The sequence below is a fragment of the Pristis pectinata genome, chromosome 16 (genome assembly GCF_009764475.1).
Source record: "Pristis pectinata isolate sPriPec2 chromosome 16, sPriPec2.1.pri, whole genome shotgun sequence".
NCBI classification, from domain to species: domain Eukaryota; kingdom Metazoa; phylum Chordata; class Chondrichthyes; order Rhinopristiformes; family Pristidae; genus Pristis; species Pristis pectinata.
In genome coordinates, this window is record NC_067420.1 from 41,991,032 (window position 1) to 42,279,389 (window position 288,358).

At 44.0% G+C, this 288,358-nt stretch overlaps 3 protein-coding genes across 4 annotated transcripts; all 3 read left to right on the top strand.

The window, feature by feature from the left end:
* The first annotated feature begins 6,729 nt into the window (after positions 1 to 6,729).
* On the top strand, positions 6,730 to 123,942 carry unm_sa1614 (un-named sa1614). 2 transcript variants are annotated; one of them, XM_052031150.1, is made up of 28 exons: positions 6,730 to 6,893; positions 46,601 to 46,673; positions 52,112 to 52,257; positions 60,897 to 60,968; positions 63,292 to 63,341; positions 65,691 to 65,820; positions 68,910 to 68,995; positions 71,367 to 71,442; positions 74,991 to 75,077; positions 78,024 to 78,124; positions 80,691 to 80,760; positions 82,145 to 82,232; positions 85,932 to 85,980; positions 87,833 to 87,996; positions 91,996 to 92,129; positions 93,056 to 93,147; positions 97,385 to 97,571; positions 98,284 to 98,369; positions 100,549 to 100,664; positions 103,847 to 103,914; positions 104,903 to 105,010; positions 107,874 to 108,114; positions 109,177 to 109,377; positions 110,211 to 110,271; positions 110,601 to 110,659; positions 111,763 to 111,944; positions 115,264 to 115,386; positions 119,636 to 123,942. In XM_052031150.1, exons 1-28 carry the CDS (start codon positions 6,768 to 6,770, stop codon positions 119,708 to 119,710), a joined length of 3,051 nt encoding a protein of 1,016 aa, XP_051887110.1. In that variant the 5' UTR covers positions 6,730 to 6,767; the 3' UTR covers positions 119,711 to 123,942. The 2 variants fall into 2 exon arrangements, with proteins under 2 accessions (XP_051887110.1, XP_051887111.1); XM_052031151.1 differs by lacking the exon at positions 109,177 to 109,377.
* An 8,440-nt stretch (positions 123,943 to 132,382) lies between these two features.
* On the top strand, positions 132,383 to 170,443 carry LOC127578996 (zinc finger protein 341-like). Its single transcript, XM_052031618.1, has 15 exons — positions 132,383 to 132,462; positions 140,312 to 140,419; positions 140,797 to 140,987; positions 141,335 to 141,487; positions 142,347 to 142,553; positions 144,831 to 145,026; positions 145,563 to 145,647; positions 147,839 to 148,026; positions 151,338 to 151,519; positions 154,786 to 154,994; positions 155,738 to 155,834; positions 157,073 to 157,205; positions 164,008 to 164,119; positions 165,871 to 165,941; positions 168,920 to 170,443. The coding sequence occupies exons 1-15, from the start codon at positions 132,432 to 132,434 to the stop codon at positions 169,411 to 169,413; spliced, it is 2,457 nt and encodes an 818-aa protein (XP_051887578.1). The 5' UTR covers positions 132,383 to 132,431; the 3' UTR covers positions 169,414 to 170,443.
* An 8,605-nt stretch (positions 170,444 to 179,048) lies between these two features.
* Positions 179,049 to 208,096, top strand: chmp4ba (charged multivesicular body protein 4Ba). The gene is made up of 5 exons (XM_052031533.1): positions 179,049 to 179,463; positions 199,952 to 200,129; positions 203,541 to 203,655; positions 206,029 to 206,155; positions 207,019 to 208,096. Exons 1-5 carry the CDS (start codon positions 179,280 to 179,282, stop codon positions 207,078 to 207,080), a joined length of 666 nt encoding a protein of 221 aa, XP_051887493.1. The 5' UTR covers positions 179,049 to 179,279; the 3' UTR covers positions 207,081 to 208,096.
* The last annotated feature ends 80,262 nt before the right edge of the window (positions 208,097 to 288,358 follow it).

A 288,358-nucleotide genomic window follows, 5' to 3' on the forward strand; every position in this document is an offset into this window, starting at 1 on the left:
GCAGGAGTCCATTTTTTTTCAACAAAACAATCTAGCTAAGTTTTACTGCTTAGGGCATTTAAAAAATGAGGCTCCTATTTCCCCCTTACTTCAAGAAAATAGTTGTACTTAAAGTGTTTGGGAGAAAGAAACCTACTTTCTTGTGATAACTATAATGAAGTTTTGTAGCAAAACAGAGGCATAAAGATATGGAGTTATAGAGCACAGAAACAGGCCCTTTAGCCCAGCTTATCCCTGCCAACCAAGGTGCCTTCCTCAGCTAGTCCCATTTACCTGCATTTGGCCCATATCCCTCTAATCCTTTCCTATCCATGAACTCATCTAAATGTATTTTCAACAGGAAATATTCAATTCTGTTTACATAACATATTTAGGTCTTGAAAGAACCTTATAGAAAAGTATTTTTATATAATTGAGGTTATGAGACAAAATGTTTCCAATACAGTGGATTAACAGTGATCTTCCAAGGCTCCAAATATCTTTCTATTATCTTTGTTACCTTCTTAATTCATATTAGACACTTCTCACAAAGGTACAAAATCAGAAATTGGGTTTGAAAGCAGGTTTGGTTTTAACTTGGGGCAGGGACTAGAGCACCAACAGGTCTGAAAGATCATGAAATCTTATTGACTTTTATTGTTGTGCCTCAGTTTCTTGCCCAAAGCTATAGGTTCGACAAGATATTAAGGACTGAATGTAGAAGCCATTAAGAACCCTAGGAAATGAATAATTATTTAGAAGTGAGGGAGGAGGTTCTAAATGACAGGGGAGCCTGAGAATTCTTTCTGATATCTTAAGGAGAAGTCCTATCCTCCTAGCTCCCAGGGAAATTTGTTTTACTTACCTGTCCCCCTTAGCTCCCAGGGAAATTTGTTTTACTTACCTTGGTGTCTTCCGGCCCTTTACCTCATGGTATGTTTGTCCGTAATTGTTAATCTAATGGTTCCAATCAATTGGATAACTAAATATCAACAAAGAGCAAGAAGCGGCTGTCACTTGCTTGTCACAGAATAACATCTGCTTTTCCATAGTTCTGTGAAAACTGAAATGTTTGAACCAACATGAACCTAGAAGGCAATTACTTTTCAAAACCGCAGACTGTGTACAAGGGGATTACTAAATTTATATCAAACCTGGGTATTCCTACCGTTGCAAGCAGACAACCAGTATAATACTGAGTGATTTTGCATGTATAGAAGTGTCTCAACAAATCTTTGTGTCTCTGGATGAAATGGAAAATAAAGTGTAAAGTTAAATTCTCAAGCAATAATTTTAAAAGTTCTTCCATTTACAAACTGACCTTTCATAAATCACTTGTGCATCAGATTTTAAATGATTGCTTAATCAGCAGAAATACTACTGTCATTATATACCAATGCTAAAATACAAATTTACAATTTAGATTCAATTGGATTAACCAAAATATAGTTGTTGATGGTAGAGGTAGACTTTTAATCTTCAAGAGCTAATTATAGGAGCATTTGCCAGGAGGGTGAGTCACTTAGAGATGTGAGTCTCTTTTCCATGTCACTTGCAAATGGTGTGCTACTGTAGCTCACTATCTACAGGCAATAATGGACAACTCAAATACCGAGCAAGCCCAGAGTTAGATCCTGGGGGGTAAGAGGCAAATTGGAACTGGATTACCATATGACTGTCCTCCTGGTTCCAAAACATAAAACCTCAGATGTAAAGCATGCTTATTGCAATAAGGTTTATAACTTTGGTTTACAATGCCAAGTTGTATCGTAAGAGGCCTACTGCTACAACAGGGAGGTGATCCAGCCAACCATAGAAAGCCTCTAAGTCTATTAACTCCATTTTGAACTATTTCTGATCTGTTAATGCCAAGTTCAGATTGTTAAAATTGACCTTCAGTTTCTACTATTGTCTGATGAATGTTTGGGTAGATCCTGTGCTACATTTGGCCTTGGACCAACAATTCTTCTAATTTAAACTCTCCTCCTTGAGTTTGAATTATGGCAAAGCCTTATCCCTCTCTCTCTCTGTAATTTTCACCAGCCTGTAACCCTCCAAGATCTTTGGATTCCTCCAATGTTGACCTCTTGTGCAATCCTGATTTCCAGTATTTCACTATCGGTTGCTGTACCTTCAACTGTCTAGGTCCTAAGTTTTGTGATTTGTTGCTTTAACTTCTCCATCTCTTTATTATCCTTTAAGGCACAACATAAACCTGTCCCTTTGTCCATATAATTAATAACCTAACTAATATCTCTTCATAGTTTGGCAACCAATTTTGTTTAACAACATTTCTGTGTCAGGTCTTAGGATGTTTTACTATGTTAAGGTGCAATATAAATAAAAGTTGCTTTTGTTTAAGACTTGCATGGGAATCTGACTTTCTCCTCACTGCATAGTTTAGAATCCAGTATAAGGTTAAGAGAACAGCCACTCACAGCTGATACAAGGAGAAACTTCACTTGGATGGTTTTGAATTTGTACAGTATCTACACTGGTGGGTTCTGATTGCTCAATCACTAATAAATCCAAGTCAGAGATGCATATTTCTCAGAGAAGCAGGGGACATCAGGATAGGAAAGTAGAGCTGAGGATTAGCAATGATCTTATTGAATAAGATGCAGGCAAGAGAGGCTATATCAACATTGACTCTTGACTCTATTTCTCATGAGGATAATAACAAATTATACAGTTTTCTAGAGTCCTTTGATATCATTTGCCGATTAAAGCCATTTCTGTCTATCAACTGGAGCATTCTTTGGGTTCCAATAGAGTTCAGCAAATGTAACATCAGTATATCCAAAGGGCATCATAGAAGAAAAAATAGTTGTCATTTCCTAGGTGGGTTGCATTACCTAATTTCACAGTTGCTGGTATCACAACGAGTAGAAACGTGTGTAGTCTGGAAGAATGCCAAACAGAGACAGAGTTGAAAGGATGCTAACACAAGGAGTAGTTTTCTAAATTTGAGGTGCTACGGGATCTTGAACCAGTATAGGTCAGTAAACATAGGGGTGACTGGTCAGCTGAATTTGGTGGAGAATTGGATATGGGCACCCATGTTTTGGATGAGTTTAATTTTATGTAGCATAGAGGAAACTTGGAGATTTTTAATAAGTGACAAGGCATGATGTCTCAGAAAAGGGCAATACTGCATATGCAAAGCTGCAAATGCCTGTTTTAGACATGGATAATGACGTTAATCTTCTTCAGTATAATGGATGGCACATTTCCAAATGGAAGCTCTTTCAGGATCCTTCATGCCATTCTGGGGCCTTAGGATGTCCAGATAAATGGTGCAGATGGGCTTAAGTTACAGATCAATAAAACCCGTGATCAATTATAAATAAACTTTTCAGATAGAATTCTTGATCAAATTTCCAGTACTTGGGAATTTTCTTTATTTAAGAACAAGTTGTATAGATTACGGGTCTGGTTTAGCACACTAACGTTGATTTCTGTTTACTCTGTCTCTAAGATTACTGTGTCTCCATAGTACATTCAATATGTTCAGAATGCAAATGTGCCACAAAGTCATGCAGTGATTTGGCATAGTGCTACTTTAAACAGTGCAAGGCTTAACAAAAGCTGTGATAAATGACAGAAATACATGAATAGCAAGTAAGTAGTCAAAGGAAGGATGGGGCTAATTAGGGAGCAAAAAGATTTTTGTACAGGGGCTGAGGTACCAAATGAGTGCTGTGTATTGGTCTTCACCAGAGAAGGCAATCCTGCCCATTTCACAGCAAATACAGAGATGGAATAAAAATGGACGGGATAAAAATAAAAACAATGTACTTAAAACAGTCAATTCTCCAATTATAGATAACTTGCCCTTTCCTTCTCTTTGTATCAGGACAATCTTTCATTTGTTTATTCTGGCTTGCTGGGCATGTCCCGGTAGGTTAGACCAGACAACATCACTTAGATTTCTCAATGTTAGTAAAACAAATGAGCTTAACTATCCATTTAGTGGCTACATTATCTCACACTGTTATAGGCATTCCCTTTGTTCCACCCAATGCACTCCCCTGCCTTCTCTGCTACCTAGACTAATTTGCTTTCTCTCTTCCTCAGTTCTGATGAAGGGTCTTCAACCCAAAAGATTAACTATTTCTCTTTCCACAGATGTTGCCTGACCTGCTGAATTTTTCCAGAATTTTCTCTTTTTATTTCAGATTTCCAGCATCTGCAGTTTTTTTCTACATTTCAGTTACTTAAAACAGTTGACAGTAGAAGTCATTTGGCCCTGGTGATATAGTTTTCAGATTACTGACAGAAGGATGGAAATTGCAGAAGCTCTAGTCACATTCTTTCAGTCCTCTTTAAGATGAGGAGGATTGCAAATGTTACACTTCTTGTTTTAAAAAGAAACAGAGAGGGATAAATCCAGAAACCATCAGCTAATCAGACTAACTTTGATGGTGGGGAATTTTTAGAGAGAATAATCAGACAAATAGATTTGTTTAAAAACATGCTTGATGAACTTGACTGAATTTCTTGATAACATAAGTGGGAGGGGTTCTTTGTATAGGATTTTACAATAGTAAATAAAAATTAAAATAAAAAGGGTTGCAGGGTTTTCAACCTAAAATGTTAACTGTCTTTCCACAGATGCTGTCTGAAAGTTCCCAACAATTTTCGTGTTTGTTTAGAATTTTATAACATTCTGGTAGTTTCCCAGTCACCATTTGTAATTGAATTATTTTTGATTCCAGATAACTTAAATTCCCCATCTATTGAGTGTTTAGATCTTCAGCACAGACCTCTGGACTATGAATTCAGTAATTTAGCCACTTGCTAAATGAAGCTGCCATTTTACAGTGGTTGATGCTGTGTATGTGGGTTTTCAGACTGCATTTGGCAAAGTGCCAGAAAAGAGGGTTGGTAGCAAAATTAAAGCCCGTAAGGTTAAAGGCACAGTGGCAGCATGGATACAAAAAAGGCTAAGGAACAGAAAGTGTAGTATTGAACGGCTAGTTTTTACGCCAAAGTACAGTAATTTTCTATAGGAATCAGTACAAGGGCAACTTATATATTAATTCTTTCTTATATATTAATGTCCTAGCCTTAGAGCAGTGTATGGTCTTACTATAAAGTACAGAGCGAGAGTGACCTATGCCTCTAAGACAGAAGGTTGTGAGTTTAAGTCCTTGAAGGGTGATCACAAAATTCCAGACTGTTGCTCCACTCTGGAGGTGCCACCTTTTGTTATTGGTGTTGGTTTATTATTGTCATATGTACTGAGATACAGTGGAAAAACTTTTGTGTGTCATCCAGGCAGAACATGCCGTACTTAAGTACATCGAGGTAGTAAAAAGAAAACAGAAGGCAGAATATAGTACAGCAGCTACAGAGAAAGTGCACTGCAGGTAAACAAAGTATCATGTTTATCATGTTGTCAGACTCTTGAACGGACCTCTCATATGCTAAAGATGAATTCTTGATCTCCCAACCTACCTCGCCGTGGCCTTTCCGCTTTATTTGTCTACCTTCACTACACTCTCACAGTAATTGCAACACATTATATTCCGCATTGTTTTGTTTTCCTTTTGTGTTACCTCAATGGAATGATCTGTCTGGATGGTACGCAAACAAAACTTTTCACGTATTTCTGTACATATGACAATAATAAACTAATTACCCACAGCAGGACAGAAGCTCTCCTTGAGTCTGAAGGTACATGCTTTCAAGCTTTTGTATCTTCTGCCTGACAGGAGGGGGGAGAAGAGAATGCCCAGGGTGGGAGGGGTCCTTGATATTCTGGCTGCTTTCCCGAGGCAGCGGGGTGTAGACGGAATCGATGGAGGGGAGGCTGGTTTGTGTGATGGAGTGGACCGAGTACACAACTCTCTGTGGTCTTGGGCAGGGCAGTTGCCATACCAAGCTATGATGCATCCAGATAGGATACATTCAATGCTAAAGGTCATCGGGATGTGCTGAATTACTGAGCTCCTGGCTTCTCCTTCAGGTGGACACTCAAGAGTCCTTGGAACTACTCTTAGGAAATGTTGGGTTGATTTCCATCCCTGCAGGTGATTTCCAAAGGAACATGAGTGAAATTGCCGACATTGGTATTGGTTTATTGTTGTCACTTGTACCGAGGTACAGTGAAAAACTTGTCTTGCAAACGGATCATACAGATCAATTCATTACACAGTGCAGTTACACAGAGTTAGTACAGAGTGCATTGAGGTAGTACAGGTAAAAACATGGTCATTATCACATGGCCATTGCTGACAGCTTGCTGTGGCACAGTAGTTTCTGTATTGCATTGGTGGCCACATTTTGAGGCAATCTGACCCCCCAAAAAAACCCCTTAGTAACGTACAACTTCAAAGTTTGGAGACGGCTGGCAAACGCGATAAACAAGAGTTACCGGACCCTCGGGGTGGCGGGATGGCCGCAGACGGCGTGCGATGGATCGGACGGACGGGCAGGCGACCGGCCTGACAGGCCCGACCCCGCCGCCCCCTCCTCGGATGGGGGTGGCGGGTGGCGCGCGCGGCGGCGGGACGGTTGGTCGCGAGGCGCGCGCGGCGGCGGGACGGTTGGTCGCGAGGCGCGCGGCGGCGGCGGCGGGACGGTTGGTCGCGTGCAGCGGGGCGCGCGCTCCCGCCCGCATTTCCTTCCCTGTTGTTGGACGGTGCGTCCGTGTGTGTGTGTGAGGGCGCTCCTGACTCGGGGAGGCTCCCTCGTTCTTCTCCTTCTCCTCCCCTTATTAAATTTTTAAAATCGTTATCGTTTTACTGCAAAGGGGAAAATCGGGTCTGGAAAGGAAAGTAAAAATGCCGGAGGTGATCACGGTGCAGGAATTTATCCACGAGACCCTGGAGGACCACAGCTCGCCGACGACCTCCTCGTTCACCACCAGGATGGGAAACTGCAGGAACACGGTGACTGCACTGGAGGAGGTAAAGCCCGGGACTCCCGCTTTGCCTGTCAGCCACCCGCGCTTTAAATGTCCCTCCCTGGCGTCTCGTTTCTTCTCTCCCGCCTCCTGTCACCTCGATCATCTCCCCCCACCGCCCCCCCCCCCTCGCCACGGCTCAGTGGGCACCCCACCCCTCCCTCGTGGAGCTCAGGGGTGGGAGGGAAAAGGTCCGTCCGCTGCAGCACTGAGGGAGCGCCGCACTGTCGCAGGCGCCGTCTGTCAGGCGAGGGACGCGGCGGCCCACGGGTGAACTTAAAAGGTGCGAAGCCATCCCGACCTGTAGGATCGAACGTATTCTGAAGATGGATTTTATCCCGTTATACAGCAGGGAAGCAGGCCCTTTGGCCCATCTCTTCCCTGCTGCCCAAGCTACTCTCACTTGCCAGAGTTTGGCCCATATCCCATAATATTTCCTCTCCACATACCTGTTGAAATGTCTTATAAATGCCATAATTGTATTTGGCTCTACTACTTCCTCTGGCAGCTTGTTCCATATATTCACCATCCTCTGTGTGAAAAAACTTGCTCTTCAGATCCTTTTTAAATCCTTCCCCTCTCACCTTAAATCTATGCTCTTTAGTTTTATACTCTCCTACCCTGGGGGAAAAGACAATGACTATGCACCTTATCTATGCCCCTCGTGATTTTATATACCTCAGCCACCTCTGCTCCAGGGAAAAAAGTCCCAGCCTATCCATATAACCAAAGCCCTCCAGTCCTGGTAACATCCTCGTGAACCTTTTCTGCATTCTTTCTAGCTTAATGACATCCTTTCTATAGATGGGTGACCAGAGCTGCATACAATACTCCAAGTGCAGTCTCACCAGCCGATTGTACAGTTGCAACATGATGTCCTGACTTCTGTATTCAGTGCCCTGACCAATGAAGGCAAGGGTGCCAAATGCCGCCTTCACCACCCAGTCTACCCGTGGCACCACTTTCAGAGAACTATGTACCTGCATCCTAGGTCCCTGTGTTACAACATTCTCCAGGGCCCTACCATTTACTGTGTAAGTCCTGCCCTGGTTTAACTGACCAAAATGCAACACCTTGCAATTGTCCAAATTAAATTCCATCTGCCATTCCTTGGCCCACTTCCCCAGTTCATCTAGATCCTGTTGTAATCTTAGATAACCTTCTTCACTGTCCTGTGGCAATACTCGTTACAGCATTTACCATTACTGTCTGAGGGTGATATTCTGGGCACCTATGGCACTGTAATAGAGAAGAACGTGGGTTTTATTCCATAATGTGTATTGTAGCATCATGGTTAACTTATCATCCAGAAGCTTGGACAATTCACCTGGAGACAGAGCCTTACCACACTGACATGAGTTTTAACCAAATAAGTGAAAAGCTATTATCGGTAATCATGAAATTGCTAGGTTGCTGTAAAACCCCATCTGGTTCACTAATTTGCTTGATAGAAAATCTGTATCTCCTATCCAGTCTGGTAGATTTGTAACTCCAGATGTACTGATGTGGTTGGCTCTTAGTACCGACTGTAATGACCCAGCTGGGGAGCAATTAGGTTTGGACAATAAATGCCAGGCTTGCCGTTAAAGTCAAGATCTGGGATTTATGATATTTCATGTTAATGACCTATCATCACAACTGTTTTACTTCACATTTCCAGCATCTGCTGTATTTTGCTTTCTAAATTATTAAGGCCTTACAGAATTTTGAATGCTGAAAATCAGGATATGGGGATTGGGTAGGAAAATGGAACTAAGGTTCATAAGAAACCCAAGGTATAGAAGCAGCTGGAGGCTGTTAAACTGTTTTTACTTGCAGTCACTTTCCTGCACTGACCCCATATCCCTTAAATCAGAGAGTCAGAGAACAGAAATATGCCCTTTAGCACACTGAGTCTGCACTGATCATCAAGTACACACTTACACTAATCCCGTTTTATTCTTTCCACATTCCCATCAATTCCCCCAGACTCTACCATTCACCTACACACTAGAGGCAGTTTACAGTGGCCGATTAACTTATCAACCTGCACATCTTTGGGATGTGGGAGGAAACCCATGAGGTCACAGGAGAATTGTGCAAACTCCATACAGACACACTGGAAGTCAGGATCAAACCCAGGTCACTGGAGTTAAGAGGCAGCAGCTCTATAAACTGGGCCGCCCTTATAATATCTAATAATCTCTGCCTGGATATACTCAGTTACTAAACCTCCCATAGGGTAGAGAATTCTAATGATTCACTACCTCCTGAGCAAAGAAATTTATTCTCACGTCCTGAATGGCTGACCCCTAGTTTTAAGTCTGTTACTCTGGCATTGCAAGAATTTTGTATGTTTGAATAAGATCACTCTTCATTCTTCTTAACAAGAATATAGACCCAGTCTGCCCAATCTGTCCTCACAGGACAACTGCAGCCCCTGCCTCTCCCACCATCTCAGGAATCTGGTAAACCTTTGTTGCTTTCTTTCCTTATTATGCAGTATTCCAGATGTGGTCATACCAAACCTCTTGCAATAAAGGCCAACATATTTGATGTTCCTGCACATTAACTCTCAGTGATCCATGTACAAGGACACCTAGGTCCGTTTGAACCTTTCTGTCCCTTGCCATTTATGTAATAAAGAAATACCCTGGATTTCTATTTTTCCTACTGGTGAATAACATCTGTTGTGTCCTTTCCATTCATTTAACCTAATTGTACCCCCTTAAAGTCCCTCTGCATCTGCTTCATAGCTAACACTACTACTTAGCTTTATCTCATCAGTACGCTTGAATGTGTCGCATTGATCAGATTGTGAACAGCTGGGGCCTCAGCATCAATCCCTGTGGCACCCCATGAGTCATGGCCTCTCAAATAGTGACCCATTTCTTCCTACTCTCTTTCTTTTCATTATTCAACCCCCAATCCATACTAGTTTACTACCCTCAGTCCCATCAGCTGTAATTTACCCTAATAACATATTTGTGGTACCTTTTACAAAACCTTTTGAAAACCCAAATGCACCATATCCATTGGCTTCCCCTTATCTATTTTGCTAGTAACAACCTAAAAAAACCTCAGATTTGTCAATCACTATTTCCCATTCACAAATCCATGTTGGCTCTGACCAATCTTATTATTTTCTTTAAGTGCCCTTCTACCATTTTCTTAGTAATAGATTTTAGTATTTTCCTTGTTATTGATCTCAGGCTAACTGATCTGTAATTTCCTGCGTTTTCTCCCTTAAATAGTGGGGTTACGTTTGCTACCTTCCGATTTGTGGGAGTTATTTTGGACTCTGGAATTTTGGAAGATGACGGCCTGTCCCATTATCTCTATTGCTCCCTCTTTCAAGACCTTGGGGTGCAATAATCAGGTCCTGAAAATTTGTCTGCTTTTGATCATGTTAATTTCTCCAATTTTTTTTTCACTCCTCACTTTTCTCACTTCCTCTCATTTCTTTTGCACTCCTCATTCAGTCTTGACCTGTTGTTCTCCACTATTTCCAGGAGTTTTTCTTTGTTCTCATGAAGACAGTTGCAAATTATTTGTTTTATTTTTTTCTGCCACTTCCTTATTCCCCAATATAATTGCTCCGTTCTCAGTCTGTAAGGAACCCACATTAAGTTTTGCTAATCTTTTCCTTTTTATGTGTCTGTAGAAACTTTTGTAGTCTTTCATTTCTCACTAGATTACTCATGTTCTGCTTTATTTTTCCTTATCAAATTCTTGGTTCTTCTTTTGGTCAGTTTTGAACATTTCCAAACCCTTAGGTTTATTGCTCTGTTTGGCAATATTGTGAGTCTTTTCCTTTGATCTGTTACTATCTTTGAATTCTCCAGTTAAGGCATGACTGTACCATTTTTCCTGCTGGATATTTGAGCCTTAAAGGGATATATAATTTCTGTAAGCCGTGATTTATATTACCACAGTCTTTACAGTAAAAGGTACATCCCATTAATACCGAATGCTGCTGGGGAGGAACTAAATACCATCATGAGAGAATTGGTATTGGGCAAAGTAGTGGGACAAATGGCTGATAAGTATCCTGGCCTGGATGGCTTGTATCCTAGGTTTCTTGAAGAAGTAGCTACAGAGAGAGTAGATGCATTAGTTATAATCTTCCAAAAATCTTTAGCTTCTAGAGTGTGCCAGAAGATTGGAATGTGACATCCATTTTCAAAAAAGGAGGGAGGCAACAAGCGGGAAACTATGAGTTGATTAGCCTGACATCCATTGTTGGAAAAATGCTAGAGTCAATTATTAAGGAAGTAGTAGCAGCACATTTGGAAAATCCTAATCTAATCAAACAGAGTCACAAGGCTTCATGAAGGGGAAATCATGCCTGACAAATTTATGAGAATTTATCAAGGAAGTCTCAACAAAGTGGATAATAGATGTATTATATCTGGACTTTTGGAAGGCATTTGACAAGATGTCTCACAAAAGGTTAAGTCACAAGATAAGAGTCCATTGTGTCAGAGTTAATATATTGGCTTGCAGGCAAGGAGCAGTGAGTAGGTATAAGGAATCAGTTTCAGGTTGGGAAATTGTGACCAGTGAGGTATCACAGTGATCAGTGCATGGACCACAACTGTTTATAATACATGTTAATGACTCAAGAAGAAAGCAAGTGTGCAGTAGCCAAATTTGCAAATGACACAAAAATAGGTTGGGAAACAAGTTGCAAAGAAGTAACAAATAGCTTACAGAGAGATGACGATAGATGAGGTGAGTGGGCAAAAAGTTGGCAAATGGAATATAAGGTGAGAAATTGTGCTGTCCATTTTGGAAGGAAGGGCCAAATAAAGGTATTATTTAAATGGAGAGAACATGCAGAAAGATGCAGCACAAAGGAATTGGGGGGTCCTTGTGTATGAAACACAGAAAATTATTATGCAAGTGCAGCAGTAAATAGGAAAGACTAAGAATGTTGGGCCTTGCTTTAAAGGGGTTGGAATGTAAATGTAGGGAAGTTTTACTTCAACTAAAATTATGCTAGTAAGACCACATCTGGAATATTGTGAACAATTTTGGTCCCCCTTATTTAAGGAAAGATTTTATTTTGTTGGAGGCGATTCAGAGAAGACCCACTAGGATGGTCTGTGCTACGGAAGGGTTGTCTGATGAGGAAAGGTTAAACAGATTGGAGCTGTACTCATTGGAATTTACAAGAATAAGAGGTGATCTTACTGAAACATAAGGTTATTAAGGGGCTAGACAGAGTAAATGCTGAGTGAATGTTTCCTTTCATGAATCCAGAATCAGAGGGCATGGTCTCAGAATAAGGGGCCACTTGCCCAAGACCGAGATAAGGAGGAATTTCTCTCAGGGGAGTTATGAGTCTTTGGAACTGCTTGCCACAGAGAGCTGTGAGGGCAGAGTCCTTGAGTACCTATTTTTAAGGATAAGATAGATAGGTATCTGCTCAGAAGAGAATCACCGGTTGAGGAAAGAGCAGGCAAGTGAACTTGAGGAACGTCAGACCATCCATGATCTATTGAATGGTAGAGTTGGCTCAAGCATCTGAATGACCTATTCTTGTTCCTACTTATGGCATTAATACTTTAAGAGTTGGCCATTGCTTTATTTAACATCAAAACTTTTTAACATACCCTCAATGTACCATAGCCAATTCATACATCATGTGTTTGTTTTTTTTTAGATTTAAGATTCTGGTTTCAGATTGAACTATCTTTATACACAAGTTATATCATATGATCAATTTGCTCTCAAGGCCCCTTAAATACAAGATAGCTAATTAATCTTTTCTTGTAACAATATTAAATCTATAATGGTCTGCAATGACATGCTGATTGGAAAATCATTTCTTTTACACTCCATGAGTTTATCCTCAGCACTACTACTGTTCATATGGTTGCCCAGTCATAGAGTTATACAGCACAGAAACAAGCCCTTAGGCCCAACTGGTCCATACCAACCAAGATTCCCATCTAAGCTAGTCCCATTTGTCCCATAACCTTCTAAACCTTTCCTATCCATGTACCTGTCCAAGTACCTTTTAAATGTTGTTAATGTACCTGCCTCAACCACTTCCTCTGGCAGCTCATTCCATATACTGACCACCCTGTGTGTGGAAAAAGTTGCCCCTCGGGTTCTTATTAAATCTCTCGCCTCTCACCTTAAATCTGTGCCCTCTAGTTCTTGATTCTCCAATCCTGGGAAAAAGATTGTACACCCCTGGGAAAAAGAAAGTCTATATGTAGATTAATGTCTCCCATAATAATTGCATTTCCTGATCTATACATTGGAATTGGTTTATTATTGTCACATGTACCGAGACGCAATGAAAAACTTGTCTTGTATACCATTCATACAGATCAATTCATTACACAGTGCATCAAGGTAGTGCAAGGTAAAACAGTAACGGATTGCAGAAAAAAGTGTATCAGCTACAGAGAAAGTGCAGTGCAAGTAGACAATAAGGTGCAGTGTCATAACGAGGTAGATTGTGAGGTCAAAAGTCCATTTTATCATACAAGGGAACCGTTCAATAGTCTTATAACAACGGGATAGAAGCTGTCCTTGAGCCTGGTGGTACGTGCTTTCAGGCTTTTGTATATTCTGCCCAGTGGGAGAAGAGAGAATGTCCAGGGTGGGTGGGTTCTTTGATTATGCTGGTTGCTTTACTGAGGCAGTGGGAAGTGTAGATGGAATCAATGGAGGGGAGGCTGGTTTCCATAACGTGCTGAGCTGTGTCCACAACTCTCTGCCATTCTTGCAGTCACGGGCAGAGCAATTGCCATACCAAGCCATGTTGAATCCGTGACGCAGCCTTGACGCATTGCCATTACTGTTTGGGGATGTATGAACAACTCCCACCCTTTGCTATCTTTTTTAAGCTTACCTAAACCCAGTCTACTTCTTAATTTTCTGAGCTAAGATCCTCCCATCATTTATTATCACAGCTATGTCCCCCTTTCCATTGATCTAGTTTTTTCTAAAAGTTAAGTGTCCTGAAATATTTAATCCCCAGCCTTGGTCACTTTATAACCATGTCTTGTCATGGCTATCAGATCATGTTCATTAACAGTTGTGCCATTAATTCAACTACCTTGCTTTGAATGCGATGTGTATCCAAATAAAGAGCCTTCATTTTTGTCTTTGATCCTTTTTTTCCTTGCTTTTACACTAATTAGAGGTATATTTTTATGTCTGTATCCTTTGTCCCTTCCTGTCAGACTCTTGTTATCATTACCCACTCTGTCCTTTAACTTTGGAAAGTTACCCTCAACAGGACTGCCCCTCCCTCCTATCCCCAGTTATTTAGCTTAAAGTCTTATCTACAGTCCTAGTTATTCAATTCCTGAGGACTCTGGTCCCAGCCCAATTCAACTGAAGCCCCTTACAACACAACAGTTCCTTTTACCAATATTGATGTCTGTACTCCGTGAATTAAAAGCTATTTCTCCCACACCAATTTTTGAGCCACACATGCAACTTTCTGATTTTATTAATCCTATGCCAATTTGCACGTGGTTTGGTTAGTAATCCAGAAATTATAACTTTTTTGAAAATCAAAATAAAATCTGCAAATGCTATAAATCTGAAATAAAAACAGAAAATGCTGGGAAAACTAAGCAGGTTCGGCAGCATCTCTGGAATGAGAAACAATTAATGTTTCACATCTGGAAGTCCTTATAACAGAATTGTATGGAAAGGGAAACCATTAATGTTTCAGGTCTGGGACCCTTCATCAGAACTGAGTGGAAAGAGAAAGAGTTGACATTTCAAAACAGTTAACACTTTCCCAGTTCTGATGAAGGGTCCCAGTAGCCAAGAATTCATTCAGCATATTGACAGCAAATAGCCTGTAAATATTAGATAAACAAATCCTTGAAACCTTAAAATAGAATTGAGGCTATGTGAAGTAGGGAAGGTGCTCAGCTATTTCACATAATTGTAATGGATTATTACTTCATTATTACCTTTCCAGCACACTTACATTTGGAAGTTAAAATGTCAGTAATACCAAATAAAGTTTTTGTTATGCTGCAGCTAGATTGGAAATGATAAACATTCTTTAAAATTCTAAGCTAACATACTGTTGGATTCCTTCTGAAGCTGGCAATTTTACCCAAACAGTCAAGCCAGCTGCACCCCACCCCACCCTTCCATTCACTATATACCCACAGCAGCACTGGTGAGGATTTAAATTTGACATCACTCTATGTGACAGTTGATATCAGAAGCACAAAAAAAATTACAAAATTGAATCAGAGTCTGTGTCATATGGTGATTGTTGGTGTACATGTAACCTATATTATTGAAAAATTACTTTCTAAATTGCAATATTATTGAAATATCAATATTTGTTGCTGAATTAATTAATTATTGATGTAAAAAGAAAACTGGGAACACTGAATATCATAGAATGATACAGCGCAGAAACAAATCCTATGGCCTGCCAAGTCCGTGCTGACCATCAAACTCCCATTTCCACTAATCCCATGTTTATTCCACTCCAGTCTCCCCTCTTTCCCCTCAAATGTCCTCACATTCTGTTACTTACCTACACACTAGAGGCAATTTGCAGTGACCAATTAACCTACCAACCCCACATGTCTTTGAAATGTAGGTGGAAACGAGAACCCCATGGAAATTCATGCAATCACAGGGCGAATGAGCAAACTCCACACAGACAGCAGGATTGAACCCAGGTACTGCTACCTGTGCCACTCTGCTGGAAGTCTAAAATTAAATAAAATTTATGGAATTTTAGCTTAGATGGGAATCTCAGTTGGCATGGACCAGATGGGCTGAAGGGGCTGCTTCTGTGCTGAATCACTCTATGAATCACACAGCAAGCCCATCAGAATTAGAAAATCTAAAGATCAGGTAGAAACTGAATTGGGAAATGTGCAGCTCCGGAATAGCCAACAAATCTGGAAACATTTTCACTGTCAGGTGATCTGCAGCTCCAGAATTTTCAATAAGTTGACCAGAGTGCTCTGGACGGGTTCTCAGTTCTCCCTCGTGGCAATGCACCTTTGACCTTTTTGCACAAATCCCAGGTAGTACAATTTCAAATGATTGAACTAATTACTATCGCTACATAATAATCCTATTGTGTTGCTATTGTTTGTTTTGTAGTGTGAACATCACTGCACATGATAGTTGACATCAGCAGCACAGTGCAATAGATTTAAAATATTTCTTTACTTCCTATCTTCTCATCCCCTCTCCTTTTACCAGGACGTGTATAGACATCTTTTAAGATATATTGCATTTGTGGAGAGTGGCATTTGGCAGACAGCTGCATTGAAGGTTTAGCATTTAAATACTTTTATACAAATTGCTCGGTCCAACACTAAGGAATGTCACATGAGGAGAAACTACAAGTACCGTTGTAATATTCTATCTTCTATTTGTGCTGTTAAGATGTAATTTATTGTAGTAGAATGAATGTTTTTCTTACACTGGTGATTGTAAGTTGCTGTGCTCTTTTCATTAGTTTTATTTTTCTTTTGTAATTAATTGACACTGTGGCAGCCAAAACAGAGCATTATCAGATCAGATATCACACTTTGTGAATTGGGCAGATTTGAATACTCCCTGCTTCCAGCAATTCCACAGGGAGCCTATTTCCATTGATTCATCAATTGCTTGGTAAAATCATGTCCCCAATGACAATAGTGAGGGCAGGGACAGGTATGGATGTGAGGAGCAGTGCACAAAATCCTTGGAACTCCTGCTGAATTTAATATCAGGATTTTGTTAAATATGTTGTGTTATTTCCTTTCTGTAGACGATCAGATAGGCTGGCAGCTGGGAGGAAAAGCCAATGGTTTTTAGCTACAGTCAATTGGGTATGCTCTCCGGAAGCTGGAAAAGATAGCAGAGTGGGTGGGTGTGGGGAGGGGGGTGTCACATGGAAATCAAGGAGGAAGAGAGAACTACTTTTGAAAACGGGACAGAGACCTGCATGTCAACCATTGCTGGAAAATTTGTGGTTAACATTTTTTTGCAATGCATTATAGTCACATATTGCAAATTTTATTGTTTAATTTACTTTTCAATATTCAGGTTAGAATCCTATAATGTACCAAAGACCCTGATTTCTATTTCAAGATGGAATTGGATGGTATAACTCAGGCTGATGTATCATCAGCTGGATGAATGACTGAATACTACAGTTTACATCAATGCTGCGATCTCTTCGTTACATACTAATTGCCTACCACGTTCCCATATTTATTGTAAACCATAACTAGTTTAAATTGCTTATTCTTTATATTCATCCAATCAGAGGTGTATTTATAAAAAAAATTCTGCAGCTACTGAAATATATAACCATTAATTGCTCTCAAACGAAATTGGGGATCGCAAAATATGTTGCAGGTTTTTTTTTAAAAGGCGTGCAGGTGGCTGATCAAGTGAATGGAGAAAGTTGCCTTTTGGGATCATAAGGTTTATTGATTCCACAAGGTAAATAGCTACTAGAACAACACTAACATTAGTCCTGTAGTGATGCAAGTAAAAAACAATAATATTTTCCAGTTTCATCACTAAAACGTTTAAATATTAGGAAAAAGAAAATTTGTATTTCCATAGCATACTTCATAATCTTAGTATATTTAGGTATACTTTACAGCCACTTTAAAAAGATAGACACTATCTTAAAGAAGGTAACACGCTAGATAGTTTGTACAGAGCAAAGTCCCACAACTACGAATGAAATAATTTTTTAACTTTTGAATTTGGTATAGGACTTGAACCCAAGTTCTGCCTCAGAGACTAGGATACCAATATGGTCAAGTGTAGCACATAAGTTATATACAAAACCAGAATTTTGTGTATGAGACTTGGTGACAGACAATGTTGTGAAAATTAATTATATGACCATATGTTTGTGGATCCTGCTAAGTGCAAATGCACTGTCTACATTGCACACCAACAGGGACTACACTTCAAAAATACTTTAGCTGTAAAGTGTTTCAAAATCATGAAAAGTCTTTTTCAGATGTCAGAACAACACTCCTCCACTCTCTTTTAGTATTGTTGATCTGAGCCTTAACCAGCCTGCTGTGAGGTTAATTGAATAGCTTTATATCACAGGTGTCTCTTTGGGAGAATTGGCCTTCTGAGACACATCTGCTTGTAAGGATGGCTATTGTCTTGTAGGTCGCTTCTCTGTCATTTGTTCAGGCTAGCCCAGGTATGCGAACTACTTGGTATCAGATAGCAGATAAAGAGGGGCCTAGCCTTGCAGTTGAAGTTTTGAAAAGGAATGTTACTACATAAATACAATCTCTTTTTGTCTCTTGTCTCTTTACGCCATTCAAAAGCAATTGGTTATTTTTGATTAATTCTCTGATTTTTTTTCCAATGGTGATTCTGCAAAACAACATTTTCTTCTCATAGGTACATAAAAAAAACCCTCAAAAACTGTTTGTTTGTTGGCTACATTGGAACAGTCCTTATTCCAAGGACTCTATTCTGGCAGAGCTCCCAATTCTTTCTCTGCTACATCAATGACTACAATGATGCTGCCTCCTTCACTTGTGCAGAACTCATCGATTTCAACACCTTTGCCACCATTTTCCACCCTCCCCTCAAATTAACCTAGACTATCTCTGGCACATCTCTTCTTTTTCTGGACCTCTCAGGAGACAGACCTGCCATTGACACCTTCTATAAACCCAGTGATTTCCACAGCAACCTTAACTATACCTCTTTCCACCCTGCCTCCTGTAAGGATGCCATCCCTTTTTCTCACATGCATTTCCTGCACATCTGCTCTGACCACCCCCTACCCACCCCCCCCCCCACTTCATCCGCTACCCAGCCAAAGCAGCAATAGAGTTCCCTTGGTCCTCACTTTTCACTCCACCATCTTCTACATCCAACACAATATCATTGCTATTTCTGCCAACTTCAACATGATCCCACCACCAGTCACATCTTCCCCTCCCACCCCCCTGCCCCAACCCTTTGGCTTTTCATTCCCTTCGGGGCTCCCTGGTCTGCTTGTCCATCCCCTGGCACTTTCTCCTGTAATCAAAGAAGGTATAACGCATGTCCCTTCATCTCCTCCCTCATCATCCAGGGACCTCAACAACCTGCACCTCTTCCAAACTGTTCTACTGCATTCGGTACTCGCGATATGGCCTCTCTACATTGGTGAAACCAAGCATAGACTAGGCAACAGTTTTGTAGGGCACCTTGAGCTTCCAGTCGTATGTCGTTTTAACTCTCCTTTCCACTCCCACGCTGACCTGTCTGTCCTCTACCTTCTCCATTGCTACAGAGAGGCCAAACACAATTTGGAAGAACAACATCTCATGTTCTGCTTGAATAGCTTGCAACCCAGTGGTCTGAATATCAAATTTTCCAATTTTCGGTAACCCACACACCCCAGTTCTCGCCTCCCACACTTACTCACCTGTTCGTCTACTTTTCTTCTCCCTTTATTCACTTTTCCCATCCCCTGCTTCTACCTAGTTCCATTTGCCCATCATCCCCTTCCCATCTCGTTCCACTTATCACCCACCAGTCTCTATCCCAATCCCCCTAGTATTGGTTTATTATTATTACTTGTACCGAGGTACAGTGAAAAACTTGTCTTGCATACCAATTGTACAGGTCAATTCATTACACAGTGCAGTTACATTGAGTTAGTACAGAGTGCATTGAGGGAGTACAGGTAAAAACAATAACAATATAGACTAAAGTGTCACAGCTACAGAGAAACTAGTACTGCTATGAACTGACAATATTTCATGTTTCTTCTCAGTCCTGATGCAGGGTCTCCACCAAAATGTCACCTTACACCTTTTGCCTCCACAGTTGCTGCTTGACCCACTGGGTCCTTCCAATGTCCTATTTGTTGTTCCAAAAAAAACACACACTGGATTATTGAAGGTCAATTTTCATTCCTGAGTAAAAACAGAAAATGCTTTAAACACTCATCATTTGTTAGAAACTGGCATCATTTGTAGAAAGTGAAACAAAGTGAATGTTTCAAGCCAAAATCCCTTCATCAGAGAAAATGATGGACAACACAGAAGGAATTAAAACACATAACAATATGGAGTTCCCAGTTTACAAATTTCTCCTAAATTTGCTAAATTTTCCAATGCAGATTTTCTTTGCTGATTCTGCGATGTTTATTGGCTAGCAATTGTCTATAGAGCAGAAAAATACAGATCAGTATTATTTCTGTTGATGCATTTGCTGATGTGTAAAAAGAAAATAAAAGATAATTTCTTCAGTTTCTCAATGACCTACTTGAAGCTAAAAGGAGCAGATATGTTTCCACCTCGCCCATTATACTGTATTCTTTTGTTTCAAGATAAGAATATTTTTTGCATCAATATGACCATTTTTGATTATCAGAAATTTATCAATATGAAATTTCTAATTAAAATTGATGTAATATCATTTGCTGAATTGGAACTTACTTTCACAACCTTTTTTTTCTGTCCATTCTATGCAGAAGTGTTAGTTAATTCCACTCCAGAAAAATAGTTTTTTTTAAGGTTGTGTCCTCTAGTCCTAGAATTTCTAAGCAGCAGAAGTAGTTTCCCTCCACATGTTCCCTCAATAACTTGAAAACTTTGATTATGTCTCCACTTAACCTTCTCACTCCCAAATAATACAACCTGGTTTGTATGTTCTTTCCATGTAATTTGACCATTTGTCCAGTATTACTCTGGTAAATTTATGCTGCACTCAGTCAAAGACCAATATTTCTCCCCTTAGTGTGGTGCATGGAACTACTTATAGTATTATAGGTATGATTTAACCTGTACATTATACACCCATAGCATAACTTCTGCTGAACTTGTGAACTTGTATGGCACTACCCAAAGGAGAATCAGCAGCAAAAATTGAAATAGGTTTACTATTGAGTCTGCCGCTATAAGAGTTCCTACAATGGTGATTCATCTTACTTTAAATTTTGTAGTTTTCACATGACTTTGCCAGTAACAGTTTCTTCATAGATTTAATGCAGAAGGTCTAGGATTCATGATACTACGTAATGCATTGTGAGGCATCAGAAAATCTTTTCCCCACAATCTGAAGTTTAAACAAAATCACAGGATTCTTGCATAATGTTTCTTGAGCTCCAGTTGTACAAGTGGTTTTGTTTCACTTCCAGAAGGATTGGAAACTAGTGATTTCCATGATGCTGGAGGGAGTCAATTGTAGAGTAGCCTACTGTAATTTTTGTTTCCTACATTTATTTACAGGACCTCAGTACTGCAAGAAAGCCTAGCATTTATTATGCATCCCTAATTGTCCTGGTGGTGATGAGCTGCCTTCTTGAACTGCTATAGTCCTGGTAAGATACTCCCATAGTGCTGTTGGGTAGGGAGTTCTAGGATTTAGACCCTGTGACAATAAAGGACTGGCAATACTTTCTATGTCAGGAAAATATACAACTTGGAGGGGAACCTACAGGTGGTGGTATTCCCATACGCTTGCTACTGTTGTCCTGCTTATTGGTAGAGGCCATGGGTTTGGAGGTGCTGGAGGAGTAGCTTGGGGGAGTACTGCAGTGCATATTAAATACAGTGCACATTGCAATGAATGTTTATGGTGGTTGATAGGGTACCTATCTAGCACGTCACCTTGTCCTGGATGGTTTCGAGCTTCCTGAGAATTGTTGGCACTGTACTTATCCAAGCAAGTGAAGAGTATTCCATCATATCCTGATTTTAGGCCTTGTAGATGTTGGAAAGTACTTGAGAGTTGAATCACCCAAAGCAAGGTATCTAGCCTCTGACCTGCTTGTGTAGCCATGATATTTGTGTGGCTGGTTCAGTTGAATTTTTTGTCATTGATGACCCCCATAATATTGGTGGGGAGGCACTTGGCTTCAGTAATGCCATTGAATGTCAATGGTAGGAAGCCGGATTATCTCCAATTGGAGATGGTCACTGCCTGGCACTTCTATGGCGTAAATGCTGCTTACCACATATTATCCCATGCCTGAATGTTGTCTAAGTCTTCACCGTGCAGGCGTGGGTTGCTTCATTTGTTGAGAAGTTACAAATGGAATTGAATATTGTGCAACTTCCCCACTTCAGATCTTGTGATTAAAGGAACTAGGGTTGATCCCCTAGCTGAAGAGTAATAGTTTCCAGGAGTCATTGAGGATGTAACACTTTGCAGAATCTTTGAGCAAATCATCAAATCTTTTTCTCTATCAGCCTAGTAATCTTGTCTCACAACAGGGTACAGAATAGGATATCAGTTTTGGGAGTATGGAAACATTCATGCAAATGATTTTGCCTGCCCAGCATAGCTGTTAACTCGGGCCTTGATGTGAGAATGTTGGCCTCAGAAAGGCCCTGGCATTAGTTTGCTTTTCCCTCCAGTGAATTTGGAGAATTTTGCAAAGACAGTGTTGATGGTGGTTTTCCAGTGCTTTGAGATGCCTGCTGTTGGTAGTCCAGGTCTGGACCACACTTAAATAGTTGCTGATATTTTTGGTCATGTAAATGAAAGTACAAATGCTGGATTTTATTAATAGCCTAGGATCTGTTCAGGTTACTATCAAAGCCAGTGGCGATCACGTTATTTAAGTGAAGAGAATTATGACTGATATTTTTGTATTTAACAGCATAATTTGGTTGAAGTGATTTGCAGCCTTTAATGGTCCTGGACACTCAGAAACAGGCATAATCAGGGGATTTTGATATTATCTGATTATCCTCTACTTCTAGTAGTTATTTCTGACCACACCAGGTCTTCCTACTCCAGTCTGCAAATGCCACAAAATGAGCATTGTTAGTCTCTTGCTTGGCAACTGAGTAGCATCCAGGTGATAGACAGTAGGATGGTCACCAGTTGGCTGCTTCATATTGGCAGATAAAGTTTTGAATACAAAATTTGAATGTGGAGTGTGTTGTCAGCAGCAACAAAACTACATAGTATGTAATAAAAAATAATAGCTCCATCCCTTGCACGAAAGTGAAGAGGAAGAAACAAACCAAGTTTAATTAATGATAAAGATGATAATGTTAACTGAGCAGGTTGGAGTTCAACATTATGAAGTTAGGGCAGGTTCTATAAAACAGTGTTTACCTTTAGGTTGCACTATTCTCCAACATATTGAAGGGATGTTGTATATCACATCTTAAATTACAAACCACTAATCATAAGAGCTTGTTTGAAATATTAAGGCCATTGCATTTCAAATTTGCAAGTTCCATCCCATTTTTCCCACCTCTAAGATGGTTCTTCTGCCTGCTGTTCATGTTGCTGTTAATATACATACTGTGTCCATGTTGTCACCCTCCCTCTGCTATCCTTGGTTAACTGTTATCCTTGGTTAACTGTCCTTCCTCACTGTTGTGTTGCTGGTTCCACAACCTATGATTCCATATGGCTTTATTTAGCCCTAACTGCTTGTTTAAACAGCACTGCCAATTCCCCTAGTCATGTTGTGACCTGTTAAAGTAGAGGCATCTTGATCTTTACTCTGATCTGGTTTGTGTAATTTTAGCTATTGGGTAGAACAGAGGTTTAAAGTGTAGTCTTGATGTCCATGAATTTTGAATCCAAAGTTGGGAGAAGATTGTGTGCTCATTTAAATTTTGTAATAAAGCAAAATCACAGCAGCTATGCTTTATAGTGCAAAGTAGTGCTTTGTAATCCTGATTATGAAGTAATCTACCAGGAATGATATTGTTTTATTAAAAAAAAGCATACACTGAAAAGCAGAAAATAAGCAATCCCCAGGGATTGGCAGGGGGTTTTGCACAGATAGCTTTAAAGTTGTAATTTAGGCTGAACCACAGTCTACATCAGAGTGAAGAAATCTAAAGCAGTGGAAGAAGGGAGATCAGGAGAGAGAGGACAATGGATGGACAAACTGCATCTCAGTCAGGAACTTGCTTCTTGTTGCAAGGTACTTGATGCCAGAAAAACGCTATGGACAATAGACACATGTCTATGTAGTATTTGGTCACTTTCAAAAATTCTCAGTTGCAATTAACAAGAATGGTGTATACAAAGTATTCTTTACTATTCCGCAAGGAATAGTAAACGTCCAATATGAGAATGAAACACTCTCTAAGATTAACATCAATATTTATATAAAGAAAGTCTGCTGCTTTGTGTTAACTGTTTTTGGCTTCTTCTCTATTATCCTCATGTACATCTTTTAAAAACAATCAATCTGCAATTTGTTCAACGTCATACCATTATGGAGCAAAATAGATGCATTGTCTAGCTCACTTTGTGCATTCTACTCTTCATGGATGATGCTACATTCACATTTAACACATTTGATGAATTGCAGAGTATGATGGACAAGTTCTCTTATGCATACATCAAGTTAGGCATGGCAATCAGTATCAAGAAAATAATTTCCATGTTGTAAGATAGCATCATATCACCTAAAATCTGTGTCGGTAATGAAGCTATGTCTATGAGGATCATTTCTACTATCTCAGCTCATTTTTTATCTGGTCTCTTAGACTTAATAGACTATTTGATTAGAAAATCAGTAAAATCTTTACCTAGATTTTTATATTGCTATGTATTCTCAAACACGAGACGAGAGCAAACACCTTCAATCTTCAATATTTCTCAAAAAATTCCTAGAGTCCTGTGTAGTCAATGCAAACCATACTAAATTCTCTCAGGCTTTGCTGTTGAGATACATGGATTGCACACTTTAATATGATTCAACAAACCTTGCACTCTGTGCCCATCTTGAGAACTGCTCACTGCACAAAGGAAAGCCAAAACTCAGACATAACAGCAAGATCCAAAGATATTTGCTCTGACAGCTGGGAAAACTCCTGCACACTACTGTGTAGTGTGGAGTTACCATGAAGAACCCAGACTGAGACCTACAAGTGAGTCAGCAAGAGAGTATGCTTCAACCTGCATGTCGGCAATGGACCTGAAACCACAGTGGAAAGGTTTGCTGATTATATATCAACAACTTGCCCCTCAGCACTGCCAAGAAGTATTTACCAATTAACTTGTATCTCCTTCCCTCATCTCTAAAAATTCTCTCAGGATTATCTTTCAGGTTTAAAAACAGAAAATGCTAGAAACGCTCAGCAGGCCAGGCAGGATCTGTGGAAAGAGAAGCAGTTAATTTTTCAGATCAAAAACTCTAAGAACTGAGAAAAAGGGGAAAAAGAATTAGTTGCAGAGAAGCTGGGGAGAGGGATGGCTGGGACATAGGGAATATGTGTGATAGATTAAGGCTAGGGTTATTTCCAATAATTAGCTTTCTCTATCCGTATTTGAACTAACAATTTTTTTTTGCTTTGTCATCTGTCTGTGCTATTAGGATATTTTTGTTTCTTCCCTTGTCTATTAGCACACCCTGACCTGCTCTTTGCAACACATGACAATTCTTTGTCACTCTCTAACTGACCCATTGACAACTCATTCCCACAAGGTCCTCAGTCTTTCGCACATCCTTCCTTTGTCCTAGCCATCCCTCTCTTCTCTGCAACTTAAAACTAACAACCTTCCCTCTTTCGCAGTTCTGATGAAGTGCCTTTGACCTGAAACGTTAACTCTGTTTCTCTTTCCCCAGATGCTGCCTGACCAGCTGAGTGTTTCCAGCATTTTCTGTTTTTGTTTCAGATTTCCAGTTTTTGCAGTTTTTTTTGATTTTCATTATTTTTCAACTCCTCCATCTCCCTCTGCTTATGATCCTCCTTAAAAATAACACCTTCTCCCCCTTAGCTGAACATGATTTTTTTTTGCCTGTTATGGTCCTTTGAAGTATTTTGGGACCTTTTCCTACATTAACTGTATAACTGTAATAGTTTGTGCTTGTGTTTTGCCCCAACAGCTATCCACCAATTAATAACAAATTGCATGTAAGGTATATTTGTTTTCACATGTTTTGAAGCCTTTCTTTACCTGCCAGTTTTTATGGGATGAAGGACAGTATATCTGCTTTTTTTGAAGTTATTGTGTAGTTTTAATTAATTTCTAGATTGCGTTCTTGAATCTGAATATAATGAGTCTGAGGCAGAATCTTCTGTGTCTGAGCATTCTTATTTTCTTACGTATATTAAATGTTTTGAAAGGCCTGGAAGCAAAATAATACACAAAATAAACTATTGTACTTGATAAAGCTTTTAACTCTTCTCCCTGGAAGGCAGTGATTTAACCCTCTGATTCTACTGTCATCCCATAGTATTAACTTACTCTTCTGAGTTGCCATGAAATTGGTGGCCCTCTTTTAAAATTAGAGATCAGGATCTGTTGATGTTGTCAGGGTTCAATCTGCAATTTTAGTGAATGGGTTGCTGTGGGAATGGGGCAGTTATTGCAGCCGGATTGTGAACTAGAAGAGTCTGAAGTTGCTGAGTCACTGCACTTAACTTTAGGTTTCTTTGATTTGGAGAAGTAGGAATGCTTTCATATTTAGATGGAAGTCTTGGGCTTGGCCTTGGGTGCCCCACACCCAACCCAGATTGTGCCCCCATCCTAACTAGGCACTAAATTTCTAGCTGAGAGCTCACTACTGAATGGTAGTTCCTAGTCACTGAGTATTTTTAATGAAAAATTTATGATAAGGAGGTATGGGACAAAGATTGGCTGGATTTTGTATCTAAAAGTCTATTGTCAATTTTGGGAGTCATGCAGACCACTCCTTCAAAACTATATGAAATCAGGGCCATTGTATTTTTTAATATAATAAGTATATGTAATGAAACATTAGTTCTTGTATGAAGAATATTCTATATTTAGATTTCAATTCTGGAACTGATTTGATCCCAGCCTGCAAACCAGCATTTAATTTCAGTTATGGAATACTGAAATGAATTTCCTTTCGTCATTTTGGTGACTAACTAGAACAGCTGAAAGTGAGGCATTTTCTTTATCACTTTAATTATTTTCCTTTCGTTTTCATATATCTTTTCACTTTTCACCAGTTATTACAGTTTAAGTTTGTAAATGGTGTTTACTATTGAGTGATTTTTACCTGCCATTAAATAGAATACTATACATCATGTGTTGGTGTTATTTTTCAGTGCCTTGAGATGTCTGTTTTAAGTAGTCCAGATCTCAGAAACCTATAGGAGGGCCAGGATCACTGAAGTCTGGTTGACCGTGCGTTTTGTGCCAGATCCGAGGACTTGGTCTTCAAGTGTCCTTTTACTCAATTGATGAAACACTGTGCTGGTAGATTGAAGGTGATGGTGAATTTCACATCAGTGTTTGCCTTTGCCAAGTGGTGCCTCCTGAGATGTGGAAAGTGGTCTACAGTTTCCATGGTCTTGGCGTGAATCTTTATTGTCAGAGGGCAATGTAGTGCCGCAGGGCGAGGTTGGTAGAAGATCTTGATCTTGCAGATGTTGACATATTACCAATGCTATCTCTGCAACATCCTCCAAATTCAGGGAAGGATAAGCAAACCAATGCCGGTGTCCTTTGTGAGGCTGACTTCCACAACAGTGAGGCCCTAGTTATTCTCATTGAGTTAAGTTGGGCTGGCTACATGATTTGCATGCCCGACACCAGACTCCCAATACAGCCACTCTATTCGGAGGTCTGTTGTAGGAGGATATAATTAGGTGAACAGAGAAAAAAATTCAAGGATGTGTTAAAAGCTTTCTTGAAGAAGTGCAATATCCCCATTGACTTACGGGAATCTCTAGCTCCTGATTGCTCAAAATGGAGCAGGAGCATTCAGTATTGGGAACCTCAAGGCTATGCTTCAGGAGCATCCAGAAACCCTGCACAAGCAGCAGACAGAGCACACAACCTCACCAACTACCCGTCCACCTCATCCGTCAATCACCTCCTGTTCCTTCTGAATAAAAGCTTACAGTTCCAACATTGGCCTCGTTATCTACCTCAGAACTCAAAACCAGAGTAGAAGTAAATTATCCTTGAACTCAAAGAACTGCCCAAGGAGGAAGGCAAGGACAAGTAGTGTGGAAAACTATGGGAAAAGAAAGATCTATTTCAGATCCATCAAAATCCTGAAACGAGCATCTGCTTGTATACTCGTACAGTATTGTTGATTCCATTGATGGTACAATGCCAAATAGGCTCTAACAGTTTGTGAACTTTGACTCAAAAAGCTGTTTAGATCAGGATTTAAAGTCTAAATTTAGCAATGGTATGGGAGTATATTCATTTATTCTTACATAAAAAGTAATATAGTTTGAGGATTTCATGACATCTGGATAGTCAGTTAAATGGATTACAGAAGTTAAAGATAAAGAATTGTGGAGATGATCATTGCATGGATAGAAAGCTGAAATTTAATCATAAAGAAGATGCAAGCTTCTAATCACAAAGGAAATAAGGCATACACCAAAATATAGCTTCAAAATTGTTGGGAAGTAACCCATTGGTACCAAGAATAAGGATTAGATCAAATTTACATTACACTATTTTAAACCTTTCAAATTCTGTAAAATTAAGATTATCCAAAATGCACACAAATCTACTATCAACTTACTTTTAACTGTGAAGTTCCAACAGATATTGGTATTTTAAAGATTGTATTGAGATAAAACATTTAATCAATTTCACTATTTTATACTGTTGTTTGTTTTTCATAGTTGCATTTTTAAAATAATTTTACATAAAGTATTATACAATTTGTTATCGGTTTCTTCAAAGTTCAAAGAATTTATTAAATATTAGTATGGTTGCATTTTCTCAAGGTTGCTCGTTGAGTTTTGTCTTAGCTACTATTATAGAACATAACAGCACAGTACATACCCTTCGGCCCACTTTGTTGTACTGACATTTTGTCCTGCTCTAAGATCTATCTAACCCTTCCCTCCCACATAGCTAGCCACATGAATGATAGAGAAATATAAAGCTAAGAGTCTCTTAAATGTCCCTAATGCATCTGCCCCCACAACCTCTGCTGGCAGTGCGTTCCATGCACCCACCTCTGTGTAAAAAAAAAACTTACCTCTGACATCCCCCTTATAGCTTCCTCCAATCACCTCAAAATTATGCCCCCTCGTGTTAGGCATTTTCATCCTGGGAAAAAGTCTCTGTCTGTCCACTTAATCTATGCCTATCATCTTGTACATCTCTATCAAGTCACCTCTCATCCTCCTTCACTCCAAAGAGAAAAGCCCTACCTCACTCAACCTATCCTCATAACACATGTCTCCAATCCAGGCAGCATCCTGGTAAATCTCCTCTGCACCCTCTCCAAAGCTTCCTATAATGAGGCAACCAGAACTGAACACAATAGTCCAAGTGTGGTCTAACCAGAATTCTATAGAGCTGCAACATTACCTCGCAGCTCTTGAACTCAATACGCCAACTAATGAAGGCCAACACACCATATGTCTTCTCAACAACCCTATCAACCTGCACAGCAACCTTGAGGGATCTATGGACATGGACCCCAAGATCCCTCTGTTCCTCCGCACTGCTAAGAGGCTTGCCATTAACCTTGTATTCTGCCTTCAAATTCAATCTTCCGAAGTGTATCACTTCCCACTTTTCTGGATTGAATTCCATCTGCCACTTCTCAGCCCAGGTCTGCATCCTATCAATGTCCTGTTGTAATCTACAGCAACCTCCTACACTATCCACAACACCACCAACCTTCATGTCATTAGCAAACTTACTAACCCACCCTTCCACATCTTCACCCAAGTCATTTATATATATAAAAAAAACACAAAGAGCAGGGGTCCCAGAACATATCCCTGCAGAACACCACTGGTCACCGACCTCCAGGCAGAATACTCTCCATCTACTACCACCACCATCTGTCTTCTATGGGCGAGCCAATTCTGAATCCACACAGCCAAGTTTCTCCGGATCCCATGCCTCCTGACTTTCTGAATGAGCCTTCCATGAAGAACCTTATCAAACGCCTTACTGAAAGCCATATACACCACATCCACTGCTCTACCTTCATCAATGTGTTTTGTCACATCCTCAAAGAATTCAATCAGGCTCGTAAGGGATGACCTGCCCCTCACAAAGCCATGCTGATTGTCCCTAATCAGTCTATGCTTCTCCAAATGCCCATAATTCCTGTCTCTAAGAACCTTCTCCAGTAATTTGCCCACCACTGAAGTAAGACTCACTGGTCTGTAATTCCCAGGGTTATCCCTACTCATTTTCTTAAACAAAGGAACAACATTTGCCATCGTCCAGTCATCTGTCACTACTCCTGTGGCCAGTGAGGATGCAAGGATCATCGCCAAAGGCGCAGCAATCTCTTCCCTTGCTTCCCATAATAACCTTGGATATATCCCGTCCAGCTCCAGTGACTTATCTATCCTAATTTTTTTCAAAAGTTCCAGCACATCCTCTTTCCTCACGTTGACATGCCCTAGTGTATCAGCCTGTTGTACGCCATCCTCACAAACATCAAGGTCTCTCTCACTGGTGAATACTGAAGCAAAATATTCATTAAGGACCTCCCCTATCTCTTCTGACTCCAGGCACAGGTTTCTTCTTTTATCCCTGATCAGTCTTACTTGCACTCTAGTCATCCTCTTATTCTTCACATATGTGTAGACTACCTTGGGGTTTTCCTTAATCCTACTCGCCAGGGTCTTCTCATGCCCCCTTCTAGCTCTCTTAAGTCCATTCTTAAGCTCCCTTCTGGCTACCTTGTAACTCTCCAGAGCCCTGTCTGATCCATGCTTTCTAAACCACAGGTAAGCTTCTTTCTTCCTCATTACGATATTCTACATCTCTTGTCAACCACGGTTCCTTCACTCTACCATCCTTACCCTGCGTCAATGGGACAAACCTGGCCAGAACCCCATGCAAGTACTCCTAAGCAACCTCCACATTTCTGCTGTGCACTTCCTCAAGAACATCTGTTCCTAACTTACACCCAAGTTCCTGCCATAGTAGCATCATAATTTGCCCTCCCCCAATTAGATACTTACCCATATTGTCTGCTCCTATCCCCCTCCAAGGCTATGGTAAAGGTCAAGGAGTTATGGTCACTATCTCCAAAATGCTCTCCCACCAAGAGATCTGAAACCTGAACAAGCTCATTGGATCAGTGTCCAGTATGGCCTCTCCTCTAGTCGGCCTGTCCACATACTGTGTCAGGAATCCTTCCTGGACACACCTAACAAACTCTGCCCTTCACACTAAGGAGGTGCCAATCAATATTAGGGAAGTTGAAATCACCCATGACAATCACCTTGTTATATTTGCACCTCTCCAATCTGCCTCCTGATCTGCTCCTCAGTGTCTCTGCTGCTATTGGAGGGTCTGTAGAACACTCCCAATAGAGTGATCACTCCCTTCCTGTTTCTGACTTCCACCCACGCTGTCTCAGTCCACGATCCCTCCAGGATGTCCTCCCTTTCTACAGCTGTGACACTTGTCCCTAATCAGCAAAGCTACTCCCCCACCTCTTTTACCTCCGTCCCTGTCCCTTTTGAAATGTCTAAACCCCGGAATATCCAGCAGCCATTCCTGCCCTTGTGACAGTCAAGTTTCTGTAATGGCCACCACGTCATAGTTCCATGTACTTGCCCAGGCTCTAAATTCATTGTCCTTGTTCCTGATACTTCTTGCATTAAAGTAGACACACTTCTGCCCATCCAACTGACTGTAATTTTGTCCTTTCAACTGCCTATCCTTCCTCGCAGTCTTTCTACATGCTGCATCTACTTGTACAGTAAATGCACCAGCCTCTGACCTAGCACTGGGGTTTCCATCCTCCTACCAAACTAGTTTAAACCCTCCACAACAGCTCTAACAAACCCGCCTGCGAGAATATTGGTCCCCCTCCAGTTCAGGTGTAACTCGTCCCTTTTGGACAGGTTGTACCTTCCCCAGAAGGGATCTCAATGATCAACAAATCTGAAACCCTGCCCCCCGCACCAACTCCTCAGCCACACATTCATTTGCCAAATCAACCTATTCTTACCCTCACTGGTGCGTGGCACAGTCAGCAATCCAGAGATTACTACCCTCGAGGTCCTGCTTTTCAGCTTCCTACCTAGCTCCCCATATTCCCTCTTCAGGACCTTATCTCTTTTCCTACCTATGTCATTGATACCAATATTACCACAACCTCTGGCTGTTTGCCCTCCCCCTTCAGAATGCTGTGGACCTGATCAGAGACATCCCTGACCCTGGCACCTGGGAGGCAACATACCATCCGGGAGTCTCTTTCATATCCACAGAATCTCCTGTCTGCCCCCCGTACTATGAATCCCTTATCATTGCTGTTCTCCTCTTCTTCCCCCCTTCCCTTCTGCACCACACAACCAGGCTCAGTGCCAGAGACCTGGTCACTGCAGCTTTCCTCTGGTAGGTTCTCCCCCCCCCGCCCCCCCAAACAGTATCCAAAGTGGTATACCTATTATTGAGGGGAACAGCCACAGGGGTACTCTGCACTAGCTGCCTATTCCCCTTCCTTCTCCTGACAATCACCCAGCTCCCTGCCTTCTGCAGCTTAGGAGTGACTGCCTCCCTGTAGCTCTTATCTATGAACTCCTCATTCTCCCATAGGAGCCAAAGGTCATCCAGCTGCATCTCCATTTCCCTAACACAAGTCTGTAAGCCGCTGCAGCTGGATGCACCTCATGCAGATGTAGCTATCAGAGAGACCAGAGATCTCCCAGAACTCCCGCAACTCACAAGATGAACACACCACTGACCTCAGAGCCATTCTAACTACTCTGGCCTGGCACTAATGGAAAAACCAAAGTAAGAAAGAAAGAAACTTACCTCAGCCTCCACTAGCCAAAGCCTCAGTCCCCCCACCCTGCAAGGTGAAACTCACAAGCACACACACAGAGACTCGCCTCTTTTCAAAGGTCCCGCTCCAAATCTGGCTCCAACTCCCGATGATCCTTCTTTCTCCCACTATGTAGAGTGGGGTGAGGGTGGATGATGTGATTTTAACCAGTGTGAATTGATAAAATGGTTGAATCCATATAAATATATGGCTTATCAAAAGCACAATGTGAACTTGCTGATTTCAGTATGTAAGGCTGCAATTGCCTGCCAATTAATCATTGGCATCGAGGACCCTGGTAAAAATGAAGAGAATGAGTATTCATGGGATAACACTCCAACAATTGGAGTCATAACTCACACAATGAAAGGTGATCATGATTGTGGGAGATCAATCATCCCATCCACAGGACATTACTGCACAGGTTCCTTATGGCAATATTCTAGGCTCAAGCATCTTCAGTTGCTTCATCAAGATCAGACAAAGGGATGTTTACGGATTGTAACATGTTCAATATCATTCTCAATTCAGCAAAAAAAACAATCCATGCTTGCTTGCGGTAGCCATCTCCCACAAGAGAATCTCACCACCTACTCAAGATTCAATGACATTTCCATCACTGAAATCACCAACCCCAACATCCTGGTATCACCATGAACTCAACTGGACCACCTAAATGAGTGCTGTATAGCAAGTTGGAAGCTGAGTCTCCTGCTGAGAGTTACTCACCTCATGGCACATCCAAAGCCTTTCCTCCATCTACAAGGTACAAATCAGGAGCATGTAGAATCTCTCCACAGCCAGATGAGTGCAGCTCCACAACTCAAGAAACTCCACGCCATCCAAGATAAAGTAGCCTGCTTGATTATAACCTTGTAACCCCCTAAATATGCATTGCCTCCACCACTGTTGTGCAGCGTGTACCATCTACAAAATTCACAGCACCTTGCAATTCCAGGACTTCTCCCTCCAAGACGGACAAGGACAACAGATGCATGGGGGAACACCATCATCTGCAAACTTACCTCCAAGTTGCCTCTATCCTGATTTGAAAATATATTACTGGTACTTCCTCATTGCTGGATCTAAGTTCCAGGACCTCTAACTCCATTGCACTGTGAGAGTACATTTATCAGAAAGATTGCAGCAGTTCAGGAAGGCAGGTCCCAACCACCTTCTCCTGGCAACTAAGGATGGGCAATAAACGTTAGTCTCACTGGCGACGTCCAGATCCTTTAAAACTCAGAATTTTAGAAAGGAATATTGACAATTTGTATATTAAATTATGCATTAAAAATAGACAATATTGGTTTGTGAAATTAATGCAGGCTATATGGACTTCCTGAGCTACCTAAAACTTGCCACTGAAACAAAACTGAATGCATGTGATTTTAATCAGGGGCTGAGAGATGATAATCAAATCTTCTGAAAAATATTGCTACCTCAAAGCTTCCTTAATTTTTTTTAATCCCAGCATTTGTTTGTTTATTCTTCTTGGGGAATTTTGGAGAAAATTGTGTTAGGATTTGTGGTAATCTTGTCAACTTTGTTCCATTTGGAACTTTTAAAAATCTATCTTGTACTGCAGTTTAGCTACTTTCTACAAATACCAAAGTGGATGCTTTTCAAGCAGCAGTATTATAAATTCCAGAGAAAATCAACAGTGGACTAACACAGAAACAGCAGCAGACTGTTCTTGTCACCTGCTGCATAACAGGAGATGTCCAGGGTCTCTCAGTTGGCCAATCATAAATGCGTCAGACAGGTGACAGATGTCTTATTTGCAAGATCTGGCAATTATATCTTACAGCTTCTCCCCATCACTCTGAGAAGGCACCCTAGTCAGCAGCCATAGAATGTATTTAATTGCACTTGTGGCTTTGGAGACACTCTCTGATCATCTAAGACTTTGCATTAGTGTCCAGGTAGTCTATAAACTTAAGTGTGTGCACGAGATATCCAACAGCTGTCACTATTCATTTGTCCAGCAACTGTTCAGTTTCTCTGATACATTCAAACCTTCAAGCAGATTTAAGGGCTGTAGGGATGATTAGTCCATTTGAGGAGCCCAACATCCAGGAACGCTAAACAGTGCTAGCTGTCTACTAAAAATATCATTAAGCATGCTGTCAGAATATTGACAATGCATTCTGGGTGCCTTCAGTGCTGTAGAGGTACTTTTCAATATGTGCAAGTCAAAATCTCAACTTCTATAATGCTCTGCTGTGGACTCAACAACATTCTCCAGCAGAAAGGATAGGGCACACGTGTCAGAGATGAATTAGAAATAAAAACAAAGTGCTAGGCACACCCAGCAGGTCAAGCAATACCTGTGAAAGAAGACATGTCCGAGATTGCTCATCAGAACTAGGAAAGAGAGAAAACAAATTAGTTTTCAGTAGCAGAGAAGGATGGGTTGAACAAAGGGAATATCTCTGATAAAATGAGGCAGTTAGAATCAGATTATGCTTCTTTGTCAGATTTATGTGTTGCTAATAGTAAAGCTGTGCCATGACCATCAGTCCAGATTGTACCAATAGATAGAGAAAAAGTAAGCCCAAATAATGGATAATAGATGGAAATGGTCGGTTCTGACACAGACTGAAAGGAAAAGCAAATTACCTAAAGCTGGAAAATTCAATATTGAGCTTGAAAGGCAGCAATGTGCCGAGACAAGATGAGATGTTCCTCAAGTTTGCTTTGGGTCACGTTATAACAGTGCAGGCCACAGATAGACAGATCAATGTTTCTATCATATTCTATTTTTATTTCAGATATCCAACATCTGCAGGTTTTTGATTTCTCACAAGGAATTAGAAGATGGAGGTAGTGTCTGAGAGTACTGGGAAAATCAGGCTGGTACTGGACCCTAGGAAAGGGAGTTTATAGAGTGCCTCTGGGATGCATTCTTGGAGCAGCTGGTACGAGAGCCGACCAGGGAGAGGGCTATTCTGGATTTAGTGCTGTGTAATGAGCAGGATTTGATAAGAGAACTCGAAGTAAAGGAGCCATTGGGAGGTAGTGACCATAACATGATAAGTTTTTATCTGCAATTGGAGAGGGAAAAGGGCAAATCAGAAGGGTCAATTTTGCAGTTGAACAAAGGAGACTATGGAGCCATGAGGGAGGAGCTGGCTAAAGTTGACTGGGCGGGCATCCTAGCAGAATTGTCAGTGGAACAGCAATGGCAGGTATTCTTGGGAATAATGCACAAGGTGCAGGATCAGTTTATTCCCCAGAGAAGGAAAGACTCAAAGAGGGGAAAGGGGCCACTGTGGCTGACAAAGGAAGTCAGAGATAGCATTGTGTTAAAAAGGAAGAAGTATGGCAGAGCCAAGCTGAGTGGGAAGATAGAAGATTGGGAAATTTTTAAGGTGCAGCAGAATTTAACTAAAAAGGTAATTCGGGAAGAAAAAATGAGGTACGAAGGCAAGCTAGCCAGGAATATTAAGGAGGATAGCAAAAGCTTTTTTAGGTATGTGAAGGGAAAGAAGTTAGTTAGGAACAATGTTGGGCCCTTGAAGACCGAATTGGGTGAAATTATTACGGGAAACGGAGATGGCAGTCGAATTTAATAAGTACTTTGGATCTGTCTTCACGGGGGAAGACGTAAGAAATCTCCCAGAGGTAAGGATGGACAAAAGGCAGAGGGTGACAGAGGAACTGAAGTGGATTGACATTAGGAAAGAAATGGTGATGGGTAGACTAATGGGGCTGAAGACTGACAAATCCCCAGGTCCAGATGGTCTGCATCCCACGGTACTAAAGGAGGTGGCTCTAGAAATTGTGGATGCATTGGTGATCATTTTCCGATGTTCCTTAGATTCGGGGTCAGTTCCTGAGGATTGGAGAATGGCTAATGTTATCCCACTTTTTAAGAAAGGAGGGAGGGAGAAAACGGGGAACTATCGTCCAGTTAGCCTAACATCTGTGGTGGGGAAGATGCTAGAGTCCGTTATTAAGGAAGAAATAGCGGCATATTTGGATAGCAATGATAGGATTGGGTCGAGTCAACATGGATTTACCAAGGGCAAATCATGCTTGACTAATCTACTGGAGTTTTTTGAGGACGTAACCAGGAAAATAGACGAGGGAGATTCAGTGGATGTTGTATACCTTGACTTTCAGAAGGCATTTGATAAAGTGCCGCACAGGAGATTGGTGGGTAAAATTAGGGCTCATGGAATTGGGGGGGCGGGTATTAACATGGATAGAAAACTGGTTGGTGGATAGGAAACAAAGTGTAGGGGTGAATGGATGTTTCTCAGAATGGCAGGCCGTGACTAGTGGGGTGCCACAGGGCTCGGTGCTGGGACCGCAGCTGTTTATGATCTATGTGGATGATTTAGATGAAGGCATTGTGAATAACATTAGCAAGTTTGCTGATGATACAAAGTTGGGTGGCAGTGCGACATGTGTAGAGGAAGTTAGGAGAATTCAAGGTGATTTGGATAGGTTGGGTAAATGGGCAGATACTTGGCAGATGAAGTTTAATGTGGATAAGTGTGAGGTTATCCACTTTGGGAGCAGGAACAGGAAGGCGGATTATTATCTGAATGGTGTGGAGTTAGGTAAGGGGGAAATACAAAGGGATCTAGGAGTCCTTGTTCATCAGTCACTGAAAGTGAATGAGCAAGTGCAGCAGGCAGTGATGAAGGCTAATGGAATGTTGGCCTGTATTACAAGGGGAATTGAGTACAAAAGCAAAGAGATTCTTTTGCATTTGTACAGGTCCCTGGTGAGACCACTCCTGGAGTATTGTGTACAGTTTTGGTCTCCAGGGTTAAGGAAGGATATCCTGGCTATAGAGGGCGTGCAGCGTAGGTTTACAAGGTTAATTCCAGGGATGTCGGGACTGTCTTATGCTGAGAGGTTGGAGAGACTGGGATTGTACACGCTGGAATTGAGAAGATTGAGAGGGGATCTGATTGAAACATACAGGATTATTAAGGGATTGGACAAGATAGAGACAGGAAATATATTCCAGATGTTGGGGAAGTCCAGGACCAGGGGCCATGATTTAAGAATAAGGGCTAGGCCATTTAGGACAGAGGGAAGGAAAGACTTCTCCCAGAGGGTTGTGAATTTGTGGAATGCACTGCCTCAGAGGGCAGTGGAGGCCAATTCTCTGGGCACTTTCAAGAAGGAGCTAGATAGGTTTCTTATAGATAGGGAAATCAAGGGATATGGGGACAAGGCAGGAACAGGATATTGATTGTTGAGGATCAGCCATGATCTCAAAATGGCGGTGCAGACTCGAAGGGCCGAATGGTCTACTTCTGCTCCTATTGTCTATTGTCTACTCCACACTTCCTTATTGTTGTGAGTTATGGAAGGCTCCTCGGCTTATCCATCTGCTCCTTTGATCCAACACAAACCAGTCCTGCAAACAGATGTTGCCCAAACCCCAGTCTATGATCTCTGCATTCCACACATGGTATAAGATCCCTTGCTATTCAACGAATGTAATTTCTGCAGATCATAAAGGAGCATTAAAATACTCGTTTCCTGTAAGCTCAAACAACTGAACCTTAACCTCTGTAAAATAACCCACATGGAAATCCTTGTGCAACAACAAATCCTCCTTCTTCCTCTAACACTTATGAGTTGTACCCTGCTTTACTTTTCAATACTTTAATGTATATTTCAGATCATGCTGTGTTATTGTTTTTGATGCCCTATCTGTGTTAGAGGGGATTTTGGAGTTATATTATGTGGCTATGGAGTTACAATGAGTAATGTTCAAACCCAGAAAGATATTTAGAATTTAGATTGTATGTTAAATGAGGTGCCAGACAAGATAGTTGCAGAATCATAAGATCATATGAATATGATAGAGCGGAAGCAGAGAGGAGAAGCAATTCTTGTATTCCACAATGTGGTTCCAATGAACACCATATAAAAGAGGTTCTTCATTCAAGTAGATAATATTGATACCCTTCAGTGAGCCAATCTTCAACACATTCTGCTAAACCTTAGAAGCCGGAATGGGTTATTTGACCATCATTCAGTAAGGTTTAACTCTTCTAACCTTTAGCCTCAACTTCACTTCCTCTTAATCTTTGATTTCTCTACAGTCCAAAATTCTATCCATTAGATCGTTGAATATATTTACTGATGCAGTATCCAGACCTGCCTGGTGCAGAGAATTCCAAAGATTTACAAACTTCCAAGAAGAAATTCCTCCTCTGGTTTTAGACTCCCTCAGTTCCCACCAGAAGAAACAAGCATACAACGTTCACCTTGTAGAGCCCCCTCAGAATCATGTGTGATTCCATAAGATCAATTTTCATTCTTCTAAACTCAACACCTACATTTAAAAGTATTACATCATTTAAATAACATTCTGTTCCTCTATTCTTGCTACCAAAGTGGTTTGTGTCATATTCTCCATTTACTATATTTTTATCCACTTAACACAATATTTCCCCTTGCAGGCACTTTATGCTCTGCTCACACCTTGCTGTTCCATCTACTATTTCATTGGCCAACTTGAATACCTGAGATTCAGTCCTTTCATCTGTCATTAAAATAGATTGTAAATAGCTAATGTTGCAGTATTGATCCTGAGGCACTCCGCTAGTTGCAGCTTGCTAATCTGAACATGACATGTTTTGAACCTACTATTCTCAGTCAGTTAATCAGTGCTCTATATTAACTTCAATAAATTGAAACACTTATTTTATCTCTAATGTAGAATTATGTGATCTTCATGTGTAATTTATTTGAATGCCTTTTGTAAATCCACATACACTTCATCCAGGTTGCCCCTCATCTATCTTGCTAGTCATGTTTTCAAAGAGTCTCTAGTAAATAAGTTGAACACAATTTCCTTTGCATTAAACCACATGGACTCTGCCTAATCATACTATGATTTTCTAAGTTCCTATTACTACTTCTGCAATAAGGGATTCCATTATTTTCTTGTGACTAATGTTAGGCTAACTGGTCTTGTTTCTTTCCTTCATTTAAGAATAGTAGTGTTAGCTGTTTTCCATTCTGCTGCTGTCTTTCCAAACTCTAGGAAGTTTTGACAACCAATGCACCCGTTATCTCTGCTGACACCACTTCAAATCCTAATGCCATTAGGTCCAAGAGACTCACCAGCCTTTAGTTCCAGTAGTTTACCTAGTAATGATATTGATTATTTTAAGTTCCTTCCTCTAATTTGTTTTTGTGCTTACAGTATCTTCTGCTGTGAACATGGGAAATATGTCTAACAAAACTGACATTTCTTTATCTCCCATTATTAATTCCTTGTTTCAACTTCCAAGAGACCAGCATCTGCTCTGGTATTCTTCTTACATACTTGTGGAAACTCCTACAATCTCATTTTGTTCCTTGGAAGTTAACATATCTTTTTCTCCTATTTCATCAATTCTTTAGCCAGTGCTAATTTCTATAATTTTCCCTATCCTGAGATCTACTACTACTATTTGAAAAGCTATACGCCTTTTAATCTAATACCACCTCAACATTTTTAGCTAGCCACAGGTAGGCACTTTTCTTGTGGAACCTTTATTTCTGATAAATTCTTCATTTACAATTGTGAAATATTAAATTCTGTCACTGTTTATCTATTGTTCTACCTTTTTATGCAAATTTTCAATGTACTTTAGTCTACTTTCCCCTCATATTTATAAGATTGCCTTTATTTAAATTTAAGACTCCAGGTTTGTACTGAAATTTGTCACTCAAATTAAATATGAAATTCTGAAATATTATAATCACTTTTCCCCAAGAGATGCTTTATCATGAGATTACATATAACCAGATCTAAATTAGCCTGTTCCCTGGTTGAATTCATAACATATTGCAACAGGAAATTATCTTGAGTGTATTTCACTAATTAGACCTTAAAACTACTTTTGTGCTCAGTCTATGTGATGATCAAAGTTGCCCACAATCATTGCAATTTCTTTTTTGATTGATTGATATTTTGGAGGGGTCAGAAGTCTGTCTTACGTGTCCATCTGGTCTCTTGACGCTGAATTTTGTAGTAATTTGTGTTTTATTATTTCTTGAAATATGTGGATTTATTTCCAATTTGGTTAGAGTTCCCTACATTCATTAATTCCTCATGATGTCATGAAGATAATCCATTGAGAATCGGTGAATGATATAGACATTCCGTCTTATTTGTAGTGGGAACTGTTTTAAGCAGTACACTTCAGGATAACATGTCACAGATTTGGTTTTGAAACTAATGAGCACACAATGTCAGCACTAAAACTGAATGAGGAAGTGCACAGTTGCAATTCATGGTCTTATGGGATTTCTAAAACTATTTCAACAGCAGAGGGATATGAGCTGTATCTTTCCATATATGGTGATAAAGGCCATTTGGCAAAGAGCCAAATAGCCATTGAAGTTCCTGTCTGAGAAACTGAGAGTTCAAAATGAAGACTAACTTTATTTCTTGTTCAGTATGCTCTAATGACTAGTGTTTCCTTCTACGTCATTTTACTTTAAATGGAACCAATCAAATTCCTCAATTCATCTTCTCCAAGTGTCATTTGTGTCTGCCCCTTGAAGTTTTGATATAGACCCTGTTCATTCTTTGTTAACAATATCCACCTAAAATACTTGTGTTGATTTCTGTGTTATCATTAATAGTGTAAATTTAGTTAGTCACCAGACTTGATTGATGTGTAGAATGCGCTTTCATTTTTTTCCCCAATTTTTCATTCTCAGTAAGTTATCACAATTTACCACATTGATTGCTGATATAATGATGTAATTTATAGGTTTCAATAAACACCCACTTTTATTTAAACTCTTCCCTGAAACTATAATGCAAAAGCCAATAACAAGACATTTACTGTTTCTTCTTAATTTCACTGAGTATTTGTGATATTTTAAAAGCTTAGTTTTGGTCTATATTCTTTAGTAGCTATGGTCTTTTCAAATGGAAGCAGAAGGTTGCAACCTATTGATTAGTAACTAAGCCAGTATACAAGAGCCATATACAATCTAAAGATGCATTTCATTTCAAAAGGTTGATGAACTGATTGTTTCTGGCATTAAAGGACTAGGGCTAATGGGCTCAAATAAAAGCGGGTGGCCATTCAGGCCACAGATGAGGAGAATTTCTTCCCTAGAGGGTGGTGAATCATTGGAATTCCAAGTGGGAGCTGTTTTCCCTGGAGCAAAGAAGGCTGAGAGGTTTTAGACATACATTAACAGGAGGGTAACTAGGGAGAACTTGGATCACTCAAGGACAAAGGAGGGAATTTATGCCTGGAGACAGAGGAAGTGAGTGAGATAGTAAATAAGTACTTCACATCGGTATTCACCATGGAGGGGGATGTTCAGGATGGTGAGATCAGGGAGGGGCATGGTGATTTTCTAGGGCATGTCGATATCAAGAAGGAGGAGGTGTTGGGGCTCTTGAAGAACATTAAGGTAGATAAGTTCCCAGTGCCTGATGGGATCTATACCAGGTTACTAAGAGAAGCAAGAGAGGAGATTGGTATTGGTATTGGTTTATTATTGCCACTTGTACAGTGAAAAACTTGTCTTGCAAACTGATCGTACAGGTCAATTCATTACACAGTGCAGTTACGTTGAGTCAGTACAGAGTGCATTGATGTAGTACAGGTAAAAACAATTACAGTACAGAGTAAAGTGTCACAGCTACAGAGAAAGTGCAGTGCAATAAGGTGCAAGGTCACAACAAGGTAGATCGCGAGGTCATAGTCCATTCATTGTATCAGGGAACTGTTCAATAGTCTTATCACAGTGGGGTAGAAGCTGTCCTTAAGTCTGGTGGTATGTGCCCTCAGGCTCCTGTATATTCTACCTGATGGAAGAGGAGAGAAGAGAGAGTGTCCCGGGTGGGAGGGGTCTTTGATTATGCTGACTGCTTCACCAAGACAATGAGAGGTAAAGACAGAGTCCAAGGAGGGGAGGCTGATGCACTGGGCTGTGTCTACAACTCTCTGCAGTTTCTAGTAGGCCTGGGCAGAGTAGTTGCCATACCAAGCCGGTGATACATCCAGATAGGATGCTTTCTATGGTGCATCGGTAAAAGTTGGTGAGAGTCAAAGGGGACAAGCCAAATTTCTTTAGCCTCCTGAGGAAGTAGAGGCACTGGTGAGCTTTCTTGGCTGTGGCATCTAAGTGACTTGACCAGGACAGGCTATTGGTGATGTTCACTCCCAGGAACTTGAAGCTCTCAACCCTCTCGACCTCAGTACCATTGATGTAGACAGGTGCATGTACACCACCCCCTCTCTTGAAGTCAATGACCAGCTCTTTTGTTTTGTTGACATTGAGGGAAAGGTTGTTTTCATGACACCATTCCACTAAGTTCTCTATCTCCTTCCTGTACTCCAACTCATCGCTGTTTGAGATACGGCCTACAATGGTGGCGTCATCTGCAAACTTGTAGATGGAGTTAGAGCAGAATCTGGCCACACAGTCATGTGTGTATAGGGAGTAGAGTAGAGGGCTGAGGATGCAGCCTTGTGGGGCACCAGTGTTGAGAATTGCTAGGGACATGATAGAGATTTTTGTATCATTTTTAGCCACAGGCGAGGTCCCAGAGGACTGGAGAGTTGCAATGTTGTTCTTTTGTTTAAGAAAGGCAACAGGGATAAACCGAGAAATCAAAGGCCGGTGAGCCTGAGATTAATGGTAGGGAAATTATTGGAGAAGATTCTATTTGGAAAAACATAGACTTATTAGGGATAGTCAGCATGGCTTTGACTCATAAATTTGATTGAGTTTTTTGAGGAAGTGATGATGATTGATGAGGGTAAGGCAGTGGATTTTATATACATAAACTTTAGTAAAGCTTTTGACAAGATCATTCATGGTAGGCTGATCCAAAAGATTAAGTCACATGGAGTCCATGGAGACTTTGTAGATTGGATTCAAAATCGGTTTGGCCATAGAAGACAGAGGGTGGTGGTGGAAGGGTGTTATTCTGTGACTGGTGGTGTTCCGCAAGGATCAGTGCTGGGATCTCCGTTGTTTGTAATATATATAAATGATCTGGAGGAAAAGGTAGATGGGTTGATTAGTAAGTTTGCAGACAATGCAAAAATTGGCAGAGTTGTGGATAATGAGAAAGGTTGTCAAAGATTTCAGCTGGATATAGACTAGTTAGAAACATGGGCAGAGAACTGGCAGATGGAATTTAATTCAGACGTGTGGGGTGTTGCACTTTGGGAGGTCAAATGTAGGATGAAAGTATACAGTAAATGGCAGGGCCCTGAGAGGGATTGATGGACAGAGGGATCTTGTGATGCAAGTCCATAGCTCCCTGAAAGTGGCAACACGAGTAGATAGGGTGGTGAAGAAGGTGTATGGCAGACTTGCTTTCATCAGTCGGGGTGTGGAGTATAAAAGTCAAGAAGTCACGTTGCAGCTGTATAAAACTTTGGTTCAGCCACATTTGGAGTATTGTATGCAGTTCTGGTTGACACATTACAGGAAGGATGTGGAGGCTTTTGAGAGGATGCAGAAGAAGTTCACCTGGATGTTGCCTAGATTAGAGAGTATTAGCCATAAGGAGAGGTTGGAGAAACTTGGATTGTTTTCTCTGGAGTGTTGGAGGCTGAGGGAGTCTTGATAGAAGCATATAAAATTATAAGAGGCATAGATAGGGTAGATAGTTTTTTTTCCAGGGTAGCTTTAAAGTGAGAGGGGGGAAGTTTATAAAGGGGATGTATGAGGCAAGGTTTTTTACACAGAGAGTGGCAGGTGCCTGGAATTCACTGCAGGGGAAATGGTGGAAGCAGATACAATAGCAACGTTTAAGAGGTATATAGATAGGCACACGAACAGGCAGGGAATGGAGGGATACAGATCATGTGCAGATAGATAGGATTATTTGGATTGGCATCCTAGTGGACACTGATATTGTGGGCCGAAGGTTCCTGTGCTGTACTGTTCTATGTTATATGACCTCATAGAGGTTTATAAAATTGAAGGGCATAGATAGTCTCAGTCTTTTTCCCAGGGTAGAGGAACCTAAAACTAGAGGACATAGGTTTAAGGTGAGAGGGGAAAGATTTATAGCAGAACTGAGGGACAAGTTATTCACACAGAGAGTAGTAGATATCTGGAACAAGCTGTCAGAGAAGATGGTGGAGGCTGGTACAATCACAATGTTTAAAGGACATTTGGACAGGTAGACAGGAAAGGTTTAGAGGAATATGAACTAAACACAGGCAAATGGGACTAGCTCAGATTGGCAACCAGTATAGATAGGCATCTTGGTCAGCATGGATGAGTTGGGCCAAATGGCCTGTTTCTCTGCTGTATAGCTCTATGAATCTATTATAACTGTCTAGACCTGTCTTGGCTTCCAGATAACAAAATTGGGAGAAAATGAGAAAATGGCTAGCTCCAAAATGAACACTGATCAATTCCCATTCCTTCAATTTTGGTTAGGAGTCAGGATGAAAGTTGTGATGAGATCAGAGGGAGGGACAGGGCATCACAGAAAAATGCGACTATCTCATTCTATGTACATTGATTAAGAAATTGGATCATCAGCTCAAACTGATAACTAGAGTACCTGGTTACATTTTCAGAGTTGCGCGATTTGGCCCCAAAATTGCTATAATTTATTTCCAGTCCAGAAATAGCAGCATTGTGCTGAAAAACACAACACTACTCTGCAAGACTTTCAAGGCTTTTATTTTCATGCTCATTTCTTGTGAGGTCCATTACTGCATGGCCAAAGCCAACACTGGCAAATCGCAATTTGAGGAGTAACATTTAAACTACTGCAAAGTATTCGTTCATTGTGTTAAAGCTACATGACCTTTTTTTTTTGCAAGCAAAACTGACAATCAAGGAGCATCAATTCAATATTGACACTTGCAGTATGGAGTACTCCTTTACTGTTAGTGTTGCAGGAGGCTGGAGGTCCGATGTCTGACATGCCCACAACTAATAGTGCTTGGAACTAATTGCATAATTGAAAACTGAGGAGTGTTCAGCAGTGTTCTTGCAATGACACCCTTGTCTGCTGGTGGCATATGTCCATCTGACGTTTTCATCAGCGAGGAAAAATGAACAGTAAATAAAGGAACCATTGGCAAATAGACAAGGTTCTTTTCAAAGGTGTGTAATGGTTCAGTCAGTAGGGTTCGCACCTCAGTGTCAGAAGATTCTTGGTTCATGCTCCAGGGATAATCACGCTTATCTGGACTGGTAATCCAGTGCTGCACTGAGGACGTGTTGAAAGTCGTGCTCTTTGTACAAGAAATTAAACAGAGATCTCTCAGATGATCCATGGCACTATCTAAGGACAAGCAGGGGAATTATCCAATGTTTATCCATCAGTGATAATGAAATAGATCTTGCAATTATATTCATAAGTATTCATAAAGTTTGTGGGACCTTGTTGTCTGCAAATTGTTTATTATTTCCTGCATTGCAATAATGACTACACTTTAAAAGTACTTAATAAGGCTTGAAGCACCTTGCAACATCTTGAAAAGGAGCTGTATTGGTTTATTGGTTTCCACTTTGATATCATTGTACATTTTGCTTGCTTGGGGCGAGAAGAAATGGTAACCAAATTTCCAGACTGCTAACATTGAAAGTATCATTAATATTGAGTACCAACAAATTATGAGTAGTAATAAGTTGGAGGAAGGGATGAAAAACATGGCATATGCAAATGTAAGATGGTACATTCTAGATAGAGAACATGCACAAAATAATTGAATATTTAGGCCTACATTTTATGGCTAGTGCTATGGAAAACTATAATCAAAATTAATCGTAAGTCCACATAAAAATTCAGTCAGACCATACTTAAAGTAGTGTATTCAGATTTGGGTTGCAGTCAAGTAGAAAGATATTGAGGCAACTGATGGTGCAGGCCGGATTGGCAAGTATAACCTACATTCCCAATAAACCTACACTAGAAGAAAGCTATTAAGCCTGTGGAAATTTGGAACTAATGTTTGTTCACTACAAACCATAACATGTCTTCACATGATTGTGCAAATTCTCAGACTTTTGGTCACTTTTATTTACTATCATACTTGTAAAGGGTGATTGATGTCTTAACAGACTGATGTTTTAATTTCTTTCCCTAGACTTTAGACAAGGACAGGTCTGTACTCCAGAAAATGAAGAAGGCAGTCAAAATGAGATATACCTCAGGTCAAGGTAAAGAGCATGAATATATCTTTAAATTTAATAACATTTAAAAATGCTTTCAAGAATGGTTATTTTGTTATATAGATAATATGGATATTTAGATCTTACAGTTTTGCAGTTAAGGCATCAGGACATCAGGTGTCTTTCAGTTAGAGAGTTTAACATCTGCAATTGAATCCAAAATTAAATTACTGATTTGTGTCTTTGCATTCTAAGACACATACCAAAGTGTTTGTTGAGTCCATGTTCTCTTTTTACTGCTGTTTTTTCCCTGATTTTTTTTTATTGATCTAGCCCTCATTCTTGTCTTTAACATCTCTAGACTTGATTATTTCAAGGCATCCTTGGATGTCCTCTCATCTTGTGCCCTCCATAAACCTGAAGTTATATATTTAGATTTTAGATATGACTCTGCTACTTATTTTCTATCAAACCAAATCCTGCTCACCCATCACTCATGTGCTTCATCAGCTCTTGGTTAGGCAGTGCCTGAATTTAAAATAAAACATCGTACTCTTGTTTTCGAACCTCTCTGTGGTCTTGCTCTTCAGTGGCTTTATAATCTCCTCCAGTCCTGAAACCTCCAAGATAAAAACAGAAAATTCTGGAATCACTCAACAGGTAAAGCAGCATCAGTGGGGAGAGAAGCATTCTGCAGCTGGGTGCAGACCAAAGCTATCACGATAACAATTAGTTTAAAACCAGGAGCTGGAGACATAAAAGAAAAAAAGAAACAAATTGAAATAGAGAGTTGTAGTCTCTACCTTGCAAAAGCTAAACATCAGCTCTCGGACACCTCTACACACCTCCCACTGGACCATGTCCTCACCCCTGAAAATGAGGTCATCATCTCTGAGATGGTCACAGATCTTGCACAAGTAGCCTATCCTAATAAACCTTTGATCTAGCCTGCTCTTGGTCCCATAGAACTTATTTCTTCCTATCTTGACCTAATTCTTCCTTAAACTTCCCTTGTCTACTCCTTTTCCACTCACATCTGTGACACCTTTGAAGGCCTCCACCACTTTGACACTTTCCAGTTTACCAGTCCTAATCAACTCATCTTCATCATGGACATCTAAACCTTCTATATTGCCCCTCAAGGATGGTCTGAGGGCACTTTAATTCTTCCTTGAACAGAAGCCAATTTCTTCCCTTCTATCACTTGGCTGAACTCTTTCTTACATTGGACAACTTCTCCTTCAACTCAGCTCACTTTCTTTTAGTCAAAGGTGCAGTTGCCTTCTTGGATTGTTGGATATATGGAATAGTCCTTGTTGTAGAGCTATTCAGGCCCTCTTCCTCAACTGTTTTCCATCTGTTCTCTGCTAATTAAAACATGGTTGTTTTCTTATTTTTCCAGTTCTGATGAAGGATCCTTGACCCGAAATGTCGACTCTGTTTCTGCCAAGTGCTTCCAGCACTTTCTGTTTTTGTCTTGGATTTTCTGAATCTGCAGTTTTTTGCTTCAAACTTCCAAGATATTTATGTTCCTTCAATAGTCCCACTTCTAAGCGTTCTACCATTGACAGCTCTGCATTTCAGCTATCAAGATGTTTAAGCTAATACTCCTATGAAGCTCCTTGTTAAATCTGTTGCACAAATACAGATTGTTGTTGTTGATTCATTTATTCTTGTGGAGCTTGATACACAAGGCGCCCCATGTGTTTGATGTGTGACCCTTTGTACATTAGGTCTACTATAATTATGGCAAACCACAGTTTATCATTTGGAATTAATGTTGTAGGAGTCTGTCATGTCATTGCATAACAATCCAAATTACCAGATCTGAATTAGTCACCACAATTAAAATGAACTATTTTGCCCAATTTTAGGCAACTTGTATCTCATGTGACATAGCTACATGAGTGACTTATGAGAGGAATTTTTTTTTAATCTAGATATAATAGGGAGTTTAAACCCACCTTTGTTACCTGAAAAGAAATTATGCAATAGAAATACCAGCTTGTTTGTATTCTATTCCCATTGAATTCTCTAGGGGAAGGTGATCAGCCAGAGATCATTGTACATATTCGTACCAATGACATAGGTAGAAAAAAGGGATGAGGTCCTACAGAATGAATGTAAGTTAAAAAGCAGGACCTCAAGGGTAGTAATATCTGGATTACTACAGGTTCCACCTGCAATAGAGAGTAGGAATAGGAGGATAGGGTAGATGACTGCACGGATGAAGATTCAGATGTTACAGATGCTATAGGAAGGATAGAGGTGGAGGTAAGTGAAGAGGGGGAGTTGTGTTTTTGATTAGAGAGAACATCATGACAGAGAGGATATTCCTGGGGGGTTGTTCAGTGAGGTTATATGGATAGAATTGAGAAATAACAAGAGGGTGATCACTTTGATGGGATTGTACTACAGGCCACCCAGTAGTCAGCGGGGAGTAGAGGAGCATATATGTAGGGAGATCCACAGACTGCTCTAAGAATAATAGGGTTGTAATTGTAGGGGATTTTACTTTTCTAAACATTGACTGGAATGCCGGAGTGTTAAGGGCTTGGATGGCGAGGTGTTTGTTAAGTGTGTTCAGGAAAAATTTCTCTATCAATATGTAGATGACCCTACTAGAGAAGGGGCAAAACTTGACATCCTCTTGGCAAATAAGGCAGGGCAAATGATTGAAGTGTTTAGTGGTGGAGCACTTTGGGACCAGTGGCCATAATTCTATTAGTTTTAAAATAATTATGGAAAAAGATAGGACTGATCCACAAGTTAAAGTCCTAAATTGGGGCAAGGCCAATTTAGTGTTTTTAGACAGGAACTTTCAAAAGTTGATTGGGGAAACTGTTTTCAGGTAAAGGAATGTCTGGAAAGTGAGAGGCTTTTAAAAGTGAGAGAGCACGAGCACAGGGCTAGCACATTCCTGTTTAGAGGGAAGGGTAAAGGTGGCAGGAGTAAGGAACCTTTTGATGATAAGAAATATTGAGGCTCCTGTGTAGAAAAAAAAGGAGGCATATGTCAGGTATAGGTAGCTGGGATTAAGTGAATTCCTAAGGAGTTTCGTGGGTGTAAGAGTATGCTTTAGAGGGAAATTAACTCAGCACAAAGGGAATGAGGTGGCTTTGGCAGATAAGTAAAGCAGAATCCAAAGATATTCTACAACTATATTAAGGGCAAAGAGCAACTAGGGAGAGAATATGCCCCTTAAAGATCAACAGGGTCATCTATATGTGGAGCCACAGGAGATGGGAAGGTCCTTAATGAAAATTTCCCGTCTGTATTTACCGTGGAGAAAGACATGGATGCAAGGGCACTCGAGGAAGTTAATGGTGATGTCTTGAAGACAGTCCACATTGCAGAACAGGATGTGCTGCTGGTCTTAAAACACATAAATCTCCAGGGCCTGATCAAGTATCCTAGGTATTGTGGGAAGCTAGGGAAGAAATTTCAGGGCCTCTTGTGGAGATATTGGTATCATCAATAGCTAATGGTTTGAGGTGCCAGAAGACTGGAGGATGACTGATGTTGTGCCTTTATTATGAAAGGCTGCAAGGAAAAAGCCTGGGAACTACAGACCAGTGAGCCTAAAGTCAGTGCTAGGTAATGTATTGGAGAGGATTCCGAAGAGACAGGTTGTACATGCATTGGAAAGGCAAGTACTGATTAGGGATAGTCAGCATGGCTTTGAGCATGAGAAATTGTGTCTCACGAATTTGGTTGAGTTTTTTGAAGAGGTGATCAAGAAGATAGATGAGGGAAGTGCGGTTAGATGTTGTCTACATGGACTTAAGCAAGGCTTTTGACGAGGTACTGCATGGTAGGCTAGTCCGGAAAGTTAGATCACCTAGGATACAGGGTGAGCTAGCCAATTGGAAACAAAATTAGTTTGATGGTATGAGACAGAGGGTGTTTTTCAGATTGGAGGCCTGCGTTCAGGGATTAGTGCTGGGTCTACTGTTGTTTGCTATTTATATTTATGTAGACTTTTTTTCCTGGAGCGTAGGAGACTGAGGGGATGACCTTATAGAGGTTTATAAAATCATGAGGAGCATAGATAAGGTGAATAGCCAAAGTGTTTTCCCCACGGTAGGGAAGTACAGAACTAGAGGGTATGGGTTTAAAGTGAGAAGCGAAAGGTTTAAAAGGGACCCGAGGGACAACTTTTTCCACACAGAGGGTGGTGAGTGTATGGAACAAACTGCCAGAGGAAGTGGTAGAGGCGGGTACAATTATGACATTTAAAAGGGATTTGGACAGTTACATGAGTGGGAAAAGTTTAGAGGGATATGGGCCAAACACAGACAAGTGGGGCTAGCTCAGTTAGGCAACTTGGTCAGCATGGACGAGTTGGGCTGAAGGGCCTGTTTCCATGCTCTATGACTCCTTGAATATTTCTAATGTAAACTGCCATCAAGTTTGTGTCAAAAAATAATCAAAGCTACACTGAGCATAATAGCTCTTATAGTCTTAATGCTGCTGCATTTAAAATGGTAAACATGTCAAAGTAATTGAGGATTTCTGTGACTTGTCCTGAATTTTTGTAGCTATCCCAACAATAAAATTGATATTGCTGATTCCATCGCTGGGCTTTCCTACAGTGAGTTTTAGTATTTGAAACTGAATTATGAAGGCATGTTTTCTTTTAACTGCCTGCAGCCATTAAAGCAATTTTAGAACTTCAGAGCTCAATTAAAAAGGAATGCACTTTGAAGTCTCTTTGTTTATTTTGTCAGTTTTTTCTCACATCTGTTTTCATGAGAGTTGCTGAAAATAACACATATTCAAATCATCTGTATCATTAGAAATTAGTTGATTTTGTAATGATGCATGGGGCTCAAAATTACTTAGTATAAGAGTGCTGCTTTGCATATTTGTAATTTTTAAAGAAGGTAATCAAATTGGATTTCATATCTTCTATGAATTACAGAAAGTTTACACCACATTAAATCTCTGCTGTTAACTACAAGATCTTGTAATGGTGACTTGCATTATATTAGCACCAAACATCTGTTGAAAACACAAAGTAATGTATCACCACAGATGCCACTGTTTTTTGTGGACTGATTAACAAATATAAAGTGCGCTTTAATTGTTTTTGGAAACTCTTCATCTTGATTCTGAGTTCAAAAGTAAAATCTTCAGCTTATCCATTATTCTTGTTTATTTTAATATATTCTTGTATTTCTCCCCCACCTCATACTAGAGAAAGGAATATCGTTCTGTGTTTTGAAGAAATGGTGGATGATTCTTGTGAATGATCAGTTCTGGTAACTGGAGCTCAAGTCTTTTTTCCCCATTGTAGGTTGATCAGAGCTCAGTTGCATACCAGAGAATAAATGCTTTGAGTTTCTTTTTACATCCATGGAAATTAATGCAGGATAAGCAAAGAAACTTGGCAACATTAGACTAGACTATTATAGTAATAAGCAACATATATATGTGCAAATGTTTTTTCTAGAAAATAACTTCTATTCTATTTACATTTGCAGAAGATATATCCCTTCAGGAAACATTCATTAATGAGCTGGAAAAACTTGTAGCTAATTTCCAGAGTAATGAAGAGTTAGTCCTGGCTGAAGCTTTCAGTAAATTTGCGGAGTACTCCAGAGAGCTGCTGACGCCAATGAGAAACCTGGTAAGGCCAGCAGTAGATGTGCAAAAATAACTCTGAAGAAGTCATCAAGCCCACAATTAAGCAAATGCAATTCAATTTAGAGGATTTGTTTTGTGTTGCATTTCTTGAATAAGTTTGTTTTCAGAAGCTTATTTATATAGCACCATACTTGTGTCTGCTTGGAATGTGTAGAACAGAACACTATTCTCACATGAGATTTACAGAAATGGAGTTTTCACAGAGCCCGCTAAGTTTTTTCTCTATTGTGGACATGATTTGCAATTTACTTAGTGCACAATTTTGCATTTGTTTGCAAAAACCTGGTAATAACGTTTTCAGATAATGATGATGATTATGTCCAGTTAATTGGTTTTCGTTGCATAAATTTAAACTGATAATAAAATGAAGCATTTTAACAAAATATTTAGGATAGGAAAGATTTGCAGGGATATGAGCCAAATGCGGGCAAATGGTACTAGCTTAGGTGGTCAGCATGGACCAGTTAGGCCAAAGGGCCTGTTTCCATGATATATAACTCTATAAAAATTGAATGAAATTCAAATTTTTAAGAGAAAATTTAAAAACTAAAATCAAATAAAAACTGTATTGCAATATAAAAGAGTACGAAAACCACCAATGTATGAAAAGCTTGAGCATGTAGGTATTAGGAAAGAGGAGGTGCTGAAACTTTTGGAAAGCATCAAGTTGGATAAGTCGCCAGGACCGGATGAGATGTACCTCAGGCTGCTGTGGGAGGCAAGGGAAGAGATTGCGGAGCCTCTGACGATGATCTTTGCATCGTTGATGGAGATGGGAGAGGTTCCCTTATTCAAGCAAGGGAGTAGGGATAGCTCAGGGAATTATAGACCGGTGAGTCTCACCTCAGTGGTTGGTAAGCTAATAGAGAAGATCCTGAGAGGTAGGATTTATGAACATTTGGAGAGGTATAATATGATTAGGAATAGTCAGCATGGCTTTGTCAAGGGCAGGTCCTACCTTATGAGCCTGATTGAATTTTTTGAGGATGTGGCTAAACACATCACTGAAGGGAGAGCAGTATATGTAGTGTATATGGATTTCAGTAAGGCGTTTGATAAGGTACCCCATGCAAGGCTTATTGAGAAAGTAAGGAGGCATGGGATCCAAGGGGGCATTGCAGTGTGGATCCAGAACTGGCTGGCCCACAGAAAGTAAAGAGTGGTTGTTGAAGGGTCATATTCTGCGTGGAGGTTGGTGACCAGTGGTGTACCTCAGGGATCTGTACTGGAACCCTTGCTCTTTGTGATATTTGTAAATGACCTGGATGAGGAAGTGGAGGGATGGGTTAGTAAGTTTGTGGATGACACAAAGGTTGGGGGTGTTGTGGGTAGTTTGGAGGGCTGTTAGAGGGACATAGATAGGATGTAAAATTGGGCTGAGAAGTGGCAGATGCAGTTCAACCCAGATAAGTGTGAAGTGGTTCATTTTGGTAGGTCAAATATGATGGCAGAATATAGTCTTAATGGTGGGACTCTTGGCAGTGTGGAGGATCAGAGGGATCTTGGGGTCCGAGTCCATAGGACGCTCAAAGCGGCTGCGCAGGTTGACTCTGTGGTTAAGAAGGCATATGGTGTATTGTCCTTCATCAATTGTGGAATTGAATTTAGGAGCCAAGAGGTATTGTTGCAGCTATATAGGTCCCCGGTCAGACCCCACTTGGAGTATTGTGCTCAGTTCTGGTCGCCTCACTACAGGAAGGATGTGGAAGCCCTAGAAATGGTGCAGAGGAGATTTACAAGGATGCTGCCTGGAATGCAGGGCATGCCTTATGAAAGCAGGTTGAGGGAACTCGGCCTTTTCTCCTTGGAGCGATGGAGGATGGGGGGGACCTGATAGAGGTATATAGGATGATGAGAGGTATTGATCAGGTAGATAGTCAGAGGCTTTTCCCCAGGGCTGAAATGGTGGCCACAAGAGGACATAGGTTTAAGGTGCTGGGGAGTAGGTATAGAGGAAATGTCAGGGATAAGTTTTTTACTCAGAAAGTGGTGAGTGCATGGAATGGGCTGCCGACAACGGTGGTGGAGGCGGATACGATAGGGTCTTTTAAGAGACTGTTGGATAGGTACATGGAGCTGAGAAAAATAGAGGGCTATGGGTAAGCCTAGTAATTTCTAGGGCAGGGACACATTCGGCACAGCTTTGTGGGCCGAAGGGCCTGAATTGTGCTGTAGTTTTTCTATGTTCTATGTTCTATTCAAATTTAACAGGAAGTGACTTTGACCTGAGCATGAGCTATGTGCATCAAATTTGACAATTTGACAGTGGTATAGAATGGTCAGAGAGACAGCTGTAGCTAGTGATACGGCTGATAGGCTGTGCAAACTGCTTGTAATTCTGTAGTTCAACCTACGTAGTGACTAATGTACCTACTTCCATTTGAATTTATCGTTAATAAGAACTAAAATAAAGTTGAGCGCTCAACAGTTTAGGTAAATCTATAGATAAAGCTAAAGTTAAAACTGGAAACTAAATAGCACTGGTTCAGACTTAAGATCAATTATGCTCAAAATGACCCATTATGACCAACCTACTGTTGTCATCTGAAATAGCCTATAAATCTATTTTGCACCGTGACAGCGTATCGTACCATAAGAAGTACTATAATCCAAATATAAAGCTTAGTTCACCTTTGAATTGTAGCAGTTTTTGGGGAATATTTTAAAGCATTCGTCTAGACTGTCAGATTGGCATCAATTTAACTAATTATGCCTGCAACTATTGAAAAGAAATGAATATAATGTTGGAAGAGACATGAGACTGCAGATGCTGGAATTTGGAGCAACAAACAATCTGCGAGTGGGTCATCAATGATATAGGATTTCGACCCGAAACGTCGACAATTTCTTTCCACCCACAAATGTTGCATGATCCACTGAGTTCTTCCAGCATTTTTTTGCTCCATAATGTTGGAAGACTTGGGCTTTGTTCAGTGTATTTAGTCAGCTTTAGCTCACCAGTTTTAGAGAAAAGTAAATTCTTAAAGGGGAGAAGGAAGATTTTATTATCGTTCTAATTTATGATTTTGATGCTTGTAAGCCATTTTGAATTAATAATTTTGCAAGTACGAATTCAAAAATTTTTAAAAAGGTTTTCAGTACTTCAAAAATTATTATAATGATGATTCATCAAGGCATTGTCCACCAACATTGTATATCATATAAAGTTGCCGGTCCTATGCAGTTGGTCCTTTTGACTGCCCAGTGGCAATTGTGATGTAGTTTTTGCTCATTATGGTAGTAAATCAGAAATGATCTGTCGAAGTATCAGATTACCACTCCACTGTGGAAGAACGGTGCATAATGCCAATTGAAAAAGCATGAATAATCATGGGATAGAGTCAGCTGAAGTGCAGGTCTAAACCTCCAATAGAACCCAAAGTAAAACAAAATTACCTTTTATGATTACTGTGTGCTTTTTTGGTTGGATTTTTTTTATTGGAGACATAATTTAACTCTATTTGATAGCCTATATTTCACTACACTCATCAGAAAATAAGAAAAGTCATTTGTAAAACAAATGGACTTAAAAACATTTTTCTAGATTCTCTTTATTTGTAAGTTTAATGGTTTGTTTTGCAAAACGGAGTTTGGGTTTATATCCCTTCCTTTAACACCAGTAAAAACTGATGCCTTATACTGATAGCAGAATTTCAGATCCATTTTTTGGTATGTCTGTAGTTCCACTGTCAGGATTATGGGGTGGCCTTGGCAATTAAAGTACAGAAAGATAGTGCTGTTGTGGGAACTTTATATCTTTATGTCTTTGACTTTCCTTGTCAGCCATGAGGCAACCATGGCTGACAAGGGAAGTCAAAGACAGCATGAAAGCAAAAGAGAGGGCATACAATATTGCAAAAATTAGTGGGAAGCTAGAGGATTGGGAAGCTTTTAAAAACCAACAGAAGGCAACTAAAAAAAAACAAGGGGAGAAAAGATGAAATATGAAGGTAAGCTAGCCAATAATTTAAAAGAGGATACCAAAAGATTTTTCAGATATATAAAGAGTAAAAGAGGCAAGAGTGGACATTGCACCACTAAAAAGTGATGCTGGAGAGATAGTAATGGGGAACAAAGAAATGGACGAACTGAATAAGTATTTTGTGTCAGTCTTCACTGTGGAAGACACCAGCAATGTGCCAGAAATTCAAGAGAGTCAGGCAGAAGTGAGTGTAGTCGCTATAAATAAGAAGAAGGTGCTTGGGAAACTGAAAGGTCTGAAGGCAGATAAGTCACCTGGAACAGATGGACTACACCCCAGGGTTCTGAAAGAGGTAGCTGAAGAGATTGCCGGGCATTAGTAGTAATCTTTCAAGAATCACCAGATTCAGGAATGGTTCGGGAGAACTGGAAAATCACAAATGTCATTCCACTCTTTAAGAAGGGAGGGAGGCAAAAGACATGAAATTATAGGCCAGTTAGCCTGACTTCAGTGGTTATTAAGGTGCTAGAGTCCATTATTAAGGATGAGGTTTTGGGGTACTTGGAAGCATGATAAAATAGGTTCCCTTCAGGGGAAATCTTGCCTGACAAATCTGTTGGAATTCTTTGAGGATAGACAAAGAAGAGTCAATGGATGTTGTTCACTCGGATTTTCAGAAGGCCTTTGACAAGGTGCTGCACGTGAGGCTGCTAAACAAAATAGGAGCCCATGGTATTACAGGAAAAGTACTAGCATGGGTAGAAGATTGGCTGACTGGCAGAAGGCAAAGAGTGGGAATAAAGGGGGTCCTTCTTGTTGGCTGCTGGTGAGTAGTGGTGTTCTGCAGGGGTCAGTGTTGGGTCTGCTACTTTTCATGTTATATGTTGATGATCTGGATGACGGAATTGAGGGCTCTGTGGCCAGGTTTGTGAATGATACAAAGATAAGTGGAGGGGTAGGTAGTGTTGAGGAAGCAGGGAGTCTGCAGAAGGACTTGGACAGGTTGGGAAAATGGGCAAAGAAGTGGCAGATGGAGTACAGCGTAGGGAAGTGTACGGTCATGCACTTTGGTAGAAGGAGTAAAGGCATGGACTATTTTCTAACTGGGGAGTGAATTCAGAAATCAGAGGTGCAAAGGGACATGGGAGTCCCTAGTGCAGGATTCCCTAAAGGTTAACTTGCAGGTTGAGTCGGTAGCAAGGAAGGCAAATACAATGTTAGCATTCATCTCAAGAGGACTAGAATATAAAAGCAAGGATGTGATGCTGAGGCTTTATAAGGTGTTGGTCAGACCACATTTGGAGTATTGTGAGCAGTTTTAGGCCCCATATCTAAGGAAGGATGTGCTGGCATCGGAGAGGGTCCAGAGGAGATTTACAAGAATGATCCCGGAAATGGAAAGGTTAACGTGTGAGGAGCTTTTGATGGTTCTGGGCCTGTACTCACTGGAGTTTAGAAGGATGAGGGGGATTTCATTGAAACCTACCGAATATTGAAAGGCCTGGATAGAGTGGACGTGAAGAGAATGTTTCTAGTAGTGGGAAAGTCTAGGACCAGATGGCACAGCCTCAGAATAGAAGGATGTCCATTTAGAATAGAGATGAGGAGGAATTTCTTCAGCCAAAGGGTGGTGAATCTGTGGAATTCATTGCCACAGACGGCTGTGGAGGCCAAGTCATTGGGTATATTTAAAACGGAGGTTGATAGGTTCTTGACTAGTAAGGGTGTTAAAGGTTACGGGGAGAAGGCAGGAGAATGGGGTTGAGAGGGAAAAGTAAATCAGCCATGATTGAATGGTGGAGCAGACTCAATGAGTCAAATGGCCTAATTCTGCTCCTATATCTTATAGTCTTAAGGTCTATATCAGAAAACAGAAAATCTGCGATATCAACAGTGCTTTGAAATTTAAAAGTCAAACAATTTATAGAACTGAGCATGCATTTTTATATATGGATAGTGTCAGAGCAGGGAGTGAATGTTATTTAGTAATAAAAATCTTTTTGCATAATATATTTAAAAGGAGATCATCCCTTTCAGTACTGTCACAGGGGAAAGTGGTCCTTGCAATCACTTGGGAGAGAAGAGGTTAGAGGGGGCCCCTGTAGGCCCCAAGCGAAAGCCAGCAGATTCCCTTAAATAACAGAAAGCAGGCCTTATAAGCTTTGGGAAATCCTGCTTCTGAACAAATGGCCCACTCTGTCTAGGAACTATACATGCATGGTCCAAAATCGTGGAAATGATAACACCTGAATGTCACTATGTATTTCTGGTCTGTTCCATGCATTAGTGCATCGGTGCCCAGGGTCCTAGAAGAATAGTCACAACCTTTATAAAAATCAAAGCAAGTCTCTGATTTTCCGTTATGGTCTTTTTTATTATAAGTGTATAGTGTAGCACACATGAACATTGTATTACACAATTAAAATTCAAGGCTATTAAGTTTTCCTGAATTCTCATATCCTTCTTCATAATGAGTCTCGAATTCATCCACGGTAAAAAGGCGATATGTTTGTTGTGGTTGAATTAAAATATTCCAACATTTAAACCAGCCCCTATAGTTAGAGATTTAATAAAAAGATAATAGAATAAAATATTTAAAATAGCTTAGTTGAAGGAACAAGATGTTAATGGCAATTATGCTTTCAGTTTGTGAGGGCAGAGGAACATAATTGAAGTGAGAATTCACAGCTGGTGGACAAATTTGGGATGTGGGAGGAATGGAGAATAGAGCAATGTTTCTGGCTTCATACTTTGACAGTGGAGGTTTAAAGCTATGATATCACCTTTTCCATTGTAAGGAGATGTCACACCTTAAAGCTGTCTACTATATTGCTTTCGCCCTGCCAAAAAATGGTTTAAAGCTGTACGCCCCATAACACACAAACAATGTTTGCACTATTATTGGTCAACCAAAAATATTCATTGTTCTTAACCAAGGTAGGAACATTAGCTATTTGTGCATAACATTGTGATATAGTGATTAAGTAACTGGATGATGATATAAGTTTGAATTCCACCATAGATGCTGGAGATTTTTAATTCAAGTAATTAAGTATATCTGGAATTTAAAAAAGGATGGTCTCAATAGCAATAACCTTAAAATTGCTGGATTATCATTAAAAAAACATCTGGTTCTCTCTAATGCCAAACAGGAAAGTAAATCTGGATCAGCAAACAATCTGCTGGAGGAACCCAGCGAGTCTACCAACATCCGTGGGAAGAAAGGAATTGTCGACATTTTGGGTCGAAACCCTGCGAAACTTCGACAAATCCTTTCCTCCCATAGATGTTGGTAGACCCACTGGGTTCCTCCAGCAGATTGTGTGTTGCTCCAGATTCCAGCTTCTGCAGTCTCTTGTGTCTCCAGCGAAGGAAATGTACTGTCCTTGCTCAATGTGGCCTTTGCGATTCCTGACAACCAATGAGGGTAACTGCCATATACCTCCTCAGTTTGATTAGGGATGGACAGTAAATGGCATTCTTATCCCATGAATGAAAATATATCATTTATCTTGCACATTCATTGATGCGTAACTGATAATTTACACAGTCCTGACCATGGTAAAAGACCTTTAGTCTGATCCTTTTTCTCAGGTGTGATTCTGTTGAGGTTGATTTGTACAATTGTTAATATGTCCACGACCTAAATACTGTATGTAACACAGGAATATTTTATAAATACTATTTCAAGTGAAATGGTACTTTGAAAACTTCATATATTGCAATATGTGTTTATTTAGTTGATGAACAGGATTTCACAATTCTACCAGTTACTCTGTTCACAACTCTAATTCATTGATGTCTAAATTGATTAGAAGTCTCTTTTTTTATATTTTTAACTTGTTCCAGAACTTGGCGAGGCCTGCTTTTAATTCTAATTTCCTTATGACTAGCCAGAAACATTGCTAAGAAAATAACTAATTCTTTGAGTAACTCCCCCGTGGAAGTCATTTAAAATGCTTGCCTTAGATCAGTTTATCATCATTGAAATCTGTACCATGACTCATTTAAGAAGAATATGAAAAAGAACTACTTTATGTCAAAAATAGAAACTTAAGATTAAGAATCAGTGTCCCACCTTGCTTCAACATTCAATTACAGCATGACTAATCTGTAGCATTATTATATGACTATGTTCCATATCCTTTGGTAACTCTATCTAAAAAAATCTGGAATCTTCATTGGTTTGAATGAACCACAGATTTTATTTCAAATAACATATCATAGATCACCTTTCATGATTAATCTTTTCTGAAACTGCTATTTTCTATTGTTTAAAAGGCACCTGTTACTTTTTACAATTCAAAGAAATAAAAAGCAGTAAATCTTTGTGAGGTTTAGCAGTGAGGGTTGGCAGATAATTGATTACAAAAGGCATTATCATGTCCAGTCTTGTCCTAACCTGACATCCAAATGAGCACACTTGCAGCACTGGCTGTTGAACATCATTGAGGAGCAGCCTTCCTCACTGATTCTCCCATTTAGATGACATACGCTACTCAAATTATTGCTGGCTGAAGATTAAAGCTGGGCCCTGTTTTGTTCACCTACTTGCTAAACTCATTGGTCCTTTAGACAAGAAAATTATTCGCCATTACATTCACATTACTTAATTTTACACATGCCATCTATGTTTTCCCTTTCATACCACATTATCATTCAGTTCTTTCACAATCCTGACTGTAATTTTTCTCCTTCAGTTGCAGAGTGTGAACCATATTGTATTTTTCCTGAACTCTCTGCTGAGAGGAGAACTGAAAGGAGTCAAAGGGGTAAGGATGTATTGACTATGATTTTACAAAAATTATTTGACATTGGTATTAGAATAATTAATGATGAATAAATCCTTTGATTTTTATGCTTTTTTGGAAGATCAGATGAAGCTCATTATTTATGTAAATACCATCTAATTTAAAACAAAAACTAATTGCAGAACCGAGCCACATAAGCCATTATGTCCTGAGCTTGATTCCAAGCTTACTCTGAGGTAACTAAGTTAAGTGAGGTACTCCTGAAGAGCATCTAGAGAAAAGTGCCATTAAAAATATTACTAATTAATTTTTGCTGGTTACTGCAAAATGACACCTGTGCAAAATGTACCAAGAAGTATTATCTCTTGAAATCAACATGGGCTTTTGGCATTGGTAAAGATAAGATGGAGCTACAGTTGAGATATTTTAGCATTGATTGTAACTAACCTTGGTGATGAATAAAATGTAGAATTTTGAAATTCAGCTCAAGAATGAACAAGAAACTAAGTTTGTGAAAAGTTTGATTCGTTATTTGACAGGTAATATCGATCACGAATTTGAAGCATTTGGCAAGAACAGTTTTTGCTACTGTCGGTAAACATGGGAACTTACTACATACCCATGAATAATGCTTAAAATAATAATGTTCATATCATATTCCGAAGCACAAAGAATCATGTCCCGCTAATTTGAATAGATATCCACTGGTCATACGTGTTAAACCATGGTTCAATGGTAATACCCGCACCTTAGAAGAATGTGAGTTTAGCCCTATTCCAGAAACTTGAACACAAGTTATCTAGACTGAAACCCTGGTTCAGTACTACATTGTCAGAAATGTCTGCTTTGCAATAGCTGGTATATTTAGCCCATGTGTGCTCTTTCATTTGTACATAAAGGACTCCATTGCTCACATTAAAGGCGAAGGGAACCATCATCAGTGTCTTGGCAAATACTTAAACTTAAAGTCACAATGTTAAAAACAGATTGTCAGGTCATTATTGTGTATCTGTGGTGCTATAAAAGAAGATGCCTTTTATGGCGTTACAGAGGCACAGCACGGAAAGAGTCCCTTTGGCCCACCGAGTCCATGTCGACCATCAGCCACCCATTTACACTATTCCTACATTAATCCCTTTGTTTCATTCTCCCCACATTCTCATCAACTCCCCCCAGATTCTGTCATTCACCTACACACCAGGGACAATTACAGTGGCTAATTAACCTACCAACCCACATATTTTTGGGATGTGGTAAGAAACCAGAGTACCCAGAGGAAACCCATGCAGTCACAGGGTGAACATGCATCTTTCTTTCTACCCCCAAACCAGTTTGCCATCCAGGCTGACAATGGCTTCAATTCTGAGCAACCCTCTGTATCAGTCTCTTGTTAACCGGATATATTAACCACATGAGGGTCAGTCTGTGGAAGTGAATCAAAGTGGTGGAAGACTTTGGACTACCTAGCTGTGTCAAACACTATGAGGATGTTGAAGAAAAATGGCTCACCATTGGTATAATCATGAAAGATCTTGATGGTTGCATTGATTGGAGCATCCTTAAAGAGTTTGACAGGTTGGAAGGTTTAAAAAAACCTGGACTAGATGGTTTAAAAAAACTTTCAGGGGAATGGAATGGCAACATAATGCATCAAGGAGGGCAGATAAGGAAAGTAAATGCTGAGTATTTGGCATAAGAACTACTCTGAATGGAAGCTGGATGAATACTGAGAAAGATCTTATAAAGATAAGGTAAAGATTTTGTTGTTAAATAGAAACAATTATTGCAAATCTGTTTCGTGGAGATCTGCAAAGATTAAGATTAGTAAAGAAAGAGCAGTCAAGTCTAATTTCTTATTTTTTATTGAGCCTAATTTATTCACAGATTTTGGAGTGCATGAAATATTCTTATATAACCCCAGAGAAGACAGGATATACAGCTACAGTAAAAAAAAACAGAAAATGCAGGAAACATTCAGCAGGTCGGGTGGCATTAGAGCATTGAAGAGTCTTCAAACTGAAACATTAACTCTTTTTCTCTTTCCACAGGTGCTGCCTGACCCGTTGCATGTTTTCAGTATTTTCTATTTATATTTCAGATTTCCATCATCTGCAGTTTTATTTTCATCTGCGGTTGCAGGCATGATTGGGTCACAGAATGTGTTGGCCAAAAAAGAGCATGCAATGTACATTGTAATGTGGCTTCTTAGCAGTTGAACTTGCAACATGAAATACTGTATACTAACCCCAAGCACTGCAGCTAATACATTTCCAATTACACTATTAATCCGTATAACACAGAGTCCTAGTTACTGATTCTTTTTACTTTTTATATTTTGTTGCAGGATTTAAAGAAACCCTTTGAAAAAGCTTGGAAAGATTATGAAGGCAAATTGTGAGTTTAAAAAATCTCATTTGATACACTATAAGTGTAGTAGTGTATTTTCTTTTTTCTTCCTGTTTGCTTTGTGATAGCTACTACCAAAGATCATAGCATCTCACAGCACAAGCTTTATAGTCTATTCTGCCCGTAGTGTCTCTTTGAAAGAGCTACCCAATTAGTCTCACTCACCTTTTTTCATATAGCTGCATAAATTTGTTTTTCTTATTATATTTCCAGTTATGCTTTGAAGTTGCTATTGAACCTACTTCCACCACAATTTGAGGCAATGTATTGGAGATGACTTCTTTAAAAGAAATCATTAACTAACTAAACAATAATGACATTTAGATAAACTTTGCCTTGAATTCAATTTTGGAGAATTCTGCTGCTAATCTGCTGAACTTGCCTGATCTCCAACCTACCGCCGCCCATTCTGTCTGTTCCTCCTTCCCTGACACTCTCCTCCCCTGCAGAAACCAATGAGCAATGCATATTAACTGAAGATTTTTAAGGAATTCTTTCCCCTTATTATGAGTAAAAAAGACTTGGATTTATGTTCATGTCTAGACTTTCCAATATGAAAGCGTAATTTATCCATTTGCATAAATCTGACCGATTGTGTTATTAGCAGGATTTCTGTATAATGTTGTTGGCAATGCATTTCAAACTGGATTGTGCAGTGGTATTGAGGGTTTATGTATCATATCAGAAATATATGACTCAAAATTGAAAGCTGCTTGTTTAGGTATGTTAAAAAAAATCAGTTTGTGGTAGGCCAACATTAAGTTTGAGGGGCTGACCCAGTTAATTCAGTAGTGCATGAAGCCTGAGCCACCTTGCAGTACTGAATAAATCTTACAGTGTACAGATTAAGTCAGCATGTTCATGGGCAAGCTGGGGAAGACAGTATCAGTCATATGCACCAAGGTACAGTGAAAACCTTTGTTTTGCATGCCATCCATACAGATCATTTCCTCACATCAGTACACTGAGATAGCACAAGGGAAAAACAATAACAATGCAGAATAAAGTGTTACAGTTACAGAGAAAGTGTAGTGCAGGGAGACAATAAGATGCAAGGCCAAATACAAGATAGATTGTGAGGACTCACTAAGTTCTTCCAGCAGTTTGTTTTTTGCTCCAGATTCAAGCATCTGCAGTCTCTTGTGTTTTCACAAGTGGGTTTCTCAGTTCTGGGCTTCTCAACTCTGCTTAGGAAGACCCCATCTAAATCACACAGCTGCAGAGCAAGCAATATTATGAAAACCTGTCTGAATTGTCAGTGCCTAGCAACCAGCAACTTAGATCAACTTGACCTAATTTCTCAGAGTAATACCATTACATTTGAAACAACATTATTATGTTTCCATCCCACGCAGAAAAATGCTCATCTGTAAAAGTTTGACTCACGACAGGAAGTGCCTGGATGAATTTCTATAGATTCTACCTGGAAAATAATGTAGTCATATTGTACTTTGTCAACATCTATTTTCAAACTTATAGTGCTGCAGAAATGGGGGCTATATGCTGGAATTTCCAGGCACAAAACTGAATGCAGTAATCTAGGTGCAGTCTCACAAAGCCCTACAATTACTTGTTACTGGCTAATTACATCTGATTAGTCTAGTTTCAATGATCAGTAAAATGGTGGAAGGTTTTATCGACAGTGCCAAGAGACACTTTCTTGTCAACAAACTCCTCAACTGTGCTCATTTTAGATCTCAGTAGGACTATTCAGACTCCTCATCACGGCCTTGATCCAAATGTGGACAAAAGAACTGAATTCCAGAAATGTGGGAGCAACTGCCCTTGACATCAAGGCAGGATTTGATGGGAGTCCATACGAAATCACTTCAGTGGTTGGAGTCATACCTTGCATGGATGATTGTTAATCATCTCAGCTCCAGAACATTGCTGCAGAAGCTCATGGGGCAGTGTCCCAGGCCCAATCACCTTCAGCTGCTTCATCAATGACTTTCCATCCATCATAAGTTGAAAACTGAGGATGTTCATTGATTGCACAATGTTCAATTCCATTCACAGCTCCTGAACAAATGAAGCTGTCCATGACTGCATGCAGCTAAACCTAGACATTAAAAGAAATCAGCCTGATCAATGGCACCCCCTCCAACACCCTAAACATTCATTCCCTTTATCGTCACACAGCAGATGCAGTGTGTGCCATCAGTAAAATGCACTAAAGTTAATCACTGAAACTATTCTGTCAGCACCTTCTAAACCCTTGACCTCCACCACCAAGATGGTCAAGAACTAAAGTCTCATGGGACTACCACCACTTGTGAGTGAACTTTTAAAAAGAAGATAAGTTTGGCATTTGAATGCATTCTTTTTTCTTGACAGTACTAAAATTGAAAAAGAAAAAAGAGAACTTGCAAAGCAGTATGGAATGGTACGAATTGAGGTGACTGGAGGTGAAATAGCAGAGGAAATGGAAAAAGAACGGAGGATGTTTCAGCTACAGATGTGTGAGGTTAGTTAGAATTTCTGGTGCAGCTGCTTTCCATAATCCTTCTTCAGGTACTTTGTTAATAAATTTTAGAAAAAGGTTGTTGATTTATCATGTCAATGATTACCTCTTGATGCATTTGTAATCATCAAGGTAAAGGACTCCGTTTTGGGAAATTGAACAATCTGACAGTTTTTCCCCGCTAGTGTTCATCAAGTATTCTTGGGTCTGCCATACCATTGGGCAAGCAAAAGGCTTTTTATTGCCTCTGCTCTAATATTGCAGTTGTCAATCCATCCATCACTAAGGACCCTCATCATCTGGGGCATGCGCTCTTCTCATTACTACCATCGGGGAGGAGGTACAGGAGACCGAAATCAACGATCTAGGAACAGCTTCTTTCTTCCCCTGCCATCAGATTTCTGAACCGATGAACACTACTTTGTTATCCTGTTTTTTTTTCACATTATTTACTTATTTTTAAATTTATAGTAATTTTATATCTTTGCGCTTTACTGCTGCCACAAACAACAAATTTCACGACATACAAGTTAGTGGTAATAAACCTGATTCTAATTCTGATTCAATGTCAGTTTCTTCTGCACCATTGTGACGGTTCTATGTTGCATCAGCAAGTACAAAATGGAGAAAATGTTTTGTACATAAAATGGGAAACATATTTTGTAATAAAAGTATAATTTTGTTCACTAGTGATTTTTGTTATGTAATCCCACAACTGTTTGTAACTTAATGTAATTTAGCAAGGAGTTGAAGCCCCAAATTTTAGTATTGGTTAAGAAGAATTAGAATAAACAAGATGATGCTAATTTTGGGAATGTGAATAACTGAGGTAAAATATCTCTAGTTGCTGCCAACGATTCAGAGAGAGTGACATTGAAATGGAAAGCTCACCTGCTATTTGCTGTGTTTAGATTAAGGCAGTGCTCAAGTAAGAAATCACTAACAGCATGTTGCTGATGTCAAAGTCATCATTCTGCCTTTATAATCAAGATTTGATTCTTAGGAGATTCAGTTCAGCCAGTTCAATATCATCTTGACCTTTATGGAATTTTTCCTGATGAATTGTCTTTGAAATCTGTCAGCCGTTTATTCAAAATACACAGAGCATAGAACAGCACAGTACAGTACGGGCCCTTCGGCCCACGATGTTGTCCTGAACTATATATTAATAATCACTTTCTGAGGTTACTTTTGCCAAACACAATATTATTTAAATTGTCCCTTCTGACATATTATGTGATATCAATTCTAGAACTACTTTTCAAATTAAAAGAGGATTCTTGATTTTTTTCACTCTTTGATTCATGATCTTATAGAACAGCTTTGTGTTTTATGAATAATGGCTCAAAATTTGGCAAAGTAATAACAGTGAGCTTTGCAACAACCATTGATTTTAATGCTGAAGCAGTTTGTGGTGAGGAAGTAAAGAGCACATCATCAAAAATTGCTAGACTATTTGTGCTGTTCACTGTTCATGTCACAAAAGCTGATCTTACTGCCTTAGTATGAATTTCAAAAATGTCTTGGTTGACATGATAAATATGAATTTGACTTGCTGCAGAAAGTTGGGATTTGTATGCAATGACATATTGACCTTTTAGTAACAAGATCTGTATTCCTGCAATGCCACTCAAATTTGGAAACCCTGAAAGGAACCAATTGGAATTATGAAGTCTCACTCCTGCAGGTAGTAAATTGTTCCTTGAGATTGCTTAAGTTTAATATTTTATATCTTTTTGTACTTTTTATGTCTTTTGTTTTCTATTTATTCACTCATTTCCAATTTTGTACCCAGTGACTCTAATTCACTATGTTTCTCATCATTCCTCTGCTGCTGCTGCTTCTGTTCTCAGATTTCATTGGTTATGGAGATAGAGTGTTCATGTGGTGTTCGCTGAAATCCCAGATAATAGGCATACCTTTAGTAGATTATACTTTAAAAAAACCATGGTGCAATGATCTTCAAGCTGAAGAGAGAAAATATAATCCAGCTCAACAGACGCATGGTGAGATCTCCCATTCCAGAAAACTCTGAAATATTGTGTTGATACAACATCACCTTATCTTTAAGGCTTGAACTGAGCCATCTGCATCAATATTTTTCTTGTTTAGATGTTTAGCTGTTTGCATTACCTGTGACTTACAATGTGCCTTGCTCAGCCAGTAATGCTAATTCCTCCGTGCCACTAATGTGCTTGTGTGCAGGAAATCTAATTATTTTTTGTGATGATGGTGAAATACTGGCTGTTTTGATGAGTGCAGATTGAGTTTGAGTAGTGCCGATGTTTTTGGAGCTGGTTGAAAGTTCTGTCTTGTTCCCAGTAGGTCCACATTTATCTGTAGACAGGAGAAATTAATGAAGCTGAAAGGATTTCATTGTACCTTTTGAATCTTCATGTAATAATAAATATTTTACAAGATCATGTTAATCATTTTCTGTTCTTTACAATCTCGTCAGGTTCTCGGGAGATCATTTCTGTTTCCACATGCATTGTTCAAAAGCTGGACTTTTCTCTTCTCCCCTTGATGATAACTTTTATTTATCCACTAGCTCAGTCTTCTGCTGATGACTAATTTTCCTTCACTGTTACATCGTTATTGAAATTTTCCAGGAATGTTTGTGTGATAAATATAGCTTTTCACTGCCAAGTTTGTTTTCCTGCCTGAAAATTTAATGATTCAGTGATTTGGCCTCCTTTCTCTCTATCTCCACAAGACATTTTCATCTATGTTGAATTTTCTAATCACTTTGCTGCCAAAAAACACCTGGCATTTTTGTTGACATCAACAATTGGATTTTCTGGCCTATTACAAAATACAAATGCAATGTAGATGTGCTGCAATGTGATTTGGGCTTCTTGGTTATGGTAACATGGTGAGAATTTTGGGCAGGTACTTTTCCCTAAAAATCAAAAAGTGCTATTCGACCTGAAACATCAGTTGAATTTGTGGAAAGAGTGTTAGTGTTTGTGGAGTTCCTTTAAAACACTTGTCTTGTAAGAACCCTAAAACACAGCCACCAAAATAGTCATATATTTTTTGAAGGAAGGAAGTGTAATTGATGCATTGTTTTTATTTTTGTTTATCTTTAGTATCTGATAAAAGTGAATGAGATAAAGACGAAAAAAGGAGTGGACTTACTGCAGAACTTCACCAACTATTGCCATGCACAGTTTATGTAAGAATCATCTGTTTTTATTTTCATAATGTTATCCTTTTCATAGGTACACTTCTGGACTGATTTAATTGTAAGTTTAGGCCATTACTGAAATTGGAGACGGATATGTGGGTCATACCTGAGACAAATCTGAGTTCCTGGTGGGCATGGACTAGTGCCACAAAGCTTACTCTATTTCAGCCCTAGTTACCAATGTCATCAAGGCAGGCCCAAGGATGACTAGTTCAGAAAAAGAAAATTGCTGCACTGCATTTTGTGAGTTTGGTAGAGAAGTTCATGGATGCTTGTTCTGGGCTGAGAATTGAGGCTTATTGTTGCACCAAAGTGCAGTGAAACTTGCAGTAGGAAAGTGTATGCTGACACAGTGTATCTAAAATAACCTGTACTCCTTGTCCATTTCTGTGGATTTAAATGAATGCCACTGCCAACAAAGCAAGTGATTCAAAATTGTTCAATAGGAAATAAGTGAGGTATCTTGGGAAGTGCTTTAGGATTTAAATGATTCAAATGAGGTTGATAACATTGCTGATGACTTTCATTGATGTTAAAGCTTACAAATGAGTTGTATGTAGCATTCTCTCTTCCCATTCAAAATAAATGGTACACTAGCACACAAACGTACTTGCCACCATTTCGGAGAATAAACAAACAATCTTGTTCAGCTGTAGTGGCCCTGGTAAAGCAATATGGCATTGCACAATTACCGCTTGGACAAAGACTTGGTCAAGAGGTAGAAGGGATTAGTTAGTTAGGTGTCATTAGCTTAATTAGTTCGGCAGAACATAGTGGGCTGAAGGGCCTGTTCCTGTGCTGTACTGTTCTATGTTCTAAGTGCTGGAGGTGACATTGGTCCACCATTAGCGCTGTTATATTAGATCGTTAAGGTTGGCTAGCACAGAGTGCTGGCTCTAATTAAACAGGATAAAAATGAATAGAATATTTTTGTATCATCTGAAAGATTTCGTACAACCTGTTGGAACTCTTACAAATTTAAATTGGGTCTTTTAAATTTAAGTGATTTCAATGGGTAAAAACATGAAATTGGATGGTCTGTGGTTGCCTATGATATCTGTGAGGCAGAGCTCTCAAGGGCCTGCTGCCAAAGCTAAATCTCATTAGATATGACTGATGGTTTAGAGCTAGGTCTGTAATATTGTCAACCTGATTCCGTGCCAAGATATTATACATACTAATCTGCAGCTGGAAGCTGCTGAAAGGAATGCAAGGCAGAGAGTTCTAAATTTCATTGTCTATCCCAATGTCACTTTCTTGCTACTACAAATGCTGTTGATATTAGAGCATCCATTAAATTTTACTGTTGAAAGAGATCAGACTGTCTCTTTAATGTTGGTATTGGGATTTTTCTGCTCTGCCGATATGCCTAGAAACCGAACTTCAACATTTTTGTTGTGTTACGTAAGAGGTATACTTTGCCCCACTGTCAAGTCAGAGGTCACCTAAATTTAAGTTGCTTTCAGAAATTGTTATTGAGGTTTCCTCCCTTTAACCATTAAAACTGAACCTGCATGATGAAGCAGGCACTTGTACATCATTTGCATGTTGACTCATGGAAAATGAATAGTGCTATTAAGATTCTCTGTCCAGGGCAACCACTGGCTGAGGGGAAAGTGGCGGTACTGGGGGGTTTTGGAATTCAGAGTGGTAACAGCAGTAGATGGAGGTGGTGAAATCCTTCACCAATTTAATCTGCATTATGGGTAGCACAAGCCACTGTGATGGTAGCAACACTAAGGGCCACGGATTAAGGCATTTATGCACAGCTAATGGCTATAAAATTTTTAATACATTAAAATGACTGGTGGGGATTTAGAAAATATAGAACTATGTTCCAATGACACACTTTAAGTCATTCATGATTCACTGAATTTGGTGTGAAATATTCCTTGTTTTATGATAAATGAAGGTTATTAATTGTGGGCATTTGTTCCAATTATTGTTAGTAGGTAATTAACCGGTGCCATGAGCATTGATGACATTATTATGAACACATTATCTATTAAGTATACTGAACATACCAAATAAGTTTAAAATAATCATGCAGACATAATTAAGTTAATTGAAGAAATATAAATTCTTAACTTTAAACATAATAAGGTAGTAATTTGTCCTCATCCTGGATGTGCTAAACATGTATCGTGGTTCGTTCATATTGAACACTCTTTGAAAATTTTGTTCCATGACTTCCTGTGCAGCTGTAATTATATGTTCAGCATATGCAACTGAGGACAGTTTTCTACCCTGGAAGTCTGCTACTGATGAAAATTGAAAGGAAGTGTGTTGATGTTGGACAGTATGATATTGATCTAAAATGCAAAAATACTCATCATTATTTTCCTGTACTTTGTTGCAGTTTCTTTCAAGAAGGTTTGAAAACAGCTGAAAAGATTCGGCATTACGTTGAAATGCTTGCAGCAGATTTACAGAACGTGAGTACAATACAGATTTTTCTAATTCACCTGAGACCTATATTACTTTGTGATCAGCCAGCTTTTATTTTTTTTGCAAGAAATTATAGTTTTGAATTGATTCCCATATAATTAGAGATGCTATTTTGCCTTTCATGGAATGAAGAACAGTACATTAAGTGAAGTCAGGAAAAATCTTTTATAAAGGCAGAGAGTACAAGAGGGATGGTTGGTGACAAATAAAGGCCACTAATGTAAAGGGGTTAACCATGGATATGGTCCAGATATGTCTGTGTCTGTCTTCACAGAAGAGGGGAAAGATGCAGACATTGTAGTTAAGGGGAAGATTGTGACAGATGTGAAAATTTGGAGAGTGGAAGTATTAAAGGGTTTTCCATCTTTTAAAAAATAGATAAATCATAAATCCCATATAAATTATATTATAAGCTGTTAAGAAAATCAAAAATGGAAATGGTGGAGGCTTTGCCCATCATTTTGTGTGTTTGCGTATAATTATTTAAATAAGTAACGTGGTTAGAGGACATAGTGATGTCATCAAGTATATATATTAGCATCATGTGTGGGGAGTTCCTTGCTGTTAGAATAAACACCTTTGTTTGAAGCTCCTGAGTCATGCAACTGTTGTTGTAAATAGAACTTGTAATCAGTATCCTTGGCCCACCTTAGGATACATCGCAATTGGTGACAAGGATTGGCAAAGGTTAAAAAAAAACTGAATAAAACTGAATAAATCAGCATCACATCTTCGAGAGTTGTATTCTTACCTTGTGCACACTGAAAACATTACTAAAACAGCCGAAAATGCGCCCAGAATGTTCACTCTCCTGACTATGGAATCATTTTGCATGGGTCAGATTAAAGGCAGACACAGAGAACAACAGGCAGCAGTGTTTGCTTGCTAGGTAGCCACGCTCTACCTCATTCATGTACCCACTTCTTCCACTCCAGAGATAACAGAACTAGCCTTTCCAGTCCCTCCTCCTAACTGAACTGCTCCATCCCAGAGGGCATCCTGGTGAATCTCCTTTCACCCTCTCCAGCACAATCACATCTTTCCTATAGTATGGGGACAGGAACTGCATACTGTACTCCAGCTGAGGTCTGACCAATGTTTAATAAAATTGGAGCATAATCTCCCTGCTCTTGTACGCAATGCCCCGACTAATGAAGGCTGGTATCCCATATGCCTTCTTAACCACGTTATCACTGCCATCTTCAAGGATCGTTGGACTTGTACACCAAGGTCTCTCAGTTCCTCAATGCTCCCTAGGACCCTACCAATAGTGGTATATGTCCCAGCCTCATTAGTACTCCTGAAAGGCATCACCTCTCACATTTATCTGAATTTTTCTGGCATTTGGACAGGAATAGGAGAGACATAGGGGGATATGGGCATAATGAAGGCAAATTGAATTAGCATTGATAGGCATCACAGTTGGCATGGATGAGGTGGGCCTAAAGAGCCTGTACATTTCTCTGATTCTATGACAAACTCCATCTGCCATTTCTGAGCCCATTTCACCAACACAACTATATTACCCTGTAGCCTAAGACTACCCTCCACACTATCAACAAGACCACCGATCTTTGTGTCATCTGCATCACACACAGATTACCCCTCTTGGGGCCTACTCTTTCCCTGGTTTTTCTTTTGCCATTTACTTGAATCCTGTCCGCCAGTGATATTTTGTGGTCCCTCTGTACCTTCTGAATTTCTTCGTTAAGTACCTCCCTACATTTTTTATACTCTTGACAGGCCTCCCCCTTCTTTAGTTCTCTGACCCCTGATATCCCTTGACATTCAGAGTTCCCAGTGCTCGTTGGCCTTGGCTTTCACCCTTGCAGGAACATGATGGCCCTGAACTTCTGGTATTACTCCTTTGAATGCTTTCCACTGTGCTAATGTAGACTCACCTTCAAGTAGCTACTTCTAGTTTACCTTTGTCGGGTCCTGTCTTATTTTAATGAAATTAGTCTTCTCCCAACTTAAGACCATTTTTCCTGGCCTATCCCTTTTTTTATCCATAACCGCTTTGAAACCTAAAGAATTAGTGTCACTCTCTCCAAAATGTTCCACCACTGACACTCCCAGCACTTGACTGGCTTCATTCCCCAAGATAAGGTCCCGTGATGCTCCTTCCCTTATTGGTCTATCTACATAGCATGTCAGAAAGCTCTCCGGGACGCACCTCAAAAATTCTGCCCCAAATGAACCAGTTACGCTAAGGTAATCTTAATAATATTTGGAAAATTAAAACCCCATAGTACTCTAACCCTACTTTTATTACATCTCTCTTCTATTTGCCTACATGTTTGTTCCCTCTATGAGCACTTGATATGCCTTGTAGCTTAAGGCATATCAAGTGCTCATAGAAGGAACAAATATGTAGAATGGGAAAATGGAATTTATCCAAAATATTTTTCTTTGAATGGCATGAACATGACGGACTGGATGGCCTTCTGTGCTATAAGTTTCTATGGTTAATGTAATATATCCAGAAGAACTATAAATAACTTTCAAAGATGCCTTCTTGAGATATGAGATTTTGATGGCCAGAATCATCTGCTGCGATAGTCCCAAGCATGTGCTTAACACTTGATATACCCACATCTATCTTTTTAAGCTTTATTTGTGGTAGCTGACTCAACTGATTGTGTTTGCAATTATAGTGGGACAAAATGTGCAAGCATAGCTTGAGCACATTATCCAACCTGACACTGTCGACGCAGTGCTAAGGAAATGTCGAATTGTCAGAGCTGCCATTTATCAGATAAGTCTTTAAACCAAGGCCCCATTTGCTCAGATGAATCAAAAAGATAACAGTAATTAAAGAAAAGCTGGTATATCACGCAACTCTCCCTCAATTAATATTAACAAAAGGATATTTTATCGTTATTCAGGATATTTTATTCATGCAGTTATTGTTTGTGGCATCTTGCTGTGCCCTAATGGACTATTCCATTCGCATTCATAAAAGTAAATCTATTGTGTCCACTCCTAAGAAGGATGTAAAGACTTGGAAGAGGATGCAAAAGATATTTACTAAAATATTATCAGAGTGACTGACTTCAATTATGTAGCAAGATTGGAGTTACTGTCCTTTGAGTGGGGAAGGTTAAGAGGAGACTCAATGAAGGTGTTTAAAATCAGCAATAATTTTGACAGAAGAAAGAAGTAAAATTACTTCTAATGACACTGAGCTTGGTAACCAGAGGATACAGATTTCAGATAATTGAACTGTAGGCAACATTTGGAATGCACTACCTGAAAAGCTGGAGAAATTGTTGAGAGATCTGAGGTCAGCATGTGTAAATTAATTTCCAGCAAGCTAGAAACTGAAACACTGATAGGGCGTAAAGCACAACAAATGCAAGAAAGCCAATTTTTATTGAGTTATTTTATCTTAGCTAAAGTAATTTAGTGTTGCTAAAGAATAAGCTTTGTTCAGGGAGGAACTGTATGGAATTCCTTGTAAAATGTGTGGGATGTAAAGAACAACTTGCTGATGTGCAATTTCAATTAAAATATCTGCCTGTTGATGCTCTAGATTAAACAGAACCAAGAAGAGGAAAAGAAGCAGCTATGCAGTCTTCGAGATCAGCTCAAACCATCTTTACAATTAGACCACAAGGAGGTTAGTCAAATGTCTTTTGGTTATTAAATTGCCATGATACAGACTTTTTAGCTATGGTATATTCATTGTCTACTTCGTACATTGAATATAAAGCTCAGAACATATTTAATTAAATGTGCTATTTCAAGACCTAATGAGCAAAAAAAAGTTGATATCCACTAGCCATGTTGGCCTACAAGTACTATTTAAGTCAAATGTGTAGTCAATATATTCAGAATATGCTATAGACTGATAATGTATGTGTTATGTGCAACACTGCTTACCTGCTTAATAAATATTAATATTATAAAAATTCCAGAGATCCTACCACTCAGAACAGTGACCCTGAAACAGCAAAAGTATTTCCAAAACTGATGAATAGCTTAAATGAGAATTTAATCTCAACGTCTTAAAGTATATTGCCTAGGTATCTAATTTATGATGGGCTGAATTAACTCATTTTGGATTTTTTCATCAATAGCTAAATTTGACAGAGGCATAACTTCCCCTACCATTCAAAAATAAAGTACCTTCCACATCTGGTTTGGCAGTACATTGACTTCTTCAAAAATATTTATCCAATTCACAACTGTCTAGTCAGGGGAAGGAGACTAACAAATACTTCTGACTGCTTCTGTCTGATCTGTAAATGACAAGATGCTACACACCTAAGTTTGTGATTCCTTTACTGAGTTAAGAGTATGGAAAAACCTGAAGCTTCATCCTTTTTGGGCGGCGGGGTGGGGGGGGGGGGGGTGGAGGGTGGTGGGATTAGTGTGTAGCCTTTGCAAAATAAGTTACAGGGATTCTATCTTCATTTTCTGAGTCATCTGCAGTGAAAAGATCTCATACCAACTGCTTTTCAAGACATCCCTTCCTTGTGTTTCATCTCTCTCAGATATATGTATTTTTTTTTCTCCAAGAAGAATGAATACAATACCAAAGGATATACTTCCAATAATCTGCATCTCTGGTTTGAACAGCCTTTTTATTTAATTGCCCATGGGATGTGGACATTGCTAGCATAATCAAAGACCCCACCCACCCAGGACATTCTCTCTCTTCCCCTCTCCTATCAGACAGAAGGTATAAAAGCCTGAAAGCACGTACCACCAGGCTCAAGGTCTTCTATCCCGCTGTTATAAGACTATTGAATGGTTCCCTAGTATGATAAAATGGACTCTTGACCTCTCAATCTACCTCGTTATGACCTCCCACCTTATTGTCTACCTGCTCTGCACTTTCTATGTAGCTGTGACACTTTGCATTCTGTATTGTTTTACCACAGACACGGTAGTGTAGCGGTTAGTGTAACGCTTTACAGTGCCAGCGACCCGGGTTCAAATCCAGCCACTGTCTGTAAGGAGTTTGTACGTTCTCCCCATGTCTGCATGGGTTTCCTCCTGGTGCTCTGGTTTCCTCCAACATTCCAAAGACGTACAGGTTAGGAAGTTGTGGGCATGCTATGTTGGTGCCGGAAGCGTGGTGACGCTTGCGGGCTGCCCCCCAAATCACTACGCAAAAAGATGTATTTCACTGTGTGTTTCGATGTACATGTGGCTAATAAAGATATCTCTCAATGCACTGTGTAATGAACTGATCTGTATGAACGGTATGCAAGACAAGTATTTCACTGTACCTCGGTACAAATGACAATAATATTCCAGTTCCAAAAACATCCACATGTGTTGTCCATCTCTTTCTGGCTCTGAACTGGGAAGGAAGGGATTGGTTATCAGGGGTCACATATAGGCCAGACTAGGTAAGGGCAGTAAATTTCTTTGCCTGAAGGACATATGTGAGCCAGCTGAGTTTTTATAGAAAGCCAGTAGTTCTGTGCTTACCATTACTGGGGCTAGCTTTTTCCTTTACTTCCAGATTTACTTAATTAATTAAATTTATATTTTCCTAGCTGGACAGTGGGTTTTGAACTCAAGTGTTAACCATCTAGGTGAGCAGTACATTGTGGGGCAAATTGCATTTACCTGCCGCTGCTCACTGATAACATTTATTACTTGAGTGGATTTCCTGTCTTTCTTTCCCATTTCTATCTTCACCCTCACCCTAAGTGCCCTCCTCATCTTCTTGCCCATCTCGGCTACTGCACTACTCTCCATTTCCCTCAATTTCCCATTATTTCTTTCTTCTGCCTTTTTTCCCATTTCTTCCTCTAACTTTCTTTGTTTCCTCTACCTTTTTTTCTCCTCCTTTTCCTATCTACCTCCTCTATCATCTTTATAAAATCCCCAAGATTTCCCACCAAGTATCCCCACCAGCTGAGTGGATGATATGAATGCTGCATTTGGTCTTAAATCTCTGTCAATGGCATGGAGATAAACCTTGTTGTTTAAAAGCGATAATTAATGTAACAGGTACAAAATACAGCCAGATACAATGCCTTAGAAATTTGCATCTGCATGAAAACTTTGAGTTGAAATAGTATTCCAGCAGTTTGTTTGTTGTCACTATGGAATGATTTTCGTGCATAAACATTGTAAAGACAATTGTGCATTTCTTCGATAGATTTCTGAGGACTATATTGGTGTTCAGTGTCTCCTATAAATTGCTTTGCCTAATGTAAGAAAAGGAAACAAATGTAGTCTAATGCAATCACTGGAATTGAATTTCAAGTTCTTGAAAGAGTTACTCATCCATTCTGCAAGAACATTGAGCACCCACACTCATAATCCTCCTACCACTGGGAGTCCATCTCACCAATTGATCAGTATTTGCAACAAGAACTTAAATTAACTCAGCCCTTACTTTTAGCAGTTAATGTATTTGCTATACGTTTCAAGCAAAGATTTATTCATGTGTATATTCTTTCCAGCATCACCAATATGTTCCACAGGAACATTTTCAATAATAATACTGTTTATTTATGAAGTTCTCAAACAAAGTTTGAAACTCTATGGCCAAGGGAATTTCGCTGATGTTATCATTTGTTTATGTTTTCTTTTCCTGCAGGATTCTCTGAACCGCCAGTCTGTTTATAGTATGCACCAACTTCAGGGCAATAAGCAGTATGGTACTGAAAAAGTAGGAATCCTGTACAAGAAAAGTGATGGGTTAGTATGATTGTAATCTCATTTACCCGGAGATCATTGGTCTTAAGAGTATTTGACTCCAGTCGGATATGCCTTCAGTATAGCTTTATTTCTTTTGTGGTTTAGGCTGCAGCTGTTAGATTTTGTATTTGCTGAATAGTAGCCAAGGAAATTAATTGCTCAGAGTTATAACAGAAGAACTCGCCCTCTGCTGCAATAATCAAGCTGCCTAAGGATACTAATTAGTATTGTTGAACTGCAAAGATCTGGACGAATTAACCTCTTATGCTTTATATCTTTTATATCTAGTGCTGTAATGTAGTGCTAATATTCTTGAAAAAAGTAATGTAACCATAGACTTTGCTGGAATAAAGCAAAGGCTTTAATTGGTATGAACACTTTTATATGCTCTTCATAAATATTGAACTTTGAAAAAGGTTTGTTGAGGATAGTTCAAGAAGCACTAAGTATAATACTTCAAATTTTTTCTTTCACCTCCCTCTCCTTAAAAGCAAGTCATATGCTGATGAGTATTTTGCAGCAAGTAATTCTCTTCCTAAACCCACTTAAAAGGCATGTTAACTCTTCTCCACTCTCAACAATAATTAGAAATAAGCATGAAACGCTGGCTTTACCAATAATGCCTACATCCCATAAATAGATAATAATTGTAAAACAAAATCCCCATTCCACCATATTCGCATCTTCCCAGCCCTCTATTGCAGATCACCTTACCAGTTGCTTGACCAAACTTGATGGGCACGACATTAAATCACATCAGCACTTGAAACCATATTCATGCATCCAATCGTGATGAAAATATAGAGAAACCTAAACTAATCACCCATGTTCTTAATGCTTGTTTTCTGCATGTCTTTGCCTGACCCTACACTGGGCTTCCTCAGTGGTTACACTGTGAATAGTGAACAGCTACTGAATTACAGGGGAGGGGGCTACACTTGGTTTTAGAGAAGTAACTTGAACAATTAAAGACCAGCTTCAATCTAACTGAGAGGCACAATCGAGGCTGGCTGGGGAACAAACAACAGGAAAGATACTGGTCAAGTATCAGGGGAAAGAGAATTCTGAATACTATCATCCTGAGAGAGGGCAGTAACTTAAATGTCATGGAACCACTGCATCTTGCCAAAGCTGCATCAGAGCAATCCTAGCAATCTGTTGAAGGACAGTCTGCTAGCGTGCTGTGATACCCTCAAAATTGCATTGAACCCGGATATCCAGAGCCATGTGGCAATGGTCTGAGCTTGCAAATCACCTGAGCTTCCACCTCAGCAGACACACATCTGACAGACTCTGCTTGTGCTGCAGTAGGAGCTGAGATATTGGCCATCAGAGGCTGCGTGATGGTTGGGTCTACAAGTTGAGATGGATCAGCAAGTTGGGATGGGCACTACTTATGCTCAAGAAAAATTTGTCTTCAGGCTCCAAGCACAAAGACCTGTAGAAGGTTGGAACTCAACTCCCTCACATTGCTTTACATTTCGTGGATAATTTTAGGCATGCCTGCCAATGCACCAACCATTTCATTGTGCATCCTTTCTTCTGTAGAATCACTCTTCTAAATCTAAGAGAATACAGACAATGGTTTGAGCTTGCCATTGAGAAGGTGTTGGTTAGTCACTTCTTGAACCGCTACAGTACTTCTAGTGAAAATACTCCCACAGTTCTGATGGGGAGAGAGGTGTTGGATTTAGACCTGGCAACAATGAAGGACTAGTAGTATGAAAAATCAGGATAGAGATTGACTTGGAGAACACTCAGGTGGAGGTGTTCCTGTTTCCCTGCTGCCTTTGTAAAGTCATCAGATTTCTTGTGACACTGTATCCACACCTTTGGGGCTTGAGCCCTCATTTTGATGTTGTTTCTGACCACCTTTTAGTATAACTTGACTCTGCCTCAGGAACTTCCTCGGCATTTGTGAGAAGAGGATATCTGTCCTTAACTTCATCTACCAGAATCACGTCTGAAAGTTGGCATGCCCACACTTGCCCATTCTCTGCTGCAGCTTTCCTGCTAACTCCCGTCACCAAATACAGGCGCAAAACACCTACCCTTTAAGAGTTGCAATGCAGAGCTATTGACCTGCAATTTTAACTCTGTTTCTTTCTCCAAAGATAGTACCTGATCTGCTGAATATTCCAGCAGATTCCATTTTTAATTCAGGTTTCCAATGTCTGCCATTTTTAGCTTGTTATTTTCTCCTTTAAAACATTCAGGCATGGCTTAAATTGGCATTGGCTAATTTAATCTGGTCATAGCCACTCACTAAATTGGGACTTGTGGTCCTGTCCCAAGACAATAAATAGCAGCATTAGCTTGAATTGTTGCAACGATATGTTAATGAGGTCGCAGCATGAATATTTTGTGTGTGCTACACCTTGTCAAATGCGCATGGGTTATTTGCACATCACAATCCTAGCAGTCATTTTCTGTGTACACATTTTTGACCCCATCATTACATAAATGTGTTTATGTATTATTATGTGTTTATGCATTAAATGTATTTTCTAGATTAAAAGATATTTGACATTAAACAATATTATTAAATAAATATTTTCTTATTCAGGTTGAGGAAAGTTTGGCAGAAGAGGAAATGTATCATAAAGAACTGTTACCTCACCATATCACATGGAACAGTGAGTTCAGCATGGGAAAGAGACTGGGACATCTGTTGTTGATTTTATCTGGCAGCAAATGCCCCTCAGTTTATAATCACCTGGTGACTGAATAACTCCTCCTTTGTCTTTCATACTGCCTTGTCTTTCACACTAAATAAGACTAATTTCCCTTGAGTATAAAAACCATAATTAGGAGCATGTATGGAAATCAGTAAGGAATTTAAGGAGGAATCACCATCATGATGAAGTATACAACACGCCTGAGTACATAGGCGCAGATTTTAATTTGGAACAGATTAGTTTTTCACATGGTAGACCCAGCAGAAGGCCACAGCAATTCTAACAAGATTCAGATGAAATGCTCCGCGTTCATTTACCTCTGGCAACAAATTTGAAGGGGGTGCAGAATAGCTGCTAGCAGATGAAAATCAAGTCACCCTAGGCTATGCATTGACTTCTAGCTACGTAGCTTGGATAGGATATGGTCAGGGGAGGTATCAAGGAAGTAAGAGAGTGGAGTTTAGGACTGAGAGGCCTCCAAGTTTCTTTTGAGACTCAATGAAATACTTCTCTTCCTGTCCCCATATAATCAAGTTCTATAGGATGCTTTCAATGTTTCCATACAGCTGCCATACTGCTTTTACCTAATTGAAAGCTGAGGTGGCTAAATACTTGGGCCTCAGTAATGTGGATAGAGTTCTGTTTGCAAAATAGGATCTTAATTTCAGTGTTCAAGGCTGCTGCTTATTGCAGGGAAATACTTCTGCCACCTGCAAAATTCTGCAACTTAATATTGGAAGCGACCAGGAATTGAGCGGGTAAAAAATGTGCTTTTTATTTAATTATTCACTTACCCAATTTCCAGTACACAAGTAAAAACTAAAACCATCCCTATAGTGGTGTGAACTTAGTTGAAGCAGGTCACTGATGATAATTATGGATTATTATTCAGGGTCTTTTCCCTCTCTGGTCAAAAACTGCTTGGATGATGACATTTGGTTTGGGGCAAATTCACACTATGTACATAACCATTAAAAACCAAGGCATTTTGTACTAACTTTTCAGGAGCATAAGGACTAAAATTGTACAGTAGGTATGAGTACCTTTGTTCCTTAACATCACATATCCATTGTATGAGCCTCCCCAAACTGATTTAAGAATACATTATTCTGCCCCAACTAGAATTCTTTAGTTCGTAATAGCAACAGATCTACACCTTATATTACTAAACAGTAATGAACTACTTTTGAACTAGCATGTTATATTTTAGGTAATTGCACAATCTATGTTGTGTTCAGCAATGTACAATTGGTTAAAATGTTTTCTCTGCTTTTATATTTTGCTGATGGAAGTGTAGACTGCATCATCTTAAAATCCTTTTATTCATTTCTCTTTTGCCCAGCCAAACCGACAGCCAGCAAAGCTCAACCTCCTGACCTGTCAAGTGAAGCCTAGTTTGGAAGATAAAAAATGTTTTGACCTCATTTCACGTATGGATGATCATTTTAATTTTTTTCTCTTGTTGAATATGTGGTTATTCTGTAGTATATTCATCACTCTATGAATTATGTTGATTAATGTAACTTATTTGTGATTAGCAGTTGGTGAATCAGGTGTCAGTACTTGGAAGTTTCTACATATAGAAATATAATGAAACTCTTAGAGAGCATTGTTGTCAGGATTATTTGTTGGCCTTGTATGCCATCATTGTTTTTCTTGTGGTTTGGACACTATTCCAACAATGATTCGCTGCCCAGAGTTAAAATCAAATAATTTATTTGCCACAATAATCAGGGTGAAGGAAATTTTGTCACTATATCTATGAACAGTAGATACTTGATTTTGTATACTAATCTCATGAAACATTCTCACTAGGTATCATTAATGTCATTGTTTGCAGTAATAAAGTGTTTCTCCTTAAAATATAGTTGATCATATTATGAAATAAGGAGCTGTGCATGTACATTCAACAATTTAAATTTGTACAGCATTTCTTACAAAGAGATTTCACTCACAGCATTTTTAAAGGGAGATAATCTAAATTTGCTGTACAATGATTTAGTAATTTTGTATGTTCTTTCCTTTCTCAACCACCTTGCAGAAAGAATAAAGTAGCATGGGTGGAAGAGTGCAAAATTCAATAAACTCGACGTGACTTGATTAATAAATTCTGTTTAATGTGGGAATTTTGAAGCAAAGTAAAATAAGTAAAAAGGCAGATTATGGTGAGGGAGGGAGATTCAGATCATGGTAGCCTAGTTGCTGAAGGAGTAGCCATCAAAAATATGGGAGGGGGAGAATTAAGCTACTACTTGGAAATGGTTTTGAACTCAGACCTTAAGGCTGAAATTCTAAGGACAAGAAGAACTACTGGAGTCTACAAGGGCTGAAATAGTTGGGCTTCAGTCGTGATGTGGATAAGGATTGAAGCCACAGCATTTTGAATGTTTTGCAGTTTATGGAGGGTATTTGAGAAATTAAACCTTGAGAGATTTTAGTTGTTGATGGAAAGAGCGTAATTGATATGAGGTGAAAGAAAGCAAATCTAGAAACCAATTTGTATCTGAAGGAGTGTGGTAAGATAGTCGGTTGTAGTCGCAGAACTCTTGGTTCAGCTTCAGATTGCTTCCATGCATGTTGGTGGAGGAGATCTTCTAAAACAGGAAATTTCATCTTTCTGTTTGGGAACATAAAAGCAGGTTTTACAAGTTGCTACACATGAACCAAACTTTTGCATATCAAGAAGAACAAAACCACCATTTATGGCCCAATCACAAACACTATACTTCTGCCATCAATTTCATCCCATCCTCAACCTATCCCCTATTGCACCCTGAACCTCTAATTCCATATTCTCACCATCTTAAAGACCTCCTACTTCTACCTCTGTTTACCTCAGCCCTATTACTGCTGAAATCGTCATCTGTGCCATTGTCACCTCTCAACTCAATTCTCTCATGGTTAGCCACTATCTGTAAGCTTCAGCTCATTCAAAACTTTACTGACAATATCCTTCCCTATTCTAAACTGCATTCATCCATCACTGCTGCCCATATTGAATTCCATTCCAACAATGGCCATAATTTAAAATTCTCATTCTCATATTTAAATCTCTTAATTGTTTTTCCTTTCAGATTCAGATTAGTTTAGTTTATTGTCATATACACCAGGTTGCAATGAAATTCCTTGTTCACCATTTCTGCAAACTCCTTCAGTCTTCCAATTCCCTCCAAAGGCTATTCATCACATTCTCTCTTGTGAATGAGATGAATTTCCTTCCATTTTCCTTCACTTCATCCCATCATTACCGAACTTGCCCTGAATTACTTAGACATCAAGATCTGAAATTCAGTTCCTTTGCTTAACCCCTGTGCCTCTTTAGATCCCTCTCCTTAAAGACCTCTTTTGGTCTCCTCACCTTTTACCTTTTTATTTTTTGGCTTTTGTCAATTTCCTTTTAATGCTTCAATGATATCCTTTGATAAGATCCTACAGGTCAGAGGCAGGCTCTTCAGCCCACCACGTCCAGGTTGACCATCAAGTATCTATCTATGCTAATCCCATTTATCAGCACTTGGTCTATAGCCTTCTATGTGTTGGTGATTAAAATGCTCCTGTAGCTACTTCTCAAATGTCGTGAGACTACCTGCCTCCACCACCTACTTGGGCACTGTGTTCCAGATTCCAATCAACCTTTCAGTGAAAAAGTTCTTCCTCAGAGCCCCTCTAAACCTCTTACCCTTTATTCTAAATTTTGCCCTGTTGTTTTAGATACCTTTGCAGTGGGGTGAAGTTTCTTGCTATCTACCCTATCTCGGCCCTTCATTATTTTGTATGTCTCTGATAGGGCCCCACTCAGCCTCCTCCATTCCAAGGAAGCAAACACAGCCCATCCAATCCACTATGGAGTGAAGTACTCCATCTGTGTCAGGACAACAACCTTTCCCTCAATGTCAGCAAAACAAAAGAGCTGATCATTGACTTCAGGAAGTGGGACGGAGTACATGCCCCTGTACGTATCAATGGTGCTGAGGTGAAGATAATTGAGACCTTCAAGTTCCTAGGAGTAAACATCACCAATAGCTTGTCCTGGTCCAACCACATGGACACTATGGCTAAGAAAACACACCAGCACCTTTGCTTCCTTCAAAGGCTAAGGAAACTTGGCATGTTCCCATTGACTCTCACCAATTTTTATAGATGTACCAGTGAAAGCATCCTATCCTGATGCATCACAGCTTGGTATGGCAATTGCTCTGCCCAAGTGTGTAAGAAATTGCAGAGAGTTGTGGACACAGCTCAGTCCGTGACGAAAACCAGCCTCCCCTACGTGGACTTTGCCTACACTTTTCACTGCTTTGGAAAAGCAGCCAGCATAATCAAAGACCCCTCCCGCCCCTCTCTTTCCCCCCTTCCATTGGGCAGAAGATACAAAAGCTTGAAAACACGCACCACCAAGCTCAAGAACAGCTTCTTTCCTGCTGTCATAAAGCTCTTGAATGGACCTCTTGTATGTTGAAGATGAATTCTTGACCTCACAATCTACCTCGACATGGCCCTTGCACCTCACTGTCTACCTGAACTGCACTTTCTCTGTAACCATAACCGTAACACTATATTCTGCATTCTGTTGCTGCTTTTCCCTTGTACTGCATCAAAGTACTTATGTTTTTTGAAATGATCTGTATGGATGGCATGGCAAACTAAGTTTTTCACTGTATCTCGTGTGACAATAATAAATCAATACCAATACATCCTAGTGAATATCCTCTGAATCCTCTCCAGTGCAATCCTTCCGACAGTGTGGTGAGCAGAACTGTGGACAGTGATCCAGCTATGGCCTAACCAATTTTTTATAAAGTTGTATCATAACCTCCCTGCTCTTGCATGCATTTATGCACACTGTCTTTCTCTAAGATAAAGGTTCTGTACAAATGAAAGCTATTGAAATAGGCATATCTGTGGTAGAGAATACCACACCCATTTTCTCACTTGTGTCCCTCAACTTTGTGAATGGCAAATCATTATAATGCAAGTTAGAATTATATAATCTTGATTTTCTTTTGTTTGAGATCCAATATGTGGCTGTAGATTTGAAGGGGAATGAATTCCATATCATCTGGGTCCACAATATAGTTGTTATATCTCATGCAGTTATCCTAGTGTAATACATTTTGTTTTGCCTTTAGATAACCGCACTTATCATTTCCTGGCAGATGATGAGCTGGACTGTATGGCGTAAGTAGAGAGTTGACCAGCTATGGGTTAACAGATGCAGATAACGATTTGTTGAGAGTGTTAGAAAGCTCTCAGTCTGTGGAGTCAAATGATTTCATAACCTGAGAGTTTTGGCTTATAAAGCTAGCTAAACACAACTATGTATTTCAGTATAAATAAATCTATTGTTTATTAAAGTTCAGCATGTGAATGGATTTTGTGTCTGCTGAGCATGTTTTCTGAATATTTTACTCTATTGTAATCTTTCCATGTTCAGTTTTTTCATTTGTTTTAGTGCGGCTAAGAGGGGAAGAGGATTCCTCAACACTGACTTCAATTGTAGTGTTTATACCATGCATCCACCAGTGCAAATACTCACCCTTTGGAGATCATAGGATGAAAGGATTTGCACATGCTTGCTCATCATAAATAGGCATGAGCAAATGGTGGGGATAGTGTCAGTACTGGAAGTTTCATGTTAATTACCGCAGGACCTCTTGCTGGAATTTATCTCGCAAGCAAATACCGCTGCCTTGCTCTCACAGTATTTAAATGGCCTGTAACAATTTAGCTTCTGGTCATTGTTACTGCCAAGGTGTTCATAGAGAAAGAATAGGTGATTATGGTTCTGCTGAAGGTTAAGGAATGGCTTTGTCTTTTTGAGACAGTTATTACCTATCATTTATATGGTATGACGTTAACTTCAACTTATCACCTTAACGCTGGATGTTATTCAGATCATCCTGCATGCTGGTAGAGGTAGCATCATTTCTGTACAAGTTTAAGTGCATCAGAACATTGTGGAATTTTTAAATAAGCATGTCCATTTCTGAATCAGTTTGAGCAAGGGCATTCCTCAAGCATCAGCTGAACTCATATTATGGGCCTGTGATAACTGGCCTTTATCAACTACACACGTTTTATGTTAGATATGAATCCAGAAGATGGTTTCCCCTTGCCCTGCATTAACTAGTTTTGTTAGGGTTCCTAGATGCCAAACTCAATCAAATAATCTTCATATTAGGAACAGCTACTTTCTCTTCTCCTCTGATATTCTGCGCTTTTATGTATCTGCATCAAAGCTGAAATATTTGGATCAAATGTTTTTTGCTAATGAGCATTGGTGAAAGGATTATTGGTGAGTGTTAGTAACGCATGTACTTCCTGTGTCATTTTTCTGTTGTGTGACTTTCACACTTGGACTTAAGTACATACTGTATAGTAATGATCATCACCTCCGATTTGAGTGTAGCAAGAAAGCGGCTGCTTGCAAGTTAGCAACTTTTTATGCACTTTTAGATGCTGATAACACAATCAATAGTAAGGAAAGTCAGCCAGAATGATGATGGCTAGCACTGTCATCTGAAATTGACTCTCTCATACGTGAAATTCTCAAAGTTGGCACAGAACCAAAACAAAAGGACCTACATGAGACAATAAAATTATAAAGTACATAGATAGGAGAGTTGGTGAAAAGCATTTATTCCCTTATCAGAGGTATCTGTGAAGGGAATTTGAAGAATTAGATAGATGGCTGTTACTCCACAGTGCCATCTGTAAGTATGTTATTGAAATTTGGCCTCTCATTTTATATCTCCCAGGTTCTTCTATATTCCATCTGGTATACTTTTTTTAAAACGTTATAATTGTTATATGTAATAACTTTTCCATCAATTATTAGGATTAAATTTCATCTGCCATTGCCCTGCCCAACTTTTAACTGATCAGCTGGGCAGGGCAGTAGCAGATGGAATTTAATCTTGATGAGAATGAGGTAATGCATTTCAAGAGGTCTAATAAGGATAGACATATACCAGGCATGATAGGGCTCTAGGAATGAACTTAATGCTTGCCCCCCTCCATTTTTGTCAAGGTGGATTTCTGTTCTAACCAACTGCAAGCAAGAAGCTCTAAATATGGCTTTCCATGAAGAGCACAGCAGTGCAGAGAGTAGTATTGAAGACCTAACCAAAGCCATCATTGAAGATATCCAACATATGCCAGGGAATAGCGAGTGCTGTGATTGTGGAGCTGTAGGTGAGACAATAGTGTTATTGAAATGGCTTTGTTTTGATCCAAAATAAAAACATAAAATGCTGGAAATATTCAGCAGGTCGAGCAGCATCTGTGGAGAGAGAAGCAGTTAATGTTTTACGTTAATGACCTTTCATCAGAACTCACTCTACTTTAGAAATAAGTGCAGGTATGAGCCATACTTCTGGGGAGTCTTAAGGTTAATGGGTGTTTGCCAAACCCTCCACCTCAAGTTCCCCTCCAAGTCAAAACTGTGCAACTCATACTTACAGTTTTTGGGATTACTTTGGACTGCAGCATTTCAGTAAAGGTGGCTCACCCCCACCTTATTTAGGGATGAACAGTAAAGTCATGAACTTGCCAGTGATACACCATCTTGTGTATTAATAAAAGAAAAGCTGCTTAATTCAGGCCTATGTTTTTGTAGCAGTGGTGAATACTTAAAAAATAAGTGTGTTTTCAAGAAATACATATCCCTTTAAGTCCCAAAAATCCAACTGGAAGAGTGAAAAGAGTAATCTAGCCATAAGTATCAAGAGAAACTGGAGATGGCACAGAACCAAAAGAAAAGATACTGAATGAGACAATAAAATCATAAAGAACATAGATAGGGGAGTTGGTGAGAAGCATTTTTTCCTTAGCAGAGTTATCTGTGACCAAAGGACATGTATTAAAGGTAAAGGGGTGAGAGATCTAGAGGGAATTTGAAGAATTTTTGTACCTGGAGGGGTGACTGAAATCTCAAACAGACTGCCTGAGGGGGTGAAGGAGGCAGATACTCCCACATTTAAGAAGTAGTTATTTGAGCACTTCCAATGAAATAGCATAGAAGGCCACAGGCAGAGTTTTGGAAAATGGGAGTGACATTGATAGGTATTTGGAGCAAAAAGCAAACTGCAAGAGGAACTTAGCAAGTTGAGCAGTATCTGTTGGGGGGAAGGGAATTGTCAACGTTTTGGGTCGAAACACTGCATCAGGACTGAGAGTGGAGAGGGAAGATAGCTAGTTTAAAGAGGAGATGGAGAAGGATGAGACAAGGGCCAGTAGGTGATAGGTGGACTGAGGAGCGGTGAAGAACGATGGGCAGATGGAGCCAGGTGGGGGAGAAGGAGAGGTGGAGTTGGGAGACAGAAGCAGGTGATAGGTGGAAGCAGACAAGGAAAAGAAAACTGTCCTGGTAGGCCCATTGTTTCTGCCTGTTCTTGCCCCACTGAACTTTTCTTCTCATACCTTGGCTCTAACTGGTCTTCCCTTCTCCAGTCCTGTCCCACCTACATCCAGGACACCTCGCATTTTGACAACTTCCAATTCCCTATCCCCCACCGCCTTATCTTTACTATGAATGTCCAACCCCCATCAGGAAGGTCTAAAAGCCCCCCGCTTCTTTCTGCAACAAGTTCTCCTCCACCAACACTCTCATCAACCAACTTGTTCTTGCCCTTAATTTCTTTTATGACTCCTCTCACTTCCTACCTATTAAAGATGAAGCCATGCACAGTGGCATGGGCCCTAGCGACACTTGTCTTTTCATTGGCTACATGGAGCATTCTTTGTTCCAAACCTTCTCTGGTATAATTCCCCAACTATTTCTCTGTTACCTCATCCACTGCACTGGTGCAGCTTCCTGCACCTGTGTGGAACTCCTCAATTTTATCACTTTTGCTATTAACTTCCACCCTGCCCTCAAATTCACTTGGACCATTTTTGACACTTCTCTCCCTTTTCTGGCTCTCTCTGTCTTCATCTTAGGAGACAAACTATCCACTGATTTTCACTATAAACACACATTGACTCCCACGACTACCTTGACTACACCTCTTCCCTCCCTGCCTCTTGTAAGGATGTCATCCCTTTCTCCCAATTTCTCCGTCTCCACCGCATCTGCTTGCAAGATGAGGCTTTCCATTCCAGGATATCTGAAACATCCTCCTTTTTCAGGAAATGTGGCTTCTCTTCTTCTGTGGTTAATGGAATCCTATCTCGCATTTCCTCCATTTCTCGGACCTTTGCTTTCACCAGCCCCACCCCACCTCCAGCCCTCCAAACAGAACAGAGATAAAGTTCCCGTAGTCCTCACATTTCACTGTCTCTGCATCCAGCAGACCATCCTTTGTCATTGCCCCCTTCCAAACTCCCATCACCCTCCTGGTTCCATCCACCTACTACCCAGACATTTCACCCACTAGATCTCCTCCACCACCTGGTTCCATCTGCCCTTCACCTCTTCCCTAATGGTTCCTATTATCACCGTCTTTACTTATCAGATTCCAGCACTGGTCATCTTTCTGTTGCATATCACCCTCCAGCAGCTGTCTCCACCTTCACCCTCCCTTCGCCCCATCTGCCCTTTCTCCTTGAATGCTTCTACCTATCACCCACCTGCCTCTTTCTCCCAATTCCACTCCTCCTCAGTCCACCTATCACCCACTGGCCCCTGTCTTACCCCTCCCTCTCTTCTCTTTATACTGGCTATCCTCTCTCTCCACACTCAGACCTGAAATGTCAACAGTTCCTCTGCCCTCCCCCCCCCCACCACAACAGATGTTGCAGAACCCACTGAGATTCTCAGCAGTTGTTTTTTGCTCCAGATTCTTGTGTCTCCATTGATAGGTACTTGGTGACTGGCATAAACCTGGTGGGTCAAAATGAGTTGTGGAGAAAGGAACCATACTGCAAGCTGATAAATCCTCATAACCAATGACTCACGCTCCAAGTTTGTGAAAGTGGTGGCTATGATGACATTGGATGCATCCGTTATCATTTTCCAAAATTCTACTGATTCTAAAATAGATCCTACAGATAGGAAGACTGCAATTGTGACCCCAAGAATTAAGGAAGGAGGGAATGAGAAAAAAGGACTGCAAACAATTCACCTGATATTAGTAGTAGGAAAAATACTGGGATCTATTCTTAAAGTAGTGACAGTTGGGCATTTAGAAAATAATAATGAGATTGGGCAGTGTCAGCATATGTTTATGGAAAAACATATCTGTAAGAGTTTCTAAGGTTGTAGTTAACAGGATAAGGGGAAACCAGTAGATGTGGTTTTGAACTTTCAGATGGTGCCACAAAAGGGGTTATTCAACAAAATTAGGATTTGGGAGTAACATAAGAGTAAGGATTGAAAATTAATTAAGGTTTCTTTATAAGGTATCCTTATTAGTCACATATACATCGAAACACACAGTGAAATACACCTTTTGCATAGAGTGTTCTGGGGGCATCCCGCAAGTGTCACCACACTTCTGGCACCAATATAGCATGCCCACAGCTCCTAACCTGTACACCTTTGGAATGTGGGAGGAAACCAGAGCACCCGGAGGAAACCCACGCAGACATGGGGAGAACGTACAAACTCCTTATAGACAGTGGCCGGAATTGAACCCAGGTCGCTGGCACTGTAATAGCGTTACACTAACTGCTACACTACCGAACAATGCCGTATAAACAAATCACTCTTGAGTTGGGAGACTATTACTAGTATTGCTGCAGTAGTAATCCTCCTCAGTACGAGAGGCACCTTAAGTTCGGCCATTTGGTATACGTACTGGCTATGGAGCAAATGGTGCAAAGCTACCATCCGTAGTATTATGACTGGACTCTTGTTAAAACCATTTACCTGAGAGAAATATAAAATCTTAAGTGAGCTTCAGCATGCTTGGAAGAAAACAAAGTAATTTATTCAAATTCAGTTCAATAATTGGCTTCACTGTGCAAAATTAGTGTAATGGGAATTTACAAATATCTAAAATGACGCAATTAAATAAGTGCAGGCACGTTAGTTGGGAATAGAACAAACATAGGATTTTTCTTTTTCCTTCTTTTGGCTTAACTATTTGAAAGCATTATTGATATAAATATTTACTGTTTCGCAGCCTCTCCAACTACCACTTACACAGCACATTGGGATTCCCTTTAGTCATTTTGAACCTATTTGTGCCTCAGTGAGCATTTCTGATAGTTAGATGTATGTATTTATTACCCACTAATGTTTTTCTGCAGGTCCAACTTGGCTTTCCACCAATCTCGGAATCCTGATTTGTATAGAATGTTCTGGAATTCATCGGGAGATGGGTGTGCATTACTCTCGAATACAATCTCTCTCATTAGACAAGCTTGGAACCTCTGAACTCTTGGTGAGATTCTCTATAGTTTTATTTTAGTAATTTTACTACCCTAATTTAGATTTTTCTGCTGAAAAGGTATTCTTTTAAACAACCATCATGTTCCTGAATTTTATAGTGAGAAATGCAGGAGCAAAGATAAGTTGCTTGGCTCTTTGAGCCTGTTCTGCTATTCAGTGAAGTAACATCTGATCTGTGACCCAACTCTCTATGTTTCATTTTCTCTGAGTTCCTTTACGACTCAATTTAAAACATTAGAAAGAGAAACAGGAATAGGTCATGCAGCCCATCACAGCTACTCCACCAATCATTTAGATCACAACAGATCTTTTACCTAATTGTTCCTTCCTACTAAGCTACATATCCCTTGATTCCTTTCGTATCCAAAACTCTATCATTCTCTGTCTTAAAAGAACTCATTGACAGAGGCTCCACACCCCTGTTGGACAAAGAATTCCAAAGATTCACTACCCTCTGGCTGAATTAATTTTTCCTATCTTAGACCTGAGTGACCAGCCCTTTATTTTGAGACTGTGAGTCTTGGACCTGAACACCCCAGCCATCTGAAAATATTCCAACATCTCCTCTGCCAAATACTGTAAGAATTTTATGTGTTTCGATGAGATCACCTGTCATTCCTCTGAACTCCAGAAAATATTGCCCAGTCTACTTAATCTGATAATACAGTTTTGATAGTACAGAAGATGCATATATTTTTCATTCAATAGTGGAGGCATGCACCAACTTAGTGAGCTCAATAATGCATTTAAGAAAATTTAATGAACACATAGATATGTAATCATCAAGGTTTTACCAAATTAGAAACATAGACAGTGATCTTGAATGGTAAATTAGTGTATTACTTCCGATGTTTTGATGGGTTGTGATTGTTGAAGATTTCTGGAAAAAAATTAGTTTGTGTTGTGTTTACTTTACAGTTGGCAAAGAATGTTGGAAATTCAAAATTTAATGAACTTTTGGAGGCTAATCTTCCAAGTTTATCTGTAAAACCAAGCACAGACAGTCCCATGTGAGTAAAAATCAAAAGGAAATTCTAGATATTTAAAAAGCTCGTAATGCTAATTGATCAAGACCATAGGTCTGTAACTAAATGCATTTTTTCAGGGTTCATTCTTGTACCAGCACTATGCCTGCTTCACTTGGATTGCCAATTTATCATTCTTTACCAAAATCAAAGCCCTTTGCTGGGCCATTGATATCCAAAATGCCAAAACACCAAGAAATTAAGTTGTTGCTTGCCTTCAAGGTGATGACAACAGAACATGTGAGACTTGCAAGTTGAGATACCAGAATAAGTTATTGAAGTTATACTTTAATATTTGTGTGGAGGAATTTTAATAATTGTCATTAAAATCCAAAATAGCATTTGTAACTTTTGTACATCAAACTGTAATTGGAAATTGGAAATCCAAACAAAAACAGAAATTGTGGTTGGCATCAAGCAGGTCAAGCAGCATCAGCGGGGAAAGAAACAGAGCTGAGATTTCAAGGATCCTTCAATAAAACAGGAAAAGTGAGAAGACAAGCATGTTTTAAGTTGCAGACAGGGGAATGGTAGTGAACAGAGGGAATGTCTGTCACTGGGTGCAGACCAAAGTTGTCAAGGTGACAATTACTTTTAAAAAGTGGCGAACAGAAATGAGAGTAAAAAGTAACACATTGGAACAGAGAGGTACAACCACATCTGTTGGAGAGAGAAAGGTTCCTGAAATTAATTAGTTCACTACTATGTCTTGGAGTATGCCCAGACAGAAGGCGCTGTTCCGCAGGCTTACATGAGCATTGATGGAGTAGTATAGAGGGCCAAAGACACAAATGTCAGAACAGGGGTGTGTTGGAGAATTAAAATGACAGGTGACTGAAAATCCAAGGCCACCTTTGTCTGCAGCTGAATGGAGATTTTCTGCAAACTGGTCATCCAATGTGCATTTAGTTTCTCCAGTGTTGACCAGACCGTTGTGAACACTGAATGGTCTGCAGTATGCATCTGTCTGGAGCACCTGGACAACTGAAAAACATACATCAGGCTGCCGTTGATCAATTACACCTCGGTATTCGACACCTTCATCCCCTCAGTACTAATCACCAAGCTTCTGGGCCTCTGTACCTCCCTCTGCAACTGGATCCTCAACTTCCTTATTGGAAGACCTTAGTCAATGCAGATCAGTAATAACATCTCCTCGTTGACCATCAATACAGGCACACCTCAAGGATGCATGCTTATCCTCTGCTCTACACTTTCTACACCCATGACTGTGTGGCTAAGCACAGCTCAAACACCATCTATAAATTTGCAGATGACACCACTGTTGTTGGTAGAATCTCAGATGACAATGAGGAGGCGTACAGGAGTGAGATAGATTGGTTGGTTGAGTGGTGTCGCAACAACAACCTCGCACTCAACGTCAGCAAGACCAAGGAATTGATTGTGGACTTCAGGAAGGGGAAGTCGGAAGAACACACACCAGCCTCATTGAGGGGTAAGCAGTGGAAAGGGTGAGCAGCTTCAGGTTCCTGGATGTCAGCATCTCAGAGGATCTATTCTGGGCCCACACATTGATGCAGTCATGAAGAAGGCACGCCAGCTGCTCCATTAGGAGTTTGGGGTGATTTAGTATGTCACAAAGACTCTTAAAGATTTCCACATATGTACAGTAGAGAGCATTCTGACTGGTTGCATCACAGCCTGGTATAGAGGCTCCAATGCGCAGGATTGCAAGAGGCTGCAAAGGGTTATAGACTCAGCCAGCTCCATCATTGGCACAACCCTCCCCACCATCAAGGACATCTTCAAGAGGTAGTGCCTCAACAAGGTGGCATTCATCACAAATGACCCTCACCATCCGGGATATGCCCTCTTCTTGTTACTACCATTGGGGAAGAGGTACACGAGCTTGAAGACCCGCACTCAGTGATTCGGAAACAGCTTCTTCCCCTCCGCCATCAGATTTCTGAATGGTCCATGAATGCTACTGCATTATTCTTTTTATTTTGCACTATTTATTTATTTTTATAAGTTGTAGTAATTTTATGTCTTTGCACTGTCATTTAAATCAGTGATAATAATTCTGGTTCTGACAACTTCCATTGTCTGCCACTGTAATCTTACATCTGATTTCCACTCCGATCTCTCTGTCTTTGGTGTCCTACGTTGCTCCAGTGATGCCTGTTATAAAGTTAAGGATCAGCACCTTGTTTTCTTGTTGGGGCATGTTGTGGCCCTTAAGACTTAAATATTAAACTTAACAATTTCAGGTAACTACTCCTTATTTTCTTTCCCTCCACAGATGTACCTGTACCTTTCTGTTTCTATTTGTTTCTTTTTTTTTCTATTTCTAATTGCTGGTGCTTAAAATATTTGTTACCTTAACTACTTGAACCCCCTCACTGATATTCTCTCTATTTACTCCACCCCTTCCCCTCTCCGCAACTTAAAACATGCTTTATTTTTTTTACTTTTCCAGTTCTGACAAAATGAGCTTTGACCTGAAACGTCAACTGTTTCTATCCCCACACATTTCTATCCAGAGCTTCTTGCTTTTGTTGCATATTTTTGTGCTGTGATCAGTGTGTTTTTAATTCTTTTTTTTGCTAAAATTCAATCCACTGTTCAAAAGAACCTACCTTGCTTGTTCTTTATTCATTTCAAAGTCTATGGAACACGTTGATTTGTGACACTGCGTGTCAGCAGTACTATTACAATTGTATGGAATGCAAATAAAGTAGATTTTTGCCCCTTCCCAAATCAGTGCAGAGCAGTGAGGGAAGGAGGAAGGCACAATCATACACTTGCGGAAGAGGCAGTATAATAGTTTTGTTCCTTACAACATAATACAAATGGCAGCCCATAAACAGTTTTGTTTGTAATCCTAAATGCAGCAGAATTACATATATAAGAATCCATTTTTTGTAACTATTTGACATACAACTGATCTGTAATCAAATAGCTAGAATGGCAAATCTTCCCAACACTGTATATTTGTACATGTTTCTGAGGTGGAATAAGCACGTACACTAGAACTTTACAAGGATTGCACCTTGGTGTGGTAGGAACTGAATTTGCTTTGGAAAAAGTCATTATTTTTCATTATTTTCTGCTATTAATATCCATGAATAAGCATTGGCTAAATGGTCCATTGTTGTGGAGACAGAATCATCTATCTTCTTGTGATAGGTCCCGGTGATAACCCCTATGATACCCCCTCAGTACCTCACTTTGCTGACAATGACCTCAACACTTCTATTTGCCTTCTTAAGTGATGCTATGTCTTCACTCACATCCTATTACAGCTTATCCCCTTTGTCAATCCCGTTTTACCCTATCAGAGACATCCCCTCCTTCCCCCTCCCTCCCCCTCCCTGCACTTCTTTTGTTGCCTTCTCAGTTTTGACAAAGGATCTTCAACCTGAAACATTGACTCTGTTTCTCTTCCCACAAATGCAGCCTGACCTGTTGAGTATTCCAGCATTTCCTGTTCTGGATTTCCAGCATCTGCAGTTCTTTTTATCTCCACTCATATCACCCAGCCAGTCATTTAGTATTGACTCTGGCCCAATACTAAATGATTTATCCCCCCCATCATCATGACCCCAACCTAGTTCTCTTCCTGATCCTGACCTCACAATCAACTTGACTGATTTTTTTTTGGCCCGGCTTGGCAGGAACTTCACACTCTGTCTACACTTCTCACTGCCTCCGTAAAGAGGCCAACAGAATCAAAGATCCCACCCACCTTGGACATTCTCTCTCTCTTCTTCCCATTTGGCAAAAGATAAAAAGCCTCAAAGCACATACCACTAGGCTCAAGGACAGCTTCTATCCTGCTGTTATAAGACTATTGAACGGTTCCCTAGTACAATAAGATGGACTCTTGACCTCACATTCTACCTCGTTATGGCCCTGCACCTTATTGTCTGCCTGCATTGCACTTTCTCTGTAACTGTAACACTATATTCTGCATTCTGTTATTGTTTTCCCTTGTACTACCTCAATGCACTGTTGTGATGAATGATCTGTATGGATGGCATGCAAAACAAAGTTTTTCACTGTACTTCAATACATGTAACAATAATAAACCAATATCAATATATGATAGAATAATGCTTTTAGGAGGCCTCAAGTAAAGTTGGTGTGGACCCCTTGCTGGTGTTTGCACCTTATCGTACACTTTCTAGCCAGCTATCTTGTGTGTGGTTGTTGGTTTACCAAAATCTAAACTGACTGAGATGTTCTGCTATTTTTAAAGGACAATGCGAAAAGATTACATTGTTTCAAAGTATGTAGCTCGTCAATATGTGAAACAGAGCAATGGCACTCCTGTGACAAAGCTGAATAATTTACATGTTGCTGTGAAAGGCAAGGATATATTTGCACTGATACAGGCCTATGCAGAAAAAGTCAACCTCAGTGAATCACTGGCGTTATTTGATCAGGTAAGAATGACGCTACACAGGAATTATTAACAACTGCAGAATAATTCAACAAAGTCATGTTTGATTTTCTCGGCTGTTAAAATTCCATTCCCCCCTCACCCTACCCCCTCACTCTACCTCAAATCATCCACAGATTGATTAATGGATTTGTCAGAAAATGACACCTCCAGGAAGGTAGCACACCCTCAATTCTGTACTAGAGGAAGGCACCTGCAGTATTTTAATTTCTGATGAATGTCTATTCCTCTTCTTTATAATGGAACCCATTATAATGATCACTCACATTACACTCTGATTTGGGTTTAACTCAAAATTAATCAGAATAAACAGGTTATTTTTTTTCCAGTGGTTGTTGGTGCTAAATGACATGAGGTTGGTTTTGGCAAGGTTCAATCTGTTCCTGATGGACACTCATTCAGTAAATACCTATAATTTGATTAAAGGAGTCACAATTAGGCTTGAGTGGGAAAGAGGAGAAACAGAATGAATTTTCTCTTAAAGTGTTTGATACTGAAATATGCCATAAATTCAAATGCTCCCATATATGTAATATCCTTTACCACAGCAAGCATGAAAATTCACTAGAAACATACATCAATGAATGAAAAGAAGATTAAAAGAAATTAAAATAATTAATAATTGCAGAGATATTGGCTACAACCCCATATTATTTTAAACATGCTTACTGTGTGTATCTACATTTGATTTGCAGGAACCTGGAGAGACCGCTCTTCATCTCGCCATACTTCATGCTGATCGCACCTCCCTGCATATTGTGGATTTTCTTATTCAAAACTGGTAAGTTAGAACTTTCATACTTAGGTACATGTTGTTAATGTGATAGAAGACACACTGGGCATGGTAATATCTGTTTGCAACAAAATAAATGCACTTCGTGTCTTTTTAAAACTTGCTTGTTCTACCTTTCCCTTTAAGGCTATTGTGTCATTCCAATTGCCCAACAAGCAGACCAAGTCTCATCTCAGTAGTAGTTTTCATGAGGAACAAATATTTCCAACAGTTGTACCAGTTTATTTCTTTCCCACCATGAAGTCATTGAGGAATATCTTCCTTTTTGTAACTATGTAATTTTTTTCTTTCTTTAAATAAGGTAGGTGAAGAGAATGACCTTCGAGAGGATCTCAAGGAAAGAAGGGTGTGATTTCAGAGCTGGGGCCCCATGATTTTTAAGGACCCCAAAAAACAGTATAAGTAATATAAGTAAACTCATTTGTTTTACCCTTTTTGTCATCCTAGATCCTAACTTGGTCTGAATTAAAATAGTCAGGGCCCGATTGCCCAAGTCTACATTCCTCCTTCTTGGGTAGTCCCTTGACACTTTCTTCCACTATGATTTTGTCAGTCCTGCAGTGACTGATGAAGTTAATACAGAAACTGCGTACTGTTCCACAGATGGACAGGTGGGAAGTTTGTGAGATGGTGCACCACTCCAGCTGTTCAGGCAGAGCTTGTGTGCTCCTGATGCAAAGGCTGGAGGTCCTCAATACCAATATGAACCAATTTTAATACTTGAAAAGTAACAATACCTCAGCAGCTAACAAAAATTAAACAGCAATTAAGCAACAAAATTACTAAAATTAATTAAATCATTTTGCCATTAAATTCTGAATCTCTTGAATATAATCTAGTAACTCCCTACTGATGGAAGCACTCTGGCTTGGAAATTTGATAAAAATTTACTCATGGTCAGGGCCTGGTATCTAGAGAGTTCACATAACTTATTCATTCTTGGACAGTCCATTTCGTCTGTCAAACTTTACAGTTGTCATTGGTTGAATGCTATCTTATTCTTCTTGGCTGTTGACACTTGTCTTACTCCAGTGACTGCAAGCCAAGTGCTTCTACAATGATTGTGATCGAAGCACCTGGACCATTGACCACCAACTTCACCAAATACATTTGAGTCCACACCATTTGGTTAGGGGAGGTGAACCAGTGTTTTGCTGGATAGCCTTTCATGCAGGAGAGCTAAGCCCTAGCTTGAGGCCCTCTAGTATGAGAAGGAACAACATTGTGGATAGCAGATGCCAGAGGATGAGGATTTGTTAGAGACTGCATATGAGCAAAGTTCACTCTCATAACTCGTAGTTCACTGAAAGTGGCTACACAAGTGGATAAGGTGGTAAAGAAGGTGTATGGCATGCCTGCCTTCATTGGTAGGGGTGTTGAGCTAAGAATAAGGAAGTCATGCTGCAGCTATATAAAACTTTAGTCAGACTGCATTGGAGTATTGTGTGAAGTTCTGGTCGCCCTATTATAGGAAGGATGTGGAGGCTATGGAGAGGGTGATAAACAGGTTTACCAGGATGCTGCCTAGATTAGAAGGTATGAGATATAAGGAAAGGTTGGACAAACTTGGGTTGTTCTCCCAAGAGCATCTCAGGCTGAGGGGAGACCTGATAGATGTTTTTAAAATTATGAGAAGCATAGATAGGGTAGACAGAACCTTGTCCCCAGGGTAGAAATGTCAAACACCAGAGGACGTGCTTTAATGGTTAGAGGGCTGAAGAATAAAGGCGACGTGAGGGGCAAGTTTTTTTGCAGAGAGTGGTAGATGCCTGGAATGGGTTACCAGGGGTAGTAGTGGAAGCAGGCAGTTTGGTGGAGTCTAAGAGGCTTTTAGACAGACACATGAATATTAAGGTAATGGAGGGATATGGATGATCCACAGGAGGAGGACATTTAGTATAAATTGGCATCAAGATTGGCACAACATCTTGGGCCAAATGGCCTGTCCAGTGCTGTAATGTTCTAAGTTCATAGATTCTTTTGAACACACTGCTCTACAGGTTCTGTACCTGGACTTGCATAGACCAATGTGGAACTAAGGAGAAATGCTAACGGCAACAGCAAAATTTATTATTATTCAAAACACATTGTCTGGAACCTGCGTAAACTGGAGAGTGGATGATTTATCCTGTTTTATGTAAATTGTGTAACTTTTTTTTTATCCTAGTGGGAACCTCAGCAAGCAGACAGTGAAAGGAAATACAGCCATTCATTATTCCTGTCAACTCAATAAAACAGAATGCCTCAAACTCCTTCTGAAAGCCAAGGCTAACACCACTATTTGTAAGTACTGCATAGTTCAATTCATTGGATTATGTTTTAACCATCTCACATGTCAGATATTACCTTTAAGATGGTAATTGTTTTTTATGTTAACCAACTGATTAATTCAGGCATCTTTACACCAATTTCAAATTATCTTCCTGGAAAATCACATTATTCTTACAGTTGGATTGATTCTAGAGTAAGTGAATTGCAAAAAAAAACAATGTGTAGTTGAGTATTTTTAATCCTGTTTTTTTGTTTAAAAGGACCTGAAAACTTTTTTTAGGGGCATTTTAGTTGTTCCATTGCATGTCTTAGCCATCTCTTCACCACATCTCATTTGATATTATTTGTACATATATAGCAATGTTCTTTATTAGACTGGGACAATTTATTTGGAAGACCTTTCTTCTGAGCCAGTCTTAAAACTCTTTTTCAGGGCATAACTAAATATGATCACTGATAATGCAGTTTAGTATTGGTTATGTGCTGTACCCTGCTTTCAAACTTCAATTCCATTAACTTTAATTAAATCAAATTTCAGGATCAGACTACAACTCATGTTATTCACTAGTGACTTTTAAGAATGTTCCCTAATGAGATCTAGTGATAACTGGCACATGCTTCCCCTTCTCTGACATCTGTTGCCAACAAGCATCAGTTCATGACAGACCCTGGCATTCAACAACAGTGATAATACCAAGCTAGTTGAGAAGAATTCTCTCAAGTATACAAGGAAGCAAAATTCACAATAATGGTAGTGTAGCGGTTAGCATAACGCTATTACAGCGCCAGCGACCCGGGTTCAATTCTCGCCACTGTCTGTAAGGAGTCTGTACGTTCTCCCCGTGTCTGCATGGGTTTCCTCCGGGTGCTCTGGTTTCCTCCCACTTTCCAAAGACGTACGGGTTAGGAAGTTATGGGCATGCTACGTTGGAGCCGGGAGCATGGCGACACTTGCGGGCTGCCTCAAGAACACTCTACGCAAAAGGTGCATTTCACTGTGTGTTTCGATGTACATGTGACTAATAAAGATCTTGTCTTTTCTTGTCTTATCTTGTAAAGATTTGATTAAGGTTGAGTCTGAAATATCTTAAGAAAATATTTTGAAAATAAAAGTTAATTATATTTTAAAATCTCTTAACATTTTGAAATACTTATCTTAAAAAAATGCAACAGGCCTATATAAAATACTGCATGTGACGGTGTGTTGTATCACTGAAAGTAACTTCAAAGTTTCCCTGTTTAAATTGCTTATGTGGAAATCCCTAACTTGCTGTCAATTTTGCAATGTAATGAAATAATCAGTAAATTTGCTGGCAAACTCCAGGCAATTGTTAATAGCAGTTTCAGTACAGGTTTACTTTTAAGTGAACATTTTAAATGTATTGCATGGAATATCCCTGCTTTATTATATTATGTACCTGTTTTGGAAGGAGAACATGAAAAAAGAGAGAATAGTTTATGGCTATTAAGAGTTTTTTTCTAATGGAAGCTTGTTCATGCACTGAATTCTCCCTTCATCCCTAGAGATAGTTTCCAGCAAGTGGATATTAAGTAATTAGTTCACGATGGTGGTAGATGAAAGTGAATTGATGTACAAGCTAATTGACTCCAGCTTCCCAGGATCAACAGGAAAAGGAGCAACTTTTAACTGGATATAGAAAATGCTTTCATTCAAAGTGTACAGAAGATCAAATTAGGTAATTGAAAAATCCACAAAACTAAAATAAGACATTGAAAGTGGAACCTAAATTAATGTGCTCACAGTGGATCAAATCAAACAACAGCTCATGAGTCAGCTACCTTGAAAAAAAATCCAACGAATGTGCATCGATTAAAAGTAAAATAAAAACATAAAATCCAAAAGCAAGACTCCACTGATGCTAGAAATGTGAACTATAAACAAGAGTGCTGCAAATACTGAACAGATCAGGCAGCATTTGTGGAGACAGAAATAGGGTTATTATGTCAGATTTTTTCATCAGAAGTCATTTTATTAAATGGAAGCAGTTTAATTTAATATGGTGGAAGATAATATGTAGGAATGAATGTCTTAAATATTTTAACTATTTTAAAGGGAAAAACATTATTCTGTTGGTAAAATTTCCATCAATCATATCGGTCCAGTCACTGTTTTTCCAGAAATAATGGGTGTAAAATCAGTTAGTTTCCACTTGGTGTAATGAAAGCAAAACTGGAACAATCTATTGTAAAAATAATGATTCTGAAGACCTGAAAAAACAGTGAGTGACTGTTTTATTACTGCCAGGTACAATTTAGGGAATCAAGAGATGTGGAATATGTGCAGAAATGAGATACAGAGGTAAAAAAAAATCAAGCATGATCTTATTGAATGGCAGAGCAGACACAAGGCCTGTGCCTGCTTCTCATGTATAGGGTTATTTCAGGAACAAAACTTTTATTATTTCTCTCTGTAATCTTCCTGCCTAAAAAAGGATTTGATTATTGCAAAGCCTGAAAGTGTGATATAAACTAAAATGCAAACTTAACCATGGAAAATTATGACACAGGAGTCCACATTTCAGTCCATCACGTCCATCTTTGCCAAAAGGAGCTGATGAATAATAACTCATTTTCAGAAGCCTGGTCCATAGGCTTCTGGCTTATGCCATGTCAACTGTTCATCCAGGAACTTCCTTAAATATGATCATGATTTGTGCCTCAACCAACCTTTCAGATAATGAGTTCCAAACCTTCACTGATCTTTGCCTGGGGAAGGAGAAGGACACGGAGGATAGTGAGAGCAGTGTGGGACATACTAATGTGCTAGGGCATTTTGAGATAAAGAAGGAGGTAGTGTTGGGTACCTTGAAGGACATAGGTGGTTAAGTCGCCAGGGCCTGATGGGATATAGCCCAGGTTATTGAGAGAGGCAAGAGACAAGATCACTGGGGCCTTGACCAAGATCTTCATGACCTCTCTAGCCACAGGCGAGGTCCTGGAGGACTGGCGAGTAGCTAATGTTGTTCCTTTGTTCAAGAAGGGAAATAGGGATAATCCAGGGAATTATAGACTGGTGAGCCTCAAATTAGGATTCTTAGGGATGGGATTTATGAGCATTTGTAAAACTATGGCCTAATTAGGAACAATCAACATGGTTTTGTGCAAGGCAGGTCATGTCTTACTACTTGATTGATGAATCTGTGCCTGAAGTTTTGTGTTTGATTCTGAAACAGTAAATGAAGATGGGGAGACTCCAATGGACATTGCTCGAAGACTGAAGCATCAATATTGTGAAGAGTTGGTATGAAATTGACATGTTCATACAAAATAAACTATTAACTTCCCTGTTTACAAGTACTCTTTATTAGCTTATCAGCTATTTCCCTTGGTTTAAACATTTCTCAGAAGCTTCTTTACTATTTAGCCAATGATAAGGAAATGGTCCAAACATTAAACAATCATTAGAACTGGTGAAAAAAATATGGTTGCCTTTAATCAATGTTGACTAACTGGGAAACATTGCGTCTAATCAACAGATTTTGTTATTTGATGGATATTAATTTGATTTTCTGGCTTAATGTACATGTTATTTTAGAAATAGCCAGAAGTAATCAATCTTTCAATTAGATGATTGAATCTTTAGACCATATATAAACAAATTCAAATTCCCGTGATTGAAGTTAGTTGTTGAATTTACGTAAAATAAATAAAAGTAACATTTTTATATTAAGCACAATATGGTGATTAAGCATATTTTACAATGCAAAGCAACTGCAGTACTTCATACAGCAAATTTATTTTGGAAGTACTGCAGTTCTGGCTCTCAATGCGATGAGGCAGGTGGAAAATGCAGGGAGAGAGAAAGAAAATAAAAGTCACTGTTGTAGCTTCTGACAAACGTTAGCTAATATATACATCAAGTTCCCACAATCAGCAAAAAGAAATTAGCCAGATAAGTCTATTCTTTTAGTTGTATAGGAATAAAGATTGATCAGGTTGCTGATGAGAATGCCCATTTTTCTCTGAAGCTGTGCTGCAGGATCATTTACATTCATCTAAAAGAGAACCTGGTTCTAGGTTCAATGTCCATCCAAAAGACTGCAACGCTGACGCTGTGGCGTTTCCGACGTAGATCACTAACTATAACAGCCAAAAATTCCAATAGTAATATCTATATCACTGCTTTCCAAGTAAAGAAAATTGAAGGGATATTTAATGTGTTCAAATGGATTATAATGTTATAAAATTATTGATTGTAATATCATAATCTTTGCCTTTTTGTTTTGAAGTTGACTCAGGCAAAATTAAACCAATTTAATCTCCATACTAATGTGGAGTATGAATGGCGACTGGGACAAGAAGATATATATGAGAGTGACGATGATCTAGATGAAAAGGTTAGTTTATTAATACTTTGGGAAAAGAACACATTTGGGGAATGCAGCTGGTAAGCCCATGACTTTCACTTGAGTAAATAAAGGATGGTTTTTAACATCACCAGTTCTCTACCCACTGCCCAACCACCACTGTAACACCTGAAGTCACCTCAGAGAAGCAGAACTCCCATTTGAATGGCAGCGTCATGTTCCAATGCACACACCATTTTAGGTGGGCCCAGTTGCAACTCACACAATGTTCAAAAACTGGCAGTAGCAAACATTCAGGCACATGTCGGTGATTTTTTTTTAAATTGGAGATTTATTGTGAGCCAGCATTCCCTGTCTTTTTCTGGTCCGAGTTTCCATACTTCTGTTCGTCACCAAACTTTCCAGAACCCTTCAATCTGCTACCATTCCATATTTAGCTTCATGGAGACCAATTCTCTGGCACGTTGGTCATGGCTTCATTGTTAACCAATTCTGACATTGCCAATGGTATTCCTACCAACTTCAGGCAAGAGTCAGAGTCGGTAGGAATATGCAAAAGAAGCTGACGTTAATATCTTCTGGATGTGACACTACATGGGTCAGATATTCCTAACCTGCTACACATCCCTCCAATACTTATCCTGTTAACTATTTGTTGAGAAATTCAAAAGAGATCAATCAGTTATGCTTTTCCATAGCTTGCTAATAATTGCAATCTGGTTCCTAGTGGGCACAAGTCTACCGCAATAAAATCATGTCTCTACTTCCACTAATCAATTTTTTTTAAAGTAACAGGTTGGAAATTGTAATAGTAATGAAAATGCATTAAAACACTGCCATGGCGGGGGTGGGTGTGTGGGAGTGAGGGGGGAAGTCAGCTTGTAAGCACAAGTTTTGGCCACGAGCCTCCTCAGCAATGAGATTCCAGCACATTCAGGATCAAAGGTCTGGACTGTTTCTGGACTTGGTGGAAAATGAATTGGGCCATGAATTGCAGGGTTGGTGAGATATGAGGAAATCAGGAAGACAGAAAGAGGAGCATACTAGAGCAGGATGAACTTCCTTAGAGAAGTAATGGAAGATTTGAGTTCAGGAAAGAGGAATTGGAGATTGGACAGGTGACAGGTGGGTTCGGATGGTTGAATGAGCAGGCAATCAGTACCCAGAGGATATCAGTGGAGGGGGAGGTTGAGCATGAACACCAGTTAAAGGGAGACCAGTGTAGAAGATGGTCGCCATCTTGGTCTGCTTGTCACAAGACCAAGTGAATTTTATCCCCTTTAACTAATGCCAGACAGAGCAGGCCTCAATTCTCCATTTACTGAACATTTGCTTATAAAACGTTACAACACAGGAATGGGACCTTCAGCCCACAATATCTATGTGAATCATGATGCCAGTCTAATTTAATCCCATCCGTCTACACCACTTCCATATCCCTCTATTCCCTGACTGTTCATATATCAGTCTAAAGGCTTCTTAAATGTTGTTATTACATTTGCTTCCACCACTTCCTCTGGTGGCGCATTGCAGGCACCTACCACCTTCTGTGTGGAAAAAAACTTGCCTTGTAAATCTCCTTTAAACTCCCCCCGCCCCCCCTCACCTAAAACCTATGCCCTCTAGAATTTCCAACCTGGGAAAAAGATTCTGACCATCTATCCTATCTGTGCCTCTCATAATTTTATATACTTCTATCGGATCACCCCTTGGCCTCCTACACGCCAGCAAAAGCAATCTAAGTTTGTCTAACAGAGCAAAAAACAAATTGCTGGAGGATATCAGTGGGTTAGGCAGCATCTGTGGAGGCAGAGGGATAGTCGGCATTTTGGGTTGAGACCTGGAATCAGGACTTAAGATGAGAGTGTTCATGGAGATAATCTGGTCGTATCTTTGTTCCAGAAAGAAGTAAGGCCCCTAAGATCTGACTTTTATAGCTAACATCTCCTTAAAGCTAATAGTCATCAATCCAGGCAACACCCTGGTGAATTTCTGCACCCCCTCCACTACACATCTTTCCTGTAATGCAGCAACCAGAACTGGACACAGTACTCCAAAGGTGGTCTAAAAAAGTTTTATACAGCTGCAACATGACTTGCCATCTTTTATACTCAATACCTCAACTGATACAAGCAAACATAGAAACATAAAGTCATACAGCACAGTAACAAGGCCCTTAGGCCCAACTTGTCCATGCCAACCAAGGCTCCTACCTGCGCTAGTTCCATTTGTCTGCAGTTGGCCCATATCCCCATCTTGAATATACTCAATGACTTGACTTCAACTGCTCCCTGTGGCAGAGAGTCCCACAGATTCACCACCCTCTGGGTGAAGAGATTTCTGCTCATCTCATTCATATGTGACTTATCCTTCATTCTTCAACTGTGCTTCTGGTCCAGGACTCCTTGGGCCTTCAGGAACATCCTTCCTGCATCTAATCCACCCAGTCCTGTTAGAATTTTGTAGGTTCTTATGAGATTTAACAGATTTCCTTCCCTGAAAGACAATGCTGAATCAGATGGGCATCTTGGTATTTAGCACCCTGGTCACTTTTGCTGCAAGTGCTTTTTGTTTTAAATCTCAGATTTATTTAAATTAATTTAAATTCCTCCGCTGCCATGGTGAGAGCATGCTGTATGCCGCCTTTACCACCCTATCCACTTGTATTGCCATTTTCAGGGAGCTATGGACTCACACCCCAAGATCCCTCTGTACATCAGTGCTCCTTCTTTGACATCAAATGCTGGTCATTCTCATCCTCTCCCTGCTAAAATCCTTGTTCAGATCCACAGCAGCTGCCTCCCCTCTGAGACAATTTTATTACTTTCAAAGTTCTTTTTTTATATAGAAAACAATGTTATGTAAGACTTCTGTTTCTCTTTTCATAAAACAGGGACCTGTTAAGAAAGAACGCTCTCCTAGGCCGTATAGCTGTTTCCAACCTGCCAGCACTTCCTCTCGGAGCCTAGAGAAGCCTAATACAGCGGCCATCAGCAGAGACTCTACCTACCTGCCAAGAGAGCGCCGGCATGAGCAGCTCTCAGGATGGACCAGTCAGCCACGTAGTCTGGAATCTCAGCTTTCCTCTCCTTCGTCAGAGGGTCCACCAATTCCTCCCAGAATCCCCATCAGAGGTTTGGAATTGATGACTGATAAGCCTATTAGCTGATATGTAGTATGCTTGTAATAATTACTTCTGAAACTGTATATATATACACCTGAAATATATGGAAGTATCTTTAATTTAAAATCTGTACACTGCTGGATGGTTTTTAACTGTTTAATCTGTGCCTGATTTGTAATTTTGATCATTTAGCTGCCACTATCTTAAGCTGTAGAATTCTCTCCTTGGACATCTCCAAGTCTTTCCTCCCTTAAGGCAGTCCTTGAAAGATAAGTCTGCCAAGGTTTTAGCCATTTACCTGGGTTAAATGTTATTTTATAATGCTCCTCTGAAATACCTTGAGAAGATTTTCTGCTAAAATCTCTCTATAAGTGAAGTTGTTGCTATTGTTGGTTTCCTGAAATTACTTGAAATATTTTACGAATTCCTGTAGTCATAGGGTACTACAGCACAGAAACAGGTCCTCCAGCCCATCTAGTCCATGCTGACCTGATCTTCTGCCAAGCCCCATCTGCCTGCACCCAGACCATATCCCTCCAAACCCCTCCCATCCATGTACCTATCCAAACTTCTCTTAAATGTTACAATTGAACTCACATTTACCACTCGCTGGCAGTTCAGTGAACCCATATTTGTGGGACGTGGGTTCATTGTCCACCCCTAATTGTCCCTGAACTACATATTTTAGAATTACGTAGAACCCAGACTAGGTAAGGACAGCAATCGGTGAGTCACATGGGATCTTAAAACAGTATGATAGTTTTATGATACTGATATCAAATAGTTTCATATGGTTTTGCTTTTTCTGATTATTTGAATTTAAATCCAAAGATCATCTGGCCTGATGGAAATTGAACATGTCCCCAGATCATTAGACCAGGCCTTTGGCTGCTGGTCAAATAAACTACCTTGTACTTGAATCTTAGTTAAAGCTTCTGCTATCAAAATGTCATATTCATAATCTTACATGGTCGTAGAGAATGATGAGTTACAATGCAATTCAATTTTTAAAAATGCCCAACATATACGTAAAAGATCTATTCAAAGTTATGTGAACTTTGTTGTTTGGTAGCTCCAAGTGTTCCACCACCTCCACCCCCACCATTTGCTGTCCTCGCTCCTCCTGCTGGAACAGCAGCTTTTATCTCAGAAAGTCCATCAACAAAGAAACGACCACCCCTACCTCCACTCGTAACGAAACATAAACGGACGCTATCTGAACCTACACCAGCTGTGCCTCCTAACCCATTGAATCGCAAGCAGTCTTCATTTGGTACGTTTTATAAGCAAATGATTCTCATTTTCATTTATACTGGTAACCCAAAGAGATTGAGAAAAAACTCTGTTTTATATATAAATTTAAATAGATATCTGCAGCATAAAGGTCAACTCTAAAAGTTAGAGGTGCCACATTTTGTCATCTGGGCCGATAACAAAATTTATTCATGACCTTTCCTCTTGGCAATCAAAGCAATTGAGAGTGGTATTTCCAAATTACAATTTGTGCTCATATAAATAGTGCAGAGGAGTTGTGCCTGCCAACAATAAAAGTAGAAATGAAATACTTGCTATTTCTTTCCACATGGAATCAAGAAGACTATATGTTCTCATACTTCCAGGAAATTGGTAATTTTATGCACTTTAAAGTGGAGTCTAATATTGAGATGTACAGGTGCACCAGGAGCTTTTTCAGTTTTAGTCTCTGTGCTGCTGACTTGAAAATTGGAGCCAAATCTTCCTTGCCATCTCCCATCCAATTAACGGATGGGAGGAAATGTCACTCCACTACATTCTTTAGTAAGCTGAGCAGTTTAGAATGGTGAAGGTGCTAGATTCAGAGATTATCTTGGCAATTGGCTGAGATCAATGTCTTCAGTAAGGTCAGCCAGGCGTACAATGAGAGAAACTCAGCAGTGTATACTGGACATGACATATAGAAGGCAAATCTTGTTTAACTGAGCATGGGCATTATGAATGGTAAAGTCTATACATGTAAAAAGTTGGCTGCAGAAATGTTTTAAATAAATCATTGGTGAATACATTATCAATGTGACTCTTAAGCCCATAGCCTCTTTCATATATTCTCTTTTATTTTTTAATGTTTAGATTCTACTCCGCCATCCAGTCCATCTGCTACTATGGTGGATAGATTTTCACCAAAATCAAGGTTAGATATTAAGTTTTTCAACTTTACTGTCTTGCTATCCTTAGATTGAATTTTGTTATATCACAATACATGTATTTTCACAGTATTTGATTTCAAAATGGCAGCTTTGATTTCTTTGTAATTGGAAGAAATTAAGTTTTTAGCTTGAAAGCGTCCTAAAGGTTGCATAGTTTTCCACAGATTTCTTGCACAGACTTTATTTTCAAACATGTTAATGTAAATAATGGAAGCTATTTTTGTTTTCTATTGCAATCCATAACCATAGTACAAAGTGGGTAATATTTGTCTCAAGCTATATCATGTTCCTTTTCATTCCATTTGAATTTCAGTATTGGCTCTCCAAAAATCTCACCTGGTCTTCATTCTCTCCCAGAGTTACCAGAGACAGGTAAATCAGTTTATTATTGTCACATGTACTGAGGTACAGTAAAAAACTTTGTTTTGCATGCCATCCATACAGATCATTTCATCACATCAGTACATTGTGGTAGTACAACAGAAAAGCAATAACGGAATGCAGAATGTAGTGTTACAGTCACAGAGAAAGTGCAGTGCAGGTAGATGAGAAAGTGCAAAGCCATGACAAGGTAGATTGTGAGATCAAGAGTCCATTTTATGGTACAAGAGGTCCATTCAATAGTCTTATAACAGCGGGGTTGAAGCTGTCCTTGAGCCTGGTGGTACATACCAGGTAAGGACTACACGTCATTGTAAACTTAAAGCTTTGTTGCATTACCTTTGCATGTGAGTTACAGATTATATTCCACTGGGCATTTGTTTCTGAATTGTGAGGTACTTGCATCTTAGATTTTCTTTAAAAGAAGGAATTGTGTTTATAAATAGAGAACTAAAGAATGAAAATAAAATGTTTAGGGAGTTTGTTGATTTTTATTCTTGCCTTTGCGTTTAACAAGTGGCATAGAACAAGTTTTCTTCCCTTCCAAGTGGGAGATTTATCTAGCATGACTGCAGAATGTTCCCACCTTCTCCAGAGAAAGGCATCAGCAGTCTTCTGGTAACTCAGCTGTACCTCCTTTAATGTACGAGCTTGGACAATGAGTATCACAATGGGGTGTTGCATCCAACCCTGATATTGTTCTTGTCCTTATTTTTATGTGGCTTCTCAAAGCATGGTTTCCAACATGCATGGGAGGGGCAGGGCTTAGAGGGATATGGGCTGAGTGCAGGAAATATGGACTAGCTGGGTGGGCACTGTGGTCGGCATGGACTGGTTGGGTCGAAGGGCCTGTATCTGTGCTGTATTGCTCTATGACTCAGAACCACAATGGATGGTACATGTAACCATTGAATCTCGTATGCAGCCTTAAGGGGCATTCATTAATATTGTTTTTGAAGTATGGATATATTAGAATACTTCACATTTAATGTCTTTACTTGTAAATTCTTAGTTATTTCTATTAAAAAGCTGAAAGTATTGTACGAGTAAATAATGTACTAAGTTGTGACTTCATTAAATGCCTTATTTTCTAGTGGTTCAGAAGAAATCAGAACAAATCTACTCCATACCCAAAAAATCCCCAAATACTTCAGACGTCAGTCAGAGGTCACCATGGTCCACTAGTTCACCTTTAAGACCTTCGTTTGCAGAACCAAACAATGATACTTATGCTGTGCCTGGAAACCCAATACCACTCCCCCGTAAAGTAAATGTGGTAAGGAATTAAATCAGTCTTTGTGCAATAGATTAGAAATAATTGAATTAGCAATGTGGTACTCTGCTTTTCTGTTATATCTTGAAGGGGGTGGCACATCTGCCACAGCTAGGAAAGTTGCTGCCTGACAGCTCCAGCAACCTGGGTTCAATCCCGACCTTTACTGCTGTCTGTGTGAAGTTTACATGTGCTCTCTGTGACAACGTAGGTTTCTTCCCACGTCCCTGGAGAGGGTGCAGAGGAGATTCACCAAGATAGAATCATAGAGGCATACAACACGGAAACAGGCCCTTCAATTTATTGAGTCTGCAGCAAATATCAACTATCCATTTACACTAATCCTAAATTAATTCCATTGTTTTATTCTTCCTATATTCCTATCAATTACCTCCAGATTATACCACTCACCTACATACTAGGGTCAAGTTACAGTGGCCAATTAATCTAACTAGTATGTCTTTGGGATGTGGAACAAAACCAGAGTATGCGGTAGAAACCCCAGCGGTTACAGGGAGAATGTGCAAACTCCATACAGGCAGCACCTGAAGTCAGGATTGAACCAAGGACTAAGGTGCTGTGAGGCAGCATCTCTACGAGCTGCACCTCTGTGCCATTTCCCTGCACACCCCCACCAAGAAAGTGCCTGGGGTGGAGTGTCTCATGAGGAGAGATTCAATAGGTTGGGTTCTTGGAGAAGAGAAGCATGGGGGGGGGGGTGGAATCGTGAGAGAGGTGCATAAAAACATGAGGAACATAGAGATTGTAGACATAGAGTAAGTTCTTTGCCATCGCAGAGGTTTCTATAACCAGAGGACATAGGTTTAAAGTAAGAAATAAGAGGTTTCAAGGTGATATGAAGAAGAATTTTTTTCACTTAGCAGATGGTTGGAATTTGGAATGTACTACCTGAGAGGATGGTGGAGGCAGAAACTCTCTCAGCATTTAAGTTGTATGTAGACAAGCACTTGAATCACCAGGGTATGAAGGCTATGGACCAACTGCTGATAAATGGGATTAGTATAGATGGATACGAGATAGTCGGCATGGACAGGGTGGGCCAAAGGGTCTGCCGTAAGCTATCCCAGCAACGTGCAGGATGATAGATTATTTGGCCACAATAAATTGTCCCTTGTGTGAGAATGACAGGTAAAATCTGGGGAGAATTGATGGGAACATGGAGGGAATTAAATGAAATGACTATAAGTGGGTGGTTGATGGTCAGCACAGACTCAGTGCTCCCCACCTGTGATTTCTGCTGCTCTCCTGCTCTTCAGTGCTCCCCCTCACTGGGCTGCAAAGCCTGTTTCCATTTTGTATGACTCTAAGGATTTGTGAGTTATTTAAGTGATTATCAAACAAGATGAAAAGAGGGATGTAAATATTAAATTGGTATGAAAGAGAATTTAGAAGTTTTATTTTAGGTATTTATGGGTATGTGTAATGATAACCAGCAAACCAATATTTCCATGAGCCTGACAATTTCACTGCAATGCTTGAACTCTGCTTCAGATTTGCATGTCTATAGTTAGAGTTATTTTGTTAAAAGGGTTAAAGTAGACACTGTTTATGGTTTCCCAGGAATTCAGTATGTTCACTGAACTTAATCTCAGTGAGTTTATCCTATCCTCCTCCAGTGCTTACCTATAATAAGTGAAGTATTTAATAAACCTCCCTACCAATTTGCAAGGTTTGTGCCTGAGCAGTCTGGGGGCAAAGCCTCTAACCAGCAAACAGGAATGACAATAGAGCCATTGCTGGAACTCTGCAGAGCTTGGGCAGTGGGGCTGGGAAGACGGCATTGAAGGAGATCAGCTAGGTCACAGAAAGACAGAAAGTTGAAACTTCTGGTTTTCATTACATTCATTTCAAATGAACAAAGATCAGGAAGGTTTTATGGGTGCCAGTGTGTCCACTGCACTTAGCACCACTCAAGTAGATAGGCTGAAATTCATCCCCAACGTTTTAAACTGTGACACTGGGTTCCATGGTGATTTTGCAGTTTGAATATTTTTTGTTCACTCACTTTCCCAGAATACATCAATACTCTTCAGCCAAATGTCAGATGTACTCTTGGAATTCCAGAAATTTCTGCTCAAGAGTTTTAAGCAAATTGTCTGAAAGAAACTAGAGTACAATCTTCACTTTTTTTAAACCAGTTAATTTTTTTTTAGTAATTTTTAAATAGCGGTGTGCTTGAATATGTTTAAGAAAGAAATACTTGTTATGTACCTGTGAAAGGTATAGAAACCTATTGGTGCCTTGATTCTGCACCTTCAGAAGTTGAAGGGAAGTAACACTTAAGCCAGCATTCTGACAGAGAATCTTGCATGAAAATAGTTTGAGAAGTAACAAAAAAATACAGATTGGAATGAAATCTCTCAAACTGTTCACTTTCCTGATGAAATCTTTCACAGGTGGTTGTTTGGAACCTATCTCATCTGTTCGCAGAGATACTGGTCTTAACAAATATGTTACAAAGGGAGGACATAAATCCCTAGTAATAAAAGTGATAAAAGACTACATTTGCAAAACCCTTGTACAAACTCCAAATTCCAAATGTTATGCCCACGTCCAGAAAAGGATGCAAGAATACAGCCAGAAAAGACAGTCAGTTTAACCTCAATGGTGGTGAAGCTGCTTGAAAGTATCTACCAGAAGAAAATTAAAAATCTCTCAGGAAAGTGTGGATTAATAAATGAAAGGCACTTTGGACGTTAAGGGCAAATCAGGTTTAACCAGTTTGATTGAGTTTTTTGTTGAGATAACAAAGAAGGTTGACAAGGGCACAGATTTGCTGAAAGAGCCAAGGGACACAAGAGGAAAAGCTCTTACTTGAAATGAGCAGCTATGCTTTGGAAGTCACTGCCTGGTAGGTAGTGGAGTTTTCAAAGGGGAATTGGTTAAACTTCTGAAGGAAAAAGAAATCGGCACTACAGGGGAAAAGCCAGAGAATGGGTCGAACTAGATTGGTCTTACCGAGAACCTAGAACAAATTACCTCTATCCTTAGTGGTTTTATAATATTTGAAAATAGACAGCACAATGAAACATAAATAGAAATAAGTATACTTAAATAATTATCAATGATTTTATTGCAATTTTTTCTTACATCAATGCCTGCATTTCCTTATTTCTTAGCGGGAGTTCACAAGGCTAAATAGCATTCCCATTCCCTGAAGCACTGCCCTTGTTAGGTCCAGTCCTGCCCAGCAAGCTCACTGCAAGCATCAGCTGAAAAAGGAAAGCAGTTTTGTTGGGAGTCGATGCTAAAAACAGCCTGTTAATTAAAGTTAAGCCACGTATAATTATTTGTTTCACAGACAAAACCCAGAATTCGTAAAGGAAGAGCCATTTACAACTGCACCGCAGATCATCCTGATGAACTTACATTCGAGGAGGGAGAGGTGATTGTAGTTATTGGAGAGGAAGATAAGGAGTGGTGGGTATGTATCCATCTCGTGGTGTATCATTACGTTGCCAGAGAAAGATCATTTACCAGCCTCAGCCAGTTTGGTGCCGCATTTATTTATTTTGCCGCATTTATCACTATGTTGGAAATGAATAATTACTCCTCCTTCATCCTCTGCATTGTTGTGCAATGCAAGAGTCAGAAGGCAGCTGCTCAGCTGAGCTCAGAATAAGTATTTCCATAGAATCACCAACCTTTTACAGCAGATTGCTTTGTGTGTTGTTTCAGAGATTTCTATTATTTAATTCTCAGCACAAAGTACATGATCTCTGAAACGGTAAGGTGATTTCCAACAGGCCAAAAATTGTAACCCCCATGAATGCAATAAAGAATAATTGGTATGTCAAGAATGGTATAATGCAAATGAATTTATGATGATGTCTCTGTAAATGTCAATCGTACAATTCTCCATACTACAAAAGCCTCCTCTTTCCTTTCATTGCCAAGAACAAATTTTAACCAAATCTTAAACGTGCTCTATGCTCGTGATTATTATAAGAGCCATTTTGCAGAAGTTGAGCTTTATGTCTGCATAACAATTATAGTTACAGATGAGCGAGAAAAAAGCTACCTTTTCATTTGCAATAAACATTACAAGTAATGACTGAAGGGTAATACATATTGCTGTACTTAATCATTAGGGATATGAATTTATGTTCATTATTTTAGTTATGTTATTAGGGTATATTTCATAACTACACTGAATCATAAGTGGCACTGTAGGAGTTATGTATATAATCTGAGCAAGTTTAGAACAGTACTGAGAGAATCCTACATTGTCATGAACTTCTGTCTCCCTATTCAGATAAACTGAAGTTAAATTTAAGAACTTGAGGCACTGAGTTCAAGAGTCAGGAAGTTATGTTGCAGCTTTATAAAACTCTAATTAGCTGCATCTGGAGTAATTGCATTCAATTCTGGTTGCCCCCGCTATAGGAAGGTGTGGAGGCTTTGGAGAGGGTGCAGAAGAGGTTTATCAGGATGCTGCCTGGATTAGAGGGTGTGTGCTATAAGGAGAGGTTGGACAAACTTGGGTTGTTTTCTCTGGAGCGGCGGAGGCTGAGGGGAGACCTGATAGAAGTTTATAAAATTATGAGAGGCGTAGATAGAGTAGACAGCTGATATCTTTTTCCCAGGGTTGAACTGTCTAATACCAGAGGGCATGCATTGAAGGTGAGAGGGCGTAAGTTCAAAGAAGATGTGCAGGGCAGGTTTTCTTTACACAGAGAGTGGTGGGTGCCTGGAATGTGTTGCCGGGGTGGTAGTGGAGGCAAATATGATAGATACAGTTAAGGTCTCTTACATAGGCACATGAATATTGCAGAGAATGGAGAGATATAGACATAGTGTAGGCAGAAGATATTAGTTTAGTCGGGCATTTAATTACCAGTTTAATTAGTTCGGCACAGCATCGTGGGCCAAAGGTCCTGTTCCTGTGCTGTACTGTTCTATGTTCTAAATAATACTCGGGAATGCCTTGCCCAACATTCCTCCCAGCCGCTTTAATTAAACAAAGATTAACTGTTACTCTTTGTTGTTTATGGGATGTTGCAAGGGATGAGTGGCTGCCTTGTCTCCAAAATTCTGACATACTGTGGGAAGCTTCAAAAAGATGATGAAGCAATATAGAAATACTGCAAAATATATCAGTAGAACTTAAATAGCAAAAAAGTAATTCCAGTTGGAAGTTCTATAGATCAGATTTAGAATTGTGCCACAGTGGGTTTTGAGCTAAGTTTCATTACTTGGCTAAAGGAATAAAACCTATGATTAACTTTTGAGCCCAGTCCAATGTAGATTATAGGAAAAAATAACATTGGGGGAATAATGAGTAGAGGTATAAGACAGATGTTAGGTGTATATTCAGGAGCCTTTTGAAGGAGGGGAATGTAACAAGGCGAAGATGTAGAGGGAAATTCCTGTAGTGTGGAGTGATGCATTAGCTGAAAATATAGGGCAGAGAGAATGGAATTGTCCAAAGTCATTCAAGTGATTGGAATTTTATGCTGGAACTAGAAAGTCATGGCGTATATAGAACATTTCTTGCCCCAGAGAGTTTCACACACAATTAATTTTTGAAATCTAAGCACAGCAACCAAAGTGCAAAGCTGCAATAAAATGAATGACTATATTAATCAGAAAACATGACTTGAGTACTCTGATTTTGTTCAAAATGGCTGAGAGATTTTTTGCATCCAACGGATTAGATGAGGCCTTGATGTATTGATCAATTCAAAAATAAGATACATTTTTCACCATGTCCTAAAACCATCTGCAAATTTGGATGAATCCAAGTGAAAAGCTGCAAATACCCACTGGGTGTTCTGGCACAACATGCCACTGAAGGCCACAAATCAGCTGGCTTCAGCATAGTTTCACACAGCAGGTCGGTCCCATTGGGAGGATCTAATCAGTGGTGGGGTTAAGGGTGACAAAGGCCTATCAGATGGCGGTAATAATTTTACCCTTCCCAACCCTTCACAAACTCTACCGCTCCTCCAAGGACTTCCCGAGCCATTTCTGAAGCAGCTTTTCAAACCACTATAAACCTGGAACAAAAGGACCTAGAATGCATCCAAACAGTCCTTGGTACAGCAGCAATTCATTTCTTTTCTTCCAACCAAATGCAATGTATTTGGTGTTCATAATGTGGCCTTGACTGCCTTAGAGAAACCAAACCTGATGGGGTGAGCCACATTGCAGAGTACTTGCACTCAGTCTGCAGGACCGATGCTGAGCTTCCTGTTTCCTGCCACTTTAGTTAGCAACGTGCCATTCCCACATTGATCTATCTGTCTTTGACCCACAGCACTGTTAAAAGAAGGTGCAACATAATCTTCATAAGCAGCACTTCCTCTTCCTTCTGAGCATGTTGCAGCTTTCCAGACTCAAAACTGAAATCAACAGCTTAATGTAACTCACACCCTCCATTTGTATCAGAACTCATCCATCAGTAATATCGACTAACTTATTCTCCCTCCATTAGCATGGCCTAACCTGCTTAGTATTCCCTACCGCTCTGTATTTCACAGCTTTTATATTTTTTGCGTTATTTTTTTTCTTTGACTGCCTTTTTCTCACTAGTATTACATGTCTTTGAAATCATAAATCTGCAGCTGCTATAAAACTGAATAAAAAAGAACAGAAAATACTGGAAATATTCAACAGGCTCTTTGACCTGAAATGCTAAGTCTGGTCCTCTTCTCACAGATGCTGCCTGACCTGCTGAGTAGTTCCAGCATTTTCTGCTTCTATTTAAGTGTCTTTGTTTATGTTATATCTCTATAACTCTCTGTCAACCAAATTACTTCATCAATAGCTTATCCCTAGAGCAATCCTGTCCTCACCCTGTCAGAGACATTCCTTTGTCCCATCCAATCCAACCCTATCCTCTCTGCAATTTAAAACTAACAGGTTTTCTCTGTTTCTGAAACATTAACTCTGTTTCTCTTTGCTGAGTGTTTCCAGCATTTTTGGTTTTGATATCAGATCTCCAGCTTTATTTTCCTGTTCTTCCCTTTCATATGTAAAATTAATAATCCTGATCTTGTAACTGAAGTGGCTGTCCTGTTTGTACAGTTATATAACCTCCTCCAGGATTACTGAAACCCACTTAAAGGGCCCCCAGCAATGGAATCACATGAGCACTTTTTGCTTAGGGGATCTCCTTGATGCCCATTTGATGCATCTCTGCGAGGTTTCCTTATATCAAGTCAGTACAATCAAAAAATATGCATCACGTTCAATAATACAACAGTCCTTCAGCACAGATTCAAGACGCCAGATTATATGGAGTGGTCATGTCCAGGAATGGGGCATTAAGTCACAATAATCTGGTTTCAAGGTGAGATTGCTGTGTCAAGGTGGTGTAATGATGAGAACATTTAATTAGCTACGTACATCAGGATAATAGGATAACTTGCATATTTCATCATATTGTTCCCATAATGAGCTGGGACTTTGTTGTAATCAGTGGCAGAAAATTGACAGTTTTAGGTCAGTTGCCCGATACCTGCAGAACCCGATGTTTGATCCCGTCAAATACAAAGGAATTGAATGACTGTGTAAAAGGCAGTTGAGGGCAGTGGGATGACTGATCTGATATCACCCATCTTGTGCCACTGCCTGAGACAAATTATTACCCCATTGAGTTTTCTCAATACAGTTAGTGCATCATTGAATTGATTTAAATAAAGTAACTACTGTTTTCTTCCTTGTATTAGAATGGCTACATAGATGGACAGCCTCACAGGAAGGGTCTCTTCCCAGCCTCCTTTATCCAGTTGCATACAAGCTAACAACTACCATCCCTCAGGCAGGGATGTTAAAGATATACGATAAGACCAACGTTATTCGCTTCTGCCAAATTATTTTCTCCTTGAGAGCTAGAAGCGTTTATCGATTTTACTGAAAGGTATTCATCACCTGGAAGCTATCTTTGTGACCATGAAGAGTGAGCCGGCAGCCCTCCTGTGGGGAAAAGTTACAATGGTTCATCAGGCAGTTTGCTGAAAGCCTAACGTGTGGGTCGCCTTCAGGAAAGATCCAAATTGCTGCTTTAAGGCAGGTGATTGTTTACTTAGTGTGACAATAAATGTGCGTCTTACTGTAACTTGCTAATACTTGTTGGTATATATAAAAAAATCTTTGTTTCCAACCAGTGAAATAATTCAGTAATGTGTTTGAGGATTTGGAATGGTCATCAAACAGCATTGTTGTAAATTAGCCAAATATATATGGAAAAAGCCTATTCTTGTTAGAAATGATTGTGTGGTAAAGTGGTCAAAGACTGACAGGTGTCAAGAAGACAGGAGCAACTCTCTCCCTGTCACTAATTCCACTTTGGAATGTCACTTGTAAGCAAACAGCAATCGTGACAATCTGTACCTGCAAGCAGCCACTTGTGTGGAAGGGAACAAAGAATGTAAGGAAATTATGAGGAAGTATGTGGACTTTTAGTTTTTACAAAAATGGAAAGTAATAATTTTTCAAATGTTACATGTTCATGTCAAATATTTTAACAAGAAAATCAATTCCTAAACTATTCTTTAAAATATGGTAGGTGTTAAATTATCAAAACCAGATTAGGCTTGTGTTACTGTGCAATAAGTGTGCATGTATGGATGGCTGAAGTTCATGATATGGATCAGGATTGAAATAAAAAGTGTATTTGATTGTAATCTTCACCCCTCCAAATAAATGGCACCAGAAGGAAGAAGGAGTGGGAGTGGATGTCCGTGGTATTCCTAGTTTAATGCTGGAAATGCTGCCCAGATTTTTACTGGGTGGATTTGTATAAGGGAGCTACCTCTCCGGAGCATGAACTGCTTTTCTTTTTGAAATTGGTATTTAAGTCTCATGAAGAGATATCAGAAGTTCAGCAACACCATCTAGAGTTTAAAGCAATCATGAGAGTGATTTGTGCATTTCGCTTGTGTAAAAGCACGCTACTGTGTGTGCAGTAACTGGTGAATTGGACAGTGAATGGATTTTTATAAAGTGAAGATCCCACACCCATGGACAAAAAAAAGACTGATATTGGCATCATAAATTAGAAACTACGCATTGATAGCGGATGTGCAGTCAGAACAATTATGAAATTTACCTCCAAGTCAAGTAGTGATTCCATTTATCCCAACAGTGCATTTGTTCAGACACACTCTGCAGATGCAGCTTGAATTTACTGTTAATCTAAAAATCGAGTGCAAATGTTGATTATACATGGTTGATATGAAATCTGAAATCATGTCGCCACATCATTTCACAGAAAGCAGTAAATGATTTCTGTTAATTTAGTCTAAACATGACACACATAAAGTGTTGACATTTGCCTTGTGCACATTCTGCCACAATGCAAATATCATGGTGAGGTTCATGATCATTTATTTGTTCCCAGACTGGACTCCATGTCTCTGAATGAAAATAGGAACCCGAGTTAGGATCAGTATGAAATGGATTGGTGCAATCTAGAGCTATGAAACTGTTGTTTTTTGTTGTTTTTATTAAGTTTTGATGATTCCAGATCACTCCAGGATTCTGATTGCTGTCCCTGCAAAGTGTACTAAATATTTTCTTAAGTGTATTTTAAAGGTGAATCCCACCTTCACTATCATTGTGAATAAATTGAAAGCTCAGTGATTGACTTGATTATTGTGTCCAGCTCTCCAGTTCAGATATTCTCCAACTTCTTACCAAACAAAAGTTTCCATTTGGAGTACTGAGAATGTGATAACCAAAAAGGGCTTTTACTGTGATATTTCACAAAAGGTTAAGTGTGCTCTCCTCCAAAGGCAAGCACCATGTTACCAGCTGGATCATGAATGGAATTTACTTACAAAGTTTATAGCAACAAAGAAAAACACACAGTAGATAATTGATGAAATAATGGTCAACTTGCATACTACGTTCATTTATTTCCAAAAATAAAAATAACAGTATTCAAAATCTAAGTTTCATTCAGAATATCCTAGCTTGAGTCTTTCAAGGTCAGAACTTGAACACATTTCTGTTCTGGAATCCCACTTGAAGCAAATGGTGAAAGGAGACATTTGCAATCAGACCCTACTTTACACTTTCCCCTAGATAAAACACCTTGCTTGATGTGAACAGAGCCTTCCTGTATTTCTGGGTTCAGACTCTCATCTATATGTCACCCCTCGTGACTATATCCTGGAGACAGGAAGATGAAACCACTTTTGCCACTTTATGGTGCCTTCCCCCACCTCACCCCAATTTCTTGGAGCTGTTTCTGCAGGATATCCAAAGCTTTATCCACTCAGCCAAGAATTAGCCAACATAGATAGACTGCTGGAACTGGCATTAATTATGCTAATGGACCAATAATACTTCTCCAAAATTAAATAATCTTCAGGCTGTCCAGAACTTTTCTGCCTGCCATCTAACGTGACATCTTCACATTTGTCTGTCTGCTCCAAGCTCCATTTTCCCATTACCTCTCATCTTGCTAATATCCATTCGCTCCCAGAACCCTGACACCTCAAATTTAAATTTGTGCCCATCCATTGCTAAACTCCCTGTTGCCCTGACTCTACTTGTAGGTTCCTCCTCCTCCCTTCCTTCACCACTAACAAGGTCTTCAGCCTAAATGCCGTACTCTATATTTCCTCGCTAAACCTTTCTGCGTATTGGCTTTTAAGCCTTTTATAAAATGTAATTGATTCATCTTTAGTTGAACCCTTAGTAATGTTATGTTATATTGGTCAACAACCTTTTTCTCCCCCTCCCAATATTTCTGTGAAGCACCAGGGAGTGATATTTCCTAATGAAAGTGTTCTCTAAAGGCAGATGTTTATTTAATTTGCAACTGTTCCCAGCACAGTCCTGCTGCTGTGCCCGGAATTCAGGGCATCTAACCATTTTTGGGGAGCTTCCACACTGCAGGGCCAGAGGAGGGTGAACTTTCTAAGACCACCAAAAGATCTCCAGACCTAGTGTCCTGATGAAGGGTCTCAGCTCGAAATGTCGACTGTTCATTTCCCTCCATAGATGCTGCCTGACCCACTGAGTTCCTCCAGCATTTTGTGTGTGTTGCTCCAGACCCAGTGTTCCTGCTGACTCTGTAAGGAAGGTAGCATTTACCCTCTTCACCACTGATAATCCAGCTGCCTGAGAGACGTGGATTAACACCAAGTTTCTCTGGTGTGCCTTAAATGGACTGTCAGCCAATGAAGAGGCAGGAAATGAAGTTTGTGGTACCGTCAGGTCCCTCTTATAGGCTGATCCTGCCTGAACCTCCTCTACACACAGCCATTCCTCTTTGTTAATAAGAATGCAAAGGGTCCAGAACATGCAAATTGATTTTAAAAGCAGAAAGTACAAAGTATATTCTACTTACAGTATTTGTGTGTTCATTCATTGAGCCTATGGAGGCACTCCATTGTTTGTTGGCAATCTCTTCAGAGGTTCAGCAAGTTCCTGTGAGTAAATATTCAGATTGTAACTGCTTACTGCAACAAAAACGTTGATTCCACAATAGTACTGTGGGCAAACAAAATAGAGAATTATGGCTTTGTTTATAAGAACATAGACAATGCAGCAAGCAGGGACTCTAGAGACAGCCTGGGTTATTACATCCTTTAACCTGTTCACAATTTTAATAGGAGGTGATGTTCTTTAAAACAAAGGAAAAGCTTGCAACAATATAGTGCCTTCCCGCATCTCAGAAACAATGCATTTTCACACATACATTAATTAGTTTGAAGCATGACAGTAGGTCTTAGTTAAGCAACCTTATTGCATTTGCAGTTGCTCAATATTAAAGACTATCATACAGTATTTATTATGCCAAATGGTTTATTTTGCAAACCTTGTTAATAGATTTTGTTTCACTTTCACTGTGTTCTATGTACATGTTGATGTATCAAGCATCTGTGGCATACTTCATTTCTACTTTGTTTTTACTATTGTATCAAAGAAGAATCATGTTATTTTTGCAAAAAGTGTATGATGTTACTTAAAACTGTGTTGAATCAACTGTGGTATTTGTAACAATTAAAAGTAATGTAAAGACCTTGATTATTTTTCTCATTTTAAAACTATTGACATTAACAGTAAATATAAGTACTTCACAGGTTACATACCTACGTGGCTTCCTAGATTGTATGATGTGTTTTTTTTCTGGTTGAGAGGAGAATCAATTCTTCGTCTTTGCTGAAGTGGCTAATGTGAGCCAGGCTGATGTGTTACCAGTCCTGATGCAGGGTTTCGACCCGAAACATTGACAATTCCTGCCCCCCGCCCCCCCCCACCCCCCCCACAAATGCTGCTCGACCCACTGAGTTCCTCCAGTATATTGTGCCCTTGACCACCAAGGGGAGGGGGTAAAATCAGCCAGGATTCCTGTAGCTGAACACTTTCAGAGATCCTTCAGCCTTTCTCTACAGTCATCCATATTGTGAACAAGGAGCAATTCCATTAGATCCTTCTACCCATCCCACTCCACCACCGTGACAAGTTGGGTTCAGTTAAACAAGGCAATAGTGGACTGTTGGTTTTCACAACACCTATACGGAAGAAATACACCAATATCAAATCATATCAGGTAAATTGATTACTTTTTTTTCATGTTTTGCTTTGATATGTTTAACCTGTGTGAAGTCAGTGCAGTATGGCTCAACAAGGTCATGTGCGAGCAACTGTGAGTGAGGTAGTGCTTTGCACATGACATCAGTGCAATCATAGAGAATGTCCTAAATTAGTCTCAGGACAAACTCGCTGCACTTGTTCTTAGCAATGTTCAGGTTGTTACAGGCATGAGAGATCTGGTACTCTTCATAACACTCAAAAAGGACCATCTCCCTTTGAAATCTTCTAAATGAACCATTGTGTTTCATAGCTTTGAACCAGGACCTTAAGCCATCATAACCCTGAAACAACGTCATCGCATTGACATAGAATCATTGTTTTCCATCGCCTTAGAAGTAGACGATTATCATTCTAAGCCTTGAAACAAGGTCAGAAAGATCAATGAGTGTACTTAATGAAATTACAGGTATCTCTGGTTTAATGTGACAATATAAATCATTCTCCAGTTTTATTATGTTGAATGAATATTGTAGAGAAATAAAGAGCTCTCTGTTAACAGTAGTTGACCTGAAATAGACTGATGTGTGGAAACTGTTGGCAGCTAAAGGGAGAGGTTGTTTACAATTTGTTCAAACCTCAGACAATTCATTGATACTTCAGCTAGGACAGAAGCAGTACTAGAACTGGTTCTGGGTAAGGAAGAGTAGGCAGTGAAAATGCTGGGAAATGTTCAGAAACTTGTACACAAAACACAATTAAGTTCAAAGTAAGAGAAGTCAGGAAACATAAAGGTCAAATTGGTGCTGAGTGCACTGTTGTTCATCGTCTAAGTCAACGACTTGGATGAGAATGTAGTTGACATGTTTAGTAACTTTGTGGATGACACCAAAGTTGATAGTATAGTGGACAGTGAAGAAGGTTATCTAAGATTACAACAGGATCCATATCAACTGGGGAAGTCGGCCAAGGAATGGCTGATGGAATTTAACTTGGACAAGTGTGAGGTGTTGCACTTTGGGAAGTTAAACCAGGGCAGTGAATGGTAGGGCTCTGGAGAATCTTGTGGAACAGGGCGACCTAGGAACATAGTTCCCTGAATGTGGCGACACAGGTACACAGGGTGGTGAAGAAGGCTTTTGGAATGTTTGTCTTCATCGGCCAGGGCAGGGTTGGGATGTACTACACATTGGTGAGACTGCACCGGGAGTGTGTGTGGTTCTGGTCGCCCAGCTACAGGAAGGATGTCATGAAGCTGGAAATGGTGCAGAAAAGATTCACGAGGATGTTACCGGGACTGGAGGGCTCGAGTTATAAGGAGAGGCTGGATAGGCTGGGACTTCTTCCCTGGAGCGTAGGAGGCTGAGGGATGACATTATGGAGCTTTATAAAATCATGAGAGGCGTGTCCTTTTCCCAGGGTAGGGGATTCTAAAATAGAGCACATAGATTTGAGGTGAGTTAGCAGGCTGTGACTAGTGGTGTCTATAGCAATGATCAGCTGACAACACAAAGCTCGACGATATTGAAGAGGATGTAAAAAAAATCTTCAAGAGGACGCCCACAAGCTGACTGAGTGGGGTGAATATGGCAGATGGCAAATGACATGGAGAAATGCGAGATCATCCACTTTGGTGCAAGCCCTCCTGTCCAGAAAGGCAGAGGATGTTTAAATGGTGTGAGATCGGGTAATGTTGATGTGCAAGGGGATGTGGGTGTCACTGAGGCTAACAATATAGTTGCTGAAGCAGTTAGCTGGGCAAATGGCTTTGAATACAGAAGATGCAATATAATTATATAGGGCTTTGGTGAGGCTTCATTTGTGTATTCTGTGCAATTTTGTTCTCTAAAAATAAGCTATATTTGACATAGCTGGAGTGTAGCAAAGGTTTACCAAACTGGGTCCTGGAATGGAGGTTTGCGGTATAACAGACTGGACCTGCATTACCTAGTTTGGAAGAATGAGAGGAGGTCTCATTGAAACTCTCAAAACTCTTTCAAGGCTCATCATGCTGGATGCACAATGGATGCCTCCCTTGGCTGAGGGATCTAAAACAATGGGCTGCAGTCTCGGGGTAAGGGGTCAGCCACACAGCTCTGAGATGAGAAGGAATTTCTTCACGGGGAAGTTGGTGAATCTTTGGAATTCTCTACCCGAGGGGTTCAGTCACTGAGTTCGTCTGAAACAAGATTCCTGGATAATAAGGGAATCAAGGGATATGGTGACAGATGCACCATAGAAAGCATCCTATCCGGATGGATCACAGCTTGGTACGGCAACTGCTCTGCCCAGGACCGCAAGAAACTGCAGAGAGTTGTGGATGCCGCCCACTCCATCATGCAAATCAGCCTTCCCTCCATTAACTCCGTCTACACTTCCCGCTGCCTTGGGAAAGCAGCCAACGTAATCAAGGACCCCTCCCACCCCAGTCCTTCTCTCTTCTCCCCTCTCCTGTCAGGCAGAAGATACAAAAACTTGAGAGCATATACTACCAGGCTCAAGGACAGCTTTTATTATCCTGCTGTTATCAGACTCTTAAACAGACCTCTCAGTCGCTAAATCTCCCAGTCTACCTCGTTGTGGCCCTTGCACTTTATTTGACTACCTCGTTAACCTCGAGAGCCTTGTTAGCACAGTAGGCAGCATGTCAGTCTCATAATCTGAAGATCGCGAGTTCGAGCCTCACACAGGGCACTAGTTTTATGAGGGCAGCATGGTAGTGTAGCGGTTAGTGTAACACTACTACAGCGTCACCAGCCTGGGTTCACTTCTAGCCACTGTCTGTAAGGAGTTTGTACGTTCTCCCCGTGACTGCATGGGTTTCCTCCGGGTGCTCCGGTTTCCTCCCACATTCCAAAGACGTACAGGTTAGGAAGTTGTGGGCATGCTATGTTGATGCCGGAAGCGTGGCGACACTTGTCGGCTGCCCCCAGAATACTCTACGCAAAAGATGCATTTCACTGTGTGTTTCGATGTAATGTGACTAATAAAGATATCTTACCTGCACTGTAGTTTCTCTGTAACTGCAACACTATATTCTGCATTCTGTTTTCCTTTTTACTACCTCGATGTACTAATGTATGGAATGATCTGTCTGATGGCACGCAAACAAAAGCTTTTCACTGTATCTCGGTACATGTGACAATAATAAACCAATTACCACAACAGCACTGAGGCAGAGCTCAGCCTGTTCCTGAGCAGGCTCCAAGGGCTGGATACCCAACTCCTTATCCTATTTCTTACGTTTCTAAGTATTTCCTGTTCAGTATAAATATCAGCAGGAGACCGTTCCATTCAAAAAGATGAGGTTGGGACTCCCCTGATGGGCTCTTCCGAGGAACGGCCAGCCTGAAGGTGAAATTTTGCCTGTTATAACAGTGTAGCAACTTACTATTTCACGTGGATACGGATGAACAGAGAGTTGGACTATTGTGCTGTATAATTTGTGGGTTCTGTAAAATAAAGCAGTGTAATGAAGGTCAGGACATATCTGAAGGTGAATTGCAGGATGCAATGTTTAATGCACTGTACTCATGCAGTCAGTGTGAGAGGGACTGAGCAGGACTTGGTGTGGTGCAGGATACAGGCTGTGGAGTTTCCAACAGATTGGAACTTCAGAAGGGTGGAGATTAGAAATGCAATGAGGGGAGCATCGGAGATTCAGACTCACTAGCCTGCAAATTCCACAGTGTCTCAACAGTCGAGCCTGTGACTGGGTTGTGGGCCTGCCCCCTGCACATTTTCAGAGAGCCAAGGCTGTTTGGGAGGGGGTAGAGAGAGCCCATAGGTGCAGGGCCATTGGGACCCAGGATAAGGTCAGCATTCAGGGATGGTCAGGGGATTGGAGGGCATTACACTGCTTAGGTAGTGGAGTGATTGTTGGGGCTTGGATTAATTGGAAAATTGGGACCAGTAAGGCAGGGGGGAGGGGGGGGTGGATCAGTGGGTGGGGCGGCTTGAGGTATGGACCAACCAGGGGTAGAGTGTGTGGAGTGTGAGGGTGGTTCAGTGCCACGGGTGGGTGGGACTGGTGTGGTGGGTAGGGCTGAGGGTGTTGTGGGTGGGGCTAGGGGCTGTAGTGGGTGGGACTAGGGGCTGTAGTGGGTGGGGCTGAGGGTGGTGTGGGTGGGGCTACAGGTTTTGTGAGTGGTGTTTGCTGAAGGAAAGAGACACGTTTGAGACGTCCTGCACTGGGTCTCAGTCTGGCACAGTACTTTGAAGACCTGGTTGCACTGGGAGTGTCCAACGGCAGCCATTCCTAGGATAACTTGGCCAAATTTTCCCCATCAGTGGCCAACAGCAAGGACCAGGAATGGCCAATCAAATTTCTGAAGTGATTCACAGTGATCCAGAACTGGCCAACATCGTCTCTGACCCCGTGGTGCACCACAGCAGGGACAGTCCAGGACCCAGGAGATTTTCAGTGGTAGAGCAGTCTGTATGTAAGTGAGGAGGAAGACGTTGGATGCGGGGGTAGTCCAATTTCAATTAAAAATCAATTGTAAAGAAACTGGAGGATTTGCTCTGAGTTTCCCTCTACAGAGGAGTTATGTGGTCCATCACTGATAACATTGCAGTTCATGACATTGATTGGGAGTTCCCAGAGATGAAGAGAAAACTCAGGACCTCTGCTGACAATACACAACCGCTGTGACAAGTGTGGCTGTACTCATGAACGACAGATCAACCTTTCCTCATGCAATGGGATGAGACCCATTGGGAAGAGACCTTTGGGATGAGACCTACTGGGATGAACCCCATTGGGATGGGACCCATTGCATCACAGGCTCATTGCTTGGTCCCTTACTGGAATATTGTCCTATGATGCTGGATCATAACAGGAGTTCCATTCTTCAGCAGACCGACCAGGGTGGTCCATGGTGCATTCCTGTGATTCTATAAATATCCTTCTCCACCACAGTCAAAATTACTGCCTAAATTTAAATTGTAATTGCTTTGAATTATAGATTAAAACAGCACAGAAACAGCTCATCCATTCTGACCAAGATTCCCATCTAAGTTAGTCCCATTTGCCTGCACTTGGCCCATATCCCCCTAAACCTTTCCTGTCCACAGACTTGTCCAAATGGCCTTTTAAATATTGTTATTGTACCTGCCTCAACCACTTGCTCTGGTAGCTCGTTCCACATACTGACCACCCTCTGGGTGACAAAGTTGCTGGAGAGATATAATTTGAGGCTGTAGGTAGCTTGGACAATGACAGTGTGATGGTGTGTTAGTGACAACATTAAAGTGCCTTCATCAAGGTGAACACCTCATATCTAATGATCGCACTCACTGGTCATGTAGCAAACACAACAGCTATTTCTTGTTGTCTGCAAACAACTGCTCGTTACCCTTCAGTATAGGGAAGTATCAAAGTCAAAGTCAAGTTTATTGTCATCTGCACAAGTCCATGTGTGCACAGGTGCAATGAAAAACTTACTTGCAGCAACATCACAGGCACAGAGCATCAGAGACACAACATTCACAAGAAAAAACATAAATTAAACATAAATTATACACAATTTTTACAAGAAAGAACACAAATAGAACAAAAAAGAAACAAGGGGCAAAGTGGTCCCGGTGTTGCTGTTCTGAGTTAGTGATTAGGGTTGTGCCGGTTGGTTCAAGAACCAAATGGTTGAAGGGAAGTAGCTGTTCCTTGGTGGTGTGGGACTTCAGGCTTCTGTACCTCCTGCCCAATGGGAGCTGTGAGAAGAGGGCATAGCCTGGATGGTGGGGATCATTGATGATGGATGTTGCCTTTTTGAGGCAGTGCCTCCTGTAGATACTACCGATGGTGGGGAGGGATGTGCCCGTGATGTATTGGGCAGAGTCCACTGCTCTCTGCAGCTTCTTACGTTCCAGCGCATTCAAATTGCCGCCCCAAACCATGATGCAACCAGTCAGGACACTTTCAACAGCACACCTGTCGAAGTTGGTTAGAGTGTTCGGTGACATGTCGAACCTCCTTAACCTCCTAAAAAAGTAAAGTATCTCCTCACAGGGGAGTAGCAAGATTAAAAAAATGACCAAACAAGGTGATACTTGGAAAGGAGAGTTGTGTTAAAGTGGGGAGGTGGAGTGGTTGAGGTAAGGACGGGGCGCCTAGAGGTGGGGATCCACAGGAGGAGAGAGACCTTAGATGACTGTGTTACTAGGCAAGGGTGCAAGGATACAGTGGAACGATGTCACAAAGGGATTGAATCAGAAGCTACATGAAAACACCAAGTGTTGGGGGAAGGGAGACACCAAAGACCGCAGATGCTGGAATCTGGAGCAACACACAATCTGCCGGAGGAACCCAGCGGGTCGAGCAGCATCTGTGGGAGGAAAGGAATTGTTGACGTTTCGGGTGGAAACCCTGCATCAGGACTGAGAGCGGAGAAGGGAAGTGGCCAGTATAACGATGAGAGAAGGGGAGGGGTGAGACAGGAGTCCAAGGTGATTGGCGGACTGAGGAAGGCTGTGAGATGACAGGCAGGTGGTGCCAGGTAGGGGAGGTGAACAGGGGTAGAGTTGGGATGAAGTGGCAGGTGAATGATAGATGGAGGCAGACAGAGAGAGAGAGAGAGAGAGAGAGAGAGAGAGAGAGAGAGAGAGAAAGTAAAAGTGCTTGGGGAATGCTGACTGTATGGGCTAGGAGAGAACAGAAGAACAAAGAAGGCTCCAAAGGAACAAAGAGATCTTGAATATCTTAAAAGCAGAATATGCTGGTAATGCCAAGTAGCTGAGGCAGTTTTCATGGAGGGAGGAACAGAAAGACTTCTGAAAGACCTTCTATCTGAAACATTAACTCTGTTTCTCCCTCCCCAGATGCTGCCTGACCTGCTGAGTGTTTCCAACACTTGCTGCTTTTAGCTCAGCTCACCAGCGTCCATGGGGTTTTGCTTCTGGATCCTCTGTTTGAAGTTATTCTGTCTTTTGGAAGATAAAAAGGGATGTCATTGGTAAAAATCTCAGATGGCGATAAGGAGACGTACAGGAGTGAGACAGATCGGCTGGTTGAGTGGTGTCTCAACAACAACCTCGCACTCAACGTCGGCAAGACCAAGGAATTGATTGTGGACTTCAGGAAGGGGAAGTCGGGAGAACGCGCACCAGTCCACATTGAGGGGTCAGCGGTGGAAAGGGTGAGCAGCTTCAAGTTCCTGGCTGTCAACAGCTCAAAGGATCTATCCTGGGCCCAACACATTGATGCAATCATGAAGAAGGCACCCTGGCGGCTCTACATCTTTAGGAGTTTGAGGAGATTTGGTATGTCATCAAAGACTTGCAAATTTCTACAGATGTACGGTGGAGAGCATTCTGACTGGTTGCATCACCGCCCGGTGTGGAGGCTCCAATGCACTGGATCGCAAGAGGCTGCAGAGGGTTGTAGACTCAGCCAGCTCCATCACGGGCACAACCCTCCCCACCATCGAGGACATCTTCAAGAGGGCGGTGCCTCAAGAAGGCAGCATCCATCGCTGAGGACCCTCACCACCCGGGACATGACCTCTTCTCGTTACTACCATCAGGGAGGAGGTACGGGAGCCTGAAGACCCACACTCAACACTTCAGGAACAGCTTCTTCCCCTCCGCCATCAAATTTCTGAACGGTCCATGAACCCATGAACACTACCTCGTTATTCCTTTCATTTGCACTGTTTTATATAGTTTTGTAATTTTTCTCGTAATTTCATGTCTTTGCACTGTACTGCTGCTGCAAAACAACAAATTTCACATCATATAAATCAGTGATGATGAACCTGAGTGTGACCTGAGTGTGACTCTGGACTGGGCAGTGTGCTTGGTCCAGTGGCTGGGCAGGGCGCTCCCCCTGCAGGCGGACTGGCTGCAGAGCAGCGGCGGCCGACCGGCGGCCGGCAGCTCCCTCTGGTGGCGGCGCCCGCTCCGCTGCCTCCGCCCGGGCTCTCGCCCGCTCTCCATTTCCCATCGACCCAGCTTCAAATACGGCAGAGAAGCTCCAAGATGGCGCAAGCAATTTTCGAGGCGTTGGCAGGTAGTAAAATGCAACATTTCACCCACTTTCCCACAGTTTAATCCCCACTCCCGGCCACTGCGTGATTGCATTGGAACCTTTTCCTTTGCAATGCAACAGCATTGATATTCATTGCAAAAGTCTGGCCAAGAACAAATGTTAGGAAACTATTGTTCTGCAATCTTTCCTTCCCTTCTTACCTAATGCAGATTTAAGGGTTTTGTTTGGGGTTAATTAATAACCCTGTCCGGGGGGGCGGCGTCTCCGGGTTTCCCGGGGGGAGAAGGTCTGGAACAGCAGCTTCTGAGCAAATGCCAAGTGGCGGAAGATGGCGGGAGGCTCGGGGGGTTGTTGGAAAAGCCGGAGAGGGTTTAAAAGGCCGAGAGTCCCAGCTCTCTGCACGCCGGGGACTTGTCTGTGAGGCTGCATTACAAGTATTGATGCAAATCAAAAGCAGGTAACATATGCACAGGCACGTCTGAGAGTCCCCTTCCATACAGGGGTTGCACAGGTGAGAGGTGCAAACTGTTCCAGCAGTGCGTCAGGTCTATTTTGGTCTCAGCAATTTTTGGGATGGATCCCAGAGTGGAATTTTGATGTGGGAAAAGAGATAGGAAGTTAAAAGCAGGATGTGACTTGGGTGGGGGGGGGGGTGATTAAACAGGGGCAGTGGGGAGAGAGAAACTTACTCTTGTTTAGGGCGAGTGAAGGTCTCTGGGTGGAGATGATAGTGGCTGAGGGAAGTGGGCTCTGCAGATGGTGAAGGATGCTCGAATGTGTGATTTGCTCTTGACTTGTTAGTAGGGCTCTTATGGCAAATGTGGTTGTTTGAAATCCAAACTCAATGTCAGAATCAGGTTTATTATCACTGACACATATTGTGAAATTTGTTGTTTTGCGACTGCAGTGTAGTGCAAGGCATAAAGACATAAAAATTACAAAATAAATAAATAGTGCAAAAGAGGAATAATGAGGTAGAGTTCATGGATCATTCAGAAATCTGATGGTGGAGGGGAAGAAGCTGTTCCTGAATCGTTGAGTGTGGGTCTACAGGCTTTTGTACCTCCTCCCTGATGGTAGTAACGAGAAGAGGGCATGTCCCGGGCGCTGAGGGCCCTCAGCGATGGATGCCGCCTTCTTGAGGCACCGCCTCTTGAAGATGTCCTCGATGGTGGGGAGGGTTGTGCCTGTGATGGAGCTGGCTGAGTCTACAACCCTCTGCAGCCTCTTGCGATCCTGCGCATTGGAGCTTCAATACCAGGCGGTGATGCAACCAGTCAGAATGCTCTTCACTATATATCTGTAGAAATTTGCAAGGGTCTTTGGTGACGTACCAAATCTCCTCAAAATCCTGATGAAGTGAGACCCAAATAGCTATGGTGGGATTAAACGAACATGCAGCTGAGTCCCCCTCAAGGTTTTATCCTTGGCAGGTGTGTAGTCTGCCTCTCGTCCACGTTGTCCGAAGCACAATGCCAGCGTGGACGCTTCTGTCACCCAGTTTTGTCTCACCGGCACTCCACTCCCTACACCCAGTACTCTGAGGGACAACCTCCTTCAGTATTGGAACCTTTGAAGCCATTGTCCGGGGTCCCTGTCACCGCCTCGAAACAGAACCAGCTTCGGTGCCACGTTAGACCCTGAGCTGAGGTTTCAGACATTGTGTCGATTCTGCTTCACGTCTAGCGTTCCACTGCCCTATCCCTCAGCACATCTTGGGAAGGCAAACCAGGGTAGGACTTTCACAGTAAATGGCAGGGCCCTGGGGAGTGTTGTAGAACAGGGGGACCTAGGAGTAAAAGTACATGGTTCCCTGAAAGTGGTGTCACAGGTAGACGGGGTGGTGAAGAAGGCGTTTGGCACGCTGGCCTTCAGTCAGGGCACTGAGTATAGAAGTTGTGAGGTTATGTTGCAGGATTCTACAAGACGTTGGCGAGGCTGCACTTGGTTCAGTTTTGGTCACCCTGCTGTAGGAAAGATGCCATTAAACTGTGAAGAGTGCAGAGGAGATTTACGAGGATGTTGCCCGGACTGAGTTCTGGAGAGAGGTTGGGACTTTTTTTTATTGTAGCATAGGAGAATGAGGCGTGACCTTATGGAGGTGTATAAAATCATGGGGGGCATAGATAGGGTGAATGCACGCAGTCTCTTTCCCAGGGTTGGGGAACCATGAACTAGAGGACATAGGTTTAAGGTGAGAGGGGAGAGATTTAATAGGAACCTGAGGGGCAATTTTTTCACCCAGAGAGTGGTCAGTACATGGAACAAGCTACCAGAGGAAGTGGTTGAGACAGTTGGACAGGTACATGGATGGGGAAGGTTTAGAGGGATATGGGCCAAACACGGGCAAATGGGACTAGCTTAGATGGGGATCTTGGTCGGCATGGATGAGTTGGGCCGAAGGGCCTGTCTCCGTGCTCTATGACTCTGTGACTCCCTCTGCTTAAGCTGTCACTCCTCCTCTGGTTCCCAAGGACTCTCGTGATCCAGCACACCCCCCATCATCTTATCTCCAGCAACTTGAGCTCGTGCAGATTGCTGTCTGTTCTTTCCCCCTTCACCCCCTGCCCTGGGACCCTGATTCATCAGTCCCTCGGCTTCCAGATTCCCATCCTTGTTTTCCGATCCCGAGAGGAATGCCGCTGTTCCCTCCTCCAAGGTCTCCACGCTTCTCCACCTCCATCACTCAGCTGCCTGGGCCCTGGGCTCGGGGATCCCCTCCCGGAGACACACGAGGCAGCAAACCATCTGCTGGAGGAACTCAGCGGCTCGAGCAGCATCTGTGGGAGGAAACGGACCGACAAAGGGTCTCGACCACTCGTGCTGCCTGAGCCACTGAGTTCCTCCTGAAACCTCCTCATCTCCAGCCGGGACTCCACATTGTCAGTGATGGAGTTGGTTTGTACATTGTCCGCGTGAAGTGTGTCAGGATGTCCAATTGCACAGAGGGACTTGGGAGTGCCTGTGCGTGAATCACAAAGGTGCAACAGGTTATCAAGAAGGTAAGTGGAATGTTGGCCTTCATTGCTGGAGGGATTGAACTTAAGAGCAGGGAGGTTATGCTGCAACTGTACAGGGTACTGGTGAGGGGGCGCCTGGAGTACTGCGTGCAGTTCTGGTCTCCTTACTTGAGGAAAGATATACTGGCTTTGGAGGCGGTGCAGAGGAGGTTCACCAGGTTGATTCCGGAACTGAGGAGGTTAGCCTATGAGGAGAGATTAAGTCATCTGGGACTATACTCACTGGATTCAGAAGAATAAAGAGGGGATCTTATAGAAACATATACAGTTATGAGGAGGATAAATAAGATAGAGGCAGGAAGGTTGTTTCCACTGATAGGTGAGACTAGAACTCGGGGACGTAGCTTCAAGATTTGGGGGAGTAGATTTAGGATGGAGATGAGGAGGAACTGCTTTTCCCGGAGAGTAGTGAATCTGTGGAATTCTCTGCCCAGGGAAGCAGTAGAGGCTCCCTCATTAAATATATTTAAGACACAGACAGATTTTTGCATAGTGGGGGAATTAAGGGTTATGGGGAAAAGGCAGGTCGGTGGAGCTGAGTCCACGGCCAGATCAGCCATGTTCTTATAGAATGGCGGAGCAGGCTCGACGGGCCAGATGGCCGACTCCTGCTCCTATTTCTTGGGACGTTGGAAATGAAGTGCTAAATGGACTGATCAGTATGATAGACCTTCTGCAGTTTGAGTCCAGCCTTTGGATTACCAGTCCGTCAACACAGTGGAGTCACACAGCACGGAGGCAGACCCATCAGCCCATCGAGTCTATGCTGACCATCAACACTCATCCCATTATATTAACATAGAACAGACCCTTCGGCCCACAATGTTGAGCCGACATAGTTAATCCCTCCTACTTACAGAATGCTCATATCCCTCCATTTTCCTCTCATTCATGTGCCCATCCAAGACCCTCTTAAAAGCCCCCAATGAATGTGCCTCCACCACCCTATCAGGCAACACTTTCCAGGCATCCACCACTGTCTCAGTAAAAAAATATGCCCCTCACATCTGTTCTGAACCTTCCTCCCCCCCGCCACCTTAAATGCATGCCCTCATGCTCCCCACATTCCCATCAGCTTCCCCCCCCCACTCGCCTACACAGCAGGGGCCGTTTGCAATGGCCAATTAACCTACCAACCCGCGTGTCTTTGCGATGTGGGGGAAACCCACACGGTCACAAGGGGAACGTGGAAACTCCACACAGGCAGCGCCCGAGGTTGGGATTGAACCCGGGTCTCCGGTGCAGTGAGGCAGCGGCTCTGCCCGCTGCGCCACTGTGTCTGGGGAGCCGCTGCCTCTCGGCAACAATCCCGGTTCCATTCTGTAACCCTGCAGCTTTTTTTTTAAAAAGAAACCTCCAGAAAAGTCATGTTCAAAGCGAAACAAAAGCCTAGGCCTTGATCCAACACCGTCCATCACCTCACGAGCTTCCCAACACTGGGAATTGTGGTTGGCTGTTTGTGCACAGCAAGATCCCACAAACAGGTGTGGTTGATGTGGCCTTCAGTGAATTTCCTAGGACACTGGAGAGGTGTGTACGTCCTGTGGGCTCCTTCCATCCAACTGACCCCAAAGTGCCGATACCGTTAAATTCTTTGGGGGAGGGGAGGAGAGGATCAGAATGGGGGGAGCACTGAAATCTCAGTGGGTTGGCGGACCGGAGGCGATCATAGAGAGAGGGGGCAGCGAGGGGTTAAAAGTAAAGTTCTGGGAATCCATAATCGAGGTGTGAAGCAAGTTGGGAGCCAATCACTGATCAGCATTCACGAAAAATGCCCAGCCGGTGGCAGGCCAGCATTTATCACCTGGCCCGAACTGCCCTTGAGAAGGGAGTGAGCTGCCACCCTGAACTGTTGTCCTCCTGGTGAGGTGCTCCCACAGTGCTGTTGGGGAGGGAGTTCCAGGGTCGAGACCCAGTGACGTGAAGAACAGGTGATGGCCCTCCAAGTCAGAGTGGGTGGGGATGCTGCAGGGGGTGTGTTTCCATCCACCGGCTGCCCTTGCCCTTGATGGAGGGGGTCATGGGTTTGGGAGGTGTTGTGTTACTGGAAATACTCTCTAGTGAACTAAGAGTATCTGACACAGATAAGATAAGAACGGTGGCTGTGTGAATTCTTGGAATTGGTTTATTATTGTCACTTGTACCGAGGTACAGTGAAAAACTTGTCTTGCATACTGATCGTACAGGTCAATTCAGTACAGTGCATCGAGGTAGTACACGGTAAAACAATAACAGAATGCAGCATAAAGTGTTACAGGTACAGAGAGCGTGCAGTGCAGGCAGACAATAACGTGCAAGGATATAATGAGGTAGATTGTGAGGTCAAGAGTCCATCTTATCGTACTAGGGAAGTGTTCAATGGTCTTATAACAGCGGGATAGAAGCTGTCCTTGAGCCTGGTGGTACGTGCTTTCAGGCTTTTGTAGCTTCTGCCCAATGGGAGGGGGGAGAAGAGAGAATGTCCGGGGTGGGTGGGGTCTTTGATTATGTTGGCTGCTTTACTGAGGCAGCGAGAAGTGTAGACAGACTCCATGGAGGGGAGGCTGGTGTCCGTGATGTTCTGGGCTGTGTCCACAACTCTCTGCAGTTTCTTGCGGTCCTGGGCAGAGCAGTTGCCGTACCAAGCCGTGGTGCATCCGGATAGGATGCTTTCTGTGGTGCAATTATAAAAATTGGTGAGTGTCAAAGAGAACATGCCAAATTTCTTTAGCCTCCTGAGGAAGTAGAGGCACTGGTGAGCTTTCTTGGCCGTGGCATCTACGTGGTTGGACCAGGACAGACTATTGGTGATGTTCACTCCTAGGAATTTGAAGCTCTCAACCCTCTCGACCTTGCAGGGCTACTGGGTGAGACCTGGTGCCAGGGCTGGTTGGACGTTCTGCGTGAACTCGTTGGGCACTGACGTACCAGGGACGTGCTCCCTTCACACGACTCCTCCATCCTCTGAGTTCCCCCAATTCTGGCCTTGTGGCCATCCCCGCTTTCTGCCGCTCCTCTGCAGTGCCCTGGGCCCTGAGCTCTGGAATTCTCTCCCTGTCCTCTCAGTTCCTCCTCCTCCCAGAATTGGGGAATGGATATGGTTCAGAAGGAGGCCATTTGGCTCATCTCTGCTGGTCTCTAACAGAGCAATCACCCCACCCATCAGCTGTAAATTCCAACCACACACTGACCCTCGTTGATGTCCTAATACTGACTGGGGCTCCCCAAGTGCCAGAGGCTTAGATGGGGCAGGGTTTGTCAGGTGTCTCCAGGAGGGCTTCTTGAAACAGTTTGTAGATGGTCCAACCAGGGATAGGGCCACATTAGACTCTGTACTGGGGAATGAGCCTGGCCAGGCGATCGGAGTTTCAGTGAGAGAGAATTTTGGGATCCTAATTCCATAAGTTTCAGATAGTTACAGATATGGGTAAGACTGGTCCTTGGGTGAAAGGGCTAAATTGGGGGAAGGCTAAATTACAAGAGGATTAGGCAGGAACCAGAGAAAGTGCATTGGGAGCGGCTGTTAGGGGGTAAATCCACATGGGACATGTGGGAGTCTTTCAAAGGCTTGTTGGTTAGAGTTCAGGACCAGCATGTTCCTGTGAGGGTGAAAGGTAAGGAGGCAAGGAAGTTTAGTCAATAAAAAAGGAAATGTATATGAGGTTCAGAAAGCTGAAATTGGACAAGGCCCTTGGGGAGTATGAAGGAAGCAGGAAAGAACTTAAACAAGAAATTAAGAAAGCAAAAAGAGGATCTCTGTGATTTGTGATCTAAATGATTTGGACGAAAATGTGGGTGGTCTGACTTGTAAATTTGCAGTTGACTTGAAAACTGGTGGAGTTTTGGACAATTGGAAATTTGGGAGGAGGCACGGCAAATGGTTTAATCAGACAAGTGTGAGATGAATTTTGGGAGGTCAAATTGTATATAGTAAATGGCAGGATGTGTAGGCGCATCAGTGTATAGAGGGATCTTGGGGTGCAAGTCCAGAGCTCCCTGAAAGTGGCAACACAAGTGGCTAGGGTGGTAAAGAAGGCATATGGCATGCTTGCCTTCATTGGTCAAGGCATTGAGTATAAAAGTCAGAGAGTCGTGTTGTAGCTGTATAAAACTTTGATTAGGCTGCACTTAGAGTACTGTTTGAAGTTCTGGTTACCCTAATGTAGGAAGGATGTGGAGGCTTTAGAGAGGGTGCGGAAGAGGTTCACCAGGATGCTGCCTGGATTGGAGAATATTAGCTCTAAGGAGAGGTTGGACAAACTTGGGTTGTTTTCTCTGGAGCGTCGGAGGCTGAGGGGAGACCTGATAGATGTTCATAAAATTATGAGAGGTGTATATAGGGCAGACTGAGTCTTTTCCCCAGGGTGGAAATGTCAAATACTAGAGGGCAGAGCTTGAAGAGGGGGAAAGAGTACTGTAAGAGTATTTGGTGACATGCTAAGAAAGTAGAGGTGCTAGTGTGCCTTCTTCGTGATTGCATCGATGCGCTGGGCCCGGGATGGGTCATCGACTGTTTGGTTAAGTTGCCCCGGCGTAGGTGACCGGTGGGGGAATCATTGGGGGAGTGGGGTATGTGAGAAGGGGCAGGTTACAGGGAAGGGAGTGAGGGACTGGGGTTGCTGTGGAAGCTCCGAGACCCAGGTTGGACTCGATGGGCTGAGCGGCCTCCTCCCGCGATGAGGGGAGGTGTGACCTTGTGCGGAGATCTCGGGGCCCCTCCCCCCAGCTGTGAGCTTGCGGCTGGGACACCGGTGAGGGGTGCGGTCCAAGGGGTGTGGAGCTCCTGACAGTCACCCCCACCCCCAGGTGTTCACAGTGTGTCCTTCCTCTCTCTTCCCACCAACCCCCCCCCCCCCCCCCCCCCCCGCCAGGAATAGACAACCAGACGGTGTTGGCCGTGCAGTCGCTGCTCGACAGTCAGGGGGCCGTGTCGGACCCGGGGACGCAGGGAGTGACCCCCAGCATCCAGCCGGCTCTGGGTGAGTGTTGGTGGGGGGGGTTGTGGGGGTGCCAAAAACCCCGGGTCGGAGACTGACCCCCCCGCTCCCCCCACAACCCCGTCACCCCCTCGCAACCCCCCACCCATCACCCCTCCCCCAACCCAACTCCTCATCACCCCTCCCCAATCCAAATCCTTCACCCAACACCCCCGCACCCTTCTCCCCTCCCCTCCTCTCCCCACCCTCACAACACGACCCCTTGATAAACCATCAACCCACCTCCTCTCTCTCTCGCACACACTCCCTCCATCCCTGACTCCTCCTCTCTCTCTGACCTCCCGTGACCCCATCCCGTGTCTCTGACCCCCTCCCCGCGCGCCCCGTCTCTGACCCCGTGACCTCTCTGACCCCCACAGATGAGGAAGACGTCTTTCTCTGCGGAAGATGCAAGAAACAGTTCAACTCGCTGCCGACCTTCGTCTCCCACAAGCGGGACCAGTGCCAGGGGAACGTCCCCTCCCTTTCCTCGGTCTCCCTCGCCCCCAGCAACCCCTTCACCTCGGTCCCAGCCATGGCCGCCGGACCTCCCCAGCCAATCAGCCGCCAGGTGAGTGTTGGGGGGGGGGGGGTGTCACGGGCGGGAGGTGGGTGACGACACTTGCGGATAGGATGGGGCCTCCTCCCCCTCTCGCACTGCATCCCCTCCCTCTCCCTCCGCCTCGCTGGTTGGGGGGGGTGGTTGGTGGGGGGCACGAGAGGGGGAGGTAATTCTCTGTGAGGCGGAGTGTGCGCAGTGTCTGGCCCAGCGCAAGGGCATTGGGTCAGATTGGCAACATCGCTGGGTCTGAGATTAACCAGGTCTCGCTCTCTCTCTGTTATCTCTCTCTCTCTCTCCCCACCCCCTTCCCCCCCTTCTCTCTCTCTGTCTCTCTTCCTCGCTCCCCTCCCCTCCAGCAAGTTCCAACCTACATCACGGTGCCTCACTCCCCGCTCACCCAGGCGCTGGTGCAGGGGAACATCGTGGTGAGCGACGATGTCCTGATGTCCGCCATGTCGGCCTTCACCTCCCTGGACCAACCTATGGGGGCCCTGCCGCTACCCACACAGGTAGGTCCCACCGGGGGAGCCACCCCATCCCAGTCCTAGAATCCTTGCGTGTTGGTGGGGGTGTGGGGGGTGGGAGCACGGTAATGGAGGGCTGTTGTCGGGAGGGGGTTGGTGGGTGGGGGGAAGGAGCAACGGGAAGTGGAGTCGGTTGGAATCTGGTCACTGGGTGGGGTGGTGGGGGTTGAGGAGGTCAGGGTGCTCATCACTAGGGGTGGGGGGGGGTTGGTGAGGGAGGCGGAGGAGGGAGGGTCCGTGTGGAGGGAGGGGAAGGGCGTGGGGGTAAGTTTGCTCCACTTGAGAGTCCAAGGGTTGGCTGGAGATGTCAACGTCACTTGGTGTCGGCACTTGGTTGACGGGAAAAGATAAATCAGCCGTGGACTCTGAATGACAGAATAAACCCAAAGGCACGAATGGCCTCACATCCCCACCAGGATCTGCTGGTGGGATTCCCATTTCCCCAATCTCTGGGGAATGGACCCCGGGTAGGGAAACAGCCTGGTGGGGGGACAGACCCCTGAGGGGTTGAGGGATGGTCTGGGGAACGGACACCTGGTTGGGCGGGTGGGTGGGGGGGATGGACCCCGGGGAGAGGGAGGTCTGGGTGTGCGGACCCCTGGGGGAGAGGGGAGGTGGGGATATCTGGGTAACGGATCCCTGTGGGGTGGGGTGGAGGGGGGGGGGAGAAGGTCCAGGGGATGGACCCCTGGGGACGGGAGAGGTCAGGGTTCATTTTCTGGTCACTTCCACCCCCGGGCGTCGCTGCTCCCTGTTACTAAGACATTGAGCCTTCTTTCTGAGAACTAATCCCTGACCTTCCTGTGTTTTCCCCCACCCCACCCCCTCCCCCCGTGTCCTGTAGAGCAGCCACAACATGCACCCGGGCAGCTCCTACATCCCTCCTCCTCCTCCCCCTCCGCCTCCCCCTCCCCAGCCAGCTCCCGGCTCGATGACACCGCCAGTGCAGCCCAGCTCCAACAGCAGTGCGATCGTCCAGGTCTACAGTGCGCTGGCCCCGATGGCCGGGGCTTCCTCCGACGGACCGCCGCTGGCAATGCCGCACTTCCAGGTAGGGACCCGTCTGCTGGGCGGTGGGGGTGGGGGGGGGGGGGGGTGGGGGCCGATCTTGGGACTCTGTCGGGGCGCCTGATCTCGGGATCTGTTGGAGGGGGCCCGATCTCGGGATCTGTTGGGGGGGCCCGATCTCAGGATCTGTTGGGGGGGGCCCCGATCTCGGGATCTGTTGGGGGGGGGGGTGTGGACAGGGAGGACAAGCAGCAGCAAGGGCAAAAACTGACAGGACCGCACAGCACAGAGACAGGCCCTTCTGCCCACCTTGTCCGTGCTGACCCTGATGCCCACCTCGGCTGGTCCCATCTGCCCGCATTAGGCCCATGTCCCTCTGCACCGTTCCTCTCCAAATGTCTTTTAAACCCTGTGATTGTATCCACCTCCCCCACCACCTCTGGCAGCTCGTCTCGTACACGCACCGCCCTCCATTAAGTTTCTCCCCTCTCACCTTAAACCTGTGCCCTCTGGTTCTAGACTCTCCTGCACTGGGAAAAAGACTCCTGACTGTCTGCCCTATTGATGCCCCTCATAATGTTTTAAACCTCCATAAAGTCACCCTTCGGTCTCGTACGTTTTATTGGGAACATATCCAACATCCAATCTCTCCTTGTAACTAAGCTCTCAATTCCAGGCAACACCCAGGTGAATCCCTTCTGCACTCTATTGCTACCACATCCTTCCTGTAGTGTGGTGACTAGAACCATACACAGTACCCAAAGTGTGGTCCAACCAGTGCTTGGACTTCTGGTCCCTCTTATCCAGAAGTTAGTACCCGTGTTCCTGATCTTTGAACCATCCACTAATGAGAGTGGGTCCTGTCAGATAACCCTTTCCAAACCAGTCATGAAAACTCTGCCCCTCCCTCCCTACACCTGGCTCCACCCATCACCTACCAGCCCCTGCCTTACCCCTCCCACCCCGTCTGTAGAATCAGAATCAGGTTTATTATCACTGGCTTGCATGATGTGAAACGTGTTGTTCTGCGGCAACAGCACAGCGCAAAGACGTAAAATTACGATAAATTACAAAGTAAATAAATATAGAGCAAAAACAAAATGAATAACGAAGTGGTGTTCATGGGTTCATGGACTGTTCAGAAATCTGATGGCGGGGGGGGAAGAAGCTGTTCCTGAATCATTGAGTGTGGCTCTTCAGGCTCCTGTACCTCCTCCCCGATGGAAGTAACGAGAGGAGGGCATGTCCCGGGTGGTGAGGGCTATCTTTACACTGGTCACCTCCCCTCTGCGTTCTCTGTCCTGATGCAGGGTCTCGACAGACGCTGCTCGACCCGCTGAGTTCCCCCAGCAGTTTATTTTTTTGCAGGAATGTAACAAATCTACAGATGCTGAAAATCTGACGTAAACCAGAAATGCTGGAAACACTCTGCAGGTCAGGCAGCGTCTGTGGAGGGAGTGAATTGGAGCTGATATTCTAGGTCAGAATTAAAAGAGAGAGAGAGAGAGAGAGAGAGAGACTGGGCTTTAAGCTACTGAGTAGATGGGGAATGGCTGGTTAGGACGGAGGGAATATCTCTAGGGTGAGACCAGGGTTGCTGTGGAGATAAGCTGTTGGTGAAGGTCAATGCGGGGGATTAACCAGAGTTGTGGAATTCAGTATTGAGTCTGGAATAGGAAGTGCTGTTCCTCCAGCTTGTGTTGGGCCTTAGTTTAACAGTGTGCGAGGACACAGACAGATTTAATTCTCCAGCGCACTCCTGTGCTGTCTGTGACCTACCACGGTGTTGCAACAAGGCCCAGTGTAACTGTGAGGGAGCAGCACTGCACAGTGCACCTGGGCGCTTGGCAGCTTCCCTCTCTCCCCATCTCTCCCTCCCACCCTCCCCTTCACACATCCCTTCCTACCTCTTTCCTTCTCTCTCCTCTTCCCTCCTCACCCCCCACCTCTCTCTCCAGCTTCCTTCCCTCTCTCTCCCTGTTCTTAACTCCCACATGTTTGCCCACCTTTCAGCCACCAGCCCCCATCTCTCTGTGATCAGTGTGTTGCTCATATGCTCATGAAGCAGCTTTTGAGGTTTTGCTGTGTTTATCACTTGGAATTTGTCCGTCAGGAAACCTCCCAACGTACCGTTGCTGGCGCTACACAAATACGGGTGGTTGTTGTCCATCCTGCCAACCCCTTTCATTACCCTGGAGCCTTCTCTCCTCGAGGGAGGGGTCCCCTCCCGTGGGATCCTCACTCCCTCCCCACACGTGGAGTCAGAAGGCACCTTTCACTCCTTGAGGTCGATGCTCGATGCTGTCTGTCCTGTCTGCAGGTTCCCAGCCAGTGTGTGGAGAGCTCGCCGTTCACCACGCCTCCTGTCTACAGTCCAGGGAAGCAAGGCTTCAAAACCAAGACCAGCAGCATCATTGCCACGCCAGCCCTCAACCCCGCCTCCAACCACCTCTCCACGTTCCAGAGCGAGGCAGCCAAGAGCAGGCTTCCCAAAGACCCCATCGGCAGCCAGGAAGGTAAGCTCACCAACCTCGACCCTCGCTCCCCTTCTCACCCCTCTCACTTTAGAGGCTCCCACCCCGGAGACTGGGGGCGCAGAAACCCGGGCTGTTCTCCACTGCAGTACTGAGGGAGTGCCGCACTGTCAGAAGTGCTGTCTGCCAGAAGAGGTGCAAAAGCGAGGCCCCTACTGACCACCAGGTCAGGGGAACATGGGATTGTTCTCCAAAGTGTTTAAGACAATGTTTTTTTTCCCTCTAAAGGTGGGTTATCTGATCATTTGTTGTATTGGGATCTTGCTCTGCTTGATGTCACATGGTGAAAGGTTTCTCTCGGGGCCTGTCACGTATTTTACAGAAGGACGTTTGTTCCTCTCTCTTCGCTTGGGGCAGGAAGCCTTCGAGCCTCTTCTGCCGTTCAGTGAGATCATGGCTGCCCTGTGACTTCCCCACAAGAGCAGGCCCCTGTGGCTCTTGGTTCTCTGAGGGGGGGAAAAAATAATCGGGCAGAGAATCCAAGAGGCGAACACAAACTGTTCCTCTTTGTGTCTCAGGTAAAGGGAAGCTGCAAAAGCTAAAGTGCAACTATTGCGACAAGATGTTTGCCAAGAACTTTGACCTCCAGCAGCATATCAGAAGGTACGTTGAGAGGTTTTTCCTAACAGACAAGGTGCAAGCGACAAACAGCCTCTGTACCTCTTCCTGATTGTTAACCCGGAAGTCTCAAAGCCATTTCAGAGGGAGTCATTGAGTCACACAGCAGGAAAGCAGGGCCTTCGGCCCAACTGGTCCGTGCTGACCAAGATTCCCATCTAAGCTAGTCCCATTTGCCTGTGTTTGGCCCATATCCCTCTAAACCTTTCCTATCCATGTACTTGTTCAAGTGTCTTTTAAATGTTGTTATTGTACCTCAACCACTTACTCCAGCAGCTCGTTCCATATACTGACCACCCTCTGGGTGAAAAAGTTGCCCTTCAGGTTCCTATTAAATCTCTCCCCTCTCACCTTAAATCTATGCCCTCTAGTTCTTGATTCCTCAGCCCTGGGAAAAAGACTGAGCGCATTCACCCTGTCTATGCCCCTCATGATTTTATACACCTCTATAAGACCACCCCTCATTCTCCAGCTATTCCATCTCCCCTCCTTCCCCAGAGGTCTGTAGAACTACCATCACTTATCCAACTCGCTACATAGACTTCCCATTGAAGCTGCTTTCACTGTACATCTGTCTTGTCTTTCCAGCAATCCCCTCCGCTCCTTGTCCCTTGGGCACCAACCCTCCTACCGTGGGAAACTCTACCTCCTTATTTACCCAATCAGAATTTTGAGCACCTTTTTTGAAATCTCCGCTTTACCTTGTCCAGTGTGAAGAGAATAGCTCTGAATTCTGCTGTCTCTCCACACTGGATCCCTTGCCCTGGGAGCTCACGAACCTCCCTGCAATTCCTCGGCCTTCACAAGAACTGCTGCTTGGGTATCACCAGTGACTTATAATGGTGACTAAATTATTGATCAGAAGGATCAGCACTGGCGCCCCCCCCCCCCCCCCCCCACCCCCACACTCTCTGTTTGTTGGGATTTTCTTATGACCCTGGCTGTTTATATAATCACCCCGTTTAATCCCCTGAGCAGTTCACTGAGTCTCTGATGTTAAGTGATGTTAATGCTTGCTTTTGATTCCTGCACATGGCCCCTTCACGTCGTACCCAGCCTGAACGAGTACAGTTCCAACAACACTCGAGAAGCTCGATACCATTCAGGGCAAACACCTTAAACGTTCCCTCCCTCCACCACCAGCGCACAGTGGCTGCAGTGTGTACCTTCTACAAAAAGCACTCGTCTGGGCTACTCCCACAGCACCTTCCAAACCCACAGCCTCCACCACAAGGACAAAGGAAACAGTCAAGTCACACCCCATCCTGACTTGGAAACATATGACCGGTCCTTCACTGTCACTGGGTCTAAGTCGTGGCACTCTCTCCCCCACAGCACTGTGGGAACACCTTCACCAGAAGGATTGCAGTGGTTCAAGAAGGCAGCCCATCCCCAGCCTCTCGGGGGCAGTTAGGGATGGGCAATATATGCTGGCCCCTTCAGGGATGCCGAGATCTCGCAAGTGCCGTGGGTCAGTGGTATTTGCTCTGCAGAAACATCAGGAGTGGCTTGGGTTTTCGAGCACTGATCTGGTCGGTGACCACTCCCCACACCTGCACCTCCCAGCCTTGCCTTAGTGGGAGCCCTCTCTCCTCCGAGACAGAAGGTTGTGTGTTCAAGTCTCATCTCTGAGACCCGAGCACGGAGCCCAGGCAGCACTGAGGGAGGGCTGCCCTGCCCTGGGAAGGGGTGAGAGGTTAAACCCTGTCCTGCTCTGCTCACTCAGAAGGGCTTTAAAGATCCTGTCCAAATAAGTACTGGGGAACTCCCCCAGCCTCTTGGCTAATACCTACCTCTCAACATCACACAGTTATTGGTCCCTCTCCTTGTCATGTTGCAGGTCTTGGGAGCTTACTATGCACAGATTGACTATTGAGCAAAAGCCGCTCTTCTCCAAAAGTCCTTCATTGGTTGGAACTCACTCGGGATGTCCCAAGCTGAGCAAAAGTGGAATATAAATCCCTTGGCTTTATACCTGACTTGGGACCTCAGAGGGCAGAGGGAGTGTTTGAGGGCTCCGAACTGTTAAAGGAACCGCCCCCAAGTCTCGATGCCCCCAAGTTGTTGATTGTGGCATGGTGCCTTGAACTGTTTTTAAGTTGAACGACGGTGTAACCTCTGGTCTTCCCAAAGGACCTCCGGCCTCTGACCCCTGCTTGCCCCTCTCTGTTTCCAGCCACACCGGCGAGAAGCCATTCCAGTGCATTGTGTGTGGACGGGCCTTCGCCCAGAAATCCAACGTCAAGAAGCACATGCAGACGCACAAGGTGTGGCCAGCGGGAAACTCCCGCACCACTGTCTCCATGCAGGTGGTGGCGGTCAGTCCGGACAGCAAGAGGACTCCGGGAGAGAGCGAGGCCGCGGGTCAGTCGCACCGTCGGCGATCGAACGAGCGGGCCGCGTTCCCTCGTGCGCGCGTCGGGAATCGTGAAGTTCTCGGCCGGCTGCAGGTTAGACCAGGGCAGGCCAGAGGTGGGGGGTCACCGACGTACGGTGGGGCACTGGGAAACACCGCCAGACATTCAGAAGATGGGCTGGCTTGGGGAAGTTATCGCTGGAAGTCTGGGGCTCTTTTCCCAACCAGTGAAGTACTTTGCAAGTGTTGTAAATCAGGAACTGTAGCCGGCAGCTTGTGCACAGCAAGCTCCCAGAAATGTACAGAGAAGGTTGGTGAATTGGGGGTGTGATTACAGAGAAGTTTGATAGGATGGACTGGAATCAAGAACTGAGGTCCTTGGAAACAAAAGTGGCCACGCAAATAGATAGGGTGGTAAAGAAGGCGTGTAGCACGCTTGTCTTCATTGGTTGGGACGTTGAATATAAGAGTCAGGAAGTCATGCTGCAGCCATATAAAGCTTTGATCAGGCCACACGGAGTATTGTGTGCAGTTTCTGGTCACCCCATTACAGGAAGGGTGTGGAGGCTGTGGAGAGGGTGCAGAAGAGGTTCACCAGGTGCTGCCTGGAGTAGAGGGCATGTGCTATACAGAGACATTGGACAAAGTTGGATTGTTTTCTCTGGAGTATCGGAAGCTGAGGGGAGATCTGATAGAAGTTTATAAAATTATGAGAGGCGTAGATAGGGTAGACAGCGTCTTTTTCCCAGGGTGGAAATGTCAAGTACTAGAGGGCAGGCAGTTAAGGTGAGAGGGGGTAAGCTTAAAGATGTGTGGGGCAAGTTTTTTTACACAGGGAGTGGTGGGTGCCTGGAACGGGCTGCCGGGGGTGTGGTGGAGGCAGATACGACAGTGGTGTTTAGGAGGCTGTTAGACACATGAACACGCAGGGGATGGAGGGATATGGATCATGTGCAGGCAGACAAGATTTGATTTAATTTGGCATGGTGTTCGGTGCAGATGTTGTGGGCCGAAGGGCCTGTTCCTGTACTGTACCGTTCCGTGTTGAGGATCAGATTGTTACTAATAAATCCGCAGAGAATTCAGGAGACGATGAGAATGTGGAGCTCCTCGCGTTCAGTTTCCACGGCGTTGTAACAAGCCGATCTGAGCCTTGGGTCAACAATACAACGTCCCCAGAGTGAGACCATCCTTCACAAGCTGCCCGCTGGCACTCCAGCATGGTGCCGAGGGAGTCCTGCACCGTTGGAGGTGTTGTGTTTCAGACGGGGCCCTGGTGCTGAAGATCCCAGGGCGTGAAGAACATGGGAATGATCCGTCGCCACTCAAATCACCTCCTTGTTAGTGGGATCTTTCCCTTCTCGCAAATGTTATGTCCTCTAGTTTTACACTCCCCTACCCTGGGGAAGAATACGGTGACCGTCCACCGTATGTACACCCCTCATGAGTTTATACTTCTCCGTCAGGTCACCCTTCACTCCAGGGAAGACAGTCCCAGTCTCTCTTTACAGAAAGGTACAGCACAGAAACAGGCCCTTCAACCCACCACATCGATGCTGACCTCTGTCCCTCATCCTATTTTCCTGTACTCGGACCGTATCCTTCGATGCCTTGTCCATTTGAGTGACTGTCTAAATGCCTCTTAAACGTAGTGAGTGTATCTGATTCCACTGCCTCCTCTGGCAGCACGTTCCAGATAGCAACCTCTCTGTGTAATAAGGAAAACACTTCTCAGATCTCCTTGAAAACTTCCACTCACCCGAAACCTCTGTCCCCTTGTTTTTGCTTCCCCACCATGGATTCTGACCCTCACAGGTCATCCCTCGGCCTCCCTTGCTCCGTACACTAGGGGCAAGTTACAGCGGCCAATTGACTTGTTAACTTGCACGTCTTTGGGACCTGGGAGGAAACCCACGTGGTCGCAGGGAGAACGTGTAAACCCCACGCGGGCAGCGTCGGAGGTCGGGATTGAACCCGGGTCTCTGGCGCTGTGAGGCAGCGGCTCTGCCCGCTGTGGTGCCTGATTCCATCCATTGATAGACGGACGTGAGTGAGGTTGAGAGAAAAGTTGTTCACCCAGTGGTAGGGATGTAGAACCCCCACCAGCTGACAGAGTGGTGTAGGGAGAACGTCCGTCACTGTTAAACTGCCCCTGGCTGTGACCTGCAGGGCTGTGAAACGAGATTAATCAGACACCTCTCTGCCGGAGGAACTCAGCGGGTCGAGCAGCAGTTATGGAGGGAAATAAACAGTCGACGTTTCGGGCCGAGACCCTTCATCAGGACTGGAAAGGAAGAGGGCTGAAGCCAGAATAAAGGGGAGGGGGAGGAGCGCACACAGGCAGGTGATAAGTGAGTCCAGGTGAGGGGGGAAGGTAGGTGGTGGGGGGGGGAGTGGGAACGATGTGAGAAGCTGAGACGTGATAGGTGGAAGAGGCAAAGGGCTGAACAAGATGGAATCTGATAGGACCATGGAATAAAGGGGAGGAGGGGAACCGGAGGGAGGAAGGTGTGGGTGATGGGTAGGGCGTGAGGAGGGGGAAGGAGAAGGGGTAGAGGGATAAGGGAAAGGACGGGGTGGGGAGGGGACCAGTTACCGGAAGTTAGAGAAATCGATGTTGATGCCGTCAGGTTGGAGACTCCCGAGACGGAATATGAGATGTTCCTCTAATCTGTGTCTAGCCTCGACTTGGCAGTAGAGGAGGCTGCGGACAGACGTGTCCGTGTGGGAATGGGAAGTGGAATTAAGATGGCCGGCCACCGGGACATCCGGGCGGACGGAGCGAAGGGGCTCCATTCCCTCCAGCATTTTGTGTGTTGCTCCAGATTTCCAGCATCTGTGGTCTCCTTCCCCACCCCACAGATACTGCTCGACCCGCTGAGGTCCCCCCACACAGATTGTGTGTTCTAGCCTCTGCCATCTCGGGTGTCTTCAATCAAACGTCTGTCGTTGGCTGGCACGGACACGATGGGCTGAATGGCTGGGAAAGTGCGGGGCGGTGTTGAGCTGGAGGTGATTGGATTGTACTCTGCTGTTGGGCTGTGAGGGGAACGTGGGGGTCAAAGTCAAGTTCATTGTCAAATGCACAAGTAGATGTACGCACAGGTGCAATGGAAAACTTACTTGCAGCAGCATCACAGGCACAGAGCATCAGATCCACAACATTCACAAGAAAAACATAAATTATTCAAAATTATACAAGAGTTACCTTTGCCTTAGGTTGTTGTTGGTGGAGGGGGGGATTGGAAGCATTTGGGATGAGGTACGGATGCCTTTAACGAGCTCTTGTTCCTCTCTCTCTCCCTTGCATCCGGAGCAGAATTATCGGAGAATGCCGAGCACATTCCGCACCAGAACCCAGACGTCCCCCCGGCTGACGGGAGCCAGGAGGCGCGGCAGATGCTGGTGATTGACAGCTCGTACCAGTGCCAGTTCTGCCCCAGTAAATTCGTCACTTACTTCCAGCTCAAGTCGCACATGATCCAGCACAAGAACCAGCAGGTGTGTCCTGCCCCTCCCACCCTGACTCCCACCACCCACTGGCCTGGGAGCACATTCACCTCTCTGGTCAACCCTCTCCCGACACTGCCCACTGGGCTCAGGAGTCCCTGATTTCCCACCCTGCTTCCCAGTTTGCAGATCGTGCCTTCGGTTTACCTCCAGGCATGGCTTTTGTTTGGGTGTAGGGAAGTTCCAGATCTCCACCGTACTTTCTATGAGGAGCAGTCTTCTAGATTTTGCCTCCCCTCCACCACAGCCTGGCACCAGCTTTGAGTCTCTGGGCTTTCCCCACCAGAAGAAATAACTTGCCTCCCATTCAACCCCAGCACAGCGCTGCACAGACCCCATGAGCGCCCTGGAATCTCTGGACCAGAGGGAACACAAGCCCAGTCTGTGTGTCGTGTCCTCATCATCATCTACTGAAAGGCCTGGATAGAGTGGACGTAGAGAGGATGTTTCCATCAGTGGGAGAGTCTGTGATCTGAGGACACAGCCTCAGAATAAAGGGACGGCCCTTTAGAACAGAGATGAGGAGGAATTTCTTCAGCCAGAGGGTGGTGAATCTGTGGAATTCGTTGCCACAGAGGGCTGTGGAGGCCAAGTCGTTGGGTGTATTTAAGGCAGCGATCGATAGGTTCTTGATTGGTAAGGGGGTTAAGGGTTATGGGGAGAAGGTGAGAGAATGGAGTTGAGAAGAAAAACTCAGCCACGATTGAATGGCGGAGCAGACTCGATGGGCTGAATGGCCTAATTCTGCTCCTATGTCTTATAGTCTTAACACAAGCTGAGGCATCAGGAACAAGTGGGCAACTTGTGGGCAACTGATTCAGTGGGCAACACTCTCCCCTCGGAGTCAGAATTTGGGCTGGTGGGGGTGGGAGGTGGTTGAACCCTGACTCCAAACTTCCTGCCAGGAGTTCCCACCACCAGAGGTGCTGATCCCATCTACCCTCCCAAACTGTGGGGAAGGGGGTCAAAAGGACTCATGAAATCCGTTCAGGTCAAATCATTCAGGCAGATCTAAACCCAGCTCCTCCAGCCAAGCACAGCTCTGGATAACGGGGGCCTAATGTCCGTTCTCTGGAGGTGAAGTCCAACACTGCACCTGCCCCATTTGCACCTACACTCTGCCTTTCGAGCATTACGTAAGAATTGGGAGTAGGGTCGTTCAAGCCTGCCCCATCGTGTCTCATCTATTTGTAACCTCAACTCCTCCTCCTTGCCCAGTAACCTTTCACCCCCTCGCTTATCAACTATCTGTTGTCCCCGTGGACCATACTGAACTGTGAGGGTGTGAAGAGTCTACAAGGGGGATGTGGAGCAGCTGGGTGAGTGGGTAATGGAATATGACTTGGGAAAATGTGAGATCATCCACTTCGGTGCAGTTAATAGTAGAATAGTATTTATTAGATGGTGAGAGGTTAGCTAGTGTTGTTGGTCAAAGGGACCTGGGTGTGCTGGTACACAAGTCACCAAAGGCCAGCATTACATATGTTAGCCATTATTATGGAAACATTTGACTACAGAAATAAGGAAGTCTTGTTACAATTCGCTAGAGCCTTTGTGAGACCACACCTGGAGTAATGTGGACTGTTTAGGTCTCCTTACCTGAGAAAGGATGCACTTGCCTTTGAGGGAGTGCAGCAAGGGTTCACGAGACAGTTTCCACGGAGAGAAGGTTTTCTGTACGAGGAGAGTCATAAAGCCATTCAACACGGAGACAGGCCCTTTGACCCAACTCATCCATGCTGACCAGGTTGTCTACCTGAGCTAGTCCCATTTGCCTGCATTTGGCCCACTTCCTTCTAAATCTGTCCTATCCGTGTACCTGTCCAAACGTCTGTTAAACGTTGCAATTGTTCCCACCTCTACCACTTCCTCTGGCAGCTCGTTCAATACACTCACCACCCTCTGTGTGGAAAAGGTTGCCCCTCAGTTCCCATTTAAATCTTTCCCCTCTCACCTTAAACCTGTGCCCTCTAGTTTTAGACTCCCTGATGCTAGGAAAAAGGCTGTGACCGTCCATCTCATCTCTGCCCCTCAAGTGATCTAGGACGATATTCTTTTGAGTTTAGAAGAATGAGATCACATTTAACTTTGTGAAATTGACAGGTTGGAGAATGTGAGGGATCCGGGACTGGGGTCACCGTTTGAGAATTAGGCTCTTTTTGATCCCATTCACAGTCTTTTCCCCAGGGTAGGGGAGTCTAAAACCAGAGGGCGCAGGTTTAGGTGAGAGGGGAAAGATTTAAAGGGGAACTGAGGAACAACTTTTGTGGTAGGTGTGTGGGACGAGCTGCCTGAGGAAGTGGTAGAGGCGGATGCAATAACAATGCTTAAAAGACATGTGGACAGGTTCATGGATAGGAAAGGCTTAAAGGAATGTGGGCCAAACGCAGGCAGATGGGACTAGCTCAGGTAGACAACATGGTTGGCATGGATGAGTTGGGCCGAAGGGCCTGTTTCTGTGCTGTATAGCTCTGTGCCTCTTATGATGAGTGGTGAACTGGTGGAGTTCTCTGCCCCAGAGGCTGCAGAGGCTCAGACATTTGTGTTCACTCAAAACAGATCTGTAGATGTCTGGGCATTAAGGGAATCAATAGATATGGGGATGGTGCTGGAAACTTGTGCTGAGGTCGATCAGATGTGGTCTTGGTAAATGGTGGGGCAGCTTGAAGGACCTGATACACCACTCCTGCCTTAGTTTTTATGTCCCTCTGTCTTAGAAAATGTTCAAGAACCTTCTTTTACTGTCCTTTCGGGGAAGAAAGCTCTCAAGATTCTCAATGCTCCGAGAAGGAGAGTTTGTTTTATGTCTGTCTTAAATGGGTGACCCATTTGTTTCAGTTTTAGATTCTTCCACAAGTGAAACCATCCTCTCTACACCCACTCTGTCAAAACCCCTCAGGAGCTTGTGTGTTTTCAATCAAGTCCCCTTTCTCTTAAGCTCCAGCCAAGCCTATCCAACGTGTCCTTCTAAGACAACCCACTCATTCCAACTATGAATCAAGTGCACTAACGGTCCTCTTTAACTAAGCAGCCCAATACTGTACATAGTTCCAACAATTTGCTCAGTGCTACTTCCCCAGTCCTTGTCATTTTCCTGATTTTTTTGTTTTGTCACTCGGTGTCAGAATTTGGGACACTTCCCAGGCCACTGAGTCTGAAGCCCTCATGGCTACCTTTGCTGGACTTTTGGAGCGACTGGGAACCATCAATGTCCACAGCCGGAGCTGACTTTTGTGCTCTTCCCCCCCACCCCTCAGGTGTACAAGTGTGTGGTGAAGAATTGCACCCAGACTTTTGTGAAACTGGAGGAGTTTGTCGAACACATCAAGAATCACGATGATGAAATAACATATCGCTGTCACCTCTGCAACAAGATCTTCCCGTCACTGTACGAGCTCGGAGTTCACCAGTATTCCCACAGCTTGTATCCACAGCAGGTTCCCAAGAAAGGCCCCACATTTTACAGGTGAGTGTCCTCAACTTTCCACGTCTCCCTTCAACTGGTCCCGACCGCCAGTCCTCTCAAACTTCCCTCCAAGTGTCCAGCGGAAGGGTCCCGACCCGGTACGCCAACTGTCCATTTCCCTCCACAGAGGCTGCCCGACCTGCCGAGTTCCTCCAGCACGAACCGCCGGGTCCCTTCCTGCACATTCTCGCTCCCTGTCGGAGTCAAGGTTTCTCCTGACCTTCTGAGGAAATTCCTCACTTCCCTCGGTCTCTGCGGATGCCGGCTGTGCTGGCGTATAAAGCTGAGGCCCCCACCACCAGCCCACCCCCTGTCTCCCTGTCTCTCACTCATCTCAGCTCCTGCCATATTCCCGGCAGTGCTGATTGGATTTCCCAAAAAAAATTGCGGAGATTTCCTGACGGATATTTTTCCCTACTGCCCCCCCACAACCCCTTTACTGCTGGTCCACTCTCCCACCCCGTCTCTCCCCCCCACCCTCTCTGACCTTTTCCTGACACCCCCATCCCCTCTCTCGCCCTCTGCCTCCAAATCTACCCCTTCTCTCTTCTGCCCCCATATCTACCCGTTGCCCCCATCTTCTCATTGTTCCCCAACACCTACTTCTTCCATGGCCCCCAGCCCTCTCTGCTGCCACCCCCCCCCACGTTGCTGTCCTCCTGACCCTCCCTCCCTCCCCACCCTTCCCATTCCATCACTCATCCTCAGTCAGCCTCACCCCTCCTGTGCTTGTGTGCCGACAGGTGTTCGAGGTGTTTGAGTAAATACTCCACGCCTGAGGCCCTGGAACATCACCTACAGACCGCAACCCACAACTACCCCTGTCCGCACTGCCAGAAGGTGAGAGCACCCCCCTCCACCGTGTGAACCGTGTCCAGCGGGCAGCTCCTAGGGGGGTAGAGCTGGTGGGACAGCCCACGTGCCTGGTCCAGTCAAAGCCCCTCCCACTATCCATCGGTCGTGGCAATCCAGGCTCAGTAGCGCAGCGGGTAGAGCTGCTGCCTCAGCACCAGGGACCTGGGTTCGATCCTGACGTGGTTTCCCCTACATCCCAATGATGTGCAGGTCAGTGGGTTAACTGACCGCTGTAAGTTGCCCCCTAGTGTGTGGGTGAGGGGTGGAGCTGAAGAGAATGTGGGGAGAATAAAAACTGGGATTAGTGTAAATGGGTGATTAGTGGTTGGCACAGACATGATGGGCTGAAGGGCTTGTTTCCGTGCTGTACCTCTCTGCCCAGTTGAAAAGACCAACTGACCAGTCACCTCCTGATGATCTGACACCATCCTAGTGTGTGATTGTCAGGTGGTGACGAGATATTCCCATATCCCGGGAGAGGGGATATCCCAGATGGAAACCCTGCTGTCAATGAGGGAAGAAATGTTCCGAGAAATTTCTCTTCCCACCCAACCTGTTTGGAAGTTGGTGGTGGGTGGGGCCCACATGGACGGTCGCCCTCTACGCAAGAGGTCTCTGTCTCGGCCCTGCTTCTCTGGAAGGAGCCAGCAACGCAGGGCAAGGGGTTCCCACTGCTGGGAACTACTTATCCCATTGGGAATTCACAGTTCGTTCACTGTGGTGCTCAAAGAGTTGGAGCTCAGCTCCAGTCTAGTAAAGTCTTGCGTTCCTTGATCCCTGGATGTGTTCCTGGGTACCTCCTGCACTGCAAGAATTCTGTGGAAAGTGGAAGATGTGTGTAGATATCTTCTGGTCTCTGTGCGAGTCTGGGTTGCTGCTGGAATCCCACTTGAGCTCAGGGTAACAAGAGGAGGCCGCTCAACCCCTCCAACCTCTTCTGTTCCATTGGGTCATACAGTACGGAAACGGGCCCTTCGGCCCAACTGGTCCATACCAACCAAGATTCCCATCTAAGCTGGTCTCATAGCTGATTTGTAGCCCAATGCTCCCAAGCTCGTTTGGACCATACATCCTTAACAAAAGTCTTCAATCCTTGAAATTTTATGATACCATTTTCCCTCCCCCCCAACCCAGGAGCACCCCCAGATCGGAGCCGCAGTCAGGGAGGGATTAGGCTACTGTGACTTCAGCGGCCCTTCTGAAAAGTGCCTTCCTGTCCACAGGTATTCCCAAGCGAGAGGTACTTGAGGAGGCATCTCCCAGTACATGGTGGAGGGGGAGTCTTCAAGTGCCAGATCTGTAAAAAGTCGTTCAAAACCGAGCACTATCTCAAACTTCACCTGCTCATTCATTCCGGTAAGACCTCGCGTTCTACCTAACCGTCCCTCGATGCTGCCTACCGTGGATGCCGCTTCTTTTGGCTCTGACCCTACACTCGCCCACTTGCACTCGTGTCATGTGCCCCTCTCTCCACCCCTGCGCCACACTGTATTCCTGAAATCCCTCTTCCTGCTCCACACTGGATCATTCCCGACCTCTTCCCCCGTAACCTTGACCTCATCAGAAACCCTACTGCTACTCCCGCAGTCCCTGTGCGCCGACACACCAACGTGTCAGTGTTAAAATTCTCGTTTGGGTTCCCCGATCTCACAACCTTCTCCATCTCCATAACCCCTCCAGCCCTCCGGTCTGTGCATTCCTCTGATTCCGCCCCCATGCATCTTCCTGAATTTAATTGCTCCACCGTGGGTGACTGTTCCCTCAGCTGCTTTGGCCTTGAGCTCTGGAATTTCCTCCCTGAATCTCTCTACCCCTTTGACTCCTTTTAGTTACACTTCAGAACCTTCCTCACTGTCCGAACCTTGGATCATCTGCCCTAATTTTCCTCTCGTGGCTGGCTCACATCGTGAAGGAGCAGACTTTACATCGTGAACATGTTGAAGTTTCATGTGGAGAAAGCTGTCTTGCGCTCTGCTTTGGTTTCTGAATGTTACAGATGGAAACGTGTGTGAGGGGCAGTAATGTGGAAACAGCAGAGTGACACAGCAAGTAATTCCAAAATTGCAGCAACATAATTCAGCCGTTCTAACATAAAGCAATATATTGCAATTTATTTCTGAACTTTGTACTTTCAATAACGCAAAGGGTGACTCTTAACCTGATTTTCTTGAGCTTTAAGTATTATAACAGGTTATTGCAGTGGACTGGTTACGCTGAGGTGTGGTGTGGTGTGGTCTGTTGGCCTTCATTAGTCGGGGTATTGAGTTCAAGAGCCGCGAGGTAATGTTGCAGCTCTATAAAGCTCTGGTTAGACCACACTTGGAGTATTGTGTTCAATTCTGGTCGCCTCATTATAGGAAGGATGTGGAAGCTTTAGAGAGGGTACAGAGGAGATTTACCAGGATGCTGCCTGGATTGAAGAGAATGTCTTATGAGGATAGGTTGAGTGGGCTAGGACTTTTCTCTTTGGAGGATCAGAGGTGACTTGATAGAGGTGTACAAGATGATAAGAGGCACAGATCGAGTGGACAGTCAGAGACTTTTTCCCAGGGTGACAATGGCTAACATGAGGGCACATAATTTTAAGGTGATTGGGGGGATGTCAGGGGTAAGTTTTTTTACACAGAGAGTGGTGGGTGCGTGGAACACACTGCTGGCAGAGGTTGTGGGGGCAGATACATTAGGGACATTTAAGAGACTCTTAGATAGACACATGAATGATAGAGAAATGGGGAGCTATGTGGGAGGGAAGGGTTAGATAGATCTTAGAGCAGGATAAAATGTCGGCACAACATTGTGGGCCGAAGGGCCTGTACTGTGCTGTAATGTTTCATGTAGGACCCCAGCCCATTCAATGCATCTCACCAAAACGCAAGGCTTTTAGCTTCTTCCTGGGCTTGCCCGTCCACCACGCTGGGAGGCAGGGACCTTGGTAACATCTCATCTGAAGTGCAGCCCCATCGTCCATGAGCGGTCAGCCTCAGCACCATACTGCTTTGCCTCGGTTCGTGGCTGTGGTGCAGCCAACCACGTCCGGCTGAACAATCAGGGATGGAACAGTGGTGTAGCTGGCAGACCTGCTGCCTCACAGCTCCAGAGACCTGGGTTCAAAGCCAAAGTCGAGTTTATTGTCACCTGCACAAGTCCATGTGTGCACAGGTGCAATGAAAAACTTGCAGCAGCACCACAGGCACAGAGCATCAGATACACAACATTCACAAGAAAAACATAAGTGTAAGTATACAAGAAAAACACAATTAGAATAGAAAAATCGAAGTCCATTGTAGTGCAAAGGGATCACAGTGTTGTTATACTGAGGCAGTGATTAGGGTTGTGCTGGTTGGTTCGAGAACTGAATGGTTGAAGGGAAGTAGCTGTTCCTGAACCTGGTGGTGTGGGACTTCAGGCTTCTGTACCTCCTGCCCGATGGGAGCTGTGAGGAGATGGCACGGCCCAGATGGTGGGGATCATTGATGATGGAGGTTGCCTTCTTGAGGCAGCACCTCCTGTAGATACCACCGATGGGGAGGGATGTGCCCGTGATGTATTGGGCAGAGTCCACTGCTCTCTGCAGCTTCTTGCGTTCCTGCGCATTCAAATTGCTGTACCAGACCATGATGCAAGTCAGAATACTTACAACAGTACATCTGTAGAAACTTGTTAGTTTTCAGTGACATGTCAAAACTCCTTAACCTCCTAAGAAAGTAAAGATGCTGGTGTGTCTTCCTTGTGATTGCATCCGTGTGCTGGGGCCAGGACAGGTCATCTGATATATTAACACCCAGGAACTTAAAGCTGCTGACCCTCTCCACCACTGATCCACCAGTGTAGACTGGCGCATGTTCACCCTCTTTCCCCTTCCTGAAGTCAACAATCCTAACCTCGGGTGCTGTCTGTGTGGAGTTTGCACGTTCTCCCTGTAACCAGAGGGTTTCCTCTGGGTGCTCCGGTTTCCTTCCACATACCACATCTGTCTAGACCTAAATGGATGCGGAGGATCAGTTCAAGTTCAAGTTCAAGTTACTTGATTGTCATTCATCCATGCTATAAAAACACATAGTGGAACAAAATGTCATTTCCCCCAGACTCACACAACAGAGGACGTACATAGAACAGAGAACGTACAATAAACACAAACAAAAAAACAGAAAAATTGTGCAAATACAAATAGTGCAACAAAAATAGTGCATACAAAATACAAATTTAGTGCAGAGTTAGTGCAAATCTGAGTTGGACGAAGAGAAATACAAAGCTCAGTGTGTTGTACTAATTGTCTAAACATGTTCAGCAGCAGCCAAAGTTCTTGTACGCCGTTGTGCAAATCAGGGCTTTTGACGTGACATTTGTCTTCCAGGGTATTCAGGAGCCTGACAGCCTGGGGGGGAGAAAACTGTTGAGCAATCTAGTAGTTCTGGCCCGGATGCTCCGGTACCGCTTGCCAACGGCAGTGGGACAAATAGGTCGTGGGAGGGGTGAGAAGGGTCGTCTATGATTCTGTAAACCTTACATGTGCATCGTGTGTTGTAAATATCCGAGGTGGAGGGAAGAGGTACTCTGATGATCCTTCTCGCTGCACTCGCAATTCTCTGCAAAGACTTGGGGTCAGAGATGTTACAGTTGCCATACCAAGCAGAGATGCAGCTAGTCAGGACATTCTCAATGGTACCCCTGTAAAATGTGGTGAGGGTGGGGGAGGGCAGGTTTGCTCTTTTCAGTCGCCATGAGAAGTGGAGATGCTGCTGTGCCTTCTTGGCGAGGGAGGAGATATTAGTTGACCAGCATAGGTCGCCTGCTATATGTATTCCCAAGAACTTATAACAACTGACTCTCTGTACAATGGTGCCATTGATGCACAGGGGTAAGTGGTCAGCCTGAGCCTTTCTAAAATCCACAATCATCTCTCTTGTTTTGTCCACGTTCAAGGAGAGATTGTTGACTGAGCACCAATCCGCCAGCCTCACTACCTCCTCTCTGTAAGCTGTTTCATCATTCCTGCTGATGAGCCCCACCACTGTTGTATCACCACTGTTGTATCAAACTTGATGATATGGTCGGAGCTTGAGTTGGCAGAACAGTCATGGGTCAGAGGATGTTAATGGGCATGTGAGAGAGAACAGGTTACATGGAAATAAATATTGGACACCAGGTCACCAGATTTAATACGTTGACTCTCCTGCTGCGATTTAAGCTCGTGTCCCCCTTCTTTGGCCCAATATACCCTGTTTCCCATCACCCTATGCACCCCCTTTCTGCTGAAGAGACTTGGCCCTCTAGCCACTCCCCCCTCTGTGTCGCTGCAGTGTTGGAATCGGAATATTATTGTCACATGTCCCGAGGTAAAGCTTGTCTTGCATACCAATCGTACAGGTCAATTCATTACATGGTGCATTGAGGTAGTACAAAGTAAAACAGTCATAGAATGCAGTGTTACAGTTACAGAGAAAGTGCAGTGCAGGCAGGCAATAAGGTGCAAGGTCACAACAAAGTAGATTGTGAAGTCAGGAGTCCATCTTATCGTACTAGGGAACCGTTCAATAGTCTTATAACAGCGGGATAGAAGCTGTCCTTGAGCCTGGTGGAATGTGCTTTCAGGCTTTTGTATCTTCTGCCTGATGGGAGGGGGGAGAAGAGAGAATGTCCTGGGTGGGTGGGGTCTTTGATCATGTTGGCTGCTTTACCGAGGCAGCGAAGTGTAGACAGAGTCCGTGGAGGAGAGGCTGGTTTCCATGATGTGCTGAGCTGTGTCCACACGTGTTTCCTTTCTCCTGCACTGGCCCTGAGGCCCTGAGGGGTCGCTTCCCCGACTAGTACTTAACTTCAGTGAGTTGCCCTCCTTCCCACCCCCCCACCCCCCCCAACAATTCCCGGTTGTCAGTTGGCGATCTCTGCACTCGACTCCAGCCCCCCCCCCAAGTTTCTTGCCCATTTACTTTTGCCCACCACTGACTTTGTACTTTCAGCAGCTGGAGTCTTGAGCTCAGGAATCCCCTCCTTTTAAACCTCTGCGTTCCTCACACTTAAGCCCCTTCACCTTTAAACCCCTCTGCCTCCCTTCATCTCTAATCCCTTCTGCCTCTCTCTTTAAACCACCACTGCCTCTTTCTCTCTTTTAAAATGTCTCTGATTGAGCCTTTGCTCATTTGTGCTAATACCTCTCTCTGTGGGTTGGCGCCCGGTATTGTTGGACACTTCCCTGGAGGGAGTTTTGGAACATTTTGCAGTGTTTCAAGTGCTATATAAATGCAGATCGTTGCTGGTGAGGTTGCATCAATCAGTGCAAATATAAGCACGACGTCTGAGGGTGGCTCACTTTGCTCTGGGTATCACTGCACTGTTGTAGATTTGGCCCGGTGAACTGGGCTGTGGTGAGGGGGTGATACAGACTGTGAAACACTGTGTTCAGGGACCTAATGGGAGCAGTTACCCCACAACTGCAGAGTATTGGACAGGTGCTCCTTGAGGTCAGGGTTTGAAGTTGAGGCTGAGGATTTGTGCCAAGTCATCAGACCAGCTAATCCAGAGGCCCAGACAAACTGTCTGTGGTCACAAAAGCCGTCAAGAAGCTGGACTATGCTGTTGAGATGAAGGCTGAGCTATGACTGTATTAGATGGTGGAGCAGGTTCGAAAGGCCAAATGGCCTACTCCTTCCATTTAAAGCAAGGAACAGGCTGCTGGAGGAACTCTGCGGGCCAGTCAGCATCTGTGGAGGCAGAGGTCGACGTTTTGGGTCAAAACTCGAACCATTGACCATCCCTCTGCCTCCCCAGATGCTGCCTGATGCGCTGAGTTCCTCCGGAAACTTATTTTGTGCTCCATATGACAGCATCGGCAAGCACGTGTGTCTCCTTCTTCCATTTATCTACGTCCTAATCCTGAGTCCTGAGTTCAGAGCCCTCCACGGCAGCTGTGGAATTTAAATTCAGTTCATTATCTGACATTTCAACAAATAAACCAGCTGTGAATAATAATGTCCACAAAACCACCAGACTATGATTTAAAAACCTGCCTGGTTCACTGACATCAGTTCAGGAAGAAATTAGTCAACCATACCCAACCTGGTCTTTGCAACTACTGAAGCCAGCGATGATGTGGTTGATTTTAAATGTCCTTTGAAATGACCGAGCGAGCTGGGGGCGATCGGGGATGGGTAGTAAATGCTGGTGCAGCTAGCGATGGCTACATCCTGGAAAGTGAATATGTAAGAAAACAAGTTATGGTCCCGGCTGTACATTCCCACTTGAAAGAAGTTGATCAGTGTGATCTTCAATATCTGGATTCTCAGTGACTGCAGACACAGTCTGAAATAAAACATAGAACCATAGAACACTACAGCACAGAAAACAGGCCATTCGGCCCTTCTAGCCTGTGCTGAAGCTTTATTCCGCTAGTCCCGTTGACCTGCACCCAGTCCATAACCCTCCAGACCTCTCCCATCCATGTATCCATTCAATTTATTCTTAAAACTTAAGAGTGAGCCCGCATTTACCACGTCAGATGGCAGTTCGTTCCATACTCCCACCACTCTGTGAAGAAGTTCCCCCTAATGTTCCCCCAAACCTTTCACCCTAAAGCCATGTCCTCTCGTACTTGTCTCTCCTAATCTAGGTGGAAAGAGCCTGCTCGCATTTACTCTGTCTATACCCCTCATAATTTTGTAAACCTCAATCAAATCTCCCCTCATTCTTCTACGCTCCAAGGAATAAAGTCCTAACCTGTTCAATCTTTCCCGGTAACTCAACTCCTGAAGACCCGGCAACATACTACAAAAACAATAAAATGTTGGAAATTCTCAGCAGGTCAGGCAGCATCTGAAATATGAACTCTGTGTCTCTTCCCACAGTTGCTGCCCGACCTACTGAGTGTTTCCAACATTTTCTGGTTTTAGGTTATATACTGGAGTTTTAGTGGTAAGTTGACATTGTGGAGGTTTCTGCTCAGTAAGCTCTCCTGATCATTGAACGACCCTGTTGCCTGCTTAAGTGACACCGTGAAGAAGATCTTTTGGGAACCTGGGTCAGACCCAAGAGCAGACATCAGGTAAATTTCAGACCTTGTAAATGTGGTTTAGGTGGTCGTTCTTCACCCTGGGCTGAACTATTCCTGGTTTATTTCTCATGGACGACATCATATTAACCCCCCTCTTGTACTTCCGGACAGGTGAAAAACCATTTAAATGCTCGCTGTGTTCAGCAGCTTTCAACCGCAAAGATAAAGTCAAGAGGCACATGCTGACCCATGACCCCGTCAAGAAATTCAAGTGCCCTTTCAGGTGGGTTTTGCCACAGTGTGGATCGTACTGCACTGTGTGGGGAGTCCTTTACCCCGTCCTACCTGTGCTTGTACTATTGTAGTTGGGTGAAAGGGTTCATTCTCTCCTTTGATCATCAACTGGCCATAGCCTCAAAACACAGAAACAGGCCCTTCAGCCCAAGTCTGTTCCTACCATCAACCACACGCAATCCTACATTAATCCCATTTATTTTATTCTCCCCACATTCCCATCAATTCCCTAATAGTCTACCGCTCACCGACACATTGGGGGTGATTTACAATTTCTAATTAACCCACCAACCCGAGGAAACCAGAGCACCACGCGGTCACAGGGAGAACGTGCAAACTCCACACAGACAGTGCCGGAGGTCGGGATTGAACCTGGGTCTCTGGTACTGTGAGGCAGCGGCTCTGCCCGCTGCGCCACTGTGCCACCACTGCCCAGGGTCTCAGCCAATGAAAGCACAATAAACTTTCCTCTGACTGCCCCCACCTTGACAACTTGAGTTTAGCTGAATAAATCTGGTTTCAATAAATGTCCACGTGAAATTATTAGAAATGTAATTAAAAATTCAACAGTTTCATTAACGTCCTTCAGAGAAGGATGCTTATTGACCTTATCTACTCTACAGACCCTCTCCTGGTTACGAACACCTGACTTATTGACACCCCATTATCTGCGAATGAGCTCCCATAAATATTATTAAATACAAATTAGAGCCATTCTTGAACAGAAACCTGTTTCCCTGTAACCTCCCCACTAATTAGACACCATTGTCTCTTAAGAACACAGGATGCCATTTTCACCATGGGAGGCCACATAAGCAAGTTGCTTTGGAAACTGACAAGCAATCACTTTTATTGTGCAATGATACTTTATTAAACAATGTGACATCCACTGATACTTCAAGCCCATTGAAACCAGCAGTGACCCCGGGACATCCTGGTTCTCTACCATTGGAACCAGGCAGGGAACACGATAAATTAATGCTCATGATAATCGGCCCCCATTAACCCCATTCATTACAACGGTGTGGGGGTGTGCTTACCCTATCGAGAGATTTTGCGTATTTTCCGACTGGTGGACAAAATTGGCTTCTGAATGTCTGTAAAAATGGAACGTGTTTGTAACCCGGTGACGGTCTGTATACTGTGACTCCAGTCACACAGTGTGTGACAAGCAATGGAATTAATTGCACCACGAACTTCTCACGGCAACTAGGGGCAAGCAGAAGAGAAACCAAGGACAAATAAGAGCTGTGTGGTATTAGACAGAGCTTCCATGTTTATTGATTGCATAAGAGTCTTTCTAATCGAAATATCCCATGGGATTAGTCACCGTTAGCCAATAGCTCTTCCATATCACCGGTATTTTAATTTACTGTTGGTCAGCATTGGCATTTGACTCCACCATCTTGAGGGATTGGTCGCCATTAGTTATGGGTTCCTTCACCTCAAGGAACTGGCTGTCATTGGCCAATATATCTTCCATCTTGGAGGACTGGTCAGCATTGATCATCGCGTTGTACAGCACAGAAACAGGCCCTTTGTCCCACTATGTTCATTCTGAGCCCTTTGCCCTTCTACACTAATCCCATTTTCCCACATTACGACCATGCCTTGCCTTTTTAAGTGTCTGTCTAAATTCCTCTTAAAGATAGAGTCATGTCCATAGCTGTTTCAAGCTATCTTATCCTAATGTAGGATTGACTGATCTGGAGCAATCTCTCTGCTTTCTGTTGTCCACAGGGTGCATTCGGGTTGTACGAAAGAATTCAACAGGCCCGATAAACTCAAGGCTCATATAATTGCACACTCAGGTAAGCTCAGTCCATAATTTAACTATTTTTAAAAGTAGGTTCATTTTGAGCTTGCCAGGGTTGGATGTTCCTTCTCCAGCTTCCAGGCACACCCTAAGAAGGAATGGGTGACGTAGACTTGTGATCTCGTGACCCAGAACCCAGATCTCGTGTTCCATTTGATGGAGCTCAAAAACCTTCACAGCAAAGACTTGGGATTGGTACAGACTAATCCCTGAGGTAGGAGGATTCCCGTGAGCAGACGTTTGTGGAGCAGACCTTCAGTCTCCAGGGTTTAGAAGAATGAGAGGTGATCTCATTAAAATGTATAAAATTCTAAGGGGACTAGGAAGCAGTGACTTGGAGCAAGAGTTTGGCCATTTAGGATTGTGGTGAAAATTTTCTTGTTCAGAGTATTGTTAACCTGGGGAATACAAAGCCTGTTCAGTCGATCAGTAGTCTCAAGACTGAAATCAATAGATGTTGAGGCTGAAGGGGGAAGGTTAAGGCAGGTTGACGTGATCTTATTGAGTGGTTTGAAAGGCCACAGATCTCACTACCGCTGCTGCTTCTGTTCCAGTGTAAGCTTAATGCATCGTTCCTCTGTAAACCCCTGAGGACCCTGCCCGTTGTGTTTAGGATCTGTAGGATGTGTTCAAGTTTCATTCTGTGGGATCATGTACAAACAAGCTTCAGAATCGGAAGCGGGAGTAACAACACAACCCCTGGTCCCGGCTCTGCTCTTCAGGAAGATCATGGCTGACCTAATTATAATCTCAACTCTACATTGTTGTCTACCCATGGTTATCTTTCATCTCCTTGCTTATCAAGCATCTAACTCCCTCTGCCTTAAAAGTATTCAAAGATTCTGCCTCCACCACCCTTTGAGGAAGAGAGTTCCAAAGCTTCACAACTCTCTTGCCCCACCTCCTGTCTTCAATGGGAAACTTACTTATTTAAACAGCGACTGTTAGTCCACAAGGGAAAATATCGTCTCTACTTCCACCCCGTAAAAGTCACTCGGGATCTTAAATAAGGTGTGATTTTGGGGGCATTATGTGTCCGAGGGCCACAGGGTGAGAGAGAATAAAAATCAACCATGGTTCCTGCTCTGGGTTCAACACACCCGCAAGGATGGGATTGAGAGGCTATCCAAGGTCAGAGTGCCTACTGGCACTCACTGGATGAAACCCAAATTATAAAGAAAAGGCACTGATTGATTAATTAAGCAAAATTAACTGATTGAGATCAACGAAAAGAAGACCGGAGGTATCCCAGCATCAAGTGTCAGTATTAGATATGAAGGGAGGCTGTGATGCAGAGATCTGCTGAGCTGAACCTTCCTTTGTACCTACACTTCCCTCCGGTCTCGCAAGAATGACGGATGCAGTACCTGAGGCCATTCAGCTCTCATTTCCCCTGCTGGTTCTTTGAAAGAGCAATCTAAATAGACTCAGCAGGTCAGGCAGCATCCATGGAGAGGGAAACAAAGCCGTTGTTTCAAGAGGAAGGATCGTAGGCCGGACGTGTTAACTCTTCCTCTCCCTTCAGCCAAATTTTTTTTTGCTTTGATGTCAGATTTCGTGCACCCTTCCTGTAGTTCAGGAGGGTAGATGGGATCAGCACCTCTGCTGGTGGGCACTCCTGGAGGGGGGTTCCAGCCTCCCAAACTGTGACTCTGAGGGGAGATTGTTGTCTACGGAATCAGTGGGGTGGACAGTGTAGAGTATGTACCTGCCGTTCCCGATGCCTCAGCTTGTGTTAAGACCATAAGGTCTAGGAGCAGAATTAGGTCATTCAGTCCATCGAGTCTGCTCCGCCATTCAATCATCGTTGATTTGTTTTTTTAAACCCCATTCCCTCGCCTTCTCCCCATAACCCTTAACCCCCTCACCAAACAAGAACCTATCAATCTCTGCCTTAAATACACCCAATGACTTGGCCTCCACAGCCCTCTGTGGCAACGAATTCCACAGATTCACCACCCTCTGGCTGAAGAAATTCCTCCTCATCTCAGTTCTAAAGGGACATCCCTTTATTCTGAGGCGGTGCCCTCGGATCCCGGACTCTCCCACCGATGGGAACATCCTCTCCACGTCCAATCTATTCCAGGCCTTTCAGTATCTGGGAGGTTTCAATGAGATGGCACCTTGTCCTTCTGAACTCCGTCGAGTACAGGCCCAGAGACATCAAACACTCCTCGTGTTAAATCCTTTCATTCCTGAGATCATCTTGTGAATGATATCATGAACGTGGAGAAGGTGTTTCCATCAGTAGGACGCAGCCTCAGAATAAAGGGACATCCCCTTAAAACTGAGATGAGGAGGAATTTCTTCAGCCAGAGGGTGGTGAATCTGTGGAACTCGTTGCCACAGAGGGCTGTGGAGGCTAAGTCATTGGGTGTATTTAAGGCAGAAATCGATAGGTTCTTGATCGGTAAGTGGGTTACGGGGATAAGGCGGGAGAATGGGGCTGAAAAAAAATGAGCCACGATTGAATGGTGGAGCAGACTCTAGTTCTGTTCCTATATGTAAGGTAAGATCTCTTTGTTAGTCACATGTACATCGAAACACACAGTGAAATGCATCTTTTGTGTAGAGTGTTCTGGGAGGCAGCCCACAAGTGTTGCCACGCTTCTGGCGCCAACATAGTATGCCCACAACTTCCTAACCCGTACGTCTTTGGAATGTGGGAAGAAACCGGAGCACCCAGAGGAAACCCATGCAGACACGGGGAGAACGTACAAACAGACAGCAGCCGGAATTGAACCCGGGTCGCTGGCGCTGTAATAGCATTACGCTAACTGCTACGCTACCATGCCTGCCCCTGCGTTATGGTCTTATGAACCTCTTCTGGATCCTCCCCAGGGCCAGCACATCTTTCCTTAGATGTGGGGCCCAAAATTACTCGGGGTTTCAGGTGCGGACTGACCAATGCCTTACAGAGCCCCCGCAATGCATCCTTGCTTTTATACCCTTGTGTTTGTCTCTCGGCCGCAGGTATAAAGCCCTACAAGTGCCAGTACTGCAGCAAGAGCTTCAGCCGCCGGGCGCACATGCTGGAACACCAGCACTCACACACAGACACCTACACCATCCGGTGCGGACCCTGCGGCAAGGGCTTCACCCGGGAGAAGTACCTCCGGCAGCACCGGTGCGGGGGGTTCCCCGGCCGACCCGAGGAGCGGCAGGTCAGGAAGCGACGCGGAGCGCCCCGCCGGGCTCCCAACCGGACCAAGAAGGTCCCCGCCGGCAGCCAGTCCACACCGGGGGCGCAGAGGGTGGAGGACGGGTGCCCGCCCCCCGAGGAGGCTGAGGCACAGGAGGATCCCGTCATCGTCCTGTCTGAGCCCGAGGAAGCAAGCGGCAACCCCGTCTCGACTGGGACAAGTCTGGCCGTGGCTTCAGCGGACAGTGGCAGCCTGGCGGATCTGCCAAGCAGTCAAAGCGTCACCTTGCGGGAGGTCCCTGTTTATATCCAGAGCCCAGAATGACCTTGGACTTCCCCACAACGAACAGACTTTATATATTTAAAAAAAAGAGGAGATATCAGTGAGGTATCAGGAGAACCAGTATAACATCCCACCTTAGTGTGGTCTTGGCACCTTTACAGACCATGGAGCTGATTTATTATCCACGGACCAAACCACAGGGCGATTGAGCCACAAATAAAAGACAATTTTCTATAAAACTAAAATGAAAGCAATTTTCTCTCCAATCACTGTCAGCTGGAAGTTCTGTAGCCGTACACTGCTGGTGAGAGTTGGTCAGGAGTGTTGATGCATCTTCATGGGATCTGGCAGAGGAAGCTGACATACATGTGGTTCACGATCATTGGAAAGTCCCCAGCCTTTAAACTGCACTCATTTAAAAACGATGGAGCCTTCTTAAGAGGCTCTTAGATAAGCACATGAATATGCAGAGAACGGAGGGATATGGACCTTTCGTAGGCAGAGGGGATTAGTTTAGTTAGGCATTTAATTACCAGTTTAATTAGTTTGGCATAATACAGTGGGCCGTAGGCCCTGTTCCTGTGCTGTACTTTTCTATGTTCCATTTGATCAGCAGGAAGTGGTAGAGCTAATTAGCATGAAAATCCAGTGCAAGGTGTTGTTAATGCTGAGAGGCTGTGTTTAATGCCCCATGTGAAGGAGCAGCACTCTCTCATTCAGCATGTCAGGTCAAAGACCCTTCATCCGAAAGGGTCTTCGACCTGATGCATTGCCCCTATTTCTCTCTCAACAGACACGGCCTGACCTTCTGAGTGTTTCTAGTATTTCCTGTTTTTATTTTAGGTTTTCAACACTTGCAGGTTTTTGAGTGAATTTTTAATTCCCTCAGTCAACCCCCATTTCTGTGGTCAGGTCTCAGGAGTGGGATTTGAACCCACAACCCCCTGGCTCATGGGACTGGAATTGTGGAGAGATTTGATCACACACACACGTTACTGTTCAAAGTGAAGTGCTGCTGGGCTTGGAGCCAGGGGAAGGCAGCACGGGGGAGGGGAAGGTGATGGGAGGATGGATCAAGTTTATTCAGTGTGGGCCTGCATCAGGCCTCTGTCAGGGCCTGCATCAGAGTTCTAGCTGCTGCAGAGTTGGGGGGGGGGGGGGGGGGTGGGGGGTGGAGGGGAGATTCAGTGATGGAGAGGCCATATGTGATCAGCGAGGAAGCCAAGAACAGCTAGGATGAGCTTCATTAGAGTTGTACGGCATGGAAGCAGGCCCTTCGGCCCAGCTCGTCCACACCGACCAAATTGCCTACCTGAGCTAGTCCCATTTGCCTGTGTTTGGCCCATATCCCTCTAAACCTTTCCTATCCATGTACCTGTCTAAATGTTTTTTAAACATAGGTGTATGTACTTCTACCACCTCCTCTGGTAGCTCATCATTCCACATACCCACCATCTTCTGAGTGAAAACCTTGCCCCTCAGGTCTCCTTTAAATCTTTCCCCTCTCACCTTAAACCCCATGCCCTTTAGTTTTAGGCAGTGGGCAATCACAGCGGTCAGCGGATGAAGAGTGGGATTCACGGCAGGGTCTGTTTCTAAACTGGAGGTCAGTTCTGGTCGTTGGACATGGAAGGTGACGAGGTGGGGCGGGGCAACGTGTGCATTCTGTGCTCTTGGCGGAATCTCAAATCGCCATGACTCAAAGCTGACAAAATGGGAAAAACTGAGGGAATGTTGCCCTTGATGTGAAGAGGGTCGAACAAGATCCCTTCCCCATCGTCTCACTGACCCGTCTGTCCTCGGCCTTCTCGACAGCCAGGAAGGACATCCACCATCCACGCTAGAAGAACAACACCTCATTTTTCCACCTGTGTGATCTGCAACCAGTGGTGGGAACACTGAATCTTCCATCTTCAGGTAACCTGCTCTCCATGTTGCTTTCTTGCTCTCTCTCTCTCTCGCGCTCTCGACCCAGGTTCTCTCATTCCCCAACCCCCAGCCCCCGATACCCGATTTCTTACCCCTTCCCATTGGTCCCATCTGCCCGTTAACCCTCCTTTATTCAGTTCCACTTATCACCTTCCCTACTTATTAGATCCCAGAATCTGCAGCCCCTGCTTGTCTCCCCTACAACCTCTAGCCTCCTGTGTCTACTTGCCCCCCACCCCTCACCTCCCCCCACCTCTCTACCCACCCCCTTTTTGTTTTCTCTGCTTATTTGTCTGTTACCCACAAGCCACTGTCTCCCCTCCAACCCCACCCCCCTCCCGGTTTCATCTGCCCCCTCCTCATCTGGATTCACCTCTCCCCTGCCTCACCCTTCCCCCTCGGCTCTTTACACTGGCCATCTCCCCTCTACACCCCTCAGTCCTGCTGCAGGGTTTCAACCGGAAACGTTGACCATCCCTCTGCCTCCACAGATGCTGCCTAACCCTCTGAGTTCATCCAGCACCTTGTTGCTCCAGATTACAGCATCTGCGGTCTCTTGTGTCCACAGACTGAGAGACGCTTTGGTATGACCCTGCGCTGGCGAGAGTCCCGCTGGAGAACTAAAGTCAGGTTAGGGCAGCAGGCCCTGGGAAGGATATGTTGGGTTTAGAAAACGTTCTCGCCGTGCTTTGCCAGAACCAGACCAGGCCTTTGCTAAATTACATGGAAGTGCAACTTAGCTAAGCCTAGTTATTATTCCATTGAGTTTAAAAGTTTTACAGGCATTAAGGATGAAAAGCAATCAGGGTTTGATGAAGTGAATGGAAACTATTTCCTCTCCTGGGTGAATCCAGAACGAGAGAATGTAATCTTGAAATAGAGACGGGATTGAAATCAGGAATCACATTTTAGTGCAAAAGAGAATGCAAATCTCTTTTGCGGACAAGCACTGAAGCTGTACTGTGCTTGGTTTTCCATAGTCCTGGAGATGTACGGCGTGGAAACCAGGCCCTTCAGCCCATCGAGTCCATGCTATCGACCACACATTTACACCCTATGTTAATCCCATTTTATTCTCCCCACATTCCCATTGACCTCCCCCAGATTCTACCCCTCGCCTACGTAGTAGGGGCAGTTCACAGCGGCCAATTAACCGACCAACTTGCATGTTTTTGGGATGCGGGAGGGAACCAGAGGACCTGGATGAACGTGCCAACTCCACACAGATGGCACCCAAGGTCAGGATCGAACCCGGGCTGCTGGAGCTGTGAGGCAGCAGCTCTACTGGCTGCGCCACTGTTCTGTCCCTGATCTTTCAGCTGGACGTGGTCGGCGATGCCGCAGCCAAGATCCATGACACCACAGTACAGAGCTGAGGGCAAAGGCTCATGGCTGCACTTCAAGCTTCCTGCTTCTCAGCGTGGTGGACGGACAAGCCCAAGAAGAAGCTAAAAGCCTTGCGTTCTGGTGAGATGCCATTGAATGGGCTGGGGTCATACCTCAGCGTAACCAGTCCACTACCCACTGCAATGGATGTTACAATAGTTAAAGCTCAAAAAATCAGGTTAAAAGTTACCCTTTGCATTATTGAAAATGCCTCAAAAGTTTGGAATTGAATGGTAATATGTTGCTTTATGTCAGAACGGCTGAGTTATGCTGCTGTAGTTTTGAAATCTCAGCTTTTACAATGAAATGTTTCAAGATCCCTGAAAGGAGATTCCAGCATCTGCAGTCTCTAGCGATCCCTGAGAGTGGTGTTCTCAAACAAAATGGTACACCAGTCCACGTCAGGAGATTAGAGGGTGAAACACGGTGAACAGGTGGTTTTAAGAAGCATTTTAAAGGACAGAAATGGGTAGAAAGCTTTGGGGGTGGGGGGGGGTGGAATTCCAGAACATGGGAGCCCACAGCTGAATTGTGCGGAGCTGTCGGTATGACTGCTGTCTGGGCTAATGGCGGAGATGACAAAATTCGATGCGGCTAGAATTCAAGATGCAGAATTATCTCTGAGGTTGTGGGGATGGGGGAGGGAAAAGACGCAGAGGAGTTTTGGAATTTTAAAATCAGGACAAAGCCAGAGAGTGAACACTGCAGTGATGGGTGAACAGGACCTGGCTTAAATCAGGACATGAACAGCAGAATGTTTGATGAGAAGTTTATGGCGGGTGGAAGGTGAATCCCCAGAGAACCTTACCATGTTTGTACTGTGTCTGTGCCTGAGCAGACCCAACAGTGAACACTGCTAACTGCAGCCTGTATCTCAGAGCCTTTGTACCTCTGCCATTTTCCCCGAATGGCCTTCACCTCAACCAGTCCTGGAGGTAAAGTATTCCATGTCTCCCACGCACCTACGTATCGTCCGAGAATTGGGTAAATTCGTTTATTATTGCCACATGTACCGAGGTACAGTGAAAAACTTTGTTTTGCATGCTGTCCATATGGACATGCAAACTCCACAGAGAGCAGTGGAGGTCAGGATTGAACTCTGGTCACCAGCGCTGAATGGGCTGTATTGTGTTAAATTTGAATCTGTTGTTGTAGCTCCCTATGCTAACTGAAGGTCGATTGTTTTATAATATCCATGTGAAGGGCCTGGAGCATTTCTGCCCTGTTCATGGTAGTTGTTGAAGTTCAGGGTCAGGTGTTTGGACTCATTGTTGGAGATGGCCAGTACCTGGCATGTAGATAGAACATGCAACACAATCACAGAATGGTTCTAGCCTGCAAGGAGGCCATTTGGCCTCTCCAGTCTATACTGGCTCTATGTAAAACAAATCCAGCTAATCCCACTCCACCGTCCTCTCCCTGTAACTCTGCACATTCTTTTGAAAGTCCTTTTGAAAAAAGTGTGATCTAGGCAAATTGTATTTGTTAGACAATTGTTCAAATGATGGAAAACAGTTATCAATGAATAAATCACGAAAACATACTGTTCCCTTCCTTTTCCGTATGGAAAAAGCAGAGTCAACTCTGGATGGATGAAAGAAAAAATTAGATTGAATGGGATTTGACAGGTTAAATTTATTCAATCCAAAAAATTTACGTAATTGAAACCATATTCGTATCATATGTTTAATAATTGGGTTAATCATATGTTTACTTAATTTGGTAAGTGCAAAAGGGAGTGAAGCTGCTAAAATAGAAACTAATGAAAATTCAAGTACTGATTGGTGCTCAAGGTGTACCCATTTGGGGCATTGAATTACATCTGAATCTTGTATCCAAAAAATTAAATATCTGATAGTAATTGCCCAATAATATAATCTAAAGTTAGGCAGGGCCATACCACCATCCTTTTTTAGTTTTTATAAATACTTCTTACTTAACCTTGGGTTTTTATTCTGCCAAATATATGAAAGAATTTTAGAATCAATAGTGTCAAAAAAAGATTTTGGGACAAAAGTTGGAATCGCTTGAAATAAATACAAAAATTTTGGTAAAATATTCTTCTTAATCGCATTAATTCGGCCTACCAATGATAAAGACATTGGGGACCATTTAGTAAATATTTGTTTAACATGGTCAATTAAAGGCAGTAGATTAGCTTTAAATAAGTCCTTATGTTTCTTGGTAATTTTAACGCCTAAATACATAAAATAGTCAGTTACCAATCTAAAAGGTAATTGGCTATAAATTGGAATTTGCATATTTAATGGAAAAAATTCACTCTTATTAGGATTTAATCTATAGCCAGAAAAAACACTAAACTGATCTAGTAGTGATAGTATTGCGGGGATAGATTCCTCCGGATTAGAAATATAAAGTAACAGGTCATCTGCGTAGAGAGATATCTTATGAATCTTCTGTCCGCGAGTAATGCCACATATATATTTTGAAGAGTCCCAGAGTGCAATAGCCAAGGGTTCTAAAGCAATATCCAATAATAAAGGGCTTAATGGGCAGCCTTGTCTAGTACCTCGAAAAAGCCTAAACAAAGGAGATCTTTGATTATTAGTAAGTATTGAAGCCATAGGTGTATAATAAATCACTTTAGTCGCAGATTTAAATTTAGGGCTAAAATTAAATTTTTGAAGTGTAATGAATAGATATTCCCATTCGACTCTGTCAAACGCCCTTTTCAGCATCTAGTGAAACAACACATTCTGGAATTTGGGATGAAGATGTATATATAATATTCATTAATCTCCTAATATTTAAAATGTAAATAACGATTCTGAATAAATCCTGTCTGGGCTTTACCCTGCTATAGGAATGATGCCATTAAGTGCAGAAAAGATTTATGAGGATATCAAAGTCAAGTTTATTGTCATATGATGTTGTTGGGACTCAAGGGACTGAGTTATAGGGAGAGGTTGAGCAGGCTAGGAATTTATTCACCTGGAGCATAGGAGAATGAGGGGTGATCTTATAGAGGTGTATAAAATCATGAGGGGAATAGATAGGCCGAATGCACACAGTCTGTTTCCCAGGGTTGGTAAATCAAGAACCATAGGTTTAAGGTGAGAGGGGAGAGAGAGAGTGGTCTCTCTTTCACCCAGAGAGCGGTCCATATATGGAATGAGCTGCCAGAGAGTGGTTGAAGCAGGTACATTACCAACATTTAGAAGGTACGTGGGTAGGAAAGGTTTAAAGGGATATTGGCCAAACGTGGGCTAATGGGATTCTCTTGATGGGCATCTTGGTCGGCGTTGACCAGTTGGGCCGAAAGGCCTGTTTCTGAGCTGTATGGTTCTACGACTCTAGTTTTTTTATTTCTCCACCCATGGTAACCATCTCCATGAAGGCGGTTACTGTCCTCCTCACTGTTCACCACTGTTTTGTGTTATCTGCAGATTTGGAAACTGAGCCCTGTGCACTCAATTCCAAAACACAATACATCAGGAAAGGCAGAGGTGCAGACACAGAATTCCGAGGAGCTCAACATCCATTGCCCCTTTCCTGCTACTTAACCGTTTTCTAGCCATGTTGCCACAGCCTTTTTATTCCAAAGCTTTAATTGTGCCATTGCCTATTACATGGCACCTTAGCAAATGCCTTTTGGAAGTCCATATATAGCACATCAGCCACGCTTTCCTCATTGAACACAATGCCGAATTAAACTAAATCTCTTCTGCCTGTACGTGATCCATATCCCTCAATTCCCTGCATATTCATGTGTCTATCTAACGTCCTCTTAAATGCCACTATCATATCTGTTTGCAACTCTGTGTAAAAACAAAACCTACGCCACGCATCTCCTTTAAACTTTCCCCCTCTCACCTTAAATGCATGTCCTCTAATACTTGACATTTCTACCCTGGGAGAAAGGTTCTGACTATCTATCCTCTATGCCTCTCACAATCTTATAAACTTCAGCCTTCGATGCTCCAGAGAAAAATATCCGAGTTTGTCTAACCTCTCCTTATCACTCAGACCCTCTAATCCAGGCAGCATCCTGGTGAACCCCTTCTGTACTCCTTCCAAAGCCTCCACATCCTTGTTGCAATGGGCGACCAGAATTGCACACAGTATGGCCTGACCAAAGTTTTATACAGCTACAACATGACTTCCTGACTCTTATACTCGATGCCCCAACCAATGAAGGCAAGCATGTCATATGCCTTTTTAACAACCCTACCCACTCAGTGAGTCCTGTCATTAACTGTGTACTTCCACCTTACATTTCACCTCCCAAAGTGTAACACCTCTCACACTTGTTTGGACTAAACTCCATCTGCCTTTTCTCTGCCCATATCTGTAACTGATCTATATTCTGCTGTATACTTTGACAGCCCTCTACACTGTCCACAGCTCCACCAATCTTTGTGTAGTCTGCAAGCTCATCTATCTACAGTTTCATCCAAGTCACTTATATACATCACACACAACAGAAGCCCCAGCACCAATCGCTATGGAACACCACTGGTCACAAACCTCCAGAATAACACCTTTCTACCGCTATGTTCTCTATGGGAAAGCAATTTTGAATACATTCTGCCAAGTCACCGTGGACCCCATGCATCTTAACTTTCAGCCTACCATGAGGAACCTTGTTAAATGCCTTTCTAAAATCCATGTAGACAATATCCACTATCCCACCCTCCCACATCACCTCCTCAAAAAAATTCTATCAAGTTTGTGAGACATGACCAGCCCCGCTCAAAGCCATGCTGACTGTCCCTCATGAGGTCATGTTTTTCCAAATGCATGTAAATCCTATCCCTAAGAATCTTCTCCAATAGCTTCCCTACCACAGGTGTAAGGCTCACAGGCCTATAATTTCCTGGATTATCCCTATTTCCCTTCTTGAACAGAGGAAGAACATTGGGTACTCTCCAGTCCTCCAGGACCTCGCCTGTTGCTGGTGAGAATACAAGGATCTTCGTCAAGGCCCCAGCAATCTTCTCTCTTGCCTCTTTCAATAACCTGAGATGCTCTTCAAAAGACCCAGCCCCATCTCCTTCCTGCTCTCAAAATGCCCCAGCACATTAGTATGCCCCACACTGCTCTCACTATCCTCCATGTCCTTCTTGGTGAATACTAATGCAAATTGTCATTTAAATACTTGGCCCACATCCTCTGACTCAAAGCATAAATTCCCTCCTTTATCCTACAGTGGTCCCACCCTCTCCCTAGTTATCCTCTTTTTTTAATGTAAGTATAAAATGCCTTAAGATTCTCTTTAATCCTACTTGCCATGGACATTTCATGGTCCCTTTTGGCCTTCCTCATTCCCTGCTTGAGCACTTTCCTGTCATCTCTATATTCGTCAAGGGCCCTGTCTGATTTTAGCTTCCTAAACCTTACACTTCCTTTTCCTTTTTGACTAAGTTCACAACCTCTCTCGTCATCCAAGGTTCCATTACTCTGCCATCCCCATCCATCCTCTTCACTGGAACATGCTGGTCCTCAGCTCTGAATTCTGTCCTTATTATTTCTAGAATTGCTGTAACACTGAAGAAGGCCATTCAGCTGACAGAAACCATGCTAGTTCCCTGTAGATCAAGCTGTTGGGTAACTGTCCTGTTTATCAAATTTTGTGGACACATTACTGAGTGTGACTAAATTTGATTTAATGCACATAATTTACATGTGACTGTCTGCATTTTGGGGGATAATTGGTAAATTGATTTATTATTGTCACATACATTGAGGTACAGTGGAAAAACTTCGTTTTGCGTGACATCCATACAGATCATTTCACAACATCAGCAAGGAAAAAGCAATAACAGAATGAAGAATAAAGTGTTACAGTTACAGAGAAAGTGCAGAGAAGGCAGACAATAAGGTGCAAGGCCGTAATAAGGTAGATTGTGAGGTCAAGAGTCGATCTTATCGTAAGGAGGTCCATTCAATAGTCTCGTAATAGTGGGATAGAAGCTGTCCTTGAGCCTGGTGGTACGTGCTTTCAGGCTTTTGTATCTTCTGCCCGATGGGAGGGGGTAGAAGAGAGAATGTGTGGGGTCTTTGATTATGTTGGCTGCTTTACAGAGGCAGGGAGAGGTGTAGACAGAGTCCGTGGAGGGGAGGCTGGTTTCTGTGATGCGCTGGGCTGCGTCCACAACTCTCTGCAGTTTCTTGCGGTCCCGGGCAGAGCAGTTGCCGTACCAAGCCGGAGATGCATCCAGATAGGATGCCTTCTATGGTGCATCAATTAAAAATTGGTGAGTGTCAACAGGGACATCCTGATAATCTTCTTGGAAGAAGATGCAGATTTCTATCCTCTGTTTACTGACTCACTTAACTTCTTGTGATGTTATGGAAAGTTTCTGCCCCGCCCTGCTTGCGGCTCATTGGCTGACACGGGGCTGGCAACAGGCGCTGGGTCGGTCGCCTTTAAAGAATATGTGTCGTCACACCGCAAATTACCAGGGGGCGCCGCCCCCTTAAGACGCAGCGGGCGTCTTGCGTCACGGGCGCGGCCTGGTGACGGAGGTGCTGGGCCTGAGGCGGGCGGTGGTCGAGCCGAGCCCGGGCCGTGTGAGGAGATCTCGGCGGCGGATCCTATCCGACCCGACCCGACCCGGCCCGGCCTCACCATGAGCGTCTTCGGCAAGCTGTTCGGCACGGCCGCCAAGGCGGGCAAGGGGCCGAGCCCGCAGGAGGCCATCCACCGGCTGCGGGAGACCGAGGAGATGCTGACAAAGAAGCAGGAGTTTCTGGAGAAGAAGATCGACCAGGAGCTGCTGACGGCCAAGAAGCACGGCACCAAGAACAAGCGGGGTACGGGGGGGACTGGGGGGGGCACCAAGAACAAGCGGGGTACGGGGACCGGGGGGGGGCACCAAGAACAAGCGGGGTACGGGGACCGGGGGGGGCACCAAGAACAAGCGGGGTACGGGGGGGCACCAAGAACAAGCGGGGTACGGGGGGGGCACCAAGAACAAGCGGGGTACGGGGACCGGGGGGGGCACCAAGAACAAGCGCGGTACGGGGGGGGGGACCGGGGGGGCACCAAGAACAAGCGGGGTACGGGGGGGACCGGGGGGGGCACCAAGAACAAGCGGGGTACGGGGGGGCACCAAGAACAAGCGGGGTACGGGGGGGGACCGGGGGGGGCACCAAGAACAAGCGGGGTACGGGGGGCACCAAGAACAAGCGGGGTACGGGGACCGGGGGGGGCACCAAGAACAAGCGGGGTACGGGGACCGGGGGGGGCACCAAGAACAAGCGCGGTACGGGGGGGGACCGGGGGGGCACCAAGAACAAGCGGGGTACGGGGGGGACCGGGGGGGGCACCAAGAACAAGCGGGGTACGGGGGGGCACCAAGAACAAGCGGGGTACGGGGGGGGACCGGGGGGGGGCACCAAGAACAAGCGGGGTACGGGGACTGGGGGGGGCACCAAGAACAAGCGGGGTACGGGGGGGGACTGGGGGGGCACCAAGATCAAGCGGGGTACGGGGGGGACCGGGGGGGGCACCAAGAACAAGCGGGGTACGGGGGGGGCACCAAGAACAAGCGGGGTACGGGGGGGGACCGGGGGGGGCACCAAGAACAAGCGGGGTACGGGGGGGCACCAAGAACAAGCGGGGTACGGGGGGGGCACCAAGAACAAGCGGGGTACGGGGGGGGACCGGGGGGGGCACCAAGAACAAGCGGGGTACGGGGACCGGGGGGGGGCACCAAGAACAAGCGGGGTACGGGGGGGGACTGGGGGGGCACCAAGATCAAGCGGGGTACGGGGGGGACCGGGGGGGGCACCAAGAACAAGCGGGGTACGGGGGGGGCACCAAGAACAAGCGGGGTACGGGGGGGGACCGGGGGGGGCACCAAGAACAAGCGGGGTACGGGGGGGGCACCAAGAACAAGCGGGGTACGGGGGGGCACCAAGAACAAGCGGGGTACGGGGGGGGCACCAAGAACAAGCGGGGTACGGGGGGGGCACCAAGAACAAGCGGGGTACGGGGGGGCACCAAGAACAAGCGGGGTACGGGGGGACCGGGGGGGCACCAAGAACAAGCGGGGTACGGGGACCGGGGGGGGCACCAAGAACAAGCGGGGTACGGGGACCGGGGGGGGCACCAAGAACAAGCGGGGTACGGGGGGGGACTGGGGGGGGCACCAAGAACAAGCGGGGTACGGGGACCGGGGGGGCACCAAGATCAAGCGGGGGACTGGGGGGGCACCAAGATCAAGCGGGGTACGGGGGGGCACCAAGAACAAGCGGGGTACGGGGGGGCACCAAGAACAAGCGCGGTACGGGGGGGGGACCGGGGGGGCACCAAGAACAAGCGGGGTACGGGGGGGCACCAAGAACAAGCGGGGTACGGGGGGGGGACCGGGGGGGGCACCAAGAACAAGCGGGGTACGGGGGGGGACTGGGGGGGCACCAAGAACAAGCGGGGTACGGGGGGGCACCAAGAACAAGCGGGGTACGGGGACCGGGGGGGGCACCAAGAACAAGCGGGGTACGGGGACCGGGGGGGCACCAAGAACAAGCGCGGTACGGGGGGGGGACCGGGGGGGCACCAAGAACAAGCGGGGTACGGGGGGGGCACCAAGAACAAGCGGGGTACGGGGGGGACCGGGGGGGGTACCAAGAACAAGCGGGGTACGGGGGGGACTGGGGGGGCACCAAGAACAAGCGGGGTACGGGGGGGCACCAAGAACAAGCGGGGTACGGGGGGGCACCAAGAAAAAGTGGGGTCCAGGGACCGGGGGGGGCACCAAGAACAAGCAGGGTACGGGGGGGGGGACCGGGGGGGCACCGAGAACAAGCGGGGTACGGGGGGGTCCGGGGATGGTGGGGGCACCGAGAACGTGAGGTATGGGGGGGGCCGGCACCAAGAACAAGCGGGGTACGGGGGGGCACCAAGAACAAGTGGGGTGCAGGGGGCCGGGGTACGGGGGGCCGGCACCAAGAACAAGTGGGGTCCGGGGGGTCCAGCACCAAGAACAAGTGGGATACGGGGGGGGGCCGGCACCAAGAACAAGCGGGGTACGGGGGGGACCAGCACCGAGAACAGGGGGGGTCCGGGGACCCGGGGGGTGGTCCGGCACCGAGAACAGGGGATGTCCAGGGGGGCCCAGCACCGAGAACAAGCGGGCTACCGGTCTGCGGGGCCGGCCTGGGGGTGGGGGATCCGGGGGTCAGAGCTGGGCCGGAGGTGGGGACAGAGGTATGGCTGAGGGAAGGGGATTGGGGACGGGGGAGGACCGGCCCGGGGGAGGGCAGAGCTGGGCTGGGAGGGGGGAATCGGGGACCTGGGGTAAGGGGAAACCGGACCAGGACTGGGGGTGACCCGGAGTGGGGGTGGCATTTGGAGCCGGGTGGGGGGGGGGAGGGGGTGTGCAATGGGGGGGAGGGGCTGGGGAGGCGGAGGGGTGGGTGGGTTCGGCAGTGTGACCGGGAGTGGTGGTGGGGTGGGTCTGGAAACAGGCCGACACAGGGATCGATAATCAATCGTGGGGGGGGTGGAAGTTGGGGGTCTATAGGGCCCTATATAATTAATTCTGATCTATTATATAAGGCCCTATCGACCCCCCGCTGTCGGGCCCTATATAATTGATCAGAATTAAATATAATCTATTAATGACAATGAACCTTTCAAGGGAAACTAAACTTCGGTGTGAATCTTCCACAAGACGTGTTTATTGTCCAGTTATTTTTGATAATGTTTAATTATAGTCAGCAGTTTATTCAAATTCAACGTGTTTACTTTTTTTCTGTAAAACTGAGAGTTTAGGTGATGCTAAACTTTGATTAGATTAGAGCTTGAACTTCTTACGTTTTTAAAATTAAGTCTAAGTCTAGGTATTAATTTGTGAAAATGGGATGTCATTAAATTAAAAATAAACTATTAAAGAACAACATCGATTAAAACATTATAACTAAATATTGAAAGGTTAAACAAAGGATCAAATTGTAAATCTTGGTGTGTTGGAAAAATATTGGTGAAATTAAATATTTTGATAGGGATCTAGAAAAATATCCACTAAAAATGTAGGCCTGACATTCTACCTGACAGAATAAATGATAAATGGTTTGATGCCAACATCTTTCCTTATTAATAACTCCTTTACCATTCAAAATTCTCATGCAAAATTGCGTTAGGTGTCAGCTGTCTCCATTACACTCTCTTCTAATTCTTAACCTTGTTGGTTCAAGTTTCACTCCGGAGTGTTGACAGTCTAGGGTGACATAAAAGGAAATTTCTGTAAAAGGAATTTCATTGTTGGAAGTGTGTCTTCAGGTTGAGGTCCCATCTGACCTGTGCACAAACTTAAAAGATTCCATGACTCACTCTTTCCAAGGTGACCAATATTTGTTACCAAAATCAGATTATCTGGTTGTCCTCATGTTAGGATCTTGCTGTACACAAATTACTGCTGTCTTTCCTAAATTGCAACAGTATGTCCAAAAATACTTAATAGGTAAAAAGTGCTTTTGGATGTTCTGAGGCAGGGAGGAGGGTGGTGAAGGTTCTGTGGAAACCAGTTTTACTTGAGGTGAACTCTTATGTGCCGATCTATGGAACTTCAGTGACTCCACTTTAGTATTAAACAAAACGTATGGAAGCAGGAAAAACACTTGGCCTATCGGGCTCACTACTTTTATAACTGCTCTCTGATGGATTACCGTGAGGAGAAATGGCAGATGGAGTTTAATCGGGACAAATGTGAGATGATGCATTTTGGGAGGTCAAATGCACAAGGGGAATGTACAGTAAATGGCAGGATCCTTAGGAGCATTTATGTATTGAGAGTTCTTGGGTGCAAGTCTATAGCTTGCTGAAAGTGGCAACACAAGTGGGTATGATGGTAAAGAAGGTGTATGGCATACATGCCTTCATTGGTTGGGGCATTCGGTATAAAAGGTGGGAAGTCATGTTGCAGCTGTATAAAACTTTGGTTTGGCCACATTTGGAGTACTGCGTGCGGTTCTGGTCATCACGATACAGAAAGGATGTGGAAGCTTTGGAGAGGGTGCAGAAGAAGCTCACCAGGACGTTGCCTGGATTGGAGTTAATTAGCTGTGAGGAGAGGTTGAACAAACGTGGATTGTTTTCTCTGAAGTGTTGGAGGCTGAGGGGCGACATGATAGAAGTTTATAAAATTATGAGAGGCTTAGATCGTCAGTTTTTCCCCAGGGTGGAAATATCAAATACGCAAGGCCAGAGCTTTGTGGGGAGGTATATGGGTCACGTGCAGGCAGATGGGATTAGTTTACATTGGCATCATGGTCGGTGCAGACAGTGGACCAAAGGTCCTGTTCCTATGCTGTAAAGTTCTATGTTCCATCAGTTTTTTGCATCAATGCTTCATCTTTGAATTATCTTTTGAATACAGAAAACAAGATGGTTTTTGTTGAATGAAAAAAAATTTTTAAGGTTCCAGAGCACTAATCAAAGAAGCAAGGAAGAGTTTTTCCCAATATCTCAGCCAACATTTAACTTTCAGTGGCATCACAAACTCCCAGTGATTTACTGACTGTTTATTTCTAGGTATATGTGTGGGGACGTTTTGTATTGCCTTTTCCATTTCCTACATAATGGTGGTCAGATATTATTGATAATCATGAAATGCAGATTGTTGTTCAAAAAGTAATAAATTGGCACATTGATCTGATGTCTTTTCACCCAATGATAAAGGACTGAGTACTCCTCCACTACAGTTCTCTCAGCCAAAGGTCTGCCATTGTTTTTTTACTGCCCTCTCTGCTTCCTGGTTCGGCAACATTTCAGTTTCAAAATTCTCGTCCCAAGTTTTCATTTTCAAGTAGTTGTATAGACTATACGCTCTCTCTCTTTTTAAAAGAAAAACAATTTTGTTTTTGAGCAGGCTCGCATTTAGTGTCTGTTATGATTTGTTTGATATCAGTCCTGTGGATTGACTTTTGATACTTTCTTGGAGGCAATATTTGTCTGCTGTTTGTCTGGTTAGTCTGCAGCTTAAGTTATGTGGGAAATGGGTGTATATTTCCCACACGTCATGAATCCATTTGAAACATGATCTTTGTGCTGTGAGCTATTAAAGCAAAGTCTATTGGAGTAAACCTTCAACAGAACAACCTTCTTGTAAACTTAACTGGATGTGAGTTTTTCCCCCTGTGAAACTTGCATCAGTGTTTCTCCTTCATGTGGCTTGTTTGATGAGGAAAGGAAGTGGTTGTAGTTTATTAGTGGAATAGCCCTCTCTAGTTCTGTGCCTAGTCTTGTGAGCAGATGATCTTTGAACTGTGAGGCTTAATTCCAGCATTGGCAGCCTAACCGTGTGTCCACAAGTTTCTATTTTTTTAAATCTAGATCCATGGTTCTAACACATCTTGCTGTTATTGTTCTGCCTTTCAATTGACGATGTTTGAACTTGGACATAATTCCTTGCTTCCACATATGTTGTAGATGCTGGGTCTTCCCAGGGGCTTTCTTTAGAAAGGCAGTGGTTCTGGGGTGAGTGAGGGACTGTTGGTTCTGACTGATTAAGGGGACAAAGTCACTCTGGTGAATTATTCTTATTTTAAGATCCGCTATGAGAAGTCTATGGTGACTTCAGTCATTATATACTTTGACACTTCAGACTTGGCTATTTCATTGCTTTCTGTGCTGGCACATACACCTCAGCTTATTCAGCACTCTGTAACCACACACACCTCATTTGCTCATTATCTTAGCTTATAGCTCTTGGTTTCAGCTTCCCTTACCATCGACGGATGTACTTTCACCACCTATGCCTAGTGTTCTGTCACTAAGTCCTCATCATTTCTTCAACTTTCTTTTCTGTTAAAACAATTCTTTAATGCATCAGTTTGATCGAGGTATAGATCACCCTGTTAAAGCAATCTTCCTTTGATTTAGTATTGAAATTTTTATTTCCCTGAAATACTTAGGGCTGTTTTATCATTCATCCATGCAGTCTAACTATTGTTTTCCTGTCATGTTTATTAACAAGGTTATAATTAATTTTAAATTGTTTGCACTAAGTCTGTTACCCATAAAAGAGAATACAGATCATAAAATATGAGCCAGTTTAAATAGTCTTGCACCGTGGAATGTTGGTTATATGATGTCTCCAGCCTCAAACTCATTTTCTCTTGATGCTTTCCAAGCTTTTTCAAGACTTGACTGGAATTATTTGTGTTTTAAAGGAATTGTGCAGATTAAATGAAGGATTTGTTTGGTTTGTGGGTCTGGATCTCGGCACGCCAGAGGAATCACAGGCAGTAGGGCTTATAAAATGATTCCCTGCCTGCATAAACCCAAATGGCAAGCCACCCATAAAACTAGAAGTGAATGCCAAGCCGATATTGCAGTAATAAAGTTGAGATTAGCCCTAATTCAGTTGCCAGTTTGAACAGGCAGTGTTCAGTCCATGAATGAATTATGCAAACGTCTTCATTCTCTTTCATATGTATATACTATGGCTTATTCTGAAAAACATCCTTCTTACTACAAACTCCATATATCACCAATGCATATACTCTAAAAACACCTTTTGTGTTTTATTGTGTAGGTATTCAGGCAACACACTTGCTTATTTGTAATGTGCACCTTTCCTTCAGAGTTCAAGAGGTAAATCTTTGTGGTAAAGAGCCTGCTGATTTGCACATTTAGACACACACAAGCATTTTAGCGTGTATTTCATATCTTGAATGGCTATAAACATAAATATAGTCTATATATATGATTAGGAAAAGAGACACTATTGTTTGGGAAAGTTAAGGTTTTTTTGAAAGAAAATGTGTTTTATTGTATTGTACGTAGGTGTAATAGTGGACCAGATGAGGGAAGTCCTATTGATGCAGATTTTGAATTTTTAGAAGGCATTTGATAAAGTATCACACCAGAGGTTGCTCTGGAAGGTGAGAGCTCATTAATCAGGGTAATAGCTCAGCAGCTTAATTAGTGATTGGGAAAACAGGTGGATATAGAGGGTTCACTTTCACGGTGGCTGTTTGTGGCTAGTTGGTTGAGGTTCTATATTTCTGTTCACAGGATGGGTATTGCTGACGTATCCAGCAGATGTTGCCATCCATAATTGTCCTCGAAGGTGGGGATGAACTGTTTTCATCAACTACTGAATTTCGTATGCTGAAAGTGCTTGCTCAGTGTCGTTGGATAAGAAGTCCGAACACTTTTACCCGGTGAAGTGCTGGCAAAATATTTCCAAGTTGACATGGTGTGTGACTTGGAGGGATACTTGTTTGCTCAGGCCTGTGTAAACAACAGAGATGAGGGACTTATTGTAATATACCAAAGTTTGCTGCTGGTGTAAATCTAAATGAGGAGCTGCAAAGGTATACTTGAGTTAAATGATTGGGCAAGAAGGTGGTGGATGAAGTAACAGCTTTAATGTGGTATCTTCTGTAATGGAGTTTTAAAATTTTTGGGCAATATGGTAACCAGCAGATAAATTCAACTGAATGGCCACTTAGCATAGACGGTTTCTTGGAGTTTATATAGATCTTTCTTGTATCATTGTGAAATGCTGTAATTTTTGGAATGCATAGTTCAGCTCCAGCGTTCTGTGGTGAATACAGTGAATCTCCTTGGTTGTGGACACTGAATGCTGAGTTTGGTATTGGTTTATTATTGTCACTTGTACCGAGGTACAGTGAAAAGCTTGTCTTACAAACTGATGGTACAGGTCAATTCATTACACAGTGCAGTTACATTGAGTTAGTACAAAGTGCATTGATGTAGTACAGGTAAAAACAGTAACAGTACAGAGTAAAGTGTCACAGCTACAGAGAAAGTGCAGTGCAATAAGGTACAAGGTCACAACAAGGTAGATTGTGAGTTCATAGTCCATCTCATTGTATAAAGGAACCGTTCAATCGTCTTATCACAGTGGGGTAGAAGCTGTCCTTAAGTCTAGTGGTACGTGCCCCCAGGCACCTGTATCTTTTATTCGATGGAAGAGGAGAGTAGAGAGTGTCCCGGGTGGGTGGGGTCTTTGATTATGCTGGCTGCTACATCAAGACGACGAGAGGTAAAGACAGAGTCCAAGGAGGGGTGGCTGGTTTCCGTGATACGCTGGGCTGTGTCTACAACTCTCTGCAGTTTCTTGCGGTCCTGGGCAGAGCAGTTGCCATACCAAGCCGTGATACATCCAGATAGGATGCTTTCTGTGGTGCATCAGTAAAAGTTGGTGAGAGTCAAAGGGGACAAACCAAATTTCTTTAGCCTCCTGAGGAAGTAGAGGTGCTGGTGAGCTTTCTTGGCCGTGGCATCTAAGTGATTTGATCTGGACAGGCTGTTGGTGATGTTCACTCCCAGGAACTTGAAGCTGTCAACCCTCTCAACCTCAGCACCATTGATGTACACAGGTGCATGTACACCGCCCCCTTTCCTGAAGTCAATGACTAGCTCTTTTGTTGACATTGAGGGAAAGGTTGTTGTCATGACACCATTCCACTAAGCTCTCTATCTCCTTCCTGTACTCCGACTCATCGCTGTTTGAGATACGGCCTACAACGCTATCACAATCTGGCCTCATTTGTACACATGACATTTGGGTGTGGTGTTGTTAGATCACAGCCCCGAAACTACCATGTTTTTTGTTTAAACAAGTCATTCCTTGTTTATTTTTAGCTTTACACAGTAAGGAATAGAATAGAACCAGGCAGTGGTAGAGTTGCGCTGCTCTGTTTCCTCCATTTTGGCAGAGACATGAGTCATCCCTGTTGCACATGAATCATCAGAGCAGGTTATTTCTGTCGTCCCCACTAATTTATTCCTTTCCTGTTGCATCTGAAATTTCAGTTTCAAAGAACTTAGTAGGATTTATTAATGTGCTTTATAAAGTACCCATTCACTTTCTTAATATTTCCCTGGCACCTCTTCCCTACTAAAGGTGCTGACTGATGAGAATTTATGGCTCCACTAATTGTTACTCTCCGCTCCTTCAATAGTGAGTTTGGACAACAAGGGTTAAGAAATAAAAGCAGGAGTAAGTCATTCAGCTGCTCATTCAGTATGACGTGGCTGATTTTTTGCCTCAGCTCCTGTTTCCTGCATTAAACTTTGAAAAATTTTTAGGTATGAAAGTAATCAAATCTCTGAAATATGGTAATTGAGTCTCATGCTCTCAGAGAATTTTGAAGATCCTCCTGCTCTCTGGATAAAGAAGTTTCTTTTGGCCTTTGTCCTGAATGGTTGACCCCTATACTTTTAGACTGGGACCCCTGGTTCTAGATACCCCAGCCAAGGGGAAACAACATTCCTGCATTTAACTTCCATTGCAAGCTTTTATGTCTCGAGATCTAGATAAGATATCGTTATTAGTCATGCGTACATTGAAACACACGGTGCGATGCATCTTTTTGCATAGAGTGTTCTGGGGGCAGCCCGCAAGTGTTGCCACGCTTCTGGTGCCAACTTAGCATGCCCACAACTTCCTAACTTGTACGTCTTTGGAATGTGGGAGGAAACTGGAGCACCCAGAGGAAACCCACGCAGACATGGGGAGAACATACAAACTCCTTACACAGCGGCTGGAAGTGAACCCAGGTTGGTGGCGCTGTAATAGCGTTACACTAACCGCTATGCTACCATGCCTGCCCACATGAGTGTCAGGCGATGACCATTTCCAACAGGAGAGAATCTCAGAATCAGATTTATTATCACTGACATACTAAGATTATGTCGTGAAATTTGTTTTGCAGCAACAGTACAGTGCAAGACACAAAGACATAAAAATTACCATGTTACAAAACTAAATAGTGCAAAAGAGGAATAACGAGGTAGTGTTCGTGGGTTCATGGACCATTCAGAAATCTGATGGCAGAGGGGAAGAAGCTGTTCCTGAAACGTTGAGTGTGGGTCTTCAGTCTCCTGTACTTCTGCCCTGATGGTAGTATCGTGAAGAATCTATGCACTTGGGCACTGACGGAATAGTGGCAAGTAACTCGAACTATAGAATTGATAGGCAATAACTATTTCCAACAGGAGAAAGCCTAACTACCGACTTTTGCTATATTCAATGGCAGTACTGATGTTGAGTCTCCTACGATCATTGGCCTGAAATTCATTTGGAGGAGCCACATAAGTAGTGTGGCAATGAAAGCAGGGCCAGGAGCTGGGTGTGCTGCAGCAAGTGACTTGCCTGCTGACACACCAGAGCCTCTCCATCATCTACAAGGCTTGTACCAAGTGGTAGTTGATTGAATGTGAGTTATTATACAATGCGGTTTCACTGCAGTTTATAACTGGAGAGTTTGCGTGTGCTTATTTTGCCAATAGACTTCACTTCAATGGCCTTTTCTCAGACTTTCAATTGCATTGTAAGATTGGCTGACTTCAGAATCATTATAATTAGTTACACGGGAAGCATTCAGAAGTTCTATCAGTAAGCAATAGAAGCTGTTGCTGAACATCTCCCTAAACATTAAATTAGCATGCATCAGCACGGATCTTAAAGATTCCCATATTTATGGTTTAAAGTGGGACTCTTGTCTCTGGATCACAGATGCAAGAGTTACTGATGTTTAGGCAAATGTGCCAGTAAAGACTGTCTGCTGTGGGGCATCTGTTTTCTGAGCCGGAAATGTTCTTTGGTAGCATTGCTCGTTTTTCTTTGTTTTGCTGGCGAAACCACATACAGTGCCTTCCTGAAGAGCTATTCAATAGCACATTTCATGAGAGTAAGGGGGAAGCATTTGTTTTTGCCTCTTGATTCTTTTAATTATGGCTTGATTTCAATCTTGATACTGTGGGCATTTGCTGACTGCAGATTAGGTTATTATTTATGTGATCCAGCTGTGTGTTTACAAGGGTTGGAGGCAAACTACACTGTATTTGAATTCTATTAAAACCAAGTCTGTTCATAAATGGACCCCTTTACCAGTCTAGCAAATGGCTTCCAGAATCTGACAGAACATAGAAAGCCATTCAGCCCACTGAGTCTGACTGTGCTGATTCTTTGATAGAGCCATCCGATTAGACTTTGACCCTGTTTAGTGCTACCCTACAGAACACTGATTCATTATGGAACTCTTGGTCGTGGACTCCTCTACACTTTTCTGGGGGAGAAAAAAGTTATCTGCATGGGCTGTGTGATGCAACACCAGGAACTTGCCACAGATCCCTGCCCTTTGCTGATACTGACACAGCAATGAAATGGTGATCTCATCATTGTGAGGCTCAGTGTTGAGCGAACCATCAAGGCAGTGTGCAGAGGGTGCCACCCAGGGTTGGTGTTGGGTGAACTGAGGCAGGCAGTACAGTCACGCAGATGCAGGGCTCACTGGTACACTCTAGCATGCACAGTGAATGTGGCTGTTTCTGGGTACTAGCAGCAGCTGCCCCATGTGTTGACAAACTGCCCAGATCCTACGCCTCTCTCATTACCATCTGTTGGATGTAATGGAAGCTGCTATCTCCCATTCTGTTTGGTTTCACAGCTCTGCCCAGCTCAGAGACTTCTCTGTGGTAACAAGCTCATAGGCCACAACCACGACTGAGTACTAGCTGTTACTAATAACTAGAATGGCCCTTAACCCAACCCCAGCCATTGCACATTGTCTCAATGACTCACCAAATCATGTGGTACTTTTAACTGTTTCATTGCTGAGACCTTGACCATGTTCCCAGCTTGGGGGGGGAGGAGAGAGGCAGGGATTGTGCCAGATCTCCAGCACAGCAGCATCGTCACTAACACATCTCTGTATAAGGACACCTTTAGTGCTGATGCCAGTAGCACTCTCAATCTTGGGAATGTATCCCCGTAAAGCTGAGTACAAATGTAGTCGGGCTTGCCTGAGCCTTCCCCACAGCGATGGATAAATTCACAGAGCTATTTTGTATGGTTAAATCACTTTCTGGCTGTTCCGGAATAATTCTCCCTCACATTGCTGTTTTTTAACTGGATAATGAAAACCGAGAATTGCCAACAGTCTTGCTCGATCTGGTCTTCATTTATAGGTTTGGTAAACTTGGCATTCGAGAGTCACAAACAAGGGTTATATTTGCTGCAGATTATTTGATCAAAAGTGTTTAAGATTTATTAAGGAGGAACCCATCTAGATAACTGATCTATAGATTTTTGGATTTGATCATCATATGGATATTAAGGGAATTAGAAGATATGATGAAACAAACAAGCTGCTGGAGGAACTCAGCGGGTCGAGCAAGTTCCTCCCGCTGAGTTCCTCTAGCAGATTGTTTGTTGCTTCAGATTCCAGCACCTGAAGTCTCTGGTGTCTCCAGCAGGAGATATGGATTTATTACAGCCTGAAGTAGATCAACTGTGATCTTATTGGGGCAGGCATGAAGGGCCAGATGTTGTGTTAATGTGCCATCCTTTCCTGGCCTGATATCCATATTGCATGAAAAAAAATTGATAAGATTTCAAACAAGAGACTGTTATTTGCCTTATTTTTATGTAAGGGTTGAGGATCAGCCAAGAGATGGAAACAAGAGAGGAGGAATAAATAAGTAATTTCCACATTAGCAGGCTGTTATGAGAGGTGTCAGAACAATGAGTACTGGGCCCTCAACCACCTCCAATTTATGCGAATGAGTTGTGTGAGAAGATGACAAAATGTTTCCTTTGCTGATGATACAAATTTAAGTGGGAAAGTGAGCAATGAAAAGCAGGTGGTCTGGTTAAGTGAGCACTGAGGGGTTAGAATATAATGTGAGAAAGTGTAAGGTTATCCAATTTGGCAAGAAAAGAAAACAATTTTTTTAATGTTAAAAAACCAGTAAACATCAGTGTACCGAGAGCCCTTGAGGTACTGGTTCGTGAGGTGCAGGAAGTGAACATGCACGTACATGTAGCAGCTGGGAAGGTTCGTAGAACATTGGCCTTTATTGAAAGGAGGTTAGAGTACAAAAGCAACAAAATCCAGCTAACATTGTACAGGGCAAGCTGAGACTTCATTTTGACTCTTATCTATAGTTCTGTTTTTTACTACCTAAAGTTGTTCATTTTGAAGTCAATGGGACATCAATTCACTGGATTGCTGGATAGGAGGGGATTATTCTATGAAGAGCAAGAGCAAGGTTGGTGTATACGAGCTGAATTTTACAAGAATGAGAGGCAACGTCAAGATTCTGAGAGCGGTTGACAGGGTAGATGCCAAGAGATTGTTTACTCCAGCTGGAGAGGCTACAACCAGGGGGTATAGTTGCAGGATAGGGGATGGGCCATTTAGAACTGCTTCATGAATAAAGTTAGAAATCTTTGGTGTTCTCTAACCTTGAGGGATGTGGGTACTCAAGGTTGTGATCAATAGACATTTGGACACCCAAGGAAATTGGAAGGTACAAGTTTAAGTGGGGAAGTAAGGCATCGGATTAGCCCATGATCATGTTGACTGATGGACCTGTCCCTGGAATGGATGGAAATGGGGCAGTGGTGAGAACTGGTGGTTTATGGCTGCTCTTCTATTTCTGCTAATTTTCATTGTGTAAAGAAAACTCCTTACAGCGGGTAAAATTTCTGGAAATAGAGGGTGCAATTTTGACCTTGTTGATTTGAAAAGCTTGGAGTGAACCAGCAACTAGCTTTTAGGTTTTAGTTTCTATTTCCATTGACGTCACTTGTTAACAACAAAAATCAGGAGAGATGAAGGTGAGCTGCCGATTCGTCAGGATCCATTTTACACCATCATACAAAGTCAGCATTGTCCTCAAGGGGTTTAAAATGTTGTGTGTGCGTGCATACGTGTTTGCGTGTATGTAGAGGAATAACATACAGTAAAACAGCAATTCCTGCTGGGAGACGTGCAGTTTTTAAGTAAAACAAAATTGATGTCCACTGAACTCTATTGTTGAGAACCATGGCATGTTCCAGTAAGAAGAAAGGGAGAGTATGGCAAGGTAAGGGAACCTTGGATGACGAGGGAGCTTGTGAATTTAGTCGCAAGGAGACAGGAAGCTACTGTAAAGTTTAGGAAGCTAAATCAGGCAGGGCCCTTGAAGGGGGTGGGGGGGAGGTTGGTGGAAGAAAGCTAGAAAGGAGGAGATTGAGGGCCAAAAGGGGCCTGAAATGTCCTTGACAAGTGGGATTGAAGAGAATCCTAAGGCATTTTATACTTGCATTAAAATAAGAGGATTACAAGGGAGAGAGGGTAGGATCAGTCGAGGATAAATGAGGGAATTTGTGCTTGGAGTCAGAGGATGTGGGCAAGGTACTGAACAAGTACTTTGCATTGGTGGAGGATAGTGAGAGCAGTGTGGGCATGCTAATGTGCTAGGCATTTTCAGATCAAGAAGTTGGTGGTGCTTGGTCTCTTGAAAATCATTAAGGCGGATATGTCCCCAGGACCTGATGGGATACATCCCAGGTTATTGAAAGAGGCGAGAGAGGAGATTGCTGGGGCCTTGACTAAGATCCTTGTATACTCAGTAGCAACACGTGAGGTCCCAGAGGACTGGAGAGTAGCTAATGTTGTTCCTCTGTTCAAGAAAGGAAATAGGGATAATCCAGGAAAATGTAGGCTAGATTCTTAGGAATAGGATTTGCACGCATTTGGAAAAGCATGGCCTGATTAGGGGCAGTCAGTGTGACTTTGTGCAGGGCAGGTCATGTCTTACAAACTTGATTGTGTTTGAGGAGGTGGCAAGAGTGATGAGAATAGGGCAGTGGATGTTGTCTACATCTGTTGTTTGGGATGCATGTAAATGACTTGGATGAAAATGTAGATGGGTGGGTCAGTAAGTCTGCAGACAACAAAAATTGGTGGAGTTGTGGACAGTGAAGAAGGTTGTCAAAAAGATACAGCAGAGTATAGATCAGGTACAGATGTGGGCAGAGAAATAGCAGGTAGAATTTAACCTGGGCAAGTGTGAGGTATTGGTCTTTGGGAGGTCAAATGTAAGAGGAAAGTACAGTATATGGCAGGACTCTTAACAGCATTTATGTACAGAGAGATCTTGGGATGCAAGTCCATAACTCCTTGAAAGTGGCCATGCAAGTAGATAGGGTGGTAAAGAAGGCGTGTGGCTCGTTTGCCTTCATTGGTTGGGGCATGGAGTACAAGAACAAGGAAGTAGTGTTGCAGCTGTGTAAAACTTTGGTTCAGCTGTACTTGTCGTATTGTGTACATTTCTGGTTGATCCATTACAGGAAGGATGTGGAGGCTTTGGAGACAGCATAGAAGAAGTTTACGAGCATGCTGCCTAGATTAGAGGGTATGAGCTATAAGGAGAGATTGGACTGACTTTGTTTTCTCTGGAGCATCGGAGGCTGAGGGGAGGCCTGATAGAAGTTTATCAAAATGTGAGAGGCATAGATGAGGTAGACAGAATCTTTATCCCAATGTAGAAATGTCACATGCTAGAGGACGTGCATTTAAGGTGAGAGGGGGCAAGTTTAAAGGAAATGTGCAGCGTAAGTTTTTTACACAGAGAGGTGCTTGGAACGGGCTGCCAGGGATAGTGATGGAAGTAGATATGATAGTGACGTTTAAGAGGCTCTTGGATAGACACATGAATATGCAGAGAATGGAGGAATATGGAACACGTGCAGGCAGAAGAGATTTAGTTTAATTTGGCTTGTGTTCAGCACGGACATCATGGGCCAAAGGGCCTGTTCCTGTGCTATACTGTTCTGTGTAACCAAAAACATTTGAGTGTTGATTATTGTGGACTTTGGTACTCCACTCTCTGCAACTAGGAATGAAACCTAATGTTCTTGTCTGTTCTGCAGGTGTTGCGCCTTCTGGGTTAACTGGTAGTTGGGAAAGGAGACCAGACATTCTTGTGGAAGGCTGTTCTAAAACAAATTAATTGGCCCAATGAGTTAGAGAGCAGTTATGCTACGAAAATGCACTTCGTGTGGCTTTTATTAAAGTTTGGATCCTTTTAATTTTTAGTAATTCATGACCCAGCTCTTAACTATGATCCCAAACAACAGATGGACAAAGGTTGTGCTAACTGAAGTGAAGTATGGGGTTGGAGTGATGTGGATCTCGCAGTGGGCAAGAGCTTGAAGAGCTGTATCATGGGTGCCCTGGACCCAGAGAAGGATGCAAAACCTTTAAGATGGTTAAAAATTCTTAAATATTATCAAACTTCTCATTGCCTTGGTAAAGCAGACAGCGTAATCAAAGACTCCACCCACCCCAGACATCCTGTTTTCTCCCCTCTCCCATCGGGCAGAAGATGTGAAAGCAGGTACCATCAGGCTCAAGGACAGCTTCTATCCTGCTGTTATAAGAGTATTGAACGGTTCCCTAGTACAATAAGATGGACACTTGACCTCACAATCTACCGCATCATCGCCTTGCACCTTATTGTCGACCTGCACTGCACTGCACTTTGTCTGTAACGGTAACACTTTATTCTGCATTCTGTTATTGCTTTACCTTGTACTATCTTGATGCACTGTGAAATGAAGTGATCTGTATGAACAGTATGCAAGACAAATTTTTCACTGTACCTCGGTACATGTGTCAATAATAATAATCCAAACCAACATAAGGAGATACAAGAGCAGTGAGCCAAAAAGCATGGTCATAGAGGGAGGTTTTATGCAGTGTTTTAAAAGAGAAAGAATAGGTACATTCCAGAGTAGATAGAGGTGGGGGAGCATTATTCCTGTTCATTTCCATACCCTTTGATTTCCCACACCACTTGGCTCCTCTGTAGCTTAGATGTTGTCCGTCTCCACCTTGAATATATTCAATGGCTCCTCTGCAACTCCCTAGGATAGAAAATTCCAAATACCCATGAACCTCAGAAGAAATCCCTTTACATCTGTCCGAAATGGGTGATCCCATCTTCTGAAATCATGCCCCCAGTTCTAGATAACCCCACTGAGGAAGCCTCCTCTCAGCATCCAGCCTGTTAATCCCCCTCAGAATTCCGTACGTAGCAGTAAAATCACCTCTAATTTTTCTAAATTCCAATAAGCCAACCTCTCATCCTTTCCGTGTAAGCCAACTCCTTCATTTCCAGAAATCAACCTAGCAAACCCGTGTCTCCAATGCAAGTATATCTTTCCTTGAATATGTAGATCTAACCTGTATGGAGTACTCCAGGTACAGTCTCATCAGTGCTCTGTGGAACTTTGAAAATCAGCACGTGCTCTTGCAAAATATTTTTAACTAAATGAAGAAATTTGGAGATCTGACTACAGATGTTTTTTTTTATGTGGAGAAGGAGGGGGTAATACACACAACAGTTTTGCATGATTTAGTACAACAGTTAATGTGATACTGGGTGCAGTTGCCCAATGTGTTTACTCTGTCTCTCTGGTGTCAAAATTTCTGATGGCTAAAAGGTTAAATGAAGTTCCTTCCACTGCCTAATGAGATTTTCCTCTTAACTGTATTTAGACAACTGGATTAAATAGAAGGGGAAATTAAATTTTGTTTTGCACAATCTGTTGTCACGATTGGAAATGCACTTCCTGAAAGAATGGTGGCAGTGGATTTGGTAAATGATTTTCGGAAGGGAACTGGGCGTGCACTAGGGAGGTGGGGGAGGGGAGTTACAGGGCTACAATCTGGAGAGCAAAATGGCATCCGCTTGAGCTGTATCTTTCCGATTTTGTGAAAAGGATTGCAACTCTAAAAAAAAGATTTTAAGTTCTGCTAAATCAATCAAACAGCCTGAGTGAATGGGATAGGGAAAGACTTTGAGGCCTGCAGTGGTGGTGTAAAACTGAAAAAGTTTGTGAGGGAAATAATTGATTGTTGAATCATTTGTGGTTTGATTGAAGCAGGAACATAGAGTCCAGTAGAGTTGTTAATGGAATGTTTTGCCTTGAGGTAAATTTGTCATGTGTAAATGTAAAGCTTCCCCTCATTTGCAGGTCGAGATTGCTTACAGATACACTGGTTTTATTGGTGTTTACGTTGAGCTTGTTTAGCAGTCCAATACTTCAGATAAAAGCATCCTTGGCTGTGTTGCCATAGTGACTGTGACTTTGACTTTAGTATTCATAAGCCATACTGTTTACTGCAAGCCACTGTGTTTTGGCGGTAGGATAAGACTTCTGCAGCTATACTTGGGAGAGTTCATTTGTTTATGTATGCATGGTAAGACTCCATATTGTGATCTTGCACAAGGACTGAGTTAATTATGCCCAGGGTTGTACATAGCCTTGAAATTATTTATAGAGAACTGTTTCCTGGTGCTCACAGCTGTGCAGTGACTGCTCCCATCCCACAGCTCTCCTCTGTTCCCATCCAGAATCCTTGTATCCTCCCATCCTTCAGTTTCCCAACAAATGCTGCCCTTCATGTTGTAATATCAGGAAGATCCCAAGATGTCAAGAACATATCTGGCCTGTGTGCCCACTGCCAGATCTGGCAATCAGTCTGCCTTCCCAACCTTTGGCATAGAAAACAAATTATTTTCTTTCTTCAGGTTAAAAACCCAGTTTAAGGTAGTTCACAGGACACATATGTCCAAAGATAAGTTAGCTCGTTTTTATAACCATATAAATCCTATATGTGACAGATGTAAATCGAATGTGGCTTCTTTGACACGTACGTTTTGGTCCTGTCCTCTTCTGGAAAAATATTGGAAAGACATTTTTAACATTATTTCAAACGTATTGAAGATTGATTTACAACCTCACCCTATCACTGCAATTTTTGGATTACCAAGGATAGAGTCTGGTCATCTATCTGCTTCCGCTAACCATATGATTGCCTTTGTTACATTAATGGCCAAACGATCCATTTTACTTAAATGGAAGGATCTAATACCCCCTACTACTTTTCAATGGTTCTCTCAAACTATATCATGTTTAAACTTGGAAAAAATTAGGAGTGGTACTGTCGATCCTTCACTTCAATTTGAAGATATTTGGAGTCCATTTATTCAATATTTTCACATGATGTAGATCCCCCTTTCAATAACTTTCCAACTTGGAGGAATGGACTTGACAACATAATATTGCTCTGTTTCTGCTGAGAAATTTTAGCCCAGTTTTTTTTTCTTTTTTTTTGTTGTTTGTTTTTTTTAAATTTAAAAAAAATTTTTTTTGTTTAGTTTATATTGTTTACAATTTTTCTTATTCATTTGGGTTTTTTAAAATTTATATAATCTTTTTCTTTCCTTTCTTTTATATTATCTTCATTTACTAAGAGATCGTTGGATCTACAGTTTTTTTTATATTTTATTGTTCTTTATGATTATCTGTACTATGATTGTTATCCTGATCTCTTTGTATTGCATGTATAAATATTGATGCTATATATCAATCTGTATTAATTTGAAAACTAATAAAAAGATTGAAAAAGAAAGAAAGAAAACTACTTCATAAAATGTAAGATTAACATCAAATTGAGGCAGCTTGAATGACTTCAGTATTCCAAAAATAGTGGATGCATGGGGGGCAGGGTGTGAAAGTTAACATCAAGCTGCTGATTCTCCATTTCTTGGACATACACGCGCGCGTGCGGACAGACAGGCACACAGGCAGACGTACACACATGCAGACACACACACTTTGCTAACCATATAACTATAGAAGTCCAAAACAGTTCATGAATATTCAACATTTGTATGAACCTAGAGTTTTTTCTGTTTTGACTTTCAAATTAAAGACTACTAATAAGGAACCTGTCGATTTTGCACTTTGTTTTAATTCCTGTTTTATTTCCATCTGTTTTGATACCAATGAACCACTGGCGATGCTGTGGGATTCTCCATTTCCCTTATTTTTGCTCTTGCCCTGCTTTCCTATTGTTAGGAGTTCACGTATAATATTTTCAGTTTTATTACATGCACCTATGCAATTACATGGAGTTACATCTTGAGATGCTGCCTCAAGATGGCAACATCTATCATCAAAGATCCCCACCATCTGGGCCACGCCATCTTCCTGCAGCCACCATCGAGCAGGAGATACAGAAGCCTGAATCCCACACCACCAGGTTCAGGAACAGCTACTTCCCTTCAACCATTCAGTTCTTGAACCAACCAGCACAACCCTAATCACTATGACCAATTTGCGCTAAAGTGGACATTGTTCTAATTGCGTTCCTCCTTGTAAAAATTGTGTATAATTTATGTTTTTCTTGTGAATGTCACGTCTCTGATGCTATGTGCTTGTGATGCTGCTGCAAGTAAGTTTTTCATTGCACTTGTGCATATGACAATAAATTTGACTGTGACACTATTACCTTTGTAGGTCTCATAGGTTCTGAAATAAACCGTGAATATTGATGGGAAATAGAGTCAGCTAGCAGTTTGGGTGCTGGAATGGTTCCTTAGTTTGTCTGGTTGAGACAGTTCAATGTGCCAAAGATATTGGTGACATTTTTCGAAGTTTAAGTTGCTCACTTGTTTTACTCCTCCACTTTACAGCTGCTCTACAAGCCCTAAAGCGCAAGAAGAGGTACGAAAAGCAGCTGGCGCAGATCGATGGTACGCTGTCCACCATAGAGTTCCAGAGAGAAGCTTTGGAAAATGCAAACACTAACACAGAAGTACTCAAGAACATGGGCTTCGCTGCCAAGGCAATGAAAGCTGCTCATGAAAACATGTAAGAGGCAAAAGTTTTCCTATCTTGTTCTAACATTAGAGAAATCCATAGTGAAGTCAGCAATGCACATATCCTCCTCCCCCTTCTCCAGTCCCATTGCAAGGGAGAAGTATAGCATTTGTTTGTGCAATAGAAATATAGAAACATAGAAAACCTACAGCACAATTCAGGCCCTTTGGCCCACAAAGCTGTGCCGAACATGTCCCTACTTTAAAAATTACTAGGCTTACCCATAGCCCGTTATTTTTATCAGCTCCACGTACCTACCCAAAAGTTTCTTAAAAGACCCTATCGTTTCCGCTTCCACCACCGTTGCCGGCAGCCCGTTGCAATTGCCCTTGAAGGTGTTGGTGAACCATCTTTTTAAATCACTGCAGTCCTTCAAGTGAGGGTACACACACAATGCTGTTGAAAAGGTTTCCAGGGTTTAACCCCAATGACGCTGAAGGAATTCAAGTATGTATTCGGGTGGGGATGGTGTGTGACTGAGAGGATGGAGAAAAACAGGCATTATGTAAATGTTTCCATCTGCAGATCACCCTCCTTGTCCACATTCCCATTTGTGATGTTGTCTGTATCATTGTATAAAACTTCACGGCGCAGAAATGACCTTTTCTGTCCTCTGGCCTTGACGGTGTTTGTATCACACACAAGTCTCCTCCCACCTTAAACTAAACTATTCAACCAACCTTATTTCCTTCTCCCACTTGTATTTATTTAGCGTCTCCTTGAAGCTATTGATGCTTTTTGCCTCAACAGCCCTGAGCTCATTGGGCAAAAAATTTTCCAGCTCTCTTTATTAAATTTGTTAATGAACTTGTTTATAGCCGATGGTTCTGGTTTCTTCCTCCTCCCTTTCCCTACACAAGTGGAAACATCTCCATATCTGCCTTGAGAAACCACCAGAATTGCAGAGCCTCTGTCATTTCACCTTTCAGCTTTCCTTTTCTGGAGAAAGGAGCCACAGTCTACCCATCTTTCTTGGCGAGTGAAGACTGCTCAGTTCTGATATCATTGTTGGAGAAGCTGCAAAAGATATTTGTATTGACTCACTGCAGCACTGTTGTCAGTCAGGAATATCTGGGTTTTCAGTGGGGAATAATCAAGGAGTTTGCCTTTCTGTTCATTGAACCGCAGTTCCCCTGAGCAGTTTCATCAGTGGACAGTGTCAATGGGAGGCAGATCCTTCCAGTTCAGTTGCCTATAAAGATTGATTATTTTGTTGCCTATTGCCAACTACAGGTATTTACGTTTTCCCTTCTTTCTCTCCCCCCCCCCCCCAAAAAGTGCCGACTGATCCTGGGGTAGCATTGTATGTGACAGTAGCCTCTCAGATAGGGAGTGTCATTGATTGAATTTACCTTGGTTAGTACTGTGGTCAAGCTTGATCCTATTGTTGCTTGGTGATACCGAAATGTTCAATTTTGCTAGCAGTGTCAAAAGGCAATAGGCATCAAAAGTTGCACAACTCTCCCTACCTAATCAGATCGGACGTCAGTTGCAGTCTCCTTTGTGACCAACCCTGGAAGGAACCAGCTGAGCCAACAGGTGAAACCTGTGACCTAGGTTTAAGGTGAGAGGGGAAAGACTTAATAGGAACTTGAAGGGGCAACTTTTTTACACAAAGGGTGGTCAGTATGTGGAATGAGCTGCCAGAGGAAGTGGTTGTGGCAGGTACAATAACAACTTTTAAAAGGCACTTGGACAGGTACATGGATTGAAAAGGTTTAGAGGGATACGGGCTAACCGTGGTCAAATGGAACTAGCTTAGAAGGTTATGAGACAAACGCGAGCAAATAGGATTAGCTTGGATGAGGCATCTTGGTCGGCATGGACCAGTTGGGCCGAAGGACCTGTTTCCGTGCTGTATAACTCTGACTCTAATCAGACTACATGGTTCAGAGTGATGCTGCACCCATTGATAGTTGAAATGGCAGGTAGATGAGGAGCAGGGCAGCTCTTAAACAGGAATCTCCAATCCTTTTGCTATCCTCCTGGGTCCTCTAGAAATCCATTTGTACGGACACGTAAAGTGGACAAAAGGAACAGGGTTCATCGATGGGTATTTGAAGGAGAAGTGAGGCAGGTGTGGACCATAAACTTTGCAATAGAACTCCTAGACTGAATAAGTTGTTTTATGTTGTAGGTACAATGCCTTAGTATGTATCGTGACTACAGTTTGCAGCCCCCAGAACTGGTGACTCCAGAAGACTTTCTACCTGCACACTAAAATCCCCCTTCAGCCTTCAATTTCCCCTAAGCGATCAAAAAACTGCTGTGGGGATTTAGTTCCATTTACACCTTCATTATGGAGCAGTCCTGTATTTTGTGCAGTGTTGAACAACTTGTAAATATGCCTTTCTCCCTCTCTGCTTTTTCCTTATCCAGTGACTCGGTTGTAAGGTTGATTGTGAGATGGTGCTTGGTGGAGTAAAGGTATCTTACTGCAGTTTTAGAGCCTGGTGAGACTGCATCTGGGATCTTGTGCATAGTTTAGGTCTCCTTGTTTGAAACAAAATATGCTTGACACAGGAGTGCAGTGAAGATTCAAAATTCTTACAGTGCTTAACAGGCTGAATGCAGGGAGAACACTTCCCCTGGTTAGAATTAGGCACAAACGGTCTAATGTTCTTGTTTTCCCCATTATTCTGCTTTTTTTTCCATTTCAAGTACTTATTCAGTTCCGTTTTGAACACCATGATTGAATCTGTTCTTGGTACCCCTTCAGCAGTGCATACCAGATTTTAACTAATCATCGCATGTGGTTTGGGGAAGAAGTTTTAACTTGGGTTACTGCCTTGATTCTTCTCTTCATCACTTTCATTCCATGTCCCCTAGTTGCTGACCCCTCTGTCATGGACCCTTCTGTCATGGGAATGGTTTGTCTCTGTCGAGACCCTTCATGATTTTAAATACCTTTATCTGATCCCCTCACAATCCACTGTCTCTCCATTCTAGCCACACAGTGAAGAACCTCAAACCTGGAGTCGTTCTAGTAAAAATACCTTTCCAAGACCTGTATATCTTTCCTAAAGAGTGGTGACCAGAAATGCCCATATTGATGCAGTTGTGACTGAACCAGTAATTTGTCATCATGACATCCTGCTCTTGTACTCTGTTGTTCTTTATAAAGGATCCAATATGCTTTTATAACTGCTTTTCAACATGCTCTGTCACTTTTAACAATTTATGCACATGTACTTCAAGACCTCTGTTCTAGTATCCCTGCTGCATCATCCCAGCATCCAGGAATGAGCATTAAATGTGCCAGCGGTAACTTCAACTAATGCATAAATAATCAAATGACCTTCTAAAAGTTATAGTTTTATCTTTCTAGCTTATGTATTTGAATGAAGCTGTGTAAAATTGCGACGGTTCATTTGGTTCTCAATTTTTTTTTTCACTTTTCAGGGACATTGACAAAGTAGACGAGCTAATGCAAGACATCACAGAACAGCAGGAACTGGCACAGGAAATCTCTGATGCCATTTCAAAACCAGTAGGATTCGGTGAAGATTTTGATGAGGTAAATATTGCTTCAAATATTGAAGGACAATAGAACTTGAAGCAGAATCAAACAAGTTACAGTTTCTGTGCACACAGACGATCTCGATCAAGAGATTGTTTGGACCTTTAGGCTTTAGTCATTCTGTAAGCGCTTGTGAAGTTTGAGTAAGAAGTAGAGTGAGTAACTTCTGGAGTGATTGCCATAACCTTAAAGACCCTGGGATGAGCTGAATAAAAAGGTGTAGATTTTGCTGATTTTTGATATGCCCCTTTAATTTTGCTACATTGTTCAGCCCAATGTTTTTGTGTTGAAACTTACTAGAAGTGTGCACCCAGTAACTATGAAAGCAATGGGTATCTAGGTTCTAAGTGAAAAGCAAGATGTGAAGGGTATCTCTGCCATCCATGAGATTTAAAGATTGTATAAGAAACACAGGAAGTAGGGTAAATTTGACTCAGATAAAGAAATAGATTGAAGGACGAAAGGAAAAATAAGAGCAAAAATGTAGTATCTGACATTTTGCAAATCTCAAACAATTTAAAATGTACAAAGATGAAATCTGTTTAACCTCTGGCTTGGGGAAATTAGTTCCCATTTTATAAACAATTGAGAAAGAAGCTCTCATTTAATTACCAGACTTAACTTTCTGTGATGAGTTTAGTGGGCAATTAACCTGCAAATTCAGTACTTTTACTTTTAGAATCCATGGTGTGTTTGAAGTAAACAATGAGGCAGCAACAAGTTCTGGAGATAATACAACCTGAAATATTAACTTTTGCTTTTTCTGCAGATGCTGCCTGACCTGCTGAGTGTTCCTGTATTTATTTCAGATTTGCAGCATCTGCAGTATTTTTTGATTTTTTTTTGTTTCTCTTCCCAAGACGATGCTCTGTTATATTGTCAACAATGAACGAGGCATGTGGATTCCTGTTGGGTGTGTTTTAAACCAATAAGAAGAGCAGGAGTTGATTTTTCATCCCCTGAGTCTGCTGCATCATGGTTGACTTCCTTCCCCATATTTTTCCCATCCTATTTCCATATTCCTTGTGTTATTTTCCAGTGAATAATTTGTACAGGATGCAGAAATGATGTGCATATTTTGCACTATGTTTGAATTTGTGGGGTAGAGTAAAGATTCATTTTAGCATTACAATAAAAATGGGAAATGCTGAGGTATTGGTTTATTATTGTCACTTGTACCGAGGTACAGTGAAAAACTTGTCTTGCAAACCGTTCGTACAGATCAATTCATTACACAGTGCATTGAGGTAGTACAGGGTAAAAACAATAACAGAATACAGAGTAAAGTATCACAGCTACAGGGAAGTGCAGTGCAGGTAGACAATAAGGTGCAAGGTCATAACAAGGTAGATTGTGAGGTCAAGAGTCCATCTCAGGTCAGGTTGTATCCCAGAGTCATAGAGTTGTTCAGCCCATCTCATCCATGCCAACCGTGATGCCTATTTATGCAAATTCCATTTTCGCGCATTAGGACCATATCCCTCTGCTCCTTCCCTATTCAAGTACCTGTCCAAATGCCTCTTAAACGTAATTGTATCTACTTCTATCACTTCCTCTTTAGAGGGATACAGCACAGAAACAGGCCCTTCAGCCCAACTCATCCATGCCAACCAATGCGCCAGCTTGATCTACTTCCATTTGCCTGCATTTGGCCTCTATCCCTCTAAACCCTTCCTATCCATGTCTTTTAAACGTTGTCATTGTACCTGCCTCCACCACTTCCTCTGGCAGCTCATTCCATATACCCACCAGCCTCTGTGTGGAAAAACCTACCCCTCCGACCTTGTTTAAATTTCTCCCCCCTCGCCTTAAACCCATGCCCTCTAGTTTTAGACTCCTCCACTCGAGGAAGAGACTGTGATGATCTATCCTATCTGTGGCCCTCGTAATCTTATAACCCTCTATAAAGTCACCCCTCAGCCTCCTAAGTTCCAGTGGGAATAAACCCAGCCTATCCAATCTCTCATTGTAACTACAGTCCTCCATTCCAGGCAATATCACTGGTGGATCTCTTCTTTACTCTTGCTAATGTTACCACATCCCTCCTGTAGTGCAGTGACTAGAACTACACACAGTCCTCTGAGTGCACTCTGACCAATGTTTAGTGCAGCTGGAATGTCACAGATGTGGCCTGACCTGCCAAATGTTTCCAGCATTTTCTGTTTTAATTTTAGATTTCCAGCATCTGCAGTTGTTTTGATTTTCATTTTCACACTGGTGAGAAAGGAAACGGGAAGATTTGTACTCCCTGAATGAAGCGTGCAGTATGTAAAACTAAAAGTAACTTTGAACTTGATGCAAAGCTGGTGTAAGCACTTAAGTTTTGTCTTCAGTTTTGTGACAAGAGGTTTTACTTCTGCCCCTCTGTAGGATGAGTTGATGGCTGAGTTGGAAGAACTGGAGCAAGAAGAGCTCGACAAAAACCTGCTGGAAATTGGAGAAGCAGAGGATGTGCCTCTTCCCAGTGTCCCTTCCACCTCTCTCCCAGAAAGGCCAGGTAAAAGATGCCTCCAGATAAACCACACCCTCTAATAGTTTCATGGTCCCCTTCATAGCAAAGAGCCATGGGATGTGGGTGCTGCAGGTGAGGCCAGCATTATTACCGAAGCCTCGAGCTAAGAGGATCGCAGGCCCATTTCAGAGGGTCTTTCAGACTCTGTCCCATCACTCTGGGTCTAGAGTTGCATGTAGACCTGACCAGTTAAGGTTGGTAGATTTCTCTAAAGAATGTTAATGAGCTAGATGGACTTGTGCAATAGTCTAATCATTTCATGGTCCCCTTCACATACCAGCTTTGTAATCCACATTTATTTATGGAACTTAAATTCCTCTGCTGCTATGGTGGCATTTAAACTCATCTCTAAATCTGCAGTCTAGCCCTCAAATTCTCATGCAATAAATGTAACTGCTGGGAAAGCCTTGTGGTAGAAGATTGAATCTTGCCACAGTCCGGGCTGTTTGGTCTTTCCTGCCTTCAGAGGAGATGTCCAGATAATCTCTCTTTCCTCATGGTCCTTCAGATTTGATCGTCTTCAAATATTTAGCTAGCTCCCCTTTTGAAAGTTGACACCGAATCTGCATCCTTTGCCTTTTCGAGCTGTGCATTCCGGATCATAAGGTGCTGCATTCAAAGTGTTTTTTCTCCTCTTCTCTCTGTTTCTTTACACTGATCTTAAATCCATGTCCTTGGATCCTCAAGCCTCTGCCACCGTGTTTGTGTTATTCCCCAGCCTACTTAATGTTCGGTGCAACGGAGAAAAATGAGGATTGGATTTTGGGGTGGGGGGTGGGGGGTGGGGGGTGGGGAAGCTGTGGGACAAGCTTCCTTTATATATCCCTATTTGTTTCTACTTCCGGCAGCCAAGAAGAAGGAAGAGGAAGACGAAGATATGCGGGACCTGGAAGCATGGGCTGCTATGTGAGAATGATGAGCATCTTGTAAAGCACGGACATTCTCGTATGTCATGGTTGTGGGTGTTTTGTTCTACATTGAAGGTCGTGAGCAGAGTAAATTTCTAAATGGCTGCTGGAATATATTTTGGGAAGGGTGTGTGCGTTGTGGCAATGTGGTTTGTTATACAGGAGGAGGAGCAGGGAAGGAGAAGGCAAACACTTTGGTACTACTTGTCCTATCTTTCATTGGATCTTCACTTGTGTTAATGACCATAGGCTTCAAACCCACGATAACTTCTCCCCCTCCCGAAACTGCACCACCCCCTCTCCCTCCCACCGTAGTGCCATTCACCATATCACTCCTCCTGTCCATTTGTAACTGCTGCAGTGCCGATTTGGTTTTCACAATGAAATTCCCGTAGCACATCTATAATTGTTTGCTTGAGGTGAAGCCAGGGTTGGTTCTTACTCCTGTAGCTTCTCCAATTTTTTTTGATTTATTCTTTACAGAAAAAAATCTCAATTGAAGACCTTTTTTTCCCCAAAACAAAACTCTTTTTCAGCAACGGAGCTCTTTATTTATAAAGCTTGTAAATTATTTTCTTCCCCACAAAATTTAAGCTGCTTAAAAGTGTATTTTAATCGGGTATAAGCGCGTGATTTACTGAGTTTGATTGCTCTTTCTGCGCCTCTGGGAATTTTTGGTTTAAGTTTTTTTTGGTTTGTTTTGGGTGAGGGGTGGTTACAGTTAGGGAACCTTATTTCTAAATTCCTGGCTGTCAATCAAAGATCGTGTTGATTGCTTGTATTTTTCTGCTCATCTGGTACAATTTCACTTTTCCCTTTTTATTATGGACTTAAACCTATAAGACACCTTCTGAATGCTGCTTCAGCTAAAAGTTATATTTTCCTCTTCAACATGGGCTGTGTACAGCACAGTGGTGGCAATATGGGGCTCTTAATCCACTACAAAATCAACCTAATCCTACTTAAACATGCTGTAAATACGTTGAGAAAAAATAAAATTTCTTTTAATGTAGCAAAATGTCGTGAACCAGATGTTTGAAAGTTGTGTGCAGGTATTATATGATTCTTGATGCTACATGGGTGAAGATGGCTATTTGTTTATTTTCCTATATACCTAACCTCTGCAGAGTTGGGATTGAGAAAGTGTTGCCTTTCAGGTGAGATATTAGCCTAAAGACATCCCTTCTGTTGGATATCATTGCTCAGAAGATGAGCAGCAGGATTCTGCTGAAGATTCAGCCCAACATTTATCCCCTGGAGACACCAGTGACTGCAGCTGCTGGAATCTGGAGCAACAAACAATCTGCTGGAGGAACTCAGCGGGTCGAACAGCATCAGTTCCTTCCTCCCCCACCACAGATGCTGCTCGACCTGCTGAGTTCCTACAGTTGCTCAATATTTATCCCTTTCTGAAGACCACCAAAAATAAATTGCCTGTAATCCTTGCAGCTGGTGTGCGTGGAAGCTTGCAGTGCTTCAACTGAGTTCCATATTACAAAGGTGACAATACTTGCCTTGATGCAAAGTGCTTTGAGAAGTGTGAAGATGCAACATGCCAGGCCAAAATGCAACTGCTGGTGCAGGTCTGTAAATGTGATCTTGGACTAAATCTTGTTGCTCTTTAAAGCAATGGCATGGTGCTGGAGCCTTTATTCTATTCACTCATACAACCTAAAATCTCTGCATTACACAGACTGTCCCAGAAGTTGGCATTTAGTGGGAACAAGCAGAGCTGATATCGTGAATCCACCATGTCGTGGATCCTGCTTCGGTGACTATTGGCAGATAATGTCACAACCTGCTCCATCCTGTGTGTAAAGATACATTGGAGCACAGATACTCAGCAGGAAAGGTTAAAGCTGTTGTGGTTCTTTTGCTCCAGGAATGATGAGGCTGAGGGCTAACGTCTTGAAGATTATAGCATGGGGTTTGGTGGACTAGATGTAGGCAAGATGTTTCCACTTGGGGAGACCAAGCCCATTTGCCATAAAAATAAGGTGTGAGAAATTCGGGACAAGTACTTTACAGGAGAATGGTTAAAATGTGGAACTTAAAGATACATCTGGGGAAGTTGGCATTGCTGCTAGGGCCAGTGTTTAATTGTGATCCCCAATTGACCTTGAGGGGAGTTGGAGAGTCGTGGTATATGTCCTAGCCTCATTATTTCTCCCAAAATGCATCACCTCACATTTACCAGGCATTTGAACAGGGATAGAAAAGGCATAGAGCGTTACGGGCATAATGTGGACAAATAGATTAGCGTAAATAGGCATAGAGGTCAGCATGGATGAAGTGGGCAGAAAGGGCTTCATGATTCTAAAGCTCAAAACATCCCAAAGCAACTCACAAGCAATGAAGTACTTTCAGGTAAACTGCTTCCCCCTATGTCCCTTTTCTCTCTCCTCCTGATCTACCCAGTTCTCAGCCCCTGTTACCCACACACTCCTCCTGCTGGTTCCCCTCCCACATCCCTTGCTTGACTCCGGATTCCACCTATCGGATTCCATCGTCTTCAGCTCTTTGTCACCTCCATCTATCACCTCTAAGCCTTTGTTGCTATTTCCACTCTCCCGTCCTCCGTCTCCCCTCTCTCTTTCAGTCCAGATGAAGGGTCTTGACCCAAAACTGTCCATTTTCCCTCCACAGATGCTGCCTGACTCGCCAAGTTCCTCCAGCATCTTGTTTGTTGCTCCAGATTTCAGCATCTTCAGTCTCTTGTGTCTGAAATACTTCTCGTGTCTAGTCTCTTAGAATGTGGAAACCACGTGCACACAACATACTGACACAAACAGCAAAGGAATAAATAACCAGATCATATCCTTGGTTTTTGTAGGGAAATTGGACAGAGTCAGTAAAAACATTTTCTCAATAAAGTGGCCTTTGGATCTTCTGCACTAACTGGAGAGACCAGAAGGGTGGCACATCTTACTCCCTCTGTACTACCCTGGGAATGTCAAGGCAGGTTGTTCTGCTCTCTCTGTAGAGTGAGCCAGTTTCATCTTGGCTAACTAATCCGGACTTGGGTGGAAATCCCTCTTGACGAACAGACCATGCTTTTAATCACTGGTGCAGTGTGGAGAGGAGCAGTTAGCAATTTGATAAGAGGCATAGATCGAGTGGACAGTCGGAGACTTTTTACCAGGGCAACAATGGCTAACACGAGGTGGCATAATTTTAAGGTGATTGGAAGAAGTTATAAGGGGGATGTCAGAGGTAAGATTTTATATTAGAGAGTGGTAGGTGCGTGGAACGCACTGCAGGCAGAGGTTGTGGGGGCAGATACATTAGGGACATTTAAGAGACTCTTAGACACATGAATGATAGAGAAATGGGAGGGAAGGGTTAGTTAGATATTAGAGTAGAATAAAATGTTGGCACATTTTACTGTGCTGTAGCGTTCTATGTTCTAATTTGTAGAGTAGCATATCAGTGATGCATTTCTTAAAAAAAGACATTGATAAAGGACAAGTTTATGTTATTCAGCACCTTTCTTGCACTCCCATATTGAACCTAACACTGTGAGGAAGCCACTCTGGGACCTGTGCCATTCTACTGCCTAATGTATCACAAAGAGCTTCACAGCCACTGTTTCCATTAAATGGCAAACAAAGTGGTTGAGTCCTAGTGATCAGATTTCCACTTAATTGGCCAGTAACACTTGCTTTAACATCTCTTCAGAAAGATGGTGCATCTGACTGCACCAATTCCTAATCTTACTATATTAAAATTGAGAGGTTTTAAAAAAGAGTAGATTAAGAGGGACTGTTTCCAGTAGCTGAGGGCCAGTTTTGGAAGATGCAGATTTAAAGTAACTATATCCAGCAGGCTGGCAGTGAAGAAAAGTTTCCTTTACGGCCATCTGCCTTGATCTGGAAAGTAGTGTCTGGAAGGGTGGTGCACGCAGCCACAATGGGGAAATTGGATAAATAGTTGTAAAGAGGCAGAAGTGTGCAGGGCCATGGGGAAGGAGCAGGAAGTGTCAGTAACCCTCAAAGAGCTAGCATGGGTACAATGGGCCAAATTCCCTGTCATGTGTGGGTCTGGAACCTACAACCTTGAAGGGAAGAGCCAACACTAACAATGGACAAACAAAGGGAGTAGCATGGGGTTGTGGTTTTAAAAGGGTTGTATAGAGAATAAGCATGAGATGTATTATTAGCAATGATGCCACATACACAGGTAGCTAGTGTCATTTCAACCGGTGAAACATCCCAACTACAAAACAAGCCAGTGTTTGCTGTAAACAATAGTTACACAGCACAGAAATGGGCTTTTCCACCCAACTCGTCCATGTCGACCAAGGTACCTACCTGAGCTAGTCCCACATCCCTCTAAACCTTTCCTATCCATGTACCTGTCCAAATGTCTTTTAAACATTGTAATTGTTGGTGTCGCCTTTGTGTGTCTTTAGCATTAGGTGCAACAATAGCTTTCTTGATTCACATTGTATGGAGATGTGTTTCATTTGAAGTAATTGCTTTAACACTGGGGGGAACATGAACAAATTTAGTGATTCCAAAAATGGCCTGCATTTACATAACTCCTTTTGCACTCTAAGGGTATCCCAAGAAGCTTCCCGTGACCAGTAGAGTACTTCTGCTCACTGTTGTCACCCAAAATATGGACCTAGAAATTCTAATTGACAGAGAAATGCCTAGTAAAATGGCACTGCAGGCTACGGCAGGGTTCCGTTCCTGAGAACTGTTCGTTAGTTGGAAATGAACAAAAGCAGTGTGTGGGAGAGGATCGTGCGCGGGAAGAGTGGCCACCAGCTGGTCTGAAGGAGCGAGTCTGGTCAGCTTGACCCAAGCCCTGATAGTTGCGGCTCGGGAGGTGGGTGTGGGGACAGAAGGCAGGCAGAAATGCCCCGTTCCCACCCAGTGGAAGGTACCTACAGCCCCGCAGCAGCTGGCAAACCCATTCCGCTGGCCTCCCAAACGCTCGTTCCTATGTACGAGTGTCCATAAGTTGGTCGTTCGTAACCCGTGGAGGACCAATATAGGCAACCAGTATCATCTGTGGATTTGTACAGCATGGACAAGATGGGCTGAAGGGTCTGCTTCCACACCGACAAGTTGCCTACCTGAGCTAGTCCCATTTGCCTGCGTTTGGACCATATCCTTCTGAACCCTTCCTATCCATGAACCGGTCCAAATGTCTTTTAACTATTGTAATTCTATCTGCCTCCACCTCATCCTCTGGTAGCTCATTCCATTTACCCACCACCAAATCAGTTTTCCAGAGCCACACGGAGGGATTTTCTTGAACTGGTCATGAACAGGGAGTTCTCCATGTGATATGGCATGGGTTCTCAAGGTTGCAGTCCCTTGGTTGTTCACTAATTTGGTTCATTTTTCACGGGGAGTGTTGGATAAACATGGCAATGTGGACCCTGTATTGACAGATGATCAGATATCATGGCATTCTAGGTAGAAACCCAAGAGGATCACTGGAATGATTGCAGATCCCTGTCAAAGGAAGCAGGAAAAGCCTTAATGCCATTGGCTTGGGTGTCCATCAGGGACGGTTCCTTCCTGTCCTCTCAGACAACAGCAACTCTGCACATTCTAGCCCTGCTTTTGCATTCAGGGTCTGCACTGTTTTCTCAAAATTGTTGAGATTTGGTGTAGCAACATCAAATGTGTGTTCCAACTCTTCAGATGGATTTTCAAGATCTGAGCATTAATTGCCTGTTCCTTGAAAATGTGGCGGTGACGTGACTTCTCGAACCACTTCAGTCCCGGTGAAGGTGCTCCCACAGTGGTGTTGGGCAGGGAGGTTTGGGACTCAGACCAAGCGACGATGAAGGACCAGTGATATATTTCCAAGTCAGGATGGCCTGTGACATGAGGAGGAACCTGCAAGTAGGTGGTGTTCCCATGCACCTGCTGCCCTTGCCCTTGGTGGAAGAAGCCGTGGGTTTGGGAGGTGCTGTTGGAACAGGCTGGGCAAATAATTGCAGTACATTTTGTGGATGGTACATACTGCAGACACTGTCATGGACTAGCTGCCAATCAGGTGAGATACTTTGCCTTGGGTGGTGTGGAACTTCTTGAGAGTTGGTGCTGCACACATCCAGCAAGTGGAGAGGACTCTGTCACACTCTGATCTCATTCTTTAACATTGCCTATGACCTTGCCCATGGACTTGGCCTGTCTATATCACACTGAAGCCTCTCTGCATGTTCCTCACAAAACAGAGGGACCTACATATTATTATACATTGTACAATAGGTATGCAGAAGCCGGAACACAAGTTAGTATCGGATTTTAACCCACTAAACATGCATTAAAAGAAGTACATGTGTGCACAGGTGCAATGAAAAATTTGCAGCAGCATCACAGGCACAGAGCATCATTCACAACAAAAACTTAATACAAAAGGGTGCTTTATGGTCAGTACGAACTCAGTGGGTCAAAGGACCTGTATGACGTGACATGGGTAAGTCAAGAGACGTGAGCACAAAAGTGCAAGAGTTTAATACCAATAATTGATCAGCAAATGAGCAGCATAGATACAAGGGGTATTTCTCTTTATTTTACCTTATATTTCTCCTGCTGTCTCCCTGACTTTGCTGATCGTGACTCCTTGCCACAGTATTGTAGGGTGACCCCAGACCTGTCACTTTGTACAGGGTCAGTCCTGGGCTGGAGTGGTGCTTGAAGTTGAGAAGCTGCTATCATGTAATACTGTGAGTAGCCACCAGATGGAGGAGCTGGCCCATTTTTACAATGAGTGCCGGGCAAGAACCAGACTCATTTCTCATTGGATGTAAACTGGTGTGGAAAATATCCATTGTGTGAGACCTGGTTCCCCATTCATTATTCAGTCTGATGAGTTAATTCATTTTTGAGCAGCGTGACTGGGAAGACTGCAAAAACGGAAGGTGCTGGAAACACTCAGCAGGTCAGGCAGCATCTGTGGAAAGCAAAACTATTAGTAGAGTCATACAGCACAGAAACAGGTCCTTTGACCCAACTGGTTCATGCCAACCAAGATGCCCATATAAGTTAGTCCCACGTGCCTGCGCTTGGCCCATATCCCTCTAAACCTTTCCTATCCATGTACTATAATTCCAAACAAACTCATCACCAAACTCTGAGACCTGGGACTCAACACCTCCCTCTGCAACTGAATCCTTGAATCTCTGACCAACAGACCGCAATCAGTGAGGATAGGCAGCAATACCTCCAGCACAATTATTCTCAACACTGGTGCCCCACAAGGCTGCATCCTTAGCCCTCTACTCCCTATACACTCATGACTGCATAACCAGATTCTGCTCTAACTCCATCTACAAGTTTGCAGATGATACCACCATAGTGGGCTATCTCAAATAACAATGAGTCTGAGGATAGGAAGGAGATAGAGAGCTTAGTGGAATGGTGTCATGACAACAACCTTTCCCTCAATGTCAACAAAACAAAAGAGCTGGTCATTGACTTCAGAAAAGGGGATGGTCTACATCAATGGTGCCGAGGTTGAGAGCTTCAAGTTTCTTGGAGTGAACATCACCAACAGCCTGTCCTGGTCCAACCACGTAGGCACCACGGCCAAGAAAGCTCACCAGTGCCTCTACTTCCTCAGGAGGCTAAAGAAATTTGACGTGTCCCCTTTGACACTCACCAACTTTTATCAATGCACCATAGAAAGCATCCTATCTGGATGCATCATGGCTTGGTACGGCAACTGCTCTGCCTGGGACTGCAAGAAACTGCAGAGAGTTGTGGACACAGCCCAGCGCATCATGGAAACCAGCCTCCCCTCCATGGCGCAAGTTCAATTCCCGCCACTGTCTGTAAGGAGTTTGTACGTTCTCCCCGGGTCTGCGTGGGTTTCCTCCGGGTGCTCCAGTTTCCTCCCACATCCCAAAGACGTACGGGTTAGGAAGTTGTGGGCATGCTATGTTGGCGCCAGAAGTGTGGCGACGCTTGCAGGCTGCCCCCCAGAACACTCTACGCAAAAGATGCATTTCACTGTGTGTTTTGATATACATGTGACTAATAAAGATATCTATACCCCTCGCTGCTTTGGTAAAGCAGCCAGCATAATCAAAGAGCCCACCCACCCAGGTCATTCTCTCTTCTCCCCTCTCCCATTGGGCAGAAGATACAGGAGCCGGAGGACACATACCACCAGGCTCAAGGACAGCTTCTATCCCACGGTGATAAGACTATTGAACGGTTCCCTTATACGATGAGATGGACTCTTGACCTCATGATCTACCTTGTTATGACCTTGCACCTTATTGTCTACCTGCAATGCACTTACCTATAGCTATGACACTTTACTCTGTATTCTGTTATTGTTTTTACCCTGTACTACCTCAATGAAAATTGACCTGTAGGATCGGTATGCAAGGCAAGTCTTTCTCTGTACCTCGGTACAAGTGACAACAACAAACTAATACCAATACCTGTCCAACTGTCTTTGAAATGTTCTTATTGTACCTTCTTCAACCAGGTACAACAAGCAGCTTGCTCCATATATGGACCACCCTCTGGGTGAAGAAGTTACCCCTTGGGTCCCTTTTAAATCTTTCCCCTCTCATAAACTCATGCCCTCATGTTTTTAATTCCCTTTCTCTGTGAAAAAGACTGAGTGCATTCACCTTATCTATGCCCCTCATTCTCCTACACTCCAAGGAATAAAGTCCTAGCCTGCCCAACCTCTCCTATAACTCAGGCCCTTGAGTTCTGGCAACATTCTCATAAATTGTCTTTGCCCCCTTTCCAGCTTAATGACATCTTTCCTATAACTTACTAACCAAAACTGTACCCAGTACCCAAGGTGCGGCCTCACCAGCGCCCTGTACAACTGCAACATAACGTCCCAACTTCTATACTCAACGCCCTGACTGATGAAGGCCAGCCTGCCAAAAGCCTTCTTCACAACCCTGCCCACCTGTGATGCTACTTTCAGGAAATTATATGCTTGTACTCCTGGGTCCCTCTGCTCTATAACACTCCCCAGGGCCCTCCCATTCACTGTGAAAGTCCTACCTGGTTTGATTCTCAAAATGCAACACCTCACACTTACAGTGGCACCCCTGGTCAAAAATTCTGTTACTGTGAGTAGCTAAGTGAGTAAAAGATGACCTGATTTCCAAAAGGCATAAAGTTAAAGATGACACATTTCATTAATATTTTAAGCAAGATTACTTTTCTATTTCCATCTTTTACAGTTTCAAAATAACAAAAAAGGAAAAGGACCCGAAGCAAAAGTTTGGGCACCCTGCATGGTCAGTACTTAGTAACACCCCATTTGGCAAGTATTACAGCTTGTAAACGCTTCCTGTAGCCAGCTAAGAGTCTTTCAATTCTTGTTTGGGAGATTTTCGCCCATTCTTCCTTGCAGAAGGCTTCTAGTTCTGAGAGATTCTTGGATCGTCTTGCATGGACTGCTCTTTTGAGTTCTGTCCACAGATTTTCGATGATGTTTTGGTCGGGGGACTGTGAGGGCCATGGCAAAACCTTCAGCTTGTGCCTCTTGAGGTAGTCCATTGTGGATTTTGAGGTGTGTTTAGGATCATTATCCTGTTGTAGAAGCCATCCTCTTTTCATCTTCAGCTTTTTTACAGACGGTGTGATGTTTGCTTCCAGAATTTGCTGGTATTTAATTGAATTCATTCTTCCCTCTACCAGTAAAATGTTCCCTGTGCCACTGGCTGCAAGACAAGCCCAAAGCATGATTGATCCACCCCCGTGCTTAACAGTTGGAGAGGTGTTCTTTTCATGAAATTCTGCACCCTTTTTTCTCCAAACATACCTTTGCTCATTGTGGCCAAAAAGTTCTATTTTAACTTTATCAGTCCACAGGACTTGTTTCCAAAATGCTTCAGGCTCGTTTAGGTGTTCCTTTGCAAACTTCTGACGCTGAATTTTGTGGTGAGGACGCAGGAAAGGTTTTCTTCTGAAGACTCTTCCATGAAGGTCATTTTTGTGCAGGTGTTGCTGCACAGTAGAATAGTGCACCACCACTCCAGAGCCTGCTAAATCTTCCTGAAGGTCTTTTGCAGTCAAACGGGGGTTTTGATTTGCCTTTCTAGCAATCCTACGAGCAGTTCTCTCGGAAAGTTTTCTTGGTCTTCCAGACCTCAATTTGACCTCCGCCATTCCTGTTAACCGCCATTTCTTAATTACATTACAAACTGAGGAAACGGCTACCTGAAAACGCTTTACTATCTTCTTATAGCCTTCTCCTGCTTTGTGGGCATCATTTGTTTTAATTTTCAGAGTGCTAGGCAGCTGCTTAGAGGAGCCCATGGCTGCTGATTGTTGGGGCAAGGTTTGAGAAGTCAGGGTATTTATAAAGCTTTGAAATTTGCATCACCTGGCCCTTCTTAACGATGACTGTGAACAAGCCATAGCCCTAACAAGCTAATGAAGGCCTGAGACCTTGGTAAAAGTTATCTGAGAGCTCAAATCTCTTGGGGTGCCCAAACTTTTGCATGGTGCTCCTTTCCTTTTTTCACTCTAAAATTGTACAAAACAAAAATAATATACTAATCTTGCTTAAAATGTTGAAAAGAATCTTTAACTTTATGACTTTTGGAGATCAGTTCATCTTCTACTCACTTAACTATTCACAGTAACAGAAATTTTGACCAGGGGTGCCCAAACTTTTGCATGCCACTGTATCTGAATTGAACGCTGTTTGCCATTCCTCAGCCTACTTACCCAGCTGATCAAGATCCCCCTGTAATTTTTGATGACCTTCTTCACTGTTGACGACACCACCTATTTTGGTGTCACCTGCAAACTAATGTTTCAGGTCTGCACCATTCTCAGAACTGGACGATGGAGGGGGGGCTTTTTAAACCATTGAGAGGAGCCTTGATGCAGCTGAAGAGTGAATCATGTTGTGCAGGACTGGAGTCACATACAGGGGCAGAAGATGGAAGAGCTGACAGGTTTCCCACCTCAAGGAACATTGGGCACCACAGTGGTGTGGCAGGTAGTTCTGGTCCCTCACAGCTCCAGAGACCCAGGTTTGATCCTGACCTCCGATGCTGTCTGTGTGGAGTTTGCACGTTCTCCCCACGACTGCCTGGGTTTTCCCCGGGTGCTCCAGTTTCCTCCCACATCCCAAAGACCTTGGTAGGTTAATGGCCCCTAGTGTGTCATTGAATGGGAGGATCAGGTAGAGTTGATGGGAAAGGGACGAAGAGTAGGCTGTGGAGAAATGTGGGGTGGTGGGATTACTGTGACAGCTGGCACAAGGTTGATAGGTCGAATGGCCTCTTCTACATCACAAGAAATCTAACCAGCTGGGTTAACAGAGTCTCTACTCATCTACGTCAACGATAGTCCAACGACTTCTGGCTATTCACCGACTTCCCAGTGCAGGCATCAGGGGAGCCCATGCTGGCTCCCCACCGTTCCACTGGCTCCTACCCCTCCTCTGGCTCCCACTCCTCCACTGGCTCCCAACTCTCCACTGGATCCCACCCCTCCGTTGGCTCCCGCCCCTCCACTGGAACCCACCCAGCACTGGATCCCACCCTCCACTGCCGTCCTCCATTTGCTCCCACCCTGCCACTGGCTCCCAACCCTCCACTGGATCCCACCCCTCCGTTGGCTCCCGCCCCTCCACTGGAACCCACCCAGCATTGGATCCCACCCTCCACTGCCGTCCTCCATTTGCTCCCACCCCACCACTGGCTCCCACACCCATTCCAAGCGTCACCCCAGCCCAAACAATCCTCACTCTCAACTGACACTTGGGGAATCCAAACTGTGCCGTCACTGCGCTGTGACAGGTGAAGCCCCCACATTCCTTCCAGTAAGGTGAAAGGAGGGGTCTCCCAGCACATCCACAAGGTAGGATTGTCCGGGTAGGGCTGGTGGTTTGAGGAACGGAAGTGTCACTCCATCTGCCATTTCTCAGCCCATTTTCCCAGCTGGTTCAGATCACTTTACAAGCTTTGATAGCCTTCCTCGCTGTCCACTACGCCCCCAATTTTGGTGTCATCTACAAATTTGCTGATCAAGTTTACCACATTATCATCTAAATCATTAATATAGATGATAAACAACAACAGACCCAGCACCAATCCCTGCGGCACACCACTAGTCACAGACCTCCAGTCAGAGAGACAACCATCTACTACCACTCTCTGGCTCCTCCCGCTAAGCCAATGTTGAATCCAATTGGCTGCTTCATCCTGAATGCCAAGCGACTTAACCTTCTGGACCATGTGGGACTTTGTCAAAGGCCTTGCTAAAGTCCATACATACCCAGGGTATAAATGCCATGAAAATTAGCTTCTTACAGCAGCAGCACAGTACGTTACAAACACGACAAACATATGTTAACATAAACTTAACATGAATTATACATAACTTAATGACAAAATCAACATAACAACGTTAAGAGAGAGCAAAAAGAATATAGTCCGAGGTAGTGTTAAGATTTTTCAGATGGGTTCAAGAACCTGATGGCAGTGGGGAAGAAGCTGTTGTTGAACCTTGAGGTGTGGGTCTTCAGGCTTCTGTACCTCCTGCCTAAAGGCAGCATCGAGAAGAGGGCATGACCCGAATTGTGGGGGTCCCTGATGGTGGATCACCAGGGAAGAAATTTCTTCCTGTTTCTATCCTGAATGGCCCACCTTACTTTGAGACTGTAACTCCTTCCCCCCAGCATCAGTGCCACATCTACCCTACCAAGTCTCTTAGGAATTCCATATATTTCATAGAACATAGAACAGTACAGCACAATACAGGCCCTTCGGCCCACAATGTTATGCCAACCTTTAAACCTCGTCTAAAACTATCTAACCCCTTCCTCCCACATGTCCCTCTATTTTAAGTTCCTCCATATGCTTATCTAGTAATCTCTTGAATTTGACCAATGTACCTGCCTCCACCACCGCCCCAGGCAGCGCATTCCATGCCCCAACCACTCTCTGGGTAAAAAAACCTTCCTCTGATCTCTCCCTTGAACTTCCCACCCATTACTTTAAAGCCATGCCCTCTTGTATTGAGCATGGGTGCCCTGGGGAAGAGGCGCTGGCTGTTCACTCTATCTATTCCTCTTAATATTTTATACACCTCTATCATGTCTCCTCTCATCCTCCTTCTCTCCAAAGAGTAAAGCCCTACCTCCCTTAGTCTGTCCTCATTATCCATACTCTCCAATCCAGGCAGCATCCTGGTAAATCTCCTCTGCACCCTTTCCAATGCCTCCACATCCCTCCTATAACGAGGCAACCAGAACTGGACACAGTACTCTCAGTGTGGTTTCATTGAGACCATGCCTCTTTCTTCTAACCTGGACAGAGTATAGGCCTAATCTGCTTCATCTCCCCTCACTGAACAAACCTGCCATTCCAGGAATCAGTCACCTCACTACACTCCCTCTCTCCCCAGTGTTTCCTTCATAGGTAGGGAGACCAGGTCTGTGCACAATGTTCCACAATAATCGTGCACAATATTTTTCCTGTGTTTCCTTCGTTACAGTAATGGTTGTAGACTCAGCCAGCTCCATCACCGGCACAACCCTGCCCACCATCGAGGACATCTTCAAGAGGTGGTGCCTCAAGAAGGCGGCATCCATCACTGAGGACCCTTGCCATCCCGGACACGCCCTCTTCTCGTTACTACCATTGGGGAGGAGGTACAGGAGCCTGAAGACCCACACTCAGCGATTCAGGAACAGCTTCTTCCCCTCCGCCATCAGATTTCTGAACCGTCCATGAACCCATGAACACTACCTCGTTATTCCTTTCTTTTGCACTATTTATTTATTTTTGTAATTTACAGTAATTTTATGCCTTGCACTGTACTGCTGCCGCAAAACAACACATTTCACATCATATGTCAGTGATAATAAATCTGATTCTGATTCTGTCTAATTTTTGCATGCAGCATGGTTTTGAATGATGTGTCTAGACTCACAGAATGATACAGAACAGAAAGACCATTCAGCCCTTTTAGCTCTGCTATCAGACAGGTTTGCCTTGCTCTTTCCCGTAGCCTGAAAATCTTCATCCAATTCTATTTTGAAATTGAACATTGGACTTTTTTTTGATACTTTTGCAAGTTCTTTCTTAGATCAACTTGCTCACTGTTAAATAGAAACGTTTTCTCCACTTGTCCCAACTGATTTCCTGCCTCCTTAGGTCACCAGTCTCCTCCCCCAGGAACAGTCTCTCCGTATTTGTTTCACAGGAGCAAGAGCGGGAAGCAGTTTGGAGAGCAAATCTCGTTGCTGAGCTAATTGGCAGCAGCAGCAGCCAATAAAAAGAAGGTAAGCTCAAGTGGAGCAGCCATTGTGTGAGTGGCTCAGTGTAAGGGTGGGACTTGAGGCTTTAGCTCAAGAGGCTTCAGCGTGAAGAGGTGGCGTAAGTGAGCAGAGGCTCAGGTGAGGTTCAGGTAAGGTCTTTTTCTTGTTGCACAGTTTGGGGCGGTGGGAATGGCAGGCAGGGCAGTACTTTGCTCCTCTTGCAGGATGTTGGGAATCAGGGAGACCTCTAGTGTCCCTGATGACTACACCTGCGAGAAGTGCATCCGGCTGCAGCGCCTTACAGACCGTGTTAGGGAACTGGAGCTGGAGCTGGATGAACTCTGGATCATTCGGAAAACTAAAGAGATGATAGACAGGCGTTACTGGGAGGCAGTCACACCTAGGTTGCAGGATGCAGATAGCTGGGTGACTGTCAGGGGAGGGAAAGGGGATAGGCAGTCAGTGCAGGGTACCCCTGTGGCTGATCCCCTCAATAACAAGTACACTGTTTTGGATACTGTTGGGGGGTGGGGGGAAACAACCCACCAAGGGAAAGCCACAGCAGCCTGGTCACTGTGATACAGAAGGGAAGGGGAGAGAAGAGGATTGCGGTAGTGATAGGGGATTCACTGGTTAGGAGATTCTGTGGACAAGAACGAGACTTGTGGATGGTAAGTTGCCTCCCATGTGCCAGGGTCAGAGATACCTCAGATCGAGTCCACGGCATTCTTAAGGGGGAGGGAGAGCAGCCAGAAGTCATGGTACACACTGGTACCAATGACATAGATACGAAAAGGGATGAGGTCCTGAAGAGGGAATATAGGGAGTTAGGAAGGAAGCTGAAAAGCAGGACCTCAAGGGTAGTGATCTCTGGATCGCTGCCTGTGCCACGCACCAGTGAGGGTAAGAATAGGTTGATTTAGCAGATGAATGTGTAGCTGAAGATTTGGTGCGGGGGGCAGGGTTTCAGATTTGTTGATCACTGGGATCTCTTCTGGGGAAGGTACGACCTGTCCAAAAAGGACGAGTTACACCTGAACTGGAGGGGGACCAATGTCCTTGTGGGTAGGTTTGCTAGAACTGTTGGGGAGGGTTTAAACTGGTTCAGCGGGGGATGGGGACCAGAGTGTTAGGTCAGATGACGGAGCAGTTGGTGTAAAGGCAGATGCATTATGTGGAGAGACTGTGAAGAAGGAGAGACAGTGGATCGGGTATAAATGCAGTCAGTTGGATGGGTTGAAATGTGTTTAATGCAAGAAGTATTAAGAATAAGGGTGATGAACTCAGAGCATGGATCACTACATGGAGTTATGATGTTGTGGCCATTACAGAGACTTGGCTGTCACAAGGGCAGGATTGGCTGCTGGATATTCCGGGGTTTAGATGTTCCAAAAGGGATAGGGAAGTAGGTAAAAGAGGTGGGGGAGTGGCATTGCTAATCAGGGACAGTATCACAGCTGCAGAAAGGGAGGATGTCCTGGAGGGATCATCTACTGAGTCTGTGGGTGGAAGTTAGAAACAGGAAAGGAGCGATCACTCTATTGGGAATATCCTATAGGCCCCCCAATAGCCACCAGGACACTGAGGAACAGATAAGTAGGCAGATTTTGGAAGGTGCAAAAATAACAGGGTTGTTGTCATGGGAGACTCAACTTCCCAAATATTGATCGGCAATTCCTTAGTGCAACAGGGTTAGATGGGGCAGTTTGTTTGTTATGTCCAGGAAGGATTCCTGACACAGTATATGGACAGGCGGACTAGAGGAGAGCCCATACTGGATCTAGTACTAGGCAATGAACCTGGTCAGGTAACAGACCTCTCGATGGGCGAACATTTCTGAGACAGTGACCACAACTCCCTGGCCTTTCACATAGCCATGGACAGGGATAAGAGCAGACGATATGGGAAAGTTTTTAATGTGGGGAGGGCTAATTACAACGGTATTAGGCAGGATCTTGGGAGCATAAATTGGGAACAGATACTCTCAGGGAAATGCACAGAAGAAATGTGGAGGCTGTTTAGGGAACACTTACATGGGGTTGTGGATAGGTTTGTCCCACTGAGACAGGGAAAAGTTGTTAGGGTAAAGAAACCATGGTTGACGAGGGAGGTGAAATATTTAGTCAAGAGGAAGAAGGAAGCATACTTAAGCTTTAGGAAGCAAAAATTAGGCAGGGCTCTTGAGAATTAGAAGGTAGCCAGGAAGGAGCTTAAGAAGGGACTTAGGAGAGCTAGAAGAGGACATGAGAAGGCCTTGGCGAGTAGAATTAAGGAAAACCCCAAGGCATTCTATACAAACATGAAGAACAGGAGGATGACTAGAGTGAGGGTAGGACCGCTCAGGGATAAAGGGGAAAACGTGCCTGGAGGCAGAGGAAGTAAGGGAGGTCCTTAATGAATACTTTGCTTCAGTGTTCGCAAGGGAGAGAGACTGACAAATGTGAGGTCAGCATAGAACAGGCTAATGTGCTGGAACATGTTGAGGTTAAGAAAGAGGCAGTGTTGGAGCTTCTGAAACACATTAGGATAGATAAGTCCCCAGGACCGACGGGATATACCTACAGGATGATTACTACATCATTAGTAATGATATAGTAATATCATTACTACAGGATGTGAGGGAAGAGATTGCTGGGGCATTGATGCTTATATTTGCATCCTCCCTGGCCACAGGGGTGGTCCCAGAGGATTGGAGGATGGCTAATGTTGTTGCCTTGTTCAAGAAAGGTAATATGGGTAATCCTGGGAATTATAGACCGGTGAGTCTTACCAGTGGTGGGCAAACTATTGGAGAGGATTCTTAGGGACAGGATTTATGAGCATTTGGAGAAGCATAGACTTATTAGGGATAGCCAGCATGACTTTGTGAGGGGCAGGTTGTGCCTCACAAGCCTAATTGAGTTTTTTGAGGAGGTGACAAAACAAATAGATGAAAGTAGAGCGGTGGATGGGGTGTAAATGGACTTTAGTAAAGTGCTTGACAAGATTCCCCATGGTAGGTTCATCCAGAAAGTTATGAGGCATGGGATCCATGGAGACTTGGCTGCATGGATTCAGAATAGGCTTGCTCACAGAAGGCAGATGGTGGTGGGAGATGGAGAATATTCTGCCTGGAGGTCAGTGAGTAGTGATGTTCCACAGGGATCTGTTTTGGGGCCCCAGCTCTTGGTGATTTTTATAAATGACTTGGATAAGGAAGTGGGGGGATGGGTTAGTAAGTTTGCAGATGACACGAAGGTTGGAGGTGTTGTGGATAGTGGAGAAGGTTGTCATAGGCTATAACAGGATGCAGAGTTGGGCAGAGAAGTGGCAGATGGAGTTCAATCCGGAAAAAGTGTGAAGTGATACACTTTGGAAGCACGAACATGAAGTACTATTAATGGCAGGATTCTGAGCAATGTGGAGGAACAGAGGGATCTTGGGGTCCAAGTCCATAGATCCCTCAAAGTTGCCATACAAGTTGATAGGGTGGTTAAGAAGGCGTATGGTGTGCTGGCCTCATTAGTCAGGGGATTGAGTTCAAGAGCCACGAGGTAATGTTGCAACTCTATAGAACTCTGGTTAGACCACACTTGGAGTATTGTGTTCAGTTCTGGTCGCCTCATTGTAGAAAGGAAGTGGAAGCTTTAGAGAGGGTGCAGAGGAGATTTACCAGGATTCTGCCTGGATTAGAGAGCATGTCTTATGAGGAAAGGTTGAGTGAGCTAGTGCTTTTCTCTTTGGAGTGATGCAAGATGAGAGGTGACTTGATAGAGTATAAGATTATGAGGGGCATAGATAGAGTTGACGGCCAGCACCTTCTCCCCAGGGCGGCAACAGCCAATACCAGAGAGCATCTGTTTAAGGTCAGAGGAGGAATGTTCAGGGGAGATGTCAGAGGTAGGTTCTTTACACAGAGAACGCTGGGTGCCTGGAATGCACTGCCGGGGGTGGTGGTAGAGGCTAATACAACAGGAACATTTAAAAGGCTCTTAGAAAGGCACATGGATGTAAGAATAATGGAGGGTTATGGGCTGTGAAGGAGGGAAGGGTTAGATTGAGCACGGAGGAGGTGTTCCTATAGTTCGGCACAACATGGTGGGCCGAAGGACCCGTACTGCTCTATGTTCTATTTACCCTCTGAAAACCATTATGTTTATGGATCAATGCCTGGATATCAGTTGCATCCACCTGGGTTCTCGAGAGCTGTTTCACTGAAAACGGAAAATGCTAGATACACTCAGCAGGTCAGGCAGCATCTGTGGAGAGAGAAATATTTTGGGTTGAACATCCATTGTCAGAACTAACTTTAAATTAGGCTGCATCTGGAGTATCGCATTCAATTCTGGTTGCCCCAATGTACGAAAGGTGTGGAAGCTTTGGAGAAGGTGCAGAAGAGGTTTACCAGGATGCTGCCTGGATTAGAGGGCATGTGCTATGAAGAGAGATTAGGCAAACTTGGGTTGTTTTCTGTGAAGCGTCAGAGCCTGAGGGGAGACCTGACAGAAGTTTATAAGATTATGAGAGGCACAGATAGCCAGCGTCTTTTTCCCAGGGTCGAAATGTCTAATACCAGAGGGCATGCACTTAAGGTGAGAGGGGGTAAATTCAGAGGAGATGTGTGGGGCAAGTTTTTTACACAGTGTGATGGGTGCCTGGAATGTGCTGCCAGGGGTGGTAATGGAGGCAAGTCCAATAGAGGCATTTGAGAGGCTCTTAGATAGGTACTTGGATGTGCAGAGAATGGAGGGAGATGGACATTGTGTAGGCAGAAGGGATTAGTTTAGTTAGGTGTTTAATTAGTTTGCACAACAGGCTGAAGAGCCTATTCCTGTGCTGTGCTGTTCTATGTTTCTCTCTTCACAGATGCTGCCTGACCTGTTGAGTGTTTTCAAAACTTCCTTTTTTATTTTGAATTTCCAGCATCTGCGTTTTTGATTTCTCTTCTCCACACACGCTGCCTGACTTGCTGAGTTTTCCCAGCATTCTGCGTTGTTTCAGGTTTCGTTTTGTGTGCTGTATCTAACAATTCCAGCAAGTTTTTTTTAACCCTTCGGATGTCCTCCATCTCTTCCAGACAGGGTGGGTGACTTTAACAAGCCTTCGGGACCCTCTCACAGTCAACTCCATCTGTGACACCCTGATCTCCACCCTATCACATTGTCCTCTCCCCTCCCCCCACCCCCCGCAACTTTCCCTTCTCTGCAGGTTTAAACTTGCTTTTCTAACTTTGCCCAAGTTCTGATGAAGGGTTATCGAGCTGAAACATTGACTTGGTTTCTCTCCCCACAGATGCTGTCTGACCTGCTGAGTGTTTGCTTTTCTAACACTGTCCTGTGCTTCTCCAGACCCTAGAACCCTCCCTCCTTCCCCCTCCCCAACCCGACGGGCTTGATTCTGAATATTGATTCATGGTGGGGTGGGAGGGGCAGTGAGGAAGGAGTTTGAACTCAGGAGGAGTTGGAGAGGGGTCTCTGAGTAAAGAGGCAGCTGCCTACATAACACACGGACATCTCTGCCATCCGTACTTAGGTTGTTAGCAGATACGGTGGGAAGGCTCTGTTCACCTCTGCAGCATGTAGATGACAGTTATTCCCACTGCTTCAGATGCAACCCACAGCCATATAAGACAGCTCAGGAAATGCAGTGGCCTGCATTATTTAATACTGCTACATTGCTAAACTGCTACACTCCAACCTTGTGACAGCTAATCCATTATTGGATTTCTGAGGCAAATAACAGACAGTCAGTTAATTCATCAATATCAGAATTGCAAAACCAAAGTTATCTTCTTGTGACTTAATCTGTTAGTAGTTTACCAGTCTGCAGTTCCTATTCCATGAGATTAAACATTTTGAAGTTCTGATCATTGTTCCATGGAACAACCTAATACTAGAGGGCGTGCAGTTAAGGTGAGAGGGGGAAAATTCAAAGGAGATGTGCGGGGCAAGTTTTTTGTTACACAGAGTGGTGGGTGCCTGGAATGCTCTGCCAGGGTGCTGGAGGAGGCAGATACGATAGAGGTGTTAACATCTCTCGGGGAATTATCCACTCCCCTTAGAATGATTCAAAAAGACCATGATGTCCTGCACCTTCTATTTTGCACCATGGGCCAGTGGTGTTTGACCCAGTCAGTACTGTTCCTCCCAAGGTTAGCAATGCCTGGCATATGTAGGCATATGGCATGCTTGCCTTTATCAGTCAAGGCATTGAGTTTAAGAGTCAGGAAGTTATGTTGCAGCTTTATAAAGCACCGGTTAGGCACCCTGTGGAGGATTGCATTCAATTCTGGTTGCTCCATTACAGGAAGGATGTGAAAGCTTTGGAGAGGGTGCAGAAGGGTTTACCAGGATGCTGCCTGGATTAGAGGGCAGGTGCTATAAGGCTTGGACAAACTAGGGTCGTTTTCTCTGGAGTGGTGGAGGCTGAGGGGAGAGAGGCTGATAGAAGTTTATAAAATTATGAGAGAGTAAACAACTGGTATCTTTTCCCAGGATCAAAATATCTAATACTAGCAGGGCATGCATTTGAGGTGAGAGGGGTAAGTTCAAAGGAAACGTTGTGGGGCAAGTTTTTTACACTGAGAGTGGTGCGTGTCTGAAATGTGCTGCCAGGGGTGGTGGTGGAGGCAGATACGATAGAGGTGTTTAAGAGGCTCTTAGATAGGCACATGGATGTGCAGAGATGAGATGAGGTATCCTTATTAGTCAGATGTACATCGAAACACGCAGTGAAATACATCTTTTGCGCAGAGTGTTCTGGGGACAGCCCGCAAGTGTCGCCATGTTTCTGGCGCCAACATAGCATGCCCACAACTTCCTAATCCGTACGTCTTTGGAATGTGGGAGGAAACCGGAGCACCCGGAGGAAACCCACGCAGACATGGGGAGAACGCACAAACTCCTTACAGACAGCGGCCGGAATTGAACCTGGGTCTCTGGCACTGTAATAGCGTTACGCTAACCGCTACACTACCGTGCCTGCCCTCCTGAGAATGGAGGAGTATGGACATTGTGCAGGCAGAAAAGATTAGGTGTCATTAGTTTAATTAGTTTGGCACAACATTGTGGGCCGAAGGGCCTGTTCCTGTGCTGTACTGGTCTACAATCTATGTACAGCCCTTACATACGAACGAGCGTTTGGGAGACTGACGGGACGGACTTCCGGCTGCTGTGGGGCTGCGGGTACCTTCAGCCGGGTGGGAAGTGGGTTAAATGAAAAACACGACGATGCTGGAGGAACTCAGCAGGCCAGGCAGCATCCGTGGAGAAAAGCAGGTGGTCAGCGTTTCAGATCAGGACCCTTCAGGACTGAAGATAGGAAAAGGGGAAGCCCAATATATAGGAGGGAAAAGCAGAGCAGTGACAGGTGGACAAAAGAGGGGAGGTGGGGTGGGCACAGGGTGGTGATAGGTGGATGCAGCTAAGAGACAGTGATAGGCAGGTGTGGGATACGTAGGCTGGTGGGGTGAAATGTGAGGACATCCCCATGAAATGTGTGGTTCACGGCCACATTTCCGACTTGCTAACTGTCTGGGATACGAGCAGTTCACAGGAACGGAACCCTGCTGGAACCTCGGGAGGACGTGTACCTTGCCTTCCCACCCCACCGTCCTCTCCACACGATCCTCGACACTGCACGAACTGTTTGTAACGCCGCACGTTGGATCGACTTCGAGAGCTCGGAGCTGCTGGGCCTCAGATGGTGGAAGCCAAGGCCCCACCCTGATTCCCCTTTGACAGAAGTGAGAGGGAGGGGTGAAACAGGTGATAGGCAATCAAAGAATAGTCACAGAGGAGGAACTGAGAGAGTTTGGGCCCCATTCTTTGGAGAAAGGCATAAAGTTGTGAGAAGTGACTAACTTTATTGTCTGCCTGCAATTCACTTCCCTGTAGCTGTGACACTTTGCTCTGTATTCTGTTATTGTTTTTACCCTGTACTACCTCTCATTGTCTTGGTGAAGCAGGCGGCATAATCAAAGACACCACCCACCCAGGACATTCTCTCTTCTCTCCTCTTCCATCGGGTAGAAGATACAGGAGCCTAAGGGCACGTACCACCAGACTTAAGGACAGCTTCTACCCCACTGTGATAAGACTATTGAACGGTTCCCTTATACAATGAGATGGACTCTGACCTCACGATCTACCTTGTTGTGACCTTGCACCTTATTGCACTGCACTTTCTCTGTAGCTGTGACACTTTACTCTGTACTGTTATTGTTTTTACCTGTACTACATCAATGCACTCTGTACTAACTCAATGTAACTGCACTGTGTAATGAATTGACCTGTATGATCGGTATGCAAGACAAGTTTTTCACTGTACCTCAGTACAAGTGACAATAATAAACCAATACCAATACCAGTGTGTCACCCACATCAAGCGGACATGAAAGTCCTTGGATATTTGAAGCCTGCACTCCCAGCCTCGACCCGGCCGGACTTCACGTAGTGGAGCTCAATTCTGGTGCAGAAGGGGATTGAGGATCAGACTGACTGCTCCCTCAGGGTTGAGTTACACTCTGCTGAATTCTGCTGTAGCTGCTGATATTGCATTCTGAATATGGGGTAGAACCTTGGCAATGAACAACTTAAATTCTGCTCTCCACAAAAGAGAAAAGTGTGACCAAAGTGCATTGAAGCCACAGCCTCCGGGGTCTGTCACACAGCTCACTATTTAATCACAATTTTGCACGTGTGGAACAGACTAGGAGAAAATATCTCAGACCAGAGTGCCTTTGGATGTTGAATAACATGGCAGCAGGCACCATGTGAAAAGATAGGCTCCAAGTACTCCTGGGCACTGCAAGGTTAAATACTCCGATAATCCGGCACTCCCAGGAATTTGGTCGTGCTGGACTTGCCAATTTTCCCGACTATTGGATGTTACTCTCCATTAATACACCAACATGTTTTTAATTCACTTTTTTTTTCAGCTGTGACACAGCATTACAATTTTTTTTCTAGCGAATCCTGTGATGTTAGAGGGAGCATGAGAAACCAGAGCCTTGGTAAGTTTAAAAGGAACAGCCTTTTCCCCAGGGTAGGGGAGTCCAAAGCTGGTTAGGGTGAGAGGGGAAAGATTTAAAAGGGACCTGAGGGGCAACTTTCTCACGCAGAGGGTGGTGAGTATATGGAACGAGCTGCCAGAGGAAGTGGGTGAGGCAGGTTCAACAGTATCATTTAAGAAGCACTTGGATAGGTACATGGAGGGGTGGGGCTTGGAGGGATATGGGCTGAAGGCAGGAAATTGGGACTAGCTGGGTGGGCACTGTGGTCAGCATGGACTGGTTGAGCCGAAGGGCCTGTATCCGTGCTGTATTGCTCTATGACTCTAAATGAAATGCATGAAATGGACTCTAATGTGTTTTAAGGGAACTCAGGAAACATGACCAGCAGAGCCAGATATTGAATAGTCAAATTTATATCAGTCAGACCCATCTGACTTTTTCTTCAGCCGAACTCAGCCTCACGGGAAGTCTAGGAAGTGCATGAGGTCCTTTGTCCCCTCAACCCTGCTCCAATGACGGATGGCCTCCATTCACCCTCCTCTTGCCCTCATTGCTCGGTGCCTTGACTGAACAGGAACCTATCTCGTACTGCAAGCTCCAACTGCCACCCAGACAGATCATTCAATACATAAGCACATCAAGGCAGTGCAAAAGGAAAACACAATGCAGAATAAAGTGTTACAGTTACAGAGAAACTGCAGTGCAGGCAGACACATAAAATGCAAGGGCCATGACAAGGTAGATTGTGAGGTCAAGAGTTCATCTTTATAGTACAAGAGGTCCATTCAAGAGTCTGATAACAGTGGGATAGAAGCTGTCCTTGAGCCTGGTGTGTGTTCTGAAGTTTTTCTATCTTCTGCCCAACAGGAGGGGGAAGAGAGAATGTCCGGGGTGGGAGGGGTCCTCGATTATGTTGGCTACTTTCCTAAGGCAGTAGGATATGTAGACAGAGTCCATGGAGGGGAGTCTGGTTTCTGTGATGTGCTGAGCTGTGTCCACAACTCTCTGCAGTTTCTTGTGGTCTCAGGCAGAGCAGTTGCCCTACCAAGTCGTGATGCATCTGGATAGAATGATTTCTTTGGTGTATCTGCAAAAGTTGGTAAGAATCATCGGGGACATGCCAAATTTCCTTAGCCTTCTGAGGAAGTAGAGGCATTGGGGTGTTCTCTTGGCCATAGCGTCCACATGGCTGGACCTGGACCAGGACTAATTGCTGGTGATATTTACACCTAGGAACTGGAAGCTCTCAACCATCTCCATCTCAGCACCATTGATACAGACAGGGGCGTGTACTCCACCTGCTTCCTGAAGTCAATGACCAGCTCTTTTGTTTTGCTGATACTGAGGGAAAGGTTGCTCGAAATTAATGACAACTAAGAAGTTAGTTAATGGATTTCTCTTTAATTCAGACAGGAGTATATGTGGTGCTTTAAGTGCTGCAGAGACTGCCCCCCCCCCTTCCAAAGAGCCTTATTGATGGACTGCGAGACAGAGTAACGGAGAGTAGGCAGCAGACATGCATACTCCTAAAATAAGCAGGTGAGTGAGATGTCTTCATGGAACTGCAGACCCTATCATTATCTCTTTCAAGTTTGCATCACTGTTGAAGTAAGATTTTCCAGTTAGTTCCAAATGTAGAGCAACGGGAAACTTCAGGAAACTTCGCCTGACCAGTTTGCGGGTTAAGGAAGCGAGCTGTAACCTTTGGAACCTTTGACACCACAGGCCGAGGGCAATGATCCAGCTACAGGTGGGCTCTCTACTCAGTGGCTGGGATAAGGGGAGGTCCCTACCCCAGTATGTGCCATTTACAGGAAACGTGCCTCTGTATTTGTGTGCAACACACACCAGATGCCGGAGGAACTCAACAGGTCAAGTGAAGGGTCTCGGCCCGAAACGTCGACTGTCTATTTCCCTCCATAGATGCTGCCTGACCTGCTGAGTTCCTCCAGCACTTTGTGTCTGTTGCTTCAGATTCCAGCGTCTGCAGAATCTCTTGTGTCTCTGTATTTGTGTGTGTCTGTTTGCGGTTGAGTGTGTGTAATGTGTATGTCGGTGTGTGTTGTGAATTATACAGTATATTTGTTTATTGTGTGAACCTGTGTGTGTGTGTGTGTGTGTGTGTTGGTGTGCGAGTGTAACATGTATGTGTTTAACGTGTGTTTGTATATATGTACATGCGCGTATGTGGCATGTATATGTTTTAAACGTGTTATGTATATGGATTGCATGTGTGTGACGTGTGTGTGTGTGTGTGTGTGTGTCTGTGTGTGTGTGTGTGTGTGTGTGTGTGTGTGTGTGTGTGTGTGTGTGTGTGTGTGTGTGTGTGTGTGTACGCGCGTTACCTCTGGATGTCTCTTTTCGTTGAGGGTAAGACACAGCAGTGATGCCTCATGCAGTCGATCAGTTTACTCTGACTCCCTGTGCCATGGTAACACATGAGGTCCGCGTTATTTGACTGGATACCAGCAATGACCTTCAAAAAAAAACTTAAAATTCCTTCTTGGGCCCTGAGTGCATAAAGATGGGTGCGGAGGAAGCCCCCGTGTACCCCCCGACTTTCTCTGCCCAGCTTGGCGTCGCAAATTATTTTTACAATTAGAATGTTAACAAAGCTAATCTGGTTAGTAGTTAGAACCTCCGCACAATATTAAACATTAAACGATGTTAAGAGTCGATCATTTTCCGCTGTAAAAGTGACGGTGCTGCAGGCAAGAATGTTCCCGGGCTCAGGGCGCTGTCCTTTCAGCACCGCCCTGCTCAATGTTGGAGAGGGACCCAGCATGTCCTCCTTATCACTGAGTATTATTCGCGATAAATAATTAATTTTCCCATTTAAAAAAAAATGAATCTTCCTTTAATAGTCCGAATTCATTTGTCGATTTAACCCTTTGTTACTGCCTCCCTGTCAGTGGAAAGGGGTGAAGGGCAGGAGTAATCCCAGCACTGGACCTGCTGGTGGAAATATTGACCATCATTCAGTGACTGGCCTCGACCCTCGCGCCACGCCCCGATACTTTCGTTTTAATCAGGTGCTGAGCACCAGTGTGAACTCCAAAAACAATCCCGCGCTATATTTTTTTCTTTTGACTTGTAACTCCAAGCAAAAACGAGGATGTTTAGACCATAAGATATAGGAACAGAATTAGGCCATTCGGCCCATCAAGTCTGCTCTGCCATTCAATCGTAGCTGAACATTTTTTTCCTCAACCCCATTCTCCCGCCTCTTCCTGTAACCCTTAACTCCCTCACCAACCAAGAACCTATCAATCTCTGCCTTAAATACACCCAATGTCTTGGCCTCCACAGCCGTCTGTGGCAACGAATTCCACAGATTCACCACCCTCTGGCTGAAGAAATTCCTCCTCATCTCAGTTCTAAAGGGACGTCCCTTTATTCTGAGGCTGTGCCCTCGGATCCTAGACTCTCCCACTGATTGCATCCGGTACTGGAAGGCTTGAGTTATAAGGAGAGACTGGATAGGCTGGGACTTTTTTTCCCCTGGAGTGAAGGAAGCTGAGGGGTGACCTTATAGAGGATTATACAATCATGAGGGGCATAGATAAGGTGGATGGTCGTGGTCCTTTTTCCGGGGGGGGGGGGATCCAAGATGAGAGGGCATAGGTTTAAAGTGAGAGGGGAAAGATTTAAAAGGAACCTGTGGCAGCTTTTTCACAGAGGGTGGTGGGTGTGTGGGATGAGCTGCACGAGGAAGTGGTAGAGGTGGGTAGAATTACAACATTTAAAAGACAGGTTTATGGATAGGAAATATTTCAACAGATATGGGCCAAATGCAGGCAAATGGGACTAGTTCAGTTAAGCAACTTGGTTAGCATGGATGAGTTGGGCTGAAGGGCCTGTTTCATGCTGTGTAGCTCAATTACTCTATGGCTTCAAGCAAGATATCCATAAAGGTCAAGGTTCAGGAGTCCTGATGGACCAGTGAAGTACAGCTTGAATAGAAGGTGCTGGGACAAGCACAGTGTCTTGGAAACAGAAAGGTTGCAGATCCACAGGGCAACAAGTGGGGCGAGATTAAGTAAATATTTCTTTCAAAGGGCCAGCACAGACATGATGGGTCGGATGGTCTTTTCAAGTGCTTCAACATTTTATGACTTTACATCTCACCAGTTAAACTGTGATCCACTTTGGTTCTCTCTCCACAGATGCTGCCTGACCTGCTGAGTATTTCCAGCATTTTCAGTTTTACTTTTGGATTTCCAGCATCTGCAGATTTTTTTGTTATTGGTTTAAAGCTGCTCAACATGTAAACATGAGCAATGCCAAACTTCTGTGTAGCAGAGCAATAAAATACCTTGTCATGAAGTTCATAGATTCATAGCAAATAGGAGTAGAGGTAGGCCACTCGGTCCTTTGACTGATCATGACTAACCCTCTATCTCACCAGCATATTCCCACTCTCCTTGATGCCTTTTGAGTCTGGCTGTGATTCTGCCACTGACTTTCCACTCAATGATTTACTCATAATCATTTTATTGCAAATATATAATTGCATCAAATTATTTGTAAAAATTCACATTCTTGTGATGAATTCCTGGGGCAAGGAAGAACAATTATGTTAGATACACAGAACAGTACAGCACAGGAACAGGCCCTTTGGCCCACGATGTCTGCACTGAACATGATGCCAATTTAAACCATACATCTGCCTGCACATGGTCCATATCTCTGCCTTTCATGTTCCTGTCTAAATACCTCTTAAGCATTGCTGTCGTATCTGCTCCCACCACCTCCCCTGGCAGTGTGTTCCTGGTACCTACCAGTCTCTGTGTGTGGAAAAAAAAACTTTCTCCCCTCTTACCTTGAAGCTATGCCCTCTGGAATTGGACATTTCTACCCTGGGAAAAAGACGATAACTATCTACCCTATCTATACTTCTCATAATTTTGTGTACTTAAATTAGGGATAACTATCAGCCATGGTAAGGAGGTGAACTCCTCTGCTTTTATCACCCACCAGAGAGGACAACAATTTAATTTCAGAATCAGTTTTATTATCACCGACTTATATGATGTGAAATGTGTTGTTTTGTGGCAGCAGTACAGTGCAAAGACATAAAATTACTATAAATTACAAAAATAAATAAATAGTGCAAAAAAAAGGAATAACGAGGTAGTGTTCATGGGTTCATGGACCGTTCAGAAATCTGATGGCGGAGGGGAAGAAGCTGTTCCTGATTCACTGAGTGTGGGTCTTCAGGCTCCTGTACCTCCTCCCCGATGGTAGTAACGAGAAGAGGGGATGTCCCGGGTGGTGAGGCTCCTTAGTGATGGATGATGTGTCCTTGAGGCACCGCCTCTTGAAGATGTCCTTGATGGTGGGGAGGGTTGTGCCCGTGATGGAGATGTCCATTTGTCCAGTTGAAGGTGGCACCTCCTACAGCATGCCATGCCCTCTGAATTTCTGGAGTGGGACATGAACTCTCCACCTTCTGAACCAACAGCAGGACCTACTGGGCCACAACTGACAAGTGGGACTTACTGGAGTTATGGAGAAACGCTGGGACTTCAGGTATCAGCAGATCACGTTTGATAGGGTTCATTGAGGATTGTTGGATGTCATATGACCCCATTGCGACCAGTCAGTATTTGGCCATATGGGACTTCCTCCAACTTGTAACATGTTCACGGCTGAAAATGGCCACAGTTTCAGAGCTGTAACTAAGTCCTTGCTCTTTAACCAACAAACAATCTGCTGGAGGAGCTCAGCAAGTTGAGCACTGTCTGTAGGGGGAAAGGAATTGTCGACGTTTCAGGTCAAAACCCTGCATCAGGACCCAGAGTGGAGAAGGGGAGATGGCCGGTATAAAGAGGAGAGGGGGAGTGGTGAGACAGGGACCAGAGGTGATTTGTGGACTGGGGAGGGGAGTGGAGCATTGGATGATGGGCAGATCGTGCCAGGTAGGGGATGGCAGGAGGGGTGGAGTTGGGAGACACACAAGTAGACAATAGGTGGAGATTCCAGCATCTGCAGTCTCTTTTGTCTCCTCACTCTTCAACCTTTGCTCTTTGACTGGTGATATCTGAACTTCTGATCTCTTCCAGCATCTTATTGCCTGTTTCTTGTGTTCTGATATAAATGTAACACATTTTTCAGAGCATCCTTCCCTCTAACGGAGTAGATTACATTTTAAGATTACAGTGTGGGGTATCTGCTTCTCAAACATAATTGTGCACATTTTGAAGAGTGCCTGCTTTTACAATAAGAAAGAATTCCAGCTGGGTGAACAAACTTGGAACAAAACACCACTTCTTACACTGGTAATTTCTACAAATATGAAACTATTATTTGAAAGCATTGATGTAATAAAGAAAGAACATTGTATGTGTCAAGGGGGGAGGGTGTGAAAATGAAGAGGAGGTAGAGGATGATTGTATCCCTGGAGAAACACATTTTTAAGGAATGCTGTAATAACTTATAGTCATTTTTTTTGTATATAACTGATAGTGATTTTATTTCTGAGAGAGTGTCTTGTGATGTTGAACATCAAATGTTGAAACGTATGTGTTGACGATGAATTTCTAATTGGGAGCCTCAGGCTGAGTGGGAGAGTGAAGCTTCCAGAACACAACAAACACAATTTCTCTTCTCATTCTTGTTTGATACTGTATTTATATACTGTTCTTTCAGTTGTGGAGGGGGTTTTATTCCCCTTCTCTTTCTGCCACTTCCTTCGGGAGCTGTAACCCCACAAACCTGGTAGAGGACAGAACCCTTGTCAAGTGTGCTTCTACATAATGGCCTTTCCAATACTCCTGAATGCCCCAGATTTTGAAAGGTGCAATGCAAATTCAAGTCCTTTTGTTTTCAACCGCTTGACATCCAATGGATAGAAGCAATGCTTTTGTGAATGATTTAAGATTAGTGGGAGAGAGGGCAGTAGAAATGGAAGTTATCGCCTGAGTTAAGAAGCCCCCGTATGAGCTGTGACTAACAGGGCTGCAGGGCTGAGCTGGGAAGGGGAATTATCCTCAAGTCCATTCTTGGCTGTTGTGGACTTGATGGGCTGAATGACCTACTTCTCTGCTGACCATTTCAAAGTTTCTATGGTGGTTTAGCCAGATTTACAAGGAGGGAGTTGTTATGTCCGGGAGACAGGGCCAGATTTACATGGGAGACCCCAGAGACGGCAGATGCTGGAACCTGGAGCAACACACAATCTGCTGGAGGAACTCAGCGGGTCAGGCAGTGTCTGTGGAGGGAAATGGACAGTCGACATTTTGGGTCGAGACCCTTCATCTGGATTGTACAAGAGCCTCCACCTATCATCCACCTGTCTTTTGTCTCTGAACTGCACCCTTCCCCCTCTCATACCTTGCTCAATCTGCCCGTTATCCCATCCAGTTGAAGGGTGCCGACACGAAATATCGACTGTCCGTTTCTCTTCATTGATGCTGCCTGACCCACTGAGTTTCTCCAGCATTTTGTGTGTTGCTCCAGGTTAACACAGGGCAGGAGTGCCACAGTCAAACTTCAACATGGGGCCAAGGCTCACAGACCCAACCAGTCAGCATCTAGCATAACCAACAGCTGCTTTGCAACCTCTCTTTTCCATCGTTTTCTGTTACTACTGATTGGATTGATGCACGGAGATAACAGGAAACGGGGTCCAGCGATGGAAGAAATGGTCACCTCACGACTGGGGGGAATCAAAGATGGGAGGCGCTTTGAAACATTCTAAAAAGCACTTTGTTTCTTTTTACTTTGCCATGATGTGTATTTGGCCTGTGCTTTGAATGCCTTTGTACACAACATTTAGTGGGCCCTCCTGTGGACTGTATCAAATCTCTCCACATCAACTACTGTGATCTCCTCTCCTGTGGTCAGGGCAGGTGTGGGCTGGTTAAAGTTGTAAAGTTCAAGAATCACTTGATGACATCCTGACTGGGTAAGTGGATTGCTTCATCCCCTCTGTAATATGCAAGTTCAGGGTCCAACTCTGCCATGAGTGACTACACCTTTGAGTTCGGTGACCCTGCCATAGTCCACTCATTCCATTAATGGACACACTTTGCATGCCTCATGCAAATGCAACTCAGCGTAGTCCAGTACTTACAAAGACAGCAGAAACACAAGAGCTAGATGAGCAGATCGTTGATGGATGCAGATCCATGCAGGTTTTTCTGCCTGCACTGCACTTTCTCTGTAACTGTGATACTATATTCGGCATTCTGTTTTACTTTGTTCTTATGAATGGAATGATCTGTATGGTTGGCATGCAAACAGAAGCTGTATCACTGTATCTCGGTACATGTGACAATAATAAACCCATTCCAATTCCAGTCCTGTGGACCAGGTATCTTTCTGTCAGCTCTTGAGGTCCAGCCATTTGATGGAAGATGGAGTGTGTTCAAGCAGAGAGCTGGTGGTGAGGAGGCCCCTCTACACAGCTGGGAATTGTTTTACTGCTCTAAGTCCAGCTGAATCCCTTCTCATCTTGCAGGGACCAATATTCGGGAATAAAGATGGACATGGAACCATCCCTACATTTGATGATGCATCAGGTGGGAGCACAAACCTCACACAGAGAATGTCAGGACCTGGGTAAATATAGGGAAGGCAGGACCAGCATTCCCAGGATGTTTCACTCAGTTCCTCTCAATTTTGCCCTCATTGCTGTCAGCTGGCTGGTAATTTTGGGGTGTTGGCAGTAACTAGGGTTCAAGCTGGAGTTACTGACGTACCGTGATGTCCTTCTTGTGTCGTTTTTGCCACAATTGGTTAGTGTTCAGGTGCAAAAGCATCTCTGCTTCACTGCGTTCGAGCCCTGGGTTGGAATGTGACTCTACTGAGTGTAGGATCTGAAGTGTGCGGCCACTTTCAGGGAGATATGGACTCGGACCCACAGTTGGCTGACAATAATCTTGTTCTTGTTAACAGTAGAGGTCTCCAGGCTGGGTGGGAGAGCAGAGTTCCAGGGAGAAGCCATACATCTCAGCAGAGGGAGCAGCGGTTCGGATAGGATGGTTGTTCAGATTCGAATAGGACCGGATAGAAACTGGAAGCAAAACTGGCTAAAACTGAGCAATGACACAATCGGCAAATCAATAAAACATGTTGAGTTTAATCTTTTTTTGAGGAGTAGATTGGGACCTTGGGGCAGACATAACATCTCAGGAACACTTCAGACCATTTACGAGGGAGGAGAAAGATTGGCAAGTGATGTCAGAGTGTTCCAGGATGTGATGGTGCCCGTTGCTGTGAAGAGTAACTACTACATAACTGCACTTCACGAATTACAGAACAGTTGTAACACTGCCTCGCAGAACCTCCTGGTCTTTTGTATGTCAGGTTCCCATTACAAGCCCAGGGAAGCATGTGAACGGCCTGCTGCTGACTACTGGTGTCTGCAACAGTCACTCCCAACAAAGACTGACAGACTATGAGCAGTTTGTTGGAGTGGGTTTGCAGAAGGACCAAGATTTCTCATATTTTCTTATGACAGTGAAGGAGACAATTTGGTATTGGTGTTGGTTTATTATTGTCACTTGTACCAAGGCACAGTGAAAAACCTGTCTTGAATACTGGTTGTACAGGTCAATTCATTACACAGTGCAGTTACATTGAGTTAGTACAGAGTGCATTGAGGTAGTACAGGTAAAAACAATAATGGTACAGAGTGAAGTGTCACAGCTACAGAGGAAGTGCAGTGCAGGTAGACAATAAGGTGCAAGGTCACAACAAGGTAGATTTAACCCACTTTTGGGATGTGGGAGGAAACCGGAGCACCCAGAGGAAACCCACACGGTCACAGGGAGAACGTGCAAACTCCACACAGACAGCGCCTGAGATCAGGATCGAACCCGGGTCGCTGGAGCTGTGAGGCAGCGGCTCTGGCTTTAATTTACTCGAGGTTGTTTATTTTGGGAAAAAGTGATCTGCTGTGAGTCCTGTGTGATTCTTGTACCTCTCCACAACAGGAGCCCAGACCAATGAGCAAACTGACATTTCCATCTCACCGTGGGCTCCTTCAGTAAGTCCCAGACTGTTCCACAGCCAATGAAGAATATTAGAAGTTTCTCTTGTTTTCTCTTCCTGTTTAACATCTCTTTCCTTTTCCCTTTATCCCCTCTTTCTCCTCCTTCTTCCTTCCCTGATTTTCTTTCCTCTTTTTTCTCTAATTCTGCTCATTTTTTTCCCTTCCTCCTTATTTCATTCCCTTCTCATTTCCTCAACCTCTTCACTTCTTCCTTCTTTCTAGCTTTTCCTCTCTTTTTTTAAATTTTCTTCCGTTCGTTCTTTTGCCCCCTTCCCTGCTCCATTTCCCTTTCCTCCCCCCTCAGTCTTTTTCTTTTTCCCGTTTCTCTCCCATTCTCCCTCCTTCTCTCTCCACACAGACTCTGCAGTTAGCTCTATCTCTCTGCGTGTTACACCGGTCGCTCTCAAGGGTTGCGAGGCGGAGATGGGGGCAGGCAGGACTGGGAGTGAGCTCACAGGAGGGCTGCCGGTTTTCTCCTGTGCTGGATACATAAACATAAGCACACAACATCCTGTGTGTTGTTCATGAATAATGTAGTCAGCAGGGAGCTGGAACAGAATCCGATGGAACCACAGGCACTTCAGGTCCCCAGGATCTGCCCAGTCCATTTATCATCACCTGTTCTGTACTGCAACATAGTCAGTTCTCACCCAGACAGCTAATTTGCCATTGATTCTATGTGACTTTTATTTAACTGCCTGAGATTCAGAACCTTATCAAGAGCATTGGAAATCCAAGAACATTTCTTTCAAGAGGCACCGGCATGGAGTCATACAGCGTGGGAACAGGCCCTTCAGCCCACCTGGACAGTGCTGCCCATCAAGCACCTTTCTGCACTAATCCCATTTTATTCTCCCCAAATTCCCATCAACTCCCTGCCCCCAGATTTTACCATTCAATTTATACCCTGGGGATAATTTACAGCAGCCAGTTGACCTACCGGCCCACACAATGTTGGGATGTGGGAGGAGACCGGAGCACCGGGAGGAAACCCATGCAATCGCAGGAAGAAGTTGCAAACTCCTTTCTTTCCTCGTCTTCCCCCCCCCTCCCCATTTTTCTTCTCCTTCTTGTCAACCTCACAGGGAAACCAGTCGCCACAGAAAGGCGATGGTCCACACTATGGTGGCGTGCTTCACAGCCTCAGGGAACTCTGACACTCACCACGGTCGGGAATTGACAATGCTGCAATGTAGCAAATGGGGCGGACAGGATGGTGCACAGCGAAATCTCACAACATCATTGTCCAGGAGATCTATCTTGGTGATATAGACTGAGGGATAAGTGTTGGGTAGGAACACCCACCTCCTTGGGTAGCGCAGTGTGCAGCAGGTAGTGCTGCTGCCTTACAGCTTCAGAGACCTGGCTTCAATCATTTGGCTCTCTGATTACATGGTGTTCGGGGGAATGGGAAGTGTGATCTTCCTTCACAATAAAAGGAGTTTACAAAAAGCATTTTATGAGAGAGACAGATAGGGTAGGTAGTCAGTGTCTGTCCCAGGGTGGAAATGTCAAATACTAGAGGGCATAGTTTTAAGGTGAGAAGGTTTAAAGGACCATGTACGGGGCAGGTTATTTTACACAGAGACTGGCGGGTGCCTGGAAAGGCTGCCAAGGGCGGTGGTGGAGGCAGATACGATAGAGGTGTTTTAAGAGGCATTTAGATGGGCACATGACCAGGCAGGGAACAGAGGGACATGGATCATGTGCAGGCAGATGGAACTGGTTTAATTTGGCATCATGGTCGGCACAGACATGATGGGCCAAAGGGCCTGTTCCTGTGCTGTACTGTTCTGTGTTCTATAAGCTTGTAGTAAATCACATGTAAACAGAAGGAATCCTTGGCTGGTTGACGGACTGAATGTTTTATATTCTACGTTCTAACTCTGTGCCTGCCTCAGGGTGTGGACAGCAGATGATTCATTGCAGGAAAAAAATGCAGTGCCGACTTTCCAATGCAGTACACAGTGCTAGGCTCGCAGCAGATGGCCTCACTATTGCGACCTGCATTGCTGCTCCCAGTCACCGGCTGCTTACAGTGAGCCCAGAGAAGGAGACAGGCTATAAAAGCATATCTCTGTCTGAGTTTCAGTGCAAGTGGGAACAGACATTCATCAGCCTGGTCTTTGAGGCACAGGTCACCAGCTCTTTGCATCGATAAGGGTACTTCTCCATCGAAGAGATTTTATACTATTAATCTGGGGAAATTTCACCTAAAGTTAATCACAGCCCTTAAATCTTAAAGAGATTTTAATACTATAAGAGCTGGGTTAAATTCTACAGCCATTGCAGCATTAGAGAGGGGAAAGATGGGATCAAAGATAGCCTTGAATTGTTGAGCTTGTAAATGGCTTCACATTACTTTGCCCTTCTGCTTGCAGGCAAACTGTCAATCCAGATTTATTGCATTTAATACTTGAAATTAAACATTCCCAAGGCACACGTATAGCTGAACCTGGTGTTGTTGAGAGGCAGTCAGTAACTCTGGAGCGAGAATTGTAGCAGGAGATGGTCGGGATGCAGACTGAATAACAAAAAATAAGTCTTGGGGAGAATGTGACCACTGTGGGTGAGAGGAGGGGTCCACAAGCAAACCACCTCCCAGAGTCTGGAGACACTGAGGCCAAACATAAGCAGGCTGGTGTCTTCACTGACTTCATGTTATCCAGATGACAAGTTTCTGGGAAATGAGTCCAAATGGTTGTCAAATAACGGTGGGTTCACTTCAATGGAACCTTAAGGTCTGTTGTATCATCCCAAGATTCATAGATTCATCGAGTAATGCAGCATGGAAACAGGCCCTTCAGCCCAACTCGTCCATGCCGACTGAGGTGCCTATTTATCCTGGTCCCATTTGCCTGCGTTTGGTCCATATCCCTCTAAACCTTTCCTATCCATGTACCTGTCCAAACGTCTTTGACACAGTGTAATTGTACCTGTCTCAACCACCTCCTCTGGCAGCTTGTTCCACATACCCACCACCCTCTGTGTGAAAAAGTTGCCCCTCAGGTCCCCTTTAAATCTTTCCCCTCTCACCCTAAACCTATTCCCTCTACTTTTAGACTCCCCTACCCTGGGGAAAGGACTGCAAATATCCACATCTACGGTCCTCATAATTTCATAATCCTCAAGGCTGTGATAGGTGCCATAAAAATACAAGACTTGCCATGCCATTATCAATGTTAGTCCCTTCCCGACGTTTCCTTGTGTGACCTGCTCGGACCTAGCAGCTCCTCGTGAGGGGGAGTGGTGGTCAGGTCTGAGATTCGAGTACACACAGGTAGCCAAGAGGGAAATCATCGGGCTGGATTTTAGCAAAGGTCTGGCAAATGGGAGAGACATCCTCTGTACTTGGAGACGAGCGGTCAAAATCTGCCAGAGCGTGAGTCCAGTTTAAGGGACTTCAACTCCCATCAGCCATTCCCAGGTGTGGGATAGGCATGTGCTCAGTGGGCTGAATGGTCTCTTGCTAAGGATTTTGAAGTTCGGCGATGATTACACAAAGGGTGCCGTTTACTAAAAAGGTATTGACAGGGATAGAGATACAGCTGGTGGTAAACATCTGAGAATCGTGTGATCATTCCCAGTATTTCTTCCCCATTTTCTGTTGCTGGATTAATGTGGAAAGAAACAAAATAACAAGAAGTATAAATCTTTCCCTAATCTTGTTTCAGATCCTCCTCTGCTGTGTGTGGGAATAGACAGTCAGTACCCAGTGTGTCACTGTCTAACAGCATTAGGGAGGCTGGGACACAGGCATATATGAAGGATGACAATCCACAATCAATTCTTTGACTCTGCAGCAGTGCCGAGAACATTTTCAGTAAACAAGGTACATGTTGTCATCATCAATGTTAACAAGACGTTTGATAGATTCACTGTTTCCATTTCCTGGGCCCTAGAATGGCTCAGAACACAGGCTGCTGAACACCAGTGTTTATGAACATCCCACCCATTGTCGGTGTGGTAGGGAGGTGGTTAAGTCAATTGGTAATGAAGTCATTTGATGAAGTGGTGAAGATGATTAATGTGGGTGGGGCAGTGGATGTTGCCTTCATGGACTTTAGTAAAGCACCTGATAAGGTCCCTCATGGCCAGGTGTTCCAGAAGATTCAGTCACGGGGATCCACGGTGAGTTGGTAAATTGGATCCAAAATTGGCTTGGTCACAGAAGACAGAGGGTACTGGTGGAGGGGTGTTATTCTGACTGGAGGTCTGTGACTAGTGGTGTTCCGTTGGGATCAGTGCTGGGACCTCTGTTGTTTGTAATATTTATTAATGATTTGGAATTGGAATTGGTTTATTATTGTCACTTGTACTGAGGTACAGTGAAAAACTTGTCTTGCACACCAATCGTACAGATCAATTGTAGTACAGGGTAAAACAATGAGAGAATGCAGAGTAAAGTGTCACAGTTACAGAGAAAGTGCAGTGCAGACAGACTATAAGTTGCAAGGTCATAATAAGGTAGATTGTGAGGTCAAGAGTCCATCTTATCGTACTAGGAAACCATTCAATAGTCTTATAACAGCGGGATAGAAGCTGTCCTTGAGCCTGGTGGTACATGCTTTCAGGCTTTTGTATCTTCGGCCTATTAGGAGAGGAGAGAAGAGAGAATGACCCGGGTGGGCGGGGTCTTTGATTATGCTGGCTGCTTTACCGAGGCAGTGAGAAGTGTAGACAGAGTCCCTGGAGGGGAGGCTGGTTTCCGTGATGTGCTGGGCTGTGTCCACAACTCTCTGCAGTTTCTTGTGGTCCCAGGCAGAGCAGTTGCCATAACAAGCTGTGATGCATTCGTGGTTTCTATGGATGCATCGATAAAAGTTGGTGAGTGTCAAGGGGCACATGCCAAATTTCTTCAGCCTCCCGAGGAAGTAGAGCTTTCTTGGTCGTGGTGTCTACGTAGTTGGACCAGGACAGGCTGTTGGTGATGTTCACTCCCAGGAACTTGAAGCTCTCAGCCCTCTTGACCTCAACACCATTGATGTAGACAGGTGCATGTGCACTGCCCCATTTCCTGAAGTCAATGACCAGCTCTTTTGTTTTGTTGACATTGAGGGAAAGGTTGTTGTCATGACATCATGTCACTAAGCTCTCTATCACCTTCCTGTACTCCGACTTATTGTTATTTGAGATACGGCCTACTACGGTGGTATCATCTGCAAACTTGTAGATGGAGTTAGAACAGAATCTGGCTGCACAGTCATGAGTGTATAGGGAGTAGAGTACAGGGCTGAGGACGCAGCCTTGTGGGGCACCAGTGTTGAGAATAATCGTGCTGGAAGTGTTGCTGCCTATCCTCACTGATTGCAGTCTGTTGGTCAGGAAGTCAAGGATCCAGTTGCAGAGGGAGGTGCTGAGTCCCAGGTCTCAGAGTTTGGTGATGAGTTTGCTTGGAATTATAGTACATGGATAGGAAGGGTTTAGAGGGGTATGGGCCAAATGCAGGCATGTGCTGTCGGAAATGGGGGACTGGAACTGCCTGGATTGCTCCACAGACACAGACCAGACTCGATGGGCTGAATGTCCCCCTTGTATTGTATGATTTGATGATTCAACTCTTAGTGTGTCCACTGTCTTGTTTACAGCTTCTTCACAGTCAGAAACATCAGCTTAGGTCCGGGCCCAACCAGAAACAAGGACTCATTGGTGGAGAAACTTCATCCTGTGTCGTGTGGGCTTCATTTTGGATGCTGCAGTATCCACCAAAATTCACCTTCAATGCAGTCAATGGAACCCAACTTCAGGAGAGAAGTCCAGCTTGCCACCACCTCAACACAAGTACTGAGGACATTTTGGTGACGTCTTTTGAGATGCAGATTAGAATTTGGTGCCCTGGGGTTGGCTGACAGGGTAACACTGTGGCATCAGTCTGGGAAGGTTTGGGGTTGAAGTTCTCCACCAAAGACTGGAGACCAGCCTCCTGTGTAAGTACAGAGGCCGTGCTGCAGTTTGGTTCAGTGAATGGGAGGGAGTACATTGAGTGTCCAGTGGAACCATGCATCAAAGGAACCCGACTATCTGACGGAGTTATGTCATTATTCCCCCCTACTTTCCTCACGGCATTCCACATTTAGACCCTTTCCTTTCCTGATCCAATTCCCTCCTGAAAACTCCTGTTGGGCCTTCTTCCATTCCCCTTTCAGACAGCACACCCCAGGTCACAGCGACTCACCACGTGGAAAGCAAATTCTCCCTCTCTCCCCACTGGTCTTTCTACTTGGATCTCTGGCTGCTGATTCTGTGTCCTCCTCTCAATGCAACTACTGCCTGCTCAGACCTGAAGGGGCACGGGTGGATCCTGCGTCGACATGACAACGCGCTTTGGCTCAAGTCAGGCAAGGAGTAGAACCCAGTGAGATGAGAACGGTTTTACTTCAGGTGGACGGATGGCCAATGTTGCAATTGGTAAATTGGTTTATTATTGTCACATGTACCGAGGTACAGTGAAAAACTTTTGTTTTGCATGCCATCCATACAGATCATTTCATCACATCGGTGCACTGAGGTAGCACAAGGGAAAACAATAACAGAATGCAGAATAAAGTGTTACAGTTACAGAGAAAGTGCAGTGCAGGCAGACAATAAGGTGCAAGGCCATGATGAGGCAGATTGTGATGTCAAGAGTTCATCTTTATTGTACAAGAGATCCATTCAATAGTCTTATAACAGCGGGATAGAAACTGTCTTTGAGCCTGATGGTACGTGTTTTCAAGCTTTTGTATCTTCTGCCTGATGGAAGAGAGGAGAAGAGAGAATGTCCAGAGTGGGTGGGGTCTTTGATTATGTTGGCTGCTTTCCTGAGGCAGTGAGAAGTGTAGACAGAGTCCATGGAGGGAAGGCTGGTTTCCGTGATGTGCTGGGCTGTGTCCACAACTCTCTGCAGTTTCTTGTAGTCTCGGGCAGACCTATTGCCGTACCAAGCCATGATGCAGCCGGATAGGATGCTTTCTATGGTGCGACTATAAAAATTGGTGAGGGTCAATAGGGACATCCCGAATTTCCTTAGCCTTCTGAGGAAGTAGGGGTGCTGGTGAGCTTTCTTGGCCATAGCTTCTATGTGGTTGGACAAGGACAGGCTATTGGTGATGCTTACCCGAGGAACATGACCAACATGTTGACTATAACGTTGTTGCAAAGATCTGAAGTCTGTTGTTTCTTGCTGATGATGCCAGGAGATTTCAAATCAGTGTTGCTTTAAAAGTCTGCGTGGAACTTCAAGTGCTCTGTATTCACAGGGAGTCATGGAGCTGTGAACCTTGGTGACATGAAAGAGAAGGAAGAATTGAGTGTGAGGAGACTGAATAACAGGCAGGTTAATGCACCACCCCAGGCCCCTTGATCACAGCCCTGATATCGGATTATACTTTTGAAAGCATCAAAGTTAACAAAGAGCTTCTCTCAATAAATACAGACTTGATAAGTGTCAGGAAATAATAGGCTGTGTTAAGTTGAATCTTGAAGCTAGGATAACATCTCTTGCAAAATCGCAGGGCAGGCACAATGTTTGTCTTTGCAAAATGCTGAACAGACTGAGGAGAATGTTAAATAAAACGCCCGGCCTTCTTCAATGTGGTAAAGGTTTGAGAATCACCATCTCCGTCACCAGTCGCAGGTGATTCAGGTTGAACGAGGGCCGTCTTTGCCACACTTCATAATCCTCATTGAAGTAAGTTGTGGAGCTATCACCTCAGCACGGGTGACCTCTCTCTCTCCTTTTGTCTGTTCCTCCTCCTCTCCTTTCTTCCTCTGCCTCCCCGTTTCCCCTCCTCTCCTCCTCCCCTCCTCCCCTCCTCCTCTCCTCTCCTCCTTTCCCACCCCATCTCTCCTATCCATTCCCCTCACCTTCCTTCGCTTCTTCCTGTCCCTTTAATCCCCTCAAACCCTCTCTTCCCTCCCTTCCCACTTACTGTCTCCACTCCTCCCCTCTCGTCTGCCCTCCTGTCCCACCACACCCTCACCCCCCTTCTCCCCTCTCACCTCCTGCCCTTGCCTCAAATCCACTCCGGGTACGGAGGGTCGTGTCTGCTCCTTGGAGTTCAAAACGTCGACCTATTTTGAACTAACTCTAAAGCCCTGGGAGATGAAATTTTGTGAGATTTCTTTGTTTACAATTACCACACAGCTTCTCCTGAAGATGAAATAATAGACAGGAATCATAAAAAACAGAACTGTGGAGGGCATTAATTCCTGTTGTAATGGGTTCATCTTTTGAAGAATTGAAGCTGACCCCAATGTTGATGGCGTTCCGCTGAGGACTGTTGGGCAGGTTTGCTACAACTGAAGACGTGTAATAATTGAGCTTCCTCTAATGAGATTCTGATGGCTTGGGGCTTCAGGAATTGTGAGCTATGCTTCGAAGATTACAAGTATTAATCAAAAGGAAGTATTATTTGGGAACCAGAAACGAAGCAGCCGTAAATACTGCCACTGCTGACTGACCAATAATTTTTTTTAAATCCTGATATTTGAAACCCATTTGAGCACACGCTTTAGTGAGGGTTTGTGAAGTGTCCATCAGTCACACACTGATATCTTCATCACTCTGCATCCAGTTGTGGAAAGAAATGGCTTCCTCAACAACCAGTGTCACAGTCTGCACAGTGGTCTCTCGGCTGCGCTGAGAAGCAGTCCTCCTGATCCAGCTCACCTCTCCGATGTGGCCCAGCTCAGGGGCAATTAGGGATGGGCAATAAATGCTGGCATTGCTGGAAGCACCCCGTGGGGCAAGACGCAGACAATATCAGGGAATGCTGATGTGGCGAGTGCCACAGAAATGCCAAGCAATGACCATCTCCAACAAAAGGCAAGGCTGCACAGCTGGTGGTATCAGAGACCCAGGTTCAATCCTGACCTCCGGCGCTGTCTGTGTGGAGTTTGCACGTTCTCCCTGTGACCGTGTGGGTTTCCCCCGGGTGCTCCGGTTTCCTCCCACATCCCAAAGACGTGCGGGTTGGTGGGTTAATTGGCCGCTGTGAATTGCCCCTGGTGTGTGGGTGAGTGGTAGGACCTGGGGGGAGTTGTTGGGAATGTGGGGAGTGTGCGAGCAAACAGCATGAATGCAGGATTAGTGTAAATGGGCGCTTGATGGTTAGTATCTTAGTGGGCCAAAGGGCCTGTTTCTGTGCTGTGTCTCTCCGTGACCCAGTGACTCAAAGAGTCTAACTATTGACTCTAACAAGTGTCAATACTCTTGACATTCAATGGCATTACCAGTGTTGGGTCTCCCACTAACATCCTGGCAGTCACCAGTGCCCAGAGACTCATTTGGACCAGCCACATAAATAGTATGGCTACAAGGGACTGGGGATCCTGTGGTGAGTGACTCACCTCCTGACACCCCAAAGTCTTTCCAACATTAACGAGGCACAAGTTGGGAGTGTGATGAAATACTCTCCACTTGTCTGGATGAATGCGGCTCCCACAAAGCTCAAGGTTCACAACACCGTCCAGGACGAAGCAGCCGACTTAACTGACACCCTGTCCACCACCTTAAACACTCCCTCCCTCCACCACCAGTATGCAGCTGTTGTAATGTGTGCCATCTACAAAATGTACTGTAGACACTCACTCACCCAGACTAAGCAGGCAGTACCTCCCGAAACTGAGGCAAGTGCAGCAGGTGTGTGGATCACCACTGCCTCCTGGATCCCCCCTCCAAGTCACGCACCTTCCTGACTTGGCAATATATGTCACCGTTCCTTCACCATCACTGGGTCTAAATCCCCGAACTCTCTCCCCAACAGCTCTTCAGGAGCACCTTCACCAATGATCTGCAGCGGCTTGCAAACGATGCATAATAAACGCTGGCTTTACCACAGAAGCTCACATCCACAAGCAGAAATGAAAAAAAAATGAAATGGTCGACAGAGTTTTGGATGAGAAAATTTGTTTGAAGCTCCAAAAGTCGATAGCCCATCGAACGATTACAGAGTGGCTTCTTGACCTCGTCAGTACGAGAGGGCTTAACCTTTCCAAGTCTTGCTGCTGTAATGAAGTCAATAAAGACATTTGGCATAAGCAAATAAAACCAGTTTAATGAGAAGCAGAATTCCATAGGGAATGATTGAGGAACAGTTTGCAGATTCCATGGGCACTAACTTGGCAAACCTAAGGTAGATTAACTGATTGATGTGTTTCGATCTTATCCCTGAATTGCTTAGTCAGACTCCTGTCTTACTTGATCAGACAAACCAGACTACGTTGCTCCCTGTTGCTCTGCATTAATCTCCATTAACCAGTCTACCAGTTAGAACCCTCGAAGCAGCCTTTTACAATCTGCAACTCTCGTTTTCTGAAGGATGACATGATGCTTGCTGGAGACACCAGCACTAAAAGCATTCCATTGCCAAGAAATTGCTTCACTTTCTTATTTTCTGGCATTGAGACAAAGTTCCAGGTCACTTTAATACTGTTTGTGGAAGTTGCCAAAAGACAGTGTTACAGTCGCAGAATGAAGGGTCAGACATTCAGGATAAAACAAGGAGAAATGTCTTCACTCACAGAGCGATGAATCTTTGGAAACCTCCATCCCAGAGGGCTGTGGATCAGACATTGTTTTTATTCAAAACAAGTTGATCAGTTCTTGGACCTTAAAGAAATCAAGGGACTGAGGATAGTGCAGGGAAGTGGTGCTGAGGTAGGTCAGCCATGAACTTGGTGAATGGTGGAGCTGGTTTGTACGTCTCAGTGACTGGCCCCCACTGCTATTACTTATTTTCTTTTGCTCTTAGTGTAATTTTGCAGTGGTCTGACCCCTCCTTATCTCCGTAACCCTCTCTACAACCCTTGAAGATCTGGCCTTCCAGTCCTGGCCCCTTGTTCATCCCCCATGCCGTTCCTCTGTTCCATCACCAGCCATGACTTCAACTGCCACAGCCCTGAGTTGTGGAATTCCCTGCCTCATCCCCTCTTTCTTCAACCTCTCTCACTTCCTATAGGATGCTCTTTAAACCCTACCTGTCTATAATTCCTACTGCCTCGGGAAAGCAGCCAACATAATCAAAGACCCCACCCACCCCGGACATTCTCTCTTCTCCCACCCCGCCCCCCCATCGGGAAGAAGATACAAAAGCCTGAAAACACGTACCACCAGGCTCAAGGACAGCTTCTATCCTGCTGTTATAAGACTATTGAACTGTCCCCAGTACAATAAGATGGACTCTTGACCTCACAGTCTACCTTGTTATGACCTTGTACCTTATTGTCTGCCTGCACTGCACTTACTCTGTAACTGTAACACAATATTCTACATTCTGTATTTTTTCCCTTTGTCCTACCTCAGTGTATTTATGTACAGAATGATCTGTCTGGATGGCACGCAAACAAAGGCTTTTCACTGTATCTCGATTCATGTGACAATAATAAACTGATTACCAATCACATCTCTGGCCACCTGTTCTGATGTTTCCTCCTGAGGCTGGGTGACAGAATTCATTTGCTTGCTCCTCAGTGAAGTGGATGCCTTTCTGCCTTAGGGCTGGTAAATGAACAAATTGTTGTGGCAGTGGTGATACTGGGTAAGGTACTGGCAGGGTCAGGGAGTGCCGGCGGAAAGCTATGTCCTTTCTTCTGGGCCAGAGACAAGCAGCCAACTCGAAACAGGAAGGATCCCTCTTTCATGGTTCACCTGGTTCTCTCAAAATGGTGAGTGATTGGACGTACCCTGGGGACAACTTTGTTTCCTCCTCCCTCAATACAAGGTGATCTCAGCCCCACTCCAGGTCTAACTCGGCCATTCCTCAGGTTCAGAGGTTGGGAGGTCACTTTGTTGCTTGTTAAGTGCTTGGGGCCTGGAGGTGCCGTGTAACTGAGCGACATTCTTTATGAAATCAGAACGGGGGGAGGCCACTCTGTCCCTCTGGCCTGCCCCACCACTCAAGTCAGGTCAAGGCGGAGACACCAGAGACCGCAGATGCTGGAATCTGGAGCAACACACTAAATGCTGGAGGAACTCAGCGGGTCGGGCAGCATCTGTGGAGAGAAATGGACAGTCGCCTTTTCAGGTCGAGACCTTTCATCTGACTCAGATGTCCAGATGAAGGGTCTTGACCCAAAACGCCGACTGTCCATTTCCCTCCACAGATGCTGCCTGAGGCAAGTCAAGTCGATTTCATTGCCATGTGCACAAGTACAGTGAGGTACAGGGACAATGAGAAATTTACCTGGAGCACATGGATTCAGACAACACACAGAACATAACCTGTAAGACAAAAACAATAAATCATGGCTAATCTTCCACTCACTTTCTCCTTGAATCCCAAAGCTCGAAGAGTCCATGGATATCAGCCTTGGATATGGTCAAAGCCTGAGCCCTGTGTTCCCTGGGAGAGAGTGTATGGAGGATTCATGTATCCCTGAATGGAGAAATGTCTCCTCATCTCTACCCTGGAGACTGTGCTGTTAATCGTCCGGCCAAGGGAAACAACCCCTCTCCAGCCCTCTGAAACATTTTACACACTCCAGTGAGATCACCTCTTCTCTTTCTGAGCTCCAGAGGATCAACACCCACTCTATCCCTCCTTCACATCCCAACAGGTGATCTTTCTGTATCCCATCAAAGGCAAGTATACCCTTACACAAGAAATAGGAGCAGGAGTCGGCCATCTGGCCTGTCGAGCCTGCTCCGCTATTCAATAAGATCACGGCTGATCTGGCCGTGGACAGATCCACCTACCTGTCTTTTCCACATAACCCTTAATTCCTCAATTATGCCAAAATCTATCTAACTGTGTCTTAAATATATTTAATGAGGGAGACTCTACTGCTTCCCTGGGCAGAGAATTCCACAGATTCACTGCTCTCTGGGAAAAGCAGTTCCTCCTCATCTCCATCCTAAATCTACTCCCCTGAATCTTGAGTCTATGTCCCCTAGTTCTAGTCTCACCTCCCAATGGAAACAACCTTCCTGCCTCTATCTTATCTATCCCTTTCATAATTGTATCTGTTTCTATAAGATCCCCTCTCATTCTTCTGAATTCCAGTGAGTATAGTCCCAGGCGACTCAATCTCTCCTCTCAGGCTAACCCCCTTCCTGGGCAATAAAACCAAAAATGTGCAGCTTCCACCATTGTTTCATTGCTTTAATCAGCTCAGCTTTTGGGTGGAATTTTTCTTCCAAAGTGTTTTCAAGACTCATTGAGTCACCAAATAAAAGTTGCTCATACTTGATCCAACCTTGTGCTACGCACGCACATAAAACAAAAAGAGCACGATTGTAAGTCAAGGGATCTTCTCCGGAAAAGACATATTGATTTTTCTGTTCCTGGCTGTCACTTTGTGTCATACTGTTGGATCCAGCCCAGGCACAAGCTCTGTTTTATGCTCTAATGAGACTCCTAGACTTTAAAGGCTGATGAAAGAACAGGAGATCACAGGAGAGAGCCCCAGAGTCAACATCAAGAGGAATCAGTTCAAAACTGCTCTGAAGGAGGGTCCCCTGGGCTCCAGGTCTGATCTCTGTTCCCTGGTAAAGATGTAAAAGGCACAAACCTTGCCTTTGGACATGCACTATGCAGTCTGTTGAGGAATTCAGCAGGTCGAACAGCATCTGTGCGGCGAAAGGTATTGAGGCGGTTCAGTGCGTCACCAAAGGCTCTTACAAATTTCTGTAGATGTACGGTGGGGAGCATTCTGACTGGTTGCATCACCGCCTGGTATAGAGGCTCCAATGCACAGGATCACAAGAGGCTGTGGAGTGTTACAGACTGAGGCAGTTCCATCATGGGCACAACCCTCCCCATCATCGAGGACATCCTCAAGAGGCGGTGCCTCAAGAAGGCAGCATCCATATCTAAGGACCCTCACCATCCGGGACATGCCCTCTTCTCGTTACTGCCATCCCGGAGGAGGTACAGGAGGCCTGAAGACCCACACTCAACGATTCAGGAACAGCTTCTTCCCCTCCGCTGTCAGATTTCTGAACAGCCCATGAACCCATGAACACTGCCTCGTTATTCCTCTTTTGCACTATTTATTCATTTTATTAATTGTTACAGTAATTTTATGTCTTTGCACTGTTCTGCTGCTGCAACACAACAAATTTCACATCATCTAAGTCAGTAATAATAAATCTGATTCTGATTCTGATTCTGAAAAGAATTGTTGACATTTCAGGTGGAAACCCTGCACCATGTCCAGCACCTGCTGTCTCCTTGGACTTGCAGTTGGAGATGTTGTTCATCCCCTGGGGAAAGCAGTTGTCGGACTGGACAAAGACCTGGCCTGTTCCCACTTGAATGTTGGGTGTTCTTCTGAGCACTGCTCCTCAGGGTGGCGAGGGTGGAAGTGTCTGAGGGAAGGGGAGGATGAGATGTTTTGGACAGAGTGCAAGGAGGCGTAGCCATGTTGGGAAGCAGGTTTTCTCACCTGTGCTGTAAGTGAAGAATTGGAGACATTGAAGCACACAGCACAAAGACAGGCCCTTCAGCCCACCATGTCCATGCAGACTATTAATTACCCATCTATACTAATCCCATTTACCAGCGCTTGGTCATCTTCAAGCCTTGGCGATTCAAATCTTTGTGTGTAAAGTATGTACAGGCAAACCCCACCACCTTCTCAGGCAGTGCATTGCAGAGAATGTTCTTCCTCAGATCTCCTCTAAACCTTTAATCTATTACCTTAAAGCTTATGCCCTCTAGTCTTAGACACTTCCACTACGGAGAAATATTTCCTCCTATCGATGCTCCTCCTAGTTTTGTACAGCTCAGTCAAGTCCCCCTCAGCCTTCTCCACTCCAAAGAAATCAAACCCAGCCTGTCCAGTCTCTCCTCCTAACTAAAACTGGAGAAAGAAATGACATAAAGGATTGTTTAAGGCATGGGACCCCAAAGTGATCCAAATTACAAGAGACTTGTCCTGGAAATGCATGCGTTAAACATTCTGATATAGCAGCGGTTATGCGTCAGCGTTCTCCCAATGTGTTCACACAGGAACATGGCAGAGTTGTGGCTGTCAACAGACCAGCAATCCATGGTGTGGAGGAATAACCCAGAGAGCGCAAGTTCAAATCCCACCAGGGCAGAGTGAGAGTTTGATAGAGATCTAGAAATAAAACCCCTCGAATCCACAAAAATATCCTTGAGTCAGTCAGGTAGTCATGAAGAGGAAAAAAGCTGACTAATGGCTGTTAGTGATGGAAGCTGGGGTAGGTTTCTTGCCCCTTTGCTGAAGGAAGCATGAAAAAGTTGCCCCTCAGATTCCTATTAAATCTCACCCCTCTCACCTTAAACTTGTGTTCTCTAGTTCTTGATTCCCCAACCTTGGGGGGAAAAGACTGAGTGCATTCACCCTATCTATATACACCTGTCTAAGATCACCCCTCATTCTCCTACGCTCCAATGAAAAAAGTCCCAACCTGCTCACCCTCTCTCCATAACTCAGTCCCTTTTTTCCTCAGTGGAGTCCCTCAAGGAAAGAGTTAGACTGTGCACAATGGAGCGTGGGGTGGAAATTGACAGCAAAGCTGATGAGTGCAGGAATTGGCACCATACAGTCATCGATGGGCCAGAGAGAGAGGGGAGGGAGGGGCCCTGAGAACATCTGAAACAAGGACTGTCCATGTGCCCCACAAAGAGACAGGCAGCGCACGAACTTTGGGGGTTCCCAGAACTGTAGCATTGACTAAGGGATGATCTTATAGAGGTGTATAAAATCATGAGGGGCATAGATAAGGTGAATTCACACAGTCTTTTTCCCAGGGTTAGGGAACCAAAAACAAGAGGGCATAGGTTTAAGGTGAGAGGGGAGAGATTCAAAAGGGACCCGAGGGGCAACTTCTTCATACAGAGGGTGGTGAGTATATGGAACGAGCTGCCAGAGGAAGTGGCTGAAGCAGGTACAAGAACCTCATTGAAAAGGCATTTGGACAGGAAGGGTTCAGAGGAAAATGGGCCAGATGGATGCAAATGGGACTAGCTTAGATGGGCATCATGGTCGGCATGGACAGGTTGGGCCGAAGGGCCTGTTTCCATGCTGTATCACTCTATGACTCTATGACTTGAGGAAGATAGTGGAGGAGTGAGGAAGATTGGGAGAATGCATTTATCAGGTTGAGGGATGGTACTGACTGGGCCTCTGTTCAAGGAAGGAGTGAAGGGGCTTCGGCCGTCCTGGTGTGGGCCGGGGGTGTAGGGGGTGGGACATCTGTGGTGAAAAGTGGGAGCTGGGGCAGGAAGCTGGAAACTGGAAAAGTAGTGGAGAGGCTGGACAGGGAGAGAGAAAACAGGATCAAGGCAGGAGGGAATGAGATCCGTAAACTAGTAAAACGGTGCGTTGCTTCAGGAAGGCTTACAGGATCGTCAGGGACGCCTACCCCCCCCCCCCTCCCCCGGCCATTCCCTGTTCTCTCTCCTACCTTCTGGGAGAAGATACAGGAGCTGGAAAGCCCGGACGACCAGATCCGGAACAGCTTCTTCCCCACTGCTGTCAGACTCTCTCACATTGGTATTGGTATTGGGATTGGTTTATTATTGTCACTTGTACTGAGGTACAGTGAAAAACTTGTCTTACAAACCGATCATATGGGTCAATTCATTACACAGTGCGGTTGCATTGAGTCAGTACAGAGTGCATTGATGTAGTACAGGTAAAAACAGTAACAGTGCAGAGTAAAGTGTCACAGCTACAGGGAAAGTGCATCCCCTTCCCAGTGGTGCTGCCACGTTCTCGGACTCTTAACACTACCTCTCTCGATTATTCTGCTATTGTCACCTCAGCATTTCTTTTTGCTCCACAGATTTATATGTCCGTCTTTGCAGCTGTCTGCTGTTTTGTGTTCATCACTGTATGTACCGTTGTGTTTATTATTACCATGTACATTGTTTCCTCAGTGAACTTCACACGAACAAGGAATTTCATTGCACCCTGGTGTATATGACAACAAACGAACCTGAATCTGAATCTTTCAGGATAATGCCACAAGTCTCTCCTCCCCACTGGAACTGTTCAGCCAGGTGGGAATGTTGATACCGAGACAACAGGATTTATTGGTTTATTTATTAATCTATTGGTTTATTGTTGCCACATGTTCCGAGATACAGTGAAGAACTTTTGTTTTGCATGCCAACCAGACAGATCATGCTATGTATAATTACATCGGGGTTGTAAAAAGAAAACAGAATGCAGAATATAGTGTTGCAGATACAGAGAAAGTGCAGCGCAGGTGAACAAGTAAAGTGCAAGGGCCACGACGAGGTAGATTGGGAGATCAAGAGTTTAAGAGTTCACCTTTTAACATATGAGAGGTCCGTTCAAGAATCTGATAACAGCGGGGTAGAAGCTGTCCTTGAGCCTGGTGGTACGTGCTCTCAGACTTTTCTATCTTCTGCCTGATGGGAGGGGGGAGAAGAGAGAATGATTAGAATGGGAGGGGTCCTTGATTTTTCTGACTGCTTTGCCGAAGCAGCAAGAAGTGTAGACGGAGACAGTGCAGGGGAGGCTGGTTTGTGTGATTCCACAATTCTCTGCAAATTCTTGCGGTTTTGGGCAGAGCAGTTGCAGTCCCAAGCCGTGGTGCATCTGGATAGGACGTAAGCCCGACTAGTGAGGATTGTAGAAGCAGAGTGGGTAGATGGGGTTAAATATGCATGGGTAATAATCCAGTGCAAGGGCTGCCGGACTCCTCCTGCTCTGTGCTTCAGTCACAGTGAACGATGAGCAACCAAGCTGTTAATGCCCAGGATGAGAATGGCTTTGCTCAACGATCTCTGCCTGCACTTGATGAATGAGAACAAGCCAGACTGTTAGATCCTCAGTCAAGGACACACTGAAAAATACTCTTTGACTGCCTGGAAATAAAAAATGTTGTCAAGGCCCTCATAGAGTTAAGCAGTTCAAGATAATATAAACTCTGTACTTCGTATCTATAGAAAGTGAATTCAAATGCTACAAGGTATTTCACGTATAGATTTTAATCTAGTTGCTTGGAGCCAGTCATGGCAGAGACCTTGACACTGATGTATTGATCCACAATCCAAGAATCATAAACACCACTTTAAAAATGAATAACTTTGAACCCTTTCCATAATGGATTTTGAAATGACTCTCAAAAATTATGGCCCAATTTCAAATTCCTCTAATATCCAGCACAATAAGGCATCAAATCACTCTGGGATGGGAGTTTAACAGAGATATGTCATCGATGGGTTCAATTCCAGCTACGTTGAATTCCCGTAAAGAATGTTACCATCTTCCTCCAAACCCAGCACCAAAGTTCCTGACCTCCCTCCGCCTCTCCACTTCTACACAGCATCTCCATCAGTGACCTCTGCTTTCATCTTCTCCTCCAGATCCAACTCTTCCAAACCCCTCTCGACTGACGTCCCATTCTCCACCCTCCCTAAATGTCAGCTCTCCACCTATGTATTACCTTGCTTTTGTACAACACCTATTCTTGCCCACCGCTGGACCCTGAATTACTCTGGTTTCCCTCAGCTCTGGCCTCTTAGACATCCCATAATTATCACCAGCAACCATGCATTCGGTTGCCAAGGCCCTAAGCCTCTCTGCCCTCCTCCGGGTCTTTGAGATGCCTCTTTTTGACCAGGCTTTTAGTCTCCCACCCTTGTAACTTTTTAGTCTAGAGTCAGATTTCATGATATTCTTTCTTGTAATGAGCCCCATGACACTTTGCTACATCAAAGACATGCGATAGATATAAGTTGTTGTTGTTGCTTGACTGGCAGTTCAACTAGCCAATCCTTGATGTAGAATGGAGAGTGGGGCAGTCAGACATTAAACCTTTGGCTTCCGGTGAACACAAAGAAAAGTAAATCATCCTCAGTGGAAATCTTGGATGAAAAGACAACAACACTGGAAAAGCTTTTCAATGAACACTTGCGCTACTGTGGGTTTCTAGCCATTAAATTCAATTTAACCTATAAAGGAATCCCACCAGGATGGTATTGGTATTGGTATTGGTTTATTATTGTCACTTGTACCGAGGTACAGTGAAAAACTTGTCTTGCATACTGATTGTACAGATCAATTCATTACACAGTGCAGTTACATTGAGTTAGTACACAGTGCATTGAGGTAGTACAGGTAAAAACAATAACAGAATACAGAGTAAAGTGTCACAGCTACAGGGAAATGCATTGCAGGTAGACAATAAGGTGTAAGGTCAAACAAGATAGATTGTGAGGTCAAGAGTCCATCTCATCGTATAAGGGAACTGTTCAATAGTCTTATCATAGTGGGGTAGAAGCTGTCCTTGAGCCTGGTGGCATGTGCCCTCCTGTTATCTTTTGCCTGGTGGGAGAGGAGAGAAGAGAGAATGACCCGGGTGGGTGGGGTTTTTGATTATGCCGCCTGCTTCACCAAGGCAGCGAGAGGTAAAGACATGGAGGGGAGGCTGGTGTCCGTGATGCGCTGGGCTGTGTCCACAACTCTCTGCAGTTTCTTGCGGTCCTGGGCAGAGCAGTTGCCGTACCAAGCGGTGATACATCGAGATAGGATGCTTTCTATGGTGCATCGATAAAAATTGGTGAGGGTCAAAGGGGACATGCCAAATTTCTTTAGCCTCCTAAGGAAGTACAGGCACTGGTGAGCTTTCTTGGTGGTGGCATCTCTGTGGTTGGACCAGGACAGGCTATTGGTGATGTTCATTCCTAGGAACTTGAAGCTCTCAACCCTCTCGACCTCAGGTCCAAACCTGGCAGGTAACTTGTACACAGCAAGCTGCCACCAACATGTACAGATGGAATAGAATTCATTTCTTACCTATTTGTTATTTGGCCTGTTAATAGGAACAATGCTTTCTTATCTGCTCTGCTGTGGAAAGCATTAAGAAAATCAATGCAACGTTTAAACTGCTACTTCATATCAGAGAATGAGTAAAAATAAACCAGAGTGTCGATTTACAGTCAGCCTCATTACATCTGACCATCTCTGGCATTGGGTGAAGGACTGGTGCATTGAGTGGGGAAGGGTTCTGCATGGAACGGCCTGACCTGTTCAACCACTGTAGGCCCATCATTTGTTGACCATTACACAGTGTCCTGATAGGGGACCCTCGCATTTAACCATTGCAGTCCATGTGGCAAAGGTGCAGCCAAAGATTGATGAAGTTTGGAGTTCCAGAATTTTAACCTATCATCAATGAAGGAATGGAGATATATTTCTAAAGCTAGACTGTGTGACCTGGAGGTGAGGAAGTTCTCTCAGCCTGCTTCCCTTGACCTTCCATGTGGTGGAGGTGTTGTTACAGACGGGGAGCCCAGGTTTGAGGGCTCTTGGTTGGTTTATCTGGTCTAAGTTTATTCTTACTGTCACATGTACTGAGATAGAACAGAACAGCACAGATACAGAGAAAAATTTTTATTTGCATGCTGTCCAGACAGATCATTCCATATATAAGTCTATCGAGGTCGTAAAAAGAAAACAGAATGCAGAATATAGTGTAGCAGCTACAGAGAAAGTGCAGTGCAGGAAGACAAATAAAGCGCAAGGGCCACAACAAGGTAGATTGGGAGATCAAGACTTCAAGAGTTCATCCTTTAGTGTATGAGAGGTCCATTCAAGAGTCTACTAACAGCAGGACAGAAGCTGTCCTTGAGCCTGGTGGTACTTGTTCTTAAGCTTTTGTATCTTCTGCCCAACAGGAAAGGAGAGAAGAGAGAATGACCAGGGTGGGTGGGGTCTTTGATCATGTCGGCTGCTTTCCCAAGGCAGTGGGAAGTGTAGCCGGAGTCAATGGAGGGGAGGCTGGTTTCTGTGATGGACTGAGCTGTGTTCAAAATCATCTGCAGTTTCTTGTTGTCTCGGGCAGAGCAGTTGCCGTACCAAGCCGTGATGCATCTGGGTAGGATGCTTTTTGTGGTGCATCTGTAAAAATTTACCTGAAAGAAAAATCAGAGAAAAATACTGCCTTAGGGTGGATTCTCACTTTGATTTTCAGATTGGTCAGAACCACAGTGGCTCTGACAGTACAGAACCGCCCCACAGTGGAGGTTTTATGCCCTGAGCTCTGGGACGGTGGTCAAACCCTGCACCTTCAGACCAAAGTGTGACCAAGGCAGTCTCTTTGTTTCCGCTGTGGCCCTGAATGGGTTAACACTCTCCCTGTGCTCGACAGTTAAAGTCAAAGCCTTCTCAGACGGGCTTAGTCTCCCAGTTGTTTTACACTGTCCCCGGTTAACAGAATGGAATGCCGAATGGGAATCCTAACCGGAAAAAGACAAAGCCAATGTTTGCCCCCATGGTTCCATTTCCAACACTTCTCCGGATTATTAACGAGAGCTGTGTTGGCCCAGTAATCTCCCTACCGCAACGTGTGGTGGGAGGATGTTGGAGAAGGACAGTTGATGAAGGGTGGGTGTGGAGGACGGGGGTGGAAATCCAAAGTTGCTGACATTAAATTGGAATTAGTGGTGGCTGTGTCCCCAGCAGGACTGACCTACACAAGGGAACGGGGAGGTGATTAAGGAGCACACTATCTCTGCGGGCAGTTCAATTAGAGCCAGGCCTGTGCAGAGCCACCCCGCCATATCAATCAGCTAATGAATTGGCAATAAAGTCAGAGCAGAACAGAAAATATTTGCTTCCAACAGTCACAGCAGTGTCCCTAAAATAGGAAATCAATTTCTTGGACCCAAGGCTGAGCCAAGGGGCTTTTAAACCGCTTTTATAAATTGAGGTGAAAAACTGGATGCTTGCTACAATTCATCCAATCACCACTGCATTAAATTGTTAAATTAGTAATTCAATAAAGGGTAACAGTTAGACTATCTGTTAAAGAAACACATGCACACTCTCACTCACTTACACACACCACACACACACACACACACACACACACACACACACACACACACACACACATGCACACTCACCCACACACACAAACATACAGATACACACACAGACAAATGCATACAGATATACACACACAAGCATTCAGACAGACACACACACACACACACACACACACACACAAATATACACACACACACACTCAGACACACACAGTCACTCACACAGACACACACAACACAACACACACACACACACACACACGCACACACACACACTTGTGTTTGGGTGTTGGCATTACTGACAAGGCGAACATTTATTGCTCATCCAGAATTGAGTTGCCTTCTGCGGTCCGTGTTGTGAAGGTGCTCCCACAGTGTTGTCGGGGAGGGAGTTCCAGGACTGAGACCCACTGACGATGTAGTGGTGTGTGATTTGCAGCTACAGCCAGGGCGGAGAAAAGCGTAGCCACTGAGGGCAGTGAATTCTGCCCAGCTTCTTCAGTGCTAACTGCACTCAGATAGCAACCTATGTAAAAAAGGTGACAGGGGAAAAGATGTGTATGTATTTATGTTGTATCTGTTGCCTGTACTCAAGTGAATGATTTGAAGATATCCTGGGAAACAGCGTGTGACACCACCTTAACTTGTAGAGTCCTTCCTGTTCAGTGATTCCAGGGGCAGGGAAACACACAGTTCCCCTCTATTTCTAATACTCGAGGGCATAGGTTTAAGGTGAGAGGGGGAAAGTTTAAAGGAGATGTACGAGGTGCGTTCTTTACACAGAGTGGTGGGTGCGTGGAACAGGCTGCCGGGGTGGTGGCGGAGGCAGATACAATAGCAATGTTGGAGAGGTATTTAGACAGACACTGGAACAGGCCAGGAATGGAGGGGTATGGACCATGTGCAGGCAGATAGGATTAGTTTGGATTGGCGTCATGGTCAGCACAGACACTGTGGGCCAAAGGGCCTGTTCCTCTGCTGTACTGTTCTATGTTCTTCTCCTGGTGATACCATCACACCCTGGGGTGCAGGACCTTCCCGCTCTCTGCTTGGCCAACGAGTGCTGAAAGTTCTTGGCTGTGCCCTTGGCTGGGGTGCACGAATGAGGCAGAACTCAAGCGGTTCATTCCATCCTGTCCCAGTTTTGTAACAAATCCCATCACTTGTCTTTTACCCACCTTAGACAAGTTATTACCCTACAGATTTGGGCTACACAGTGGTACGGCGAGAGGAGCTGCTGCCTCACCGACCGGGGTTCGATCCTGACCTCGGGTGCTGTCTGTGTGGAGTTTGCACGTTCTCCCTGTGACTGTGTGGCTTTCCCCCGGGCACTCTGGTTTCCCAAAGATGCGTGGGGAGGTAAATTGCCTCTGGTGTGTAGGTGGGTGGTAGAACCAGGGGGAGATGATGTGAATGTGGGGGGAATAAATGGGCTCTTTCTATGGAGGGTCTCAACCCAAAACGTTGACTGTCCATTTCCCTCCATAGATGCTGCCTGACCTGCTGAGTTCCTCCGGCTCCTTTGTGTGTTGCTCAAAATGAAATGGGATAGGTGTAGGATCAACGTAAATGATTACTGGCTGTCCAGCAAAGACTTGGTGGGCCGAAGGGCCTGTTTCCGCACTGAATGACTCTATGATATCGATGGCTGTAATGCAACTTGGGAAGTTTGAGCAGGTTGGTTCCTACATAAGAAATGGAAGCAGGAGGAGCCTGTTCAGTCCTTCTAACCTGCTCTAACATCACAGCTGATCTTCCACCGCCGCCTGACCCCTCCATGGTTTTCTTAACTTTCCAAGAAGATTGATTGATCCCCATGTGATCTGCTCTGAGGCAGAACTTCCCATGGTTATGAATGTCGTGAGTGGACAGGATTATACTTAAATGAGGACAAGTAAAATAGCAAGTTGGATGAAGGGCTTGGACAATCAAGGTGCAGATATTTACGGGGATCTTTCAGAGCAGATCCTTCTAACGAGAATGAAAAGTTCCAAGGGAAGGGCCCATCATCCTTGGTTAACTAAAGATGTCAAAGATAGCATCAAATTCAGAGAAAAAGCTTGTAATTGCACAAAGATGGACGGCAGGCTAGAGATAGGATAGAATATATTAAAAAAATTAAAAAATAATTACAAGGTTGATGAGGTAGTAAAAGATTGAATATGAGATTAAGCTATCCAGAAACATGAAAACAGGTAGCAGGAGAATCAGAACCAGAATCAGATTTATTATCACTGACTTAGATGATGTGAAATGTGTTGTTTTGCAGCAGCAGTACAGTGCAAAGACATAAAAATACTATAAATTACAAAATAAATAAATAGTGCAAAGAAAAAGGAACGACGAGGTCGTGTTCATGGGTTCATGGACCGTTCAGAAATCTGATGCTGGAGGGGAAGAGGCTGTTCCTGAATCATTGAGTGTGGGTCTTCAGGCTCCTGTACCTCCTCCCCGACAGTAGTAACGAGAAGAGGGCACGTCCCGGGTGGTGAGGGTCCTCAGCGATGGATGCCGCCTTCTTGAGGCACCGCCTCCTGAAGATGTCCTCGATGGTGGGGAGGGTTGTGCCCGTGATGGAGTTTCTATAAGAGGAGCAAACAATGTGAGTGTTGGTCCTATAGAAAGCAAGTTGGAGGAATTACTATAATAAACCAGGAGTATTAAACAGGCATTTTTCACCGGGCTTCACTGCTGCAGATACAGGTAACATCGTAGAAGGGACAGAGGAAAATTACAATGACCAGGGAAGTGGAACTGAGCAACTTCTTGGAGCTATGTATGGACAAGCCCCTGAGTCCTGACGAACTTCACCCATAAAACAAGGGGCCAGTGAGATAGTTACCACATGTCTTTTAATTTTCCAAAGTTCCCTAGATTGGGGAAAGTTCCATTAGATTGGAAAACAACAAATGTAACTTCATTTACTCAAAAAGGGAGCGAGACAGAAAACAAGAATTTACAGGGCAGTTCGCTTAACGCCTGTCACAGGAAACCTGTTGGAAGCTTTTACTGAACATGTTTAGGCCGGGCACTTAGAACAATTCAAGGTACTCAGGGAAAGTCAGCGTGGTTTTGTGAAAGGGCAATTGCGTTTGATTAATTTATTGGGGACCCCCTGGTGGACGTACCACACTTAGATTTCCAGAGGACCTTTGAGATGTGCTACGCCAAAGATTATTGTGAGAAATAAAAATTCTTGGTAACGTGGGTGTGGACAGATAATTGATACGCTGGGAGACAGCGAGGAAGTGTGCAGATTGGGCAGGTTGTGCCTGAACTCACTGGAGCTTAGAAAATGGGAAGGTAAGATCGCAAGAAAGTGGGAGCAGGAGTAGGCCACTCGGCCCCTCGATCCTACCACACCATTCAATATGATCATGGCTAATCTGCACCAAGCCTTAACAACTCTTCCCTGCCAGTTCCCCCAGGTCTTGAGTCCCTGATCTTTCACAGATGTATCTACCTCCTCTTTAAATAACCTCCAAAGATCTAGTCTCCATTACACACAAGGGCAGAGAATTCCAAATATTCACCACCCACTGTGAGAAGATCTTCTGGTACGTAAGGGGGACAGGCAGGAACTGGAGCTGAGGCCTACAGCAGATCAGCCATAACCCTATTACAGGTGCACTACAGAAAGCATCCTGTCCAGATGCATCACGGCTTTGTATGGCAACTGCTCTGCCTGAGACCGCAAGAAATTGCAGAGAATTGTGAACACAGCCCAGTCCATCATACAGTATAAACCAGCCTCCCCTACATGGACTTCCCACTGCCTCGGAAAGCAGCCAACATAATCAAAGACCCCAGCCACCCCGGACATTCTCTCTTCTCCCCCCTCCCATCAGGCAGAAGATACAAAAGCCTGAAAGCACGTACCACCAGGCTCAAGGACAGCTTCTATCCCGCTGTTATAAGACTCTTAAATGGAACTCTTGTATGATAAAGATTAATTTTTGATCTCTCAGCCTCTACCTCATTGTGGCCCTTGGACCTTATTGTCTGCCTGCACTGCACTTTCTCTGTAACTGTAACACCTTATTCTGCACTCTGTCCTGTCTTCCTTTTGTACCAGATTAAGATTAGATTAAGATTTTTATAAGTCACATGTACGTCGAAACACACAGTGAAATGCATCTTTTGCGTAGTATTTCCTGGGGGCAGCCCCCAAGTGTCGCCACGCTTCTGGCGCCAACATAGCACGCCCACAGCTTCCTAACCCGTACGTCTTTGGAATGTGGAAGGAAACCGGAGCACCCGGAGGAAACCCACGCAGACACGGGGAGAACATACAAACTCCTTACAAACAGCGGCCAGAATTGAACCCGGGTCACTGGCACTGTAATAGCATTACGTTAACCACTACACTACCGTGCCTGCCGACGTATGGAATGATCTGTCTGGATGGCACGCAAAACAAAAGCTTTTCACTGTATCTCAGTTCATGTGACAATAAAAAAACCAATTACCAATTATTGAATGGCAGAGCAGGTTTGAGGAGCCGAGTCATCTACAACTGCTCCTATTTCTTACATCGTTATGAAGCTCTCAGAAGGAAATTAGATGAGTACATGGGGTTAAAAGCAATAGAAAGAGATGACGACGGGCTTGGTTAGTTACAATGGGAAGAAATCCATGATGACCCCCAGGATCCGTGCTGTCTGTTCCATGGAATATCTCGGCACTTGGTAATGATCAGGGTCTCCTGAGACAGGGTGTGGGGAGAGTTCAGTCCCCTGGCTCCTGGCCAACATGAGGAAACTCCAGAAATCTGCAGCTGCTGTAAATAAAGTCATAAAGTCATGGAGTTACACAGCAGGGAAACAGGCCCTTTGGCCCAACTGGTCCATGCCGACCATGGTGCCTGCCAAGCTAGTCCCATTTGCCCATGTTTGGCCCACATCCCTCTAAACCCCTCCTATCCATGTCCTTACCCAAATGTCTTTTAAATGTTGCCCCACTCCCTCTGGCAGGTCCTTCCATATACAACCACCCTCTGGATGAAGAAGTTGCCCCTCGGGTCCCTTTTAAATCTTTCAACTCTCACCTTAAACCTATGCCCTCTAGATTTTAGTTCTCCTTCCCCAGGAAACAGACTGTGTGCATTCACCTTATCTATGCCCCTCTTGATTTTATACCCCTCTATAAGGTCACCCCCTCAGTCTCCTACACTCCAAGGAATGAAGTCCTAGCCTGTCCAACCTCTCCCTATAACTCAGGGCCTATAGATCCCTATATAGCTGAAATAAAAATAGAAAATGCCAGAAAAACCCCGGACATTCTCTCTTCTCCCCTCTCCCATCAGGCAGAAGATACAAAAGCCTGAAAGCACGTACCACCAGGCTCAAGGACAGCTTCTATCCCGCTGTTATAAGACCATTGAACGGACCTCTTGTATGATAAGGTGGACTCTTGGCCTCACAATTTACCTCATCATGGTCTTGCACCTTATTGCCTGCCTGCACTGCACTTTCTCTGTAACTGTAACACCTTATTCTGCATTCTGTTATTGCTTTTCCCTTGTACTACCTCGATGTACAGATGTGATGAAATGATCTGTATGGACGACATGCATAACAAAGTTTTTCGCTGTACCTCAGTACATGAAACAGTAATTAACCAATTTATGGGCAGGCACGGCAGTGGAGCGGTTAGCGTAACGCTATTACAGCGCCAGCGACCTGGGTTCAATTATGGCCACTGTCTGTAAGGAGTTTGTACGTTCTCCCCGTGTCTGCGTGGGTTTCCTCCGGGTGCTCCGGTTTCCTCCCACATTCCAAAGATGTACGGGTTAGGAAGTTGTGGGCATGCTATGTTGGTGCTGGAAGTGTGGCGACACCTACGGGCTGCCCCCAGAACACTTTACGCAAAAGATGCATTTCACTGTGTGTTTCGATGTACATGTGACCAATAAAGATATCTTATCTTACCAAAACCCAGCAGGTCATGCAGCATCTGTGGTGAGACAAACCGTTCTGATGAAGGGGGCTGGACCTGAAACGTACTGCCCAACCTGAGGATTTCCAACCTTGTCTGTTTTTTTTTTAATTATTGGCCTAAGCAGAGGGCTTGGCACAGAAGTTGGTGTGAGAGTGAGAGGGAGAGTGAGAGGGAGGAGGGGGAAAAGCATCTGAGGCGGCTCTCAAACTGAACCCAACTCAGAGGCAAAGAGAGGCATATGAATTTGGATCAGGAGACCAGGGATAGAAACAAGGTGATACAGCCACGCTCTTCCATGGAAATCATCGTCCCTGCCCCAGACCAGAGGGTGTGCAGCCAGATCCCAGAGCACCAGCCCAGCAGGACATAATCCTTCTCACTTGATAGCTAATGATGCCAAATCCATGATCACAACCACAGCTGAAGGGGATTGGGACCCTGCCACATTGCTGGGCTGTTATGAAATGTTATAAAGGCTGCAGACATCTCGACTGAAACATTGCCAGTCTAAATCCCGAAAGAATGAGTGTACAATTGGAAGGAACTTTTATGAAGCTTGTGGAGTATTCTGGCTGTGTTGGGTTCTATTTCAAGGACGTGCGCAGGGACCAGCAGACGGGACATTTGAGACTTTTATCCTCACTTTAGAAGCTATTCAGATGGCCTATTTATTTGATTGGCACAATCTTGAACGAAGTCACTTGTTAGTAATTTCACACACTGCACCCCTCCATCACCCGCCCCCTTCCCAAAATACCTATCCCCCTGGAAATTGAGCTATGATCTGATGCTGAAATGTCCAGTTTGCCTTGTCATCAAGTAATAGGCACAGAAACAGGCTCTTCAGCCCATTGAGTCCATGCCAGCCATCAAGCATTCATTATACTAATTCCATTAACTGTCACTTGGTCCATAGTCTTCAATCAACTGTGAACCCATCGAGAGGCTATTTGACCTTGGTACCTAGCACATTTGTTGCTTCAAATGTAAAGGGAAAGTACGCAGTTAATGGCAAATTCCTTAACAGTATTGATGTACAGAGGGGGCTTGGGGACCAAGTCCGTAGCTCCCTGAAAGTGGCTGCACAGGTTGATGGGGTGGTAAAGAAGGCGTACGGCATGCTTGCCTTCATTAGTCGAGACATTGTGTTCTAGCGTCAGGGAGTGATGTTGCAGCCTTATAAAGCTCTGGTTGGGCTGCAGCTGGAGTATTGCATTCAGTTCTGGTTGCCCCCATTATAGGAAGGATGTGGAGGCTTTGGAGAGGGTGCAGAAGAGGTTCACCAGGATGCTGTCTGGATGAGAGGGCGTGTGCTATAAGAAGAGGTTGCACAAACTTGGGTTGTTTTCTCTGGAGCGGCAGAGGCTGAGGGGAGACCTGATAGAGGTTTATAACATTAAGAGAGGCATAGATAGAGTAGACAGCCGGTATCTTTTTTCCGGCTTGAAATGTCTTATACTAGAGGGTGTGCATTGAAGGTGAGAGGGGGTAAGTTCAGAGGAGATGTGCGGGGCAAGTGTTTTACACAGCGAGTGCTGGGTGCCTGGAATGTGCTGTCTGGGGTGGTGGTGGAGGCAGATACGAGAGTGGCATTTAAGAGGCTCTTTGATAGGCATATGGATGTTCAGAGAAGGGAGGGATATGGACCATGTACAAGCAGAAGAGATTAAGTTTAATTCAATGTCATTAGCTTAATTAGCTTGGTGCAACATCAAGGGCTGAAGGGCCTGTTCCTGTGCTGTACAGGTCTATATCCTATGTACTATGACAGATTCAGATAAACCCAGAAATGGGAAGAGGCCATTCAGCCTGTCAGGTCAGTTCTGTCAACCCGTGACATCTCAGTGACCTTCGACCAAAGAGAGATGAGGAGACCCTGGACCCACTCAACCCCACCCACACAACTGCTGTCACAATTTAAATACCCCCTACTCACCAAAAACAGTGCTTGTCTGCATGAGACAAGGGGGAAGTCCAGATCAATTTGAGGGGAAAAAGTTCCTGGGACTTCCTCTGTTATGCCCATACACGATGGGAGCTCCCCCCAGGAGATCATCCTGACCCTGGTTAACAGATCCTGTACACTTCCAAATGAGGCGTTCCCATCCCAGCCAAACCACAGGGAAGGAATTCCGTGAACTGAGATGGCAGCTTGTTCAGGAGGTCCGGGGTTATCTGGGAAAGGATCCAACTCCAGATATCTAGCCTAGACCAGACCATGGACAACCATACACAAAGCCAATGTCCTGGCCTGTCACGCCTCGGTTACCACTCTCGACTGATGATGTGAACACAGAGACTGGACCTTTTCCAGTGCCACCGTCTAAGTCTCCAACCATCCTTGGACTACAGAAGTAATTCCCATTCCCATTCCCAAGCTCCCCAATTTGAACCTCTGTCCTCCTCTTCTATAGCCCTGGTGTATTTAGAACTTTGGACAGTGCAGCATGGGAACAGGCCCTTCAGCCCACAAAGACAAGCAATATCTTTTTCCCATTATTGAGTGATCCAATACCAGGGGACATGCATTTAAGGTGAGAGGGGGCAGGTTCAGAACAGACGTGAGGGGTACGTTTTTTACTGAGAGAATGGTGGATGCCTGGAATGTGTTGCTTGATAGGGTGGCGGAGGCAACTTCATTGGGGGCTTTTAAAAGGGGCTTGGATGGGCACATGAATGAGAGGAAAATGGAGGGATGTGGGCATTCTGTAGGTAGGAGGGATTAGCTATGTCGGCACAACATTGTGGGCCGAAGGGCCTGTTCTATGCTGTACTGTTCTGTGTTCTATGTTCTAAAGACTGTGCCGACAATGATGTCAATCCAAACTAATCCCACCTGCCTGCACATGGTCCATATCCCTCCAATCCCTGCCTGTTCATGTGCCCGATCTCCTTACTCTGCACTGCATGTACATAGAACATAGAACACAGAACAGTACAGCACAGGAACAGGCCCTTCGGCCCACAATGTCTGTGCCGACCATGATGCCAAGTTAAACTAATCCCTTTAGCCTGCACATGATCCACATCCCTCCATTCCTGCCTGTTCATGTGCCTCTCTAAGAGCCTCTTAAACATGACGATCGTATCTGCTTCCACCACCTCCCCTGGCAGCCTGTTCCAGGCACCCACCACTCTCTGTGTAAAAGTCTCACCCCACACATCTCCTTTAAACTTTTCCCTCTCATCGTAAACCTGTGCCCTCTGGTATTTGACATTTCTACCCTGAGAGAAACATTCTGACTGTCTACCCTATCTATGCCTCTCATAATTTTATAAAACTCCATCAGGTCTCCCCTCAGCCTCCAGCACTCCAGAGAAAACAATCCAAGTTTGTCCGACCACTTCTTATAGCTAATACACTGCAATCCAGGCAGCATCCTGGTGAACCTCTTCTGCACCTTCTGCAAAGCCTCCACATCCTTCCTGTTATGGGGCGACCAGAACTGCACACAGTTCTCCAAGTGTGGACTAACCAAAGTTTTGTAGACCCTGGACTCTCTCTGTTGCACTTGTTACCTGTGACCCGTGGACCTATAACACCTGGTACCTCGAAATCAACTCTTTTGGTGATGTCATTTCCTACCCATTGCAGTGCCTCTAATGCTGGAGTGTCACAGTGGGTATGTGACATCTGTAGACAAGTAATCTAGAATTATGAACTGAGGTCCAGAGGCAGGAATTCAAATCCTGCTTCAGACGGAGAATTTAAATTCAGTTAATTGAACAAAGAAAAGCCTGATCTCGGTGATGTAAAAGTCTGTCTGGTTCTCCAACTTCCTTGGGAAAATCAGTCAGACCAGAACACTCTGACTTCAAGTCACTCTGTTCCAGGGTAATTAGCAGTGATTAATAAACAACATCCTTGTCAGGAACATCCACAACCCTGACCAAACTTACAAAAAAGCAAATAAAAATCAAAAAGACGATGATGGAAACCTGAAAAAGAAACAAAAATTGTTGGAAACACTCAGTTCGTCAGGCATAAAGAGGAGAGGGGCAGGGGTGAGGCAGGGGCCAGAGGTACCTGGTTGTTGTCACACACGTTTCTCTTGGTTCTTGTGTGTTCTTGGAGAGAGAAAAGAATGTTTTTAACCTGATCTTCTTGTCCCCTAAAAATACTTATTGAATTAAAGGATTATTGTTCATGGAATTATTCAAGGGAATTATCACTCATTATAGGAATTCATAAAGGGTGTTATTGATGCCGTTTTGTCCCAGAGTGAAGCTAATCTCCATCCTGCCAGTAACATGGACCAGTCAGCCTGAAGACTTATCCAGTGTTTGCCCTCCATCCATCCAAATATTATTGCAACACCGGCCAATTGGTGTTAAAAGGCATGCTGGACAACCAATGTCCTTTCCCGGGTTAAGACCCTGGTCCTCTCTTCCCATCAGCATCCTCACCCCAGCAAGTGCAGCAGTTCAAGATGACCTTGGGTGGAATCCAGTGGGGAATCCAGAGAGGTTTCCCCCTTTTGGTCACTTGGAGTCTTGATGTGAGAGAAATCCCAGTTAAGAACCTTGTACTTGAGAATTTGTAGACAGTCGAGGAGAGAAGAAAGAGTTAAATGGAAGATTTGGAAACAACAGAAGAGACTTGGTCAGAATGAAGCTTAAGGGTTGATGTGAAGTGAGATCAGGCTGACATTTAAACATTTGGTTAATGTCAGTGTGAGAACATGGCTGCAGTCATTTTCCACCTGAAACATATCTGCAGTCCTGTGTCTCCCTCCACCCTGCCCTACCACCTCTCCCTCCAACTACTCCTGATACCAAGAGACACAGACAATTTCCAGATACTGTGTACCAGGGAAAATATTGTACGTCTAAACATTGATAACTGCAGACCAGGTGGCTGTTAATTATAAGAACCAGCAAGGATTTGGAAGTTTCAAACAACAGGTACATAAATGGAAAAGGAGTCAACTTTCGCCATTTAATAGACTATGAAATCAAAGCAATGTCTGAAAAGTTTACAAAAAACAAATGTATAAAAAGGTGCCTCATGACATGATCGGCAGCAATAACTCCGGAGACCAACAGTTGCAGAAGAAGACCCCACGACCCCAGGTCTCTGACTCAGAGAGGGAGTCGCCATGTCGAACCCTGGCCAGGTTCCTCTACAACGGGTAATATCTGAAATAGACTTAATGAGTTTTGGAAGTTGTGAAACTGTTCAAAGAGTTGTGTAACCAAAGAGTTAACGAGGTTTGTTTTAGTACGACATAGTGAGTCCTTGAGTTGTTTAAACTAATTGCGATTAATAAGGAAATGCAGTTAATGGGCAAAGTCATTGTCTGGTGTGGTTTGTCAGGTGCTGCATTTAATTTGGTTTAATTGGCAATATTTTTAGCATCCCTGGGTCAGGCTCGAGAGGAGGTGATTTTAAATCATCCCGAGCTGAACAGCCTGTCTAAACTATTTAAATTTGTGCTAAAGGCTGGGTTAGTTATACCACGGCTACCAGCCCCAGTGGTCAGGTTATGGCGAACCAATGTCACATGACCTGCCCCTAGTTCAGCACCAAGCTGAAAGTCCTGTACAAGGAGTCCCGTCACAATTGATAAAGGACAACACCTCGTGTTCTACTTGCTAGGCTGCGTGCTGCAAATAACAAGATGCAGGAGGAACTCAGCGGGTCAGACAGAAGCTGTGGAGGGAAATGGGCAGTTGACATTTTGGATCGGGACCCCTCACCTGGACTGACGGATAGAGGGGAGATACCAGTATGAAAAGGTGCGGGAAAGGCGTGGAGCAAGAGCTGGCAGGTGATAGGCAGATGGAGAAAGGGAGATTGGAAGTAGCTACAGAAGTTCTTGCTCCACGAGTTCCCTCCACCTTTTCATTACTGGTTACCTTCCCTCCATCTTTCAGTCCAGATGAAGGGTCTCGACCCAAAACATCGACTGTCCATTTCCCTCCACGGATGCTGCCCGACCCGCTGAATTCCTCCAGCATCTTGTTTCTCGCACCGGATTCCAGCATCGGCTGTCTCTTGTGTCCCCTGTGTGCTGCAGGTTGGGACCAGGAGCTGTGGGAGGAAACATGTTTGCATCAATTATCCCCCAAGTCTCCTGCCTCAGACTGAACGTTCTGTCTAGAGAATCTTCACTAAGAGCAGCCGTCACATTAGTGCTACCTAAGTATTTATTGGGCAGTGTGCTGCTGTTGATGGGTCAGATTTATACTGTGCTCAATGCAGACTCAAAATGATTAAACTTGTAGTGGTGCTCCATTCTTCATCTCCGGGTTCTTGAGCCTTAATGAGAATTAAACTCACTGAGAAGTTAGGGTAGCCCAGAAGATTCATAATGTCTGTCTGCTTCACTTCATCTGTGTTAATCTTCTGTAAAAACCTTCCTTATGATTTTGGGTTTTGGCAAGTGCTTAGGAAGCTTTCAACTTTTAGTGAGTGTTCATCAATAGAATGTTTGCAAGTGTGTGTTTAATTTTTATTGAGTGCCTATTAATAGCCTCATCTTTGGCTGAGATTAGCTGACTGTACACAACTTCACAATGGCAGCTCTGAATCTGCTCAATCAGTGAAATTAGAGAGAAAGCAAACCTGCCGTTAAACATACACCACCCGACCCAGCCTGTAACCCACCAAAACCCAACCCGTCCAGCCACACAGGTGCTACAGCCAAGGAATAATAAGGATAGGACATCCATAAGACCATAAGACATAGGAGCAGAATTAGGCCATTCAGCCCATCGAATCTGCTCCGCCATTCAATCATGGCTGATTTTTTCAACTGCATTCTTCCGCCTTCTCCCCATAACCCTTAACCCCCTTACCAATCCTATCAATACACCCAATGACTTGGCCTCCACAGCCCTCCATAGCAACAAATTCCACAGCTTCACCACCCTCTGGCTGAAGAAATTCCTCCTCATCTCAGTTCTAAAGGGACGTCCCTTTATTCTGAGGCTGCGTCCTCGGATCCTAGACTCTCCCATTACTGGAAACATCCTCTCCACATCCACTCTATCCAGGCCTTTCAGTGTCCAGTAGGTTTCAATGAGGTCCCCCCTCATCCTTCTGAACTCCATCGAGTACAGGCCCAGAGACATCAAACACTCCTCATACCTTAAGCCTTTCACTCCCGGGATCATTCTTGTGAAATCATTCTTGCTCCTCTGGATCCTCTCCAATGCCAGCACATCCTTCCTTAGATACGGGGCCCAAAATTGCCCACAGTATTCCAAGTGTGGTCTGGCCAATGCTTATAAAGCCTCAGCAGTACATCCTTGCTTTTATATTCTAGTCCTCTTGAAATGAATGCTAACGTTGCATTTGCCTTCCTTACTTCTGACTCAACCTGCAAGTTAACCTTTAGGGAATCCGCACTAGGACTCCCAAGTCCCTTTGCAGCTCTGATTTCTGAAATTTCTTTCCATTTTGAAAATAATCTACACCTTTATTCTTCCTACCAAAGTGTATAACCCCACACTTCCCTACGCTGTACTCCATCTGCCATTTCTTTGCCCACTCTCCCAACCTGTCCAAGTCCTTCTGCAGACCCCCTGTCTCCACAACACTACCTGTCCCTCCACCTACCTTGGTATTGTCTCCAAACTTGGCCACAATGTCATCCGTTCCTTCATCCAGATCCTCCACAATGAATGGTAAGGTCACAATGAGGAACGGAGAGACCTTGGTGTACATGACCATTGATCCCTGAAGGTGGCAGCACAGGTAGATAAAATGGTGAAGAAGGTTTTCAGGAAACTTGCCTTCATTAGCTGGGACACAGAATATAAGATCATGAAGGTTATAGTACAGCTTAAAAAGTGTCTAGGCCACAGATGAAGTTCTGTGTGCAGTTCTGGTTGCCAGATTATAGGAAGGATGTGATTTCATTGGAGGGATTGCAGAGGATATACAACCACTAAGTTCTTGAACCAACCGGCACAACCCTAATCACTAGAGTTTAGCAACTGTGACCACTTTGATCACTTTGCACTAAAATAGACTTTGCTGTTCTTTTGACTTTTTGAAGATGTTGCCTGGGATGGAGCATTTCACTTAAGAGGAGAGACTGAATAGACTTTTTCTTGAGTAGAGGGAGGCGAGAGGGGGATCCTGACGGAGGTATACAAAATTCTGAGGGGCATAGATCAGAATTTTTTCCCCATAATAGAGGTGTCAAAAATTCAATTTGAATTCAAAAAATCAACTTCCCAACATTCTCCCATCTCCATGATGTTAGTCTGAATTTCCAGATTTCTAGACCTGTGACTGTGATGTGTTCCCCACAGTGAGTCTGAAGCAGATTCCCCTGTCCTGGGCTGTTCTCCATCAGACGAATCCCCCAACAACAACTTGTGTTAATCGAGTGCCTTCTCCATGGTGAAGATTCGCAATTGACTTTGTGGGAGGGTTATTGAATGGAACTTGACATTGATCCCGGAGGAAACACCTGGCTGGGTGTCCTGATCTCGGAACTTGTCTTGGGGGGGGGGGTGATATCGGAGAGAGGTAGGATGATGTTGGAAGGGAGGAGATTCCAAAGTAATGGCAGCTGAGGCAAACCAAGAGTCCCCAGGACAGGGCCAACTGAATTTGTGGATATTCAATATCAAATATAGATTCAGAGAGACACAAAAGGAGCCACTTAGCCCATCAACTATGTTGCCCCTCAGAGCAATCCCGTCAATCCTACTCCCTGCTTATAACCTATTGTCTCTCAAGCACCAATTCTCCCACTACCAAACCACTCATTGGGGCAACTTACACCTGCCAATTCACCTACCAACCCGCACATCTTTGGGATGTGGGAGGAAACCGGAGCACCCTGGGAGAAAATGACGCAGGTCACAGAACGTGCAAACTCCACACAGACACTGCCTGAGGTCAGGATCGAACCGGGTCAATGGAGCTGTGAGGCACCAGTACTAACTGCGGCACCACTGCACCATCCAAAATATTCAAAACAAAAAAATATCAAAAACTGCAGATGCTGCAAATCTGAAGTAAAATCAGGAAGTCCTGGAGTTCTGAAAGATTAACTCTGTTTCTCTCTCCACGTATGCTGTCTGACCTGCTGAGTGTTTCCAGCATTTTCTGTTTTTATTCATCCCAAGGGTTTTCTGTGTGAAGCAGGAGCTCGGCAGTGTTCTCATTCCGTATCAAGTCGGTAAATTGGTTTATTATTGTCACATGTACCAAGGTAAGGTGAAAAACTTTGTTTTGCCTGCCATCCATTACAGATCATTTCATCACATCAGTGCATTGAGGTAGTACAAGGGAAAACAATAACAGAATGCAGAATGAAGTGTCACAGTTACAGAGAAAGTGCAGTGCAGGCAGACAATAAGGTGCAAGGGCCATGACAAGGTAGATTGTGAGGTCAAGAGTCCATCTTATTGTACTAGGAGACCATTCAATAGTCTTATAACAGTGGGATAGAAGCTGTCCTTGAGCCTGGTGGTACGTGCTTTCAGGCTTTTGTACCTTCTCCCCGATGGGAAGGGGGAGAAGAGAGAATGTCCGGGGTGGGTGGGGTCTTTGATTATGTTGGCTGCTTTACCGAGGCAGCGAGAAGTGTAGACAGAGTCCATGGAGGGGAGGCTGGTTTCCATGAAGTGCTGAGCTGTGTCTACAACTCTCTGCAGTTCTTGCGGTCCTGGGCAGAGCAGTTGCCGTACCAAGCCGTGATGCATCCAGATAGGATGCTTTCTATGGTGCATCTATAAAAATTGGTGAGGGTCAATGAGGACATGCCTAATTATATATAAATTTCATATAAAACCTCCCACCTTACATGTTCTCATTTCACACTGGGCTGCAGCTGATTGATTTTGACATCCAGGCACAGGAGCGCCATATAATCCAGTACTGTACTCCTGCCTGTGCTCCTTGTGCCTTTTAATGAGCTGTTTACAGAGGGAAGCTGTACTCACAGGAAAAGCAGCGGATGATCCTTTGAAATGCACGATGCAGTAACGTGATTCATGTGCTTGCACTAGCAGGCTCTGAGAAATGACGGCTGTGTTTGTGCATAGATGTGGAGCAGAAAGGAAGGGCTTCAATGCACAAGACCTGGTCCCCATCCTGTTCACCAGGAGGAGAAAACAATAAGAAGAGAAGTTTTGAGTTGGGATTTATCAATTCTGTGGGAAATCCCGAGCCAGGGTTATTCAGGAACCTGCATTAAAGCAGTGACTTGCATTCAGATCTTGCACTGGAGTATTCCTGGACAAGGTTAGGGGCATCTAAAGACTTGTATTTCTACAGATCTGTTCACTACCTCAGGACACCCTACAATGTCTTATAGCCAGTAAGGTACTTAGTGAATTAAGATCACTGTGAATTAAGAAGCACAACAGTCAGTTTTTGGCACAGCAAACTCCCACAATCAACGATGAGTTGACTGTCCAATAATCTGTTCATCTGAACTCCCCTGGAAATAGTGTCAAGTCATCTTGTACCTCACAGCCTTCAGTACCGTCCCTCCCACAGTGCAGCGCTCCCTCAGTACCACCCCTTTTTTTTTAATAATAAACGTTTATTCACTAAAAGCACTACAAAAGACAACCAGTGTCAATACACTACATCTAATACAGAAAAGAAGAAACTACGCAACGACATACTACGGTAGAGAATGCAAACTAATACTAATGAAACACACACGCGACGCTACACCCGTCAACGCGACATGCGACACTTCAAGTAAGAATCGCGTTTGTACCGTCCACGACACACGCGATCCCCTGAGGGGCCCACCGAGCGCGGAACTCAGCCAGGGTGCCCGTGGAAACCGCATGCTCCCTTCAGTACCGTCCCTTCCACAGTGTGACGCTCCCTCAGTACTGCCCCTCCCACAATGCAGCACTCCCTCAGTACTGCCCTGCCAACACTGGTTCAACTCTCCTCCTGGGCTGGGGAATGACACTGGAGTCCACTGCATGGTATTCGACTGGTCTGCCAAACAGGAATAATGCTCTCACCTGATTCAGGCCTCATCTCCCTGCCAATGAGTTCAAAACAACACCAGCTATTGTCAGTGGTGATAGAATCGTCCCTCAGAGTTCTTGTCCACTGCTTGTCTACGGTTGAAGGATTCCATGGTCTCTGATGACCCGGGATTCAGTCCCCCCCTCGAGTTTGCACGTTCTCCCTGTGACCACAGAGCCGGATCCAGCCAGGCCTGTCTGCTTCTCCCTGTAGACATTTCAAGTCAGACAACGTGGAACATCAAGGAGTCCCTGCCTGACCAGACTGCCAGCCCCCGTTCACTTCCCAGAAACCCAGATCAATACAAGAAACTGTCAGGAGAAAGCTCTTTCATCAGACTCTGGATATACCCTCTCTCCCTCTGTCTGCCTCACTCTGTCTCTCTCTCTGACTCTCTCTCTGTCTCTCTCTCTCTCTCTGTCTTTCTCTCTGTCTCTGTCTCTGTCTCTCTGTCTCTGTCTCTCTCCGTCTGTCTCTCTCTCTCCCTCTCTCTCTGTCTCCCTCTCTCTGTCTCTCTCTGTCTCTCTTCCTCTCCCCCCTCTCTGTCTCTCTCTCTCTCTGTGTCTCTGTCTCTCTTCCTCTCATTTGTCTCTCTGTCTCTATCTCCATCTCTCTCTCTCTTGCCCTCTGCCTCACTCAGCCTCGAGGTCTCTGTCTGTCTCTGTCTCCCTCCACCTAAACTTCCCCTCACCCACCCTGTCTCCACTCCTCATCATTCTGCTTTTTCGTCTTTCTACTTTGTCTCTCTGGAGCTCGCACCTGCCTCTCTGACCCATCTTTCCTACCTGCACCCACTCTGTGCTATTTTCTACATGTATGTTTGCATGTGCCTTTCCCTATACAATATGTAGAGGTGCAGGTGTATGTTTATGTGGTTTGGTATGTGTGTATGTTTATCTGAGTGTGATTAACCGTACAACTTTTCCTTTATAACTCGAACTAGGCCACAACTATTCATCACCGGATCTCCAGGGGATACGACACCTTGCTTCAACTCGTCTCCTGCTATGAAAAGTAAAATTGCACTCAGCTGTTGCAATGAACACAGCCTAACCCAGGGGGCCGGTCCCTTCTGAGACACTCAACAGGAGCTAATGGTTGGGGCACAGAATCTCATTTACTCTGCATTTGAACTAATCTAAAAATGAGCAGCTTGTAAACCACAGTCAGGCCAAATCAAGTCATCAGAGCCCAGGCTTGGATGGTGTCTTTAGATTGACAGGGAAAGTAAATGCTCATTCATAGATCACCGGCACATACACTAGCCCCACCCCTCATCAACCTGACACTCTTAACCTTAAAGACCATATCATTCGTGGCTCGTGAGTGGCAACCTTCCCTAAATCAGAGACCAAAACAAAACAAAAATCTTGGGTGAAAAACACGATGATGCTGGAGGAACTCAGAAGGCCGGGCAGCATCCGTGGAGAAAAGCAGCCTGTCAACGTTTCGGGTCAGGACCCTTCTTCAGGACTGATGATAGGAAAAGGGGAAGCCCAATATATAGGAGGGGAAAGCAGAGCAGTGATAGGTGGACGAAAGAGGGGAGGCGGGGTGGGCACAGGGTGCTGATAGGTAGGAGACAGTGACAGCCAGGTGCGGGGGAGGACGGGAGGGCAGATCCACCAGGGGATGGGTCAAAGGTAAGGAGAGAGAAAAAGGGGGTAGAAAAAAGAGAGAGGGGCTAGGAAAAGGAAGAAAAGAAGAGGCATGGTGGGGGGGTGGTGTGGGGGTGGGGGTGGGGGAGGGTGGTGAAAGAGTGTGGGGATTACTTAAAGTGGGAGAATTCAATGTTCATGCCGTTAGGCTGCAAGGTTCCAAGACGGAAAGAGAAGTGCTTCTCCTCCAGTTGGCACTTGGACTTCTCCCGGCAGTGGGGGAGGCCGAGGACTGACATATCAGTGATAGTGTGGGAGGGGGGAGTTGAAGTGACTGGCAATGGGGAGATGTGGATCGCGGTTACAGACGGAGCGCAGGTGTTCTGCAAAATGGTCACCTAGTCTGCGTTTGGTCTCACCAATGTAGAGGAGGCCACACTTGGAGCACCTAATGCAGTAGGTGATATTAAGGAAGCTGCAGGTGAATCTCTGCCTCACCTGAAAGGACTGTTTGGCTCCCTGGATGGAGGTGGTGTGGGGCAGGTGTTGCACCTCTGGCGGGGGCAGTGGAAAGCTCCCGGGGTGGGAGCGGGATGCGTGTTTCTCTAAAAATCTTGGGTGCAATTGCAGTGAAGTACCGAGGGGGAGCAGCAAGGTCAGGAGTGCTGGGTTTCAGGTGAGATGTTAAAACGAGGCCCAGGTAAACAGAAAGAACACGGTGGTAACAGCAGAAAGCAGAAGAGATCTCCCTTGTGTCCTGGTCAATACATTCATCCCTCAATTAGCACCAGCAAAGCACATAATCAGTTCATTATCTCATTACTATTATTGGGATCTTGCTGTGTGCAAATTGGCCGTGGTTTTTCCCACATTGCCAGACTTCAGACACGCGTCCTTGGCAGTTCGGGACATTCTGAGGTTGTGTGAGGCGCTATAGAAATGAAATATTTTTAATCAAAGGCTAGAAATGAACCAATGGCCATGGCCTTAGCTTTGGAGATTCTGGCCGATCACGGCGACAGCTGGCCCAGTTCTGGAACATGTCCCCTGCACGTCACGGCTCTTAGAAGGACAGTGCCCCCCACCTGCACCTCTTCCTCCCGGCTCTAACCAAAGCTTACGGTTCCTTACGGTTGTGGTAAAATTGCCAAAGGTAAGTTGTCAGACAAAATAAGGCATCGTGCCACAAAAGGAGATATAAGGGCAGTTTTGGTCAAAGGATTGGGTTTTAAGGAACATCTTAAACGAGGAAAGAGTCATCAAGGGGCTAAGGGAAGGAATTTAGACCCTTGGCACTGAAAGAATTGGACTTCCACTCCCACAGCACATCACTTGGTGCCAATTCCATTCATTTGGAAAATCTGAATCCAGTGGCAGATCACAAAACAGACCAGAAAATGGGACTCTCCTGCCACTGGATCCATAGACTCAGTCAGCACGGAAACAGGCCAGTCGGCCCACTATGTCCACGCTGACCAGTGGACACCCGTCCATATTAATCTCATCTCCCAGCGCTTGACCCATAGCCTTCTATGCCCAGCTGGTTCAAGTGCACATCCAGACTCTTCTTAAATGGTATCAGTGACTCTGCTTCCATCACCCTCTCTGGCAGTGTGTTCCAGTACTCGCTACTCTCTGGGTGGAAAAGGTCCCCGTTAGATCCCTTCTAAATCTCTTCCCCCTTACCCTAAATCTACATCCTCTAGTTTTATCTACCTCTGATATGGGTAAAGGTTCCCTGCAGTCCACCTGTCTATATCCCTCATCATTTTATGTACCTCAACCATGTCCCCTCTTAACCTCCTCGGCTCTGGGGAGAACAGACCCAGCCTCTCCTGATGTACTGAAGTGACCAGATACTTTAAATTTTGAAACCCAACAGACTCTGGGTGTTCCTCATTGACTGCAGCTTCTTGTGTTAGTGGGACTAGCAGCAGCCTTATTTCAGCTCCCCTCTTTCCATCCAGGGATTGGATGGGTTCCCCAACTTGCCACTGGACACAGTTTCCTTCAATGACCCAGCAGAACTTTCGGTCACTCATTGGAGAGAAGAGGAGAGTGTGATATACCTTCCCTCAGCCTCTGCCAGGGTGATGAGTGGGAAATTTCAGGGCAATTCTTATCTCCTTCTTTAACACCGAACGCGAGGCCGCCAGTCACTCTGCCTAATTAAGCTCCTGTCCGCTCCTCTTCCGAGGATTCCTGCCCTAAAGCCCCTTCCCCTCGGGCCCCTCCAGAAATGCCAATGCCGTCAATGACTTGCATTGACGTCAAGGACACCTCCAGATGCTGTACGAGTTCCAGTGGAAGATGCCAGTCCGAGGAGAGCGGGTTAGAGGGTGAAGATAAGGCTTCTTGTGTGACCTTGAAGGGTAGGGCAAGTGGGGAGCTCAGCTCAAAGGGAATGAACCTGTTCCTGAAAGCCAGGTCTACAATGGGTTAGGATGTAACCGTGTAAAGGGCTCCTTCCATACATTATCCAAGTAGCTGGGCAGATACTGAGAGGGGATATCCGTGGCTTTGTTAAGGAGCAGTGTGGATGACAGCTCAGCTGTCATTGTTTCTTGAAATAGCCTCACTGTTGTGCTGTAACTCAATAGCGTTTCCAAGTGACGTCTGGGAACAGAGTGCTCAAATTCCCTTTTATTTTAATTTGCAGTTGGCTCAAGATCCTGTGCTAAACCTGGTGTTGTTCTCGTTGTGCTTTAAGGGAGCAGGGTTGGCATGGTGTAAGCAGGGACGTGGGGTAGCTGGGAACTGGGAGCTGGTTGACATTCTTGATGCTGCAGTTCAATCTTTCATTAAAGCAAGCAGAATACTTTAGAAGCCTTAACACTGTGGCATGTGCAATGTTCATGGGCAGGCTGAGGCCCTCGATTCCTCCCTAGAAATGCCCCTTGTGTCTCCAGCTTCTTTCAGAATATAGAAGGTAGAACATAGAACATAACAGCGCAGTACAGGCCCTTCGGCCCACAATGTTGTGCCGACATTTTATCCTGCTCTAAGATCTATCTAACCCTTCCCTTCCACATAGCCCTCCATTTCTCTATCATTCATGTGTCTATCTAAGAGTCTCTTAAATGTCCCTAATGTATCTGCCCCCACAACCTCTGCCGGCAGTGCGTTCCACGCACTCACCACTCTCTGTGTAAAAAACTTACCCCTGACATCCCCCTTATATCTTCCTCCAATCATCTTAAAATTATGCCCCCTCGTGTTAGCCATTGTCACTCTGGTAAAAAATCTCTGACTGTCCACTCGATCTATGCCTCTTATCATCTTGTACACCTCTATCAAGTCACCTCTCATCCTCCTCTCCGAAGAGAAAAGTCCTAGCTCGCTCAACCTATCCTCATATCTAACGAGAGGTCTGCATCTACTTCTCACAGAACATTCAGAGCATTCAGGAGTTTGGAAGTGTGGTAACCAACTTAAGCACAGCAAGCTCCCATAAGTAGCAACAAATTGCTAATCAGCTGATTGGTTGGCTCAGGGGTAAAATTTTGGCTAAGACATCCCTATCCTTTGAAATGTCACCTGATCTTCAACTCCACCTGAGAGGATTTAATAGGAACCTGAGGGGCAATCTTTTCACGCAGAGGGTGGTGAGTATATGAAACGAGCTGCCAGAGGAAGTGGTTGAGGCAGGTACATTTACAACATTTAGAAGAGATTTGGACATGGATAGGAAAGGTTTAGAGGGATGTGGGCCAAGCAGGAACAAATGGGACTAGCTTATATGGGCATCTTGGTCGGCATGGATGAATTGGGCTGAAGGGCCTGTTTCCGTGCTGTATGACTCTATGACTGCTTGAGAGGACAGATGGAGCTTTTGCCCAATGTGTGATCCTAAAGGTGGCCCCTCTGATGATACAGCCGTTTCCTGGTGCAGCCTAACAATATCAGGTTGGATCTGTGTTCAGGTTTCACGGGTGTCCATGAAACTAGAGTCTTCTGACTCAGGAGGGAGGGTTTTTATTCATTTACAAGATACAAGTGTCACTGTCAAAGCCAGTCATTGCTGAAGGTGACACAGTGGCACAGCTAGTGGAGCCACTGATTCACAACACCAGAGACCCGGCTTCAATGCCGACCTCGGGCACTGTCTGTTTGGAGTTTGCACGTTCTCCCTGTGACCCTGTGGGTTTCCCCCAGGTGCTCCAGTTTCCTCCCACATCCCAATGACATGCGAGTTGGTAGGTTAATTGGCTGCTGTAAGTTGGCCCCTAGTGTGTAGGTGAGGGGTAGAATCTGGGGGGAAGTTGATAAAGGGTGAGAATAAAAAAGGGGAATAATGTAGGATTGTTTTCAATGGGTAGTTGATGGTCAGTATGGAACCGGTGGGCTGAAGGGCCTGTTTCCATGATGAATCTCTTTATGACTATGACTCTATGGCTCCTCATCCTTAATTGCCCTTGAGAAGGTGTTGGTGAGCCGCTTCCTTGAACCACTGCAGTCATAGAGGCATACAGCAGGGAAACAGGCCCTTCGATCCAACCAATCCATACTGACCAAGGTGCTCACCTAAGCTAGTCCCATTTGCCAGCATTTGGCCTGTATCCCTCTAAACCTTTCCTATCCACGTACCTGTCCAAATGTTTCTTAAATGTCGTTATTGTACCCACCTCTTCCACTTCCTCTGGCAGCTCGTTCCACATACGCACCACCCTCTGCGTGAAGAAGTTGCCCCTTTTAAATCTTTCCCCTCACTAGTCCTTCAGGTTATGGTGCTCCCGGAGGGTTTCGAGCTGATCCAAAACAGGGAGGTGAAGCAAATGGGACACACATTGCATTCGGCTGCCGCTGCTGATGGACCACGAGCTCTGCTTTGGTTTCCTTTTATTCATTTATCTCATTTCAATCCATTTAAACATGTCCACTTCAGTCATGTTTTGCATGAATTGGGTTGACTGGTTAAAACTGAAAGACAGAACCAAAAACCATTGAGGTTTACAGCCTCTCACTGCAGCTCCTGAAATATTGAATTCACTTTATCATCTCTTTCGCTTTCTCACGTAACCTTTCACATTTTTCTTTTTCAAATATTTATCTGCTTCCATTTTAAAGGCAATTATGGAGTCAGCTCCCTCTATTATTTCAGGGAGAATATTTTGCATCCTCTACATAATTAAAGTCCTGATCCTCTCCTTACAGTTCCTGAGTCCTTATAGGAGACCAACTTAACTAACCAGTGGAAGTACTCTTTCCCAAGTTATTATTAATTTATGTATGTAATCACAGGCATATCTGGCACCGGTGTTGTGCTTGAGATTCAACCGCAATGGTGGGTAGGGAGTCATGTATAGAGTTCATATACAGCACAGAAGCAGGCCCTTCGGCCCAACTGGTCCATGCCAACCAAGATACCCCATCCAATCTAGCCCCATTTGCCAGCATTTGGCCCATAACCTTCTAAACTTTTCCAACCCATGTACCTGTACAACTGTCTTTTAAAAGTTGTTATTGTACCTCATATAGGGCTGTGTGGATAACAATGACAGAGTCTTTCCCCTCAAGAGCACTGGTGAACCAGATGGGTTTTCTATGACCACCTGATAGTGTCATGGCCACCACTATTGAGATGACCTTTCTAAAAATTACATTTATAAAATTATTTCTATTTAAATTTCCCAGCTGCTATGGTGGGATGCGAACTCATGTCACCAGATCAATTGGCAGGACCCCTGGCTACCAGTCCAATAACATAACCATTACATCACGGCACCTTCAATTAAAAGGATGCAATAAGTGCAAAGATTTCCAAAGGTTTTCCTCTCTGTTCCAATGAAATGGGCCCCAGCTTCCTCGGGATGACTCAGTATTCCCTTTGATTTCCCAGTATTTCCTCAAAAATGAAGCCTCTCATTCCCAGTCAGGTGAACCACTTCCATTCCCTTCCCTGGTCTTCAGATCATGAGGTGTGCTCTGAATTTCCTTAAAGGACAAAGGTTTAATCCAGTGCATAAAACGAGCTGTTGGAGGAACTCAACAGGTCAGGCAGCATCTGTGGAGAGAAATGGACAGTCGATGTTTTGGGTCGAGACCCTTCATCTGGACTTAAATTTAATTGGTTCCCCTTCACCTTCCTTTCTTATCAGATTCCATCATCTGCAGCCCTTTGTTGTCTCCACATCACCTCCCAGCCTCCACCCCTCCCTCCCTACCTGACTCCCTCCAACCCCTCCTCATCTGGATCCACCTATCACCTGCCAGCTCCTGCCCCACTTCTTTATACTGCCCATCTGCCCTCTACTCCTTCAGTCCAGGTGAAGGCTCTTGGCCCACAACATCAGTTGTCCATTTCCCTCCAGGGATGCTGCCTGATCCGCTAGCTCCTCCAGCTTCTTGCTTTTTGTTCCAGATTCCAGCATCTGCTGTCTCTTGTGTCTCCTAACCTTTGATCTAGTGTTGGGGACTGGAAACTACTTGCTTCATTTGCAAAGCTGGTCAGTGACTGACTGCTCACTTACAAGAGCCATCCAACAGACTGGCTGGTGCGGATCTGTCTGGGGTTACTGGTCTGGCAAAGCTTGAATATTAACAGTCTCACTCGTTTCCAAAACTCTTCATGAGCTCTCCCAGCCTCCATGAGCTCCTGCAGGCCTATTATCCTCTGAGATCTCTGCACCCCTCCCTTTCTGAGTTTAATCTGTCCATACCTTCCATTTCTGCCCTCAGTTCCTGGCACACAAGCACCAGAGTTCCCTCTCTCTCTTTGTCCTTCTGGCCCTCATTAAAGCCTCCCTCTGTAACCAAGATTTTGGTCATCAGCCTTAATACCCAACATGGCTTCAAATGTTGTCTTTTGTAAAATGGCTTGAAATGTTTTATTGTTAAATATGTTATACCAGTGCATGCTGCAGTGATATAACTGAAATATTAAATCCTATAGAAACATTAAAAGTTTCTGTTGGCTGAGCCCAGTACAGAAACCACCTGAGTTCAGGCCCAATGAAAGGTTTCCTTGTTATCTTCCCCTCTCCATCAAAGTGAAGCAGTGATTCATTTGCACTTCTTCCAGTTTAGTGCACGGATGTGGCGTCTGCTGCGTCGGAGAAACCAAGCGCATGTTGGATGACCAATTTCCCGAACACCTCCATTCAATTCAATGGAGCGACACTGAGCTTCCAGTTTCCTGCCACCTTGATATTCCCTCCCGTTCACACTCTGACCCTTCTGTCTTTAACCTCCAACGTTGTCCCAATGAAGCCCAACGTAAGTGCGATGAAGAGCACCTCACCTGCAATTTTATCGATGTCTTCCCGTCATTATTTTTGGAGTCCTCTTCTGTAGTGACCATCTCTTTCCCTCCTCCCCCACAAGTTGGTGTCATCCACACACTTAGAACTGTGTTGGCACAAGAGAGACTGTAGGTGCTGGAAACCTGGAGCAACACCGCACAAAATGCATGGAGGAACTCAGTGGGTCAGGTGGCATCTGTGAAGGGAAATAGACAGTCGACATTTCAGGTCGAGACCCTTCATCAGGACTCAAGACCCTCATCCAGTCCTCCAGTATTTTGTGTGGTGTTGCTCTAGAATTGTGTTACTGATTCTAATCGTGAATGTAAATGGTGGTCCCAGCACTGATCCTTGCAGAACACCACTACACATCTCCTTCCACTGTGAACAGCTATACTTCACTCCCACTCTCTGTCATATGTCCTGAAGCCAGCTAGCAATCTGTTCTGCTACTCATTTGCTAACTCTGCGTTCTGTGTTTTTCATTCATTTATTATGACGTACCTTAGTGAAGGTCTTTCAAATAAATTAAATCTGCTGAATTACCACTGTCTCCTTGCTCAGT

Excerpts from the sequence above, each read along its gene's own strand:
- unm_sa1614 (XM_052031150.1), top strand. The coding sequence starts at position 6,768 with ATGCCGGAGGTGATCACGGTGCAGGAATTTATCCACGAGACCCTGGAG. Across the intron at positions 87,997-91,995 it reads CTGTGATTGTGGAGCTGTAG|GTCCAACTTGGCTTTCCACC; the intron begins GTGAGACAATAG and ends GTTTTTCTGCAG. Across the intron at positions 111,945-115,263 it reads TCCCCCGTAAAGTAAATGTG|ACAAAACCCAGAATTCGTAA; the intron begins GTAAGGAATTAA and ends TTTGTTTCACAG.
- chmp4ba (XM_052031533.1), top strand. The coding sequence starts at position 179,280 with ATGAGCGTCTTCGGCAAGCTGTTCGGCACGGCCGCCAAGGCGGGCAAG. Across the intron at positions 200,130-203,540 it reads AAAGCTGCTCATGAAAACAT|GGACATTGACAAAGTAGACG; the intron begins GTAAGAGGCAAA and ends TTCACTTTTCAG. Across the intron at positions 203,656-206,028 it reads TCGGTGAAGATTTTGATGAG|GATGAGTTGATGGCTGAGTT; the intron begins GTAAATATTGCT and ends GCCCCTCTGTAG.
- LOC127578996 (XM_052031618.1), top strand. The coding sequence starts at position 132,432 with ATGGCGCAAGCAATTTTCGAGGCGTTGGCAG. Across the intron at positions 142,554-144,830 it reads TGGCAATGCCGCACTTCCAG|GTTCCCAGCCAGTGTGTGGA; the intron begins GTAGGGACCCGT and ends TCCTGTCTGCAG. Across the intron at positions 151,520-154,785 it reads TCCAGCACAAGAACCAGCAG|GTGTACAAGTGTGTGGTGAA; the intron begins GTGTGTCCTGCC and ends CCCACCCCTCAG.